Here is a 288,358-nt window from a genome sequence, read left to right as displayed (position 1 = left end):
CTGGCGGAAGCAATGGCCAGAAGAAAAACAGTCTTGGCAGTAAGCCATTTGAGAACTGCTGGAACAACACTGAAAGGGCCGAAATGTGGACGTTCAGTGTAGGAAGGCGAATACCAAGGTCTAAACCTGCTTGCAGGAAAGCCAACACTCTGGGTATACTAAACACTTGGGGTTCATAACCTCTGGGACGACACCATTCGAGGCCACACCCTATGGTAAGTCCTGGCAGAGGCAGGTTTCCGTGCTCTGGTGTTAACCACAGAGCTGGAAAAACCTTTGGACCTTAGGAGGGATGTCTCAAGAGCCATGCCGTCAAAGACAGACGACCCAGATCTGGGTAGAGGCAAGGACCCTGAGACAACAGGTCCGGACATTGAGGCAACAGCCACAGAGTGTCGATGGAAAGACTCCAAAAATCTGAGTACCATGGAAGTCAGGGCCATGCTGGATCCACCAGCAGAGCCATGCCTCCCTCTTGTTTGAACTTCCGAATTACTCAAGGAAGGAGGGAGATTGGAGGAAACAGGTACACAAACTGGAAAGTCCACTTGACTGACAGAGCGTCCACCAAGAGAGCACTGGCGTCTCTTGTCCTTGACCCGTACTGAAGCAGCTTGTGATTTAGTCGAGAGGCCATGAGGTCCACGTCTGGAAGGTCCCATCTATCCACTTGGAGTTGAAACACTTCTAGATGAAAAGACCATTCCCCTGGATGCATGTCATGATGGCTGAGGAAGTCCGCTTCCCAATTCAGCACTCCTGGAATGAACACCGCCGATATGGCTGGTAGATGACCTTCCGGCCATGTCAGAATGCACGACACCTCCGTCTTTGCGGCCTGACTATGAGTTCCTCCTTGATGGTTTGGATAAGCCACTGTCGTGGCATGGTCTGACTGTACATGCACGGGTTTTCCGTGAAGCAACAGCCTGGCTTGCTGCAGAGCCCTGAAGACTGCCCGCAGTTCCAATATATTGATTGGAAGCACAGATTCCTTTGCGGTCCATCTTCCCTGAAAGGAGTGTGGGCCAGTCACTGCGCCCCAGCCCCGAAGACTGGCATCCGTCGTCAGAAGGACCCAGTCTGAGATCCAAAAGGGACGCCCCATTGGTGAGGTGAGCTGTCTGCAGCCACCAGGTTAGCGACAGGCGTACCTCCGGAAAGAGCACCATCATTTGAGTCCGTATATGGGGAAATCCGTCCCACTTGGAGAGGATCAATAGCTGCAGAGGCTGGGAATGAAACTGGGCATACTTCACCATGGCGAATGTCGACACCATGGATCCCAGTAGCTGCATTGCTGAGTGGACTAACACTCTGCAAATGTGAAGGCATCTGAGTACACACATCTGCAAAGTGGAGATCTTTTCAGCTGTCAGAAAAATCCTTTGCTGTTGTGAATTCAACAGGGCTCCCAGATGGAGCATCCTTTGAGACGGAATCATTGAGGACTTTTTCCAAATTATCAACCACCCTCTGTACCTGGAGCACAAATATCGTTAGTTGCAGGTGGTGGTTAAGTACCTCTGAGGACCCTGCTAGTAGCAAGAGGTCATCCAGGTATGGTAACAGGCAGATCCCCTGCAGCCACAGATGGGCTGCCATTACCGCCATGACCTTTGTAAACACCTGAGGTGCAGTTGCTAGGCCAAACGGCAGAGCCTGAAACTGGAAATGTTGTTGTGACTCAGCAAACCTAAGAAAACATTGGTAAGCTGAAACAATCGGAAAATGCAGGTATGCATCCTGAATATCCAGCGATACCATAAAATCCCCAGGTTCCATAGCCAGTAGAACTGAGCGTAGGGTCTCCATTCTGAACCTAGGTACCCTGAGGAATTTGTTTAGGGAACTGAGATTGAGAATAGGACGGTAAGAACAGTTTGGCTTCTGGACTAGAAAAAGGCTGGAATAATACAGTTCCTATTTGGGACATCGGGACCGGTACAATGATTCCTGCCTGTAGCATGGATTGTACCACCTGTTGAATAGCCAAAGCCTTGTCCGCGTTTTTAGGAAGCCCTGTGCAAAAGAATTGATGGGGAGGCCTTCTGCGGAAGGAGAGGGCGTACCCCAGAGAGACCACTTTCTTCACCCTGGAATCTGTGGTAGTTTGACACCAGTACTGGGCGAACTGAAGAAGTCGGCCTCCCACCCTGGGGTCCCCCAGGAGGAGGCCGTCCCATCAAGCGGAGAGCTTGTCATCAGGCTTGCAGCCGGAAGTCTGGTAGTCCACGGCTGCTTCTTAGGCCTGCCAGATTTCTTGGTGGTGGATGGCCTGGGAAAGGACTGGAGTTCTAGTCTTATCTGGGACCAGATGGGTCCAAACTCCCGAAGAGGTCGGAGCAGAAGGCAGACAAGCCGACCTAGCTGCTGCTAAAAGGTATTCACAATCTTGCCCAGATCAGGGCCAAACAAGACTTTACCATCATAGGGCACACATTCCAACCCCTTCTTGGATTCTGCATCAGTTCTCCAAGAACAGAGCCACAGAGAACGACGAGCCTCAACAGCCGCCGAAGAAACCCTGGTATTTAGTAGGTCAATTTACAAAGCTGCCTCAGTTATATAGGCAGCTGAATCTCTGAGTTTTTCCAACAGAATCAGCTATTCCCTGGTAGCATTAGAGGCTACGGATGTTTCAAGGCTATTAGCCCAACATTCCATGGCCCGTGCCACCCAGCAAATTGCCATAACTGGACTGCACGCAGCCCCCCAAAGGGAATAAACAGATTTAAGGCATACCTCTACCTTCCTATCTGTAACATCCTTCAGGGACGACATGGAAGGCATAGGAAGCGTTGTGCTTCTTACCAAGTGTGTGATATGGGAATCTACCACCGGTGGAGTCTCCCATTTGGAAAAATTATTCTCAGCAAAAGGGTAAGCAGAGACTAGACGTTTCTGCAGTCAATACCGCTTTCCAGGCATTTTCCAAGCTACCTCCAAGTGATTCACCAATTGGTTAGACAATGGGAATGTAGCCTTAATCACCTTTTCTTCCATGAAATATGCATGCCTAGATTTAGGCACAAGAGGCTCATTCTCCTCAATGATCAGGGCTGCTTTTACAGCTTGTATTAGCCCTGGAATATATATATATATATATATATATATATATTACCGCCTCCAGAGGAGGTAGCTCAGAGACAGACTCATCCAGAAGCAGTCCATCATCAGATGACACATCATCATCCCATACAGTAGATTGCGACGATAGCAAGACCCTTTTAGCTGGTCTGCTGATAGGTGCGTCCTACTGACGTATCTCAGTCGCACCCTGCAATATAGCAGGAACTGTATTAACCCACTGAGGGGGCAACACCTGTCAAGGTGTAGGAGGTTGCAGCAGGTTTTGTGCTGGCAAAAGGTGCTGTTGTTGAAAACTGAACTGTGGACACATAGGAGGGCCTGCTAAACACCCTACAATGGTTGGTAGTGCTTTTGCAAAGCACTCCCATGGCAGCTCCTGCTGAATGGCAGAAGCCTCAGAAGGACCCGGGGCAGTGTAACACCGGAAACATAACTCCTCTGCCCCCAACACTGCTGTACATTTTTTACAGAGCAGTTTAATAGGAGTTAACTTGGTCATATTACTCTCACTGCCAGACATAGTAAAGAGGATCACTTAACAGAGACTAAGTCTCAGCTGCGACTTGTGCCACACCCGCACCACACCCGTGCTTATGGCCCAGAATAGCAGAATAGGTACAAGGATACCAACAAAAGAATGATCGTTTTTAGTAAAGAAAACAGAGCTAGCATACAGTCGTAAACAAATGCAGAAAATAATAATACCTGCACTTAATGGCACTTCCTTAAATCAACTACAGACTTAGCGTCTAGTAGGACAAAAGTGCTACATACACTGACCATTAACCAGAGGAGAGGTATGTAGAGGGACCCGTACTCCGCACTGCCTGTGGAGATCAGCAACACACAGCCAGGAGAATGACTGTCAAAGAACTCATGGGGAGGCGGAGCCAGAAACAGGAAGCTGTCACATATCAAGCCAGACCACAGTAAAAAGGTTTAGTGTGTTCAGCAGCGCGGAGGAGCCGGCTGTTACAGGGAAGGCTGCCTCCTGTGGCCAGTGTTTAACCCCTGGGATACAGGAATGTTCCGCCGAACTCCAAGCAGCTTAATGTGGACGCAGGACTCAGTGCCTGGCCACACTTGCTGTCATCCCGAGTGTCCCCCAACCCTGGAGGAAAAAAGACCGTGTCTCGGCACGCACCATCGCAGTGCGTGTCGCTTTCCTGCATCCCATAGCGTCCAGCCACAGTCTAGGAACCCTCCGGGGTCCCTGCTAGCCAAGACCCTGAGGCCTGCCGAGGCACGGATCAGTACTGGCGTCCCAGCACCAGCGGGGTGATGATGCGGCCGTGCGAACTTCCACTGGACTGTTCACGCTGACCGCACTTAGAAAAAAACTTAAAATTTTCAGGACTGTAACAGCCCCACTGCAATACAGTGACCCGACTCCGGGCGGGTACCAAACGAAACTGAGGAGCCTCCGGCCCGGGGGCGAGGTATAGAGGGAGGCCCCGTTGCATCCTGGGAGAAAAAATTTAACTGCATGGTGCCCGGATGTCTTCGTCATCACCTATTCCCCAAGGTTTCCTGTGGACCTCCCATGGACCCTAAAGAAGAAAAAGTTTTTTTTTTTGCAAATTTAATAAAAAAAAAAAACTAAGAAATCACATGTAAGTAAGTATTCACAACCTTCGCTCAATACTTTGTTGATACACCTTTGGCAGCAATTACAGCCTCAAGTATTTTTGAATATGATACCACAAGCTTGGCACACCTATCTTTGGGCAGTTTTTCCCATTCCTCTTTGCAGCACATCTCAAGCTCCATCAGGTTGGATGGGAAGCACCGATGCACAGCCATTTTCAGATTTCTCCAGTGATGTTCAATTGGATTCAAGTCTGGGCTCTGGCTGGGCCACTCAAGGACATTCACAGAGTTGTCCTGAAGCCACTCCTTTGATATCTTTGCTGTGTGCTTAGGGTCGTTGTCCTGCTGAAAGATGAACTGTCGCCCCAGTCTGAGGTCAAGAGTGCTCTGTAGCAGGTTTTCATCCAGGATGTCTCTGTACATTGCTGTTTTCATCTTTCCCTCTATCCTGACTAGTCTCCCAGTTCCTGCCGCTGAAAAACATCCCCACAGCATGATGTTGCCACCACCATGCTTGTAGGGATGGTATTGGCCTGATGAGAGGTTCCTGGTTTACTCCAAAAAGAATGCCTGGCATTCATGCCAAAGAGTTAAATCTTTGTCTCTCATGGTCTGAGAGTCCTTCAGGTGCATTTTTGCAAACTCCAGGCAGACTGCCATGTGCTTTTTACTAAGGAGTGGCTTCCGTCTGGCCCCTCTACCATACAGGCCTGATTGGTGGATTGCTGCAGAGATGGTCGTCCTTCTGGAAGGTTCTCCTCTCTCTAGAGGAATGCTGTAGCTCTGACAGAGTGACCTTCGGGTTCTTGGTCACCTCCCTGACTAGGGCCCTTCTCCCCCGATCGCTCAGTTTAGAAGGCCGACCACCGCTAGGAAGCGTCCCGATGCTTCCGAACTTCTTCCATTTACGGATGATGGAGGCCACTGTGCTCATTGGGATCTTTAAAGCAGCAGATATTTTTCTGTACCCATCCCCAGATTTGTGCCTTGAGACAATCCTGTCTCGGAGGTGTACAGACAATTCCATGGACTTCATGCTTCGTTTGTGCTCTGACATGCACTGTCAAGTGTGGGACCTTATATAGACAGGTGTATGCCTTTCAAAATCATGTCCAATCAACTGAATTTACCACAGGTGGGCTACAATGAAGCTGTAGGAACATCTCAAGGATGATCAGTGGAAACAGGATGCACCTGAACTCAATTTTGACCTTCATGGCAAAGGCCGTGAATACTTTTATACATGTGATTTCTTAAATTTTTTTTTTTTTTTTTTTAAATGTGCAAATATCTCAAAAAAACTTTTTACACGTTGTCATTATAGGGTATTGTGTGTAGAAATTTTGAGGACAAAAATAATTTATTTCATTTTGGAATAAGGCTGCAACATAACAAAATGTGGAAAAAGTGAAGGGTTGTGAATACTTTCCAGATGCACTGTAAGTACTTGGCCAGAGCCCTCGACCCTCTGGTTCTACAGCTAGCACTATCCTAGTCAGCTGTGCTCATTTAGTCCCCTTCAGTGACTCAAAGTTTGCTGCCATTTACTATGGGTGTTGTCTCCCTCTCAACTCACCAACGCCTGCCGCTAATAGAAAGTTGCCCTACTCTTTCCCTGGTCTATTCCTGTCCATGGTATATTATTCACACCTCCTATCTGTCCCACTTCTCGGAGATTGACTTGCCATCCCATTAATGGTCCGCAGAGGGAGAGGGGGGGAGCACATTTACAGCTGCTCTGCATCTACACAGTGCCAAGTAAAACCTGGAGGCAGCCCAGCTTCTACGGGAGGGGTGGCATGCCCCCAGCGGGATGAATACAAGGGCCTGCCTCGAGCCCATGCCCCCTTTTTGGCCACACTCAAGGAGTCCCTCCTTTCAAATCACATATGTTGGGAGGCATGTTATATTGCATCATTGTGTTTCTTGTTATGTACTTATGCTGTTATTTTATGGTCTACCTTATCATATGTACAGCCCTGTACACTGTGTGGCACCTAATAAATGAAAGAGGAGTTTAGTCCTGTATATTACACTCACTCATACTTACTTGGTGAATGTTGGAATCCCAGCTTGTGACTGATATTAGCTGGGACCTATAAGCTGCATCAGTCTTTTGTTCCATTTAACAAGTGTTTTGGTACTTTCAGACATCTGCACAGAATGAATTTATGTCCTGGTTATATCACTTTTCAGAGTTAGAGGCTTAGGTATATATAATCGTGGCAGTGTCAGTTCCGGTGCCAGCCAGAGGCTGCAGGAAAGGGATGAGAAGATCCATCTCCTGTGAGTAAAGCCTTCATAGGCTTAAAGCAAATAAATAAAATAACTGGCCCCCACTGCTTCGCTTTTTGAAGTTTGTTAATAATGGGGACTGTGATCTGCAGTTCTAATTAGCCTTTTGTAGGAGATTTCATTAGGCTATTAGTCTATAGCAACAATTCATAAAAATATGCAGAAACTGCAGTTTTTATATAATATTATGAAAAAAACACTTACTAGGTCCATTAATTTTGTCATTAAACACTTGATTTGAGACCATCTTTTTGGTCAGATTACATGATGTACTTACTGATTTGCTGCATGACAGCTTCACCATCAACATGGCCAGAATGTAAATTTCTTCTCTTAAACTGAGTACAGACTATACAATTATCAGGCAGATTAGACGAAATTGATATGATCGGGCCAATAATTGTATAACGCGTATGCGGGAGCGTTACATGATAAATGGCTTTAAACGCTCCTGCAGAGGTGGGGATTTTATGTTCTGCTTATAAATTGAGAAGCCCGACCTCCTGACCCCATAGAAGAAAGCACACACTGGGCTAAAAATTGCTAAGTGTGTACAATGTATCAGTGCACACTGATCGAATAATCTCTGCCGGCTAGGTGTTTATCTGATCTGCAAATGTGTACCCAGCTTTACACCCATATATTTGATCTTGTGATATTTGGTTTCATCTTCGTCTGACGCATGTTTGTATCTCTCTGCCTGTAGACTGCTCTAGGTCTAAAGTATAGTGCCCAGTTGTATTTTAAAAGCGGACAATGGAGTGGTTGTAAGGTCAAACATGCCCTCCCTTTAATGTGTATTACTAGGATGAGCCTTTCCTTAATTTGCCTCTGCAATATTAAACTAAAATAACCCAGAGCCAATCCTTAGAAATATGCACAAGGGATACTTAACTTCTATTAAATTTGGCTAGTAATTTCCTTTCAGAAAGAATACTGAGCACATTGTTTGTTTTAATTCCCGACATTGATTCCAGATCTGTACTCCATTAACATTTGAATTACTCGCCATCAATGTTATAGGTAAGCAGCTGTAGTATATAGCATCATCGGTTTACTATTTTAAAGTTCCTACAAACTCTCCAAAATATGCAGGCTCTGAACTGAGCATTTTCTCCATTACATCAAAACCGTAATGTGGGTAAAGCTAGCATTAATGTCTGAACTATCAAGTGACTATAATGTGTGGGCTTTAAATTTTCAACACAAATCCAATTACCCGAACAAGCTCTCCATGGTATAGTAGCCGGAATGAAATACCGATGGACGGGATGCCGGCTGTCAGTACAATGACAGCGGGATCCTGAAGGTTCAAATCCCAACAGGGGAATGGCAAGCACTGTTCCCCTGTCCTATTTACCCCCCTAACCATCCCTACTCAGCACCCTAACCCCCCTCTAACCTTGACCCCGTAGTGCCTAACCTAAACTCCCCAGATGGTACCTGTACCTAATACCCCCCCCCCCCCCCCAACCTGGAGCCTAACACTAACCTCCCCCTCTCGCAGCCCAATGCTAACATTCCATTGCCAGGGACTAATTATATATATATATATATATATATATATATATATATATATATATATATAGTCAAAGTGGGACAAGGAGTGGTGATTAGTTTTCGACTATATGTTGATGTGTTGGCACAGAAATACAATTGTCTATTGAAAAACAAGACAAATCGATACATGTAATTGCCCAAACAGCATGTAGACAATGTGTGTAATTTTAAATTTTCTTTGTATGTACAAAAACTACCAACATATTGCTGTATACATATATGCTTAAGTTTTCATTACTTTACTTTCAACTGGTATCCCATTTTTTTTTTTTTTTTAAATAAAAAAAAAAAAAACTTGGGTCACTGCCTCTGTGGATTTGAGAGGAGAGGGTTCACTTGGTAAATGTGGTGTTTGAGATACACAGCGCTTATTCCAAAGGATAAGGTTATGCTGCACCAGTGTGTTTGCTGACAATAACCTGTTTCAGATAACCTTTATCTGGTCTGTGAAAAAAGTACACACGAAAAACCTATAGTATACTGCTCCAAATAGGGACAATAGCCCAATAGCAGACCCTCCAACATGACCCCTCAGATCAGGTACAATATGCTCTGCTCCTGGACTTTCCTCCTTATGATTACCAGCACCTGTAATGAAACACCTTTCTTATTAATTATCTAGTTCAACATAGGTGGCGGCAATTATAAATTAAAAGGAAAGTCAAGGCGTAAAGCATTTTGTATCTGATGGAAGGGATAAAGTTGGAGTCTGTTATACTATAGTATACGGCAGGGCCGGATTGGCCATCTGGCACATGCCAGAAGGGCTGACTCGAGGAGGGCAGAAGTGTCCTCGCCCTCCACTGCCGGATTCATGATATGAGCTTTGGGAGAAGGAAGGGGTGACGGCAGTGATGGACCAGTGCTCTCTGCTGGGAAGAGACGGAGGTGTGCCGCAAGGCCAGGCCCCTGTGACTCACAGCACGCCCCATACACAAGCGCCTAAGGCAGGCGCACTGCCAGGGCTGATCTACAGCCCCAGTCCGTCCCTTCTACAAGGTGATTTGCTCCATAACTTATAACTAGTGGATGCTACAATTCTCTGGGGACAGAGCGCAGACCAATACACTGAGATATCTCAGAGTGTATACCTGCGCTATCTGCTGCATGTCAGGCTGCCAGATAAAATGTTTTTTTGGATGCATAGTTATGTGCAGCAGATTACACAACGGTATGCATTAATCCTGCTCCCAATTATGCTTCGCCCACAAGACAACAAGTTGGATGCATGCATTGTTTCATGTTACACACGTCTATGCTGCACCTTCTTCCTAAACTAAGTTCACATAAGAGTAGAGCTACAATGTGAATGGAGTCCGATCAGGGTGGGACCAGAGCAGTTCAAACAGGGTTTCAAATTATACATGTTTGCTTCAGGAGTGTTGTTTTTTTTTTTTTTTTTTTTCGTAAACTTTTTTTCCCAAGCCAGCCTGGAATCTGATCACAATTGGGGTTGACATCTTTGCGTAACTCAAATGCAAAATTGCAATAACTCAGACATATCTGGTTGCACAGTGTTGACCATAAAGTTGGGTACACACTATACGATGTATCGTATGATATATTATTCCAATGCGGATTGGAACAATATATCCTACACATGGTACAGTGTGTACGCCCGATCCGTTGATCCAGGCCAATGTCCCATCTGCTGTCCTGCAAATCAGATGGGACGATGCAATGAATGTCGTGGTATAATTACATGCAGCATGTAAAGATACATCATGCATCGTACAGCGGATCATGCGATGTATCAATACATCACTCACAGCATCGCAGTCATAGGATGTATGCCCAGATTAATTTAATGTATGCAATTCAATTTACAAGAAAGGCCTTTCTAGCGTGGTCTTAGCTGAAGAGTGGCCCTATATGGAAAGCTGGGCAGATTTGCAGGGGTTCAATAAAACAACTGAACAACAGAGTTAGTCAACATAGTCCAGATCTACATAATGCACGCTGTAAGGACCGATGACTTCGCCTATAGTGAGATGCCCTGACTCCAAATTTATCACACATTGGCTTTATGAAATCCATTAAATTTGAGTAATGTGGTTTTTTTTTTTTTTTTTTTTTTTAATCCCCATTTAAATGTATTTTTCTGCAAATATCTCAATATAGCCATGGGACAGTCATACACGTATCTACAGTATGCAATGTCATGAAGATAGGAAAATGGGTGCAAGGCATGAAGGGTAAATGAAAAAATCTCACACAAAATAATTTAAGAATGTCCATCTGACTGATAATAAATTAGTCATAACAAGTAACACATTACAGAACAAAAGTATTTACATCATTTTGACCTAGTAGTGACGTCTCCTGTAGCATAATTTTGTTCCAAAGTCTATAGCTGTGCTTGGAGTGATCGCTGGTAAGAAAAAAAAAAAAAAATGTGGCTACATGTAGCAGGTGAGCACAGCCAACGCAATGAGAAAAGAAAAATTCCCGAACGCAATGAGCAAAGAAAAATTCCCAACTGGAGAAGAATGTAATGCTTGTTATTATAACGGAAACTGACGGAGTCTCTGAAAAACATAATGGACCTTTTGGTTGGTGGAGGAAGGTCCAATGCTCTCTTAACAAGCTCTACCACCAAAAGAGTTATACACCCACAACGTCAGCATCACTTTTCTATGAAAAGATCGAATAATTTACTATGCAAAGAATCTTTGCTTAATTGAAAAATACTATGAAATGTTTGTACCTTTACAATAATAATACAAATTAAAAAAAAAAAAAAAAAAAGGGCTGCTACAAAAAAAATGAGGTAAACTGAAGACTCTTCACAACGGAGTCTTCAGGGAAATGGCTTTTGTTATGTACTGGTTCCAGTTTGCGTGCCACAGTGATTTTGCTAGCAAAGCATTTAGCATTCTTTCCCCAGAACTGCCTGTATATACACTGTATACTGCATCAGCAAAAAATATATATTCATATAAATATAAATGAAGAGGCCAAACCCACCCCAAATGGTTAGTGTTTTCTTCTAGTTCCCCAGTACAGAGACTTGGAGCAGAAATGGATAGTGTTTTCTTCTAGTTCCCCAGTACAGAGACTTGGAGCAGAAATGGATAGTGTTTTCCAATAATCTGGGTGCTTTAAAAGGAATGCAAACATTCCTTATATATATGCAAGCACTGTTTTTCAAAGGACTCCCATCCCACCCCCTAGCCCAGGCAACACCTATTAGTACCAATAACCTCAAATTGCAAATCTCTCCATCTCTGACGGTTAGAATCCAAAAGCGCAGTAAACCGACAGGAGCACGCTGTATTTGTAACACCGAGCTTTCAGCCACAGAATGTCACAGGTGTTGAACAGACTTTGATCTTTGCTCCTTAGTGTAGTGGACTCTTCGGTTAACAAGTCTCTATAACATTCCATGAATCCTCCACTGCACTTTCCTCGTTAAGTGAGGCCAGCCTCACTTTGCAGCGAAACGCTTCTAGGTCATATGCAAAGTTTATAAATACTCTCAATATTTTTTTTTTCTCTTCAATTCCTATGTTAGCAGACAATGAAAACAGGAATCAGGTACAGTAATAAAGGTCAGTTTTGCTTGTCAGTGTAAAGCATTGTTCTTCACGAGTCCACGTCACAGTGCAGACCTGACTGCATGATTATGCTCAGGAGGTCAGTCAACGATATTTGTATTTGGTTGTGGAAAGGAAGGCTCTCCATTTGATCCAAAGTGCATAGTGAGAACAAGTCAATGTTTTATCTGCTCAGTTCTCTTGTCCCTATCCGGTATACTTGCTGAGAAGGCAATGTCCTCAGAGAATGCGCCCCCCACCCTTTCTCCACCAACCCTCCCAACAAATTCATATTATCCATTTCATTAAGAAGTCTGGTAGCTCCCTTTTACATCAGCCGGGTAAGCATACTTTGCCTGCAAATAATAGTCCCACTATAGTAAAGAAAATGGATAACACAAAAAGTACATAAGAGGACCCAACTACGGTGTTGTTGGGTAGTTTGTAAGGTTGTCCACCAACTTCATTGATGTAAAATCCTATGGGGAATATTAATGCTGCCATACAGAAGAGGATCACTGTAGAGGGGGGAAAAAAAGAAACAGAACAAGTTAAGCATTAATATAGATCTTTTAATCAGATATTTGTAAGTGGACAGTAGGGAGTTTTGTAATATGGGAGCATGTATTAAAATTAGTTTCACAGGTCTTAAGTGACTGTTTGAAGGTGGGTACATTAAATGATATTAGTCCCAAGCTGATGATTCGGACAGACATCGTCAAAATCGACTGTGTACGCACTATGCTTGGCCATGTGCGCTCCCCTTTGGTCGTCTGTCGCAACGTCAGGTCGGCCCTACATTTAGCTCAATCTGACTATGTGACAGACAACTCCATGCAGTGGGTTGTGGCTGGTTCCGAAATATCAGGGAGGTCTGGCATCGGATCGTGTAATGTCTACCGGCCGCCGATATGTTGGCCCATCGCATCGCTGGGTACACACACGTTTAGTGTGTACGCCTAACTAAAGACACCATTTCTAGAAACAGTTGAAATATAATCAAGATAAGAAATATCTAAAAACAGTTGTTGCAGCATTCTGTCTCTTCACTTAATAACATATCCTAATAGTAGACTAAATCATTTTCAGTACAGAACCCTTGAAAAGTGGCTTTTAATATCTGCAACCCTCCAACTTATAGAGTGCTGTTTTCAATTGTTGGCTGTAGGAAATGCCAAGCCAGGAGTCCTGCCAATATGTTCATTATATAGTGAGAGTGCCAGCTATCAGCCATGCTTTTCATTGAGGATTTGTATTGCTACTGATTGAGCATTCATCTGTATAATTCAATGCAAATACATAAATGTATTCGAGGCAAATAATTATAAGAAAGTGGTTTAGAAAAAGTAGTATGGACTCTTGGGAAGCTGCAGACAACAGGTTTATCAAAGGGCAGAATTAACATTTTGTTAGCATGAGTTGCTTTTTCAGACACATACGTACAGCAGTGGTCTCATATGATGGTGTGCTTTCTTCCAGATCAGCAGAACTTAGATGATAAACATGGGGATGTGCAGAGAACTAAATAGTGCTTGCAAAACTGTGTGACTATACAGAACAGTGTAACCACATGGTACATTTATAGTAAACTTACTGCCAGTGAATGCGATCCAGCGGGCATATTTTGTAGCCTCTCTCCTCCAGTGGGAAGCTACTAGCAAACCGCAAGTAACAGTCAATGATATAATCCCCATGATGATAAAAAACAGTGTTGTAACCCACTCCGGGGGAAGCCGTGGAGGAATACAGGTCCTGTCACGACCATGAATGGTTTGACACTGCCTGACGAGGCCGACTGTGAGAGCACCTGCAAACACAGAAACTGCGTTACTATTAGGAAAAACTTCAACTAGATGTTCAAGTGAAGAGGATAAAAATAAAATCAGTTCTTGTGATAATAACTGCACACAGAGCATCAAAAAACACATTACTTAATATAAAATGTTGTAGTACATGGTGCCTACAGTTCATATGAAAATGGCGCTGCAGCACAAGAGATTAACACACTCATAGAAGTGGCCGCCATGTTGACCACATGGTCCGGGTCTCCAGCCACAGGAAGCTTAAAAAAATTTACTTTACAAGTCATTAATTTGTCATCGAGTAGCTTCATATTGACTATCTGACACAACCTTTGGAAAAATGCAGTTCATGGCTCTTGTGTGAATCACATTTTTGCATGTTAACGAAGGGTACACAGTTACCGACCGACTGACCGATCTGTCTGGCCACGGCAACCGCTAATGACAGTCAGCTTACCTGAGGCCGGCATATCGGCCAGTCATCCGTGCACAAAGGCAGATGTGTACAATATATCTAAAAGATATATTGCCCATGCCGTGCTGCACAGCTGCCATGCCATGCTGCACAGCTGGCACAATAGATCTGTAAATAGCATTATCAGATATATACAGTGTACACACTGGTTGATGGCCTAGCGATAGATTGTACGATCTGTACCCAGCATAACTTTACCACTTTAGAGCCAGAGTTGTGGTTGGTCTCCCTCAGTATGACATGTCACTTTACCTAAAATGGAAATGAGAAGCATCCCTGATGATAGATTAGCTAATGTGTACAGCATTAGTTTACAAATGTAAGCAGCAAAGGGCACACACCTATAGTGTTGTGGAAACCACGTAATGAACATGTACACACAGTAATTTCTTATGCTGGGCATACACTATACAATTATCTGGGTGATCCACCCGATATCAGCAGATCGCCCCGATAATTGTAATGTGTGTACAAGCGACCAAGGGTAAATATCGATCCTTTGGGCATGCCGGATTGTCCAGCATGCCCGTCCGATGCAATATTTTGTAAGTTAAACGTCGGCCACTCAGCCAGTATATGCCCACCTGCGGCCAACTGGGGAAGGAATTGGGGAAGGAATGGGGGAATGTCTCCCCCCCCCCCCCCCCCCTCCCTAACATCTATATTACTGAAGATTTAAAAAAAATAGAATACAATGAATGTGGAGCAGACCTCTACAGCCTAGTCTCAGATCCTCATAAAACCACACTAAGTGATAAACACTTCCAAGCTCCCCAAATCTGCCTGTGGGATAACATACAGTACAACACAATGAGTGGACGAGGTCACATTCTAAATGAAAGAAAATATTAACCGTAAAAAGTTTATTAGGAGATAGATCTTGGCAGGGCATTAAAAACCATCAGATGGCCTTGAGATAGGCTAATAGGTTATTTGCTTGAATGCACAGATGTTTAACCGTGTGTTTCTATTTCATGGATTAAGAGAAAGCAAGTTCAGGCTTGCCCAAATGGTTCTGTGCGCCTCAGCGTGACGGAGACTAATGAATAGAACTTTTCACTGTCGGCATCTTCAGAAACAAGGAAAACAAGGAAAAATTGAGACAATGGTTATTATCTGGGTTCTTAAAGAAACACTGTACGTATTAGACACTGGGAAAAATCAGATTTGACCGTTAGAATAACTGGTTTTAAAATTCTATCCCAGGACTTAAGAACAAAATTGTTAGGTTTATCGTGCTCGGTCCCCTTATTGCATGTTTGGCACTGACTTTCTGTCATAGCGGTCACTTATGCCTGGTCTTACAGTAAGTGGTAGATGCTACACGTCAGTAGCTTCCTATTTATTTTATTTCTTCATACAAAAATGACAAACCTATGTTAAATTCAAACTTTTTAAATATGGTCTTAGAGCCACAATATTACAGGCACTTATGAAAATGGTCATCAGGTAAACAATCCTCTAAAGCTGATCCATGCTGCGCTCTGAGCATGTCGTCATTCATCACATCATCCTATCTGCAGTGCAGCACAGCAGATGTGACAATGTGTACACACTATACGTACAGCACAATATATCATTCCGATCCACGTCGGAATTATATATCGTAAGATGGATCACATGATGTGCACACAAGAAGGGGGTGATTCAATTAGTTTTTTTTGGCGAAAGCTTTGTACCTGCCAATCATCACCGCACAATTCTCATCTCACAGTTTTTTGCACAAAATACAGTGAGTGCGCTTCCAAGCATGTGCCGATGCCAGCTGGCGCTACCCATCCACCCACCCGCTGATCGGTGAGCTCTCTCCTCTGGTTATCTAGTCTCCGGGCTCCTGGAGATGCTGGTTTACAGCACTGCTGACTGGGGTCACAGTACAGGAACCCCGGCAACCAGCGGACCAGAGGAGAGAGCTCACCGATCACCAGACCCCCAGCTGCAGGTCATTTTTATTCTATTTTTTTTACAGTAGTCAGCTTGTGGCCTAGATCAAAAAGCTGATCACTGGGGGAGATAGCGAGAATGGATATTTAATGATACCCTGTGATTTTCAGTATTCCAGGACAGTTTTCGGCATCCTGACTCTTAGGACTTGATCCAGATAGATTTTTATACCATCTGTTTTCCAGTACAAATTAAAGCACCAGGATGTTTCAGATTTTTCATTATAGGATTTTAGGGACAGGTCTGTTATTATTGGCACATTATAAAAGTGTACAATATTTGCATTTAATTACTATTTTAGTAAAGGATAATACGGTATATGTTCTTTTCTTCTTTCCTGGTTTATGTATATGAATCCACAATGTCATGACTGAATTTCCCAAAAGAAAATGATGGCACTTCTATACACCTATCACGGCACAGTATTTGAGAGGCATCAATACAAGTAGAGACTGGGTAAGCAGTGAACCAAAAGGGTCAGTGCCCTATTTAAGAACAAGGTGTCTATCTATAATCTATTCACTTTGTGATTTTCTGGCTGTACTGCCCTTTTCTCTTACCAAAAGAGCTACTGTATCTACATATGTTTCAGTGTCTAGATCAGGAATGGCCAACTACAAGTCCCAGCATGAACTGCTTCAGCTTTGCCATTAGGGAATGCTAAAACTGGGGCAGGGCATGCTGGGATGTGTAGTTTCACAACAGCTGGAGAGCCACAGGTTGGCCAGGCCTTGTCTAGATCATGTGAAGAAAGTCAGATTGTAATGAAATATACAGTATTACGCTATGTGTTTCTTTTTACTTCTATGTTGTGGAGAGGAAAAAGATAGGCCAAGAAATCTGCTTTATCCTCAGTATGTGCGAGATCAATGAGAGAGCGCTTTATAAACACTCACTATTCTGTCATTTTCTGTATTTTTTTGGTAAATATCTTGTGTGTTAGATAGCGGTCTATTAGTGAGCAGAATTGCCCCATCACATATTAGGAAGAGACAGTAGCGGGATAGAAAGAGGCGGAACAGTGTCAGAGGGAGCAAGAGAAAGACACAGGAGGGAGGAGAGCTGGGAAGAGAGAAATGGAGTAAAGGTGCGTACACACGGTACAATTAAAATGAATAACAACAATATCTATCATATCGTTAATTTTTCGGTGCCCAACGACCTGCGATGCGCGGGCACGTATGGTCAATATCGATATGGACCATCGCCCGTGCATGCAGGTAAAAACCTGGTCAATATCGACCAGGTTACTATAGGGACCCGCGATCGTTGATCGCTATAGTCGTTGGCGTGCTGGATGATCGATATAGATTGTCCAGCACACCTGGGAGATCGAACGATATCGTTGTCGATCGTCCCGTCTGTACACACCTTTAGAGGGGTAGCGAGAAGTAGAAAAATAAGGGGGGCACTAAAAAGAGAAGGAGGCGGGAGGGAGGCACCCAAGCAGAGCCAATGCCTGCAATATGAATGTCACTATATGCATAATGCAGCATAAAATGCTAATGAGGAGGACCCGACATTTAGCTACAATGCAAAACAAAACATTTTAAAGAGAAGGAAATACCCAATCTGAATTATACACATAAAACTAGTTTGCAATTAGGAAAGTTATAGGAGTAGCTTGTTTTACTCTATTCCTTTCTATTTTTCGGTAAAACACTTTCACTGTAGCAGTAAAGCTGAATAGAAGAGCCGTCGTGCAGCAATCGCTTTAATGGATTTAATTGCAGGCTCGTCAAAAAAAACTCCAGTGCTTCCAGTGTTTCTCCGGGTTTATTGGTCTCAAGATTGCACACTACTAGGATTAGGGGTCACTTCATTCCTGGCTGTAACACTTTATATCCCACCAGTGGCATCCTGCAGAGCTGGATAACTGCATGTCGGTGGGACAAGGCAGATTGGGGAAAAGATGATGGAATGAACAGACTAGAACAACAGAGCACATCTGCCTGGAGGCTCAACAACTACTGAAGTGCCCATGCCAGCATTAAGGGGTATGGTGGTTTTAAAAGGTACAACACCTATATACTGGGCACAGTTATATGCAAGAGCAAATCTATTATTGCTGCAAACACTGGCAGTTCCTTAAATTCATCCCTTTAAAATTTACTTCTGTGCACAAATGCCAAAAATAATCTCAGTAACCCCTGCCGGGTAAGGGACATGGGAACATGTTTGGATGTAGGCTGCAGCACAGTGCTATGTTGTCCCCACCTAAAGCTTCTGTCATCACACTGCTAACCCAGTGGGCTCAGCACAATTAATGGTTGGCACTGAAAATTTAAATGTCACTGGCTTGAAACAGCATGGCTGGGGCGTAAGGTGATGCCAACATAGTTCTGTGCTGCAGCCTACACCCAAATTGTGTGGGTCTTTATGAGGACCAATGTCATCGAGGACCTGCTCAGCACAGTTAAAGGTCCCAATACAATTCAGTGTTCTCCCCAGAAATTTTTTCCAGCTGGGTGGGGGCCTTCGCAATTATGCGCGCGGCGGGAAAAGGGGTAACTCCCTTACCAAACCAGCCCGACAGATCTCAGGCTGCTTCCACCGGTGGCTCTCAGTCAAAAGTGCCCATTATACAGTGCCCCCTGTACTTTTCCCCTTTACGCATTGCCCCCTGTAATTTAACTTTGCCCTTATGCATTGCCCCCTGGCTGAAGTAGTGCCGTTATGTAGTGCCCCCAGACTGGTCCCTTATGTAGTGCCCCCAGGCTTAAATAGTGTCCCCAGACTGGCCCCTTATGCAGTGCCCCCAGACTGGCCCCTTATGCAGTGCTCCCAGGTTTAATAGTGTCCCTTATGCAGTGCCGGCAGGTTGGCCCCTTACGCAGTGCCCCCAGGTTTAATAGTGTCCCTTACGCAGTGCCCCCAGGTTTACTAGTGTCCCTTATGTAGTGCCCCCAGGTTTAATAGTTTCCCTTATGCAGTTCCCCCAGACTGGTCCTGGCCCCAGCCCAGCACTTAGCTTTACTTGCTGGCCGCTCCCGCTGCCTAGCGCTGACTGGATCTAACTAGATCCAGCAGGCACACGGGGCAGGCTCCTCACGTCACGGGCGACGCGCAGTGCATCACTGGGAACTCTGGCCTCTGAAGCGATCGGAGGCTTCTTGAGGCTAAAGAAGCCTCCGATCGCTTCAGAGGTCAGCATTCCTCAGCGGGGAAAAGTACCGGGCGGCAGTCTGTTTCTGCCGGGTGATGCGCCCGCAGAAAACAGCCTGGGGAGAACACTGATATTTTAGTAAGAAGGGTGGTGGTATACTTTTTATAATATATCACTATATTATAACATCACTATATTATATATATATATATATATATATAATATATCCTCAGGTGTAAGTATACTTTAATGCATAATATATTTGTGGCCAACTCCATGTACTCAATGTAACTTAATTCCTGTACTAATGCCCCTTTTCTGTCTGCGTCTGTGCCACCCATCGGACTGAAAGTACTGCCTGGTGGAATCGAGGTATTGTTTGTGCTAAAATCACTTGAAAACCATTGGCGCATAACTCTAATACAATGCACTGTATGTTTTGTATGCGGTATGCTCTTGCGCAGGCATAAATTTTACACAGATCTATGAAGATATATAAATGAGATTATTAACTATACGTCCAGACTATTACACCATCCCTGTACAAGTACCGTGTGATATCATTCAATACAAGTACAGCGTCATAAGAGGTTTCAAAATTATACTCAATAAGTCTGAAAAGAAATAAAATTCACCAACATATGAACACAATTTATACAAGGGCATAAAATATGTTTTGTTATATTATACACAGCCTACTGATAACTAGGTATGGCAACATGCAAGTAGATGTCTACACAGCATACGTGCCAGCGGGGGTTCATTACCCGTCACTCTTAAGGCAGATTAGAAGCAGTTTGCTTTCATGTGGCAAGTTATTTGCATATATATGGTCATAGGCCAATTAGAATACAGGAGATGTTAAAATAGCATAAAGTAAAACAAGAATGCCACTTAAATGCAATGTCAAACACCCAGGCACATGTACAATTATATAATAGACTGCTCAATAGCTGTCATTATGTAGTGTGACATTTTCATCATCACAGAATGGAAAAGAATTTGTAATGCACAGGAACGATTGCAAAATGTTTGACTGTGAATTCTATTCATGCATTCTCCAGCAGTGCCGAGATTCTGGAACAAGATTAAAAATAACCAACTGTGGGTGGCCATCCCTTCGCATTGACCAGGCTGGTGCATAAAGGGGGAGCTCCACGCTGCAGGAGTCACTGGCATAGTGGAACTGGCTCAGCCTAGTACAGATTTCCATTCCAGCAGGGAGAACCCACAGGAGTTGTCCCACTATTTTATTGTGCACAGGCCTAGGTCATATAACACTAGGCTAGTTCCCCCTCCTTTGATTATTTAATTAATTTTAATAGCCCGGCCTTTCAATTGGGGATTCTACAAGCTGGTGTCGAAACTGGATTATTGGCTGAGACAAGATCAGTTTAAAATTGAAGCGTGCACGACGCCATCTTGCGAATGGCAGCTAGACTCCATTTTAGAAACAAGAATCTACAAGACGCCATTTTGCGACCAGCGCTATTTTAAGTTACAACTCACAAGCTAAGTACAGATGGCAATGTTTTTGGTAATCTACCAAAGGCAACTGGAAGAACAGCTTCCTGAGAAAAAGTAAATAGAATAGACAATGAGTGTTTTTACATACAAATTGGGAGACCCTGTATGCAGACAAGTATAGTTGTGGCAATTGTAATATAATCCAGGCATTGATCTACACGATTGGATTTTTCTGAATCCTAAACAGGTTTTAGCCCCACACCCAGACAGGATGGCCCCAGCTCCACAGCTTGGGGTAACACATTTGCATTCACACAAGAGTCTGAGAGAATAAAGAGCTTTTCTTTTGAGCCTGGGAAAGGTGGGGGCTGCTGAGATAGGGGGCATGTGGAACTATAATGCTCAGCAATCCACACTGCTAGGTGTTCACTTAGTGAGATTTAAGTGCACTATTTCTCATACACACATTAATACGTACAATTGCGCTGGTAACTAATCGCATATTAGCGAATGCATAAGACCTTGTATGAAAACACTGTTTTATTAGCTAAATGCGCACGCATCTGTCCACAGTTAACTAGCGTCTTCATATCAAACCCCGTATACTCACACATTACATATTCACATACAAGGTTCCATAAGCTTTAAGGTATAAGATTTAAGTTGTTCATTTAGTATAAATGCTATGAAATAAAGATATTTGATGACTAAGGTTTTATACATGCTAAGAAAGCAGTGTTTGGTTTCGTATTGATGCGTACTCTTTCAACAGAATTCCGGTATTATCGGTGTGGAGATCGCATCATGTATTCTCAACTTATGGACCGCAGAGACTTCAAGCAACAAAATGTACATTATATGAACAACTGTTAGGATGATTGCATGGGGCGGGAGGGCAGAGACCCCCAGTTGTTGGAGGTTGGGTTGAGTCTATTTGAACCAGCCAGTTAAACGCTCTGTAACAGATGCTTCCCCCATGGGAACCAATAGCAACAAACTTGGCCTGTCTATTCTGGGGGGGGTATAAATATGTGTGCTCAAAAACTGGGTCTTTAGTCTTCTTTCAGAATGACGACGGGGTTTCTTGCTGATGCCTAACATCTGGACCAGAAAGCCCTACATATGTATACTGTACTTGGGGTCTGTATAATTCCTTTGCGTCTAATTGTGTCTGGATCAATAGCGTGTAACTGACTGTACTTTTTACTTGAATAATACTTTGTGGTTCGGAACCACACGTTCCAAGTCTGAAGTCTTTTATTTACTGTATGACTGCGTACGCAAATTGGCGTCATCCTTAGAGCTTTATAGGTAGGATTTTAGAAGGTACAGGCAGGGGTATATAGAGGTTCTGATCCAGTATCATCTCTGGGAATTAAATTACCTATTGACATTAATAGGAAATGCTATGAGGCAATTGTATTCATTCAGCACAAGTCTACCCACAGGGTATACAGCATAGCAGTCACATGCAGAAATGTAGAGTTTACATGCTTTTCAATTACATTTACGCAAATGCAACAATAATGGTAAGCCAGCTATAGGAGGAGCTCTCATTCTACGGAGAGATGAATTAACGCAGCTACCGCTGAATGAGAGCAGAGCTCCTATGGTGTGCAGTGTGTGACTTGCTGCTATACAGCACGCGTAATGTTGTCACGCTGGTTTGTGCAGCGGGGGCATGATAACCCATCAATATTCAGAGTTATAATTATACAAATTAATCGAAAGGGAGAATTGGCCTCAGGACTGGGAAAGGAAATAGAACTACTACTATATCTGTCAAGATTACAGCACAATATTAAACCACAGCAAAGAGATAATTTTGTTACAAAATGCACCTTAAAATGGCCACATGTATATCAAGCTATCCGCACACCAGGGCTTTTTAATTTTCTAAAAGCACATGCTTACCTATTGCATGACAAAATGCTTAGAGGTCACATTTCAGATAAAAGGCAAAGCTGTGTGATTTATTAACTACGACACAGGCAGACCAACCAAGAAAGCACCTCCACAATTCATTTTGATTGAGGGAAGGACAGGTAAATCAATCTAAAGCGGACACCATGCTAATAGCATAGTAAACTTGGCACCAATCTGTGGATACAGGAGACTGCGGTGGTGGCATTCTGTGTGGGCAATGGCACAGGACTTGGAACATCATTTCATATTACATCTATAATTTCTTAAAAGGTTATCCACTTCTATAGATGGCTTTCATTTATTGATTTATACACGGATATAGCATGAATACAGTTAATGTAACTCACGTCCTACTGCGCTTTCCACAATATATTGGAATCATTCGATATATCTCAATAACATCTATCTGGAGCGCTTGGGGGCTTTCTGTATAACAGGGTTTTCAGCTGCTTGTAACACCAAGTGTAACACACAGCACTTTTACAACGTACCGCTACCAACACTGCCGGTGATATTCCCCTTGGTGAGCATATCTACATATACTTAATCTAATCTATGGGGAATATCCAATTGCAGGCATAATTTTGAAAAACCCCACATCTGCAAGGTTTTTCCTATCCAAAAGGATGCGATTTAGATTTTGTCACGTGGCTCCCCTGACCAAGTCCAATTTTTCCTAAATTCATTATTTTCAGTAAAAATTGTCGGGACTTGCTTCAGGGCCCTTTGGACGCAACCCATAATGTCTAATTAAGCAATTGGAAGTTTCCAATTAGTGTAATTAATCAATAATACTCACCTTCTGCAGTGCAGTTTTCCTCCTCCACTTCCCCAACTGAAGCCTTCTGCCTCCATCTTCTCCAGCAACGCGAGTGTGACCCCCGGCCAGTGTGCGTCTCCCCTGTGTGTGTTTGTGAAGGGGTGCTGTCAGTGTCAGTGTGTGAGGGGTGCTGCAGGTGTCTGTGAGACTCCCTCTCAGTAGTGGGTATATGGGCGGCATGTGGAGTATGTGGCAGTTGGGAGCGGAGCACTGGTGAGAGTAAAGCTGGCCACACATCTAAAGATTATCTGTCCAACCAGCCAACTAGTTGATTGGTTGGAATGAAAACCTGGTAAGGTATGAAAGCAAATGACAATCAACAATTTGCTCCCAAATGCTGGAAAATGGACAAAAACTGTTGTTTGAACAAATTGTTTAGATCAAACATTTAACAAACTTGTCTGACCGACCATTTTCATCTGTTTTCAGGCATTAAGGAGCAAATTGCTGATCATCAGTTACTCCCATACATTACCAGATTTTCATTCCAACCAATCAACTAGTTGGCTGGTTGGACAGATAATCTTTAGATGTGTGGCCAGCGTAAGTAACCGCTGCTCCCCCCTTGCTGGATTTTGCCTGCAAAAAAAAACAAAAAAAAAAAACTCCTTTTTTTAATTGAATACCGCAGGTATCAGGAGCACGGTAAATCAAAATGGGGCGTGAGGTACCCAATTGAATATGCCCCTAAGAGTTTGTGAACATGCATGCATTGACATTTTTTCTTGTCTAAATGCCACACCCCGCAGCACAAAAAAAAAAAAAAAAAGTATCGGAAATGCTACAACCAGTCGTAAGTGCCTCACCTTTTCTGTAATCACGGCTGCGAGCAGGAAGTGGGCGAGCACTGAAGTAGAACACAAAGCAGACAATTGGGAGCATTTATATAGGAAAATACAGTATTTACATATTAACCTGAAACTTTTACAAAAGTGGAATATTAAACAGAATAAATATTAAATTTTTGATTAGAATTATTTAGTGTGATTATTTTATCGTATTTCTGGACAAAAAAAAGATCCTTTATGTACATGAATATCTATCTGGACAAATTTGGCTATGGTGATGTAAGCAAGAAGGTAACATTGCATCATCTGTAATAATGACCAGCAGTGTTCTCCCCAGGCTGTTTTATGCGGGTGCACCGCCCGGCCCACACCCGGCACTTTGGGAGCCTGTAAGTGCGGACAGTATCTGGGAGCTGTATAAAAAGGACAAAATTTTACAGACTTTGCAGCTTTTTCATAATCAAACGACTGGGCCTCTAATAAGAGGAGAATGAATATATAAAATGTTATATCAAGTTTAAATCATTATAAAGGTGAGGATTTAAAACATTTTATTATTGCGAAGGCCCCCACCTGGCTACTTCTTGATTCCACCCGGCTGGAAACATTATCTGGGGAGAACACTGACCAGTATATAATAATGCCAAACAAACAGAGCTGGGCATTGCTGTGAGTACAGCTCACAAGTAATAACATAATGTACTGTTTCTATGTCCAGAGCAGCACTACAGAGAAACCCTGCGGCTGGACAGTAAAAGCAGTGTTTAATAATGTGCTGGGAACCAGGTGCCCAGTATACACCAGGAGAGCTGGATTTTGCTCTCGGAGAGGAACACTGAATGAGGACACGCTTGAGTCGCCTGGACGCATTCCTATATTGCCATGACAACCAGAATTTGTAAGTAGCACTGGGCAGTGTTATCTTAATTGTTCTCTAATACAACCCAGAACTGGTCTCTAGATAAAGCTGTGCAGACACCACAGCTGAGTTGTGCAATAACCTGGGGCAAGGAAAATAAGCTATTCTGCCGATGATCTAAATACGAGGAAGACAAAATGTGTCTTGTGTATATATTGTAAGGAAGTTTCACGGATACCAACTGGTCATTCAGCCTGATCACCACACAACCAGATTAGGGACAAGCAAATTTTGCAAACTGGTAATTGAGACCTATGCATTCTGACTGACGACACCGTGGCTGCATTGTTTTGTGCTATAATGAATGCAGGTCCCCTTTATGTTACGCTAGTGCTGAGGTAATGCTATAAACAATGATGGGATCAGCAGGATATTTTTCAGAAAGAGGGTTTAAAAATCCTCCTCAGCATTTGTCTTGCTGCAAGCGCGGAATGTCGCAGTTTAGTATCACGGGTGTTTTGACAAATTGTGCCAAACTATTTTCTCTGAAATCCCCAGGCACGACGGAGAGGAAAGCTGGAAGACAAAGCAGACACTGTGCAGAATAGAAAATATTAGGCGGAGTTCTGTGTCTTACATAGCTTTGGTGGCCGGTAATCTTTCCAGTCTGCAGATTAAAGAGCTTCCTATTAATTCGCAGACACAAAGAAATTCATTATTATATGAAAAGCACTCCGTTCTTACTGCAATAAGAGATACAAACTCTGATATGCGACGCTGGGTAGTTTGAAGCCCTGAAGAACTTGGTGGACCTATACACACTGGAGCTATACATGATATATAGGGGCAGGTGGATAAAGTCACTATCTAAAGCAGGCATGTCGAACATGCAGCCCAATAACCAATTTCTGCGGCCCCAGAGTGTGGGCTCAAAAAAAAAAATTATATATATATATATGTAGCGGCCACACCCCTGACAGGCTGGCAATAGTGGTCTCTGAAGCGATCAAAAGCCTCTGATCGCTTCAGATGCCATCGTTCCCAGTGATGCAGTGCACGAGTGCCATCATGACGACACCCGCGAGGAGCGGAGCCTGCCGCTCTGCATCTAAGTAGATCCAGTCAGCGGCAGGAGATGCAGCGCAAGGATGACTTCATGACATCACCTGCGTCGAACGGAGCCTGCCCCTGCCGCTCTGGATCTAAGTAGATCCAGTCAGCGGCAGCGTCTACGAGGGACGGAGAGGACTGGAGCGGTGCCCAGCGGCCGTCATGAAGAAAGGTAAGTACTGCACAGACAGGTGAGTGGGGCGTGTTCTATACTGGGAGGGGGCACAGAATAAGGGGCATTACTGGGGGCTCTTCATAAGAGGCATTACTGGAGGCACTAAGCATTACTGGGGGCTCTTCATAAGAGGCATTACTGGGGGCTCTGCATAAAGGGGCACTACTAAGGGCATTACTGGGGGCTCTGCATAAAGGGGCATTACTGGGGGTCACACACACACACTCATACACACTGACATACCCACACTGCTGCAGGAGACCAGGCCTTGACACTGGAGGAAGAAGACAGAGCTGCAGAAGGTAAGTAAATAAGGACTAATTAAGCTAATTGGAACTTCCAATTGCTTAATTGTCCCAGAGCAAGTCCCGCTGATTTTTCCTAAAATTAACGATTTTAGGAAAAATCAGACTTGCTCTGGAGATGAGAGGAAAAAAACCTCCCGGCGTACAAAATAAAAAAAAAATCCTGCATCTGATTGATTAGCAAAAATCCCGCACCCGCGGGATTTTTGCTATGCTCGCCCCCAATTGAATATGCCCCATATAGTGATGATTCTTCTTGGCTGGTCCTCTTACCTGGTCAATCAATAGGAGCAGTGCTCTTTTTTTACACCATAGGTTTCCACACGCGCTCCTTAAGGAACCCAAACAGTTCAGGTTTTAGAGATATCCATGGTTGAGCACTGGTATTAAGTCACTCAAGCATGGATATCCTTACAACCTGGACTGTTATGGTGCGTACACACGTAGTGATTTAAATGATCGTTTACGATATCATTCATTTAAATGGTCCCTAACAATTTACCATCGACCAGCGATGCACGGCCACGTGTGGACGATAGCGATATTGTCCGTGCATGCTGGTCAACTTGCTTGATAACGAGCAGGCTACTATAGCTATAGTCGGTAAGTATGTGGTGTGCTGGATGATTGATAATGGTCATCCAGCACACCAGGGAGAGTGCATGACGATCAGCCAGCAATATCGCATCGCTGGCTGATCACTACGTGTATGCGCACCATAAGGGTGCCTTGAGGACCACATTTGGGAACCTCTGCTCTATGCGATTTAATTAATTTGCTTAAGTGGAACCAATAAAAATCGATTTCTCTATTTAGGTTAGCTCATTAGGTAATTTTAGTGTTAAATAACTGGACGCAATCATCTAATCAGAATCTATAGCACTGCAAATCAGGAAATATTGCTTAACCAGCTGACGGAAGCTATAACAGACTGACTCGTAATCTAGTCCCTGAGAGGGCTTGGATCTGCCCAATGTGTTCACTTAAGGAAGGCGGTCAGTTTGGACAAAGCGAAGGCTAAACAATGTTTAGGTCACGCAACCGAGTCAGCCACTATAAGAGAAACGGAAATGTAATTATCTATACATTAGAACAGTGTTTCCCAAACTCAATTCTTCAGGGAGCACTAGCAGTGCATGGTTTCCATTTTTCCTAGTTGGTGCACAGGTGTATTCATTACTCACCATCCACAGGTGGAGCTAATTCAGGGGTTCCCAACCATGGTCCTCAAGGCACACTAATAACTACAGGGTCGCACCCGGGACTTTGTCCACGGTTCCATCCCGGGTGCGACCTGGCTCAGACTCCTTTCAGGCTGGTGTCATCAGCCCGGCTTATTGCCGAGTCGATTATGTCACCGCCATCATGTGGTGAGCAGGTGCTTGGAGACGAGATCATCTTCAAGCACTGGCTCTTCCTATGCAGTGAACGGGACCCGGGTTGCCCATTCACACTGCATCGCGAGCCGGGTTTAACAGGCATTCAACCCTTCTCGTGACCAGGGTTGAAATGCCGGCTTATTTCAATCTGGCCCTTTCAGACAGCACAGTAACCTGGGTTGCTGCGCGTTCATGTGCAATAATCCGGGTTATTGTTGCAAGTGTGAAAGGGGTATAATAGTCCAGGTTTTAAGAATAGCCATACTAGAGCACAGGTGTCTTAATTAGTACCTCAGTTATTTTGATTTAACCATCTGTGCTCAAGCATGGATATCACTAAAACCTAGACTGTTTCTGTGCCTTGAGGACAGAGCTTGGGAAACAGTGGACTAATTATTTAACTTGCAATTCTGTTAGGGAACCTGGAAAACATGCAGTTAGCACTCCCTGAGGAATGAGGTTGGGAAACACTGCACTAGAAAATGGTGTCATTTAACATCCAAACAGAACACACAATGGTGCAGAAGAGAGACTTAAGCTGGCCACACACTAGAACAGTGTTGGCTAACCTTGACACTCCAGCTGTTGTGGAACTATATATCCCAGCATGCCCTGCCAGTTTTAGCATGCCCTAATAGCAAAACTGTAGCAGTGCATGCTGGGTTATGTAGTTCCATAACAGCTGGAGTGTCAAGGTTAGCCAACACTGCACTAGAACAACTTGCATCCAACTAGCTGATTGGTTGGAATGAAAATCTGGTAACGTTTGGGAGTAAATGAAAATGGTCGTTCAGACAAGTTTGTTAAATGTTTGATCTAAACAATTTGTGCAAACAACAGTTTTTGTCCATTTGTGTGTGCTGCTTTCTGTGAATGAAAATAAACTGCTTTAGCGTCCCTGCAGGGCTGAGACCAGGTGTGCCTCTTTATGGAACACTTTTAGTGAGGGTGGGTTTTTTTTACGGGGGGGCAGAGAGCTTTATCTGAAATTCAGGAAGTTTGTAGCATTTGTGTACGGTTTTCTTAAGCCATGTACTATTTTAAGCAATTGTATACAGTGATCCGTCTATTTAGTAATCCTTGTTCAGAATGTTTTCCAAAAGTTCTTTGCGTCAGGACTTTGTTGCATATAATTTATTGCAAGACTGGTAAAAATGCGGATTGCTAGGGTGACGTAAAGCTGGCCACACATCTAAAGATTATCTGTCCAACCAGCCAACTAGTTGATTGTCATTTGCTTTCATACCTTACCAGATTTTCATTCCAACCAATCAACTAGTTGGCTGGTTGGACAGAATCTTTAGATGTGTGGCCAGCTTTACTGAGTTTCTGAGATAGGCCGGCCTTTCTAAACTGTAGTCCTCTGACAGGGAGAGCCTTGCTTCTCCAATCATAGCAGATGAAATCTCAGTACATAGTAAACAATTACCATATGGCAAAACACCTGACCCTGATGGCTTCACAGCCTCTTATTACAAGTTGCTTTCCTTAAATATTACATTTTTCTACTCTCCTGGCGGGGAACCCAGCATCCCTTGGTTTTAAATCAGGCTCGTATGATTGTCCTTTCCAAGCCTGACAGGGGATCCCACTCTGGTCACCTCAAATAGCCCAATATCTTTATTAAACCAGGATTTAAAATACTTTTAGAAAATTATGGCCCAACTCCTTCAGGTACTACTCCCGTAGTTACTTCACCCAGCCCAGACTGTCCATAATGTACATACTCTTTTGGTGGCAATGCTCAGGACGCATGAGATTAAAAGAAAGGCCATTTGGTGGTAAACTGTGATGCAGATTAAGCTTATAACAGGGTGTCTTGGCCCCATTTACTTAGAGTCTTTCACCACCAGCTTTTTGGCCCTGAATGGATTCCATATCTTTAAATAAGCTATATTATCGGGGAGCACCAAGCTCAAATTGTTACAAATGTGGAGAACAGGAGGCAAACATAAACCATTGCTTATGGAACTGTCCACAGGTGCAAATGCTACTGAGAGATCTTTAATATCATATTAATACCAGTTTTAACGGGAGGTAGTTGAAATCCCGGCTGTTGGGATGCCGCCGCCGGGATCCTGACACCAGTCAGAATACTGGCGCCAGAATCCTGATGGTAAGTAGTGGGGTTAGGGGGTAGTCCCTAGGGGGGACAGAGGGTTAGGATACTCACCTACAAGTGTCTGTATCCGAACCTTGTCAGGATGCCGGCGTCGGGATTCTGACCTCCAGCATCCCGAGCGCCAACAGTCCGTACGCAAACTCTTAACATCCCCTTTCATGTTACAAAATCCAGGGCTTTTTGGGATATACCTTATGAGCACCTTGCGACCCAACTCCAAGGGTCAATAATTACTATTAGCGAAGTTAGCAGCAACTAAGAAAACTATGTATCTCACAGTGGATAGCACAGGATCCTCCCCCATTAATATTAGTACATCCTAGGAGCTCATTCCTTTTCATGATGGATTGAGTGAAAACATCCATCCGTAAAGAGCGCATGGTAGATAAATTCTTTAATATCTGGTTGCCCTATGTACATACCCTATACACCACTGTTAAAGAACATCAACATTAATGTTTTCAGCTTACCTCATGGTATAATTTGCATTGTGCCTCTGGCTTCTTTATCCCCTCTCAAGTGTGAACATGGTTGTATTTGCCTCGGTCTGTGTGGGACACTTTAAGGTTTTAACTAATGTCCTGAGTTATTATACACTGAGAGGGCTCGGAGCCCACCCATTTATTCCCAGCCACTATCAGAGGTGATGAACTACCTTAGTACCAATAAAGTATAATGTGTTATAGTTTGGTTATGTTAAATCATGCTTCATCTGCACCATGAATACATTTTGTACTGAACTTTGTATTTGTTTTTAATGTGTTTCTATTCTATTGCAATGCAAGTGTGTGCACATTCAAACCCTTCAATAAAATAGATTCAAAAGTAAAAAAAAAAAAAAAAAAAAAAAAAAAAAATCGGTTGTGTTCATTTTAGCTGTTATATTCAGACTACACTATGTCGTTCAATGCAGGCACCCTCCCTCATCCCCAAACATGCTCAATCTCTCGTTATTGGCATGTTGGCCTGCATGTTCAGGCGATTAATGATGTCGAAAACGAGCGCACATAGCTGGTAGTTTTCGACATTTTAATGCACGATTTCTGAACGATTAAAACTAAAACTATGCCATTATCATTCAATTGCTAATTTTAATCGCCTAGTGGATGTGCACCTTTAGAGCATGATTTTCCCCCATTGTATGTGTGCGTTTTGGGAACTCTCTTGTCAAACAGCCAAAACAGATTGTGATGAATGCTTAATTTACATTATGTCAGATTACTATCAATGTGTTGCTCAGCATCAATATTGTGCTTCAACTGGCACATGCTCAGCTGCCAAACAAATATACTTTATTCATATGCCAGATTAAAATTTTTCTAAAGATCAGCGTGATGCAGGCCATATTAAAACAAAAGAAATAAAATGCAGGATATGATTTAACATTGCATTATTCCGTTTATTAGAAAACCTGCTTTCGACAACAGAGATTTTCCTTCCACTAGTCTATACACATTATTCAGCCATGTACCTTCTGTTTTCAGGAAGCCAGTCTAAGAATTACCCCTGGCCTTTTTTCGTAAAGCATAATTAGATTCCCAATGATAAATCTTAGTTATATCACTGGATAGATAAACGTAATGCTTTGTGTGATCCTCAAGGGAAGTCTTGTAAAAGCCATGTTCATGTACGATATTCAAGCAATCGCTCAGGTCCCCCAGAAAAAGGAGCAAAACAAGTGGAAAAAGAAATGCAAGCCAAGCTAAATAACGGTGCTGGCTAGATCGATCCTATTACATGTATCAGGAGCTTTATTCCTTAGTATGTTAAACACTATCTGTATTTCCTAATTGCTATTTTACAGGGTATTTTTTTTTTTCATTTGATCAAGGCTGCACAGTGAACAGTTGTAATGGAATGAAATGGAGATCCCTTTCCTGCAGTATAAAAATATGATGGAGAAAGGCAGAGGCATAGCCCGAGCTTTGAAAGTCCCATAGCAACATTCGGACAGGGCACCCCCATCCTAATGCTTCTTAGAAACACCTCTGCAGCAGCTGTTCATTTTATGCCCTATAGTATTGTTATGGTTATGCCCCTTAGTGGTGGCCTAGTTCGTTGTATGCCCCATAGTATTGCCCTAGTTCATGATATGCCACATTGTAGAACTGCCAGTACACATTATGCCAAAGTGCCCCCAAATCACATTATACCATACAGTGTCCCCAGTACATATGTCACACTGAAGTGTCATCAGTTCATAATGCCACATTGTAGTGCCTCCACTTCCTATTATGCCACATTGTAGTGCCTCCACTTCCTATTATGCCACATTGTAGTAGCCCCAGTTCGCTTTTTACCAGCATTATATATGTACATCCCGCAAGAGACAATCTAGCCTCTGTAGCATTGTGTATCTCTCAGTTATATAGATCAATCATTTTTGAGGGTTTATAAAGCTCAAATGTAACCATGAATTTGTGTTCCCGCGCTGCGCCCTTATGGCGGCGCCCTGCTGAAACAGCCTGTCCTCACAGGCCAGTATCCTTCGGGTGGAAAAAGTTGTGATTTAGCAATCACAACTAGTGAATATCTATTCGCAGTGAGGGGAGAGCTTGGGGACAGCCCAGCATCTCTGTATGTGCTTGGTATGCCACTAGAACGACGAACAAGGGGTGTGACATGAACAATTGACGGAACAATTCAATTGTTGCTCTGTTCGTGCACAAACAGCCGCTGGCACTTCAGCTCGTCGGCGAGCAGAAATGTGTGAAAAGTCTATGGTTTGGGTGCCCTAACCTGGACTTGATGGGTTTAGCCGTTTTACGCAGCTATATCCGGCCTAATTTGGTACAAGCGGGATAATTAGTGGGCACCAACAAACAATTGAACTGCAACAGTGGGCGCCATTAATGTCACATGCAGTTTTTCTATAGGCAGAAAGTCATTCCACTGATCTTTATCCTTTATTAAATGCAATGAATGGGGCAAGCAGCATTTGGAAAACTGTGAAACACTAATGCGTCGTAACTAGAAGGCAAGTTAAAACGTGAGTGGGTGTGCTGTCACTGGAAATGATGGCTTCCATTGTCAGATCTATTTGCATGCATTGTACTAGTGCTTCAAAAAACAAAGCAAAAACACACCAATTAACACGGAATTTCAACACTAGAGCATATAAGACCATACACTGCTGTTTATGTGGGAGATGATCAAGCCTTGGAGAGAATAAAGTAGAGACGTTGAAGATAGCAATCAATTAGCTTCTGTCCTTTATCTAGAACAGTCTATGAAGTGACAGTTACGGGGTGATTCAATAGTGGCCGGGAATCATCCTCTTAGAAGCCGATTGGTTGCTTTGGACAACTTCTCCACTGTATCACTCTCCAAGGCTTGATACATTTCCCCTATAGTGAGGGAGCACTTCTTGCATATGTGAAATTCGATTCAAAATAAAAAATACAAACCCTGTATAGACCAATTGTACTAGAGCTGATGTGGAGTGGACTCTATGCCTGATTGGCTAGCATAATTTGCGTATATTTGCACTGTGCATGCTCGGAATATTGCCACACTCAGTCATACGCATTTTGATCACATCTACACCTACACTTAGAAGAGGCGGAAAGGGGGTGTGAAGGTGCTTTCTTACTTGGGCAAAGTTTAGGCAGGCATGTCCGCAAAGACCGGCCTACGCAGATAAGTGAATATACACCATTAGGAGGTATATCTTTTGCAGATTCAAGTACACACTGATGATGATGGCTATCACATATGCTGCCAATGCAGAGATGGACGCATCATGAGATGCACACAACTCTGCATGTGTTGGAATATACATCATATTTTCAGTGCTCATGCCTAACGAGTATTATATATCAATTTTAATTCTGCATCTAATCCACTGCATTCTATCATAAATAAATCAGACAATATTATTTTATATACATTACAAATAGAAAGTAATTCAAGCGTAGTAAAAGCCACCAGTGTTAGACAGATGTTAATGGAAGCACTGCTGCAAGGATGGACAGTATGATGTATGATTTAGGAGCCAGACAAGGCCAAGTGCCAAATTGTTTTATAATGGTAAAAAATTGTTATGTTTTAAATAACAAAGGAAGCAGAAAGTTAGGTGATGGGAATGAGAATCTTTGTGCAATTAAGCAATGAAAAGAGACAATGCAGGAAGCAGACTGACCGCAGGCCATTGATGTGATATCACAGCACCATCCACAGCCTAAAAAAAAAAAGCAAGCTTACAGATGTGTCCTCATACACGTAGCCTATTTGTGCCGCATAGTGTGACTTAGACACCCAGCCATGGGTAGCCATTCCCGGACTTTCAGACTTATTTTTGAATTTAGCAACTTTGTCTAATCGTTGCTGCACCCAAAGTTGTTTATAGTATCCTGGGCACTTAAGATTAGTATTATGTCACAAGGAAGTTGGCATTAAGTCACAGATTAAGAGCAACGCTGCGTTGCACAATTCACTCATATCGGCCCTCTGTCTTTTGCCTTTTTACCCAGGTTAGTGTTGGAGAGCACACAGCTATAGTGTTGGAGAGCACACAGCTACTGCATGCAATATCAGTGTCCAGGGTATCTGTGCACTGTACTTTTGTCACATTAGCGAATTGGATGCAAAAATCAGGACAAAACTGTGTGGCTGGATACATGACGCAGCTTAGGGGCAAAGTCCGTAGGACACCAAACGGGGCAATTTGGCATGATTTAAGGATAGGTGTGGACACATCTCTGTATTAGCAACTAAAAGGTTTTCATACCAATTTTATTTACCAATTAGAAGTGAATTGATAAGATAAATAGTGGTTCAGTATACGAAATTGCTGCATCCACTTAACAGAAATCAGGTACACTTTAGTGCAACAAAACATAAGTGAACGCAACTAGTTAAACTGCATGGACAAAATGCAGACACCAGCAAATTATGCCCATGTATGCGCTTGGTGAAAATCTCCTACCAAAAACATAGGAATTAAAATGGAGTTGGTTCCCCCAATTGCATCCAACACTCTCTTGGCAATGCTTTCCTCTAGATTTTGGGACATGGCTGCAGAGGTTCACATCCATTCAGTCACAAGAGCATTAGTGAGGTTGGGCAGAAATGGCATTGCTCCCTGGGATGTAGTCAGCATTCCAGCGTGTGGGATTCTGACCAGCGGCATCCTGACCGCCTGGGATCTCATTCCCAACCCGGCTCTCCATAGGCGTTTCAATCATCCCAAAAGGTCAGTGCTCTGTGCAAGCCAGTCAAGATCTTTCATACTAAACCATTGTTTGATAGGCCTCTTTCTGCATGGGAGCATTGTCACGTGTAAACTGTTGCAACAAATTTGGAAGCGCACAATTCTGTAGAATGTCATTGTATGCTGTAGTACGGTATTACAATTACTCTTCACTGGAATAGAGGGGCCCAGGCCAAACAATAGGGCATATTTGCCCTTCAGACTGCCAGATGATTAAAGTATTGTGTACTGAATCAGTCCTTGTGCCGAAGTTGTTTCTAGTATGGAACTTAGTAGTGAGGATTGCCACCAAACACAATTTTTATGCACTACACACTTTAGTACTTAGCAGCTGAGCTTTACAGATTAGCTATTGTTGCTCTCATTTCACAATACCACTTACAGGGAAGACATTGTTAATGTTAATATTTGACAATGGAGTCAGCATTACTGTATGCTTGATTTTATGCTCCGGTTAGCAATGGGTGTAGCTAAAAAGGCCAAACACAATTTAGAAGAGGTGTCCACATACATTTGGCTACATAGCGTAATAGCCCTTCAACAGGTACAAGAGACATTGCATAAAAAAAATAATTATTGCATGACAAAGAAATGGCTTGGTGTGACACCTGACCCCATAATCTAACTAAATGCACTGTACATGCCAATCATAGGATGAAAAACCTATGTCCAACCTGGCTACACGTGAATGATGATCAGATAAATCTGGCCACTTCAGAGTTAGGGCTGAACACCGAGGTCATGGTGCACAATCAATGGATTAGAACAAACGGGTGTGATATACAAGGTCAACATTCATGTCAGCATGGCCAAAATGTCGACAGTAATGTGGACACTGATGAAAGGTTAACATTAGAGTGTCGACAGACCATCCCTGGTGGTCTAGCGGCGTCTCCAGCGGTGTCCTGTGGGTCCCGGCAGTCACATGTGGAGCAGTTGCTGTGCAGACCTGATAGAGCAGCGGTTCCGGTAAGTATTCTTCCTCTAACCCCCTACTCCCCTTATAGTGCCTAACATCCACCTAGTGCCAAACCCTCCCCATCCTGCAGCCTAACCTCCACCTAGTGCCTATCCCTAGTGTTGACATCTGATATCCTCAGTATGTCAACATTTCAACGTCATAACTATCAACTTTAAAATTGTCGACACTGTGAATGTGGACCTTATGACTGCATCCCAGAACAAAGACCATGATACACACAAGCAATTACTTTTTCAATTACTGGAAAGCGTGAAGGCCAATAGTCCAGTTAGTTTATGGTAAAATGTTCTAAACCGAATACAATGGCTCAAACTTAATAAATAATTATCGTCATGTTTGTGTCAAACTGTAGCGAGGAAGAATGTAATAACGGTCCAGCTTTTTAAAACTGAATTGTCATGATAGACAAGTTTTGTGCATACGCAAACTACAACTATAAAAGAGACTTTAAATAAAATAACCAAAATGCATAAATTTAACTGCTAATAAGCATAGGGAGTAAAAAAGGAAATCGCAACAAAACAATTAACATTTTTATGCCATGTCTTTAAACTCAAGATGTTTGCTCATAAATTATCAGTGGAGACAACTAATATATATTAGTAAAAGCATTCCCGCTAGGCTGTTCTAGCAGAGCGCTACGCCTTGCACGATTTCAAAAGGGCAGAATGCACCTTCCGCCTTTTGGCAGAGCCCTGCGGGTGGGGAAAAACTACGGTGTAACGATCACTGCCAGTGCTTAGATGCCAGGCGCAAGAGTAATGAAGAGGGGGCACATCAAGACACGCCCCCTTTTCTTGTGGCCACGCTCCCTTTTCGGGCATGCGCGCCCTGAAGCCCTTTCTCTAGGTCCTAGAGTGAACAGTAAGGTAATATGTTACAATAATCCACCAGCTGTTATTACAGTTGCTGGATATGAAGTTCCAGGAAAGAAACTAGATTTGACACTAACAAAACAACATTATACAAAATCAATTCTCTTTCTTTGGTTACAAGTAAAGGGAAAAAAGAAAAGAGAAGAGCATTTTAATGAGCTCAGGTAATGGGTATAGGGAATATTGATGCAGCCACTTTGTAGTCATGCACAAACATACAGATTCTAAATGCGTATTCTTGCCACATACAGTATGTTATACATTAGTGGGCTATTTGACAGATCATCACGACAGCTCCCAATCAAGAAAATCTTAGAAAAGATAAACTTGTATTATAAAAAGTATAACACTACAAAGTATAGTATAAATGATTGTAATATGGGGTTTTACTTTAAATACGTTCCCATTGATGCTTTGCTCCATATTGTAGTTAATTACAAGGATACTACCTATTTTTCGCTTCAGGCAGCAATGCATAAAAAGTGTATTTTTCTTTTAACCATTTTTAATGGCAAGGTCGCATAGGTTGCGAATGCAACCAGATGGGTTTTCACTGACAGCCGCATCGATGTGACCGTATTGTACTCCTCCGTCCCCCGGCGTTTTAAATAGAAATCGGTTCTGCACAACTGCAGAACGGATTTCCTCCTGTGCTCCGGCACCCGGCAGTGATGTCGCGGTCTCTGACCACCAATATCACTACTGATCTTGCATCCCAGAAAGCTGTGCAATCGATATGTGGGCACATGCGCTGGATCATAAAGTTAAATTGCAAACAATGGGCACGATTCAATTAAACGCAAAGTGAATAGCGCCAGGAATGAGCTCCTGAAACTACTCAATGCTGCGTGAAGTTAGGTCGGAGAAGGCTAGTTCTCGCACCTTAAAGAGGGTGTTTAGGCGTGAGTACGGGCATTCTCCGAATAAACTTCACGCAACAATGCTGTTTTCCCGGCGCTAAGGGCAGAAAACACCATCTCGCCTGGAATTTTGTCGGATTTCTGCTCGCATCCCCGGACGGATGCGAGAAGAAATCCTTAGTCGGGCTTAGCAGCGCAAATGAATTGGATAGCTCCGGGAGCTGATTCCTGGTGCTATTCACTTCGCGTTGAATGGAATCATGCCTGATGAGGTACAGCGGTTGGGCATAATAGGTTGACATTCATCATGGTAGACAGTAATGAAATGTCGACACATCAACCCTGGTGGCCCAATGGTGACCTACCTGCTCCTGAAGGCTGCAGTGGTATCTTCTGGGCCCCAGCGGTCATGTGACTGACTTCTGGGTCAGACCACTGATCCTACGGTGCTCGGGAGAGTATTTCTCCTCTAACCTCACCTCTAGTTCCTAACCCTAAACTCACCCCACGCCCAGCAATGTAACCCTAATATGATTTTATCTGTTGACATTCTGATAATGTCAGCACATTGCCTGTTGACATTTTAAGAATGTCGACATTGTGGTGCTAACATTATCATGGTCGACCTTTAGACTTCATTCCCAGAACCATTCCCATCTGAGCACTGTATATCGATGCATACATTCCTGAGTTTATAAGGGGGTTGGTGAGGGTATCTATTGAGATGCAGAGTTTATTACCATGGGGGAAGGGGTTAATTCTTTGATGGGGACCTATGGACACTGGGGGAGAGGGGGGGGGTGTAGAATATCACTGGGAGATCTGTGGTCACTGGAGAATGGGGTTAGTAATGTTACATAGGAGACATTTGGACACTGCGGGTGCTAGACATCCCAAGGCATTTCTTTTTCATTAAAACATTTCAGTAAACTTTTAAAAATGTTATTGAGATATATATTTTTTATTTATGTTGTTTTTGGAAAAAAAATACTATCCGTTAAATCCTACTAAAACATTTTCAGTCTGCATCAGGCTACACTTTAGATAATGAACCAGATTCTCACGCAGATAAATGGATTGGTATATAGTTAGATATCAATAGTATACCTGACAATTTATTTCTCTAAAACATGAACTACAGCCTGTACTATTTTCATATTGGAATATAACACTAAAGTTAAGACTATACATTACTACATGGTGCTAGTAAGAAGAGTCTGACTTTCTTTACATAATACAGGGACGCATTCTATTACACAGAGATATCACATATTGTATCCGAGAAATCCATATATTTTATGCGAAACAATCCAAAGATATGAAAATTTAACATAATTACAAAATACACCCTTTGATATCAAAATATAAAAAAGGCACTGTCATATGGCCCAAAAGCATAAGTATCCAAAGAGGACACAAGCAAAGGATAAGGCACTTACACTCTGCTCAGCTATGTCCAATACATACACACTTTTTGGGAGATGTATTATTAGGGCACATATCGTTCCGTTAAAGCAGCTACTACGTCCCTGCTTACAGAAACGAAGCAACAAGCAATAATGCCGAGATGTATTAACACTAGAGTGAATGAGAGAAGAAAAACCCTCTAGCGACCATGTAGTGCTCTATGGGGGCGATTGAATCATCCAGTATGTCATGTCTCCTGGTTGCCCCAGTGCATTCACAATATCTCATTCAGGGACAGAGGGCTCATTGTAAGGATGCGCCCAGTCAGGCACCACTGGAGCCCATTACACAAACTGGGATATAACTGTATAGCACGGCAACATCTTTACAAGTATGCAAAGAAAGTAAAGGAAAATTAATTTCCTAAAGTAACAGTTTTAATACATGTTGAAGATCAATAAAAAAAAGTGTTAAACTGCGCTGAATCTAGCACATTTGAAACTTATCACCTTATGATACATCTCCCCATTTGTGCCAAGTTCGGTAAATGGTTTAGAAGCTAAACTAAGTACACGTGATTGTTGTTCTGTTATATCAATATACATTTAATAACAATGCTCCTCAAAAAAATTCTCTTACTCAGCACAAGCGTCCTTTCAAACTGGCTCTCTGTAAACACCAACGCAATTAAAAAAGTCGCAAGATAATTAAACCATACACAGGACCACACCACTCTAAGGTAAATGGGCAAAAAAAATGGTGATGAAAGCATGGGGCAACTCTACTTGAGGGCCACGATGGGAATTTACATACTCTCAATGATGCTAATCAAGCTCAGCGTCCACTGCCCCATTTCCACCACAAATTCACTTCACGCGTCTTTCAGCCTCATCTCCACCACTTGCTTCATGGATAATTGTCAACTATTTAAAATAACTTCCAGTTACAAATGGTGCTGAGCAAGTGTACCACTTCATATGCAATATTGCTTGATAACAGTAACTGAAGTACATACACACCGCAAGTAAGTACTTATGGTACCTAAGGATTCGCAGATTATGGTCACATCCCCATAGGGCTGCTTACAAAAATCCATTAGTCCAGGGTGAGACCGTCCCATGAGGGGGGTGAGTTGCGGTGCAGTTGGCGGCGTTCCCAAGCCGTTACAATGGCAATTCGCTTCACTAGGGTCTAATTGAATTGACCCATAATCTTTTTCCGCCAAACACACATTGTCACTGGGGGTCATTGTTTAAACCCCTACACATATCGTCATTTGGGGTCATCTACCCCCATATACAATTTTCTGTCTCTTATACATCCGTTATTCTCAAAACAAAAAAAATCCACTCCCTCTATGTACCGTCTCTTCACTTCCTCCCACCCATATATACACACACACTATCTCCTCCACCCCCATATATACCATCCACCTCCCCAATATATACCATATCCTCCCCCCTCTCCCATATACACATCTCCTCACTTCCTCCCCTCATATATATCACCTCCTCACCCTACATATACCATCTCCTTCCTAACATATATACACAATCGCCTTCACCTCCATATATACCATCTCTTCCACCCCCATATATTCCATCTCCTCAGACCACATAGATTATCTCCTCCACCCTCCCCCCCATATACACATCCTCCCCTAATATATATCATCTCCTCACCCTACATATACCATCTCCTTCACCTCCATATATACCATCTCTTCCCCCATATATACACATCTCACACCACAAATATAATCTCCCCCACCCCCATATATACCATCTTCTCCCCCTCCCCCCACATAAACCATCTCTTCAAACACCCCCCCCCCCCCCAATTAATACCATACCTTCACCTCCTCCCCCCATACAGACCCGTCTACTCACACCACGCAGTCCAAAAGGCGTGCGGTCATACCTCCCGCCTCAGCCGGTGCCCCATGCCCACTACTCACCCGCAGACTCCCCGGTGTTTATCCAGTCCGGATTGGCAATGCTGGCGATAGCAAAGATATCCGCGGCCAGAAACAGACATCCTGAAATGATGGTCAGTTTATCCATATCTTTCCCCCCCGCCGTCGCTGGGCCTCCCGGGGCCCGCTCCCCTCTCAGACGGAGGGGGGAGATCCCTCCGCATACAACACGATCCCAGCGCTGGGACCGGGCCGAATACTGCCCCGGAACTCAAGTCTCCTCTCCCGAAGGACTCCCGGAAGTAAACAGCGCGCTGTCCCTCCCCGGACGCTGATGTTCCGCCCACACCTTGTTACTACGGAAGCTGGCAAGAGCCATGTGCACCTAGCAACAAGGACCGGGGCGCCGTGCTCTCTCTCTCATCAGCCTTCTGTGTTTCCCTCCACAGTTATAGCTGCATATGTGCATGTACTTCCCCGCCCCAAGTGCGCTCAGCTCCTTCCTCGTTATCTTCATAGGGACCGGTCGGTGTATATAGCTGCACCAACCTCTATGGGCTCCTATGTGTACTGTACTGTGTGCTATTATTACATGTCTGATGGCACTGTTTGTAGTTGATGTAGATTTATCACTGACACCGTCACGTGAATACATAGAGCCACAATAAATGTCATTATGGTCTGTAGCTGTGGATCTTCCCGGAAAGCTCATTGAGATTTTATCTGACAGGCACATTTCTTATTCAGTTAAGGTACATGTATAATAATAATTTTATTTATATAGCGATTGTCTCCCGTAGGACTCAAAGGCCCTCATTCAGAGCCGCTCGTTAGCGGCAGTACGCTCGTTCCGAGCGATGTTTGCACATCTGCGCATGCGTACGGTTTTTAGTACGCATGCGCGAACCAGTCAGTGCGGCCGAAAATCGTTTGTACGCTATATAGCGAGTGCCTGCTATTTTGAGTGACAGAATGAGGCGTATGTGGGTGGTAACAGGGGAAGGTGCTTGAAAATGGGGAGTGGAGATCCGAACGCAGGCGTGCTTAAAGGTCAAAACGGGCGTTTTATGGGTGTGCATAATTAATACAGCAGCGTCATTGACCACGTCACTGGGTTATTTTATAGCCAGAACTGCTCGCAAATTTGTGGTAGCAAACACCAACCACAAGAATAGCGAGCAGTTCATACGCTGGTCGATGTACTCGATTAATCTAATAAATAGCGGACATGACGTATGGTGCGATCGGCCAGGGGGCGTTTTTAACAAATAAACGAGCGTATGTTTTGCTCGTTCGTTCAGACTTAGAGGTGTGAACAGACTGCAATGTGCGTACGGATCATTTGAATAGCCACCCCTTGTTTTTAAACGAACGACCGCAAATAGCGAACGGCTCTGAATGAGGGCCAAAGTCGCTTTACAGACATTAGAAAACATGGTACATTGTATAAGGATTTGGTATTGCAGAAAACCACACGGACATAATTAAAAACAACCAAAACCTAGAGAGCACAATAAGCATATTGCAGGGTTGGTGCAGACATTTTGGAAAATAATTTCCATGGGTTATATATTCCACCCACGAAAGGTACCAGATGAGGCATCCGTCTTGGGTGCACTATGTAGGATTACCCTGGGTGGAATAGGTTACGCCTAGAAGAGATGACACAAAATGGGTGGTTGCAGCGTTATGACACTAAGAGTATGGTCCCACCCAGGGCTTAAAGCAGGGTTGCCTACCCTCCCAATTTGGTCGGGAGCCTCCTGATAATCGGGTGCAGCTCCCGGCTCCCCGGAAAGGTAGGCAAGCCTCCAGGAGGCCGCCGACCCCCCCGCAATTTACTGTTAACCCACGCTGTGAGGTCAGCCAGTGACGCATTTCGCTCTGAATCGCGTCATTTTGGCCCCACTCCCTACTTCACAATGCCTGTATTACTGGCATTGTGTAGCGGGGGCGGGGCCAAAATAACACGATCGTGTGACCCCGCCCCTGTGATGCCTCCAAACGTCAGGCACCAGTTAGGACACGCACCCTTTTCCGGCCATGCCCCCGCTACCCTGCTGATCTGGCTGCTCCCTCCCAGAAGGAGCAGCCACAAAGTCGGCAACTATGTCTTAAAGTAATCCTGGAGAGGTGGTGGAACCCATCTCCCCCCCCCCGCCACGTTAGTCTGACAGGCTAAAACAAGTGTGAAAACTATTCTTTACACACATACACGGTTGTGTATAGGAAACGGTAAAGTGAATGGCTGGGGGCCGTCTAGGCAACCCCTATGTATTGCCTTGATTCTTTCCTTACCTACTATATATGCTGGTTTCTCTGAAGAAACCGAACCTCCTTTGGCAGACAGTGTGTGGCTCTCTGTCTGTGGGAGTTCTGTGCAGGGACTTGGAGGAGGTGGAACTAGTTCCACCTACCATTAGAGGTGACGGAACTCAGTTCCACCCCGTTCCTGCCCACTTTAACCCCTGGTCCCACCATAATCGTCAGGTCCATGTATTTTTCATCCCATCCATGAGTGTACCAGGTGAGGCAGCGATGTTGGGGCACTACGAAGGTTACACTTTGGCAGATAAGTTATTCAAGGGCCAAAGGCATATGGGAAGACGTGTGTGTGTGGCAGTATGATATACCCTGTATGAATAAATACATGTGAAGTACATCCTGCCCATGGATGATGCACTTGATTCTGAAGTACATATTAGTTGACCATACTACTATACTTAGCGTTCCTGCCAGGCTGTTTTAGCGGGGCACCGTGCCCTGCCCAATTTTTAAAGGGCAGAATACGTCATGCCCCTCTTTGAGGCGCCCCGCTAATACAGCCTGCGGGTGCCATCCCCACCCGTGGGCCACAGTGTCCCGCGGGTGGGAAAAATAGCGGTGCAGCGGTCACCGCCGGTGAATGGATGCCAGGCGCATGCACACGTCTGGTGGCCCCCAGCTTCATTTTGATGGTGAGCTGCACCTCTGTGGCGTGTCGGTCGGCCCTCACGCACCTTCGTATCCAACGTTCATTTTCTCTTTCTCCACTAGGGGGCACAGGGACAACACTGGGTATAGAGGAGAGGAGAGTCTGGGCACCAAACGGTTAAATACAAATACCCACAAAGCCCAGGCTCCTCTCCTCTATACCCCGCTCCCAGGCAGATGACCTTCAGTTTTCAGTTTGGTGTTAGGCAGGAACTGAGCACCAGGTTTTGGGGCGGCTACTTTAGGTGGTCCCCTAACATTTTATTTAATTTTATTTTTTTTAACCTGAGTGTGCAGCGGAAGGCATCCTATAGGATGCCCCCACTGCTTCTCCATTACCCCAGCGCCGGTGGCCGCAGCACCGGCGACTGGGCCAGTGACTTCGGCCGCGGTCTCTACATCAGAGCCGCAGCAGCCGCTCAACGGGGACACGGTAAGTAGTCGGCAGGTGGGGGCACCCGTTTCACCGCACTCTCCACTAGACCACCAGGGAGACATTCTATGGTTCAGGGGCTGCTTAATAAAAGCAGTGGCGGCCATATCCCCTGGGGGTTTTGCCAGAAGGGGGAGGTGGGCGCTTCCCTATGCGCCCCGCCCACGGAGTGCGCTTCTTCCTTGCGGCCAGTAAGCTCGAGGTGTATCCTCACTTCTCTCCTCCCCTTCCTAGATGCTGGGCGGCCATATTACTGCATGCCTGCCTTAGCGTTGGAGTGAGAATTTTGGGTACCAGTTTCCTTTATAGCCTGCTCCCTACAGCTGTGCTTTGTTCTGCTCCTTCCTGCTTTTTAGCTGGATTGTTGAGCTATTTAGCCCCACTCCAGTATCAGGCGGAATTTCGGAGTCAGAAGTCTCTTCTGATGGCGAGGCTAGTGCTTCTATTACTGCCGATGTGGAGACATCTTCTGTACCTGAGGAAGCAATGTCTCCAGTAGACGTAGAGGCTTTAGTTAGAGCTGTTAAAGCAATCCTTCTGGTAGAGGACTTTGAGCATTCTCCCAGAACCAAGGCACCTGTCTTTAAAAGACAAAAAAAGACTGTGACGGAATTTCCATCATCAGCACAGTTAGAGGACCACCTAGCAGAGACGTGGACTTACCCTAGCAGGCACTTTAAAGTTTCCAAGCGTATTGCTACCTTTTACCCTCTCCCTACAGCGGATAGGGCTAAGTGGATTTGTATTGGCTCACGTGGAAAACTTTTTCTACTGGCCATCGCATCTGCCAAGCGGGTGTCTGATTTGAGCACTATTTCTTGACGCTCCCCATTTTTGATTTTCCATCCTGACAGGGCTGTGCTAGGGACGCACCTGGGCTATCTTCCCAAAGTGGTCTCCCGTTTCCACATTAATCAGGAGATTGTGGTTCCGGCATTCCAGCCTACGGATTTTTCTCCACCAGAACCTTCGCTGGATGTGGTAAGGGCTCTCCAAATTTATGTCCGGCGGACCGAGGAGATACATAAGTCTTTGTGTTGTATGATGTATTTAAACGGGGCTGGCCAGCTTCTAAGCAAACCTTGGCCAGGTGGCTCCGCCTCTCCATTCGCCATGCTTTTTCCTGGTGAACCGTCCTGCCCCTGCGTGGTGATGGCACATTCCCCGCGGTCAGTTGGGTCTTGGGCTGCTGAACAGCTCTGTAGGGCTTCCACATGGTCGTCTGCTCATACCTTCATCAGGTTTTATGCATCGCCCCCTTCAGACGTTCTGTGCTCACTACAGCTCAGGGGTGTCCCCACCCATAGGGGACTGTTTTGGGACGCCCAGCGTTGTCCCTTTGCCCCCTAGTGGAGGAAGAAGAAAATGAGACTTATGTGTTAAGGCACAGGACGCCCACCCTGATGCACCTGTCTGCTGGGGGTGTTTCCTTGGTGACTGGTCCGGCTGTACTCGCCATGGTATGGATGGTTCTGTATGTATGCCGGCCTTCCGTCTCTTCTTCTCTGCCTCACTCCTGCCTTGGGCTTGCTAACTAAAAAGGTCCTCTCCCTGGGAGCGGGGTATAGAGAAGAGGAGCCTGGGCTTTGTGGGTATTTGTGTTTAACCGTTTGGTGCCCAGACTCTCCTCTCCAGGCTATACCCAGTGTTGTCCCTGTGCCCCCTATGGAGTCGAAGAAAAAGACTTAACAGGTAAGACATAAGTCTAATTTTTTTCAAATCAATGGCATGTGGTGCTCCGCAGTTTTCACATCGGTTATTCGCAATGGTGCCATTTGTCCAGTCACAATACACCTTCACCACAGCAGCATGCGAACAGTTCATAAACCACCGTTTCAGAAATACTGCCACCCTTGGCCCGAAAGCCAATAATTATCCCTTTTTGAAACTCGGATAAATCACCCCCCCTTACCCATGACAGCAACGAGTGATATATGTGCAGACGGCCTATCGCACGCCTAATATACCCACCAAGCCAGGGCATGCCACGTGACGTACTTCATGGGCTACACGCAGCAGACGTCAAATGTAGGAGCTGGTCATAATAATGTGACTCGACTGTGTATATGAGGAGCACGTTATTGTCATCTGTTTGGTACGCACAATAATCACAATTTTTTAAACACGTTTTTTACCTCTGTTTATGCTCTATGAGTGGCGCCCAGTGAGGGCGCAAATGTTAGATTTGCAGAATTGAATGTAAGCATAAATATAGATTTTCAGACAGAGTAGAGAAGGTGTAAGTGCGCAGCGATGATGGTAATTAGAAGCAAACCAAGCATACACATAGGGGGTCAGGCATATCCAAGGCAGTTTTGGAGCAACATACACCTAATTTATTTCCAACTCTTCACTAGGCCCTATATGCATATGGGGTATATGTATTAGCCTGTGGACTGCAGGCATTGGCGAGTCCCGTGCGAGTCTGCCCAATGTTTTAAAGTAACAGTCATATAAAAGGCAAAATCAACCTGGTTTTGCCTTTTAAATGACTGCTGCTTTAAAACATTGGGCAGACTTGCAGGGGACTCGCCAATGCCTGCATTCCGCAGGCTATTACATATACCCCTATATGTATGCATCTTTTTCTACAAGAGATGTGCAATACAGGATAGTGCATGACTTCTCAACATGACTGTAAATCCTTCTATTCCTATTTACTATCACCCAGCATAACTAAAGCTTATTTTACAGGGGATACCTTTGGAATAAAATATAGATATATAGGAGGCATGGCCTAGCGAGCAAGCCAGACAGGCGCGTCTCTTTCGTGCTCCTGGCTAGCCCTTATAAAATAACTTGCTGTTACCTCCTTTTACGGCTGTACCTTACCTCTCTATCAACCCTGGAATGCCTACTGTACTCGGGGACCTCCGTGGTGACAGGTGCGCAAAGCCGGGAGTCACTAAGCAGAAGTTTTACCGCCGCTGATTGACACATGCCGCATCTGGCGCATCGCTGATATTCAGATCCAAGTGCCGCTTGTGCTCACCCTCACCAACGCTCCAGCAGTCACTGCCATCATAAAGTACTCTCTCTCCTTCCTGGGACCACCTATCATCACCTCTGGTCCAGGCTTGGGTAAGCCCTGCAGGCTCAGTACAGGCTGCCAGCATACAGTACTCCATTGTTAGCAGCTAAGTCACATACTGTATTACAATTAAGAGGTACTCCATAAGCTTGGGTCTCCTCAGTGGTTACTGCCATACCCTAATGCTATACAGTTTTGCTATATTTTTTACTAGCTCTCTGAGGCATAGCCTACTATTATACAGTTTTACTATATATTGCTGGCTAAAGTACAGGCTACTATAATACAGTCTCACTATATCTCTCACTGGCTACCTAAGGCACAACCTACTGTACTACAGTCTTGCTATATCTATTGACTGCTACCTAAGGCTCAGCCTACAATACAGTTTTGCTATATCTATTATTTGTCACTTAAGGTACAAACTACTATAATAGTTTTGCTATATCTATTGATGGCTTCTCCTGTTCAGCCAACCATAACATAAGTTTTGCTATAACTATTACTGGCTACCTAAGGTACAGGCCTTTTGTCCCCTGGGTGCCCTGCCCCCCCTCTCCTCCTGAAGTAAGCTCCTTGATTACTCCCCCTGAGTTGCTCAGCTCAGCCGCAGTCTATCCTGTACCTTGAGACCCCCTGCGCTCCCCTACCAGTACAGTTCCTCTCGGTTACTTTCGCCTGGACCTTTTGTTCCATGCAGAAGTCCACAGCTAAAATCTGTAAACAAAGGGGAGGTGATATTTCCCAGCATTTCACCAGGGGAACAAAATCTATTCAACTAAGGGGTCCTCCTTCCCCACCTCAGGTAGATATGGATAAAGCCAGCTCTCCCCCTGCTCCATCTACGAAAGAGGATATTCTGGCTCTCCATTCATTAATCATGGACTTCAAGGACTCACTTGAAACTAAGCTTGATAAAGCCGTGACCTCGATCAAATCTTACATATCCACTCTTGCCGCCAGAACCACCAGACTAGAGTCTCGCCAAGATAATATGCAGAAAGCACTTAATGATGCAGGCAGGAACCTGGACCATATAGTCTCAGAACTCTCAGATCTTCGCACCAAAACGAAGATTTGGAAAACAGGGAGCATAGAAAGAACATCCGCTTCTGCAACATCCCAGAGTCTGTGGCTCCAGGTGCTTTGGAACCCTACCTACACATCATCTTTTCCTTTCTACTACCAGACCTTGGCACCCAGAAGCTCCCTCTTGAACGAGCACATTCCGCTCTTCTTCCCAAACCTAGGGACAATGATCCGCCTAGAGATGTGGTAATGCACTTTCTCAGCTATAAAGATAAGGAATTTGTCCTCTCTCCCACTAAATGCAAGCCCTATGTCCTCTTCAACAATGCTAAACTACAATTCTACCAGAATTTGGTTCCTCTGATGATAGCTGTTATGTAACCTAGAAGATGTTCTCTATGTTGTTTAATGTTTTTTTTTTACCCAAGTACTGATTTCCATGTTTTGTACTTTATTTGTGTTTTGATTTGGGGTCCCTGTAGGGGGGTTCGGTTTGCTCTCTCATATCTCATCACTACTGATTTGGCTGGAGGCCTTCTGAGTGGGCGGGCTGGGTTCCTCTTGGTGGCCCCACTAGTTTTATTTAAAGCATTGCTTTTCGTAGAGGAGTTCAATTGGTTTCTGCCATATAACTTTTCTCCCTCTCTTATATCCCCTATTTTATTTTAAGTGATATAATTTTCGATAATATCTTTTATTCATCAGAGCAATACAGCACTTATCCAACAAAAATAATGGTAAATTAAAAATGAAACACAAGCCCTTTAAGGGCCTTAGTACATCAATAGAACAACATACCTACATAAAAACAGTTCCTTCATAAAATAAAATCAGGACACAACATACGGCATATTATTCAGGGCAATCTAGATATGGCAGGCACGCCCCCCAAATGCTTTTCCAATCAAAGTAAACAATGGAAAGAATAAAAAAAAAAAAAGGGGGGTCCAAATGGAAACAAGTTCCATCTTAACCTGTAACAGGTAAAGAGATAGGTGGGTCGTCGTACAATATCCTGGTTTCATACCAAGAAGTATTTCTGAAACATAAGTAGATTTGGCGTCATAAGTCCAGCGTAAAGGTATCTATAAAACCTTCCCACAACTGGAAAAAAGCAGCTGTTTTGGTCTCTTTATGCATTGTGGTCTCTAACCAATCCATTTGAAAAACAAAAAACTATTTGGCCCGAAATAAAGAAACTGATGGGGGATCTGCATGGGCCACGTCTGTAATATTCACTTACGAGCTACCGCAGAGACTATCAATATTAGTTTTTTGCTATCTCTCCTACTGGAAACTGACGGTGGCAAAATGCCCAAAATCGCCCATTCCACTGATAATGGTAGTTAACTAACTAAACATCTAGATGCAAATCTATTAACTGATGACCAGAATCTACGTATAAGGGTACAGTCCCACATACAATGTTTAAAGTTTGCATCATAGGTCCCACATTTAGCACAATTGCTAGTATCAGACAAGCCCATCAGGAACCTCCGGCGGGGGGAGAGATATCCATTGTGATAAATGTTATAGAACATTTCTCTGTACATACTCGATGACAGCACTGATTGAGAATAGAGGAATGACCGTAATAAGCTTTCCATGGTAATATGGGGGAATACGGTACACCAAGTAGATAATCCCGTGGATATTTTAGAGTGGTCTAATGGAATCTGTAGAATTTTGTAGTGAAGAGAAATGACCCCTCTTCCACTCATAGGTCTAGCTAATAACAAGTCCAAAGATTTGGACCAGTCTACTGGAGAGAAAGTACGTATTATAGACCTCACATAATGTTGTGCCTGATATAATGCCAGAGAGTGGGATTGAGGCACACTATATTTTTCCACTACTTTCGCCACCCGAAGGGGCCGACAATTCTCAGTGTCGACCAATGCTCGGACATAAGGGATCCCCTTATCTGGCCATAGTGAAAAAGGCACAGAAGCCTCCCTGTTTTGAAATTCAGGGTTTAATATTAGTGGAAGGAAAAGGGAATGATGGCAGTTCAAATTTCTTTGCTTTCTAGCAAAGTGCCAAACTCGCCACATATCCATCAATAGGGGATTATTAATAATATCTTCGGATTACTCTTGTTTATGGGAGTGAAGGAACACCAATATATGTTGATCTGATAGAAAAGATTGGTTCAGCTGTGAATTAGTATATAAATCAGTCTTGTGTATCCAATCCCGTACATATCTCAAAACCCCAGCATGATTATACAATTTTATATTAGGTAAATTAACCCCTCAATTGGCCCGAGTCTGTTGAAGCTTCAGCAATTCAATACGAGGGCATTTATTCTTCCAGGTAAACTCCCGAAATATTTTATATAGAAATTTTTCATCCGCCTGTGAAAGCAAAATCGGTAACATTTGTAGGGGATAAAGTAGTTTAGGGAAAGTGATCATTTTTAGTAAGTGAATTCTACCTAGGTAAGATAACATAAGGTGACGCCAACGGGACAGTTCTCCCACCACCTCTCGAATGAGCGATTACATATTGAGATCATATAAGTCTCCAATATAACGTGGCAATTCAATTTACAAATATCTAAGGGAAGTGGGGACCCATACCACCGGATATAAATTACCCCAGTGTGGTTTCACTACAGAACCCAAATATAATGCCTCTGATTTATCTGGGTTAATACTGAAACCAGAAACTTTAGCAAAATCTGATAGCTTGTTGAATATTTTAGGTAGTGTTTGTTCTGGATCCGAAATGTAAAGTAGTAAGTCATCAGCAAAGGCCTGTACTTTAAGCTCTTGAGAACCCACCTGAATACCCTTAAAATCTGGCCAAGAATGGAGAATACGTAACAATGGGTGTAAAGCTATATTGAATAATACTGGCGACAGAGGACATCCCTGCAGAGTGCCTCTTGTCATTGTAATGGGGGAACTACAAGTGCCATTAATTATCAAAATAGTAGTCGGTGAACCATCTAAAAATGAAACAGATCCGAGAAAGGCCTACCAAAATCTTGCATCTCAAAGATTGACTCCAAGTGACTCCAAGACACTGTGTCAAATGCTTTTTCCGCATCTACACTCAAAAGCATTTCTTCCATATGGGACGGAGAGTTGGAGTGAGACACTATAGCTGATAGGGCCATTCTAACCCCCTTTACCGAAAATGTACCATGTGTAAACCCTAATTGATGGTGTGTTAGAATACAAGGTAGAAATAATTAGAGATGGTTGGCAATGATTTTAGTCAGGATTTTAAAGTCCTGATTCAAGAGTGTAATAGGCCTATAGGATGTGACTAATTCCGGATTCTTAGAAGGTTTGGGTATAACTATAGTGTACGCTCTATTAAAATTTGGAAAATGTAAGCGGTTCTCTAATATACCCTTATACAGGGTAGTAAGAAATGGGACTAGTTGGGGTTGCAATATCTTTTAGTACTCCCCCGAAAATCCATCGGGGCCCGTTCATTTGTTATTATGGAGGTGAGAAATAACCTCAGAAATCTCCATCTCCGTTATATCCTGAGTCAGAATTTCCCTCTGGGTAGGAGAAAGTTTTGGAAGCTTTGCCTCCTTTAACAGATCCCAGTATAAACTAGGGAGTTCTGGAGGAGCTCTATACAAAGACTCATAATAATCTTGGAATGTGGATACTATAGCACCAAACGGGCAGATGTAGTGGGATGGCGTAATGTCTTGATGGTTTGTCGAGTATTGTGTATTTTCGCCATGTTAGCCAATGATCTTCCAGATCTATTGCCCCATCTATAGTAACGATTTTTTGCGTAATCTGTTTGGGTCCGAGCATTGGTCAACAGAAAGCTCTCCAGCAATTGTCACTGTTGTTTATAAATCTCAAAATTACTATCAGAGGGGTCAGTCTCATAGGCGCTGTAAGCTATATGCATAGCACTATGTAAGATATCATATTTACCTCTGTATTCCCATCTCTTCCTAGCCTGATAAGTCAATATATGACCTCTCATTACTGCCTTGGAAGTTTCCCAGAAGAGAACTGAATCCTCCCAATGCTCTAGATTGTCATCAACAAACTCTATCCACTTGGATTGGAGATATTGTTTAAAGTGATCTGATTGGCCAAGAAAAGACGGGAACCTCCAAAATTGGCACGACACTCCGAGAACCTAGTCTGAATATCTACTGAGACTGGAGCGTGATCAGATATGACTATACTATGGATATCACATGAATGTACCAAGGGAATCAATCTGTCATCTACCAATAAATAGTCAATTTGGGAAAAGCATCTGTGTACCCGAGAATGGTAAGAATGGGTCCTGTCAGTAGGTTTGAGGAGACGCCATATGTCACATAGGCCATGAAGTGAGAGTAATAACCCCACACACCCCATTCCTAATATTGGTAAAGGGTTTGATAATCTAGACCTATCCAATGTCTCACTAGCTACCCCATTAAAGTCATCCCCCACCTGCAGGTTCGGAGTAGGACGACCCAAGAGTAAATTGGAGATTGCATGGAAGATATCTAAATTGGGATAGTTAGGGGCATAGATGTTAAGGAGAGTGTAAGGTTCACCCCTTAAAAGCACATCCAACAAAACATATCGACCCTCCGGGTCGCACTCCGAACTAATAATAGAATAGTTTAAGCGTTTATGAAACACCACAGCCACTCCCCTTTTTTTAGTAGTAAAGGAAGCGGAAACGCATTCCTTAATCCAAGAGCTACGTAAACACATGTCATCTGAATACGCCCAGTGAGTCTCTTGTAAAAATGCTATATCTGATCCTAGTTGTTTAAGATGCGTAGCCACCCGTCTACGTTTGATAGGGGAGTTAGCCCACGCACGTTCCAAGATACCATGAGGATAGAATTATGAACCATCAAGGTCTGGGCAGAGTCAGTAATTAAAGACATTTGTGCTAACTAACCCCAATCTAAGAAATGAACCCATGCAGATATTATAAACCACCATGCCATCCTCCCATCCCAGCGAGTGGGGAGAAAAGCCAAAACCACAAAAAAAGGGGCGTCTTCTGCCAACTCCAGACAAAACCAAGTACAGACGTTAAGTTTACAATATAATACCTTTAAAATACATTTTAGCTCTGAAAAACTCCATTTTCTATTTTCCTCCAAACATACAAACGAGGAAACATGTATATATTGATACATGGTTCCATAACACAAAAATAGAAAACAATAACAAAAATAGGAAAAACCTGATCCCAGAACCTAGGGAATCTGGTATCCCATAACAAAATCCTATATAGAATAGAACAGTACACTGTATGTGTCCGTCTTTTGTAAACAAAAAAACTAGAAATATCAGTCTATCAGGTATTTATCCCCGCTGAACTAGCAGAGCTGGTGGGCAGAGAGTGTACGTATGTCCTGGCCTTATCAAGATCATCGAACATACGGACCGCTCCATCCACAGTAATTTTTAATTTTGCGGGGAATAGCAAAGCAAACTGAATTTGGATATCAAAAAGTATTTTACAGAGTGGGGAGAATTCTTTTCTTTTTTGAGACACTGCTGCCAAAAAGTCTATGACCATCAATAACCGGGGAACCCTGACGTCTATAGGAGCGAAGTACCAGCTACTTATCTCTGAAGTTAAGATATCTAGCTATTACTGGACGGGGTCTAGAAACATTGCTGGATCTCTCTGGTCCCAATCGATGTGCTCGTTCAATAATCATGGGAGGAGACATCTGGGTTATGCCTAAGGCATTATTGAGATCATTTTGCAAATATTCAATTAAAGCGAACCCCTTCACATTTTCTGGAATACCTAAAAATCGGAGGTTATTCCGTCGGTTCCTATTCTCTAAATCATCTATCTTATCTAGGAGAGCCTTAATAGTATCTCTTTGTGAGGTGGAAGACGATTGGAGAGCCGACACAGTGTCTTCCACATCGCCTGTACGTTGTTCCACTGCATCAAGTCTCTTCTCATGAGACTCTATTTGAGATACCACTGACGTAAGAGTGGAACTAAGGGCCTGATTCAGACCCGCTCGCGAGTGCTGAGCGCTCGCAAGTGTGTCAATGTTGGCCCAGTGCGCATGCGCACGGCGGAGGCGGCTCCATTGTGCGCTTGCGCGAGACCCGAATAACGACAGCCAAGCCGTCGTTATGGGTCTCGCACCAAAGGGGGCGCGCTGTCGATGGTGATTGACAGCACGCCCCCTTTGGTGGGCGTGCCGGGGGCATGGCTGCCCAGACGGAGGCATTCCCATGGGAAAGCCTACCATCTGGGGCCGGCCCCACTGACATCACAAGTGATGTCAGTGGGGGTGCTTTTGGCTCTGATAGAGCCAAAAGCACTCCAAGCCTTGCGGCAGACGAGACCCTACCACAAGGGTCTCGTCGCAAGCCCGATGGTCATGACCATCGCGACCATCATTTTGGCCGCTCGCTATAGCTGTGGGTGGTCACCCACAGCTATGCGAGCGGCCAGGAGGCCGCTCTTAAATTCAGAGGGATGGCCCTGATTCAGAGCAAGCGCTCTGTCAGCACGTCCGGCTCCATCAGGGGTTTAATGACCAGCAACATCTCTTGGGCTGCTGCCGTAGCAGATGGGACGGCCAAAAGCACCGAGTGCTGAGTATCCTCACCTAAGGCCAGAACGGGTGATGATGGGGGGGTGACGGAGGAGCCAGGAGAATTAGAAGGGGAAGACATCGTGGAAGCAGGCGGCTTTGCTTGTGATACGGTGTTCTTAACAGACTTCCTGGTCATAGTGAAATATTTGTGCATACCCAAGGTAACCACAGTAAAAGAAATATAGGTTGTAGAGGGACTTACAACATCGAATCAAAAATAACACATTATAGCATGACATAACAATATAGTCGGTGGTATTTCGAGATAAGAATTAACCCAAATATATAACAATACGAAATATAAAATAACAAGTACACCACTTCTGCCTCTAGATGGTGCTAAAGGTATGGTACTAAGTATGATCACAGCAATTACTGTGACAGTCCCAAATATATAATTCTGCAAATGTCCACACACGTTGCGCCTCACATTTTTTGAAACTAATATTCAGGTTTTCAAATATCAGCAATAATAAAAATAAAAACTAAAAGGAGGCAGATCAGGTAGGGAAAAATATAAACTGAAAAGGAAAGAACATACACAAAAAATATAGGGAACCAGAAAACTAAATAAATAAATAAACAAAAGGGTCAGCAGAGATTAGAAAGACTGACTTTAACCCCAAGAAAAAGGGTCATCTAGGCACTGTGAAGGAGCTTCTCCCAGCCACGTGCGTTTCTTCTGGCTACATGAGAATGGTGGTAATGCACCACTGAGAAGGGGCATTCAGGAGCAGGGCAGGATCCACTAAAACCGGAGCCCCGATTAGCAGAATCCCAGGATCGGTCCCTCCAGAAGGGAGCAGATTACGTCAGGCAGTGGTAGCGGTGTGGCCAAGTCGGATCCCAGCAGCAAAGACAGCACAGCCAATGCAAATTCTCACCAGTGGAGGGGACCAGGTGGGACCAAAGGTGGCAGCAGGTCACCGGGTCCAAACCATCCAGAAGGGCCGGATGAATCCAGGGGCCGACTGCAAGCAGACCACCTCCGCGCTCCCGAGGTCTACGGCAGCTCAACGACGTCCGCAACACAGGAGGAGAAAGCCGCTCAGTTCAAGAGGGCTGCAGAGGCAAACCAGCGTCCGTGTCCCATCGGCGAAGCAGAGCAAGATCCAGCGTCTGCACCCACGATCCAGACAGGCCAGGTAAGTCCACGCCGCTGGGCCCGGCACCTCAGCCGGTCGCCAGTATGTTTCCCCTCCATGGGTATTCCCCCAGGGGAGCTCCAAGGCTTCAGCTAGGCTGGAGGTAACACAGCTAGTCTCCGGTCAGCCTGCTTGGTGACAGGTGTAGTCCAGGGGATTCTCCGTCTCCAAGGCAGGGGCACCCTCGCCGACAAGATGGCGGGCAAGTTAGGCCTGCACTACACTCCCTGCAGGGTCTCCAAGGCTTCCAGCGCCTGTTGATATAAATTGACCCCCAGACAATTCTTTGCTAAGGGTCTAACAGGGTTTAGATCTGAGGAGCCCAAATAAAATGCGGCCACATACGAGGCCCGTCCACCGGAAGTCTAAGTGATATAATTTAGTTTGGTCTCTTATCGATGTTTTGGAATATACCCTCCTGTTCTTTCTCTCCCGAATCCTTTCTGGATCTCAAACACTACCCTTTCCCCTACCACTCTCTTCCCTTTACACCCAGGGGACTCTTCGGCTCTCTCCAATCTTTTATAACTTTTTTACACCACTCTTCCCCCTGTCATCACTTTGCCTGGCCTTTGTCAACTCTTTCAGATTTGTCTAATTTATGTATATTTTCTATATATAAATATATACATCTACATATCCTTTTTTCAATTTATTTATTTTTTCCGATTTGTTTTAGGTTATATTAGCTCCACCTCTTTGGATGTCTATATCCTAATTTTTGTGTGCACTATTCTCAACATCGCCGGTCGGGTTCTTGCACACAGCCCTCATCCCCTCTCTAATTTTCGCTTACTAATTTTTTGGATTTGTTTTTCTCTTTTCTCTCTTTGTGTCCTTCTTCTTTTCCATTTTTTTTTCTCTTTTTCTTTCCCAGGTGGGCCGAGGATTATATACACTCACTCCATTCAATCGTCTATAGGTTTGGCGTGTTGCTATTATGCCGGTGACCATAGCTTCCATCAACGTTTGGGGGTCTTAATACCCCGCAGAAATGCTCTCACTTATTCCGCTCCCTTCGAAGCCTTAAGGCTGATATTGTCTTACTTCAAGAAACTCACTTTCGACATCCTGGTCATCCAACTACTATCTAGAAGCTTTTCCACCGTGTTGTACTCCTCTAGTAACTCCAAACATAATGGGGTTGCTATCATGATTCATAACCCTTTGTTCAGCGCTCTGTATATTCTGACTCAGACGGTCGCTTCATCATTTTAACTGGCAGGCTGGGTCACTTCGATGTACTATTGCTACAGTATATGCTCCTAACACTGGCCAGCAACGTTTTTTTAAATCTTTTTTTAATGTTCTTCGCAAACAGCGAGAGGGATATTTATTGCTAGGGAGAAATTTTAATTGTGTTATGGATCTAGTTATCGATCGAACTTGCTCCCAGTTTCACCCTATAATTGTCCACTTTCCCTCGCCCTTGTTACACATGTAAAAGAGGCCGATCTCATTGACACCTGGCGGGCCCTTAACCCCACCTCTAGAGACTATACCTTCTACTCAGCTCCGCACCGTTCATATTCAAGAATTGATCTGCTTTTCTATGGTCCCCCAGCCTCTCAATATCTTACTGAAGCCTCTATTCTCCCTATTTCCTGGTCCGACCATTTTATCATTACCTCGTCATCAGTGGCGTAACTAGGGCAGGGCGAGCGGGGTGCATGCCCTGGGCGGCGTGGGACCCGCGGCATGGGGGGGCGCTGCTGGCCACGGTCCGGCCCGCCCTAGTTAGCCACCAGTGTAGCACCGACCGCAGTGAGAGCGGTCAGCGCTACACATTTACACAGGACCGGCGCTAGGCTTCCAGCGCTGGTCCTGTGCTGCACAGCTGAGCCCGTTCCCTCCCCCTGAGCGCTTGCACAATAGCGCTAGGAGGCGGGCTCAGGCTGTGCATAACACACGCATCGCCGCCATCGCTGATGGCGATGCGTGTGTTAAACAGCAGCCAATGAGAGTCAGATAGACTCTCATTGACTTCTGCAGCACCCACTGCAAGAGCCGGGCTTCCGTCCGGCTCCTGCAGTGGGTAATGGGACAGACATCATGACATCATGACGTCTCTCCCATAATGCTGAGCGCGCCAGCCCGGGAGGAATGGCGGGCGGCGGCGGGAGCGGTGTCGAAGACCGGAGCAGCAGCAGCGTGGTTTCAGGTAAGTATATTTTTATATATATATTTTTTTAAAATCTGTCTGCACTACTGGGGCGCAATGGGGGAGGGGGATGGCTACTACTGGGGGGACCTCTACTGGGGGTGGGGGCACAACTGGGGAGGGGTGGCTACTACTGGGGGCACCATTATTGAGAGAACCTCTACTGGGGGGGCTACTACTGGGGGCACTTAATCGGGAGGGGGAACCTCTACTGGGGACTACTACTTGGGGGGGGGAACTACCACTGGGGGCATTATAAAAGGGGCCTACTACTAGAGGCACTGCACTGGAGGCAATAATAGGAAGGGCCACTACAGGGGGCACTGGATAGGGGGGATCACTACTGGGTGCCTGCATTAGGGGGACCACTACTGGGAAAACTGCATGGGGGAACTACTGCTGAGGGCACTATATAAAGGGCACTGCATAGGGGGGGACTACTACTGGGGGCACTATATAAAGGGCACTGCATTGTGGGGACTGCTACTGGGGGCACTGCATAAGGGGGAACACTACATGGGGCACTGCATTTGGGGGGGCCACTACTGGGAGTACTGAGTAAGGGGAACTAATTGGGGGCTGTATAAGGGGGACCACTACTGGGAAGACTGTATAAGGGGCACTAATATGGGCCTGCATAAGAGGGACCACAACTGCATACTGGGGGTACTGTATGTTCAGCGTGAAAATAAAGGGGTGTGTCATGTTGACACGCCCCATTTTTAAGTGACCACGCCCATTTTTTTGATGCGCGCGCCTTCGGGGGTGGGGGGGGGCTCCCTTTTCAAATTTGCCCTGGGCTCAAAATACCCTAGTTACGTCACTGCTCGTCATACAATTTTCTGGACACCCCGATATCCCGACCACCTTGGCGTCTCAATGAAACTTTTGAAAATCCCCCAATTCCAATCTAAGTTGAACACTATTCTGAAAGATTATTTCTCTTTAAACGTCCCGACACCTGGCTGCTACCCTTTAGTGTGGGAAGCTCAAAAAATCTGTTTGAGGTTATATTATCAGCTATGCCTCCCACAGAAACAAAGAACACAAACAACTTCTAAGAAATCTCACAAATCAGGTTCACTCATTGGAATCCCAACATAAACGTACCCCCACAGGCGCTATTTATAGACAGCTCACAACAGCTAAATTGGCCCTTAATGCTATCTTATCTGAGAAGATTGAAAAGACCTTATAGTGGTTAAACCAAGTTTCTTCGAGAAAAGCAATAAGGCTGACACCGTCCTCACGAATCATCTAAAAGGCTCGTAAAGCTGCTTCGGCCATATCAGCGATTAAAGATTCTACAGGCTCCATTCATTATAACCCTTCCAAAATTAGCTCTCTTTTCAAGGACCACTAGTCGACTTTATAATGCTCCTGAATGTTCCAGCCACCCATCCAATTCATCTCCCTCCATATCAGAGTATTTAGCTTCCTGTACCCTATCTAAAATTGATCTCTCGACCTCAGCTACGCTAAGCCTTCCTATTACCGAAGAGGAATTCTCTAATGCCCTCAAGACTCAGAAACCCTCCAAAGCACCAGGTCCAGATGGTTTTCCCTTTTCCTACTACAAAACTTTCCAGGAGTCCCTTACTCCCCACCTCACGGCTACCTTTAACCAAATCCTGGACGGTAAATTCTTCCACCCACATACCACAAGGGCAAAAATCATAGTCCTGCCCAAACCGGGCAAGGATCCCCAACTGGTCACTAATTACCACCCAATCTCTTTATTAAATACAGATCTTAAGATATCAGATTGAATTCCGTCCTCCATTTACTTATTCATCCAGACCAGGTGGGTTTTGTGCCAACTCGTCTGGCACTAGATAACACCAGGTGTACTGTGGATTTAATCCACCACATTAATGTCATCAAGTTGCCCTCCCTGTTCCTAGCCCTAGATGCAGAAAAGGCCTTTGACAGGGTTTCCTGGCCCTTTATGCTCGACACACTTCAGCATTTTGGCTTTGAAAGAAATTTTTTACAGGCTGTAAGGGCCCTTTACCACAACTTCTACTTCTGTTCTAGCAGGGGGACTCCTATCAGACTCTTTCAGCATCTCAAATGGGACCAGACAGGGGTGCCTGCTTTCCCCACTTATATTTCCCTTGGTTATCAAACCTCTTGCCTGTCGGATTCAGACTAAGCCTGACATCTCTGGAGTTACACGTGGGGGGTCTCATTACAGAATTTCCCTATTTGCCGTTGATGTCCTACTCACCCTATCCTACCCCTTAATTTCCCTTCCAAACCTTTTTCAAGAATTGTCTACCAATGGGCTCTTCTCCGAGCATAAAGTCAACCACGAAAAATCTGAGGCACTACCTATGCATATCCCGAAGTACACTGTAGCTCTTCTACAATTAAACTTCCAATTCACTTGGCGGAAAGATTCCTTGAAATACCTTGGTATCTACCTCACCAAGTCCTACGATTGTTTATATAATGCCAATTTCCCCCCTCTTTTTAGGGCCATTGCAGAAGATATATCTAAATGGCACAAATACTATATATCCTGGATAGGACGTATAAATGCAATCAAGATGAATGTTCTCCCTAAATTGCTTAATCTCTTCCAAATCCTTCTGGTTGCAGTCCCCGCCTGTGTGCTTGCTATCTTACAAACCTCCTTTGGCAAATTTATTTGGAACTCTCGGAAGCCGTGCCTACGTAGGGAAATCCTTTTCCAGCGATCCTCCGAAGGTAACCTGGGCCTACCATCCATTTCAAAATACTACTAGGCCACTCGACTTAGTCAATTGGTGGCTTGGCACTCCCCCAAGGGTACCAGACGCTGGGTGGACCTGGAGGGTGAGATGAGCAAGGTGGACGCAATATCATACGGCTTCTCCGTAAACACAGATCATCTTCAGCATTATCGATCCCCCCGGTAGCCCTTACATTATCTGTATGGGATTCTCTGGCTTCAAAGTTTAATCTTCTTACTTATCCCTCCCCCCAAACACCTATATGGCATCACCCCTCATTTCTCCCGGGCCAGTCTTCGCACATGGCCTCAATCTGGACTTCAGCTGGAGTTACCCATTTTCGGCATATTTCAGGTGGGTACGCTCCTCATTCTTTTGCTGAACTTCAAGAAAGATATTCCATACCACGCTCTTGTTTCTTTCAATATTTGCAAATATGGAGCTTTGTTGATTCAAGCTTCCCATCATCTGCTTCCCCCAGTGTTGCCACCCCCAATGGAGCATTTATGTATTTATCGCCCTTTGGATAAAGGCACTATATCTCAACTGTTATGCAAAATTTATTGAAAAAATTGGCTTATAAGCAGCAGGTGATGCCTCTGATGATTGCAGACACCTGAAGTGGACATAAGAACATTCCCATAGGTAAAGACAAAGAAAGAATATTAGAACTGACGTATATTACAGCATCTACACGGATAAGTATTTTTTCTATTTGTTCTAAACACACTATAACTAGCAGCGCCAATTTTTTCAATAAATTTTGCATAACGGATATTTCTTTGGATCTTTGGGGAAAGATCTTTATTGAAAAGGCTGCAGCATAGTTTTGAAGCGCCCAAGACTTTCTTCCACCTTGTTGTTGTATTCACTATATCTCAACTGTATCACTCCAGCTTAAGCCCAGCTCATACATCCTTGGCAGCCCACAAACTATCTTGGGAAGTGAACCTTGGCGTCTCTTTGGGCGAGGACACCTGGGAGGAGGTTCGATCTAATATTGGAAAATGCTCAATTAGTGTCGCTATTACAGAGAACTCATTCAAGGTGTACACACGTTGGTACCTTGGGCCTCATTCAGAGGCGGTCGGAGGATGCAAGCGATCGCTCAGAAACTGGGCGGCCGCTTGCATCCTGACCGTCCGCCTCTGTTTTGGTCGTTAGGCTGTGGGTTTACACCCACAGCTCTAACGACCGCTAGGGTGATGGTCGCGATGGTCAGAGACCATCGCGACCATCGGGGCTTACGACGAGACCCTAGGGTAGGGTCTCACTTGTCGTAAGCCCTGGAGAGCTTCTGGCTCTGTCAGAGCCGGAAGCTCTCCACTGACATCACTAGTGATGTCAGTGGGGCCTCCCCCAAATGGTAGGCGTTCCCATGGGAACCCCCCCGGCTGCCACCCCCCCGGCCCGCCTTCCAAACGGGGCGAGCTGTCAATCAACATCGACAGCTCGCCCCCTTTGGAAAGAGACCCGCTATGACCGGCGCTGTCGGTCGTAGCGGGTCTCACGCATGCGCACGAAGGAGCCGGCTCCCTCGTGCGCATGCGCACTTGACAAACATCGAGCGCACGGCCGCCTCTGAATGAAGGCCCTTGCCCAGACCATCAGCATCAACTTTTCCCCAATGTCTCACAATTATGCTGGCGTCAGTGTAGTCAAGTGGGCACCTTTTTTCATACTTGGTGGACTATGGTCAGTTCACTTATAACTTCAGTAGTGCCTGCCCACCCCCTTCTCTCTCCAGCTGCACTCCTCCTATGTGCCCCAGTCTGCCAGTTACCCAAGCAAAACAATAAATTGATTATGCATATCTCTTGTGTGGCTAAATACCAGATCGCTAGAGCCTGGAAACAATCCTCTCCACCATCCTGCCAGGAACTACTCAATAGAATATGGTACGTGTCTAAGATGGAATATTTGACTAGCCTCACAGACAACACGATGGAGAAGTTCCACTCGGTCTGGAGGTCTTGGCATGCCCTCCTTCATGCATTTCTCCCTGGTCTGACATAACGGCTTAACCCCTACACCCGGTCTTCCTTATCACTAAATGATCTTGTGCCTTCCTTCTCCCTCTTTCCTTTTTTCTTTTTCTCCTTTTTTTTTCTTTTCTTATCTTTCTCATTCTTTTTCTTCCTTCCTCCCCCATCCCCCATAAGCCCACACCTATCTCTTTCTTCCAGTAGTCTTGTCGTTTGTATTATCTCTTATATGTTGTTTATATTTACTATAGACAGTTTTCTACTGTATTTATAGTTTTCAGTGTTAATATTGTCTACAATGCTATTGATATTACTTATGTAGATTCTTGCAAATCTACTTGTAATTTTTTCACAAAAATTTTGTGATCGGGGGGCGTGGCTTGGACGTGGAGGGGAGAGGTAGCACACTCCTTGTGCTCCGCATTTGGGGGTATAATTCCATCTGTAGCGCACCCCTTCCCCCTGCACCTGCCTAATTGTTACACCTATCACCTCCCCCAAGACGCTGTGTGGCCCTGGGTACACCACTTACCGCTCCGGAGCTGGTTCCCGACATTAGGCCTCCGCTGCCAGCTGCTCCTGCTGACGCTGCCTGTCTGCTTCCCTGAGTGAGGAGGCGGGAGCGCGACGCTGCGCTGCTGGACTGCGCTGGGCCAAAGCCTCCTGCTGCCCGCTTTGTACTGCCGCGCCTGCGGTGAATAGCCGCACAGATAAATGAATGGGTAAAGCAGGCCACAGGTAGCAGACGGCTCTTCTGGCTTCTCTCAAGCCCCAGGACAGAGCCGGCGGCCATCTTTGCAATCACCAGCGCTCATGACTGCTGCATATACCTGCCTCTCCTAGTTTGCAGGTTTTCTCTATTTTTTACTTTTATTTTTCTCTCCATCCCCCTGCTTTGATTTATAGACCCCTGTATCCTGATAAGAATATTTAATGTTTTCATTGGGACTCCTTTTCCGCAGTGGGATTGAAGTTATGGCTCATGTGAAGATCTGAGAAGAGAGGATGGGACACTCCCTGCTCACTGTATAATCACTTTAAAAGAACTCACACTCCTGTTCTCGTTCCTGAATACTATTTTTGGAGCTTTACACATTTTTTCTCTTTTTCTATAACCGTAATTGCTTCAGATCCTGTCTACCATATTGCTTTGATATTTGTGTGTCTGGGGTATGAAGAAATTTTTAATGGCCTCTACTCCAGGTAAAAATCAGCGCATCAGGACTGGCAGACGTACAGATACTAATACTATGGCGGACTCTTCACAGGTGAGCGAAAAGTCCACCTTGTCAGCAGACGACTCCTCGACAGGAGCACACTCCCCATCTCTCACCACGTTGCCAACAGATGTACCACCAGCGTTCCCCCTGATATATGAAGACTTGGTTAGAGCTATAAAAGACACCATGGTTCCTATCATGCAGATGCAGGCAACAAAATTTGCGGATGCTCTCAAAGAAGTCAAAGCTCAACTGGATTCTACAGACCTTCAGGTGGTGACTAACGAGCACAAGATCGGTGAACATGAGCAGGATATCTTCAGCTTAAAACAGCAAGTCGCGTCCTTACAAAAATCAAACTACCAACTGCTCAGCAAGGTTGATGACCTAGAGAACCGCTCACGCAGGAATAATTTGCGTGTGGTTGGGCTTCCTGAGACAGTGAAAGGTCCTGATTTGCTTACGTTTCTTCAATCTGAGCTACCGCAACTTTTAGGAGTGGCTGATTCTATTCCTGATTTCACAATTGAAAAGGCTCATCGCCTGGGACCTTTTACTGATCTTCCCGCCCACGCACTGTGATATTCAGATGTCTCAACTTTGCGCACAAAGTGACTCTTTGGTCAGCTGCTCTTAAATTAGACTGGCTAATGTGGATGTATCGCCGCCTACTTATTTTTCAGGACTATTCGGTGGAAGTTACCAAAGCCCGCAAGGAAATGAGACCCGTCTGCTCCAAACTTTTTCAAGCCAAGAGAAAATTTGCCCTTCTCTACCCAGCAAAGCTGAGAGTTTTCCAAGGCAGAACGAAACGCTTCCGTTGATTGACATTCTCTGCCCATTGCTTGTTGAGTATAATCTTTCTACTCTCTCAAATATTAACATTTAATTTTTTTTTTCTTCTAAACCTTATATATATCATGTTATTATCTGAAGTTCTATACTATAGATAGGTTATTATAATAGTGATTTACGGGATATGTAATTATATTCCTTTGCTGCGTATCTGATTTTTGTATAACTTAGCAGTGATATTAGGAATGGTCTTACTAGTGAATTCTCCTGTCATTGCAGGGGTTTGTTGAATGTTTAAATATATTATATTTGTTCTTCTCTTTTTGGAATATATCGGAGTGGGGAGCCCTATGACCTTTTCTCCCATTCTCTTGTGACGTTATGAGAATTTTCTTGCTGTGGTTCACATGTTTTAGTGTTCTTTCCTTTCTCTTATTCCTTTTTTTTTTATTACAACATTTTTTATCTCCCCCCTTTTTTCTCTTTTCTCCAATTTTTTATGCAAGGTTGTTATGCTCTACAACATATTTCCTATGTCTATTTGCAGTATAGATTCGCAAGATTTTCTGTGGGATTTTGGTATTAATATCTCTATATCATTCTTTCTATGACCACTGTTAAATTATGTTCGTGGAATGTCCAAGGTATTAATTCTCCAGCAAAGCGTCGCAAGATTATCTACTATTTAAATATTAAAAAGGTAGACATCTCCTTTTTTCAGGAGACACATTTGACTGATTTAGAAAATGCCAAATTATCCATGTTACGACAACAGATAGTAGCATATTCTTCTTATAACTCTAAGTCTCGCGGAGTAGCTATCTTGATACGAAAAAGCCTCCCATTTACTATAGAAAAGCAGATCTCTGACCCAAATGGTTGTTTCATTATCCTCCAAATTACGCTTTTTAGCACTCTTTATACTCTATGTAATATATATGCCCCCACGGTTTATGATTGTTCCTTTTTTCGGTCACTAATTAATTTATTATATCAATTTCTGGATACGAATTTGGTGTTAGGTGGCGATTTTAATATGGTGTCCTCCTTTTTTATGGATCGTCAATCCTCATCCCACTATTCAGGGAGACAGCGTAAATTTAGTATGTCATTTTTATTACAACAATTACATCTTACAGATCTTTGGCGGTTTCACCACCCGATAGATAAAGAATATACATTTTACTCAGCACCACATAAAATGCACTCACGAATTGATTATATATTACTGTCTTCTACATTGGTTACGGCTGCTTTGGCCTCCTATATAGAACCTCTTAGTCTCACAGATCATGCTTTAGTGTGGATAGAATTCTCTCCCTCAATACCTGTTGGTAATGTTTATAATTGGCGCTTCCCTTCATATTTGACTTCATCTCATAAATTTAAAGATACAATACAATTATCTTGGAACTCATATGTTTTCCAATGTCCAACATTTAGATACTCCCTTTTTATATTGGCAGGCTGCAAAAGCTGTAATTCGAGGGCAAATTATGTCCTTCGCTGCACATCACCGCAAACATCACTCTCAGAAATTGCAAGATGCCCAATCTACTTTAACATTAGCTTACCAAAATTTTAGTAAATCTCCCTCACCCCTTACCAGAACTAAATTTGACGAGGCTAGACTTGGTTTTGATTGTTTGGTGCAGCAAGTTGCAGATCGTCAAGTTAATACCAACAAATCAACTTTTCATATGCATGGAGATAAATCGGGCAAGCTCCTGTCCAATGTCCTACGCGGTACTCGTACCTCTTCTCCTATTTTATCCTTTACTGATGGTGCTGGTTCTCCTCAATATACTGGTCAGAATATCATTGAAGTACTCCATGACTTTTACTCTGCCTTGTATTCCCAAGACCCAATTGATACTACTGCCAAGGATTCATTCTGGCAAAAACTTACCCTTCCACAGCTCTCGACAGATCAAACTACATTCTTATGTCACCTGATTACCGAGGAAGAAGTTGCTGCAACTATTAAAAACCTTCCCAACTGCAAATCGCCAGGGCCGGACGGCTTTACTGGTGAGTTTTATAAGCTCCTTCAACTCCTTTAACTAGTTTATTTAATTCCATTCTCACTACTTGTACTCTTCCACTGGGTTTTAATGAAGCCTTTATCACAGTGCTACCTAAGCCTGGTAAAGATCCTACTATACCAGCTTCATACCGCCCCATATCGTTGTTAAACGTTGACTATAAAATTTTCACCAAAATTATCGCTAATAGATTTAAACAGGTTGTTCCTTTTTTGGTCCATGACGATCAAACAGGGTTTATTCAGGGACGAAGTTCTGTTTCAAATATCCGAAAGGTATTGGAGGTATTGCAACAAATTGATGATTTTCATGAGGATGATCTCAGCCTATTATTATCCTTAGACGCAGAAAAGGCATTTGATTTGGTGGTTTGGGATCATCTTTTTTATTAATTTGATTCGTGCATTAAATGCTTCTGCATCCTCCAGAGTGATTGCGAATAGATTTGTATCCTCCCAAATCTCCATTCAAAGGGGTACACATCAAGGCTGTTGGCAATCTCTCTACGTAACAATTCCTTATACACTGGTATATATATTGGAGATATACAGTTGAAGCTGTCCTTGTTTGCGGATGATATGCTTCTATTCATATCAAAACCTGCTACTTCAATACCAGTTATCTTAGAGGAGATACAGCGCTTTAGTTCATTTGCCGGATACAGAATTAATTTTCATAAATCTGAAATTTTGCCTCTCACACATTCTGACCTGCTGCACCAACATCCGATACTCTCCTCTTCCTTTCATATTGCTGAAGATAATATTAAATATCTTGGTATATATATTACACCTTCTATCAAAAATATTTATTCAGCTAATTTTCCGACTGTGATAGCTAAAATCACTAGACTAGTTAAACAATGGATGTCACTACCTCTGTCTCTTTTGGGACGTATAGCGGTAATAAAATGCGTACTTTTCCCGAAATTAACATACCCACTCCAAATGCTTCCCATTTTTCTTTTCCCATCTGATACTAAGATCTGTACAAACATATTTCAATCTTTTCTTTGGAAAAATAAAAAACCTAGAATTGCCAGAGCTAGATTAATTTTACCAAAAGCTAAGGGAGGATTGGGGTTGCCAGATATAAAGACTTTCTGCCAGGCGGCATCGTTTCGTTATATATCAGATTGGTGTTTGGGACTTGCTCATTTTACAAACCCACAAATAGAAAACGCTTTATTTCATCCTTACTCTATAGTAGCGACTCTACATATGCCACGCTCTAAAATACCAGCTGGCATTTTGCATCATTTTTTATTTAAAGATACATACAAAGCATGGATAGCTATTCATAAGAAACTGAAATCTGACCCTACATTTAATAACTATCTTACAATATGGGGCAATCCTGTCTTCCCACCCTCGCTAACTATCTCCCATTATACTACATGGAAACAGAAGGGTATAGCAAAAATTATGGATGTATTCGATCCGGGAGGACGATTTTATTCATTATTAGAGCTTCAAGAAAAATACAATATTCCACATTCGCAATTTTTTCTTTATCTACAAGTTAGACATTTTGTTTTTAGTAGATTACCTTCTGGTGCCAGATCTTTACCTTTGTCAGATTGTACACTACACGCTCTATTTACACTCTGTTCATCCATTAAATTCAAACTATGTTTCATATATAATGATTTATTATTTACTTCTACTAGTTTATGGACCAGAGTATGGAAAGGTTGGTCGACGCATTTCCCCGACATTAACTCCTCTGATGTTATACTGTCCACAATGCCGCACATTATGAGTTCTCTTGTTTCTTCTAAATTACAAGAGGTTCATTTTAAATTTATGAACAGAGCTTATATATCACAGGCACAGAGACACTCTATCTCACATGACGTCTCTGACATTTGCCCAAAATGTCATGCCTCTTCTGCAACATTTATACATAATGTGTGGCAATGCTCTAAGGTCAAAAAGTTTTGGCGTAAGCTTCATAATTTTATTGTGGATATGACTAAACTTAATTTACCTTTTTCTTGGGCTCCATTATTGCTAGTAGACTTTACATCCTGGATCCAGATATCCTTACCTAAAGAATATTTCCCTTTTCTGTCTCTACTGATTACAATAGCTAGAAAAGCTATATTTCAAAACTTGTTATCTCCGAATCCACCATCGATTATTATGGTGAGAACTGAACTACTTTCTATCCTATATTTTGAGAGGAGGGCTTTAATTGCTATAGAAAAGGGGATTGCACCTTTTCATAAGAAATGGGAGTTATATTTGGACTATCTCCCTCCAGAAAATGTGACATATATAATGAAAATATTCGAAAACACTTCGTGGTCATTGATGCGAAATCTTACATAGATAAGTGTGTAGTATTATGATATTCAGGTTCTGTTTCTTTTGCACTTGTGAGAGTGTACTGCATTATATTAATCAAAGAGCAACCTTATTTTGTTTTCCCCCTTCTTCTTTTTCTTTCTATTTTATTTTATTTTGTTGATATATACATTTAAAAAGATGGTATTGGATCTATATTTTCAAAAAATTGTACTGTTTGTTACGTTTTTTTTATAATCTTTGAATATATTTTATTGTACTCTCTGTTTTGTATTTTCAAAATTGAGATTGACTGCATTATATTTGTATGCCCTGTGCATAATTTATTTCTGTTTTATTTATTCTTACAATACTAATAAAAATTGTTTTTCAAAAAAAAAAAATTTTGTGATCGAAAAAAAATTATAGATATATATATTATTTTCAGTTGTAAGAATTCTCAAATAAGTAAATTCTGAGTCTATGATTTAAGAGAATAAAATGATAAAAGTGGCATATGTATGTAATTACTGGCACAATGAATTCATGTTAATAATACAAAAAAATTGTGTGAATTATTTTTAATGAGTCTGCATAGAAAAGTTCCTATTGGATTTGTAAAGGAGGTTATTAAAAATCTGCTACTGTATAACCATGAGTAGACAATCTAATATGGATTAAAGTTTTATTTTCTGGGGATGTAGGATATATTTTGGCAAAAATAAGGCAATATGTAGCATGAAAATTGTTCTGCGTAAATAGAGGTGTTGCAACAATGAAAGAAGTATAGGACTGTAGAAAGTTACCCTCCTCTAGATCATATTAAAAAGAAAGTAAACGTTTAAGGTCCGATTCAATGTCGGCGGCTTCTCAGAATATATCTCAGAGGTTAATTTCTGTAAGCAGTTTATATGATGTGAGCAGAGAGCATACCGTAATTGTGCTAATTAAATTTGCCCCTTAATCTCCACTGTGTATATCAAACAAAGAACCCCCTGTCATTCTCAAATTCCATGTTTGTTTTTCCCTGCAGATGGCAATGCTGTCCAATAGAGGTCTGTGAAACAGCTTTCATAGACTCCTGTTGAAGAGCTATGGTGCATTTGAATCATTCAGCACTGAGAGTTTATGTCTTATATATGTCCACATTTTGCAGCTGTTTGAATCATGACAGACAGCAAAAGGGGCATGACCACATTACAATGGGGAACTGGTCATGTCATGGTGGGACATGCCCGCACAACAGTAGAATGCACCCTAGGCCACCCCTTACCCCCCTCCCCACCTGCACAGTTAGGATTTTATAGCCTACAGTGCATCCGGGAAGTATTCACAGCGCTTCACTTTTTCCACATTTTGTTATGTTACAGCCTTATTCCAAAATGGAATAAATTCATTTTTGTCCTCAAAATTCTACACACAATACCCCATAATGACAATCTGTAAAACGTTTTTTAGATTTTTGCAAATGTAATAAAAAAAAAAAATCACATGTACATAAGTATTCACAGCCTTAGCCATGAAGCTCAAAATTGAGCTCAGGTGCATCCTGTTTCCACTGATCATCCTTGAGCTGTTCCTACAGCTTAATTGGAGTCTACCTATGGTAAATTCAGTTGTATCGACATGATTTTGAAAGGCATACAACTGTCTATATAAGGTCCCACACTTGACAGTGCATGTCAGAGCACAAACCAAGCATGAAGTCCAAGGAATTGTCTGTAGACCTCCGAGACAGGATTGTCTCGAGGCACAAATCTGGGGAAGGGTCCAGAAAAATATCTGCTGCTTTGAAGGTCCCAATGAGCACAGTGGCCTCCATCATCCTTAAATGCAAGAAGTTCGAAACCACCAGGACTCTTCCTTAGAGTCGGCTGGCCATCTGAACTGATCGATCGTGGGAGAAGGGCCCTAGTCAGGGAGGTGACCAAGAACCCGATGATCACTCTGTCAGAGCTACAGCATTCCTCTGTGGAGAGAGGAGAACCTTCCAGAAGGACAACCAGCGCTCTTGACCTCAGACTGGGGCGACGGTTCATCTTTCAGAAGGACAACGACCCTAAGCACACAGCCAAGATATCAAAGGAGTGGCTTCAGGACAACTCTGTGAATGTCCTTGAGTGGCCCAGCCAGAGCCCAGACTTGAATCTGATTGAACATCTCTGGAGAGATCTGAAAATGGCTATGCACCGATGCTTCCCATCCAACCTGATGGAGCAAGGAGGAATGGGTGAAACTGCCCAAAGATAGGTGTGCCAAGCTTGTGGCATCATATTCAAAAAGACTTGAGGCTGTAATTGCTGCCAAAGGTGCATCAACAAAGTATTGAGCAACGGCTGTGAATACTTATGTACATGTGATTTCTTAGTTGTTTTTTTCTTAATTAAATTTGCAAAAATCTCGAAAACATTTTTTACTCGTCATTATGGGGTATTGTGTGTAGAATTTTGAGGACAAAAATTAATTTATTCCATTTTGGAATAAGGCTGTAACATAACAAAATGTGGAAAAAGTGAAGCGCTGTACATACAGTGATGTAACTATATGTGTGCAGGGTGTGTGCAGCAGAAGATCCCTGGGTCCAGTGGGGCCCCTACCGCACACACTGCACATATGCTCTGCAACACCAACACTAACCCCTCCATAGTCCTGTGGCTGCAAAATCAACACTTAATACGCCCCTGCCAGATGGTAGGGACATATTGATGCCCAATGGGACCAGTGTGCTGCAGCCCCCCTGCCCAACCCTACAGTCTACGGTAAGTGGATTCCCCACTCCTACACGGCTTCATCTTCCTCTGTATTCCTACATAACTTACCCAAAATCCCGTCACATGCCAGTTGGAACTCCCACTTGCCACAAAATGTCCCCAAAAGCACTTAGACCACCTCTTGCTATCACCGTATATGACCCAGACCTTCCCAAATGCCACTCAAACTACTCCACATGCCCTCATTCACTACCTAATCTAGTAATTTTTACTATACACGCCCATGGGTTAAAGTGGGCAAGAATGGGGCGGAACTGCGTTCCGTCACTTATTTTTGGAGACAGAATCAGTTCCGCCTCCTCCGACCCACCTAACCCCGGCGCCGCAGGGAGGCTGCATTTACCGGGCGCCCGCTGAGATTTTGTTACCATCGGGCACCCGGCTCCCTCCCCGCAGTGCCAGCAGCAGCCAGAGGCTGGAGCTCACTCATGAGCTCCGGCTTCCGCTTAGTGCAGTGCACTATGGGAGAGACATCATGACGTCTCTCCCATAGTTCAGAGGAGCAGCCCAGCGGACTAGGCGACGGCAGTGGACGCGGGAGCGGGACTTAAGGTATGTATTAGGATTTATTTTTTTTGTATCGGCTTCACAATACGGGGCTGGGGAGCATTACTCAGGGGTACAACTACAGAGGGCTTTTCCCAAGGGGAACAACTACAGGGTGCATTATTCAGGGGGCACTACTACAGGGGGCATTATTCAGGGGGCACTACTATAGAGTGCATTACTTAGGGGGCACTACTACTGGGGGCACAACTACAGGAGGCATTACTTAGGGGCCACAACTACTGGGGGCATTACTCTGGGGGCACAATTACAGGGGGCACTACAACTGGGGGCATTACTATGGGGGCATTACTACAAGGGGCACCACTCCTGGGGGCACTGCATAAGGGGCACCACTCTTGGGGACACTAAACAAGGGGCACTACCACTACTGTGGGCTCTGCATAAAGGGCACCACTACTGGAGGTACTGAATAAGGGTTACTACATAAGGAGCACCACTACTGAGGGCACTGCATAAGGGGCACTACTCTTGCGGGCACTGAATAAGGGGCACTATCACTATGGGCATTGCATAAAGGGCACTACCACTACTGGGACCACTGCAAAAGGGGCACTACCACTACTGGGGGCACTGTATGAGGGGCACCACTACTGTGGGCACTGCATAATGGGTACCACTACTGGGGGCATTGAATTTGCATAAGGGGCACTACTGCTGTGTGCACTGTATAAAGGGCACTACTACTGGGGGCATTGTGTATAAGGGCATGGTGTAAAAAGGGCAAATGTGGGCATGGTGTAAAAAGGGCACTGCTGTGTGTCATACATGAATAAGGGACACTACTATGTGTTGTAATGTGAATCGGGTGAATCAAGATTGTGCTACTGAGTGGTGCAATTTGAATTGGGAATACAATTGTGTGACCACGCCCATTTATTTTATGACACGCCCATTTATTTTGAGAGCCACACCCCTTTTTTGCTGCGCACCTACGGCGTACATTTTTCATTTTTTTAGGAGGAGGGTGAGTTCCCACACTTTTCTAGGACCACTTTAAGCACTGCACACGCCTTTATCCTGGAGCCTGCAGCCCATATAGGAAGGAGGAAGAACACATGTTGCATAACTCATTGCACTCTCTACTCCTCCTCCGATTGGATGTGCTCAATCACTACCTTGCAGTGCTCAGAGATGGTCACGTGATGCAGAAGATGGCTGCCACCACTCAGTCAAATTCTTTGCTTCATAAGAATACAGATAATAAGTCAGATCAGAGGACAGAACTGGGGGTCACAGGCAAAGTGTTGCTGGGCCACTCGTTGCTTGTTTCCCACCACTTCTTTAGATAGACAGCAATTCGACAGTGACATTTGTAGCCTCATTAAAAGTGGAGGAAATAATGAATCCTAACTAACTGATATGCATATTTTAATTTTATTTAAATTGGATGTCCACCTTATTGTATTGTCATTAGGTATTCAGTTGAAGGTCTTGTTTGCCACTTTATCAGTAACTCAATGTTGGTGTATCAGTGACTTAGAAATGGCGCTTACCTTTCTCTTTTCTGTTACCCAATACCTATACGTTTTGAAAGTGTTCCTAGGCCAAGGACAGACTTTCATGAACTGTAATACTGGTGGGATCATATGAATTTTCTATGGAGGTTGGACTAGTTAAGATGAGGGTTTGTCCAATAACAACCCTTTATGTTTGCATAGCATATTATAAAAAAAAGAAAAAACACAGAGGGGATCTGCACTTATAAATGACAATTCAAGGGATTGATATAGCAGAAAATAATTGCAGAGCACACTTCTATAAATGTCCATTATTTACTCCCAAAATATATAATTTAGCATATAATCCGGGACGCAGTCAGGAAGCCGACTTCCTGACTGTCTAATCCCGATAGGGGACTAATGATGACAGGCATCGAATTACCGATGCCCGGCATACCGAACAAAGGAAAGCTGGGCGCCGAGCGCAGACATCCACGGCAGGGGGGGGAGTTTTAGGTTTCAGGGCACCCGGGGGTACTTAGGGTTAGGCACCCCCCGGGAGGGTTAGGCTAGGGAAAGGGGGGTTAGGGTTAGGCACCCCAGGGGGAGATGTTAGGGTTAGGCACCCCCCCCAGGAGGGTTAGGTTTAGGCTGCGGGGAAGGGGGGGTTAGGTTTAGGCACTTACAGTGGGGATTAGGGTTAGGCACTAGGGAGAGAGGTTAGGGTTAGGCACCCCTAAGGGAGGGTTAGGGGGGGGGGGGATAGGGTTAGGTGTAGTTACTATACTTACCAATCAGGTTTTTCAGTCCTGCCGGTCTTCTGGTGTCGGGATTTGAACCGCTGGGCATAGGTCCGGCGGTCATTCATACCGATCCTTATAATCCATACATATTTTGATGCAAACGAAACAGGGTTAACCAAAGTTATTAATTGTGCATTTAAATAGTGTGTTAGACATTATATGATACTATCATATAAAACAATTAGTAGTAAAAAATGGGCATAACAAATAATTCAGTAAAAGAATGGTATTGCCAGATCAATACATGTAATAATGGCTGTATTATTAATAGCTCTTTATATGATCTAGCTAGAGTCGGCTCCTTCTTTTATATAAAGTTTTTGTAATAAAGTTCATATATTCTGAAATTAAGGTCTATTTTTGTTCCCGGTTTCTAACATATTTGAAAATCAGACGTTGATGACACCACTCCTTTACACAGTCAGTAGATTGTTGTACCGTAACCCAGTGGTGGTCAATGTAGTATTTACCAAAATAAAAAAAAATCTTTATTTGGCTGTTACCTTCAACTCTGAGCTCAGGAAGCCTCTGCAGAGAAAACACCATGATCAGAAGTATAAGTAACCACATCTCCAGAGATAACATCTTTCAAGCAATTCAATGTGCCCTTTACGCCAGGTAATCATACAGATTATCCCTTGGCACTGAGCATTTGCAGCAGCCTCCACTAACCTTGCTAAATACTAATCAGAACACAACAACTAGGCTTCCTATGGTTATCTGAGGAAGAGATAACATGGGAACAACTCACATATTCCCAGTGCATACTGACCAATGTTTTATAAGATGTACATTTTATTTAGGCAAACAATATACTACTAATAAATAATATATATATTATTATAATAATATTTAATTACATATTATTTAATATTATATTATACTGTATATATAAGCAAAGTATGAAACAGACATATTCAATGGAGTGCAGGACTGGCACAATGGGCCTGATTCAGGGCTGAACGCTATTCCAATGTTCACGAATGCATCACAGCCGCATTGTGCACTAGCCAGTCTGCGATCGCGCACGCATAGAACAAAGCTCCTGCGTCTCAGGTACTGCGGCCATTCTGAGTTACCATAGTCTCACTGGAGGAGTCTATGTTTTAGGGATCTGCGTCCGACGCTGTACACAGTTGCGGGCAGCAGCGAGGGCTAAATAATAGTTATTTAAAGCTGATTCACTATAATTTTTTTTAACAAATATTCAGAATTTTTAACAGCCCTATGGGGCTACGAACAAAAACCATAAGTGCAGCATATAGTCGCACCTTAATTGAATCAGCCCATTTAAGTGAAATTCCGACTTATCTAGACTGTATTAGCCACTTGCCTGACGTGGTCACATCAGATGCGACTATGCCTAGCTGGACTTTCCCTGACTCGGTCGCATCTGATGAGACTGTGTCAGATCACCCTCACTGCTGGCCCTTCTGTTGTCTTGGCAACGTCCTGTCCCCTCCTCCTGCCCCAGCCACAGTGAAGTGCGATCCACCCGAGGCTGCAGTAGGACAATCTTCCTGCAGCCAGACCTTAGGGAGCTCAGGGGAGCCACAGCCATCCATGTCCACTCAGACAGCGATCTCCGATCTTAACAGGATCACCCACAGCTGCGCCTCCCCCAGTCACTCCTTTCTCCCAGGCAGCACCAGAGCGATGATGAGTGATCCTCAGGAAGCTAACCCATGTAGCTATTAAAAACAATGAGATTTTTATTGAAAATGACAGGAAGTAATGCTTTGTAACGCATATCTTCACTGCTCCCTATGGGGTCTATTTACTAAGCCTTGGATGGAGATAAAGTGAACGGTGATAAGGTACCAGCCAATCAGCTCATAACTGCCATGTCACAGGCTGTGTTTGAAAAATGACAGTTAGGAGCTGATTGGCTGGTACCTTATCACCGTTCACTTTATCTCCTAAAAAAGCTTAGTAAATAGACCCCTACATCTCCTACCTGACCTCCATACATTCTCCCTTTCGCTGCCTCCCTCCACTGGAATGATCTCCCTCATTCTATCAGACTTTCCTATAGCCTGCACTGTTTCAAACGTGTGCTGAAAACCCACCTATTCATGAAAGTATACAAGGCCACCACTTAATCTTCATCACATAGTTTACCCCATCCTCTGTCGTCCTCTCCCTCTCTTGCTTCCCACCTTCAGCTTTAATACACTAGCTCTCTCCCTCTGTCATTTGTTTGTGTCCCCCCTTAATTTTAGCATATAAGCACCTATGAGCAGGGCTCTTCTCACTCCTGTCTCATCACCTACGACTTAACATCTACAATCTTCACCTCCTCCATGGGCTCCCTGCCCCAGAATCCCCCCCCCCCCTTTTCCTTCTTTGTCCTTTTTTCGCACCTTTTTCAGTGGTTCTAAAACCTGGTAGATGTACCTAAGCTTATAAGTACAGGTTTTAGTTTATGCTGAAGACACCCCCTCGTGCTCCTTTCTTCTGTAGCTGTACTGAGAATCGTAGTGCTATTAAGTATTGTACTGTTTACTGTCTTGTATTGTGTTATCATGTATTGTCTTTCTGTTTTTCCCCTGTAAGCACTTTTATTGGAGAAAATAGGCTTGTTTTCACATTTTGCATAGGTCTACAGCTACCAATGACCCCTGTTGATGCAGCTTATTTATCACTCATCCAGAATATACTGTATACACCTTTCTGCTAACACAATATGCGTCTCTCATCCGCACTCATTACCTGCTCCCATTCTTGGTTACAGGACTTTTTGGGCGGGTTTCCGTAAATTGGCTGAAGCCCAGTGACGTCATTCAGGTAATGTGGTAAAAGGCCAGAGAGGCTCACATCAGTCATAATCACAATATGGGTCCTGCTGAGCCCTGATAGGAGCTCTATAGAACTAAGGCTGCACAATGACGCATTTCGCATTATGCAGAAGTTGGCAGCTTTAAAACATGCAATTTGCACCATTAAGACCCTGCCTCCTCAGTGGAAGTGAGATGCCGATTTATGGCCTACTCCCTGAAATGTTACCTACTCTCATAGTTGTTCCAGCAGAGTACACAAGTATGGCCTGGATTTTCTGCTGTCTGATCTACTTCACACAGGGCACAGTTCATAGGTCCATTTTGGTTATTTTAGTCCATACCTGCAGTCGGCAGGTCCTACTCTTGCTTCATAAGGGCAGTACTATGCCATAATATAAAGGGTACTGAATTGACATTGTGAGACTGGACGCCTACGGATGGTCACTTATGGTGAAGAGTTCTCTGCACAGGTGCTATATCTTTTCAGATTCATACGAAGCAATATCCAAAATGTGCACCCATTCCCCAGTTCCACTGACTGGAAAGATCATTTAAACCACAAATGGATATATTAATTTTAATATGGCTGAAGATTTTCATATAACTTTCAAAAATAATGCATGATTTCTCAGCTATTTGTTAGATCTCTGCTAATGTGGAAACGCCATTATTTTATTTGCTTGTATGAAATTTCTTTAATGAAATCTTAACAAAAAATGACATTTCCTACCCAATAAAAAAATGAACAATCTGCAAGGCCTCTTCCTTTCTAGATGGTTACACTGATAGGGCAGAGAAGGTCCTACCTACAGTTATACCAAGATCTTTACTAACCTAAGTCCTTCCGCAATTATTGATAAAACAGATTCCTGGTGCCTGGAAAGTTTCTGATGGCAGAACATCTACAATATGGCAACCGAATCCCAGCAGCTTAGAAAATTCTCTAGTCACAGTGGATTTGGTAGATTTCTAGTGCTGTTCGTCCATCATCTTTTTAAAAGATATATGGGGCCAAATGTAATAGGGTGAGAGTTTAGAAAATGTGAGAGTTTAGCAGTAAACTCTCACATTGGTTGAGTTTTATCTTCAAATGGGAAAACATCTGAATGAGATTTTAAATCGTGAGAGTTTTTTAAGTCTAAAAAAACATGCAAGTTCTCTCTGTTACTTTGTTTTTGGACTTTATTACATTGGTAAAGTTTAAAAAGTGTCAGAAACTCTCACTTTTCTAAACTCTCACCCTATTACATTTGGCCCATAGTATTTGTCCTAATTCACACAGCCTCTTACAAAGCATCCTATCACACTGACACATTAAAGATCATTCATGAATAAACGTTTAAATTACTTATGCTTAACATATTTTTATAGTTCAATTACATTGCTTTGTATATTACAATAGCCAATTTGCTATTAAAAGTCATTTATATTTACAGCATCAAATTGCTGCCACCTAGTGGATTAAAAAAATTACACACAAACTATAAACATAATAATATAATGTCTAGCAATATCAAATCAATTACTGATAATGTAATCACTTTGTGACAGGATTGCTTGCTAGCTTCATGACCAGGCCCATTTTTACCATATTCAAGTTTGAATTTTTATTTTATTTTTCTTAATATTTAGGTATCCAAGAGAATTTTGGCAGATAAGGTTTATATATTGTGGCTGCATTTTTAATAAATCTTCTAGGGTCTTAAATGCTACATTTCATGCAATTACTGCTTACAGTTCACAGCAAGAAATATACTATTATATTTAGGCAATTAGTGCTTAAAATATGATCTCCAATATATTTATATTTCTCTAGTCAGGGACAGTTGTAGGAACTAGGAATGAGGGAGTGTTTTTTGTCACTTTTGTTTTTCTTTACTGTTAATCAACTTTTACCACCATTTTTCACTAAAACAGAATGTATCATGTCAATCAAAAGACTCTCGGCGCACCAGGTCCGTGCGTCTCGGCTTACGTTGAGTGTCTTTTTTTTACACAAATGTGCGTCTTAGTGGCACAAACTAAACAATTGGATGCGACAAAACCACTTGGCGAGACTGCACTGATTAATTTGATATGCGAGATCTGTGTGTGAATGAGCCTGAATCTGTATGCAAAGTGCTACGATGCAGCGGCTGCGAGTTTTTTCCACCACAAAGTTCCGCTGTGCTTCTGCGACTTTATACCTATTTAAAACGAAATCCTGCGGTTAAACCAAGTCTCTGGTACAGAGTGAGAGGTGTTTTACCGCATCTGTGGCGCAAATGAGATGCAAATTTAAAGAAAAAGTTGCTACGCTACACCACTCGGCACGGCGCTGCATGGCGTATGACGCTGCTGCCAAGTGTCTCGTGCTGCATGGCGTATTGAGGCTAGGCGTATAAGGACACATCTGTACATACGAGTATATCATTATTATTTTTTTATTAGTACATTTGTTAAATTGTGGTTTATATGTTTTTTTCTTTTTCTCTGACAGCAGCCGTATCTAATATCACTAAGGTTTATTTCCATCCTCTTTGCATAGAGAAGCTCCTGAACATTTAGGCTCATTTACAAGAGCACTATGAGAGAGGTCTTTCTCATCACATACCAAATCCCATTTACAACACCACCGATATGATAGCAGATGTGTACAGGTCTTATAGCAGGCAATATGCTCGGAGCATATTGCCCATATCACATTATTATTATTATTGTTATTAACATTTACTCACATAGTGCCAGTATATTCTGCTGCGCCTTACAACTGGAAACAAAACAGTAACAGACAAAGAGGGGGCCCGCGTGGATCGTGCCATGAGCAAATTCTCCCAAAGAGCTCAAAAGTAATCCTCAGAATGTACAAAGAAATGAAGCACTGTCTAGTTTATGCAAGATTTTTTACTATCCTGACAAAGCAATAAAGATTCTATCTGGCATCAGTGTGATCACTACACAATATATTAGAGATGGTACCTTAATGTACAAAGGCAAGGACAAACTACTTTTCATCCTGACTTGGTTGTACACTTTTGTGAGTGCCATCAATTTCTTGTCACATTCTACCTGGTACAACATTTACATTATAACCACTGCTTTTTTTTCTATGCAAAAAATAAAATTACTGGTACATAAAGATGGTAAGAGATTTATAGTAGTTTCCATACCCTGGACAAGTCTTTTTTATTTCTGACATTATTTAACTGATTTCTTCCTGTTTACAGAACTAGTTCTAAGAATTAAAAATTATACCATGAAAACAATGTAAAAGGAGTATCATCAGAAGAAAGCACTGCCTGTAACTGGTATCATTTTCTTTTGGTTGAGTGACATTGCTGTACCTAGACCATTACTCCAAGGATTGACTTACTTTGCTGTACTTAGGCCATTCAAGCATGGATATCCTTAAAAATCTGGACTGTAATGGCAGAGTTTGGGGGGATGCAGTCAGCCTATCCCGCCCGCCAGTATCCCGACACTGGCAGCCTAACAGGGGACTAAAGACAGGTGTCGAAATCCTGATGCCTATCATTAGCCCCACTTCAAAATACCGACACCCGGCATACCGAACGAAGGGAAGCCTGGTGTCTTAGCGTCTAGCCGTGTGGGGGGGTTAGGTTTAGGGTCCCCGGGGAGGACTTAGGGTTAGGCACCCCCCGGCACGGTTAGGGTAGGGAAAGGGGGGAATAAGGTTAGGCACCACCAGGGGGAGTCAGGGCTAGGCACCCCCCCGGGAGGGTTAGGTTTAGGGTGCAGGGAGGGTTAGGTTTAGGCACTAACGGGGAGGAGGTTAGGGTTAGGCACTAGGGGGGAATGTTAGGGTTAGGCACCACTAAGGGAGGTTAGGGGAGAGAGGAGGGTTAGGTTACTTACCAGCCCCAGTCGAGAATTAGGTCCATCGGGGTTCCGCTGTCGGTATTTGATCCGACGGCTATTCAGCCGCCAGCATTAAATACCGATTCTGAGTTTGGGAACCTATGACCTAGACCATTACTGGTAGAATTGACTGACATTGCTGAACCTAGACCAGTGGTTCCCAAACTGTGCACCGTGGCAGCCTGGGGTGCCTCAGGACACTCAGGTTGGTGGTTCAGCACCAAATCAAATTATTTATGGTCAGTGTAATGTAAATATGAGCACAAACAGAAGCTCAAACTTGTCCACAACCACATAACTGAACCTAAGGATGACAGGTAAGCACAATTTACTTCACTTTATTACTTTACTACATTTTTTCTGAATTTCTCAATAACAAACGTTTGGCTTAGGGCTGCCATGAAAACAATGCTGTTACTCTTGGGCGCCGTGATTCAATAAAGTTTGGGAACCTCTGACCTAGACCATTACTCCTAGGATTGACTGACAAAGCTGTACCTAGACCATTACTCCTAGAATTGACTGACATTGCTGTACCTAGACCATTACTCCTAGGATTGACTGACATTGCTGAACCTAGACCATTACTCCTTGGATTGACGGACATTGCTGTACACCTAGACCATTAATCCTAGAATTGACTGACATTGCTGTACCTAGAACATTACTCCAAGGATTGACTGATATTGCTGTACCTAGACCATTACTCCTAGGATTGACTGACATTGCTGTACCTAGACCATTACTCCTAGGATTGACTGACATTGCTGTACCTAGGGCCTGATTCAGAGGCGTCCGTAGAAAGCGAGCGCTCGTTTTGAATCAGGGCGGGCGCTGGTTTTTTTAGTTGCGGCCTCCTGGCCGCTCGCATAGCTGTGGGTGACCACCCACAGCTATTGCGAGCGGCCAGGATGATGGTCGTGATGGTCAAGACCATCGTGACCATCGGGCTTGCGACGAGACCCTGGTGATCACAGTGGGGCCGCCCACAAACGGCAGGCGTTCGCTTGGGAACGCCTCCGTTTGTGAAGCCATCCCCTGGCCACGCCTGCAAAACGGGGCGAGCTGTCGATCAACATCGACAGCCACCCCTTTTGTAGTGAGCCACGGAGCGAGTGCTTTTTGCGCTCACTCCGGGGCTCACGCGTGCGCACTGGGCCACCATCGACCCGCTTGCGAGCGCTATACCTAGACCATTACTCCTTTGATTGACTGACATTGCTGTACGTAGGGCCTGATTCGCAATGGCGATATTTACACAGTGCGCATGCGTATAAGTCGCAATGCATATGCTATGCGATTACGTTCGCACAGAGGATCCATTCGCAAAGTGAGTGACAGGAAGTATGCATTTGGGGGTAGTAAATACTAGAAAATAGGGTGCATGAGGTGTGGTCACATTTTGTCTTGCACCCCAGTTTCTAGTTTTTGTTAATCAGATAAACAGGTTTATTTTCACCATTTGGCAAACACATTTTTATAGCATTATTTCACTAATTATTTTATTTTAGTACCGTAGTAGTAGTGAAATATTAGTAGTAGTAGTAGTAGTCTCTTTTTATCCTTCTATGCTCTACAGATCTCGTAACCAGAACTACCATCTGGTGAGCTAGGACTGACCAACCACCTTCTAAACTAAGGAATGTAATTTATCTTTTATGTTATAGTATTTGTGATACTGTATACTGATTTGTTTGTTATGTTGATTGAAAGCATTGTATTAATGAAGGGGTAATCCAGGTTAAGGGTCACATTCTCACCCCTTAAAAATACTGTTATCCACTTCAGAGATGATATGTTATGGATTTAGTACCAACTATTTCCATGAGATGGGTATCAAAGAAGCCCCCTTTTTACCCCTGTAAGAAAACAACTGGCAGTGTAACAGAGGACATGTGTACAAGAGTAGGAGTCCGTAACCCAGAATATACTATCGGGGGAGAGTATGGACAATATTAGGGCCGGACTGCCCATCTGGCACTTCTGGCATATGCCAGAAGAGGTGATGGCCAGATGAGCCGGTCCGGAGTCAAACCCCGGCCGAACAGCTTTGCCTCCCGGTGCTCTGTTTGGCCGGGGAAATAGAAAGACAAGGTCGTGCTGCAAGGCCACACCCCCGTGGCTTACAGTATGCCCCATGTTGTGAGGCCACATCCCTTTTGATGCGAGGCCACACCCCTTTTGCACACAGGGGGACTGCGAGGGCTGTTTAGCAGCCCCAGTCCGTCCCTGGACAATATGAATAATTATAAAACACCTTTATAGGATCATTTGCTCAGTATAATCTGCATGTTGGAACATATTTTAATAGTCCCATACCAATTATAGGCACAATGACCACTGCTGCGTATTGTATGGTAAGCGATTAAACACTGATAATTAAAAGGAAATCCAAATATATGCAAAGTCACATTCCCACAGATTATTTAGAAATAATCCCACAGCTAGTTTGGTAACCAGGTTGTTGAAAGAGAACAGTACAACACATGCAGGGCCGCAGTGACCCTTGCTGGGCCCTGGTAATTTTGTGGGGCGTAGCAAACTGTCAGTACTTTGTGGCCATGCCTCCATCAAGCCTGGGTAGTTAGAACACAGGCCACGCCATGGGAAATGATAATGATAGGTCAGTAGATATGGAGGATTTATACAAAGCAGCCATTTTCTAAGACAGAACAAATGCCCAAAGTTAGAAATATTCAGAGGTAAATAAAGGACCCTCCACACAATCTTTTACATTATAAATTATATAATAGGTGTGTAGCAGAGGTTACCCATGTAGGCTGGATAATACCTGTGACACTCCAGCTGCTGTAGAACTACACTTCCCAGCATGTCCTACCACTGGTTTGCAGTTGGGGCATGCTAAAATTGTGGTAGGGCATGCTGAGATGTGTAGTTCCACAGCAGCTGGAGTACCACAGGTAGCCTACCCTTGCTGTATATAATGATATACCAGACCCCAGTGACTGATAGATGGCACCCAATGAGGAATACTCGAATAGATATATGTCCTTACATTGGAAGGATCCCAATGGCAGATATAATGCTTTTGATAATAAAATAGATGGACTTTTCTTATGGCATTTCTGTGAATCAGTAGACAAAGAGTGTTGCACATTTTTACAGTAGTTTTATCTCTACGTAACCTGTCCAATACCTTTCCTTACAATTTGGGTATAGTAAGCAGTGGTACATGTGTAAAGAGAAAGGACAAATATACGTGACTGTAGTCAGAAGCCCCTATTTAACAGAAGGCTGCAACCAGTTATGTCACACCTGGATGCATGGAACATCCTCACCCATAAAGTAGCAGATGTGTATGCACCCAGGTGTGTCTATAAGCTCAGGCTACATTTCCACTTGCTCCCTATTACCACCACACATCACGGAACACAGGACACTCCCCTGCATCCAGTACATCTGCACTACGCTTCCCTATAAACAGGGCTGTTAAAATGAAAGTATCTCTACTTAGAGCAGTCTGAGGCTGGTAATGAAGCGATATTTGGACAAGTGGTACTTCATAAAATGCCCCAGCCATTTGTTATTCACAGGTAAGGTATATATATGGTTCATTCCACACCAAATCAACACAGGGTTTAAACTGACCGCTTCAGATTGTAATGCAATTTGGAATACTAATTGATTCCTTGGGTGTGAAGGTAAATACTGTGCCATTGAACATAATATACAAGGCATGAGAGTTTTTAAAAAAAAGAAAAAAAATGATTAAAATTAAACCTTGCCCAACTCTCTAGCTCAATTAGGCGAGCTGCAAAGCAATTTTTTTGTTAAAAAAAATTGCCATTTTAAAGGCATATAACTTCAAAACCAGTGTACTTATCAGCCTAAGATTTGGGGGTTTTCTTTACACCCATGGCAGGATTTATTATAGGCACAGAAACAGACAAATCTCAGGTGCACAACTCCAAATTATTAATAATATATATAAATGCAATAAAATTTTGCAATCAATAGAGGTTTTTAGCATAATCATGGCCAAGGTTATGGGCCTACCCACCATATGCAGGTAATCTCTTTCGGGTAGGTCCCTAACATACTAAGGTTCAAATCCAGAGTGCAGGACCCCCCAAAACTGGCCCAGCTAAGCCGCCCCAGGGCACCACTGTATTAGGCACAATTCTAGGTAAGTCCTACAAGTAATATACTGTAATGCAATTTTGGTTCATTTTTGGGGCGATGGTCCCCCTGGATTGCGTTGGTTGGTTTGTCTCAGGGCACTGCATTATAACATATTTTCCTTTTATAACACATTTTAACCCTTCACTGTGTGTCTAATATATATGTACTTCACTTTTTTATTTTCATTCTTTATATGCAGCTGCTCCTAGCTATCTCTTTACACTGCACTTTTCTTACTATGGTGGTGCCCTGGGGCGGCTTAGCTGGGCCAGTTTTGGGGGGTCCTGCGCTCTGGATTTGAAGAACCTTAGTATGTTAGGGACCTACCCGAAAGAGGTTACCTGGATATGGTGGGTAGGCCCATAACCTTGGCCATGATTATGCTAAAAACCTCTATTGATTGCAAAATTTTATTGCATTTATATATATTATTAATAATTTGGAGTTGTGCACCTGAGATTTGTCTGTTTCTGTGCCTGCAATTAGTCTCATCAGGTAGCACCTCCCATTATATATATATAAATATATATATATATATATATATATATATATATATATATATATATATATATATATATAGTCAGGTTGTGCAGTCCAGAAATCTTTTCCATATACAGGATTTATTATACCAAATTTTATTGAAATTAGAGAATGTAAAGGTAGAATTTTTTCGGAAATTGTGTAGATTTGATGCAGAATGACCCATATCTACATAATCTTCATCCTTTAATCCACACAAAATGCTTATCCAAAGGCCAAGAGTGAAGATACGATGTCCTGTCACCCTGGGCAAATACTTGGCGCACTCCCCCTATATATAGTAGTCTTGCTTGAATACAGATGTCAGCATTGTAAAGACTTACATGTTTGTAAGGTGATGGCAAAGACATTGTTCGTCCTGTGACCTTAAGGTGCCAGCACCTGCTGCATTTATTCTGTGGTTCTCGGGAATCTTATTTTTAGCTGGCGCATGCAGGCTCCATTGTCTCAAGACTCAAAGGGAAGTATTGCTGCCTGTAGTACACTAACTCACCCACTATAGGGCATCGCAGTGACTGCCATACTATACTTGTAACTACTGTATAATAAAGGGAGTATTTTTGATCCTCTCACATTCTTTACCATCATATTTCCCATAATTGGCCCCAACAATGTCAAATCATTACATTTATTTACATGAACCCCCTAATTACCTTCCTAAGTCATATAAAAAAAACAATTTTAAAATACCCCACTAAATTATTAACCCCTTATTCTTATCATTCTTAATACTACCTGCCTATAACCTAACTTATGTTGGTGATCTCATTTGTGTCTCTTCTTGCAGCCACAGCAGCATTCAGGAAGCAACAAGACAGGTGCTGCTGATGCTGTGTATAAGAATGAGGAGGGGCCATTAGAAGGAATACAGGGGTTGTGCAGCCTATTGCTGCAGTGTAAGGGGATAAGGATACACTGCCGATTACTCTCCCTCCCTGCTCCAAGATTTACATAAAAATACAATTCTAGATCCCTTATCCCACCTGAGATCATGGCTCCCCCGCTGGTGCCCCCTTTCTCAGTCACCTGGGGCACATACTCATTCTGACCCCCTACCTAGCTGCACCCCTGTCTAGGGCCCTTATATACTTCATATCACCTATTGTTGTGAATATCACACAATAGGAGTGCTCTTGTGAAACACACCAAGCAAGATGACACTCTACAACCTTTCTATTAAACTGGCCATACACGCTGCACTAACACAGTTATCTGCAATGGGCATGAACATGTCTAAAGATGAAAGTGATGGCTCATTAATGATCCTAACATAATCAATAGACTCAGTATTTGGTATGTTTGTTACTGCAAGCGGAAGCTGACTGCAGATGTCTCCTACTGGTCATATTCCTCTGGAATTAACAGACACCAATGAGGCTGCATATGTTCTTACAATCATGTATGCCCAAGTTGGGCATTATTCCTATTGCATGGCATACGCACTGAGCAGCAGAATTGGCACGTGTGACCACCTTTACAGGCTTGGCAGACAGCGGTAACCATAAGGATTGTGCTCTGCAGCAACACATGTCATATCAAGCTGTACACCCTATAGGAATCACACTGCTGTCATTGCTAGATTTCATAACCAGTAACATCACAAAATCACTCATCTTATTGTTTTTTATCTCAATTAATATAACAAACTATAAACTCAGAAATACACAAATAAATGACTTCAACATAGTGATAGATGAACTTTATATATTAAATTTATTATAAACTACTTATGTTAATTTTTAGTTTTTATTATTTATAATTTTTAATTTAAAATATTATAAAAACTAGGTTCTAATAAAATTATGCTAAATAATAAAATATATAACAAAGTAAAACGTTGTATGTTAGATCTAGTATAAACTACTTATATGTGATTTTTTAACTAATTTTTTTATTTTATTTATATTTTTCAATTAATAATTTAAAATGTTATAAACACTAGGTTCTAATTAAATGATGCTAAATAATAAAATATACAAAAATACTGACTATATTATAATATATAAGCAGTTACTCCCTCTCAATCACGGAGAGTGTACAGCAGCACGCAGGACAGGAAAAAAACCCTTGTGGAGGAAACCATGGCTGCTGTACTGCCCTTCCTCTGGGCATACTAAAGGGAGTAATAGATATATTTGATGCTGTTTCTATTGAGTGTTATTATCTTGTATATGGTGTAAAATGTTTATTCTTAAGTCATCTGGTCTTCTTTCTTCATTGGGCGTTCCAGGGTCAGAGGCTCCACTCTGGTCAGTTGGTCTTCTGGGGTGGAAAACTCTTAGCTCTTGATCTTTGTTGCTATAAAAACACATACAAGTGGTTAGCTTGTCACTTTTATGTATATGTAAAGGTGTTAGATCGATCATTCTTAACGTACACATGGAAAGGGTAATTACCAAACGGCAAATGTTTAATATTGCAGTGCAAATTCTCTTGTGTCATATTACTCACCTACTTGTGCAAGTGTGCTTAGCTTTTTGGGGAATGAAGTTGCAGGACAAGATGACCGCATGTTCAAAGATTCATAGATTTGCCATGGGAGGAGTTGGATGTTCCTTCTAAGGGTGGATTAGATGTATGAGTACAAATAATTGTGCATTTAAGTGCAGGAAGGAGATTCCATGCTTTGGAATGGGATTATATAAATAAATATAGGGGCATCCCCTAGTTTTGGAGAGTGTGCACAGTGTTTTGTTCCCCTTACATTAACAGAGGAGATTAACAGTCTGATTATATGAGTGATGGGCTCATGAAATTTACTAAACACGGTCTATCTTCCAAATAATTTTTATAATAATAAAAAGTTAAAAAAATTAGCTTATTTTATAATCAGTGAATGATTCTATTAATATCTCTGTGCTTATCTTTACAGAATGACATTTGTATAGTTATACCTGAGCTATGAAGGGGAGAAGCTTTTTATAGATCTAAAGTACTCCCTGTGGCCATATGTGTTTCCACATTATAGAACCAAACACATTCAGAAATAAGGTACTTGTGTACTTTACGGACTCAGGGCCTGATTCAGACCCGCTCGTGAGCGCTGAGCGCTCGCAAGCGGGTCGATGTTGGCCCAGTGCGCATGACGGAGGCGGCTCCGTCGTGCGCATGCGCGAGACCCGGATAGCGACGGGCAAGCCGTCGCTCCGGGTCTCGCTACAACCTTGCAGACCTGACAGGCTGGCACCATCATGTCATTAGGCCCCTCCCACTAGCGTGAAACTGCTGCGATTCGCGGGTCAATCGGGAGGGGATGGAGCCAAATTACGAGATTCTAATGGAAGTGCGTCATATTGGCTCCGCCTCCTCCCGATTGACCCGCGAATCATGGCATTTTGCCGTGAGGGGGCGGAGCTTAAGCGCATGATGCCTGCTCTCTAATCTGTCAGGGGGGGTTTCTGGGTACTCAGAAAGCCCCCCTGCGTGCGCTACTGATTCACCCTCTACTCACCAGAGATGTTTAAGGTACAATGACAATAAGAACCGTATCGGGCTCACCATCCGACTGTCCTTGGTGGATGTTGATCCTGATCACTTCCCACTGGCTTAGACGGCTCATAGTGGAATTGCATAGGAAGCAAGATAGAGGGCTGCTCCCTGGGCCTCGCACTTTGTACTCTTCCTGGCTCCTACGATACTAATGTATTGCCCAGCTGTGATGTTCTGCCTGAGTCCTCACCCAGACCCAGTGAGTAGGGTCTTCCGCCATGATCTATAATGATATAAGCATCCATAAAACTAATCTTTTCAGCTTAGACTCTTTTCCAACAGCTGTAATTTTAGTTTTATTGTGAATTTAGTTTAGATCATGATGTGAAAAACATAGAATTGTCTGGCAGATAAGAACAGCACAGCCCATCTAGCTGCCCATTCTTTCTCTTCAGTTCACGTTTAACACAACTCTGTTATCTTTATATGGGGACGGTATAACAAACATTGGCTGTGGATGATGATATCTCACCTGTCAGACCCAGTGTACATATTAGGTGGGGGCAGGAGTGGGATGTATCAGGTGGTATTTATAACCTAGTTTCAAATACAAAATTTATATGTAACTCCTTTGAAGTGGACAATTTAATTTGTTATCTCTAAATTCATCCTTCTTTATAATAAAAATATTTTATACAGTAAATCACATAATTATAGTCCTTTAATATAATTTAAATAAAGGTTATTAGTTTAAACCCCAAATCATAGAAAGTGAGTTGCAGAATTGAGCATGCAGTAAGTCTCCACCCTGTAGCTACAAACCCATCCCTTCTATTATACAGTACTATAGACAATGCTGAATAGTTTAACTTCCATATAAACTACCAGGTGCAACATAAATCTCTTATCCCTAATTATTACAAACCAGATCACCACGGCTCTGTAGCCCATCCTTGTCAGTAAGATGTGTCTTCTCTGATGCAGGAGATCCTTCTTCTTTGTCCAGGTCCAGCCAAGGGCCCAGGGGTAGATTTCCATCCTGAATTCTTCATCCTCTTCTACCTGGTTTGCTAAAAACTTGGAGCAACACATGGAAAGTTAGTAAGAGACAAACATTGTACATACAGCCCTGTTCGAACTCCGGTAATTCACGTCGCCATGAGCAGTCTAGCAGGTGTTCAAACTGACTCACAAGATGTCAGATTACAACTGATGCAAGTCTGGGCAGTATGGTGGCACCACCTACAATTACCTTTACATACTGCTGTCCCCTGACTTTTGGCTCTGTAGCCCGTCATCGTCAGTAAGATGTTTCTTCTCTGATGCAGACGCTCCTTCTACTTTGTCCAGGTCCATCCAAGGGCCCAGGGGTAGATTTCCATTTGGAATTCTTCATCCTCTTGCACCTGGTTTGCTGAAATCCTAGAGCAACACATAGAACATAGGGCCTGATTCAGAGCCGTTCGCTATTTGCGCTCGCTCGTCCAGAAAATAGGGGTGGCTATTCAAATGAACCGTTCACTGTTTGCGGTTTGTTCACGCCTCTAGGTCTGAACGAGCGAACAAAACTAGCGGTCGTTTTTTGGATAACTACGCCCCCTGGCCGCTCGCATCCTACGTCATGTCCGCTATTTATTAGATTAATCGAGTACATCGAACAGGGTATGAACTGCTCGCTATTCTTGTGGTTGGTTTTTGCTACCACAATTTTGCGAGCAGTTCTGGCTAAAAAAAACCCCAGTGACGTGGTCAATGATGCTGCTGTTTTAAATATGCACACCCATAAAACGCCCGTTTTGACCTTTAAGAACGCCTGCGATCGGATCTCCACTCCCCGTTTTCAAGCACCTTCCCCTGTTACCACCCACATACGCCTCATTCTGTCACTCAAAATTGCAGGCATTCGCTATTTTGCGAGCACATGAATTTCGGCCGCACTGACTGGTTCGCGCATGCGCAGTTGGGCAAACATCGCTCGGAGCGAACGAGCTGCCGCTTACGAGTGGCTCTGAATCAGGGCCATAGACAGTTAGCAAGAGACAAACATTGTACATATAGTATAATAAGAAACAGTAAGTAGAACTGTATATCAGAAGAGACACAAGGTGATAGGAGCAGAAATGGGGTTAAGCCAATTTGTGTGCATGAGAATGGATGGAAACCTCATGTAGATGGCATGATATGGGCACTGCCAGTTATAGGGTGGCCTCGGCGAGGTTCCTCATACTCACTTTACACTTTTTTTTTTACCTCCGTGTACAATCTGACTTTGGCTAATCTCTTTTCTCTTTGGTGATTTGTATTAATCTGGCTTTATAATGAATTACCTGCCTAATATTTAGCTCCCACCTCTGTAGTCTGGTGTTTGCCAGCCCTAATAATGCTAACAATTTATACCAGTCCAGAGATACCTGAGTAAGAGGGAGCCTGCTAGGTCTATCGGAAGGGGCTTGTAATTAGTGAGCCAAAAGTTACAATAAATTGTATTATGAATATGAAGTAATCAGTTGGGATAAAACTACTCCAAGTCATCAGAGCCGTAACTAGACTATTTGGTGCCCTGTGCCAGAAAGAGCATTGGCGCCCCCCTCATTTTTCAAAGGAACATAATACACCCAAAAAAGGGGAATGGCCTCATGGGGAAAGGCCAGGGAAGTGATAGGGGAGACCAGGAGATGCTGGGGATGAAATAAGTGGAAGCTACAAGTGAGAAGGATAATAAACAGAAATTTGACAGGCCCAAACAGCGCCCCCTGACCTGTGGTGCCCTGTGCGATGGCACCGGCCGCACTACCCTAGCTACGGCCCTGCAAGCCATTTACCTGATAAGATACTTACAGGGCAGGGAAGAAATTCTTTCCATACTCCTCCGTCCTCAGGCCTGCCTGTTTATAGTAGACAAGTACAGTCGCAACGAGGTACTAGGGAGATAGATAAGTGTTAGAGGCTGTGATAGCAAAATATATCATCCAGCAACTCACATTTATTTTCAGTATAATCACTGCCCCATTACACACATATTAGTGGTCGATGTTCATTGTTACATCCCAACCCATACTGAGATAAAGTGTATCTCTAGGCCGGTTACACTCACTGTAAGGCCATATATTAATATAGATAGAGGTAAATCCTGTCAGGTGCTGTCATGTTCATCTTATTCACTGTAAATGTGAAAATACCTTGTCTGACATCCTCAGGCCGGTGACCCAGAGCAAGAAGTCTTGGATATAGTTATTCTTTGTAATGATAACTCAGCAAGATATTCAATGTTTACATTTATGTAAGGTCAGAGCCCTCTATATTAACTTGTGAGAGAGTGTATATTCTACATAATTGTATATGGAGCTGTCCTTCGAAATGTTATTGCCATAGTGTAGTACATACCATATATATATACAATACTTTAGACAGGGGTATAAAAATTCTGCAAAGTAACAATGGTTTCAAAAATAGAAGTGTTAATAGTTTCTTTTTTGCAATACAACAAAATTCAAAACGAATGAATAGAAATCTAAATCAAATCAATATTTGGTTTGGCCACCCTTTGCTTTCAAAACATCATCAGGGCTCTGTGGGGGCCATTAATCCTAACTTGCAAGGAACCTTCACCATGCTTCACTGTTGCCTGCAGACACTCATTATTGTTCCGCTCTCCAGCGAAAAAACTGCCTTCAGTTACAGCCAAATATTTCAAATTTGACTCATCAGTCCAGAGCACCTGCTGCCATTTTTCCTGCACCCCAGTTCCTATGTTTTCGTGCATAGTTGAATCGTTTGGTCTTGTTTCCATGTCAAAGGTAATGATTTTGGCCACAATTCTTCCATGAAGACTACTTCTGGACAGACTTCTCCGAACAGTAGATGGGTGTACCTGGGTCCCGCTGGTTTCTGCCAAACGGCAGAATAATGAGTGTCTGCAGGCGACAGTGAAGCATGGTGAAGGTTCCTTGCAAGTTTGGGGCTGCATTTCAGCAAATGGAGTTCGGGATTTGGTCAGGATTAATGGTGTCCTCAATTCTGAGAAATACAGGCAGGTACTTATCCATCATGCAATACCATCAGGGAGGCGTCTGCTTGGCTCCAAATGTATTCTGCAGCAGGACAACGATCCCATACATACAGCCAATGTCATTAAGAACTATCTTCAGCGTAAAGAAGAACAAGGAGTCCTGGAAGTGATGATATGGCACCCAAAGAGGCCTGATCTCAATATCATTGAATCTGTCTGGGATTACATGAACAGAGATAAGGATTTGAGCAAACCTACATCCACAGAAGATCTGTGGCTAGTTCTCCAAGATGTTTGGAACAACCTCCCTGTTCAGTTCCTTCCAAAACTGTGTGCAAGTGTACCTAGAAGAATTGATGCTGTTTTGAAGGCAAAGGGTGGTCACACCAAATAGTGATTTGATTTAGATTTCTCTTCTGTACATTCACTTTGCAGTTTAATTGATAAAAATAAACTATTAACACTTCTATTTTTTTAAAGAATTCTTACTTTGGAGCATTTTTTCCACACCTGCCTAAAACTTTTGCACAGTACTGTATATACTGTATATGTATCTGCATGCAGAACTCTACATTACAGTGTTACAGCCACTGACACTGTAATGTAGCATTTTACATGCAAATACACCCGCAGTCGCTTACAGAATATCATGCTGCATATCATTTTAATCAGCACAAGCTGAATGTGCTACCTATTTACATTGCTGTGAGAATAAGACACATTTCAAGGTAAAAAGTTGCACAAAAAGATGCTTAGTGCTACTGAGTCATGCCACAGCATGGCGCTACTAGAAGGGCTATTTAACGCACAAGGAAGCTAGATGTATGAGGACACATCTGTGTGTGTCTATGTATGTATATATATATATATATATATATATATATATATATATGTATATACATATGCACACACACACACACACACACACAGACAGATTGGAAGTAAAGGTGCCCCTGGAAATTTTTTGGAAGTGGCCTCTCATGGACGGCACCAAATCAACTATAGGCGGAACTAACACCAAAGTAGGCAGGATTATTACATCACTATACTTGGAGACATAGTGATAGGCAAGGCTAAAGCAACAAGTAATGGTAAGCGGCAAGGGCGTATTAGGGACATAAAGATTTGGGAATTTAAAAGGAACTTAAGGGAACATTTTAGGAACTGCTGCAGGTCCTCCCCTCTCCATCCTCGTATCACTCTGGTTGCACTATTGAAAGTGGAAATATATCACTGCGGGGGCTGAGCAGTCAGCATGTAGGAGTAGATGCTACAGGGGTGTAAATAGAACTTTGTGGGCCCTATACTGTAGCAACATGTTGAAGAAGCCCCAATCCTTCAAGTGTGACACCTCTCTCCGCAGCGGATGATCATTTTATGTCTCATGGCTCACATTATGTCACATTGTAGTGCCCTCAGTTCACATTAGACCACAATAGAACACACAGTACACCCTGTTCACATTGGCAGGCTCCTGCTTATCTACCTGACAGCCTGTGATGGAAGGGGGGGGAGGTGGCGGCTTTTGGGAAGGCGGCCCTTGCGTCCAAGGCCATCCTCACTAGCTGGTGAAGGCATGACCTGGGGAGTAGCATCACGGTGTGTCTAAGCTGGAATAAGATTTTGGGGGGCCTGGAGCACTTAACATCCCCTAAGGTCAGAAATGAAGAGCAAAGTGTCATCAACAACTCCATTCAACATAAATATTGCCTCCCTCATTACCACTATTAACTCCCACATTATCAATGATATATACATCCAGCATATATCAATGGTATTGTGGAGAAATGACAGTCTATAAATGAATGTAGTTAGTAGCAAAAGCATTAGCACAGCAGGATGTGATTAATATAAAATCCCTTTGTAACTAGCTGAATCTGTAAGCAGATGTAATTAGCAATGTAGCTATAATTCCCTGTATAAAGTCCACTTGTAGCAGAAAATAAGGCAGTGCAGGGAGGTACAATGACCTTCTAATCCTGGTGGTAGCACATAAATAGTATGGGGTGTTACCTGTAACAGTCAGGCTTTTAGGAGTCTGAAATCTTTGCAAGATTGAATTTGTGCTCAAGGAGCAGCAGCAGCAGACTTGTGTCACCATTTCAGCTGTTCCACTGGAAACAAGCTTGTGAACAAAGGTTCCTGCTTGCAGAGTGCAGACATAAAAATATTTGTTGTGCCCAGAGTGACGAAAGTGCCCAATGCCATCATAGAATTGACATTTGGTCCTTACATGACGTTTTTTTTTTTAAGTGCAGCAGATGCGGAAGAAAGGTGATCTACAGTATCACTGGGCCAGGGGAACCTCAAAGTAGAGGGGGAGAAGGGGGGTATCTCCGAGCAACATTCGGCTGTGCGGGCTGGTTGCAGAGGGTGAGCATGCAGCACGTGATGTCAATATTAGGGTGTGTTTGGCACACTCGGCACCCCCTACCCCATATGCCTATGCCCCCCCCACTTCTGTCTGTTACAAGGGGGAGAAAGAGTCATGGTCCGTGGTGGGTGTAGAGGGAAATGAGGGACGGATTAGGCTAGCCTATGCTGATCTGGGCTGCTCCCGATTTGACCACCCACGGGCCACTTTGGCCCACGGGTGGAACAGCGGAACAGTGGGATGGCGCCCCTGTTCGACCTCACTGGTCGAACACCCCAAGAGCCGGCCCTGAGATGTACTAAAGCCCCTGCTGCACAATGCCGATTTGGCGTGAATTGTGTCACCCCCCCCCCCCCCGCTGCGGGGGATTATCATACAATCGTGGGGGGGGGGGGGGGTCGTCGGCTGCCAGGAGGCTTGCCTGCTTTTCCGGGGGCCCGGGAGCGGCACCCGATTTTCGCGAGGCTCCCGGCTAAATTGGGAGGGTAGGCAAGTATGCCCTCACCTTCCCCTAGCTCCTCAGTTATCTGACTAGTAAAGCTAAAAGGAGAAAATTAGTGAAGAAGAAAAAAAATAACATCTAAATCACACACCAGGGAGGGAACTAACTGCATGTTCCCCAGATTGGATTCAGAGGAATTGATTTTACGCTAAGAAAAAACTTTTTCCTGTTTTATCCAAAACTGGGGAACACAGACGGTGGGATTAACCAAAGCAAGCCTCAAGACGGAGGGGGGATCATGCACTGGCAGTGCTGTATGCAAAACCTTGCAAGCAAAACTCTCAGCCTTGGCCACAAACATGTCGAACCGATAAAATGTAGTAAACATGTGTGCCGAGGACAGGTGGCTGCCTTGCACAGTTGTTCAACTGAGGCACCCTGTCAAACTGTCCAAGAAGCGCTCACAGTCCAAAATGAGTGTGCCCAAATGGGATCTGGAATAGACTCACCCACAGCTATATACAGTAAGCCTGCTTTGTTGGTTGCAGTAATCCAACAGCATTGGAATGCTTTGATGCTGGCCAGCCTATTTTATGAGTGTTGTAATGCACTAAGAGACAGTCTTTCTTACACAAAGCAGCAGTCCTTCCTATATATATATATATATATATATATATATATATATACGAAGTGCTTGAACCACATCCAGAAATCGGAAGGGATTCTATATATCATATGGATGCAAGACTGAAACAACAATTTCCTGATTTAGGTAAAAATGTGAAAGCACCTTTGGAATAAAGGACGGCGATGTACGGAGAACCGCCTGGTCCGCATGGAAAATTAAAAGGGGGAGCTGGCTGCCAACTCAGTAACCCTGTGAGATGAGGATATCGCCAAAAGAAAAGCTACCTTTCAAGTTAACCACCTAATTTCATTGTCTCTAATGGCTCAAAAGGAGCCCTCTGAAGAGCAGCCAAAAATGAGAGTTATGGTAAGAACTTAACTTTGTTAACTTTCTTCGAAGTCCATAGGGTCCACAGGGAGACCTTGGGGTGTAGGTGATGGAACTGAACCCAGGCACCATGCAATTAAAGCTTTCAGCTCCCAGGATGCATTAGGTCCAGTCTCCCTATACCCCCCCCAAGCCAGAGGCACCTAAGTTCATAATAAGCCAAAGGCCGGAGGAGGATAAGAGAGAAGGAAGACTGGTACATGCAAGAATCACTTCTCACACAGAAGAAGACGGAAAATCGGTGACCAGCAACATAGCCCATTTGAAGCCAGGTGCGTCAGAGCGGGTGCCCTGTGGACCCTATGGGCTTCGAAGAAAGAGAGTTAACAAAGGTAAGTTCTTACCATAACTCTCATTTTCTTCTTCAGGGTCCATAGGCTCCTTAGGGAGACCTTGGGGATGTCCCAAAGCAGTTCTTTTAAGGATGGGGATGCTCCTGCGCTGAGAGTAGAATCCGGTGCCAAAGAAAGCATTCTGAGAGGTGAAGGTATCAAAGGCATAGAACCTTAGAAAGGTCTGGACAGAAGACCACGTGGCCGCCTTATACAGTTGAACAGCGGAGGCGCAACGGCGAGCTGCCCATGAGGGACCCACAGACAGAGTAGAATGAACATTAACAGAAGCCGGAACAGGCAGGCCAACCTGCGTGTAAGCCTCTGAGATAGTCATACGAAGCCATCTAGCCAATGTTTGCTTATTGGCTGGCCATCTCTTCGTGTGAAATCCATAGAGCACAAATAAGGAGTCTGATTTCCGAAGATCCTAGCAGAAGCTGGCTTAAGCGCTCTAAGCATTGTTTTGATGACAGAGCTAGAGAATCCTTTGGACCTTAGGAGGGAAGTCTCAAGAGCCACACCGTCAAAGACAGATGATCCAGGTCCGGGTAAAGGCAGTGACCATGAGACAACAGGTCCGGATGTTGAGGCAGCAGGAACGGAGTGTCGAAGGAGAGACTTTGAAGATCTGAGTACCAATGACGTCTGGGCCAAGCTGGAGCCACCAGCACGACCATGCCTCCCTCTTGCTTGAACTTCCGAAGAACCCGAGGAAGCAGGGATACGGGACGAAATAGGTGCACAATCTGGAAGGTCCACCTCACTGACAGGGCATTCACCAAGGTTTCCTCAGCATCTTTTGTTCTGGACCTGTACACCGGTAATTTGTGATTGTGTCGGGAGGCCATGAGATCTACCTCTGAGAGGCCCCATTTATCCACTAGGAGTTGAAACACCTCTTGGTGAAGAGACCATTCCACTGGATGCACGTCTTGACAGCTGAGGAAGGCTGCTTCCCAATTGAGAACTCCCGGAATGAACACTGCCGAAATGGCCGGGAGGTGACACTCTGCCCATGTTGGAATGCATGACACTTCTGTCATTGATGCCCAACTTCAAGTGCAGAATGCATGACACTTCTGTCATTGATGCCCAACTTCAAGTGCCTCCTTGATGATTGATGTAAGCCACCGGTGGCGCTGTCGGACTGAACCTGCACTGATTTTCCAAGAAGTATGTGTTTGGCCATCTCGAGGGCCTTGTACATGGCACGAAGTTCCAATATGTTGATTGAAAGTGTTGCTTCGACTGCTGTCCAACGACCCTGAAAACAATGTGGACCGGTCACTGCACCCCAGCCCCGAAGACTGGCGTCCGTTGTTAGGAGTAACCAGTCCGGGATACAAATGGGGCGACCTTTGGTTAGATGTGACGTCAGTAGCCACCAAGACATAGACAGACGCACTATTGTCTGCGCTTTGATCCGATGGGGCAATCCATTCCACCTGGATAGGATCAGCCCCTGCAGAGGCCTGGAATGAAATTGAGCATATTTCACCATGTCGAAGGTGGACACCATGGATCCCAGAACCTGCATCGCCGAGTGTATTGTACTGTGGAGGCATCTGCGTATCCGTAGTTGTAATGAGAAGATCTTGTCTGAAGTCAGAAAAATCCTCTGCTGTTGAGAATCCAGGAGGGCCCCCACATGAATCATGCTCTGTGAGGGATTCAGGGAGGACTTCTTCCAATTGATTAACCACCCTGTAGAAAGGCAATTGTCAGTTGCAGGTGGTTTGCGAAGTATTTCTGGAGAACTTCCCAACAGAAGGAGGTCGTCCAGGTATGGTAGTAGTCGGATACCCTGATTCCGCAGATGGACCGCCATGATGGCCATAACTTTGGTAAACACCCTTAGAGCTGTGGAGAGGCCAAAGGGTAGCACCCTGAACTGGATGTGTTTCTATAGTATAGCAAACCAGAGATAACGCTGATGAGAAGGCATTCTCTAGGGACATGTAGGTATGCGTCCTGAATATCCAGTGATACCATAAAATCCCCAGGTTCCATAGCCAGTATGATGGAGCGTAAGGTTTCCATCCTGAACCTGGGCACTCTGAGGAATTTGTTCAGGGATTTGAGGTTGAGGATAGGCCGATGAGATCCATTCGGTTTCTGCACCAGAAAGAGAGTAGAATAGTAACCAGTCCCTCGCTGGGATAGTGGGACTGGCACAATTACCCCTGCCTACAGCAAGGACTGTATGACTTTCTGGATCTGTAAGGCCTTGTTCTTGTTTGAACAAGGGCCTGTGCAGAAAAACTGATGAGGAGGTCTTTGAAGGTATAAGAGGGCGTATCTGTGAGAGACCACTTCTCTTACCCAAGTGTCCTTGGTGGTTTGACACCAGCACTGGGTGAACTGAAGAAGTCGGCCTCCCACTCTGGGGTCCCCCAGAGAGAGGCCCGCCCAGTCAGGCTGAGGGTTTATTCTCTGATTTGGAGGCAGGACATCTTGAGCTCCAGCCTGTTTCTTAGGCTTGGAAGCCTTCTTGGCGGTGGACTGTCTAGGAAAGGACTGCCCTTTGAACTTACCTTGGGGATGAAAGGACCTAAAGGAGGAGGTTCGAGACTTTGAAGGAGCAGCTGCTGAAGGGAGAAACACAGATTTTGATTTTGCCAACATGTCAACAATCTTGTCCAGGTCTGGACCAAACAAAATCTGCCCATTACAGGGTAAGGCTTCCAGGCCTTTCTTAGAATCGGCATCTGCGCTCCAAGAGAGCAGCCACGGGGAACAGCGAGCAGACACGGCCACGGCCGAGACCCGGAGCTCAGTAGACTAGTATCCAGAGCAGCCTCACTGATATATGCCGCCGCATCCTGTATGTGGCCAACCAGCGACACCTAATTCTCCAAAACTTCCGAGAGGAAGGAGTCCTCAAGTGCATCGGCCCAACTCTCTATAGCCTTAGATACCCAGGAGATAGTCATGGACGGGCAGGCAACATCTCCTGAAAGAGAGTGTATTGATTTCTGGCAAGTGTCCACTTTCCTATCTGTAGGATCTTTAAAGGAAATTATAGATTTCATAGGTAACGTTGCACTTCTAATCAATCTTGTAACGTGTGAATCCACTGCAGGGGGTGATTCCCACTTTTTACAATGAGCCTCAGGAAATGTGTAACATGAGGCCAAAAGTTTTTCAGGTAGAAACCTCTTACTAGGCGATTGCCAGGCAGCAGCCATGTGATCCACTAGCTGATCTGACAGAGGGAATACTGCCAAAATCACCTTTATCTGTTTAAACAGAGGGTGTTTGGATTTAGGGGCTGTCTCATCATCCTTTATAACCAATACGGATCTGACCGCACGCACCAAGGCAGGAATATTAATCCTTTACTTAGACCCATATTCAATTGCCAGCGAAAAGTTCTGTGGTTTTCACATGCCGGAGTTTTCGACGTCATCGCCAGTTTTGCCTCCAGAAAAGTATTGCGCTTGTCACCGCGATTCGCCCTATGCAACTGCAAAGGAATGCGAGAACGCGTCCCGGCGAAAAGTACCGTCAGATTTGAGGAAATCAGCCTGACACCCCCCAAAAGATGCACTGACATGGGGGATCACTATGGATACCCCCGAATAGCCCTGCTGAAGGTATTTGGGATGCTGTAATGCTCTCAATTGGTGCTATTTAGGGTTTTTGCACAAGTGGTGAAGAATAGCATTTAGCAGTTTTTTGGGGGGAAAAATAAGTAGTCCCAGCAAATTTGGGGTACATGAAAATGGGTATAAGCTAGGTTTAAAATCGCTAAAGTGCGTTTTTAAAAAACGTAAAAAAACGTACCTTCAGCAAGCACCTGCTTGGGCATACTAGGGGGACCCCCTGGAGTCCATTTCGCTAATTTTTAAGTTTGTCCCCCAACTTTGTTTTTCTTTCCCCCCCCAAAACGAAAGTACTATTTTGGGGTGATCTAAAGTGTTTTTTTTTGTACTTTTTTTTACGCAGTTTACCTTTGGGGGGTTGTCCCAAGGCTGTACGGGTGTTCCTGCAACTTTGCACCCCAAACCTGCACTTTTCTCCACGTCCTTTCAGAGGCGAATCTTGTCCACTGTTTACAAGGCGCAGACTTTTTACACTGGCAGAATTGCAATTGAAAACAGGGAAAAGTTCTCGCCTGGCGAAATGACGTCACCGGCAAGAACTTTTCGCCGGCAATTTATTACGGCCCTTAGTCTCCCCCTCTTGCAAAGAGGAGTTGGTTAGAAGTGTCAGCCACTTCTCCGTCATCAGACATCATCTCAGACTCTGATAGCTGAGTGGATTGAGATGACACCACAGAATGCTTAGCTGACCGTATAGGTCTCTCACTCTGTAACATGGTCTGAATGGCTGTAGAGGAAGCTGCCAGACTCTGCACTGAAGTAGATAAAACATCCACCTATGGTGGAGGTATACCCCGTAGTAATCCCGGAGTGGGAATAATAACAGCCTGCTGTGACACAGGAGGGGTCTGCGTAATTAGCGGTAGTCCCTGTGAGGGAATGACAGGCTGCTGTGGTAACCCCATAGGAGGAAAAGCAGCCGGGACCGCTAGACGGTCCACAATGCAGGCCAACATCTGTGAAAAGACTGCCCAAAGGGGCTCCTGTATCGTTGTCGGGGGGTTTGCGGTACTTGGTGGATCATAACACCTCACACATAACCCATCCCGAACCAACTCCTCCTCACTTCTCTATTTCAAATTGTTTTAAGTACAGTCCTGATGAAAAGATCTTAGGACCTTGAAACGTCGATTTTTTTATCTGTACCTACAGTATGCATTGTTTCATCTTTATCACTTTAAAAATCCATGTTTTGAAGCTGGGACTGCCGCCTCAGTTTTTCTTATTTATGTGGTGCTGTCATACACTACTACAGGAAATATCATCTTATATTATTACAGGAAGGCACCCCGTATTACCTTGTCTGCAGTGCCGAACTAATTGGACTATATATAAAATATCTAAATCTATATATCTATATATATATAAAATCTCATTCTACAAGACAAACTGTTTTTGCATGTTGTTGCAAAAGTCCCACCACAATTTGTGCATGTAGCATCACAAAATAGCATTTGCATTGCGGTATGTTGTTATAAATTACCCCTATTGAACTTGGTTCGTTTTCCATTTTAATAATGCCAACAGTATGAACAGTAGTATAAATGTATATAGGCTAGAGAAGTCTCACAATGACATCCATGGTACTTAGGCCTTGAAGTATACTGTATTTTTCAAGACCGCTGCAATTCGCCCTGGCATGCAGTCAATCAAATTCTGAACCACATACTGACTGACGGCCGCCCATTCTTGCCTAATAAATACTTGGAGTTTGTCAGAATTTGAGGCATTTTGTTTGTCCACCCGCCCCTTGAGGATTGACCACAAGTTCTTGATGGGATTGAGGTCTGGGGAGTTTCCGGGCCATGGACTCAAAATTTTGATGTTTTGTTCCCCGAGCTTAGTTATCACTTTTGCCTTATGGCAAGGTGCTCCATCATGGATGGTTGGGAGAAGTTGCTCTTGGAAGGATTTTTTTTCATCATTCTTTATTCATGGCTGTGTTCTTAGGCAAAATTGTGAGTGATCCCACTTCCTTGGCTGAGAAGCAACCTCACACATGAATGGTCTCAGGATGCTTTACTGTTGGCATGACACAGGACTGATGGTCCTGAAGTAAAATTACAAGCCATGAATTAAGAATGGTACCAAAACATCCTCCAAGAACAACTTCTCCCAACCATCCAAGAACAGTTTGGTGACGAACAATGCCTTTTCCAGTATGATGGAGCACCTTGCCGTAAGGCAAAAGTGATAACTAAGTGGCTCGGGGAAAGAAACATCAAAATTTTGGGTCCATGGCCAGGAACCTCCCCAGACCTTAATCTCTGCGTTTCAGCTGCCGTATGTTTGACATTGGTCTGTGTAGCCAAGTAAGACAGTATCTGGGCAGCAGTGTCATCTGAGTCCAGACAGCAAGCAGGGCATTATCTGGGCTACTCTTAAAAAATATTAGTGTTTCCAAAAAGCAAGTGTGCAGTATCTGAGTCATTCTTTAAAAAAAAAGCTGTGCATGTCCAAAAAGCATCTGTGCAACACTTGGGCCACTCTTAGAAAGGTTATGTTTGCAAAAGCCAACTGTGCAGTATCTGGCCACTCTTAAAAATTATATTTGTGTTCAGCCAGATATTACCTATGGGATGCAGTCAGGAAGCCAACGGTCAAAATGCCGACTGCCAGGTTCCCGACTGTCAAATGCCATGCGGCCGGCAGTAATACATACCGATTCCATTTTTCTAAAAATGGAAGTCCTGCGCGTGCTCTTAAACTATGAAAATGGAAAACTAGAATGGAAAGTTGCATTAAAATTGTTTGAACTAGAGTACTAACAAAATCTAGATTCAAAACAAATAACATTCATATTCAACAACTGAGCTCAAAGAATCTTTCCAAATTTAGCTGCTATTGGACAGACTATACCTGCAAGTACCACTTACAAAGAGGATGTTTACTCTAAAACAAATTAAAACCTGTGTAAGGAATGACATGAAGCAGAGCAGACTAAATAATCTGATGCCGATGCCACTAGGGGGGCCAGTTCCTACAGTCTTTGATTGTGAAACAGATACCCACAACTAGGCCTCTAACAAGAGAGCTGGCAAATTGTTCTGGGGAGAGTATTGGTGGGCAGGGTAGATGAAGATCATACTCCGGGTGCAGACAACTCCCAGATGGTGCCATCCGGGGGATATTCGTGGTGTTTTTCTTACCTCATAGACATTACAATGGAACGCAAAACAGAGATATGATGGGGGCGATAACGGGAGCACCTCAAATTACAACACATCACTGGCCACATAAGGTGTTGTCACAGGTAATGGTGATGCGGCCAGCGATGTGTTGTAAATGGGGGTTGGACCCCAGGAGCACCACTAGTAGTTCTGCTCCTGACTGAGGGTATGAGACATACTACTACAAAGGCACTGAGGCTCTATACCCTCCTGCATTATTATATTACTTTTAATTGTCATCACAAAGTTTACTGTTCCCTTTATATCAGCTATAAGTGTGTAATGTATCAGATTTTACTTTGACGAACCGATATCTTTTTATAACAACTTATTCATTATAAATGTACAGCTGCATGTAATATGCTAGCATTTTGATGAGGCTGTATATGCCGTTAAATATACATAGAAAAAAAAAATCTCAAAATCATACATAAAAGTATTGATATAAGATAGGAGCATCATGGTCGGCGTGGTATGCCCTTTGTTATGCAGAGACTAATATTAGTACATGTAGATGTTATGGCTAACGGGTTTGATAGGAAAAACTGCTTCCATGCTTTGTGTACCAGCAGGTCTCGCTGTCTGAGCATATATATATATATATATATATATATATATATATATTACTATTTGTGTTATGTGAACACTATTGTTTGACATAATATGTACTGTGAGCACTACGGTCTGGTTTAATATAAAAGTGTCAGTGCACTTTGGCATAATAGGAACTGTGGGTACTACTATTTGGCATAATGGTGGTCTAAGAACTTAGACCACCCATTACCAAATGTCTAGTTTCGCCTATGCACCCAAGGGTTATATGTTCCGTGTCAGTGTCACCCTTGAGGATAACGATCCCAGCAGTTGGATGAACCTTCCCTTATGTGCAGTTTGTGGAGAGGAATTTATCAAGTTGTAGTTAAGACCCCACCAGAGTATTTGCCATATATTAACCCTATATACTGGCTACACAAGTTGCTCTTGCTCTATATTTTCGTTATTCCCTTTTGCACTTATGCGCACCTCTTCATGCACCATGTTGGGTGCTATACTTTATTGTGCGGATTTTCTGCCAGCTCCCCCTTCTTGAAACCAGAGACTGCATCTTGGATTCTCAAACATGGATAGCTAACTCTGACATATGTTGGCTGAAGATCCTGTGATCATATAGTGCCAACATACTGGAAAACCGGCTGTTTGAGGTCAGGCTCGCTCACAAGTAGAGTAGGCATATTACACACTAAGTACTTACATCAGAGGACATGTACAGAGAGGAACATAGCATTAACAGCTATAAAACACAACAGACGCACCTGTTTAGCCATGCATCTTCTGCTCAGATATGTTTAGGAGACCATTGTATGCAGATGACAGATTGCTGAACACATGCTTATGCCTCTTTATTCAAAAGCATTGTACTTATTTTTATTGGGATTTGCCAACCAAAAGAACATAAAAAAACAAACAAAAAAACCACAATCATTTATATTGTACCCCAGGTTAGCACCTACTCATCCTATGTAGTGTACACAGCTCAGACTGTACATAGTAATGCCACGTGAACGCATGATAGAAATAGTAATCTTTTATTGTATGTTATGCTGTTGAGCAACACACTAGTACGTTCCCCATAGATCATGAAGCCTTCCTTGATTCCCTGTTACAATTTACATGTATTGTCTGACATCATAAATAATTTGCTTTAAACTCCGTGGAATCAAAGTCGTGAAGATCTACTGGAATAGTCCACTCTTCATTTCTAAGCCAGAAACATAAGCTGTTACGAGAGCCTTGCCGAAACTACAGATCAGAAACAAATGGGGTGTTTTCCAAGTTCCCAGAAGCTGCCAAAGACTTTGCTCCAGAGGAAAACTTCTTTGCAGCCTAGAATAACACATTGATATTTAAGTTAGCTAAATATTCTTTCATGCACCAGGATAAAACAATACAACAAATATATTTTACATTTTCAGCTGAGGACTGTCCATTGAAAGACAGAAGTTATCGTACACTGTTCCAAAGTCTAAACATTGTATTTCGCTTAATTCCAGATCTAAAACATTGCTCAGGCATTAATGTTACTGGTCTGTTAGGAGTAATATAGTTTCATATACAATGTGAACTGCTGACTTTTCTATGCATGAATAGGTATTTTTCTTTTTATGTGGTTTGTATTAATGATATTGTTTGCATACAAGCTTAATAGATTTATACACCCCATTGCATATTTAGCACATCCTGTAGTTCACACTTCTCACTCAATATGAACAATCAGAATATATGAGAACTCACATTGACAACATCAGCGCTGGTGACAGTGTCTATCTGCTGGATGGCATCAGCTGGCGATGTGTAAGATCCAGATGACAGTGCCTGGGAGCCAATCTCATTCAGCAGCCCGGAGGAATTCTCCACGGACAGTAAGTAATGGGATTTTAGCTGGTTCCTGAAATGGTGACAATTTTTTTTTTTTTTTAAACATCTATTTTTTTAATTAAAAAAAAAAAAAAACCCCAGGAACATACATTGTACATTAAAGCAAACTAGGATTCCACTATGTAGAAAGGTTTAATAAAAATACATTAACCTTGATAACCGTAACTATGAGTCTCATTTTCATGTTAACTGTAATCATCCTTACAGGTCTTGTTAAATCCAATTAGCCCTTAATTTCTTTGGCACCATGCAGCCTGGCATTTTGAGATACTGTACCCATCGGTCACAAACAGGACTTGTAGTTCCACAAACAATGGCGAGCCACATGCTCCTTAACACAATGCAGCACAGCGTGGTTATAGAACCTCTGGCTTCCCATACTGCCAGAGAGCTATGGACAGTTAGGGGTACATCCAATTGGGCACGAGGTTTGGCGATGTAAAAAACCTTGTGCCCAATTTTGGATTACCGTGGGTATGGGGGGGGGGGGGGTCACACACACTCACTCATACACACACACACTGACATGCTCACCCTGCTGCAGGAAACAGTGTCGTGACGCTGGATGGAGAAGACGCTGCTTCAACGGTGAGTAATTAAGGACTAATTAATCGGAAACTTCCAATTGCTTAATTACGATTTTAGTAAAAATCAGACTTGGATGTGCGAGAAAAGAGACGTGGTGATTTCTATATCTGTCCCATTTTCAGGCACCATATTGAATAGCAAAACCCAACGGCCACAAAGTTTTTCAAATATCACGCCCGCAATTGGATATGCCCATTAGTAGTAATTTATCACACTCTGGCTTGTTTTTTTGTGTGTCCACTTTTATTACACCAGTGGAAATACAAAAGTTAACACAATGCTATTGGCAATATCTATTTGCTCTGAATGGAAGGAGAGATGGCACTGCTTGGCAACATACATGATTTACTCACTTAGCTCTTGTTGTATCAGCCTCTGTAATGCTGCCCTGGGCAATCGCTTTCACCTGGTTAACTGCTGCTTTAATTACCTAAGAAAAATGTTTGTTTCATTAGTTCATACAATGCACATAGCAACCAGTGCCGCTATCAATGCAGACAATAGGGGAGACATGGAACAGTCTATTCTGACAAAAATAAACACCGCAAAGAATAAAACATTCAGTAAATAGACAATACGGTAAGATGAAGGGATTCTATCTGACTAGGGGATGAGCAGGACTAGTTTTAAGCCGCACATCCACTAAGCGACTAGGGAAAGACAGTATGATTACAATATTGTAATTGTACAGTCGTTCCCCATCCCCTGCAGTGCCTACACATAACGATTAGTCGTTCAGTGCAGGCACCCTCCCTCATCCCTGAACATGCCAATCTGTCGTTATCGGCAGATTGATCGCCATATTCGGGCAATGATTGATGTCGGAAACGACCAGCAGGAGTGCGCATCGCTGGTCATTTCAGACATTATAGTGCACGATTAATGAGCGATTGCATGATTACGATGTCGTAATCGTGCAATCGCTCATTAATATCTGCTAGTGGATGTGCACCTTTACTTTTCAACTAAGCACAATTAGTCTGTCACTAGGCATGTGGGTACTGCCTGGAAATACAAGCCTCAATGCACGCACAACATACTCTGATTTTTCTGCATATAAGTAAAATAAGAAATGTAGCTATTATAGTGTATGACCTGTACTTATCAAACATATTTGGATAGACACATTTACAATGGGGCAAGTGATTTAACATTACATAGAGCATTTCTCTTACATCTCCTGCAGCAGCTTTCTGTGATATTGTATAGACGCCAAAGAGACCAGAATCAGAGTAGTTGGCATTGAATGCGGAAACCTTTAAACAGAACCAAAACAAAGAACAGACAATGAAATTCAGTTTAAGATTAAACCATTGTAAATAACTAAGTGTTGCTAGCTTTACAAAACTGTTGCCAATACAGTAGATTCTGGCAACTCATTAACCAATTGCTCTGAATCAACTAATCAAAGCAGTGGGTTACAAGACTTGAGATGGGAAACCTCAATCCAGTGACAAGCAGACCCATTTAAACAAAGCACTCCATTTTCTCCCTCTCTTATTTTATACTTACGTCAAAGGGCTGACTCGTTGCCTTGCTGACCGCCTGAGACAATTTGCTGCTAGTGTTGCTCCCCCTCTTGATGTAAGGCCCAGCACCGAGAACGTGCTGGAGAACATTAAATGCATTAGCTTCAGGGCTCCCTACAGATGCTCCTTCTGCTACAATGGCAGCATGGACCAGGTCATCGCCATTCTGCTCTCGCACCTCACCTGGGGAGAGGGATGAAAGCGAGCTCAGTAACTTCCTGTTATGGCTGCCTTGTCAGGTGTATATTCTGTAATGTAGCTTACCACAGCTACTTATTGAGAGATTTATTTCCTATTCCTGTGGTATTGGATACTATTAGTGAAAAATGGGCCAAAATCTTACAGTTCACAGTTATGGTAAAACTTACCTTTGTTAACTCTCTTTCTTCAAAGTCCATAGGGTCCACAAGATACCATGGGGTGTAGGTAGTGGTTAAGGACTGAACACCAGACAGTCAAGCTTTTAAGCTCCCAGAATGCTCCGGTCCTTCCCCCTATACCCCACCCCTAAGCTTGAGGCAATTCAGTTTTGTAACAAGCCAAGGCAGGAGGAGGAAAGAGAAGGAAGACTGGTACACAGTAGAATCACACTGACATACTAGAGAGACTAGAGATACTGAGACTGAGATGACCAGGAAACCCAACCCAGAGAGGCCAGGGGCGTCAGGGCGAGCGCCTTGTGGACCCTATGGACTTAGAAGAAAGAGTCAACGAAGGTAAGTTTTACAATAACTGTCATTTTCTTCTTCAGGGTCCATAGGGATACAATGGGGATGTCCCATATGCGTATTCAAGGGTGGGGACGCTCCTGAACTGAGAGGAGTATCCTGCATCCAAAATGAAGCATCCTGAGAGGCAAAGCTTATCGAAGGCATAGAACCTAAGAAAGGTGTGGACAGAAGACCACATGGCAGCCTTACAAAGCTGTTCAGCTGAGGTGCCACGGCAGGCTGCCCACGAGGGACCCACAGAGCGAGTGGAATGAGCAGTGACGGTAGCCGGTACAGGAAGGCCCGCCTGCGTATAGGCCTGTGATAGATAGTCATGCAAAGCCATCTGGTCAGAGTCTGCTTGTTAGCTGGCCAGCCCCTCTTGTGGAATCCATAAAGGACAAATAGGGAATCTGTTTACGTAGAGAACTTGTACGGTCCACGTAGATCCTGAGAGCACGGACCACATCCAAGGAGGCCTCACCTGCCGAGAGGTCTGGTGATTGGAAGGCCGAAACTACAATTTCCTCATTAATATGGAAATGAGAAACAACCTTGGGAAGGAAGCCAGGACAAGTTCGAAGAACAGCCCTGTCCCGATGAAAGATCAGGAATGGGGAGGTACAGGAAAGTGCCCCTAAATCTGACACACTATGGGTGGATGCAAAAGACAGAATAAACAAAGTCTTTGCAGTAAGCCACTTGAGTTCCACTGAATGCAGGGGTTCAAACGGAGGGCCCTGAAGGGCATGGAGAACCACTGACAAATTCCACGGAGCCACTAGAGGGCCAAAGGGGGGTTGATTATGGAGGACACCTTGGAGAAAGGTGTGGACATCTGGCAGTGGAGCAAGTCTGCACTGGAACCAGATGGACAGAGAAGAAACAGAACAGAGAGGCTAGATGGAGTCCAAGGTCCAGTCCTGCTTGAAGGAAGGCCAGGACTCTAGAGACCCTAAAAACCTGAGGGTCGTAGTTTCTGGTATTACACCACTGGAAGTACTGTATGTATGCCACACTTTGTAACAGATCCGGGCAGATGCCGGCTTACGTGGTGTGACCATAGTCTGGACCTCAGAGCGAGAAAACCCTTTGGATCTTAGGAGGGATATACACAAAGAGAGATACAAGTGCACAACTCCGAATTAACTGATCATATATAAATACATTTTGCAGTAAATAGAGGTTTATGGCATAATTTTGGCCAAGGTTATGGGCCTACCCACCACATCCGGGTAACCTCTGTAGGAAAGGTCCCTAACATACTAGGGTTCAAATCCAGAGCGCAGGACACCCCGAAACTAGCCCAGCTAATCCACCGCTATAATAAGAAAAGTGAAGTGTAAAGGAAATAGTTGAGAGCAGCCGCAGCTACATATAAAGAATAAAAATAAAAAAAGTGAAATACATATATAAAAACAGATAGTAAAGCGTTGTCTGTTTTTTATACATGTATTTCACTTTTTTATTTTTATTCTTTATATGCAGCTGTTCTCAACTATTTCCTTTACCATTCACTTTTCTTATTATAGCGGTGCCTTGGGGTGGCTTAGCTTGGCTAGTTTGGGGATCCTGCGCTCTGGATTTGAACCCTAGCATGTTAGGGACCTACCCTACAGAAGTTATCCGGATGTGGTGGGTAGGCCCATAACCTTGGCTAAGATTATTCCAAAAACCTCTATTTACTGCAAAAAATGTATTTATATATAATCAGTTAATTCGGAGTTGTGCACTTGTATCTCTTTTTGTGTATATATTGAGTGTCTCCACAGGTAGCACCTCCAATTATATATATGTTCAGGGTGTGCAATCTTAGGAGGGATGTCTCAAGAGCCACGCAGTCAAAGACAGACGACCCAGGTCCAGATGTAGACAGAGACCCTGAGACAACAGATCCGGCCGTTGAGGAAGTGGAAAAGGAGCGTCTATGGAGAGGCTCTGATCGGAGTAAAAATGTCGTCTGGGCCAGGCCGGAGCCACCAGTAGGACAGTACCTCCGTCTTGCTTGAACAACCGAAGGACTAGAGGAAGCAGGGAAACTGGAGGGAATAGGTACGCTAGATGGAAAGTCCACTTCACTGACAAGGCGTCTACAAAGGCTGCTTCGGCATCCCTTGTTCTGCAGCTTACGATTGTGTCAGGAGGCCATGAGGTCCACCTCTGGCAGGCCCCACTTGTCCACTAGGAGTTGAAAAAGACTTCTGGGTGGAGAGACCACTCTCCGGCATGCATGTCGTGACGGCTGAGGAAGTCTGCTTCCTGATTTAGAACTCCCGGGATAAACACCGCTGAGATGGCCGGGAGGTGACATTCGGGCCATGTGAGAATATGTGACACTTCTGACATGGCTGACCGACTTAAAGTGCCTCCCTGGTGATTGATGAAGGCCACTGCAGTAGCGTTGTCTGCCTGCACCTGTACAGGCTGACCCTGAAGAATGTCCTGAGCCAGAGTGAGGGCATTGTAGATGGCTCGGAGTTCCAATACGTTGATTGGAAGGGTGGCCTCGACCGATGTCCAACGGCCCTGGAAGGAGTGTTGACCGGTCACTGCGCCCCAGCCCTGGAGGCTTGCGTCCGTCGTCAGCGGGATCCAAAAGGGGCGACCCTGGGTTAGGTGTGCCATCTGTAGCCACCAGGAGAGGGACTGACACACCTCTGGAGAGATCACAATCGTCTGGGATCTGATCCGGTGAGGTAACCCGTTCCACCTGGAAAGGATTAGGTGTTGCAGGGGCCTTGAGTGGAACTGAGCGTACTCCACCATGTCGAAGGTGAAGATCATGGATCCCAGAATTTGCATTGCTGAGTGAATTGACACTCTGTGACTGTAGAGTAATCTGCACACTCGTTGTTGTAGTGTGGAGATCTTGTCCGCTGTCAGAGAATCTTCCTGAGTCTGAGAATCTAAAAAAGCCCCCAGATGGACCATCTTTTGGGGAGGACTTTTTCCAGTTGATGAGCCAACCATGTCTTTGCAGGAAAGCAAGGGCTACCTGTAGATGGTGGCGAAGAACCTCTGGCGAGCTTGCTGAGAGCAAGAGGTCGTCCAGGTATGGGAGCAGCCGGGTTCCCCGACCCCGCAGATGGGCTGCCATGGTAGCCATATTTTTGGTAAAGACCCGTGAAGCTGTAGAAAGTCCAAAAGGACAGAGCCAGAAATTGGTAGGTATTGCTGGTGAGAGGGCACTGTAGGTACATGTAGGTTAAGCATCCTGAATGTCAAGAGATACAATATAGTCCCCATGCTCCATAGCTAGGACAATAGAGTGGAGGGTTTCTATACGAAACCTGAGCACCCTGATGAACTTGTTCAGAGATTTTAGATTGAGGATAGGGCGATAAGACCAGTTTGGTTTCTAAACCAGAAACAGGGTGGAGTAATAACTTTTCCTTTGCTGTGACAGTGGAACTATTACCCCCACTTGCAGAAAGGACTGAATGGCTTTTTGGAGGAGCAGGGCCTTGTTCGGATACTAATGAGGGCCGGCACAAAAGAATTGTTGGGGTGGCCTTCTTAGAAAAGAAATGGCATACCTGTGAGAGACCACTTCTTGTACCCAGGTGTCTGTGGTAGTCAGATGCCAGTGCTGGACAAACTGCAGAAGTCGGCCTCCTACTCTGGGATCTCCCAGGGGGAGGCCCGTCCCGTCAGGCTGATGTCTTGTCCTCAGATGTGCCGGCTGGGCGTGTGGTGGCCCAGGTCGGCTTAGAGTTGGGCTTGGAGGCCTTAGTGGAAGCTGAGTGTCGAGGAAAGGATTAACCTTTAGCCCTGCCTTGGAAACGAAAAGACCGGATCCGAAATCTGGGTGTGGATGCGGAGGATAGAAAGGCAGATTTGATGCTGCCAATGCAGCCACAAGCTTATGCAAGTCAGGGCCAAACAGGATCTCCCCAGTGTAGGGTAGAGACTAAGGCCTTCTTGGCGTCAGTATCCGCCTTCCATGAACGAAGCCAAAGATTACGGCAGATAGCCACTGAAGTAGCAGAGGCTTTGGAGGCCAGGAGACTAGTATCCAAAAAAGCTTTTCCTAATTAGGAGGCAGCATCCCTGATGTCAGCTATGTAGGACATCTGTTCTCGGGAGGCCTCTAAGGAGAATGATTTCTCTAGAGCATCTGCGCAGCCTGCAATGGCTATAAGAGAATACACAGATTTTAGGCCAGCCTCAATCTTCCCATCCGTTGGGTCCTACAGTGAGGAAGTTGTAGAGATAGGTAAAATAGAGGTTTTATGCAAATGTGTGACATGGGAATCTACTGCAGGGGGAGCCTCCCATTTGGCACCGTCAGCTGCCAGAATAGGATAAAAAGAGGTCAAGCGCTTTTGGGGCTGAAACTTTTTACCAGGAGTATTCCAAGCTGCGGTCATGTGTTCCGAAAGCTGATCTGAGTGAGAAACTCTGCCAAAACCACCTTTTGTTTTTAAATAGCGGGTGTTTTGGTTTGGGGGACGAGCTCATCATCTTATCTGGAGGACAGAATTGACTGCTCCCACTAAAGCCGGTATATTGATTCTAGACTGGAGTTCTTCTTCCCCTGAGGGAGACTCAGTATTAGAAAGATCAGCCTCGTCTGCCTCTTCAGATGACAGTTCAGAATCTGAGAGTTGCGTAGACTGAAGATAACACAAGACACTTAGTAGTTTTACTAGGTAGGGGCTTCTCACCCTGCAACATATGTTGAAAGGCTGTAGAGGTACTCTGTACTGAAGAAGAGAACATATCTACCCATGGAGGGAGCATAGGAGGTACCTGTATTGCTTGTACCTGTTGTGGCAACCCCGTAGGGGGAATTACTGCCGGGACTGCTAGGCGGTCCGCAATATTAGTCAGCACCTGACACAAGGAAGCCCAGGGGGGCTTTTGGGCAGGGGCTGGAGGGACTGACAGGCCTGGTAAAGTATAACACTTTGCACAAAGTCCGTCCTGAATTAAATCCTCCTCAGATAAACCTGCTGTACAGGCTCTGCATGATAGCAGTATAGGTGCATCCGCTTGCTTGCTACTCTTGCTAGACATAGCTGCAGAGTAGTATAGCACACAGTATGGCACTGAGCATATGCAACCACCAAATAATGACAATAATCACCAAACACAAGTGGGCATGCACTATAGTGATACTACCTATGGTTTAGATCACAGGTTCTCAAACTCAGGTCCTCAGGACCTCAAACAGTGCATGTTTTCCAGGTCTCCTCACAGAATCACAAGTGAAATAATTAGCTTCATCTGTGGAACTTTTAAAATGTGTCAGTGAGTAATGGATACACCTGTGCACGCGCTGGGTAACCTGGAAAACGTGACCTGTGTGGGGTCCTGAGGACAGAGTTTGAGAACCTCTGGTTTAGATAAACTGCAGGAAATCACAGCTCAGATATGGCCCTGAGTGGAGGGTAACTGCACAGTATGTGACTACCTTCACAAATACAAGTAAATGTGAAGTGCAGTAGTTTTTGACCCTTATACATCTGTATATTAGGGCTATAAGAGAAAAACAGGGAAAGATACAAGCCGACAGTATATGGAAAACAGACAGACAGCGCTAGCGTAAGTCACATACAAAGCAGAAATAATATGGCTGCAAAGGACACTACATTCAAGTAGAGACCCAGTGGCTGGTAGGCTATAGCGTTACATAACCTGACTCCAAGGGTATGTAAGGGGACCGGACCCAGAGTTTCCCACAGAGCTGTGGCTGTGCATTAGAGAAAATGGCCGGAGATCTGAGGGGGCGGGGTCTGAGGAGAGCAGCTCTTAGCGTTGAGACCGCGGTGGAATGGCACCTAGAGCTGGGGGAGGGGCCGCTGAAAGGGAATGGCCTTCCCATGCCGATTTTTAGCCCCCGGGGAGCTGGATTCCAAGTCCAGATGGTGTCCCTGGTGGTCTAGTGAATCCCCCAGCCAGTTCTGGGCGTTCACACTCAGCACCTCCGGTCTGTCCCGAAGACCGGAGGTAAGACTGCTAAAGTGCAGGTCACCGTGAGCGGTAACACGCCTTCCCTGTCCCCTGAAGTCCGTGTTGCAGCCTGGGGTCCTCCCGTGGTGCCGGCTAGCAAGGTCCCCGGGAGCCCCTGCTGAAAGTACCGAGCCATGGCTGGAGTTCCAACCGTGGAGGGGTGATGGAGCATCTGCACAGACATTCTAAGGACAGTCTGATGCTGCGCGCTCAGTGTAAGAAAAATAAATAAATAAAAAGAAAGCTTTGGGCTGCATAAGACAGCCCTCTTTCTATAAAGGTGACCGACTCCTGCCGAACACCAGCAAAACTGAACTGCCTCAGGCTTAGGGGTGGGATATAGGAGGAAGGACCAGAGTATTCTGGGAGCTTAAAACCTTGACTGTCTGGCGTTAACCAATACCTACACCCCATGGTATCCCTGTGGATCCCTATGGACACTGAAGAAGAAATATGGTTATAGTACTACAGACTAGTAGATCAGACTGACATAGTTACAAAGGAGAGGAAAAAAAAATAATAATAAGGTTTTCATACAATTACGCTCTATGTTTTTTTTTTTTCAAATCACATTTCATCCACATCTAGTGACTGCCATTAGGGCCTCCCTAATACCATAGTTTGTATATAAATAGCCCTTTCTATGTTAGCAGTGAGGATCCCCTTTCCTCTCCATTTACAGTTCTGGAGGTAAAAATCTGAAATAAAATGTGTACTATGACGGAAATATACTTCTACACATTAAGCAAACTCACCTGCATAATTTAACCTCGCCATTCTTTTACTGAATAAAAAGGGGGGCGCGTGAACATTTTGCTATGGGGCCCCCCTAGGTCTAGTTAAGCATCTGCATAAGTCTAATTGTTTACAAGGTCTTAATGCATGAAATTGCTCTACCCTGAAACGTATTGGTAATTGCTCTACCCTGAAACGTATTGGTAATTCTAGGCCCAATTCTAGGCCCAATGTGGGCATCTTTATGCCCACATTGGGCCTAGAATATATGAAGACATACCTGAAGACATATATGAAGACATACCTCCACGATACTGAGCTTTCACAGCAGCAGAGCCGCTACCACTTCTGATGTTCAGGAAGTGTTCTCCAACTTGTTTGAGGACGGAATGGCTGACACCTGAAAGTACATGATCAGATGATCTGCAAAACTGGAAGACACTTTTTATTCAATAAAACTTTCTATCCACTCATTTTAAAAATAGTAACTTATTTTTTTCCCCATTATCTATTTAAAATCAATCAATTCTCCCACTGAGGCCAATATTCTCCCTAATCTTAGTGAGAATGAGGAGAGATTGGTCATTTAGCGGTACAAACCTACATAAAAAAAGGGGACTGCTGTGATGAGAGCAGGGACAGCTAGTGCTGACTGCTGGTACCACTCTTGTGAGACAGCTAGCAGCTGGCCATATGTTACAGAGAGTGCCAATCAGCTGGAATATTTTATTACCCAAAAAAACTGTTAATGGTTAAAACCGAGAGGTGCCTTTAGATGCTCAGATACATCCATTGTGTGGATAAGTGGGACCTTATGGTTTGATATCAGGACAAAGTAGAATTCCAGAGTCATACACTGCAGGAGGCCTGCTGATTATGTGAGTGATGAGAGGGAGCTGGTGACAGCCCCTCTACTAAGCAAGCTCCAATCAATAGACTTTGTAATCTGAACACCTTCCTTGGGTGCAGCCATACACCATGAAAACCATAAAGGTGATAATAGTGGGTCGCTCCCTGGTAATACAGTCTTCTACTTTGGAAAGTGACTAGGAGTTGCAGCTCCTGTTGGTCTGGGATCGCAGCTGCATCTTGCTGCAGACTTTGCCACCCTGTCAGCCTGTCAAAGTGGGGTGACATCATGCTTGGCCTCTACCTTGCTGATAAAGTAAAAAGGACCGCATCCCTCAGCAGGATCAGTGCTCTGGGAACCGTACTTCTAGCCCTTTTAGAATAGGCTTATGTGTGAGGCTTGGTGCAGTGAAAGCCCCAATACCTATTTGTGTAAAGTGCTGTAATTACTACAGCGTGTTACACAAAGTAGGCTTACTTTAACCAGTTAAGTTCCTAGGTGACTCCCCAGGCACTGCCATCTGGTGCAGCAGGACAAACATTAACCCAGTGCCTTACATTATGGCAGCATGTAGAGCAGAGGTGGGGAACCCTTTTTCTGCCAAGGGCCATTTCGATATATAGAACAGTTTTCGTGGGCCCGGTGCAGGCCACGCCCCCTCTAACATCACATGGGGGCGGGGTCACAATAGCCAGCGATTACGGCAATGCCCGGAGCATCCTCAGGATGCTCCAGGGAGCTGTAAGGGCAGTGGTGTGACCATCTGAAGCGTCCTAAGGATGCTCCACATAGATTCTGGCTGCAGGGTGCCATTCTAGGCACCCTTCTAGCCAGATGAGGCTAGCAGAAAAAAGCTCAGAGGGCCAGACCAAATGATTCCGCGGGCCTTATACGGGTCCCGGGCCTGAGGTTGGAAAGAAATGCTAAGCCTGACCTAAGTTTTTCTCACTACGGGCCGAATTCAATTAGCCACGAAAAGTGGCGTCTGGCGAAAAGCAAAATTAATTCGCCTCATTCGCCCGTTTTGACACAATGTTTTCTCCATGCGCCTCCCCGCTTTTCGCCCTATTCAACTGTAAAGCAGGCGAAAATGCAGATAGGCGTACAAAGTAAAACTAGCGAAAAGGACATCTTTTTGGGGGGAAATCAGTCTGTACCCCATAAAGCTTCAGTGACCCTGTGAATCAATATAGAATAGTAGTAGTAACCCTAACAACAGTATTTAGGGAACTTATTTTGAGGCATAGGGCTGTTATATGCATATTTGTGTGGAAAAATTATAGAAAGCAATGTTTTTTCAGAAAAATAAGTACCGTAGTTAAATTTGGGGTACATGAAATGGGTACTAGTATATTTTGATGTCTCTAAATTGAAGATTTAAATTTTTTTTTAATATACCTGCTGCAGCCTCCTGCAATATCAAAAACACCTGTCCCAACCATATAGCCCCCCAAAATACCAGGCCCCCCACTTTTTACCCATTTTCCAACACACTTTACATTTTTAAAAAAAAGTTTTTGACTGATTAGTCATTAGGGGGTGTCCAAAGGGTTCTGGCTCAAATCCCCACATTTGCACCCCAAAATAGCGATTTTGCACTTCCAATTCGCCTGCCTATATGTGGAGAAACTTTTTTGCCTATTTTTCCATGTAAAATTTTCTTATAGACGAAAACGCCCTGGAATCTAATACGGAGGAAAGTAGAAAACAGGCGAAAAGCGCAAATCGGCGAAAACTTTTCTCCAAACGGCACGCTTCGCGGCTGACTGAATTCGGCCCTTAGAAAGGAATTAACAGTACTGCTTTTAAAGACATCATTTGCGTTCATACAGATAAGACTGATCATTTCCCTAAAATACACACCTAGTCCAACCAAGGCCATTCTTGCGCTTGTGAAATTGTTCTGTACAAACTGCTGCAGCTAAGAAGACAACAAAATGATTAAGTGACACTTAACTCACAAACTAAAAAATGTGCTGTTAACATAGAAAGTAGTAGTAGTAAATGCAGTTAGATATAGATACTTAAATATCCAAAGGATTTGAGATATTCCATACCATATGTTAATGGCTCCACATTATCTGAGCCTGATGATGCTGTGACTGTTGTCGGCCTACCTTAAAGACACCTGCCCTTGTGAAGACATGTTGGCCTATGAAGTGCACATATGTTGGCCAGGATGCTTTAACCTCACAAACCATATCAAAGTACAAATTGCTCATCTACATAAAATAAACCCTACTGATAAACTTTATGGAAAAAAAATTAAAAGATAAATTAAAGCATGGTATAGATACAGATACAAATGTATCCATATAAAAACAAAAGCTTACTTCCAGAAATAAATGCTATATTACACATTCTAGTACATCCATGTGTACACTGTAGGAAGGTCTAGCAGAACTGTGCACAGTGGGGACACATTTGAAAACCTTTGTTGATTGCTATAATATTGCTGAAACTGTTGGGATTACTTATCACCAAGCTTCATAGAATTTGTTATTGTCCAATAGCACACATATATTAGATCAAGGTTCCCGAAATTGCTATATAAACAAATTCCTGACAAACTAAAAGTTTTGCAAATGTCTTTTAAAAGGGTGATGCTTATAGATCAAGTCGTACGGCAGCGCGAGATTCCAGCTACTACACATTTAATATTAAAGTTGTAGCTTTTTCGTTACTTTTCTGTATTATCTTGTTATTATTTAGTTAGACTATTACCTCTTCTGGTGAAACTTTTCCAATTCTGTAGTCAGGACAGTACAAAGAATTAGCAAGAGTATTGCGGTAAGATGCTGCATGAAGGTTTTCCAATACACCTGAATTTATACAAAAAAAAAAAAAATTACTATTTTAAAAAGTGTAAAACAAATCACAAGAATTCTCATTTTTGTATCCCCTATTTAACTAAAGGCTCCCATACATCAGCGACAGATTAGGGCAATTTCCCTATTCACACACGCCGGGGTTGGGGCATAGGTGAAATCCAACAAGTTGTATTTCCTTGATCCCGGCCAAAACACGATCTGGATCAGCAAATAAGGGATTTTTAACATGAAAAATTTCAGATTCCCCGACAGATCGGCAAACATTGATGACTGTGGATCGGCGTTTACAGCCGGTGAATTAGCGATTCCGGTTGGATCAAGGAATCTGCTGCCTGATGTATGGGACAATTTATTCCATAACACTGAATAAAAGTTACTGCTCTTGTGCTTGCCATGGTTTTGAGCAATTTGCAGAAAATTAGCCTTTATATCCTGCAACAAGGTCATACAAATAACCGATATGTTCTCTACTCACCGACTTGTGGGTCTTGATAGGCCAAGGCTTTATCAAGCTTTGCTCTACCATACAGGTCAGACACTTCCCATCTTCTGAATTCTGGGGCTGTAGTCACATTTATGAGATATTCCATTACAGTATCCCTGAAGGCAAAAAAAAAAAAAAAGGAAGTATAACTAAATATGTGTCTTTTTCCAGGTTAAAAGTATCCCTCTTAAAAAATTTGGAATAATTCCCGAATGTAAATTATATGGATATTAGTACATACTAATATCCATATCATAATATATAATATATCTGAAACTATATAGAAGCACAAGGCTAAATACTCTTATACACATCACAAAAAATCCAAGGTGACTTATGTGTCATTTAGTTTTTTCGTAAAGCAAATTTTCAAAACGAACAACGACATTATCAGACTGCACCTATACTAAACCAGGTCGTCTGAACTCCATTCCTTAGTTATTAATTTATCATCTACAAGGAGTACATATAAACATCCTTTATGTGTTAGTAGTTTATATTCCTTGCAATCTATAACAAACATCCAGCAACAAAGAAACCAAACCGATGGATGTAAACAACCATTCTCACAACCCAGTTGCATTCATAACAAACAGCAGCACTGGTCACCTTACGAAAGGTAGTAATGTTCGGTCAACTCACAGACATCTGAGTAACCACTTAACACACATTGTAATGAGTGATTATGTACAACATAGAACAAAAATGGCTATTTAGCCACAGATGCTATATATTCAGCCCAAGTGGTACTACGACATTTAGCTTCTTAGAAGAATCTTCAACCAGTGTTTGCAAAATACGCGCTATAGCGTGTTTTTACACGCTACAGGAAGTTGCGGACACGATTTTAAAAACTGAGTGGGTTTTGCAGGACGCGCTGTGTGGGGCTGTGCAGAAGTCAATCACCCCCGCCGGCGTTTTCTCAACCAATAGCCGCCGGCTTCTCATCAAACAGTCTCCACCATGCGGTGTCTCCTCTCCCAATCTCTGGCTAGTGGCTACACCAGTTAAGTCTGACCTGTTAATCAGACACCAGCCGGCCCACCACACTCCGACCTGGGACTGTCAAGCCTCGTCCACTGCCCGGGAGCAGCAGCAACGAGGCATCGTCTCCACCCCACATTCCCCGTCCCAGGTCAGACTCAGAGTGACGTCTGCACGCGGTCACAAATTGTTTGCAGAGCCGGGAGCGGAGCGCAGAGCGGTGATTACAGGGAGCTCAGCTCTCTCTCCCCAATCACAGCCGGCCTCTCCCCTACTCCTTTCCCTCTTCCTTCCGCGGCTTGCAAAGCCAAGGAAGGTGAGCGTCTGAGCTGGCTCACATCAAACACACAGAAAGTATCAGTCACCAGGCCTGGGCTGGAGACAGTAGTTATTTTTAATTAGTCTGTCTGAGGTTCCGCCCATTAACCCCCCTCTACTTGGCCGCCACCATCTGCTGCCCCCCTGCCAGTCCAGATGTGCAGGGGGTTAAGTCTCGGGCATAATTTCAATAAGCCTAGCAGTGCAGTGGAAGGCTTTACAAGCCCTCCCTGCGCTGCAGTGAAGCTCCTCCTCCCGAGCCGCGCATGACGTCACATAGGTGCTCCAGCCGGAACCAGTCCCACATACACAAGAAGTGCAAAATAACACTCCATAGAGGACAGGGCGCTGACACGGCAGCTGCACCTATAGTGATTATGACGTTTTTTGCTGACACTGACTTGCTGGGAGCAGGAGGCTTCTTATTGGCTGAGAAAGTCCTGCTACACATCCCAGCTGATGATCTCATTAGGGTGGGCTGGCTGCTTGGAGAAAAACGAGTGCCCACGTTTGTAGTAGCATAGTTGCTGCTCTTGCACACTGGGCTGCAAGGTTGTGTAGGCTCCCAGTGTATGTGTGTGCACGTCTGTGTGGGATGTGGTCTGTGGAGGTTGAATTGTAACAAGGATATCCCAGATTCCCCTCTTCTCCAAATCCACCGCTCTCCCCTCATTTTCTCATCCTGTCAGAATTCTACACACCCCTCATGGGTTATAGTCATTATCCTGGCTGTTGGGACGCTGACTCTAAGAATCCTGGCCCCAGCATCCCAATAGTAAGTATTACGGTTAGGGCTTAGTTTTAGGCAATAGGGGAAGGGTTAGGGCTGGCAAAACACACACACACACACACACACACACACACACACACACACACACACACAATTACAGGGCACAAGTGGTAGGGGAATATATGGGGGGGCGCCAGTCCCTTCCTTTGCCAGGGGCGCTCAGACCCCTAGCTACACCCCTTTGTCCTGCCAGTTTTACTTTGTTCTCATTAAACACATCATCAGCCTTTTGGTAGAAGTGTGAAAATAAAAAGTAAAATTGAACTACATAGTGTAAGCAGTGGTCGCAAAACATGCCCTATACTGCTATCTACCCTTACTCCATCCTTGCCCACCAGTACTACACAAGCTTTTTTCTACACTTGTCCCCTAGCACTATGACAACTGCTGTCTGCACTTACCCCTCCCTACACATGGCATTGCCTGCCCTTACTTCGCTCTACCCCCAGCTCTACTCCAACTTTTCCCTGCCTATACCTCCAGCTCTACCCCAGCTGCTTTTTGCCCTCAAGCCCCTCTACACCAACTGCAACCTGCCCGCAGCACTCTCCCAACTGTTGCCTGCCCTCACCCCCCATAATATGTGATTGGACCCAAAAACTGTGAAGGAGGACCCCAATTTTTTAAAGTTAAGGGTCCCCGGGAGCCACAATTTTTTTCGCTCTGCGTGATCACTGTTCAACAATGATGTACTACAGCCAGTACTTACCTAATACCTATTGTAGGTCTGGTACTGTAATGACACCCTCTATCTCCTCATTCCCAACAATTCTGAAATCAAACTCCAGCACTGTGTGCGGTCATAATATTCAATCAGTGAGCGATGTCCTCCACCAATGAATAGAAAGCCATTGCTCTTCTATTTATGTGTACGGTCAACCCCCCGCCAAGAAAGAAGAAACAAGCAGAACTGTTCAAGAACTGACATTGCCATCATCCATTCTAAGTACAAGGCTTCAAATCGCAAACTCTGCCTAATGCCCAAGGCAGAATCTGAGGGACTGGAAAAATGTACCAGTCATTTTCCTACCTTTGCACTATTATCTGGCATTTTAACATATGTAACCTGCTCCATGAAAAACTTCACTTTGTTCATTAACCTAAACCAGGGGTGGGGAACCTTTTTTCTGCCGAGGGCCATTTTGCTATATATAACATTATTTGCGGGCCTGGTGCCGGCCACGCCCCTCCGTGTGAGGTCACACGGAGATAGGGCCACAAGATGCTGGTTACGCCCCCTCTGTGTGATGTCACATGGGGACGGGGCCACAATTGCCTGTGATTACAAAAATGCCCGGATCATCCTGTGGATGCTCGGTGGAGCTGTAAGGGCAGCGCTGTGACTGTCTGAAGCGTCCTAAGGATGCTCCAGGCGGCACTGTTGCATAGATTGTGGCTGCAGGGTGCCATCCTAGGCATACTGCGGGTAGGTGAGGCTAGCAGAAAAAGCTCAGAGGGCCAGACCAAATGATTTCGAGGGCCTTATACGGCCCCCGGGCCTAAGGTTCCCCATCCCTGACCTAAAGAAACTAAGTACCAGAGCTCAGGTTAAAGTTACTTACACGTAGTCTCTCAGACACTCAACGGAGTACACAATATTCTCCCTTGTGGATGTCACACTGCAAAATAACATTTGTATACAATCAGAGAAAAATATCCAGCTTCATACATTTTCCCTCTAATCAGTGCTATGGCTATTCTGGAGCATTTGTTTTTTTTTTTATAAAAACACTAATCCCCCCCAAAACCTAGAGATGGTCCACACAGCTAAAATACATTATTTTTAGTTTTCACTGACATTCCATCACAGCCTCTATAAAACAAATTACCTCCCCACTCCATAACAGTCAGCCAGAGATCCCTCTCCCCACATTTTGAGAGCAATGTCCTGATAAAACTGATAACCTCTAATACAGCAATCCCTAGAGCTACTGCGACATCACAGGTCCTTCCCCATGTATAGACCCACCAACCGACCAGGACATTTCTGCACAGCTAGTAAGCCAAGCTGACTCATCAATCATACTTTGCCTGCTCACTTCCAGAAGCATCTCCCTTCCAATATGGAAAACTGGAGTAAAGGGGTTAAATAACGTTCTAGACCTATTTAGTTAAGAAGATGTATTCCAATTAATATGCATGTTACTCATCTCAGCAATAAACAGCCTTAGACATACTAATGTCAAATAGTGGCTTTAAATCTTTGAAAATAATGGCAAACATCATAAAATAGCCAAATCTGCTGTAACGGAGGTTAGGCCCCAGCAGAGGTTATGTAAGTAAAACACAAACCTTAATGCCGCACCGGCAGCTTCAAGCCCACGGGTTATTTTAAAAGAGGAGGCTCCCTTGGTTGTCTGGAAGAAAATATCACAGCAAAAACTGAGGGTGCAAATTTAATAATTATTTAAGCTTCATTTCAATGTGGTGTCTGATCAATATATAGATTTATATGGAAGTGGTATATCATTTTACAATATAAATACAAATATTACATTTTGTCAAAGGTCCATGCACAGGACCGAAACGTTTGATTTTGAAATGTTGTAACATTTTTACTGAGATGCAATAAAGAGATGTTTTTAAGAAGACTGGTGAGTGCTACCCCCCCCCTTTTTTTCTACTTTTGCATGAAGAGGACTATTGTGATCCCATATGGGTGTGTCACCCCAGCAATTTATTATTGAAGACGAGTGTGTGGACCTATTTGGACTAATTATATATATATATATATATATATATATATATATATATATAGCGCACATATATTCCGCAGCGTATTACAGAGAATATTTGACCATTCACATCAGCCCCAGCACCAGTGGAGCTTGCAATCTATATTCCCTACCACATGTACACACACATACACAGTAGTGATAATTATTTGTCAGGAGCCAATTATCCTACCAGAATGTTTTAGGTGTGTGGGAGGAGACTGGAATACCTGGAGGTAACCCACGCAAGCACAGGCAGAATATACACCCTCCACACAGTTAGGGCCATAGTGGGAATCCAACCCAAGGCCTCTGCTGTGAGGCAGTAATGCTAACCATTACACCATATCCAAGGGCAAATAAAAACATGAATAGTAAATAATAAAACTGAATAGTGGCAAATACAAGTCAATAACTCAAATTTAACTAAAAGGGGAAAAACTCAAATTTACAGATTTAAATCAACTATTCTAGTCTGCAGATAATTATAGTAAGCAAATAAACCCTACAGTCCAAAAACCATGCCTGGGTAATACCCCTTTTACACCAACCGAATAACCCGGGTTATTGCCGGGTCGATGCTCTGTGTGAACGGCTCCCAGAAAAATTTCCCGGGTTGATTTACCCGGGAATCTTACTCGGGTTGAGAGCAGGGTTGAACACGGGTTGTTCCCGTGTCATGCGGCAGTGTGAACGGGTGCTACCCTGCTTATTTGACCCGGCTAACTCTGAAAGATGCTGATTGGAGCTTCTGGGGCACTGGCAGATGATGTAATTTGTCAGTGCCCTGCAGAGAGATGCACATGAAGCCATCGCTTGCCTGCCTAACCTCCTGCACCACAGCAGCCTGACAAGCAGCCACAAAAGCAGGCTGACACACAGCCTGCCACAGCCAGAACTGCAGCCTGCACCACAGCCTGACCAGCAGCCACAAACGCAGGCTGACACACAGCCAGAACTGCAACCTGTAGCAATGCTGTAATCAGTCCCCACCCCTCTCTTTTGTTGCCTTTTGTTGCCATCTTTGTCAGACCTTAAAACAGACCATGTTTAATGACTTCTCTAGAGAAAAGCAGGGATTACCCGGGTTCAGTGTGAACGGGGCAAACCCGGGAATAACCCGGGTCAAGTTGCAGTGTAAACGGGGTCTGAAGCAGAGTTCGACCCGGGATTGACCAGTGTTCAAATTCCAGGGTCGGACCCGGGATTTTGGTGTAAAAGGGGTATAAATGCTATAGCATCAAATCACAAAGACTAGCGATATTCTGGCAATATAATACATAAAGCATATAATGCTTTATAATAGAATACAGGCATATAATATATAAAGGCAACATTGATAGTGAATAAAACAAAGCATCACATACAGTATATGGAAGTGCTTATATCCCTTTATTGAAAATTAATTTATTGGCCATATATATTTTACAAAGAGGACTCTAACAGCATCCCTGCAAAGAAATCCTGATTTGTAACCTCTCCAGGGAAAATGTATACCTTTACTATTTATAGTGGATTTGAGGCAGCTGCATACAAGAGCACATCCTGACCTTCCCTGGTTTGGTCTTCTGCAGTGTTTCGGGACCTGTCTTCCATGACAAGCCTGACAAAAACTGCTAAATTACTACTGTGTATGCCGCACATTCAGACGGGGGTATCCGCAATATCTATTGGGCTATTATGCAGGCTTATCTGTACAGTAACACAACATTTATTAGCCATGACAGACTCACTACAGTGTAAAGGAGCAGAGATGCTAGGGAAACCAGGTGAGGGAGATGTACAGTCAAGTTCTTATCTTTGTTTTAAAACAGCCCCTTCTCACACTACATAGCAAATTATACATTTCGACTGAATGATCCCTTTAATTAATAAACATAATATTTACAAGACGTTCTCAGTTAGCTGGTTTAATTGTGCATAAGACTTACCAAGTTAGATGCAAGACGTAATACATGGTTAACACCCAAATTGTTAGCATTTTCATATCGGCTTCCTGCCTTTATAAACACTCCGATCTTAGAAGCAGGGGAGTAGTTTTCTAGAGAAGCAATTACCAGTCCATTTGGCAACTTTGTGATCTGTAAAACAATTGCAAAATATACTAGTATACATAAATTACTACAGAGCCAAGAACGAGTGCTGTACCTAAAAAATACTGAACAGCCTGCAGCCAGGGACTAGAATAGTGCCAATAAAACCCACACACTCAAAGCCAGGGACTAGCCCAGTGCCCGTAGTCATCAACTGCCCCAAGCAAGCAACTAGCACAGTGTCTATAATTATCAACTGCCCCAAGCCAGGAACTAGCAGTGCCTGTAAGCATCATCTGCCTGCCTCAAGCCAGGAGCTAGCACCGTGCCAGTAAGAATCATCTGCCCCAAGCCAGGAGATAGCAGTGCCAGTAAGAATCATCTGCCCCAAGCCAGGAGCTAGCACAGTGCCAATAAGAATCATCTGCCCCAAGCCAGGAGCTAGCACAGTGCCGGTAAGAATCATCTGCCCCAAGCCAGGAGCTAGCACAGTGCCGGTAAGAATCATCTGCCCCAAGCCAGGAGCTAGCACAGTGCCGGTAAGAATCATCTGCCCCAAGCCAGGAGCTAGCACAGTGCCAGTAAGAATCATCTGCCCCAAGCCAGGAGCGAATTCAGTGCCTGTAATCATCAATTGGCTCAAGTCAGGAACTACCATAATACCAAATGTCCAAATTTTGGAACAAGCGCCAGTAATGACCAGTTGCATGGAGCAAGGAATTATTGTTGTACCGATAATTATCAACTGCTTGGGGCCAGGAACATTTATCTCCAACTACAACTACTATTTTAGTGTTCATTCTCGATCCGGCGCCTGTCAGGCCGCCGGACCTAGACAGGGGGCGTGTCTTTAGGACGCGTCCCCTTTACGTCACTCTTGGGGGCGTGCCCGGCACTTACGGACATGCCGGGCTGCCCCCAAGTGCTGCTGACTCAGTGAATGGATGCCGTGCACATGTGCCCAGCATTCATTCACTGGAAGTGACCGCTGCACCGCTATTTTCCCTACCTGCGGGACACTGCAACCCGCGAGTGGGGAAAGCATTTGGCAGGCTGTTTTAGCGGGGCGCCGCTAAGATGGGCAGGGCGCATTCTGCCCTTTAAAAATCGGACAGAGCGCAGCTCCCCTCGAAAACAGCCTAGCGGGAACGCTACTATTTTGTTAGCTTGTGTAAGCTGACCATAAACTGCACAATAAATGTGATAACCAGTCAACTAAATGACTGCTTGGAACAATTATTGCTCAGTGTATGGTCTGGCTCGTTCGGTTTGGTTGTCAAACCTGTCTGATCTGCCCAATACGCATTCAGCCAACTTTAGGCTCTGAACGTAGATTGAATCCATACAGTCTGTTTTGTGTCATTGGTTTGCTCTCAATGTATACTGTAAGTTTCATATAAATAAAAAGATTGTGTTTTAAATACTACTTCAAAAAGTCAAACTTTCAAAAGCAACAGGAAGTTACAGTAAAAAAACAAATAGGAAGTTTGAAGCTTGTCCAGGCCAGGGCTGTAAAGCAACAATTAATATCGGCAGCTGAAAACAGACCAAGCACTTGCTTTGCAGTCCACAATCTATTTACTTAAAGTTGGGGGTCACCGCCTGACTGACCATGAGCTGCTTGTTGTGTTCAGGGCTCGTCAAGCATTTGGGGAAGTGTAAAGATTGTATGGACATTAATAAACTAACATAACAGCTGAATCAAACTGAAGCAACTGCAGCTTGGGCATGGGTAGAAACCAAGCAGCCTTGTGAAAATCTAGGGTACAGGCACACTTATCAAAACCCTTTGAATGCGCTAACCTAAACCAGAGATTATTTATTTTGCGGTAATTAAAAAAAAAAAAAAAAAAAAAAAAGGAAGCATGATGTGTCAATAGCACAACATAGAACACTTTTATAGCACAAGCAGCTGTTTTCAGAATCATCTATGTGGTCTGGCAGTCAATTAAATAAAGGAAAAACCCAGTGCATAGGTCAAGCAGTGCACAGTTCGTGGCCAGCTAAATGAAATGCCTGAGAGTTTTAGCTTCATAGCCCTTACCCATGATTATTTTTCATATTACACTTCATCAGGAAGGGTATAGTATATAGTTTTACTTATTTCTTTTTAACATAAAACTTCCTCTAATTATTGTAACAGAATTCCTGCTAACATGCTCAGTGTACTGAAGAGGCGTCTTAAAGTGGTTACACTAGACGACATGTCAAATCGAGCCAATGTATCGTCCATGTCGACAAGTGTGTATGCACTATGACCGACCATGCTCGCTCCAGCGGGGTCGGTCACTGCATCGACAGTTTGAGTCTACATGCTGCTCAATCTGCCAATTTGATGAACAACCCCATGGTTGTGGAGGCGGGTGCTGGTGAACGACATATCGTGCGGTTGTTCACCAGATCGTGCAGTGTCAAATGACCACACAATATGTCGTTCATCACATCGTGCGTCGGCCGGGTACACACATCTAGTGGAGTGTTCAGCTTGTTAGAGTGAATGAGCCAAGGTGTTGAATGGCTGAGCCCTGCTCATTGTCATAACTCAGCAGGCACTGATCCTTCCAAAATAAAGTGATTTGTGGGCACCGGGGCAGATAGCTTGGCAACTGTGGGAATTTCCCTGTATTGTATTAGCTTAGGGAAATAAAGCAGGCATGTGTTTGATTACTATGGGCACACAAACATAGCGTGGCACACATTTTCCTTATAACAGGGGGTTCTCAAATCTAATCTTTAAGTACCAACAATAAGCCATGTTTTCAGGATTTCTGTTTGCAGAAACAGACAAGATAATTACTGCTCCAGTATAATATATTAACTCATCTTTGCATTATTAAAAAGATTCTAAAAGCATGACCTGTTGGTGGTACTTAAGAATTGGAGAACCCCAGAACTAGAAGTCAAATTTCTGCCCAATGCCTCCACTCACTTTAGGATAGGTATACATTACAATCTAATTCTGTGTACAGTCACCGCCAATTGAAGATAGTAATTTACCTCAAGCTCCTCCGGATGAAGACGCACACCAGCAGCGGCTTCAGGCCTTTTGGCTGCTTTTGCAGAATAAAACCTTCTCTGTAATTGAGCAAAGTAAATGCATTAAAATAAAATGTTTTTTTAAAAAACATCCTGAGCAGTGAAAGTAAAGCCATAATTTTTGTACTTTTCAAATAAAAAAAGCAAAACTGCATGAACAATTAGTGTGATTTTGGCCTCAGACACAATACTTGATGCAGGTAAAAATAGGGATCACTCAGCAATCAGAAGAATTCAGAGTTATCCACCACTGCTTCTAAGAGATGATCAACTACAGGAGTAAGGTGGGCTTAGCAAACTGAATCCTATCACAGTAGCCCATCTAGCACCCTTATACTGAAGAGTAGGGGCAGTGACACCAGGGACTATCAGTGGAGGGAGGGTAAGGGCAGAGACGCCGGGGGCTGCCAGGGGAGGGTACGGGCGGTGGGGCCGGGGGCTGCCAGGGGAGGGTACGGGCGGTGGGGCCGGGGGCTGCCAGGGGAGGGTACGGGCGGTGGGGCCGGGGGCTGCCAGGGGAGGGTACGGGCGGTGGGGCCGGGGGCTGCCAGGGGAGGGTACGGGCGGTGGGGCCGGGGGCTGCCAGGGGAGGGTACTGGCGGTGGGGCCGGGGGCTGCCAGGGGAGGGTACTGGCGGTGGGGCCGGGGGCTGCCAGGGGAGGGTACGGGCGGTGGGGCCGGGGGCTGCCAGGGGAGGGTAGGGACAGTGACACCAGGTTTACAGCTAGATCCCATTCCATAGATTGACCCCGATGTCATCAGTTACTGTCCAACATCATTCTCTACCATCTACGTGGGCATAGAGGGAGAATACAATCTTGTGGCGAGCGGAGCGAGCCACCAAGCCCGAAGCATGGCGAGCGAACAACTTTCTTCTTTTAGTGGACAGTATGGGTAGAAAACTGCACTTCCACCCTCACATGTCACTTCCAGGTACAGAATCTGAAGGGAAAATATACCTTACCGTGACGCCAGGGATGGTCACAGGAGGGTAAGGGCGGTGACACCAGGGACTGTCAGCGGAGGGTAAGGGCAGTGACACCAGGGACTGTCAGCGGAGGGTAAGGGCAGTGACACCAGGGACTGTCAGCAGAGGGTAAGGGCAGTGACACCAGGGACTGTCAGCAGAGGGTAAGGGCAGTGACACCAGGGACTGTCAGCAGAGGGTAAGGGCAGTGACACCAGGGACTGTCAGCAGAGGGTAAGGGCAGTGACACCAGGGACTGTCAGCAGAGGGTAAGGGCAGTGACACCAGGGACTGTCAGCAGAGGGTAAGGGCAGTGACACCAGGGACTGTCAGCAGAGGGTAAGGGCAGTGACACCAGGGACTGTCAGCAGAGGGTAAGGGCAGTGACACCAGGGACTGTCAGCAGAGGGTAAGGGCAGTGACACCAGGGACTGTCAGCAGAGGGTAAGGGCAGTGACACCAGGGACTGTCAGCAGAGGGTAAGGGCAGTGACACCAGGGACTGTCAGCAGAGGGTAAGGGCAGTGACACCAGGGACTGTCAGCAGAGGGTAAGGGCAGTGACACCAGGGACTGTCAGCAGAGGGTAAGGGCAGTGACACCAGGGACTGTCAGCAGAGGGTAAGGGCAGTGACACCAGGGACTGTCAGCAGAGGGTAAGGGCAGTGACACCAGGGACTGTCAGCAGAGGGTAAGGGCAGTGACACCAGGGACTGTCAGCAGAGGGTAAGGGCAGTGACACCAGGGACTGTCAGCGGAGGGTAAGGGCAGTGACGCCAGGGACTGTCAGCGGAGGGTAAGGGCAGTGACGCCAGGGACTGTCAGCGGAGGGTAAGGGCAGTGACGCCAGGGACTGCCAGCGGAGGGTAAGGGCAGTGACGCCAGGGACTGCCAGCGGAGGGTAAGGGCAGTGACGCCAGGGACTGCCAGCGGAGGGTAAGGGCAGTGACGCCAGGGACTGCCAGCGGAGGGTAAGGGCAGTGACGCCAGGGACGGTCAGTGGAGGGTAAGGGCAGTGACAAGTCACTGGAGGGTAAGGGCAGTGACGCCAGGGACTGCTAGCTGAGGGTAAGGGCAGTGACACCAGGGACTGCCAGCGGAGGGTAAGGGTAGCAGGAATGCACACGGAAAGGTGATACAGTATAATGATGAGCAGGAGGACAGGGAGGTGACCTTCACATGCACCCCGGGGCCATATACACTGCCAGCAGGCACTGCTGCACCAGATACAGGCACCAGCACCACTGCCCAGCCCCGGCCTGTCAGTTAGGGTGAGGGGTGTCCCTTACTGCAGATACTGTGGTGAGGCCGCAGGGACACAGAGGGACTTCCCACCTCTGACTGATAACTGACTGCGGCCTAAACGGTGACAGCGGGATGTGCGTACGGTGTGACGGGATATGAGACGCGGGCACATGGGTCCTTACAGAGAGGTACCGGGCGCCGGTGTTGACGAGCCTCATCGTGACCGCTCTCTCCTTCAGCTACTGGCAGGAAGCTGCACTGGCCGCGTCCGCTTCCCCGGCATGCACAGCGCCGTCTCTCTCCCTTTAACCCTCTCACTGCTAGTGCCTGCCTGGTGAGAGTAGGAATGACGACCATCGGTGTTCTCAATCGATTGTTTAGATCGATGGTACTTACTATTGAAAGTTCCCGCATGCGCGCTGCTGATGTGATTTCCCATGTCCGAATCCTGTGCTGCATTTCTAGACCGGGGCGGGATATATTAATGCTATTAATAGACATTTAAACAAAATATCTCCATGTTTCAACCATCAAATGTATATGTCATTTTTGAAACACAGCCTGAGATGGCAGTTAGGAGCTGATTGGCTGGCACCTTATCACTTTTTACTCTGTCTCCTAACACTGCTTAATAAATAGACCCCTATACCTTAATATTGCAGTGTTCCCTGTAAACAGACTGCTGCAAACCAGAAAACCAGGGAAAAAATCCAAAAGTGGAAAGACTGCTGCAAAGCAGGAAAAACGGGACAAAAAAAAATTAAAGTAGACACACTGCATTCACCGTTTACCACAGCGTTACACAGGTGTCGCATGCACCTGCCACTGATGTTACTTGTCTAAGCATTTGTTCCACGGTACGGCCCGGTATTCAAGTTGAGGCGAAATGTCCAGACTGGACTTTTCGCCTCCTTTGCCTGTTTTCCAGGCGGAAATGTATCGCGCACGTGCCCGCTATTAACCGTATTCAATTCCAAAGTAGTCGAAATCGGGAACAGGCGAAACTTGGATCGGTGAAAAAATACAGGAATTTTCGGGCAATAATTGTAGGACCCCCCTAAAGATGTCCAGACCTCGGGGATCAGTATGGGTAGACCCGTTTTTGCCTGCAGAAGAAAGTCGGCTTTTTAAATAGATGCGGCAGGTGGTTATTTTTCCCGACATTGAAGAAGTGATGCAGAAGAGCACTTAGGTTTTTTTTTTTCGTTTTTAAAAGTGGTCCCATCAAATTTGGGGTACATGAAAATGGGGGTAAGCATATTTTTAATACCCTAAAGGTAATTTTTTAAATTCTTCAAAAATACACCTGCCGCTACTCTGCGCAATGAAAAAAACACCTGCCACATACTTGGGGACCCCACTAGAATTAATTTTGTTAGTTTGGGAATTTTTTTTTCCACTTTTTTTCACCCCAAAATTTTAAATATTTTTTTTGGGGGTGTCCCAATTTTTTTTTTTTTTTGGCACATTTCGTTTTAAGGGGGCATTCCCAAAAGTGCAGGCTATTTTTTTTTAAGCTTGCATCCCTAAACCCCAAATCTGCACTTTTTTTCACCTGCTATATGTAATTGAAAAATCATTCCTGTTTTTTTTAAATGACCTTTTACCCCATTTACGAAAAAAAATGGGAATTTTCGGGAAATATGTCTGGGACCCCCCTAAAGATGTCCAGACATGGGGGATCACTATGGGTACCCCCATTTTTGCCTGCTGAAGGAAGTCGGGGTTTGTAATAGCCGCGCAAGGTGCAATTTTGCAGCTATGAAGAAGTGGTAAAGAATAGCACTTAGATTTTTTTTGGGGGGAAAATAACTATTCCTATCAAACTTGGGGTACATGAAAATGGGCGTAAGCATTTTTTTAAGTCCCTAAAGTTATTTTTGCAAATCTGCAAAATTGCACCTGCCGCTTGTCCCGCAATGAAGAAAACACTTGCCTCATACATGGGGACCCGAACTGAATTGATTTAGTTTGGCACTTTGTTCCCCCTTTTTTACCCCCAAAATTAAATATTCTTTTTTTGGGGTGTCCCGAATATTTTTAAACTTTTTGACGCAGTTTACCTTTAGGGGACTGTTTTAAGTCTGCACGGGGGTTCTCGCAATGTTGTACCCCAAAACCGCAATTCTGCACTTTTTTCCGCCTGCTATTCATAGTCGAAAATTTTTTCGCTTATTACATTGCATTGACTTTCCGCCTAGGCGAAAAGTTTTCCAAATTTAATACGGAGGGAACTCAAAACAGGCAAAAATTACGTCATTGGCGAAAAAATATCGCAGAAACTGACTTTTCACCTCAAATTGAATACGGCCCTTAGGCATCTATCCAAGTATAGAAGAAATCAGTGTCAAGCGCCTGTAGCCAGGACATGGTGGCTTGCTGAACTTCACCATCAGTTGCGAATTGACTTCCACCCAGCTGCTTCTTCAATTGTCCAAAGAGATGGAAATTACTTGGGGTCAGGTCTGGGCAGTAGGGAGGATGGTCCAGTACCTCCCAATGGTAGCGCCGTAACAACTCGTGCGGTTGGCTGGGTGCGGCCTGGCCTAATCATGCAGCAAATTGCGCTCTGTAACTGGCTCAGTGTGTCACAATAACGGACAGCATTCACAGTATCTCCCTTAGTGAGGAAATCAACAACAAGCACTCTCTTGTGGTCCCAAAACACAATCGCCGTGACCTTCTTTGCTGATGGAGTTGTTTTGAATTTCTTTGAGGTTGGGGACGATGCGTGTTTCCATGTCATTGATGCTTGCTTCGTCTCCGATGTCACAGGATGCACCCACATTTCATCACTTGTAACTACACGCTGCAGGAACTGCACTCCCTCCTCATGGTACCGGGTCAAGTGCACAAGAGACAATCACATCCTATTGGATTTGTGAACTTCTATGAGTTGCTTTGGTACCCAGCATGAACACTTTTCCTGTACCCCAGTTGCTCATGAACGATGTTGGGCACAGCACTTACCTACTCTCCCGCAAGATGTGGGAGGCTCCCAAATTATTGCAGGATGGGGAGATAATTGCCAGGATTCGCGGCTCCGTACAGGGCCATTTAGACCTCATTTTATTTAATATGTTAATATTTGATTCAACTTTTGAGAATAAATGTTTACGTCATGGGTTCATAAGTTCATTTTATACAAGCTATAGTCCTATCTCTGAATAGACATTTAAAAAAAATTTCTCCATATTTCAACAATCAAATGTATATGTAGTGATTTCATACAATGACCATTGTGCTTTGTTCATGTGGACAATATGAGTATACAGTAACAATATAATAGAAGCCCAGGACAGCGGTGGGAGAGCTGGTTTCAGTCACTTCTAAATTGAAACCGATTAGCGAGCAGCCAGCTGGAATGAGAGACGTGTTCCATCTACAGATGAATAGATTAAATTTGAACAGCAGGCTAGCCAGCTTCCCACGCTAACATGCCAAAACAACCCAATGACGCTTGTGCTACACTCACTTCTCTCTGAATGGAAATTCAGCCTCATTACTCGTTTATTCCTCAAAAAGATAGAAAATAATTATTCTCCAAATGGTCACATAGTTCTTACCCACAGTGCCCTAGTGACTAAAGCAGAGGTTCCCAAACTACGTCATTGCAGTCCACTTTTTAAGGATATCCATGCTTGAGCACAGGTAACTTAATTAGTACCTCAGTCAATTTGATTTAACCTGGACTGTAATGGCGGAGTCTGGGAACCTCTGGACTAAACACTTTGCTAACTAATCTATTCCATATACTGAATGGCATAACCTGCACATATTCAGAAGCATATATATGATTTATACTTTCTATACTTCATAGTAGCAGTACATACTCTAAATTCAAAATGGTGTTTTTGCAGTGCAAAACCAACTTTCTACTCACTGTGCACCTCAAAGTGTGCATAGATTTCCAATGGTCTGTACGAACTTACAAAAAAGAAGGCCACATTTGTGAAGGAGTAAGGGCTTCCTTGGTCGGACTTCAATTTTGAGGTCTCATTCAATGCTTTTATTGGGACACATTTTGATGCTTCATGTTACACTTTGGTAGAGAAGACTATTTCCAATCTAACTCCATCATGCACAACATTGCCATATGTAATAAAGACAGTCTCCATGTCCCCACATTCTAATGGATATTAACCGCAGATAATGATAAATCAAGCAGTATTTTAGGAGAATAATGTAATAGTGTATTTGTTTGAAAGTATTGGTATTAATGGGGAAGGAGATTTAACTATGATGTGAGGTTTACACTCTCACACTGTGAGCCTCTAAATCATTCTATGTCGCTGTGCATTGAGGTGCCTCTCTGCCCCCTGTGGTGCACTTTCCAGAGCAAGAAATAGATTAGCACAAGAAAGTGCTCTGGTAGGACCATCTTAGAGCACCAATGCAATGCCACAGCATATTGCGTTATGGGTGCACTTAGTACATAACCTCCAGCCAGGGTTGAACTGGCCCGGTACAGGGGAAACCCCCAGTGGGCCCCACTGCCTGAGGGCTCACCCCCTCCTCTAGGGATAAGGTTCCAGACTGTGCACTTGAATTATACATACAGTATGTAACATTTTAATGCACAGAACTATGATGTATTTTCTACAATGCATTGCTGTTATTAATCTGGTACTTTATCATGCATGCACCATGGCATCAGTATCTACTATAAAAAATCAAAAAATCTGTCCTTCTGTCTTTCTATACAAATCCACAGTTTACAAGCGAAGATCGTGAAAATTTACATACGAGCATATTAAAACACAGCGGAGGCAACTAAAAAAATTTGAAAATGAAATTAATTACTGTCAATTTTTAATTAATTAAAAACAATTTTTGCTGTACGCTCATTGAGGGGCCTCACAGCATATCAGGGTTGCCTACCCTCCCGAATCGGGCGGGAGCCTCCCGATAAACGGGTGCAGCTCCTGCCCCCCCGGAAAGGCAGGCAAGCCTCCCGCATGCCGCCGATCCCCTGTCTCCCCCCCGTCAGTACCTGATAAACCCCCTTCAGCGGGGGGCCGGTGACGCGATTCGCGTCATTTTGGCCCCGCCCCCTGCTTCACAATGCCTGTATTTCGGCATTGTGTAGCGGGGGCGGGGCCAAAATGACACGATCGTGTGGCCCCGCCCCCTGTCACACCCGGAAACGGCCTTCAGCCCGGCCACGCCCACTTTTGCCGGCCACACCCCCTGTTCTGCCGATCTGGCTGCTCCCTCCCGGAAGGAGCAGCCAGATAGTCGGCAAGTATGCAGCATATGGGTAGGGCCCCGCAGCAAGCGTTTTGTGTTGTCATGTTTTGTCATGATCTTAATGTTTATTATCGAAGAGAGAGAGCTTTAGCAGGCTTTCCCAGAATTCTCAGCTGTTTGACTATACCAAATCACGCAACAACATTTACTTCTTTCTTCGAACTGTGTCAAAATGATGACTTTGCAAGGCCCCTGCTGTACTGTGACCTGCCAAAATATTACACATGGAATGCTTCTCGAAAAGTTTATCTGCGCAGAAAACAGGGAGTCGCTGTAGATGGTCATCCTGGTATCAGAGCAACAGAAGCTCTTGACCGTGTTTACACTGAACATCTGACAAATTTTGAATGCTTCTATCTCCGAAGTTTGCTTTACACCATTACAGGTCCTACTTTCTTCGAAGACCTTAGGACTGTTGATGGGGAAGTTTGTCACACTTTTCGTGAGGCCTGCCTAAGGAGGGGTTTGTTGGAGGACGATGTGTAAACAAACATTCTTAAAATCCCAGACAATGCCGGGTACTCCAGCTAGTTTACTATATATGTGTTTAAAGCGGCCCAGACCATGCACAGAGTAATGGTTAGCCAAGCCTCTGTGGAGGTTGGCCACACCCTTCTGGAGGCTGACCACAACCCTAAGTATGGGCCCTTATCACTGCATTCCCACGGTGGGCCCTACATGCCCCAGTCCGACACTGCCTTTAGCATGTTTAAATAAAGAAAAACATGGTTAGTGACTATCCTCTATTATCATAGAATCATTAACCAACTAAGATTATGGGGTCTATTTACAGAGTGAAAAGTGATAAGGTGCCAGCCAATCAGCTACCAACTGCCATCTCACAGGCTGTGTTTGAAAAATGACAGTTGGGAGCTGATTGGCTGGCTTCTGATCACTCTGTCTCCTAACACTGCTTAGTAAATAGACCCCTATATTGTAGAATATTGTGTTTGTATTATTTAAAATATCTACTACATACAATATACTGTAATATAATGTTATCCACAGTGAGCTCTTGTAACTGGATTTATTAAAACGCTTTGCATGCCCAATAATTTTTATGTTAATACTTGGCAACTCTAATAAACTTTTAGGGTCAGATTTATCTAAATCTGCATTTTAAATGCTTATATAATAAATCATTTGCACCAAAATCCACAAGGTCAAAATGTCTATTGTCACCTGATTTTGGCATTATGCCCTTGGTGGGATACGGGCTCCGATAAGAGCCTGTCCCAGCGAAGAGACACGAAAGCCGAATGATATCTCATGCTATTATTCTACTTCCTGCTTTGGGTCCCCCGCGTCTGTCGGCTGGCAAATGGAGAGGGATCCAGAAGATCGCTCTCCAAATAAAAGGTGCGTTATAGTAGCCTTTCGTATAGGCTAACAGCAGCTGGCGTTAGCTGCCTGGGCTAAGCTCCATAATGCTTCGCATTCCAGAGTTTGGTAAATCCGACAGTACTGCAGCCCCTACAGAAAACTATGGGGGATGCTATGCGGTCGGAAATGAAGGGACCACAGCAGAAAACTGAGCTATCTGCTGCGGTTCCTCCAAGGTCATTAACATTTTTGGGTAACCTCACGAAAATGTGTATATGGGGATATCGCACAAATTTTAATAAATATGCCTATTAATTATTTGGAACACCAAGTATTATACATGTCTAGATCATTTTTTGGTCACTAGGTGTCACTATAACATTGTACTAAACATAAGTATGTAACTTTTTACTGCAGTTAGATTGATGGGTCATTGCAAATGTGAATTTAATTTCTGATTAGTTGCTAATGCGACACTACACATTTTCATTTTACGTTTTTGATGTGCATAGTGTTGTACTGTGTTAGATCTTGTTTAAGCCGTGTAATGCCATCCCCGTTTTTAGGGGAGATAGTAAATGGAATCCTTCTCAATTATCTAACTCTTGAACATGCAAGCAGGGTCCGAACCTAAAAGTCTAGTAATATGATTTTACATTTACTTGGAGCCCATGTCCCTGCAAGCAAATATTGATATGCGATAACAAGAAATACTACTTATCGGGGCACAAAAGCGTTTTAATGTCATACAGTATGTGTGCAAGAGTACAGCTGTAGCATTTACACAACAGAAATAGAAATGGTTTAATCTGAAGACATAAAAGAAGTATTCATCTCTTCCTGGCCCTCATAAAATCAATGATTCAGGTCCTGGAGCTAATTGTCTCCAGGTGAAACTGATCTACACCACTGTTAAGCTGGGTACGATATTTTGAATGATTTGCCCGATTAAGATGGATCGGAACGACAAATCGTTTGAATTGACTAGTGTGTACCCAATATGTCGGCCATTGCGTGCTCCCACGGGGTCATCGGGCACATCGTCAAGTCGGCCCTATATGCAGCTCAATCTGACAATGCAACTGACGACGCCATGCAGCTGGATGCGGCAGGGGCCGACATCGGACGGTCGGGCACTGGATCGTCTAATGTGTACCAGTCGCCCGATATGTGTTGGCCCGTCGGCGGGGCGGAGGGGGTCGCTAATCGCATCGCTGTGTTGCCCATACATTATAAATTGCCTTGCAAGGGCTGAAAGTATCAGTAGCAAACTATTTTTTTCTTTCTTGCTTTCTGTATACTGTTTCCTGATAAGAGAACCAATAGTCCTATACCTTAACTCTACTTTATATTTATAGAGTTGTGTGTAGATGCAAATATCCAGAGAATAATATTTACAATACAATATAACATTTGATTATATTTTTTTCAGTTAATATTTACAGAAGAATACATTACTGTCACACCTTGATTGTCAACAAAATAGACAGGTAATGCAGTCACCAGAAAGTTTTGCTGGCAGCAAAAAAAAATAAATTAAAATGAAACCTCACAAGAGCAACCAGGCAGCAAGGGGTGTGTTTGGGAGAGGAAGTGTCCGCAGAGGGGCTGGATGTTATTACAGTGCAGCAAAGAGCTTCCCAGCTGGCAGCTTTTGTATCAGTCTAGTAACCCCCAGAGCTGACTGACAAGTGCCAGGACCTTTGTTCCATTATGGGTGACACGCCAGTGTTTCTAGGGGCTGATACAGTGGAGAAGTACTTAAACTACCCAACTCTGATCCCTTTGCTGGAGAGAGCACTGGTTAATTTTTCTAGTGGCCATGAAGGAGGTGTTGTACAGCCAATCCGGACCATTGTGCCCGTATCAAAGTACAGTGGGTAAGTTCCAACTTATTAAAGCCACATATTATACTGCAGGACTTTACTTTACAGTTGTGTTGCATGGTGTCTGATACAACATAGGGCGTGATTCAGAGATGTACGCTAATGCCTAGGCAGCTGCTGTGCGGAAATATGCATATGTCGCAGACGTAGTGGAATGCATTGAGACACCCACCTGCGGCTTTGCCAATCCAAGCATTACGAACGCAGCGTTGGTCGCAGATCATTCGATTATCGTCTTCTGAGTAACGCTATGGTTCCGCAGAATGGCCGCGGAAACTGAATTGCCGGAGCCATTTTTATTTTGTACGGGATCGCAGACATAGGCCGTGACGTACCCCGAAAATGGTTGCGGTACGCCTGCATTTTTTGACGACACTGAACTGAGTAGATTTTGCATTGCATACAGCTCTGAATCAGGCCTATAGATAGCAGTTCACATTCTGATCAAATAATTCTATTTTATACAGAAGTAAAAGTGATCAATCTGCCAAATGGAGGGAGATGTAATCATAAGGCAACGTTTGGCTTGTAATGCACTAAGGGGATTACTTATCAATATGGCTATATTGCCACTTCTCGCCATGACACAAAATCTTCTTTGGGGCCAATGAATGGATAACAATTTGACAGGGCACCTGACTTACACTCAGGAACTCGGCGTTCAACTCAAGCTCCCCTTTGCAAATTCACGACACTCGCACTGCGCTAGAATACCAGACGTGGGCTTCCAATTGCAATTTCATAAAGACAAAAATGTTTTAAAGAAGTGTATAGCTGCATACACACACAACGATTTTTTTAATGATTATCGTTAAACGATATCGTTTAACGATAATTGATGGCAAAAATCGTTCACTTTCTGAGTCAAACGATGAACGATTATTGGTCATGCGCGTTCACATTTGTAGTTTTTCGTTTGTAGTTTGTCATTCAGTCAGACTTGTCAACTCAACGATTTTCATTAAGGGAATATGCAAAAATCGTTTGTAGTTCATAAAAATCGTTCATGACATTTAGTAAATGAACAACTTTAGTAAACGATTTTAGTAAATTTTTTCAAGGGAAAAAATCGTTTACTCAAATCGTTCATTAAAAAAATCGTTGTGTGTGTATGCAGCTTTAGAAATTAGAAAAAGAATATTTGAATAGATTTTACAAGTGAAAAATGCTTTGTAATAGTAATAAAGCTTTATTCTCTTGCATGATGGCAGTAGCGATAAGAGGATGACAGGCAAAACATTCTGCTGCTCTCCTTGTTAAATAAAAGGCTATGTTTTTGCTGGATTTAGGGTTCCTCTCCCATTGATATACAGACATACTCACTTACCATGTCAGTGTATACCGTAATAAGCAGGGCCTAACTGGGCTCTTCCAAGTACATTCTTAGCATATATGATTAGCTTTGATAACCTATAAAGCCACCAAAACCCCAAACATTACACTGCTTATTTCTGATATATCCCTCAAAAAAAAAAAATCCACCATTAGAGGTGCAGAAAGATGCCATCCATGGGATCCCCAGACCCAATATGTTTTCTGACACTACACAAGTGATACTACTTTCAGACTTAAGATGCGGGAAATTGCCGGGTCTATCAACTCAGCAAATTCTCGTCTCTCAGCCCGACCCTGGTAAAATGCAGAGTTGTGGTCCCGGGACTACGTCCCAGGTTATTTGCATTCACACATAGCAAAAATTTGGGTCAATGCGCAGTCATGTGCAAAAATCTGGGTTTTTGCTCTATGTGTGAAAGGGGTATTCGAGAATAAAATACAGATTTGAAAGTCTTTTAATACTATAATACTCCATTTCTAACATTTTTGGCCAAAGACTGTAATTTTGTTTATAAATTAAAAAAAAACCATTTCATTTGCAGGTAAAAATCTCATGGAAGCTATATGTACTAAATGGAAAATATTCACTTTAGTCAATGACGCTGCATTAGGTTATTTTGTGTATGAATAGTATAAAGTAACTTTATCATTTTCTGCTGACGTCATGTTACATTTCTACAGTATTGTGTGGCGTAAGTATTTGCATTGTAAACCGTGGTGCGGATACTGCTGTACTCTCAGTTGGATGTATCTTGAGATATGTACAACTCAACCTACACACATACTGTTATGCTGCATACACATGTAAAGATTTTCTGTCCAACCATCCAACTAGTTGATTGGTTGGAATGAAAATCTGGTAACGTATGGGAGTAAAGCTGGCCACACATCTAAAGATTTTCTGTCCAACCAGTCAACTAGTTGATTGGTTGGAATGAAAATCTGGTAAGGAATGAAAGCAAATGACAATCAGCAATTTGCTCCCAAAAGCCGGAAAATGGACAAAAACCGTTTGAACAAATTGTTTAGATCAAACATTTAACAAACTTGTCTGAACGATCTTTTTCATCTGTTTTCTGACATTTAGGAGCAAATTGCTGATCATCGGTTACTCCCATACGTTACCAGATTTTCATTCCAACCAATCAACTAGTTGGCTGATTGGACAGCTAATCTTTTGATGTGTGGCCAGCTTTACTGATGATCAGCAATTTGCTCCTAAATGCCAGAAAACAGATGTAAATGGTCGTCAGACAAGTTTGTTAAATGTTTGATCTAAACAATTTGTTCAAACAACAGTTTTTGTCCATTTTCCTGCATTTGGGAGCAAATTGCTGATTGTCATTTGCTTTCATTACTTACCAGATTTTCATTCCAACCAATCAACTAGTTGGCTGGTTGGACAGATAATCTTTAGATGTGTACTCAGCTAGAGTCTGCATGTTTTCTCACAGAATGTTTAAGAGAACATGCAGTGCAAAATCTCAATGAGGTCCTAAATGAGTAACAAAATGTTACTATCTAACTCTAGGTCACAGGTTCTCAAACTTGGTCCTCAGGACCCCAAACAATGCATTTTTTCCAGGTCTCCTTACAGAATCACAAGTGAAATAATTAGCTCCACCTGTGGATCTTTTAAAATGTCAGTGAGTAATGACTACACCTGTGCACCTGCTGGGTGACCTGGAAAACGTGCACTGTGTGGGGTCCAGAGGACCGAGTTTGAGAACCACACATCTAGGTTATCTTTCAATTAACTGACTATTTTACTTACTGGTTCATTGTTTAGCTAATAACTGGTTTTCACCACAAAACCCTGCCTCTCACTCCTGCCCCCTGCATCTAACCAGTGTCACCACAGCCCCCACTGCTGCTGCCCTGCAGCTGGCTGGGGCCCGGACACTTGGATATGCTGGGAAGGGCAGGAGGATCATGGATGAGAGATTTGTATTGCAGCTACCATAAGCTTTATAAACAGCATGTCCCTGGGGCACCTGTGCATATTTCCACAACTTCCATGCGCACCCCTCCACAGCTGCCAAACATGGCGATGAGCAATGTTCTTTGCACAATGTACTCTGTATTTCCTGGGTTTCCTGTTGAGCTTCTGTGCCATGGTGCACCAGTCCTAGAACCTCGCTGACTTCCATGGGAGGTGCCTCCTGTTCACCGAGTGTGTGTGGCTGAGCTGGAACATCAGACTGGAGAGGGAGCACTTAACAGTAAAGTAGTGGTGGCTGGAGTCCGTCTGCAGGTTCAGACATCGCAATCCAATGGTTGTTCTGATGGTAGTGTTTTTATCATTTGACGGTGGTGGTCCAATGTTTTCCACCATCAAATGGAAATTATTCCGATAGTTGTTTTTTTTTTTAATACCTCATAACTATGTTTCCCTGGCTCCTTCCTGGCTATTGTGTCTGCATCATGGCTTCTTCATGAGTGTTGGAGGCTGTCTCTCTCACTCTCTGTCTGCCTCAGACGTGACCCAGCTAAGTCCCTCCCTCCCCTCTCTAGGCTGCTGCTAAGCAATGGGGCACATTACTATCTCTGATTAGCTCTCACTGTCTCAGAGTGCCAATCAGAGTGCAGCCCTCGGCCCTGCAGCAGCAGTCCGTCACTCACACAGCACAACAGTTTTTTGTGTGACTTATTTCATTCCAAGCCTCAGTTTCAAATGCTCTCTTGCTATTTCAGCACCCTGGCCAGCTCTCATACAGCAGCTTGGTGCAATACAGTATTTCTTTTCTTTGACTTGTTTCACTACAATTGTCATTGCTGGGCTCCCTTTTGTCACAGATGAATGGTTCATACACTTAAGCCTTCCACGACCTATGCTGTATAGAATAGTGAAAACTTCATCAAAATCTGTCAAGTGGTTCAAGAGATTAGCCTGAAGAAGCAGACAGACCCCTAAACTGGGGACTTTATTTTATAGAGAGAGAGAGGGAGAAAATAGCAGGATGCAGTCATAAGATCGACATTCACGACATACAACATGTTGACATCCTCAGATTGTTGACATGTTCACAATGTTGATGTAGGAAATGTTGATATGAAATCTAGACTCTTAGAATGTCTTTATTAGGGTTAGATTGCATCGCTGGAGGGTTAGGGTTTGGCACTAAAGGAATGGATTAGGGATAGAAGGACTGTACTTAGGAACTCTGGCACATCAGGTGATTCCTTTGGGAAGTTGCCGCTGGAGATGCCACAGTTTCGATACAATGAATGTCGAGATGGTTCATTTCGACAATGTCGACATTCTCATGTCAACATTATGAATGTCAACATGATGCATGTCGACCTAGTATACCAAATCCTTGATTAGCCACCAGTATGCAATTAAGTGAAGAATATTCTCATTCGGTTTTTTAAAGGGGAAGACAACAGGTATTTGTATTTATCCCCTTTGCTGCTGAACAGGGCTGCCATCAGAAATTGTGGGGCCCGGTACTGACAAAATAGACAGAGCCACCCCCCCCCCAGGTATGGGCAGAGGTGGGCGGAGCTGTGGATGTGGGTGGAGCTACACAGGGAGCGCTGGACCTTTTGGGGGCACAGATTATTTGTTCGTAAGTGCTGTTATATTACTTACTGTGCTGACATTTCTATTTGCATGTTTTTAATTTAATATACCTAAGCACAAAATGTTTTGTGTACAAATATATATATATATATATATATATATATATATAAACATACACAAAAAAAGCCTGCTGCTTAGCTATATTAAATTAAAACCATACAAATGTAAGTGTAAACACAGCTAGTAATATAACAGCGCTTACCCATATGTATGTGTGTGATTATACTGTGTGTGTGTGTGTATATTATTTATTATATTATAAATTAGGCAGTCCCTCCCTACAACAGATCCCAAACTCTGCTGAATGCAGCAGACATCACCTGTCCTTCACCTGCTGTTCGGAGCTCAGAGGACAGCCAGCGCAGAGTGATGTGCGGTACTGCTCATCACTAGTGGAATGCAGTGTGCACCGGCAGCCAGAGAAGAGAGGAGGAGAAGAGTCTCGGTAGCATTTAAAACAATGAGCAGGCCGTGAGCCAATCACAGCTAGCAGAACGGCAGCCAGCCAATCAGCAGCGGCCGCTGCTGTTCCACGAGCTGTGATTGGCTTACAGTCGCCTCAGTGTTTTAAATGCTACCGAGACTCTTCTTCTCCCCTTCTTTGGCTGCCAGTGCATTCCACCAGTGACGTGCGGTACCGCACATCACTGTGTGGTAACAGCTCTGTTATCCGGGCCCCCTCTCTCTCCGGGCCTGTGATTGGAGTCCCCGCAGTCCCCCACTGATGGCGGCCCTTCTGCTGAAGGTTCTCTCACCCCGTGCTGAGGCCATTTTTTTAAGTTTACGCTCACCACATTCCAACATCAAAATCAGTAGTTTTTTTATTCAGTACCCACACAAATGATACTTTTTTTTTTTTCTTTCTTTAGAAGACTCTGAATTCTTGGAAAATGCCAATAAGTTTTTTTTTTTATTGAAATTTCAAAAAGTGAGCTAAAAGCAAGTGGTGCAATGTTTAAATTGCTGCCTCACAGCGCTAAGATCCTGGGTTCAATTGCCACCAAGTCAATATCTCTGTGTAGTCTGAATGTTCTCCCTATGTTTCCTCCGGGTACTCTGGTTTCCTCCCATAATACAAAAACATACTGGCAGATTCATTGGCCTTTGAGAAAATAATTAACCCTAGTGTATATGTGCTTGTGAACATGTGGTAGGCAATATAGACTGTAAGCTCCTCTGGGACAGGAACCGATGCGAATGAGTAAATATTCTCTTCAAAGCACTGCGAAATATGTGTGCGTTTTCAAAATAAATTAATAAAACCAACTGAGATTTTTTTTTTATTATACACACTACTTTGTGGTTCCTGCTTATGGGGGGCATCCACTAGACGATTTTATTCCTGTCCAACATCTTAACGATTTTCCCTTGAAGTTTCCCTTGAAATATGATCTTCCACTCTGAACAATTTGCAAAAGATTTGCAAAAGATATGCAAAAGATCTACTAATAAACTATGTTGTTTTAATCTGTGATTGAGAGCTTTCAGCTATAGTGGGCAGACAGTGGTTCATCGTTTGATCGTTCAGCGTGAACGATGTGTAAACGATTTGTAAGCAATCAAGTGAAATTGACCTGCATGTTCAGTCGATGGAGGAGACGATCAAACGACCAGCGGGAGTGCGCATCGTACATCGTTAGAAACAATTACTGCACGATTTGCAAACGATGTTCAAACGATGTTCAAACGATTATTGAACGATTTTATCATTATCGTTCAATCGTTCAACTTTATCGTCTAGTGGATACCCCCCTTAACTTTCCAAAATGTCAAAAAAGCAGGATTCATAAAGACATAAAAAAACAAAGACATTTAAAAACATTAAGTTAAATTAAGTATAAATGGGTTGCTTTAAAAGGAATCTGCACGTAGTGGCATCCTCAGATGCCCCCACACACCAAAACATGCTTTTAAGCTTGGACACTCGCAAAGCATTTTATATGGTTCTATGACCCCATTTGTTCAGGGTACTGGAGCTGAAGGAGTTTGGACAATTGATTTGTTATTTCTACAGTAACCCATCTACCTCCTTGTGAATGGACTGGGATGCTCTAATTTGTTTCTAGAATGGGGGACCCCTCAGGATTGCTCACTCCTCTTCTGTTTAATCTGACCTTGGACCCTCTATTAATATTGCTTCAAGACTGGGACACGTTTGAAGGTATTAAGGTTGGCCATCCAAGATTTAACTAATGATCTAGGTGAATGGGACCACCTCCTTCATTCCTTCCTAGGTTGAGTAAATCTGATAAAGATTATGGACCTCATTCAGAGTCTGCCGCAAACGCTGAGCGCTCGCAACTGGCTTGATAGTTAGGCCCTGCACTCGTGCAGCAGCCGCACTGCACGTACGCAAGCCCAGGAGCAAGAGAGAAACTCTCTCGCTCCGGAGCTCACTACAAAATGGCCGGCTGTCGATGTTGATCGACAGCTCGGCCCGTTATGTAGGCGGGGCAGAGGGGTGGTTTCACAAACGGAGGCGTTCCTAATGGAACGCTTGCCGTTTTGTGGGCGGCCGCACTGACATCAGCAGTGATGTCAGTGGGGAGCTTCCTGCTCGATCAGAGCAGGAAGCTCCCTGGGGCTTGCGGTTGCCAAGACCCAACCTTAGTGTCTCGTCGCAAGCCCCGATGGTTGCGATGGTCTTGACCATCCCGCCCATCACCCTGGTTGGTCGCTAAGCTGTGGGTGGTAGCCCACAGCTTAGCTAGCGACCAGGAGGCCACACAGAAAAAAGAGAAGCGGCCGCCCTCATTCAGAGAGAGCGATTGCTTCTTGCGACCGCCTCTGAATGAGGGCCTATATCCTTTCCTCATTTAATCAGAGCCGATTCTAGCCCAAGTGGAGCCCAGAGCGAAAATCTCCTTCCCACACCATCAACAAAAAAAAAGAAAGTATCACAGAATAATTCTTTGAACAATTCAGTTAATATTTGTATTATGTATTTTACCACACTGATCCTTCAACACATTGATACCAAAGTAACTTCGATCACATTTTGGTGTTTGGTCTGAGCAATAACTGAACCTTTTCACCATTTTGAATGCTTTTATGCACTGAGTTGCTGCCACATGACTAGTTGATCAGATATTTGCATTAAGAAGTAGGTGTATTGCTGTAATTAGTAAGGTGGATACTAGGGGGCTTAGGTAATATGGTGCAAACTTGTGCCGCTGTGGGAATACATGCATGTGTTCCCGTATTTTTAAAGCGGCGATCATTTTAAATGCAAAACCAGCTTGGTTTTGCCCTTAAAATAATAGCTGCTTTAAAAATACTTGAACACTCGCATGTATTTCTGCAGCGGCAGAAGCTTGCACCATATTATATAAGGCCTGATTCAGACCCGCTCGCGAGCGCTCGCAATCGGGTCGATGTTGCCCAAGTGCGCATGCGCACGACGGAGGCGGCTCCGTCGTGCGCATGCGCGAGACCCAAATAACGACGGCCAAGCCGTCGTTATGGGCCTCGCACCAAAGGGGGCGTGCTGTCGATGGTGATTGACAGCACGCCCCCTTTGGTGGGCGTGCGGAGGGCGTGATTCCCATGGAAACGCCTACCGTCACTAGTGATGTCAGTGGGAGTGCTTTTGGCTCTGATAGAGCCAAAAGCACTCCAGGGCTTGCGGCAGACGAGACCCTACCACAAGGGTCTCGTAGCAAGCCCGATGGTCGCGATGGTCTTTTTGGCCGCTGTGGTCACCCACAGCTATGTGAGCGGCCAGGAGGCCGTTCCAAAAAGTAAGAGGGACGGCCCTGATTCAGAGCGAGCGCTCTGTCAGAGCGTCCGGCTCTGAATCAGGGCCTAAGTCCCTAAGTGTGTGTGTATAGCAGTACATTGTGCAGGGTTTGTTCATTGAACAAAGGGGGTCATTCAGACCCACTCGCGAGCGGCAGTACGCTCGCAAGTGGGTCGATGTTCCCCAATGCGCATGCGCACGATGGAGGGAGCTCCGTCGTGCGCATGCGCGAGACCCGACGAGCGAAGGACTTTCCTTCGCTCGGAGTGTCTCATCAAAGGGGGCGTGCTGTCGATGGTGACTGACAGCACGCCCCCTTTGATGGGCGTGCTGGGGGCGTGCCTGCCAGACGGAGACGTTCCCAAGGGAACGCCTACCGTCTGAAGCCGGCCCCACTGACATCACTAGTGATGTCAGTGGGAGTGATTTTGGCTCTGATAGAGCCAAAATCACTCCTGGCCTTGCGGTTGAGAAACCCAACCGCACGCTTTCTCTCGCAGTTCCGATCATTTTGCACGCTCATATATGCTGTGGGTGGTGACCCACAGCTATACGAGCGTCCAGAAGGACGCTCCATATTAATGGAGGTGGGCCCTGATTCAGAGCGAGCGCTCTGGTCAGAGCGTCCGGCTCTGAATCAGGGCCAAAGTTACAAATGTATTTTAATAATGAAGTAAAATGGAAAACTGTCTGGGTGTATTGGATCTGCACTGCAGAGTAATGTTTTCGGTGTTCATTTTAAGGAACTCATTTTTTTTGCATTTGGAGACTTGAATTCTAGTAACTTCTCCTTTTATCTAAGATTAGGAATGTATTATTAATATAGCTCGAGGGTTTAAAATTTTGCTCCAATAAAATCAGTGTAGGCCAGTGGCTCCCAAACTATATTGAACCATGGCACCTCAGTGTATCAGCAATGTTTTCATGGCAACCCTAAGCCAAAAGTTTGTTATTGAGAAATTCAAAAATGTAGTAAAGTGAAGTAAATTGTGTAGACTTGTCATCCTTAGTTTCAGTTAGGTGCAGGCTTGCCTACCATCCCGATTTGGCCGGGAGCCTCCCGAATATTGGGTGCCGCTCCCGGCCCCCCGGAAAGGTAGGCAAGCCTCCCGGCGGACGCCCCCCCCCCACCTCCCCGCACTAGTGATAGAAACCCCTGCAAGGGGGGGTGGCGACGCGATTCGCGCTCATTCGCATCATCGTTGCCCTGCCTCCCGCTTCACAATGCCTTTCATTTCGGCATTGTGAAGAGGGGGCGTGACCTCATGACGCGATCACGCAGCCCCGCCCGGGCCCCGCCCGGGCCCCGCCCTCGATACAGTGTTCTTGTCGGGCCAGGCCCCACCGCTGCATACAGGCATTCAGCTCCCTCCTGAAAGGAGGGAGCTGAATGTCGGCAAGTGTGGTTATGTGGTGGTGGACAGTTTTGCGCTTCTGTTTGTCTACATATTTACATTACATTGACCATAAATAATTTGATTTGGTGCTGGACCACCAACCTGAAGCACCCCAGGGTGCCATGGCGCACAGTTTGGGAACCACTGATGTAGGCTATTAAATAGATACAAATGTATGAAGATATTACAGAGCCAGTCCCAGGTCTACTAGCACCCTGGGCGCACATTTTTGGAGAGGCCTTCCCCCAATTAAGTTACATTCACCTCCAAAACACACATTGACCCCCACAGGATATATGTCACACAGTGCCCCATTACTTTGCCACAGGCCTCCATTTTTATGCCACACAGGACCTCATTATTATGACACATAATGCAAGCAAATGTAATTGCCTTTAGAAGGCAGCAGCTGCCAATCTCTGCCACCCATTTATCACTGGCTCATATACAATATATGCACTGACGTGCCAATAGTCATGGGATAGCAGTATGTAAATGTAATGGTAAGTGGTGCCACCATACTATGATGTCTTGGAAATGCCCAGATCTGCATCAGTTGTATTCTCGTGAGTAAGTTTGAACTCTGGCTAGGCTGCTCATAGCAAGTGAATTATCGGAGTTCGAACGGGGTATGATAATGGGTGCCCTATGGGTGGGACATTCCACATTCCTCAACCTGGAATACCTCATGGAAGGCATTCCCACCCACCGTGGTCAGTGCAGTGGCTAACCACGGGTGCTTAATGATTGTGACATCTGGCCAGAATTGTCCATGGTAACAGACAAGCGACACTGGCTCAAATCGCATTCACATTCAATGCAGAGGGTACCAGACACATATCCAGCTGGTCAGTGCAGCGTTCTTTAGCTTCCAGAGTGCCCCTGTTAATACTACACCACTGGACAGTGCCTCACCTCGGCTTGTGATGTTACTAATTGGACCCTGGAGGACTGGCAACATATGGCGTGGTTTGATGAGTTACGGTTACCGTTGTTTTGGTCTGATGGTAGGGTTCAGGTGTGGCGTAGACCCCATGAGGCAATGGACCCCAGTTGTCAACAAGGCACCGTGCAGGCTGGTGGTGGTTCCATAATGGTATGGGATGTTTTCACGTGGCATTTGTTGGCTCAACTGGTGACCGGTAACACTACGTTGCATTGCTTGATGAACATTTCCAGCCCTTTATGAACCTCATGTACCCCCAAAATGATGGAATATTCCAGCAGGATAATGCACCAAGTCATTGTTCCCAAGTTATCCAGAATTGGTTTGAGGAGCATTCTGGAGAGTTTCGATGAATGGTGTGGCACCACGTTCGCCCGATATAAATCCAATCAAGTCTTTATGGGACATGGTGGAGAGGTCTATTCGCACTCAAGATCCTGCACCTACAAATATCAGGGAGCTGTAAGAAGCTATCCAGAAGGCATGGGTCAACAACTCTCCAAAGGTTCTCTGTATACTTGTGGAACCATGTTGAGTTGCTGCACTTCGCTGGGATAGAGGGGGTTCTCCACGATACTAGGTACCTATCCCATGAATATATATATATATATATATATATATATACATACTGTCAGGTCCATAAATATTGGAACATTGACAGAATTTTCATATTTTGGCCTCTATTCACCACCACAATGGCTTTGAAATGAAACAAACAAGATGTGCTTTAACTGCAGACTTTCAGATTTAATTTGAGGGTAATTACATCCAAATCTGGTGAACGGTGTAGGAATTACAACGGTTTCTATATGTGCCTCCCACTTTTTAAGGGGCCAGAAGTAATGGTACTATGAACTCAAAAGCTATTTAATGGACAGTTGTGGGCTATTCCCTCGTTATTTCATTATCAATTAAGCAGGTAAAAGGTCTGGAGTTGATTCTAGGTGTGACATTTGCATTTGGAATCAGTTGCTGTCGACTCTCAATATGAGATCCAAAGAGCTGTCACTATCAGTGAAGCAAGCCATCATTAGGCTGAAAAAACAAAACAAACCCATCAGAGAGATAGCAAAAACATTAGGTGTGGCCAAATCAACTGTTTGGAACATTCTTATAAAGAAAGAATGCACCGGAGAGCTCAGCAACATCAAAAGACCCGGAAGACCACGGAAAACAACTGTGGTGGATGACAGAAGAATTATTTCCCTGGTGAAGAAAAACCCCTTCACAACAGTTGGCCAAATCAAGAACACTCTCCAGGAGGTAGGTGTATATGTGTCAAAGTCAACAATCAAGAGAAGACTTCACAAGAGTGAATATAGAGGGTTCACCACAAGATGTAAACCATTGGTGAGCCACAAAACAGAAAGACCAGATTAGAGTTTGCCAAACAACATGTAAAAAAGCCATTACAGTTCTGGAACAACATCCTATGGACAGATGAGACAAAGATCAACTTGTACCAGAGTGATGGGAAGAGAAGAGTATGGAGAAGGAAAGGAACTGCTCATGATCCAAAACATACCACCTCATCAGTGAAGCATGGTGGTGGTAGTGTCATGGCGTGGGCATGTATAGCTGAAAATGGAACTGGTTCCCTTGTATTTATTGATGATGTGACTGCTGACAAAAGCAGCAGAATGAATTCTGAAGTGTTGTGGGCAATATTATATGCTCATATTCAGTCAAATGCTTCAGAACTCATTGGACGGTGCTTCACAGTGCAGATGGACAATGACCCGAAGCATACTGCAAAAGCAACCAAAGAGTTTTTTAAGGCTAAAAAGTGGAATGTTATGCAATGGCCAAGTCAATCCCCTGACCTGAATCTGACTGAGCATGCATTTCACTTGATGAAGACAAAACTGAAGGGAAAATGCCCCAAGAACAAGCAGGAACTGAAGACATTTGCAGTAGAGGCCTGGCAGAGCATCACCAGGGATGAAACCCAGCGTCTGGTGATGTCTATGCGTTCCAGACTTCAGGCTGTAATTGCCTGCAAAGGATTTGCAACAAAGTATTAAAAAGTGAAAGTTAGATTTAGGATTGTTTAGTTTGTCCCATTACTTTTGGCCCCTTAAAAAGTGGGAGGTACATATAGAAACCGTTGTAATTCCTACACCGTTCACCTGATCTGGATGTAATTACCCTCAAATTAAATCTGAAAGTCTGCAGTTAAAGCACATCTTGTTTGTTTCATTTCAAAGCCATTGTGGTGGTGAATAGAGGCCAAAATATGAAAATTCTGTCAATGTCCCAATATTTATGGACCTGACTGTATATAATATACATATATAATATATATGCTGTCCTCAGCTGTTGCACACAGAATAAAACAAACAGAGATATAGGAGCATTGCAGGGGCTAGAGAAACAATCCTGCCTCCTAAGTGACGTATTTGGAAGGTGAGCTCACGGAATTTACCCCTGCCATTGCTGGACTGGAAGGAGATGCGTGTTAAAAGACCAGGGTGTGTGCAGCTAAATTACAGTGTTAACGATTATAGCACTGGGAGAACAGTTCCTAGTACTTGCACACTTGTACTACCATGAAAAATTTTGGCCCACTCTTCTTTGCAAAACTGCCTTCATTCAGCCACATTGGAGGGTTTTGAGCATGAACTGCACATTTAAGATCTTGCCACAGGGTCTAAATTGGACTCAAGTCAGGACTTTGACTAGGCTACTCCTAAACCTTAAATGCGTTTCTAATGAGCCATTCAGAGATGGACTTGCTTTTTGTGCTTTGGATTGTTTTGCTGCATAACCCAGTTGCACTGTTGGGGCTCACCCAGGAAATCGCATAAACTCCTAGAATCACACTACAGAGGTCTTCACCTATAACATCCGCCATTTTCCCATAGGGATGAATATTCTTACCGGTACTTGGATGATGCCAGGACTTAACTCAGGATAGTAGGAGCTTATGTTAATAACCAGGTGGCTGCAGGGAGTAAGGCTGGAGTAGGAGACAGTCAATTGCATCTAGAGCCCCAAAGCAAATGCTGTTAATCAGGATATGCTCAGACAGGCTAAGGGCAGGAGCCCTGGAGAAATGCTGTAGAGCTGTAATGGCCGTATACTGCTGGCACAACACAGGCTGGAATCAAGGAGAAAAAGAGTACCAGCAGGCATGGCAGGAGCAGGTAAGCTTCTATACAGGGTATGGACGCTATAACCAAAAGGGAGGCTAAGCTAGTGCAGCGGCTCATAACTTGAGATTCAGATCACGGAATGATGACCAGAAAATCTCCATCAAAATTTTCTGGTAGAGAGCAGAATTCATGATTCCATCAATTATGGCAAGGTACCCAGGTCCTGCAGCAGCAAAGCATCCCCGCACCATCACACCACCATCACCATGTTTGACTGTTGGTATGATTTTCTTATTGTGGAATGCTGTGTTAGCTTTATGCCAGACGTAATGGCACCATGTCTTCCAAAAAGAAAAATTTTTGAGTCATCAGTCCACAGAACATTAGCCCAAAAGGTGAAACAAGCCTTTATGTTCCTTTTGGTTAGTAGTGGTGATCACTTTGCAACTCTCCCATGGATACCATTTCTTATGGTACTTTCTTATGATGGAATCATGAACGCTGACATTAACTGAGGCGATTGAGGCCTGCAGATCCTTAGATATTTGTCTGGGTGCTTTTGAGACTTCCTCAATGAGTCGTTGATTTGGTCTTGAAGGAATTTTTGTAGGTCGGCCACTGTTTCACGCTTTCTCCATTTGGAGATAATAGCTCTCACTGTGGGTTGCTGGAGTCCCAGAGCCTTAGAAATGGCAGACTGATATAGTTCAATAACTTTCTTTCTCATCTCTTCTGGAATTTCTGTTGATTGCAGCATACTGTGCTGCTTGTTGAGACCTTTAAGACAATTTCACATTTCTGGATATGTTCTATTTAAATGGTTTACATTCAACAGGGCTGGCAGTAATAAAGTTTGATTGTGTCTAGTCTAATTGAACCCAATTATCAATTCATTTTGTTCATTGGTTGAGTGCAGTGGCGTATCTATAATGGGTGCAGTGTGTGCGGGGCACATGGGCACCCTGCGTCCAAGGGGGCCCCGCACCGCATCACACTGCACCCATATTATTTTAGACTTACTTGTCCGTGGTTCCAAGTCAGGTGTCTGCGCTGCTCAGTACTCCGGAAAATGGCTGCCACTGCCATTTTTCCGGTGTTCTGCGCATGCGCAGTAGAGTCCGGGCACTAGAGTGTGCCCGGACTCTACTGCGCATGCACAGAACACAGGAAAAATGTCCGCCATGGCCATTTTCCGGCATTCTGCACATGTGCAGTAGACTCCGGGCACACTCTAGTGCCTGGAGTCTTCTAAGGCTCCGGTAGCTGGCTAGCCGCGTCATTCGGCTGCTGGCCACCGGGGAGAGAGGAGGGGGCCCGCACAGGGAGTGCACACGGGTCCCTCCTCTCTTAAGATGCCCCTGGTTGAGTGAGTAACTAAGGGGGCAATTACTATTTCACACAGGGCCCGTGTGAGTTGGATAACGTTTTTGCTTCAATAAATTAAATGATCATTTAAAAAAACTGTATTTTGTGTCTATTCAGGTTGTTTTTGTCTTATATTCAGTTATGTTTAAAGATCTGAAATGATTCAGTGTGACAAATATGCAAATATAGAATAAATCTGGAAGAGGGCAAAAACTTTTTCACGCTATTATATTTTCTATTGCGAACTGATTGGGTAGAGACTCTTTGGAATAAGGAAAAGCAGGCTGCCCATTTTTTTGCTTTATGGAACCCTACATTAACACACTGCCACACGTAACTAAGTTTATTGATGCCTGGACCAAATGTCTTGGTATCAAACACATATTTTGCCCCAATATCCCCCCCATCCTTTTTAAGTTTTTTAGTGCTGACTGACTCCCTGGGCTAGCAAGCACAGTTCCACACCTGTTCTTACTAAACTCATTGTCCCTTCTTTGAGTTTGAGCTTTTGTTTGTAAATATTCTGGACTAATCATATATAATACTTTGTATTCTTCGTACTTGTATACATTTTTGATAAAATATACGTTCCTATTTAGATGACAAATCTTTAGGGTCAAATTGTTTTACTTAGGAGGATTCTTCTATGGATACCTCCAGCTTGTATCCTGTATCCTGTATAATATCTCGGAAAAGAGAAAAGTTGCACAATAGTGTAATACCTGTACTGATAATGTGACACTTTAAAATCTGTATAATATGTGGAGACTCCTACCAAGAGAAGTGGTCTACATAATCAAGTAGACAGTAGTGCATAAAGAGGAGGACCATGCCCATCCAGGGAACAGACTATCCACAGCACAACTCCACCCTCTGTTGTAGGTCCTGCGTCCCATCAGATCCACATGTAAATCAGGAAAAGACTTTCCATATTGTAAAACTGTAGTATATTTATTAACAACACAAAGTGATGTGCAAAGATGAAAAAGAATAGAGTAGTTGGACTACTACCAGATCTTATGGTCTATGAACAATAGTAGACATAAAAGCAATTGTTATGTGAAAGACCAGGAGTCCCTGGAAATCAACACACAGCAAACTACATACAGGATCCAACAGCCAGTTCCTCTCCTCGCTGACGCATTTCGATACTGATGAGTATCTTTTTCAAGGCATGAAAAAGGAAATGGGTCCCCCCCCCCTAAACCCATAAGCAACCCTGGACCTTTTAGCTTGGTCTGGTCATGGAAAATCAGAGGAAACACTGGCATGGAGTTCCTCCTATTTTCATTAACCAGCACCAGGCTTTCAGCTGGCTCAGCCTGGTGCTGGTGAATGGAAAATTGTGGGAACCCCACGCTAGTTTTCCCCAATTTTCCATTACCAGAACAAGCAAAAAGGCCAAGGGCTGGTTATAGCTTTAGGATGGGACCCCACACCATATTTTTTTTTTACTATTTAGCTGTTTTTAACCCTTAGAAGCATGCACAGGTCATAGTGATCTGTGCATGATTCTTTTTTTAACATGGGTCTTAATTCCATTTTTAGGTTGTATTTACATTACGTTTTGAACAGAAAGTTTAAAACCGAATGCATTTACACCAGGCAAATCCAAATTCGATTTTGAAATCAATTTCAGAATCGAATGTTAGTAAATCAGAGATTTGGTCAGTGATTTATATAGTCGATTAAAATCGACATAAAAATCTAATAAAAAAATCAACCTTTAGTAAAAACACCTCCTTGTCTCTACTAGTGTAGTCATTTTGATGAAGCTGCATAATCCCAACTTTTTGCAAATAGATTAAATCTTAAAACATCAGCTAATTGTAAATTTAGGTTTATGTGTTTGGTTACAAACATGTTATTTAGGACAATATATCTATGTACTTTCCATTTATACAAAAGGTTTGTTGAACATTGCAAAACAAACTTTGAGGCAGACTCAATTAGACGGGAGCTGCCAGTTTATAAGCACAATTATGATTAGCTGATCACTTCTAGCAACTCTATAGGCTGCAAGCAGAAATCAGCCTCAGAGGCACATCTTACAAACTCGCCAGAAGTCATTCCGGCAGCACTCATCTCTAGTTAAATCAGCCCCTATAAGTCACTCTTTACTGATGCGGCCATATTTGGCTCGCTGAAGCGTATTTGAATAATTGATGGCGTTTTGACAAATTACCATAAAATTAAGAGATGCAGCATGAATATGGTGTTATGTCATTTGTCACATTAAAGTGGCTGCTGGTTCAAAAAGGCAAATCATAGCTTACACACTGAGATATATTTATGGTTGTGAGTAAAAGTTAGCTAAGTGCAGATCTGACACACTGGTTCTTCAAAGAAAATCCACAGAACTAGCTGTCAGATCTGAAAGTCTGGATTAGACATCATGTGCTGGCTATTCCACCTGACTTGTTATGCTCTGCCATAGAGAATGCTGTACTTTGAATGTAAACTGTTGTTGACCACAAAGGAGGACACACTGAACAATTGTAATGAAATTTAAATGATTTGTATGTAACAGTGCCATATGGTAACAAAATATTTTGTTAATCAATGGTTAGCGCATCCTCTGAAGTATCTGTTATCCAAATTTGTTTTCATTCTGAACCTTAGAGCTCGCTCCAGAGTGCTCTAATTAGGGATAATTTCATTTTAACAGCCCTGTATATATCATGTATCTAATTTTATTCTCTGTCTTCGGTCTTCCCTTTGCTAGAAGCTAATGTACTGGATACTGAGCAAGTTTAGTAAAGAGTGCTTAAACTACATGTCAAATATTTTATTTTGTTTATTTTGATATTACAAATGTGTTTGGTGCGAGGATTGCAGCATGTTCACTTTAAATGTACCCCCTGCCAGGGACAGTGCAAGTTATGCACTTTAGATGTTGCTGCACCACGACTGCTCAGCACTAACAGATGTACACTTGACACCATCATATGTTTTTAGCTTTTTAGGAGTGATGCCTGCTTACAGTACAGTGGATGATGCCTTAACAACCAAGGTTGTAACCTTTTATGAGAATAAAACATCATCCGATTTTCCCTCTCATCATGCCACTGTCCTCTTATTTGAACCATCCAACGGAACTCTGAAAGCTGTAAGTATAATATTTAATATCATCTGCTTTCTGCTTCTGTTTGTATCAATTGCCTAGCTATTACTGCATGCACCAATAGATGGAGCCTCAATCATGTTGTCACTTCTCTAACCTTATGTAATATTGCAAAGTTGTTTGGAAATGACATAGTTAATCCTTACTGCGTCATATGTTTTGTAGAATTATTCCAGTGGAACCCTACTATTTTCTATAGTGATGTATATTAGAGTAGTGGAATGTGCATTTTAGGGGAACGCATATTTGATAAAAACATATTTTGTCTCCGTTTCAGATTTCTACCTAATACATAATATCTTGTTTTGGTAACCAAATCTACCAATCTAAGCCATCTCACTCTATAATAAACTGCTTGTGGTCTTTATCACTTATTTACAAGGGCAATAAACTAGCTTAATTGGAAAATATGTAAAAAAGTCATAATGTGGACTATTATCACACAGTGAAATTGTTCAGATCTCTGCCAGCTATTCTGTAACGTTACTATATTTTCATCTAATTCTATTGACTTGGGATGCCAAATATATTTTCCACAAAGTCTTACTCATTTATAGGCATTACCTACTCATGTCCTGGAGGTTGAGCATTAAAGGGTACTACTCCTGGGGATGTCGTCATAATGTTGGCATTTACAATGTCATCATGGAACAAGTCGACATATGAAAAATGTAATTATGTTCACAATGATGAAATGTTGATATTCTGCATGGACCGGCAGCAGAGGGTTAGGGTAGGGGAAGGTAGGGTTACGTTTAGACAGGGGGAGGATTAGGCTACAGGAGGAGGAGGTCGGTGTTAGGCACTAGGGGGAGGGTTAGGGCAGGGCTGCCATCAGAAATTGTGGGGCCCGGTACTGACCAAAGAGGCAGGGCCACCCTGGGGGGATGGGTGTAGAGGTGGGTGGAGCTGTGAATAGTGTGGGTGGAGCAACAGCAGGGGGTGGGGCATACACATTGGTGCGTAAGCAAGTTTAAAAATTCTCAAAGTTTGGTCTATGGTAGTGGGTGTTATTATACGAGTGTCAATCTATCATATAATATATGAAACTATACAAATACAGAAATATAGGAGAGAAAACTGTTGAAAATTCACACAGAAAACCAGAATCTATACTAAATATATAGGGAAAGCCACGTCTATAACCTCCTGACCTAGTAGCTGCCTGCCCCCTGTACCAGGATGCAGGGGCGCCAACAGCAGCGCCTGGGGGAAGAAGGGTGTGTGGCCTAATCACGGGAGGAGTGACCACGCCCCCTTAGGAACAAAAACTTTATTTTGCAGCGGCGCAAAGCGATTGGGAGGGGGGCGTTGCGAGCCTCTCAGCCCGGCGCATAGCCAGTGGGGGGCGCGATCAGTGTGATCGCTCTTCCCACAGGCATAGGAGACTGCTGTGGCTGCTACTTAGCAGCCGCGAGCAGTCTCCCAGTGCAGCCCAGCACCCAACAGCATGCCCCCGTCGGGCCCCTCCAGAAAGCCCGGGCCCGGGTAATTAGTACCCGCTCCCCCCCTCTCTCGATCCCTTGCCAGGATGCCCCAACACCCACTTCCTGCTGGCAAGCCCCACCCCCCAGTATCCAGTTATGGATCAAGACACTTCATTTACAGTGCCGGATTAACAGTGGGTGACCAGGGCAGTCCACTATGGGCCCCCGCAGATGGGTGGCACCCTCACACATTGCCAGGACTTTGGCGCCAACCCTCTAGCCTACTGTGCCCCGCCCCTACACCCAGCTCCCTCCAGTCCCTGCACTGTTTTTAGGGTTGTGTCGCGGAAATCTACTAATGTAGCAGCAATACTGGCACTGTCCAACCCACAGATGAGCCGAGCTTTCCTATGCTGCAGCCAACCCAGTGCCATTTGTGTCAGCTAAGGCTGGGAAAATTAAATGAATATAGCAGCAATGAGAGCACCCCACAGGTTGGTGTGTGAGGTGGGCTTATCTGCACCCATAAAGAAGATAAGGTCACTCACCACTTGTAGCACTCTTCCAATGTGAAGTTGATTTGGATCCTCAGGGTGAGAGGCGGGGTATGTTCAGTTGGGAGAAGGATGAGATATGCAGCTCACTCAGGATTACACACTCAGCACCCACACAGCCAGGTGCCCCATTTCTGCCAGCAAGACTTTCCTGGTGTCACCTTATTCCTCCAATTGTCAGAAGCCTTCAAGTACCACCTGAATTTTGGTATGTGATCCAACACTCAGTCTCCTCTAGACACTGACTGATACTGTCCGTGGCCGCCCACCTAGACAGGCTCTGGACCGCACCCTACACTGCTACTGACGCCCTGAGCCCCTGCCCTGACATTACTCCCTCCCCGGTTGCTTACCAGGGCAGAACACAGAGCAGCACACGAGTGCAGGAAGAGTGAGGGCTCAGGGTAGGCTCAGGGTTAGGTCTAGACTATACAGGGCGTCACACCCACGTGACTCGGCCTGAAAGGGGGAGGGGCGGGGATGCTAACGGGGGACCAAAGTTGTCCCCTCGCGGGCTCGCTACGCTCGCCACGCTTCAGGCACGGTGGCTCGCTGCGCTCGCCACAGATATTTATTCCCCCTCTATGCCCTAGTGGATGGTAATGCAGGAGCGGTCCAGTCTCCTGCAGCGGTCACGTGGTGTCTACGTCACAGAGGTCCTTTCTCCAACTTGGAAATAGCAGCAACCGTAGGCTCAGGTAGGAACTCCATGTACCTGATTGCACCCACCTGGTGTACCAGACATGATAAAAGCAATGCAGGTGGTATTTTTAATATGGCGCCGGCCGCGAGCCAATCAGAGCTCGCGGCCGCTCCTAATTGGCTGCCGTTCCGCGAGCTCTGATTGGCTCATGGCTGGCTCCATATCCTAAATGCAACCAGTGCTATCTCTGTCACTTTCTCCATATCTGATTCTGGATGCTTCACCAGCTACAATCAGCTGGCAGCCCGGCGGAGATCTGCACTACTGCCACCCAGGCCCCTCTCTCTCTGGGCCCGGGACTCCAGTACAGGCGGTCCCCCCCTGATGGAGGCCCTGGGTTAGGGGTAAGGATCAGTCATACTGACCGCTGGAAGCCGTGTAGGATCTGCTGAAAGTCATCCGGAAAGACACCGCTGTAACTGCCGGACCCACCGTACAAAGTAAGTCACCACTAGATCACAATTGCCATTTTGTCATTTTGTCAACATACTAATCATGTTGACATTTCATCATGTCAATTTTATAAATGTAGACAAAATATACCACACTCTTCCTCCTGTACTCCTGGTAGAGCATACAGTTTTCAGGAGAACTGGTTTATGTTGGGATGGCACAATTGCATTATCATGTCAAATTCACCTCTGTGATACAATTAGAATCATTAGACATATTGCTGCAGTCCACCCCCACACACACACAGAGTAAAAACTGTCACCTCAGTGAGCCACTTGCAGTCCGTGACTGCACACTGGCTACACTGTGACTGGCAGTGACTTCCCATTGGAAGCACTGCCTGCCAATCCCACACAGGACAGGCAGCCCCATGGGGGAGGTGTTTTCTACCCTTGGGCCAAGCCTTGGGGACTGTCAGTCCAGGCTGCAATTAGCAGTCAGCAGCTTCCAGTGGATGCCGCTGCTCTGCCTTTTGGGCAGCCTACACAGCTATGAAGTCTAGAAGTCGGTGTTATGCGTGGTGCTAACGCCACTTCTGCGCATGCACTGGTCCCGGCATGTGCCAGATTCCATCTGTTGAATAAATACCTGCTTATTACTTCAAATCTGCTGAGTTCTCCCCTTGGATTTATTTGGGTAGCCACTCCAGCCAATGATTGTTTCTATACTTCAGTGAGGAAATAATTGAACTATATGTACATACATATATTTATTGTGAGATGGAAAGAAGTGGTAAAGCATTGTATGCCAGACAGATTATCTCTGTGCTTTTAGACCAGGGATGGGGAACCTCAGGCCCGGGTCCCTATAAGGCCCCCGGAATCATTTGGTCTGGCCCTCTGACCTTTTTCTGCTAGCCTCATCTGGCTAGCAGGGTGCCTAGAATGGCACACTGCAGCCATAATCTATGCAGCAGTGCTGCCTGGAGCATCCTGAGGACGCTTCAGATGATCACACCGCTGCCCTCAAAGCTGCCCGGAGCATCCTCAGTATGCTTCGGGCATTGCTGTAATCATGGGCGATTGTGGCCCGCCCCGTGTGACATCACACGGGGCACATGGCCTACACTGGGCCTGCAAATAATGTTATATATATCAAAATGGCCCTTGGCAGAAAAAAGGTTCCCCACCCCTGTTTTAGAACATCAGGGCATATGGTATGTGATGTCTCTGAAAGAGTGCTTTATGATTTAGATTTGCTTGTTTCCACTGTGAAAATCTGCACAAATTTCCAGCCATAAATTATTAATAAAATGAGCTAACAGCTAGTTAAATGTAACTGCTGGATATTGTATGTATTCCCTCACAGATGGTGAACAATGCTTTTACATCTATAGAGCATAATGTGAGGTACTGTGAAAATTGTAAAGGGCCATACACCTACTTGTAAAGCACAGGGAAATCTGTCTTTTTGGAAGGTGTTACTAATGCTGCAGTTTATAAAACAGCTTGCACAAGAGAATTCCCACCTGCAGTAGTCCTATGCCAGTCAGCATCAGATTAGTGCCAGCCTGCAGCAAACCAATGCCAAACGACAGAAAACCAATCACCTCTTGGCAGAGATAAGTGCATCAGCAGCACTAAGGGAGCAGCAGGAGATAAGCACATGGCTCAGGAGTAGATAAAAACATTGGCAGAAAGGCCACATCAGTCCCAGTGAGGGCCTCCTTCATTATGGAGGAGACTGCACACTTTGCTGCAAAGGATGACCCCTGAGGATGAGGTGGGAGGCATTCATTGTCATCTGTGACAGAGACACTGAACATGAGAAACTCCTGGCTCCTGGTAAGAATGTCCCTACCTTTAAAACATCAAGGAAGCCCATAGGGAAAGGATTGGGACTGAAATGTATGCCAGGCCCATTAGACCCCTAGCCACAAGAAGGTATAAAGACCTGGGAAATAATGCGTGATGGTGCCACATGGCTGCAAATTGGCCTATCACCCAGGAGGCCATTCAGTGTGGTGAAGGTAGGCAGCATAAGGTCTTCCAGACCAAGCTCTATTAAGCTGGGTACACACTAAACGATGTGGATCAGGCCAAATATCGTCTACTGTGTACCCACCTTAAGAACTTGGAGATGCAAGGACTTTACTGCATACTTTTATATTGGGATATAAAAAATACATTATCCTGGGACTTGTGGGGAAAGCCACAAACCCTAAAATCTGTAAATGTTTGTGATTTATAAGTTACTTTAGGCCTCTGCATGACACTTGACTCCACTTATAAAATAAGACCTGTAGGGGCAACCACTGATAAACCTGGTCATTTTCCCCTAGAGGTACTGACGACGGATAATGCTGATGAAAATGGAAAATGTCTTTAAAATGGGCCTTCCTGCTTTACTATTCCCCCAGCAAAGTTTTGGTATCACTGGGGGATCCCACAATAATGTGAGTAAGTCACAAAGTAAAACTTTTAATGGTGCTACAAGTATTCTGACAAACCGAGCTGACCAAATATTATTTACCCAATATGCCTTGATTGATAACTTTACCGTGATTACTTTACATGGTGAATGAAGTGCGGGAAGAAGTAGTAGATGTGCTTGTAGGTCCACAGTCTTAGATGAGTTAAACATGGCAGATTCACCTTTGTTCGGGTACAAAAAACAGAATTTACAGTGCAAACATATACATCTGAGGTGAGAGCTAGAGAAAAATGCACCATTGTGTAACCATGTATGCCACTGAGGGGAAGGTGTGCTTGTTGGATGAGGATTGCTCTGCGCTGCCTCCATCCATTTAGCTAAGCCGGCAGTCTCTATTATCCGCCGCGGCTCAGTCGGAGGGTGTGACCTCCACATGCGCTAATGCACATGCGTGCCTTTACCACGTGTCTTTCTCCTGGCGTCCATAGTGTATGGATGTGCCCCTGAGACTCTCTGCAACATTAGTGCCATTAAGGCCCCCACAGTGTGTCCCCAATCCCCTGTGCCACCACTGCAATGCACTAGGAGCAAACTGCTGTCATCACCTGGTGCACTACAACGCCCAGCATACCCTTATCGCTCCAGGCTGCATCCCCCACTGTTTAAAGCTGAAGTTTGCCCATTTTACAATGGGATGGGGCTAGAATTACATAATTCAGTGTGAATCGAGTCATCCAGCCTCTGGCCACAAACTTCAGTCGGGAAGTGGCCGGGATCAGGAGCCTAGTAAACAAGAAAACAATCCTGCAAAAAGAAACATTAAAAAAAAAAGCTGAATTTGTTTGAAAGGTGTCTGTTTTGTGTAATACACAGCGCCCACTCACTGTCAGTTAGAGAACTGTTTGTTTACTAAGGTACAGACAGGTGAGGGATTTGTTTTAAGATTTGTTTTGCATTATTCCCAGTGTGGGAGAATCTGCATAGATTTATTTACTTGTCAATAAAACTATCTGCAAGCTAGTTATACTAATATAAATGACAGGATTGCTGGAACACTCTATAGACAGTAAAAACATAATTCACATTAAGATACATATATGTGTTAGCCTCTGTAGTCTTGCCTTATATTATCTAAAATAAACATTAGGTTCTCAGTACTTTCATTAATTCATGAATGTCCATCTACAATGAGAAAGTGACCTAATTTCTACAGCATGGCACACACTGGGCCTGATTCAGAAGTGCACGCTATTGCAGCCGCGACTGCATCTTAATGGTAATGTCTCTGACAATAGACTACGTACAGAGACGTCCACTGGCGGTGGCGCTAATCCACTGTTTGGTCACATCTTTGAACCTTGCACCAGCCCTATGGAGGCACATAATCTCCTCCTGAACATGGCCTTCTGTGTCAGTGCAACGCGGCAAAAGACTCAGTCGCTGACCACAACATGCTGTGCCTGGCTAGTTACCCCCTGTTACCACCCAGAAATACCCACTGAAATTGCCTCTCTCTGCATCCAAATTCGTTTTGCAGCCACTGGTGGTAACCATTGGGACTCATGCGCAGAGTTTCTACGCATGCACAGACTGAAGACATTGTCCGCTTGCGTACGGCATTGACACTGTGGCCACCACTGAATCAGGCCCACTGTCTATGTTTCTCCTGGCTATTGATGGCAGGCTACACGTTATAGATACATATTGATGGTAGCACCTGGCTGAAAGCTACTCTGATTAAATATTGGTGGTGCGCTGGGTCAAAGGGAAATTAATTGTAGGTGTTCATCTGAATGAGGTCACCTTATGATAGATGGGCATTCACAGGTTTAGCAAATTGGACACTAATATGCAGGGCCGGCTCCAGGGGTAGCCGTGCCCTGTGCCATGCTGGGAATACAGCGCCTTCTAGTCAAAAATGGGGTCGTGACCTAATTACCATAGGCCATGCACCCAAGTGACGTTATTTGGGGCGATGTCTGCATGGCACGCCTCCCGTGTAACGTCAGGCTGGGGGCGAGACCAGCACTCCATAACTAGCTGGGCCTGCCCCAGCCCTTTCCCAGCACTGAATGGATGCCGCGCGCATGCGCGCAGCATCCATTCAGCTACTCCGGGTGCGGCGGTGGGGGTGCCCAACCTCCCGACCAGACCACCTGCGGGACACTTCGGCCCATGGGTGGAACAGCGGGACATTGAAATCGGGATGTTGAAAGGACCTCTATGGGGTGGCGCCCCTGTTCGACCGCACTGGTCATACACCCCAAGAATCGGCCCAGCTAATATGCAGGGGCATAACTAGGTATTTGAAGGTCCCATAGCAAAAAGTTTGGAAGGGCCCCTAAGTACCACCCAACAGTGGTACTTATAAATAACACAACTTTAGGTCCCCATAGCAGCTGCACCCCTTCCCGCTATGATAGTTACACTCCTTAGCAGTGGCGTAAATTCATCCCAGACGCCCAGAGGCAAGTTGTAATTTGGTGCCCCCCCTAAAAAAAAGGGAAAATAATTATGGTGCATATCTATCTATCTATCTATCTATCTATCTATCTATCTATCTATCTATCTATCTATCTATCTATATATCTATCTAATACATATACACAAAAACACTAATATAAAATAGCCTTAAGTGGGGTGAATATATTGTGGGCAATGGAGGAGGTGCCTCTTCAGTGCTGGCACCCGGCGGCAGGCGCCTCCATTGTCTCCCATAGTTCTGCCCCTGCTCCTTAGTGGAATAAACAATATTATACACTGATAAAGTTAATGCACTCTGGTCGGATTTTCATGAAATTATGCAGAAACTAGAGTTTCTGCATCATTTTATGTATCACAGCAATGCGCTACTGTAGCAGCCTAATGCAGGAGTTTTCACAGAAATCTCCTGCTAAAGGCTAACTATCGGTGCAGATCGCAGTCCCCATTGTTATAATTGGAACTATGATCTGAACCCTATGTACCAAACCTCAAAAAGCAAAGATTTTCGGAGTTTGGCCCCACTGGTTTACGTCATCCTCGGATGGCATAAACCACTTTATGCCCATGGAGGCATTTTCAAAGGAGATGGATCTTATGATCCCTCTCCCGCAGTCTATGAACAAAGGAGAAGGGCACTGTGAAGAGAGGAGAGGGGCACTATGAAGGACTATGAAACACTGAAGAGAGGTAAAGCAGACAGCATGCACTGGGGAATGTTACCCCAGAATACAGGAGCATTATTATAAGGGACATAGGATAGTGTTAATATTACTATCACCCCTGCACCCACATTGTCTACCTGCCTAACCTTCTCCACTGACCAGGACACAGATTTCCAGGAGCTTGGAGGGCATGGGGGTATTCACCATCTCCAGTGGTGGCAGAAAACACAGTGAGTACCAGGCAACACGAAACATGGCTCTTACCCCTGCTGGCCAAGGCACCGGGATGTGCGGCAGGGGGCAGAATACAGCGGAGCACCAGGCTGGGGGATGTGTGACAGGCTAAAAGCACTAATTCCTAATTGACCTATTAGGAACAAGTGTCACCATACAAAACTTTATAAGCTTCCAATAAACTGTTCTCTGATCTGTGATCTGAGCATCTCCCTACATCTACCTGACCCTAACCTAAAATCTGCCAGCCCCCCCCTCACATAGCATCTTCTCAGATAAATAATTAACCCTGCAGCTGCACAGTACTCATCAAAGGTCAATCACAGATCACCATGCTGGTAATGCAAAGAAATACACTTAATAAACACAAAGGGTTACTTGTTGCCTAATATCTGAAGCATCTGTGTAGCAGGTGATTGCTGCATGCATTCTTGTCTGTATTTATCACTTTCTATAAGCTACAATAAAATAGGAAAAAAATTGTTAAAGCTGAAACTTATTAAATAGTGACTGCAAATTATCACGCAAAGAGCAACTGCTGCCATCAGAACATTTCACATAATGGTTTCACAGCAGACCTCTTTATATTGTTATAAACTTTATTTACATTATGTAGCTCAAATCTTTTTTTCTTATATTGTACTAATCATTGCTGATATTATATCTATGTATCTATTGTGGTAGAAGCCCTGGTAAAGTGGTCAGTGGCAGGTACATTTGTCCTAGGTTTTTGGCCTATGTGTTCTAAAAACCCCCAGGAGAAGTCTGTTTTGTAAGCAGACCAGAGTATCGGCTTTTGGAAAAGCCGGTTTGGGTCCTGGGGGTGTGGATGTGAGGAGAGGGAGGGCTCCATCCACAGGCCACTCCAGGTTTTGGGCCTTTCAGCCTGGTAACAGGCTCATTAGGGCTTGCAGCTGGAAATGGCTAATATAAGCATGGTTTGTTTGTGGCTGAATGTCTCACACCTGGGAGAGCAGGCAGATTAGCCTGTTCAGACACTCGTGGTGATAATCCTTGTAAGTACTGTGCACGTGTTTTGTTTATGGTGAGGGCAATAGGCCCTACCATTATTATAGAGAGGGAATCTGCTGTGCAGCTAGTGCCTAGCCGGGCTAGGACTTATGTTTATGTTTTGTTTATGTTTATATTCATTTGGCACAATAAAGACTGGCGCCAACCAGTTTGTACGAGAACCCTGACTTGTATCCTGTTTCTACAGCTGCTGTGTATGTGTAAAGAGGGAGTCCATCTACCCCAGGAGAGGGACCCCTATCCCGACTGTGTCTCACAATACGTAATGAGCCTCCTTAGTGCTCACTAACACCAATGAATTTCAACTTTAAGAAAACCCAAAACACATCTAAAAAATCCAAATGTCTTTTGTCATGTTGTGGAATACTCCATGCAGTTGTGTGAATATGAAAATGAGCATTAATAGATGAAAACTGCAGCATGCAATTGCTTTTTGAAGAGACTAAAAGTATCTCAATGTCAACTCAATAGGTATACTGTCTCAGACATCATTATGAACAACAGTCTCTATGTACTAACATATATCCTACTGTATGCTGTGCCCCTGTGCCCTGTATTTGGAGAAGACCGGTGTGATATGTAATATTCATTTATTATAGAGATCTTTATTATAGAGATCTCAGATCTGTTAATATATGGAATATAGTTGAGGCCCGCCACCTCGGTGGTGGCAGAGGATTTTGTTGTGCAGTGTAACCTGCAGCTTGGTAATTACTAATCTCATCTCATCAACATGTGTAACATAATTTGTGTACCCACAACACCCCCTTTCTCCCGCATGCTCCAGTACATGTCCCCGCAAATGGCCGACAGAGAGCAAATATGGAGGAAAGAGTGGAAAGTGCAACTCTTTCTCCTATATTTTCCTAAATACTTAACATCAAAGTATTTGTATTAGTGTAATGCAGTTTTCAAGTTTTAATGGGCAAATGTGTCCCAAATTTTAAATGCATTGGTGTGAAGGAGCTTGTATGGACAGACTGTTTACAATTATTTTTATTAATCATATAAAAGTTTTCTATATAGCAGTTTTAGTGGCCCCTATCCACAAACCACTTATGAAACGTTATTCCATTTTTTTTTGTTATATTGTACATCTAGGTAATTGATGGAAAAGTGATAACGGATAAAAGGACAGCTGCTGTTTCAGCAATTGCAACTAAGGTGAGTAAAATGTATTTGTTAGGTCTAATAGATTTGTGAAAATAATAACATTTCCTAATTATATTGTTATATTATACATTCATTATTTTGAGATTGCTAAGGAATGACATTAAGGGGCAAATGCATTTACCTGTGGATTGTGTTATGTAGTCTCCTCTCCCGGGTAAAGTGCCAGGAGCTATTCAGTTAGGAAGCCGGTCCAGGGAAGGAGTTAACACTGATTTCTGCATGCACCTCTGGAGAGGAAAGACATTGCGATGCAACCCGGGGGTAATTTAATCTGCCCCTAAGGATACATACTGATGGATGATTTTTCTTTATGCTATTTGTCTCATGGTTTTAGTGGGACTGGCCCAGGCTGCCTAATTCTTACATTGTTTTATGTATTTATTTTATTTATAGAACTTTCCCGTTCATTTCAATGGGTATTCTACATGTAACACAAATGCTTGAAACTCCATTGAAGTGAACTTTGACATCAATTGGAAAAGGTTTGTATCACTTGCAGCCTTGACAAAAACACATGCTAGTGTGCCACGCACATATCAAACATATATGAGAGCCATATGGAAATGTTTAACATTTATATAAAGTTTCAGGTGTGGTTTGAATGCATGTGACTACTTGAATATATATGAATATATAATGATATATGTGGTATAATTTTCTTACTTTTATTTTGAGAAGAGCAGGTGGAAAATTATATTTTTTCTGTGTATGGATGGGATGTATTAACTGCAAAATGAAGTTTGAACGCACTTGCCATATGTATCAAGCTCTGGAAAGCAAAACGTTCCGGAGCTTGTACCCATTAGGCAACGCAATTTGTAGAAGGAGTTGCCTAATAGAAGTCTATTGGCTTCTTTCACAAAATTCCCATAATGGTATCCCACCCAGTGTCCCTCGTGGCCTGTGCTTGCGGTGAACCTCAGCCACGCATGTGCAGAAGGACTCCCAGGTAATAAATCCGGAAATCCTCACGTCGCAAAGGACAGCTGTTATCGGAAGAGCTGGCCTTTGCTGTTTTAATCACAAATCTACATTCGTATGACATTAATAAACGCCACTATGCATGCAGTAGTGGCAGTATGTGTCGCATTAAAATTGCAATGCTTGATACATCCTGTTCTATGCCTCCAAAAATTTAAGCAGCAGAATGTAGTTATAAATCTATGGCAAAAGTGCTCCATTCTCTATAAATATAGAAAGTGATGGTTTACTGGAGAGAAAGTGGTGCTATGCTGGAGAGAAAGTGGTTTTATGATGGAGAGAAAGGGATGGTATGCTGGAGAGAAAGTGATGGTATACTGGAGAGAAAGTGGTGCTATGCTGGAGAGAAAGTGGTTTTATGATGGAGAGAAAGGGATGGTATGCTGGAGAGAAAGTGATGGTATACTGGAGAGAAAGTGGTGCTATGCTGGAGAGAAAGTGGTGCTATGCTGGAGAGAAAGTGGTGGTATACTGGAGAGCAAGTGATGGTATACTGGAGAGAAAGTGGTGCTATGCTGGAGAGAAAGTGGTGGTATGCTGGAGAGAAAGTGATGGTATACTTGAGAGAAGGTGGCGGTATACTGGAGAGCAAGTGATGATACACTGGAGAGAAGGTGGCGGTATACTGCAGATAAAGTGATAATATACTGGAGAGAAGGATGGTATACTGGAGAGAAAGTGATATACTGGAGAGAAGGTGGCGGTATACTGCAGATAAAGTGATAATATACTGGAGAGAAGGTGGTGGTATACTGGAGAGAAGATGGCGGTACACTGGAGAGAAAGTAATGATATACTGAAGAGAAAGTGGTATACAGGAGAGAAAGTAATGGTATACTGGAGAGAGAGCGTTGCTATGTTGCAGTGAAAGTGATGGCATACTGGAGAGAAAATGGCAGTATACTGGAGAGAAAGTGATATTATACTGGAGAGAAGATAGTTGTATACTAGAGAGAAAGTAATGGTATACTGGAGAGAAAGTGATGATATACTGGAGAGAAAGTGATATTATTCTGGAGAGAAGGTAGTGTTATACTGGAGAGAAAGTGGCTGTATACTGGAGAGAAAGTGGCTGTATACTGGAGAGAAAGTGACGGTATACTGGAGAGAAAGTGACGGTATACTGGAGAGAAAGTGACGGTATACTGGAGAGAAAGTGACGGTATACTGGAGAGAAACTGGTGCTATGATGGAGACAAAATGATGGTATGCTGGAGTGAAAGGGATGGTATACTGGAGAACAAGGGATGGTATACTGGAGAGAAGGTGGCGGTATACTGGAGAGCAAGTGATTGTATACTGGAGAGCAAGTGATGATACACTGGAGAGAAGGTGGCGGTATACTGCAGGTAAAGTGATAATATACTGGAGAGAAGGTGGTGGTATACTGGAGAGAAGATGGCGGTACACTGGAGAGAAAGTAATGATATACTGAAGAGAAAGTAATGGTATACTGGAGAGAAAATGATGATATACTGGAGAGAAAGTGATATTATACTGGAGAGAAGGTAGTGTTATACTGGAGAGAAAGTGGCTGTATACTGGAGAGAAAGTGACTGTATACTGGAGAGAAAGTGACAGTATACTGGAGAGAAAGTGACGGTATACTGGAGAGAAAGTGGTGCTATGATGGAGAGAAAGTGGTGCTATGCTGGAGTGAAAGGGATGGTATACTGGAGAGCAAGGGATGGTGTACTGGAGAGAAGGTGGCGGTATACTGGAGAGCAAGTGATTCTATACTGGAGAGCAAGTGATGATACACTGGAGAGAAGGTGGCGGTATACTGCAAATCAAGTGATAATATACTGGAGAGAAGGTGGTGGTATACTGGAGAGAAGATGGCTGTATACTGGAGAGAAAGTAATGATATACTGAAGAGAAAGTGGTGTACTGGAGAGAAAGTAATGGTATACTGGAGAGAAAGTAATGGTATACTGGAGAGAAAGTGATGATATACTGGAGAGAAAGTGATATTATACTGGAGAGAAGGTAGTGGTATACTGGAGAGAAAGCGATGGTATACTGGAGAGAAAGTGATGGTATACTGGAGAGAAAGTGATGGCATACTGAAGAGAAATTGGCAGTATACTGGAGAGAAAGTGATATTATACTGGAGATAAGGTAGTGGTATACTGGAGAGAAAGTGATGGTATACTGGAGAGAAGGTAGTGGTATACTGGAGAGAAAGTGATGGTATACAGGAGAGAAAGTGATGGTATACAGGAGAGAAAGTGATGGTATACTGGAGAGAAAGTGATGGTATACAGGAGAGAAAGTGATGGTATACTGGAGAGAAAGAGATGGTATACAGGAGAGAAAGTGATGGTATACTGGAGAGAAAGTGATATTATACTGGAGAGAAAGTGATGGTATACAGGAGAGAAAGTGATGGTATACAGGAGAGAAAGTGATGGTATACTGGAGAGAAAGTGATGGTATACAGGAGAGAAAGTGATGGTATACTGGAGAGAAAGTGATGGTATACAGGAGAGAAAGTGATGGTATACTGGAGAGAAAGTGATATTATGCTGGAGAGAAGGTAGTGGTATACTGGCGAGAAAGTGACGGTATACTGGCGAGAAAGTGATGGTATACTGGCGAGAAAGGGATGGTATACTGGAGAGCAAGGGATGGTATACTGGAGAGAAGGTGGCGGTATACTGGAGAGCAAGTGATTGTATACTGGAGAGCAAGTGATGATACACTGGAGAGAAGGTGGCGGTATACTGCAAATAAAGTGATAATATACTGGAGAGAAGGTGGTGGTATACTGGAGAGAAGATGGCGGTACACTGGAGAGAAAGTAATGATATACTGAAGAGAAAGTAATGGTATACTGGAGAGAAAGTGATGATATACTGGAGAGAAAGTGATATTATAGTGGAGAGAAGGTAGTGTTATACTGGAGAGAAAGTGGCTGTATACTGGAGAGAAAGTGACTGTATACTGGAGAGAAAGTGACAGTATACTGGAGAGAAAGTGACGGTATACTGGAGAGAAAGTGGTGCTATGATGGAGAGAAAGTGGTGCTATGCTGGAGTGAAAGGGATGGTATACTGGAGAGCAAGGGATGGTGTACTGGAGAGAAGGTGGCGGTATACTGGAGAGCAAGTGATTGTATACTGGAGAGCAAGTGATGATACACTGGAGAGAAGGTGGCGGTATACTGCAAATCAAGTGATAATATACTGGAGAGAAGGTGGTGGTATACTGGAGAGAAGATGGCTGTATACTGGAGAGAAAGTAATGATATACTGAAGAGAAAGTGGTGTACTGGAGAGAAAGTAATGGTATACTGGAGAGAAAGTAATGGTATACTGGAGAGAAAGTAATGGTATACTGGAGAGAAAGTGATGATATACTGGAGAGAAAGTGATATTATACTGGAGAGAAGGTAGTGGTATACTGGAGAGAAAGCGATGGTATACTGGAGAGAAAGTGATGGTATACTGGAGAGAAAGTGATGGCATACTGAAGAGAAATTGGCAGTATACTGGAGAGAAAGTGATATTATACTGGAGATAAGGTAGTGGTATACTGGAGAGAAAGTGATGGTATACTGGAGAGAAGGTAGTGGTATACTGGAGAGAAAGTGATGGTATACAGGAGAGAAAGTGATGGTATACAGGAGAGAAAGTGATGGTATACTGGAGAGAAAGTGATGGTATACAGGAGAGAAAGTGATGGTATACTGGAGAGAAAGAGATGGTATACAGGAGAGAAAGTGATGGTATACTGGAGAGAAAGTGATATTATACTGGAGAGAAAGTGATGGTATACTGGAGAGAAAGTGATGGTATACAGGAGAGAAAGTGATGGTATACTGGAGAGAAAGTGATGGTATACAGGAGAGAAAGTGATGGTGTACTGGAGAGAAAGTGATGGTATACAGGAGAGAAAGTGATGGTATACTGGAGAGAAAGTGATATTATGCTGGAGAGAAGGTAGTGGTATACTGGCGAGAAAGTGACGGTATACTGGCGAGAAAGTGATGGTATACTGGCGAGAAAGGGATGGTATACTGGAGAGCAAGGGATGGTATACTGGAGAGAAGGTGGCGGTATACTGGAGAGCAAGTGATTGTATACTGGAGAGCAAGTGATGATACACTGGAGAGAAGGTGGCGGTATACTGCAAATAAAGTGATAATATACTGGAGAGAAGGTGGTAGTATACTGGAGAGAAGATGGCGGTACACTGGAGAGAAAGTAATGATATACTGAAGAGAAAGTAATGGTATACTGGAGAGAAAGTGATGATATACTGGAGAGAAAGTGATATTATACTGGAGAGAAGGTAGTGTTATACTGGAGAGAAAGTGGCTGTATACTGGAGAGAAAGTGACTGTATACTGGAGAGAAAGTGACAGTATACTGGAGAGAAAGTGACGGTATACTGGAGAGAAAGTGGTGCTATGATGGAGAGAAAGTGGTGCTATGCTGGAGTGAAAGGGATGGTATACTGGAGAGCAAGGGATGGTGTACTGGAGAGAAGGTGGCGGTATACTGGAGAGCAAGTGATTGTATACTGGAGAGCAAGTGATGATACACTGGAGAAAAGGTGGCGGTATACTGCAAATCAAGTGATAATATACTGGAGAGAAGGTGGTGGTATACTGGAGAGAAGATGGCTGTATACTGGAGAGAAAGTAATGATATACTGAAGAGAAAGTGGTGTACTGGAGAGAAAGTAATGGTATACTGGAGAGAAAGTAATGGTATACTGGAGAGAAAGTAATGGTATACTGGAGAGAAAGTGATGATATACTGGAGAGAAAGTGATATTATACTGGAGAGAAGGTAGTGGTATACTGGAGAGAAAGCAATGGTATACTGGAGAGAAAGTGATGGTATACTGGAGAGAAAGTGATGGCATACTGAAGAGAAATTGGCAGTATACTGGAGAGAAAGTGATATTATACTGGAGATAAGGTAGTAGTATACTGGAGAGAAAGTGATGGTATACTGGAGAGAAGGTAGTGGTATACTGGAGAGAAAGTAATGGTATACAGGAGAGAAAGTGATGGTATACTGGAGAGAAAGTGATGGTATACTGGAGAGAAAGTGATGGTATACAGGAGAGAAAGTGATGGTATACTGGAGAGAAAGTGATGGTATACTGGAGAGAAAGTGATGGTATACTGGAGAGAAAGTGATATTATACTGGAGAGAAAGTGATGGTATACAGGAGAGAAAGTGATGGTATACAGGAGAGAAAGTGATGGTATACTGGAGAGAAAGTGATGGTATACAGGAGAGAAAGTGATGGTATACTGGAGAGAAAGTGATGGTATACAGGAGAGAAAGTGATGGTATACTGTAGAGAAAGTGAAATTATGCTGGAGAGAAGGTAGTGGTATTCTGGCGAGAAAGTGACGGTATACTGGCGAGAAAGTGACGGTATACTGGCGAGAAAGTGACGGTATACTGGAAAGAAAGTGATGGTATACTGGAGAGCAAGTGATTGTATACTGGAGAGCAAGTGATGATACACTGGAGAGAAGGTGGCGGTATACTGCAAATAAAGTGATAATATACTGGAGAGAAGGTGGTGGTATACTGGAGAGAAGATGGCGGTACACTGGAGAGAAAGTAATGATATACTGAAGAGAAAGTAATGGTATACTGGAGAGAAAGTGATGATATACTGGAGAGAAAGTGATATTATACTGGAGAGAAGGTAGTGTTATACTGGAGAGAAAGTGACTGTATACTGGAGAGAAAGTGACAGTATACTGGAGAGAAAGTGACGGTATACTGCAGAGAAAGTGGTGCTATGATGGAGAGAAAGTGTTGCTATGCTGGAGTGAAAGGGATGGTATACTGGAGAGCAAGGGATGGTGTACTGGAGAGAAGGTGGTGGTATACTGGAGAGCAAGTGATTGTATACTGGAGAGCAAGTGATGATACACTGGAGAGAAGGTGGCGGTATACTGCAAATCAAGTGATAATATACTGGAGAGAAGGTGGTGGTATACTGGAGAGAAGATGGCCGTATACTGGAGAGAAAGTAATGATATACTGAAGAGAAAGTGGTGTACTGGAGAGAAAGTAATGGTATACTGGAGAGAAAGTAATGGTATACTGGAGAGAAAGTGATGGTATACAGGAGAGAAAGTGATGGTATACTGGAGAGAAAGTGATGGTATACAGGAGAGAAAGTGATGGTATACAGGAGAGAAAGTGATGGTATACAGGAGAGAAAGTGATGGTATACTGGAGAGCAAGTGATTGTATACTGGAGAGCAAGTGATGATACACTGGAGAGAAGGTGGCGGTATACTGCAAATAAAGTGATAATATACTGGAGAGAAGGTGGTGGTATACTGGAGAGAAGATAGTAATGATATACTGAAGAGAAAGTAATGGTATACTGGAGAGAAAGTGATGATATACTGGAGAGAAAGTGATATTATACTGGAGAGAAGGTAGTGTTATACTGGAGAGAAAGTGACTGTATACTGGAGAGAAAGTGACAGTATACTGGAGAGAAAGTGACGGTATACTGGAGAGAAAGTGGTGCTATGATGGAGAGAAAGTGGTGCTATGCTGGAGTGAAAGGGATGGTATACTGGAGAGCAAGGGATGGTGTACTGGAGAGAAGGTGGCGGTATACTGGAGAGCAAGTGATTGTATACTGGAGAGCAAGTGATGATACACTGGAGAGAAGGTGGCGGTATACTGGAGAGAAAGTAATGATATACTGAAGAGAAAGTGGTGTACTGGAGAGAAAGTAATGGTATACTGGAGAGAAAGTAATGGTATACTGGAGAGAAAGTGATGATATACTGGAGAGAAAGTGATATTATACTGGAGAGAAGGTAGTGGTATACTGGAGAGAAAGCGATGGTATACTGGAGAGAAAGTGATGGTATACTGGAGAGAAAGTGATGGCATACTGAAGAGAAATTGGCAGTATACTGGAGAGAAAGTGATATTATACTGGAGATAAGGTAGTGGTATACTGGAGAGAAAGTGATGGTATACTGGAGAGAAGGTAGTGGTATACTGGAGAGAAAGTAATGGTATACAGGAGAGAAAGTGATGGTATACTGGAGAGAAAGTGATGGTATACTGGAGAGAAAGTGATGGTATACAGGAGAGAAAGTGATGGTATACTGGAGAGAAAGTGATGGTATACAGGAGAGAAAGTGATGGTATACTGGAGAGAAAGTGATATTATACTGGAGAGAAAGTGATGGTATACAGGAGAGAAAGTGATGGTATACAGGAGAGAAAGTGATGGTATACTGGAGAGAAAGTGATGGTATACAGGAGAGAATGTGATGGTATACTGGAGAGAAAGTGATGGTATACAGGAGAGAAAGTGATGGTATACTGTAGAGAAAGTGAAATTATGCTGGAGAGAAGGTAGTGGTATTCTGGCGAGAAAGTGACGGTATACTGGCGAGAAAGTGACGGTATACTGGAAAGAAAGTGATGGTATACTGGAGAGCAAGTGATTGTATTCTGGAGAGCAAGTGATGATACACTGGAGAGAAGGTGGCGGTATACTGCAAATAAAGTGATAATATACTGGAGAGAAGGTGGTGGTATACTGGAGAGAAGATGGCGGTACACTGGAGAGAAAGTAATGATATACTGAAGAGAAAGTAATGGTATACTGGAGAGAAAGTGATGATATACTGGAGAGAAAGTGATATTATACTGGAGAGAAGGTAGTGTTATACTGGAGAGAAAGTGACTGTATACTGGAGAGAAAGTGACAGTATACTGGAGAGAAAGTGACGGTATACTGCAGAGAAAGTGGTGCTATGATGGAGAGAAAGTGGTGCTATGCTGGAGTGAAAGGGATGGTATACTGGAGAGAAAGTGATGGTATACAGGAGAGAAAGTGATGGTATACAGGAGAGAAAGTGATGGTATACTGGAGAGAAAGTGATGGTATACAGGAGAGAAAGTGATGGTATACAGGAGAGAAAGTTATGGTATACAGGAGAGAAAGTGATGGTATACTGGAGAGCAAGGGATGGTATACTGGAGAGAAGGTGGCGGTATACTGGAGAGCAAGTGATTGTATACTGGAGAGCAAGTGATGATACACTGGAGAGTAGGTGGCGGTATACTGCAAATAAAGTGATAATATACTGGAGAGAAGGTGGTGGTATACTGGAGAGAAGATGGCGGTACACTGGAGAGAAAGTAATGATATACTGAAGAGAAAGTAATGGTATACTGGAGAGAAAGTGACAGTATACTGGAGAGAAAGTGACAGTATACTGGAGAGAAAGTGACGGTATACTGGAGAGAAAGTGGTGCTATGATGGAGAGAAAGTGGTGCTATGCTGGAGTGAAAGGGATGGTATACTGGAGAGCAAGGGATGGTGTACTGGAGAGAAGGTGGCGGTATACTGGAGAGCAAGTGATTGTATACTGGAGAGCAAGTGATGATACACTGGAGAGAAGGTGGCGGTATACTGCAAATCAAGTGATAATATACTGGAGAGAAGGTGGTGGTATACTGGAGAGACGATGGCTGTATACTGGAGAGAAAGTAATGATATACTGAAGAGAAAGTGGTGTACTGGAGAGAAAGTAATGGTATACTGGAGAGAAAGTGATGGTATACTGGAGAGAAAGTAATGGTATACTGGAGAGAAAGTGATGATATACTGGAGAGAAAGTGATATTATACTGGAGAGAAGGTAGTGGTATACTGGAGAGAAAGCGATGGTATACTGGAGAGAAAGTGATGGTATACTGGAGAGAAAGTGATGGCATACTGAAGAGAAATTGGCAGTATACTGGAGAGAAAGTGATATTATACTGGAGATAAGGTAGTGGTATACTGGAGAGAAAGTGATGGTATACTGGAGAGAAGGTAGTGGTATACTGGAGAGAAAGTAATGGTATACAGGAGAGAAAGTGATGGTATACTGGAGAGAAAGTGATGGTATACAGGAGAGAAAGTGATGGTATACTGGAGAGAAAGTGATGGTATACAGGAGAGAAAGTGATGGTATACTGGAGAGAAAGTGATATTATACTGGAGAGAAAGTGATGGTATACAGGAGAGAAAGTGATGGTATACAGGAGAGAAAGTGATGGTATACTGGAGAGAAAGTGATGGTATACAGGAGAGAAAGTGCTGGTATACAGGAGAGAAAGTGCTGGTATACAGGAGAGAAAGTGATGGTATACTGGAGAGAAAGTGATGGTATACAGGAGAGAAAGTGATGATATACTGTAGAGAAAGTGAAATTATGCTGGAGAGAAGGTAGTGGTATTCTGGAGAGAAAGTGACGGTATACTGGCGAGAAAGTGACGGTATACTGGCGAGAAAGTGACGGTATACTGGAAAGAAAGTGATGGTATACTGGAGAGCAAGTGATTGTATACTGGAGAGCAAGTGATGATACACTGGAGAGAAGGTGGCGGTATACTGCAAATAAAGTGATAATATACTGGAGAGAAGGTGGTGGTATACTGGAGAGAAGATGGCGGTACACTGGAGAGAAAGTAATGATATACTGAAGAGAAAGTAATGGTATACTGGAGAGAAAGTGATGATATACTGGAGAGAAAGTGATATTATAGTGGAGAGAAGGTAGTGTTATACTGGAGAGAAAGTGGCTGTATACTGGAGAGAAAGTGACTGTATACTGGAGAGAAAGTGACAGTATACTGGAGAGAAAGTGACGGTATTCTGGAGAGAAAATGGTGCTATGATGGAGAGAAAGTGGTGCTATGCTGGAGTGAAAGGGATGGTATACTGGAGAGCAAGGGATGGTGTACTGGAGAGAAGGTGGCGGTATACTGGAGAGCAAGTGATTGTATACTGGAGAGCAAGTGATGATACACTGGAGAGAAGGTGGCGGTATACTGCAAATCAAGTGATAATATACTGGAGAGAAGGTGGTGGTATACTGGAGAGAAGATCGCTGTATACTGAAGAGAAAGTGGTGTACTGGAGAGAAAGTAATGGTATACTGGAGAGAAAGTAATGGTATACTGGAGAGAAAGTAATGGTATACTGGAGAGAAAGTGATGATATACTGGAGAGAAAGTGATATTATACTGGAGAGAAGGTAGTGGTATACTGGAGAGAAAGCGATGGTATACTGGAGAGAAAGTGATGGTATACTGGAGAGAAAGTGATGGCATACTGAAGAGAAATTGGCAGTATACTGGAGAGAAAGTGATATTATACTGGAGATAAGGTAGTGGTATACTGGAGAGAAAGTGATGGTATACTGGAGAGAAGGTAGTGGTATACTGGAGAGAAAGTGATGGTATACAGGAGAGAAAGTGATGGTATACAGGAGAGAAAGTGATGGTATACTGGAGAGAAAGTGATGGTATACAGGAGAGAAAGTGATGGTATACTGGAGAGAAAGAGATGGTATACAGGAGAGAAAGTGATGGTATACTGGAGAGAAAGTGATATTATGCTGGAGAGAAGGTAGTGGTATACTGGCGAGAAAGTGACGGTATACTGGCGAGAAAGTGATGGTATACTGGCGAGAAAGGGATGGTATACTGGAGAGCAAGGGATGGTATACTGGAGAGAAGGTGGCGGTATACTGGAGAGCAAGTGATTGTATACTGGAGAGCAAGTGATGATACACTGGAGAGAAGGTGGCGGTATACTGCAAATAAAGTGATAATATACTGGAGAGAAGGTGGTAGTATACTGGAGAGAAAATGGCGGTACACTGGAGAGAAAGTAATGATATACTGAAGAGAAAGTAATGGTATACTGGAGAGAAAGTGATGATATACTGGAGAGAAAGTGATATTATACTGGAGAGAAGGTAGTGTTATACTGGAGAGAAAGTGGCTGTATACTGGAGAGAAAGTGACTGTATACTGGAGAGAAAGTGACAGTATACTGGAGAGAAAGTGACGGTATACTGGAGAGAAAGTGGTGCTATGATGGAGAGAAAGTGGTGCTATGCTGGAGTGAAAGGGATGGTATACTGGAGAGCAAGGGATGGTGTACTGGAGAGAAGGTGGCGGTATACTGGAGAGCAAGTGATTGTATACTGGAGAGCAAGTGATGATACACTGGAGAGAAGGTGGCGGTATACTGCAAATCAAGTGATAATATACTGGAGAGAAGGTGGTGGTATACTGGAGAGAAGATGGCTGTATACTGGAGAGAAAGTAATGATATACTGAAGAGAAAGTGGTGTACTGGAGAGAAAGCAATGGTATACTGGAGAGAAAGTAATGGTATACTGGAGAGAAAGTAATGGTATACTGGAGAGAAAGTGATGATATACTGGAGAGAAAGTGATATTATACTGGAGAGAAGGTAGTGGTATACTGGAGAGAAAGCAATGGTATACTGGAGAGAAAGTGATGGTATACTGGAGAGAAAGTGATGGCATACTGAAGAGAAATTGGCAGTATACTGGAGAGAAAGTGATATTATACTGGAGATAAGGTAGTAGTATACTGGAGAGAAAGTGATGGTATACTGGAGAGAAGGTAGTGGTATACTGGAGAGAAAGTAATGGTATACAGGAGAGAAAGTGATGGTATACTGGAGAGAAAGTGATGGTATACTGGAGAGAAAGTGATGGTATACAGGAGAGAAAGTGATGGTATACTGGAGAGAAAGTGATGGTATACAGGAGAGAAAGTGATGGTATACTGGAGAGAAAGTGATATTATACTGGAGAGAAAGTGATGGTATACAGGAGAGAAAGTGATGGTATACTGGAGAGAAAGTGATGGTATACAGGAGAGAAAGTGATGGTATACTGGAGAGAAAGTGATGGTATACAGGAGAGAAAGTGATGGTATACTGTAGAGAAAGTGAAATTATGCTGGAGAGAAGGTAGTGGTATTCTGGCGAGAAAGTGACGGTATACTGGCGAGAAAGTGACGGTATACTGGCGAGAAAGTGACGGTATACTGGAAAGAAAGTGATGGTATACTGGAGAGCAAGTGATTGTATACTGGAGAGCAAGTGATGATACTCTGGAGAGAAGGTGGCGGTATACTGCAAATAAAGTGATAATATACTGGAGAGAAGGTGGTGGTATACTGGAGAGAAGATGGCGGTACACTGGAGAGAAAGTAATGATATACTGAAGAGAAAGTAATGGTATACTGGAGAGAAAGTGATGATATACTGGAGAGAAAGTGATATTATACTGGAGAGAAGGTAGTGTTATACTGGAGAGAAAGTGACTGTATACTGGAGAGAAAGTGACAGTATACTGGAGAGAAAGTGACGGTATACTGCAGAGAAAGTGGTGCTATGATGGAGAGAAAGTGTTGCTATGCTGGAGTGAAAGGGATGGTATACTGGAGAGCAAGGGATGGTGTACTGGAGAGAAGGTGGTGGTATACTGGAGAGCAAGTGATTGTATACTGGAGAGCAAGTGATGATACACTGGAGAGAAGGTGGCGGTATACTGCAAATCAAGTGATAATATACTGGAGAGAAGGTGGTGGTATACTGGAGAGAAGATGGCCGTATACTGGAGAGAAAGTAATGATATACTGAAGAGAAAGTGGTGTACTGGAGAGAAAGTAATGGTATACTGGAGAGAAAGTAATGGTATACTGGAGAGAAAGTGATGGTATACAGGAGAGAAAGTGATGGTATACTGGAGAGAAAGTGATGGTATACAGGAGAGAAAGTGATGGTATACAGGAGAGAAAGTGATGGTATACAGGAGAGAAAGTGATGGTATACTGGAGAGCAAGTGATTGTATACTGGAGAGCAAGTGATGATACACTGGAGAGAAGGTGGCGGTATACTGCAAATAAAGTGATAATATACTGGAGAGAAGGTGGTGGTATACTGGAGAGAAGATGGCGGTACACTGGAGAGAAAGTAATGATATACTGAAGAGAAAGTAATGGTATACTGGAGAGAAAGTGATGATATACTGGAGAGAAAGTGATATTATACTGGAGAGAAGGTAGTGTTATACTGGAGAGAAAGTGACTGTATACTGGAGAGAAAGTGACAGTATACTGGAGAGAAAGTGACGGTATACTGGAGAGAAAGTGGTGCTATGATGGAGAGAAAGTGGTGCTATGCTGGAGTGAAAGGGATGGTATACTGGAGAGCAAGGGATGGTGTACTGGAGAGAAGGTGGCGGTATACTGGAGAGCAAGTGATTGTATACTGGAGAGCAAGTGATGATACACTGGAGAGAAGGTGGCGGTATACTGGAGAGAAAGTAATGATATACTGAAGAGAAAGTGGTGTACTGGAGAGAAAGTAATGGTATACTGGAGAGAAAGTAATGGTATACTGGAGAGAAAGTGATGATATACTGGAGAGAAAGTGATATTATACTGGAGAGAAGGTAGTGGTATACTGGAGAGAAAGCGATGGTATACTGGAGAGAAAGTGATGGTATACTGGAGAGAAAGTAATGGCATACTGAAGAGAAATTGGCAGTATACTGGAGAGAAAGTGATATTATACTGGAGATAAGGTAGTGGTATACTGGAGAGAAAGTGATGGTATACTGGAGAGAAGGTAGTGGTATACTGGAGAGAAAGTAATGGTATACAGGAGAGAAAGTGATGGTATACTGGAGAGAAAGTGATGGTATACTGGAGAGAAAGTGATGGTATACAGGAGAGAAAGTGATGGTATACTGGAGAGAAAGTGATGGTATACAGGAGAGAAAGTGATGGTATACTGGAGAGAAAGTGATATTATACTGGAGAGAAAGTGATGGTATACAGGAGAGAAAGTGATGGTATACAGGAGAGAAAGTGATGGTATACTGGAGAGAAAGTGATGGTATACAGGAGAGAATGTGATGGTATACTGGAGAGAAAGTGATGGTATACAGGAGAGAAAGTGATGGTATACTGTAGAGAAAGTGAATTTATGCTGGAGAGAAGGTAGTGGTATTCTGGCAAGAAAGTGACGGTATACTGGCGAGAAAGTGACGGTATACTGGAAAGAAAGTGATGGTATACTGGAGAGCAAGTGATTGTATACTGGAGAGCAAGTGATGATACACTGGAGAGAAGGTGGCGGTATACTGCAAATAAAGTGATAATATACTGGAGAGAAGGTGGTGGTATACTGGAGAGAAGATGGCGGTACACTGGAGAGAAAGTAATGATATACTGAAGAGAAAGTAATGGTATACTGGAGAGAAAGTGATGATATACTGGAGAGAAAGTGATATTATACTGGAGAGAAGGTAGTGTTATACTGGAGAGAAAGTGACTGTATACTGGAGAGAAAGTGACAGTATACTGGAGAGAAAGTGACGGTATACTGCAGAGAAAGTGGTGCTATGATGGAGAGAAAGTGGTGCTATGCTGGAGTGAAAGGGATGGTATACTGGAGAGAAAGTGATGGTATACAGGAGAGAAAGTGATGGTATACAGGAGAGAAAGTGATGGTATACTGGAGAGAAAGTGATGGTATACAGGAGAGAAAGTGATGGTATACAGGAGAGAAAGTTATGGTATACAGGAGAGAAAGTGATGGTATACTGGAGAGCAAGGGATGGTATACTGGAGAGAAGGTGGCGGTATACTGGAGAGCAAGTGATTGTATACTGGAGAGCAAGTGATGATACACTGGAGAGTAGGTGGCGGTATACTGCAAATAAAGTGATAATATACTGGAGAGAAGGTGGTGGTATACTGGAGAGAAGATGGCGGTACACTGGAGAGAAAGTAATGATATACTGAAGAGAAAGTAATGGTATACTGGAGAGAAAGTGACTGTATACTGGAGAGAAAGTGACAGTATACTGGAGAGAAAGTGACGGTATACTGGAGAGAAAGTGGTGCTATGATGGAGAGAAAGTGGTGCTATGCTGGAGTGAAAGGGATGGTATACTGGAGAGCAAGGGATGGTGTACTGGAGAGAAGGTGGCGGTATACTGGAGAGCAAGTGATTGTATACTGGAGAGCAAGTGATGATACACTGGAGAGAAGGTGGCGGTATACTGCAAATCAAGTGATAATATACTGGAGAGAAGGTGGTGGTATACTGGAGAGACGATGGCTGTATACTGGAGAGAAAGTAATGATATACTGAAGAGAAAGTGGTGTACTGGAGAGAAAGTAATGGTATACTGGAGAGAAAGTGATGGTATACTGGAGAGAAAGTAATGGTATACTGGAGAGAAAGTGATGATATACTGGAGAGAAAGTGATATTATACTGGAGAGAAGGTAGTGGTATACTGGAGAGAAAGCGATGGTATACTGGAGAGAAAGTGATGGTATACTGGAGAGAAAGTGATGGCATACTGAAGAGAAATTGGCAGTATACTGGAGAGAAAGTGATTTTATACTGGAGATAAGGTAGTGGTATACTGGAGAGAAAGTGATGGTATACTGGAGAGAAGGTAGTGGTATACTGGAGAGAAAGTAATGGTATACAGGAGAGAAAGTGATGGTATACTGGAGAGAAAGTGATGGTATACAGGAGAGAAAGTGATGGTATACTGGAGAGAAAGTGATGGTATACAGGAGAGAAAGTGATGGTATACTGGAGAGAAAGTGATATTATACTGGAGAGAAAGTGATGGTATACAGGAGAGAAAGTGATGGTATACAGGAGAGAAAGTGATGGTATACTGGAGAGAAAGTGATGGTATACAGGAGAGAAAGTGCTGGTATACAGGAGAGAAAGTGCTGGTATACAGGAGAGAAAGTGATGGTATACTGGAGAGAAAGTGATGGTATACAGGAGAGAAAGTGATGGTATACTGTAGAGAAAGTGAAATTATGCTGGAGAGAAGGTAGTGGTATTCTGGAGAGAAAGTGACGGTATACTGGCGAGAAAGTGACGGTATACTGGCGAGAAAGTGACGGTATACTGGAAAGAAAGTGATGGTATACTGGAGAGCAAGTGATTGTATACTGGAGAGCAAGTGATGATACACTGGAGAGAAGGTGGCGGTATACTGCAAATAAAGTGATAATATACTGGAGAGAAGGTGGTGGTATACTGGAGAGAAGATGGCAGTACACTGGAGAGAAAGTAATGATATACTGAAGAGAAAGTAATGGTATACTGGAGAGAAAGTGATGATATACTGGAGAGAAAGTGATATTATACTGGAGAGAAGGTAGTGTTATACTGGAGAGAAAGTGGCTGTATACTGGAGAGAAAGTGACTGTATACTGGAGAGAAAGTGACAGTATACTGGAGAGAAAGTGACGGTATACTGGAGAGAAAGTGGTGCTTTGATGGAGAGAAAGTGGTGCTATGCTGGAGTGAAAGGGATGGTATACTGGAGAGCAAGGGATGGTGTACTGGAGCGAAGGTGGCGGTATACTGGAGAGCAAGTGATTGTATACTGGAGAGCAAGTGATGATACACTGGAGAGAAGGTGGCGGTATACTGCAAATCAAGTGATAATATACTGGAGAGAAGGTGGTGGTATACTGGAGAGAAGATGGCTGTATACTGGAGAGAAAGTAATGATATACTGGAGAGAAAGTGGTGTACTGGAGAGAAAGTAATGGTATACTGGAGAGAAAGTAATGGTATACTGGAGAGAAAGTAATGGTATACTGGAGAGAAAGTGATGATATACTGGAGAGAAAGTGATATTATACTGGAGAGAAGGTAGTGGTATACTGGAGAGAAAGCGATGGTATACTGGAGAGAAAGTGATGGTATACTGGAGAGAAAGTGATGGCATACTGAAGAGAAATTGGCAGTATACTGGAGAGAAAGTGATATTATACTGGAGATAAGGTAGTGATATACTGGAGAGAAAGTGATGGTATACTGGAGAGAAGGTAGTGGTATACTGGAGAGAAAGTGATGGTATACAGGAGAGAAAGTGATGGTATACTGGAGAGAAAGTGATGGTATACAGGAGAGAAAGTGATGGTATACTGGAGAGAAAGTGATGGTATACAGGAGAGAAAGTGATGGTATACAGGAGAGAAAGTGATGGTATACAGGAGAGAAAGTGATGGTATACTGGAGAGAAAGTGATGGTATACAGGAGAGAAAGTGATGGTATACAGGAGAGAAAGTGATGGTATACTGGAGAGAAAGTGATGGTATACAGGAGAGAAAGTGATGGTATACTGGAGAGAAAGTGATATTATGCTGGAGAGAAGGTAGTGGTATACTGGCGAGAAAGTGACGGTATACTGGCGAGAAAGTGACGGTATACTGGCGAGAAAGGGATTGTATACTGGAGAGCAAGGGATGGTATACTGGAGAGAAGTTGGCGATATACTGGAGAGCAAGTGATTGTATACTGGAGAGCAAGTGATGATACACTGGAGAGAAGGTGGTGGTATACTGCAAATAAAGTGATAATATACTGGAGAGAAGGTGGTGGTATACTGGAGAGAAGATGGCGGTACACTGGAGAGAAAGTAATGATATACTGAAGAGAAAGTAATGGTATACTGGAGAGAAAGTGATGATATACTGGAGAGAAAGTGATATTATACTGGAGAGAAGGTAGTGTTATACTGGAGAGAAAGTGGCTGTATACTGGAGAGAAAGTGACTGTATACTGGAGAGAAAGTGACAGTATACTGGAGAGAAAGTGACGGTATACTGGAGAGAAAGTGGTGCTATGATGGAGAGAAAGTGGTGCTATGCTGGAGTGAAAGGGATGGTATACTGGAGAGCAAGGGATGGTGTACTGGAGAGAAGGTGGCGGTATACTGGAGAGCAAGTGATTGTATACTGGAGAGCAAGTGATGATACACTGGAGAGAAGGTGGCGGTATACTGCAAATCAAGTGATAATATACTGGAGAGAAGGTGGTGGTATACTGGAGAGAAGATGGCTGTATACTGGAGAGAAAGTAATGGTATACTGAAGAGAAAGTGGTGTACTGGAGAGAAAGTAATGGTATACTGGAGAGAAAGTAATGGTATACTGGAGAGAAAGTAATGGTATACTGGAGAGAAAGTGATGATATACTGGAGAGAAAGTGATATTATACTGGAGAGAAGGTAGTGGTATACTAGAGAGAAAGCGATGGTATACTGGAGAGAAAGTGATGGTATACTGGAGAGAAAGTGATGGCATACTGAAGAGAAATTGGCAGTATACTGGAGAGAAAGTGATATTATACTGGAGATAAGGTAGTGGTATACTGGAGAGAAAGTGATGGTATACTGGAGAGAAGGTAGTGGTATACTGGAGAGAAAGTAATGGTATACAGGAGAGAAAGTGATGGTATACTGGAGAGAAAGTGATGGTATACAGGAGAGAAAGTGATGGTATACTGGAGAGAAAGTGATGGTATACAGGAGAGAAAGTGATGGTATACAGGAGAGAAAGTGATGGTATACTGGAGAGAAAGTGATGGCATACTGAAGAGAAATTGGCAGTATACTGGAGAGAAAGTGATATTATACTGGAGATAAGGTAGTGGTATACTGGAGAGAAAGTGATGGTATACTGGAGAGAAGGTAGTGGTATACTGGAGAGAAAGTGATGGTATACTGGAGAGAAAGTGATGGCATACTGAAGAGAAATTGGCAGTATACTGGAGAGAAAGTGATATTATACTGGAGATAAGGTAGTTGTATACTGGAGAGAAAGTGATGGTATACTGGAGAGAAGGTAGTGGTATACTGGAGAGAAAGTAATGGTATACAGGAGAGAAAGTGATGGTATACTGGAGAGAAAGTGATGGTATACAGGAGAGAAAGTGATGGTATTCTGGAGAGAAAGTGATGGTATACAGGAGAGAAAGTGATGGTATACAGGAGAGAAAGTGATGGTATACTGGAGAGAAAGTGATGGCATACTGAAGAGAAATTGGCAGTATACTGGAGAGAAAGTGATATTATACTGGAGATAAGGTAGTGGTATACTGGAGAGAAAGTGATGGTATACTGGAGAGAAGGTAGTGGTATACTGGAGAGAAAGTGATGGTATACAGGAGAGAAAGTGATGGTATACTGGAGAGAAAGTGATGGTATACTGGAGAGAAAGTGATGGTATACAGGAGAGAAAGTGATGGTATACTGGAGAGAAAGTGATGGTATACAGGAGAGAAAGTGATGGTATACAGGAGAGAAAGTGATGGTATACAGGAGAGAAAGTGATGGTATACTGGAGAGAAAGTGATGGTATACAGGAGAGAAAGTGATGGTATACAGGAGAGAAAGTGATGGTATACTGGAGAGAAAGTGATGGTATACAGGAGAGAAAGTGATGGTATACTGGAGAGAAAGTGATATTATGCTGGAGAAAAGGTAGTGGTATACTGGCGAGAAAGTGACGGTATACTGGTGAGAGAGTGACGGTATACTGGCGAGAAAGGGATTGTATACTGGAGAGCAAGAGATGGTATACTGGAGAGAAGGTGGCGGTATACTGGAGAGCAAGTGATTGTATACTGGAGAGCAAGTGATGATACACTGGAGAGAAGGTGGCGGTATACTGCAAATAAAGTGATAATATACTGGAGAGAAGGTGGTGGTATACTGGAGAGAAGATAGCGGTACACTGGAGAGAAAGTAATGATATACTGAAGAGAAAGTAATGGTATACTGGAGAGAAAGTGATGATATACTGGAGAGAAAGTGATATTATACTGGAGAGAAGGTAGTGTTATACTGGAGAGAAAGTGGCTGTATCCTGGAGAGAAAGTGACTGTATACTGGAGAGAAAGTGACAGTATACTGGAGAGAAAGTGACGGTATACTGGAGAGAAAGTGGTGCTATGATGGAGAGAAAGTGGTGCTATGCTGGAGTGAAAGGGATGGTATACTGGAGAGCAAGGGATGGTGTACTGGAGAGAAGGTGGCGGTATACTGGAGAGCAAGTGATTGTATACTGGAGAGCAAGTGATGATACACTGGAGAGAAGGTGGCGGTATACTGCAAATCAAGTGATTATATACTGGAGAGAAGGTGGTGGTATACTGGAGAGAAGATGGCTGTATACTGGAGAGAAAGTAATGGTATACTGAAGAGAAAGTGGTGTACTGGAGAGAAAGTAATGGTATACTGGAGAGAAAGTAATGGTATACTGGAGAGAAAGTGATGATATACTGGAGAGAAAGTGATATTATACTGGAGAGAAGGTAGTGTTATACTGGAGAGAAAGTGGCTGTATACTGGAGAGAAAGTGACTGTATACTGGAGAGAAAGTGACAGTATACTGGAGAGAAAGTGACGGTATACTGGAGAGAAAGTGGTGCTTTGATGGAGAGAAAGTGGTGCTATGCTGGAGTGAAAGGGATGGTATACTGGAGAGCAAGTGATGATACACTGGAGAGAAGGTGGCGGTATACTGCAAATCAAGTGATAATATACTGGAGAGAAGGTGGTGGTATACTGGAGAGAAGATGGCTGTATACTGGAGAGAAAGTAATGATATACTGAAGAGAAAGTGGTGTACTGGAGAGAAAGTAATGGTATACTGGAGAGAAAGTAATGGTATACTGGAGAGAAAGTAATGGTATACTGGAGAGAAAGTGATGATATACTGGAGAGAAAGTGATATTATACTGGAGAGAAGGTAGTGGTATACTGGAGAGAAAGCGATGGTATACTGGAGAGAAAGTGATGGTATACTGGAGAGAAAGTGATGGCATACTGAAGAGAAATTGGCAGTATACTGGAGAGAAAGTGATATTATACTGGAGATAAGGTAGTGATATACTGGAGAGAAAGTGATGGTATACTGGAGAGAAGGTAGTGGTATACTGGAGAGAAAGTGATGGTATACAGGAGAGAAAGTGATGGTATACTGGAGAGAAAGTGATGGTATACAGGAGAGAAAGTGATGGTATACTGGAGAGAAAGTGATGGTATACAGGAGAGAAAGTGATGGTATACAGGAGAGAAAGTGATGGTATACAGGAGAGAAAGTGATGGTATACTGGAGAGAAAGTGATGGTATACAGGAGAGAAAGTGATGGTATACAGGAGAGAAAGTGATGGTATACTGGAGAGAAAGTGATGGTATACAGGAGAGAAAGTGATGGTATACTGGAGAGAAAGTGATATTATGCTGGAGAGAAGGTAGTGGTATACTGGCGAGAAAGTGACGGTATACTGGCGAGAAAGTGACGGTATACTGGCGAGAAAGGGATTGTATACTGGAGAGCAAGGGATGGTATACTGGAGAGAAGTTGGCGGTATACTGGAGAGCAAGTGATTGTATACTGGAGAGCAAGTGATGATACACTGGAGAGAAGGTGGCGGTATACTGCAAATAAAGTGATAATATACTGGAGAGAAGGTGGTGGTATACTGGAGAGAAGATGGCGGTACACTGGAGAGAAAGTAATGATATACTGAAGAGAAAGTAATGGTATACTGGAGAGAAAGTGATGATATACTGGAGAGAAAGTGATATTATACTGGAGAGAAGGTAGTGTTATACTGGAGAGAAAGTGGCTGTATACTGGAGAGAAAGTGACTGTATACTGGAGAGAAAGTGACAGTATACTGGAGGGAAAGTGACGGTATACTGGAGAGAAAGTGGTGCTATGATGGAGAGAAAGTGGTGCTATGCTGGAGTGAAAGGGATGGTATACTGGAGAGCAAGGGATGGTGTACTGGAGAGAAGGTGGCGGTATACTGGAGAGCAAGTGATTGTATACTGGAGAGCAAGTGATGATACACTGGAGAGAAGGTGGCGGTATACTGCAAATCAAGTGATAATATACTGGAGAGAAGGTGGTGGTATACTGGAGAGAAGATGGCTGTATACTGGAGAGAAAGTAATGGTATACTGAAGAGAAAGTGGTGTACTGGAGAGAAAGTAATGGTATACTGGAGAGAAAGTAATGGTATACTGGAGAGAAAGTAATGGTATACTGGAGAGAAAGTGATGATATACTGGAGAGAAAGTGATATTATACTGGAGAGAAGGTAGTGGTATACTAGAGAGAAAGCGATGGTATACTGGAGAGAAAGTGATGGTATACTGGAGAGAAAGTGATGGCATACTGAAGAGAAATTGGCAGTATACTGGAGAGAAAGTGATATTATACTGGAGATAAGGTAGTGGTATACTGGAGAGAAAGTGATGGTATACTGGAGAGAAGGTAGTGGTATACTGGAGAGAAAGTAATGGTATACAGGAGAGAAAGTGATGGTATACTGGAGAGAAAGTGATGGTATACAGGAGAGAAAGTGATGGTATACTGGAGAGAAAGTGATGGTATACAGGAGAGAAAGTGATGGTATACAGGAGAGAAAGTGATGGTATACTGGAGAGAAAGTGATGGCATACTGAAGAGAAATTGGCAGTATACTGGAGAGAAAGTGATATTATACTGGAGATAAGGTAGTGGTATACTGGAGAGAAAGTGATGGTATACTGGAGAGAAGGTAGTGGTATACTGGAGAGAAAGTGATGGTATACTGGAGAGAAAGTGATGGCATACTGAAGAGAAATTGGCAGTATACTGGAGAGAAAGTGATATTATACTGGAGATAAGGTAGTTGTATACTGGAGAGAAAGTGATGGTATACTGGAGAGAAGGTAGTGGTATACTGGAGAGAAAGTAATGGTATACAGGAGAGAAAGTGATGGTATACTGGAGAGAAAGTGATGGTATACAGGAGAGAAAGTGATGGTATTCTGGAGAGAAAGTGATGGTATACAGGAGAGAAAGTGATGGTATACAGGAGAGAAAGTGATGGTATACTGGAGAGAAAGTGATGGCATACTGAAGAGAAATTGGCAGTATACTGGAGAGAAAGTGATATTATACTGGAGATAAGGTAGTGGTATACTGGAGAGAAAGTGATGGTAAACTGGAGAGAAGGTAGTGGTATACTGGAGAGAAAGTGATGGTATACAGGAGAGAAAGTGATGGTATACTGGAGAGAAAGTGATGGTATACTGGAGAGAAAGTGATGGTATACAGGAGAGAAAGTGATGGTATACTGGAGAGAAAGTGATGGTATACAGGAGAGAAAGTGATGGTATACAGGAGAGAAAGTGATGGTATACAGGAGAGAAAGTGATGGTATACAGGAGAGAAAGTGATGGTATACTGGAGAGAAAGTGATGGTATACAGGAGAGAAAGTGATGGTATACAGGAGAGAAAGTGATGGTATACTGGAGAGAAAGTGATGGTACACAGGAGAGAAAGTGATGGTATACTGGAGAGAAAGTGATATTATGCTGGAGAGAAGGTAGTGGTATACTGGCGAGAAAGTGACGGTATACTGGCGAGAGAGTGACGGTATACTGGCGAGAAAGGGATTGTATACTGGAGAGCAAGGGATGGTATACTGGAGAGAAGGTGGCGGTATACTGGAGAGCAAGTGATTGTATACTGGAGAGCAAGTGATGATACACTGGAGAGAAGGTGGCGGTATACTGCAAATAAAGTGATAATATACTGGAGAGAAGGTGGTGGTATACTGGAGAGAAGATAGCGGTACACTGGAGAGAAAGTAATGATATACTGAAGAGAAAGTAATGGTATACTGGAGAGAAAGTGATGATATACTGGAGAGAAAGTGATATTATACTGGAGAGAAGGTAGTGTTATACTGGAGAGAAAGTGGCTGTATACTGGAGAGAAAGTGACTGTATACTGGAGAGAAAGTGACAGTATACTGGAGAGAAAGTGACGGTATACTGGAGAGAAAGTGGTGCTATGATGGAGAGAAAGTGGTGCTATGCTGGATTGAAAGGGATGGTATACTGGAGAGCAAGGGATGGTGTACTGGAGAGAAGGTGGCGGTATACTGGAGAGCAAGTGATTGTATACTGGAGAGCAAGTGATGATACACTGGAGAGAAGGTGGCGGTATACTGCAAATCAAGTGATTATATACTGGAGAGAAGGTGGTGGTATACTGGAGAGAAGATGGCTGTATACTGGAGAGAAAGTAATGGTATACTGAAGAGAAAGTGGTGTACTGGAGAGAAAGTAATGGTATACTGGAGAGAAAGTAATGGTATACTGGAGAGAAAGTGATGATATACTGGAGAGAAAGTGATATTACACTGGAGAGAAGGTAGTGGTATACTAGAGAGAAAGCGATGGTATACTGGAGAGAAAGTGATGGTATACTGGAGAGAAAGTGATGGCATACTGAAGAGAAATTGGCAGTATACTGGAGAAAAAGTGATATTATACTGGAGATAAGGTAGTGGTATACTGGAGAGAAAGTGATGGTATACTGGAGAGAAGGTAGTGGTATACTGGAGAGAAAGTAATGGTATACAGGAGAGAAAGTGATGGTATACTGGAGAGAAAGTGATGGTATACAGGAGAGAAAGTGATGGTATACTGGAGAGAAAGTGATGGTATACAGGAGAGAAAGTGATGGTATACTGGAGAGAAAGTGATATTATGCTGGAGAGAAGGTAGTGGTATACTGGCGAGAAAGTGACGGTATACTGGCGAGAAAGTGACGGTATACTGGCGAGAAAGGGATTGTATACTGGAGAGCAAGGGATGGTATACTGGAGAGAAGTTGGCGGTATACTGGAGAGCAAGTGATTGTATACTGGAGAGCAAGTGATGATACACTGGAGAGAAGGTGGCGGTATACTGCAAATAAAGTGATAATATACTGGAGAGAAGGTGGTGGTATACTGGAGAGAAGTTGGCGGTACACTGGAGAGAAAGTAATGATATACTGAAGAGAAAGTAATGGTATACTGGAGAGAAAGTGATGATATACTGGAGAGAAAGTGATATTATACTGGAGAGAAGGTAGTGTTATACTGGAGAGAAAGTGGCTGTATACTGGAGAGAAAGTGACTGTATACTGGAGAGAAAGTGACAGTATACTGGAGAGAAAGTGACGGTATACTGGAGTGAAAGTGGTGCTATGATGGAGAGAAAGTGGTGCTATGCTGGAGTGAAAGGGATGGTATACTGGAGAGCAAGGGATGGTGTACTGGAGAGAAGGTGGCGGTATACTGGAGAGCAAGTGATTGTATACTGGAGAGCAAGTGATGATACACTGGAGAGAAGGTGGCGGTATACTGCAAATCAAGTGATAATATACTGGAGAGAAGGTGGTGGTATACTGGAGAGAAGATGGCTGTATACTGGAGAGAAAGTAATGGTATACTGAAGAGAAAGTGGTGTACTGGAGAGAAAGTAATGGTATACTGGAGAGAAAGTAATGGTATACTGGAGAGAAAGTGATGATATACTGGAGAGAAAGTGATATTATACTGGAGAGAAGGTAGTGGTATACTAGAGAGAAAGCGATGGTATACTGGAGAGAAAGTGATGGTATACTGGAGAGAAAGTGATGGCATACTGAAGAGAAATTGGCAGTATACTGGAGAGAAAGTGATATTATACTGGAGATAAGGTAGTGGTATACTGGAGAGAAAGTGATGGTATACTGGAGAGAAGGTAGTGGTATACTGGAGAGAAAGTAATGGTATACAGGAGAGAAAGTGATGGTATACTGGAGAGAAAGTGATGGTATACAGGAGAGAAAGTGATGGTATACTGGAGAGAAAGTGATGGTATACAGGAGAGAAAGTGATGGTATACAGGAGAGAAAGTGATGGTATACTGGAGAGAAAGTGATGGCATACTGAAGAGAAATTGGCAGTATACTGGAGAGAAAGTGATATTATACTGGAGATAAGGTAGTGGTATACTGGAGAGAAAGTGATGGTATACTGGAGAGAAGGTAGTGGTATACTGGAGAGAAAGTGATGGTATACTGGAGAGAAAGTGATGGCATACTGAAGAGAAATTGGCAGTATACTGGAGAGAAAGTGATATTATACTGGAGATAAGGTAGTTGTATACTGGAGAGAAAGTGATGGTATACTGGAGAGAAGGTAGTGGTATACTGGAGAGAAAGTAATGGTATACAGGAGAGAAAGTGATGGTATACTGGAGAGAAAGTGATGGTATACAGGAGAGAAAGTGATGGTATTCTGGAGAGAAAGTGATGGTATACAGGAGAGAAAGTGATGGTATACAGGAGAGAAAGTGATGGTATACTGGAGAGAAAGTGATGGCATACTGAAGAGAAATTGGCAGTATACTGGAGAGAAAGTGATATTATACTGGAGATAAGGTAGTGGTATACTGGAGAGAAAGTGATGGTATACTGGAGAGAAGGTAGTGGTATACTGGAGAGAAAGTGATGGTATACAGGAGAGAAAGTGATGGTATACTGGAGAGAAAGTGATGGTATACTGGAGAGAAAGTGATGGTATACAGGAGAGAAAGTGATGGTATACTGGAGAGAAAGTGATGGTATACAGGAGAGAAAGTGATGGTATACAGGAGAGAAAGTGATGGTATACAGGAGAGAAAGTGATGGTATACAGGAGAGAAAGTGATGGTATACTGGAGAGAAAGTGATGGTATACAGGAGAGAAAGTGATGGTATACAGGAGAGAAAGTGATGGTATACTGGAGAGAAAGTGATGGTATACAGGAGAGAAAGTGATGGTATACTGGAGAGAAAGTGATATTATGCTGGAGAGAAGGTAGTGGTATACTGGCGAGAAAGTGACGGTATACTGGCGAGAGAGTGACGGTATACTGGCGAGAAAGGGATTGTATACTGGAGAGCAAGGGATGGTGTACTGGAGAGAAGGTGGCGGTATACTGGAGAGCAAGTGATTGTATACTGGAGAGCAAGTGATGATACACTGGAGAGAAGGTGGTGGTATACTGCAAATCAAGTGATTATATACTGGAGAGAAGGTGGTGGTATACTGGAGAGAAGATGGCTGTATACTGGAGAGAAAGTAATGGTATACTGAAGAGAAAGTGGTGTACTGGAGAGAAAGTAATGGTATACTGGAGAGAAAATAATGGTATACTGGAGAGAAAGTGATGATATACTGGAGAGAAAGTGATATTATACTGGAGAGAAGGTAGTGGTATACTAGAGAGAAAGCGATGGTATACTGGAGAGAAAGTGATGGTATACTGGAGAGAAAGTGATGGCATACTGAAGAGAAATTGGCAGTATACTGGAGAAAAAGTGATATTATACTGGAGATAAGGTAGTGGTATACTGGAGAGAAAGTGATGGTATACTGGAGAGAAGGTAGTGGTATACTGGAGAGAAAGTAATGGTATACAGGAGAGAAAGTGATGGTATACTGGAGAGAAAGTGATGGTATACAGGAGAGAAAGTGATGGTATACAGGAGAGAAAGTGATGGTATACAGGAGAGAAAGTGATGGTATACTGGAGAGAAAGTGATATTATACTGGAGAGAAAGTGATGGTATACAGGAGAGAAAGTGATGGTATACTGGAGAGAAAGTGATGGTATACAGGAGAGAAAGTGATGGTATACAGGAGAGAAAGTGATGGTATACTGTAGAGAAAGTGATATTATGCTGGAGAGAAGGTAGTGGTATTCTGGCGAGAAAGTGACGGTATACTGGCGAGAAAGTGACGGTATACTGGAAAGAAAGTGATGGTATACTGGAGAGCAAGTGATTGTATACTGGAGAGCAAGTGATGATACACTGGAGAGAAGGTGGCGTTATACTGCAAATAAAGTGATAATATACTGGAGAGAAGGTGGTGGTATACTGGAGAGAAGATGGCGGTACACTGGAGAGAAAGTAATGATATACTGAAGAGAAAGTAATGGTATACTGGAGAGAAAGTGATGATATGCTGGAGAGAAAGTGATATTATACTGGAGAGAAGGTAGTGTTATACTGGAGAGAAAGTGGCTGTATACTGGAGAGAAAGTGACTGTATACTGGAGAGAAAGTGACAGTATACTGGAGAGAAAGTGACGGTATACTGGAGAGAAAGTGGTGCTATGATGGAGAGAAAGTGGTGTTATGCTGGAGTGAAAGGGATGGTATACTGGAGAGCAAGGGATGGTGTACTGGAGAGAAGGTGGCGGTATACTGGAGAGCAAGTGATTGTATACTGGAGAGCAAGTGATGATACACTGGAGAGAAGGTGGCGGTATACTGCAAATCAAGTGATAATATACTGGAGAGAAGGTGGTGGTATACTGGAGAGAAGATGGCTGTATACTGGAGAGAAAGTAATGATATACTGAAGAGAAAGTGGTGTACTGGAGAGAAAGTAATGGTATACTGGAGAGAAAGTAATGGTATACTGGAGAGAAAGTAATGGTATACTGGAGAGAAAGTGATGATATACTGGAGAGAAAGTGATATTATACTGGAGAGAAGGTAGTGGTATACTGGAGAGAAAGCGATGGTATACTGGAGAGAAAGTGATGGTATACTGGAGAGAAAGTGATGGCATACTGAAGAGAAATTGGCAGTATACTGGAGAGAAAGTGACGGTATACTGGAGAGAAAGTGGTGCTATGATGGAGAGAAAGTGGTGCTATACTGGAGTGAAAGGGATGGTATACTGGAGAGCAAGGGATGGTGTACTGGAGAGAAGGTGGCGGTATACTGGAGAGCAAGTGATTGTATACTGGAGAGCAAGTGATGATACACTGGAGAGAAGGTGGCGGTATACTGGAGAGAAAGTAATGATATACTGAAGAGAAAGTGGTGTACTGGAGAGAAAGTAGTGGTATACTGGAGAGAAAGTAATGGTATACTGGAGAGAAAGTGATGATATACTGGAGAGAAAGTGATATTATACTGGAGAGAAGGTAGTGGTATACTGGAGAGAAAGCGATGGTATACTGGAGAGAAAGTGATGGTATACTGGAGAGAAAGTAATGGCATACTGAAGAGAAATTGGCAGTATACTGGAGAGAAAGTGATATTATACTGGAGATAAGGTAGTGGTATACTGGAGAGAAAGTGATGGTATACTGGAGAGAAGGTAGTGGTATACTGGAGAGAAAGTAATGGTATACAGGAGAGAAAGTGATGGTATACTGGAGAGAAAGTGATGGTATACTGGAGAGAAAGTGATGGTATACAGGAGAGAAAGTGATGGTATACTGGAGAGAAAGTGATGGTATACAGGAGAGAAAGTGATGGTATACTGGAGAGAAAGTGATATTATACTGGAGAGAAAGTGATGGTATACAGGAGAGAAAGTGATGGTATACAGGAGAGAAAGTGATGGTATACTGGAGAGAAAGTGATGGTATACAGGAGAGAATGTGATGGTATACTGGAGAGAAAGTGATGGTATACAGGAGAGAAAGTGATGGTATACTGTAGAGAAAGTGAAATTATGCTGGAGAGAAGGTAGTGGTATTCTGGCAAGAAAGTGACGGTATACTGGCGAGAAAGTGACGGTATACTGGAAAGAAAGTGATGGTATACTGGAGAGCAAGTGATTGTATACTGGAGAGCAAGTGATGATACACTGGAGAGAAGGTGGCGGTATACTGCAAATAAAGTGATAATATACTGGAGAGAAGGTGGTGGTATACTGGAGAGAAGATGGCGGTACACTGGAGAGAAAGTAATGATATACTGAAGAGAAAGTAATGGTATACTGGAGAGAAAGTGATGATATACTGGAGAGAAAGTGATATTATACTGGAGAGAAGGTAGTGTTATACTGGAGAGAAAGTGACTGTATACTGGAGAGAAAGTGACAGTATACTGGAGAGAAAGTGACGGTATACTGCAGAGAAAGTGGTGCTATGATGGAGAGAAAGTGGTGCTATGCTGGAGTGAAAGGGATGGTATACTGGAGAGAAAGTGATGGTATACAGGAGAGAAAGTGATGGTATACAGGAGAGAAAGTGATGGTATACTGGAGAGAAAGTGATGGTATACAGGAGAGAAAGTTATGGTATACAGGAGAGAAAGTGATGGTATACTGGAGAGCAAGGGATGGTATACTGGAGAGAAGGTGGCGGTATACTGGAGAGCAAGTGATTGTATACTGGAGAGCAAGTGATGATACACTGGAGAGTAGGTGGCGGTATACTGCAAATAAAGTGATAATATACTGGAGAGAAGGTGGTGGTATACTGGAGAGAAGATGGCGGTACACTGGAGAGAAAGTAATGATATACTGAAGAGAAAGTAATGGTATACTGGAGAGAAAGTGACTGTATACTGGAGAGAAAGTGACAGTATACTGGAGAGAAAGTGACGGTATACTGGAGAGAAAGTGGTGCAATGATGGAGAGAAAGTGGTGCTATGCTGGAGTGAAAGGGATGGTATACTGGAGAGCAAGGGATGGTGTACTGGAGAGAAGGTGGCGGTATACTGGAGAGCAAGTGATTGTATACTGGAGAGCAAGTGATGATACACTGGAGAGAAGGTGGCGGTATACTGCAAATCAAGTGATAATATACTGGAGAGAAGGTGGTGGTATACTGGAGAGACGATGGCTGTATACTGGAGAGAAAGTAATGATATACTGAAAAGAAAGTGGTGTACTGGAGAGAAAGTAATGGTATACTGGAGAGAAAGTGATGGTATACTGGAGAGAAAGTAATGGTATACTGGAGAGAAAGTGATGATATACTGGAGAGAAAGTGATATTATACTGGAGAGAAGGTAGTGGTATACTGGAGAGAAAGCGATGGTATACTGGAGAGAAAGTGATGGTATACTGGAGAGAAAGTGATGGCATACTGAAGAGAAATTGGCAGTATACTGGAGAGAAAGTGATATTATACTGGAGATAAGGTAGTGGTATACTGGAGAGAAAGTGATGGTATACTGGAGAGAAGGTAGTGGTATACTGGAGAGAAAGTAATGGTATACAGGAGAGAAAGTGATGGTATACTGGAGAGAAAGTGATGGTATACAGGAGAGAAAGTGATGGTATACTGGAGAGAAAGTGATGGTATACAGGAGAGAAAGTGATGGTATACTGGAGAGAAAGTGATATTATACTGGAGAGAAAGTGATGGTATACAGGAGAGAAAGTGATGGTATACAGGAGAGAAAGTGATGGTATACTGGAGAGAAAGTGATGGTATACAGGAGAGAAAGTGCTGGTATACAGGAGAGAAAGTGCTGGTATACAGGAGAGAAAGTGATGGTATACTGGAGAGAAAGTGATGGTATACAGGAGAGAAAGTGATGGTATACTGTAGAGAAAGTGAAATTATGCTGGAGAGAAGGTAGTGGTATTCTGGAGAGAAAGTGACGGTATACTGGCGAGAAAGTGACGGTATACTGGCGAGAAAGTGACGGTATACTGCAAAGAAAGTGATGGTATACTGGAGAGCAAGTGATTGTATACTGGAGAGCAAGTGATGATACACTGGAGAGAAGGTGGCGGTATACTGCAAATAAAGTGATAATATACTGGAGAGAAGGTGGTGGTATACTGGAGAGAAGATGGCGGTACACTGGAGAGAAAGTAATGATATACTGAAGAGAAAGTAATGGTATACTGGAGAGAAAGTGATGATATACTGGAGAGAAAGTGATATTATACTGGAGAGAAGGTAGTGTTATACTGGAGAGAAAGTGGCTGTATACTGGAGAGAAAGTGACTGTATACTGGAGAGAAAGTGACAGTATACTGGAGAGAAAGTGACGGTATACTGGAGAGAAAGTGGTGCTTTGATGGAGAGAAAGTGGTGCTATGCTGGAGTGAAAGGGATGGTATACTGGAGAGCAAGGGATGGTGTACTGGAGCGAAGGTGGCGGTATACTGGAGAGCAAGTGATTGTATACTGGAGAGCAAGTGATGATACACTGGAGAGAAGGTGGCGGTATACTGCAAATCAAGTGATAATATACTGGAGAGAAGGTGGTGGTATACTGGAGAGAAGATGGCTGTATACTGGAGAGAAAGTAATGATATACTGGAGAGAAAGTGGTGTACTGGAGAGAAAGTAATGGTATACTGGAGAGAAAGTAATGGTATACTGGAGAGAAAGTAATGGTATACTGGAGAGAAAGTGATGATATACTGGAGAGAAAGTGATATTATACTGGAGAGAAGGTAGTGGTATACTGGAGAGAAAGCGATGGTATACTGGAGAGAAAGTGATGGTATACTGGAGAGAAAGTGATGGCATACTGAAGAGAAATTGGCAGTATACTGGAGAGAAAGTGATATTATACTGGAGATAAGGTAGTGATATACTGGAGAGAAAGTGATGGTATACTGGAGAGAAGGTAGTGGTATACTGGAGAGAAAGTGATGGTATACAGGAGAGAAAGTGATGGTATACTGGAGTGAAAGTGATGGTATACAGGAGAGAAAGTGATGGTATACTGGAGAGAAAGTGATGGTATACAGGAGAGAAAGTGATGGTATACAGGAGAGAAAGTGATGGTATACAGGAGAGAAAGTGATGGTATACAGGAGAGAAAGTGATGGTATACTGGAGAGAAAGTGATGGTATACAGGAGAGAAAGTGATGGTATACAGGAGAGAAAGTGATGGTATACTGGAGAGAAAGTGATGGTATACAGGAGAGAAAGTGATGGTATACTGGAGAGAAAGTGATATTATGCTGGAGAGAAGGTAGTGGTATACTGGCGAGAAAGTGACGGTATACTGGCGAGAAAGTGACGGTATACTGGCGAGAAAGGGATTGTATACTGGAGAGCAAGGGATGGTATACTGGAGAGAAGTTGGCGGTATACTGGAGAGCAAGTGATTGTATACTGGAGAGCAAGTGATGATACACTGGAGAGAAGGTGGTGGTATACTGCAAATAAAGTGATAATATACTGGAGAGAAGGTGGTGGTATACTGGAGAGAAGATGGCGGTACACTGGAGAGAAAGTAATGATATACTGAAGAGAAATTAATGGTATACTGGAGAGAAAGTGATGATATACTGGAGAGAAAGTGATATTATACTGGAGAGAAGGTAGTGTTATACTGGAGAGAAAGTGGCTGTATACTGGAGAGAAAGTGACTGTATACTGGAGAGAAAGTGACAGTATACTGGAGAGAAAGTGACGGTATACTGGAGAGAAAGTGGTGCTATGATGGAGAGAAAGTGGTGCTATGCTGGAGTGAAAGGGATGGTATACTGGAGAGCAAGGGATGGTGTACTGGAGAGAAGGTGGCGGTATACTGGAGAGCAAGTGATTGTATACTGGAGAGCAAGTGATGATACACTGGAGAGAAGGTGGCGGTATACTGCAAATCAAGTGATAATATACTGGAGAGAAGGTGGTGGTATACTGGAGAGAAGATGGCTGTATACTGGAGAGAAAGTAATGGTATACTGAAGAGAAAGTGGTGTACTGGAGAGAAAGTAATGGTATACTGGAGAGAAAGTAATGGTATACTGGAGAGAAAGTAATGGTATACTGGAGAGAAAGTGATGATATACTGGAGAGAAAGTGATATTATACTGGAGAGAAGGTAGTGGTATACTAGAGAGAAAGCGATGGTATACTGGAGAGAAAGTGATGGTATACTGGAGAGAAAGTGATGGCATACTGAAGAGAAATTGGCAGTATACTGGAGAAAAAGTGATATTATACTGGAGATAAGGTAGTGGTATACTGGAGAGAAAGTGATGGTATACTGGAGAGAAGGTAGTGGTATACTGGAGAGAAAGTAATGGTATACAGGAGAGAAAGTGATGGTATACTGGAGAGAAAGTGATGGTATACAGGAGAGAAAGTGATGGTATACAGGAGAGAAAGTGATGGTATACAGGAGAGAAAGTGATGGTATACTGGAGAGAAAGTGATATTATACTGGAGAGAAAGTGATGGTATACAGGAGAGAAAGTGATGGTATACTGGAGAGAAAGTGATGGTATACAGGAGAGAAAGTGATGGTATACAGGAGAGAAAGTGATGGTATACTGTAGAGAAAGTGATATTATGCTGGAGAGAAGGTAGTGGTATTCTGGCGAGAAAGTGACGGTATACTGGCGAGAAAGTGACGGTATACTGGAAAGAAAGTGATGGTATACTGGAGAGCAAGTGATGGTATACTGGAGAGCAAGTGATGATACACTGGAGAGAAGGTGGCGTTATACTGCAAATAAAGTGATAATATACTGGAGAGAAGGTGGTGGTATACTGGAGAGAAGATGGCGGTACACTGGAGAGAAAGTAATGATATACTGAAGAGAAAGTAATGGTATACTGGAGAGAAAGTGATGATATGCTGGAGAGAAAGTGATATTATACTGGAGAGAAGGTAGTGTTATACTGGAGAGAAAGTGGCTGTATACTGGAGAGAAAGTGACTGTATACTGGAGAGAAAGTGACAGTATACTGGAGAGAAAGTGACGGTATACTGGAGAGAAAGTGGTGCTATGATGGAGAGAAAGTGGTGTTATGCTGGAGTGAAAGGGATGGTATACTGGAGAGCAAGGGATGGTGTACTGGAGAGAAGGTGGCGGTATACTGGAGAGCAAGTGATTGTATACTGGAGAGCAAGTGATGATACACTGGAGAGAAGGTGGCGGTATACTGCAAATCAAGTGATAATATACTGGAGAGAAGGTGGTGGTATACTGGAGAGAAGATGGCTGTATACTGGAGAGAAAGTAATGATATACTGAAGAGAAAGTGGTGTACTGGAGAGAAAGTAATGGTATACTGGAGAGAAAGTAATGGTATACTGGAGAGAAAGTAATGGTATACTGGAGAGAAAGTGATGATATACTGGAGAGAAAGTGATATTATACTGGAGAGAAGGTAGTGGTATACTGGAGAGAAAGCGATGGTATACTGGAGAGAAAGTGATGGTATACTGGAGAGAAAGTGATGGCATACTGAAGAGAAATTGGCAGTATACTGGAGATAAAGTGATATTATACTGGAGATAAGGTAGTGGTATACTGGAGAGAAAGTGATGGTATACAGGAGAGAAAGTGATGGTATGCTGGAGAGAAAGTGATGGTATACAGGAGAGAAAGTGATGCTATACTGGAGAGAAAGTGATGGTATACAGGAGAGAAAGTGATGGTATACTGGAGAGAAAGTGATGGTATACAGGAGAGAAAGTGATGGTATACAGGAGAGAAAGTGATGGTATACTGGAGAGAAAGTGATGGCATACTGAAGAGAAATTGGCAGTATACTGGAGAGAAAGTGATATTATACTGGAGATAAGGTAGTGGTATACTGGAGAGAAAGTGATGGTATACTGGAGAGAAGGTAGTGGTATACTGGAGAGAAAGTGATGGTATACTGGAGAGAAAGTGATGGCATACTGAAGAGAAATTGGCAGTATACTGGAGAGAAAGTGATATTATACTGGAGATAAGGTAGTGGTATACTGGAGAGAAAGTGATGGTATACTGGAGAGAAGGTAGTGGTATACTGGAGAGAAAGTAATGGTATACAGGAGAGAAAGTGATGGTATACAGGAGAGAAAGTGATGGTATACTGGAGAGAAAGTGATGGTATACAGGAGAGAAAGTGATGGTATACAGGAGAGAAAGTGATGGTATACTGGAGAGAAAGTGATGGCATACTGAAGAGAAATTGGCAGTATACTGGAGAGAAAGTGATATTATACTGGAGATAAGGTAGTGGTATACTGGAGAGAAAGTGATGGTATACTGGAGAGAAGGTAGTGGTATACTGGAGAGAAAGTGATGGTATACAGGAGAGAAAGTGATGGTATACTGGAGAGAAAGTGATGGTATACAGGAGAGAAAGTGATGGTATACTGGAGAGAAAGTGATGGTATACAGGAGAGAAAGTGATGGTATACAGGAGAGAAAGTGATGGTATACAGGAGAGAAAGTGATGGTATACTGGAGAGAAAGTGATGGTATACAGGAGAGAAAGTGATGGTATACAGGAGAGAAAGTGATGGTATACTGGAGAGAAAGTGATGGTATACAGGAGAGAAAGTGATGGTATACTGGAGAGAAAGTGATATTATGCTGGAGAGAAGGTAGTGGTATACTGGCGAGAAAGTGACGGTATACTGGCGAGAAAGTGACGGTATACTGGCGAGAAAGGGATTGTATACTGGAGAGCAAGGGATGGTATACTGGAGAGAAGGTGGCGGTATACTGGAGAGCAAGTGATTGTATACTGGAGAGCAAGTGATGATACACTGGAGAGAAGGTGGCGGTATACTGCAAATAAAGTGATAATATACTGGAGAGAAGGTGGTGGTATACTGGAGAGAAGATAGCGGTACACTGGAGAGAAAGTAATGATATACTGAAGAGAAAGTAATGGTATACTGGAGAGAAAGTGATGATATACTGGAGAGAAAGTGATATTATACTGGAGAGAAGGTAGTGTTATACTGGAGAGAAAGTGGCTGTATACTGGAGAGAAAGTGACTGTATACTGGAGAGAAAGTGACAGTATACTGGAGAGAAAGTGACGGTATACTGGAGAGAAAGTGGTGCTATGATGGAGAGAAAGTGGTGCTATGCTGGAGTGAAAGGGATGGTATACTGGAGAGCAAGGGATGGTGTACTGGAGAGAAGGTGGCGGTATACTGGAGAGCAAGTGATTGTATACTGGAGAGCAAGTGATGATACACTGGAGAGAAGGTGGCGGTATACTGCAAATCAAGTGATAATATACTGGAGAGAAGGTGGTGGTATACTGGAGAGAAGATGGCTGTATACTGGAGAGAAAGTAATGGTATACTGAAGAGAAAGTGGTGTACTGGAGAGAAAGTAATGGTATACTGGAGAGAAAGTAATGGTATACTGGAGAGAAAGTGATGATATCCTGGAGAGAAAGTGATATTATACTGGAGAGAAGGTAGTGGTATACTAGAGAGAAAGCGATGGTATACTGGAGAGAAAGTGATGGTATACTGGAGAGAAAGTGATGGCATACTGAAGAGAAATTGGCAGTATACTGGAGAAAAAGTGATATTATACTGGAGATAAGGTAGTGGTATACTGGAGAGAAAGTGATGGTATACTGCAGAGAAGGTAGTGGTATACTGGAGAGAAAGTAATGGTATACAGGAGAGAAAGTGATGGTATACTGGAGAGAAAGTGATGGTATACAGGAGAGAAAGTGATGGTATACAGGAGAGAAAGTGATGGTATACAGGAGAGAAAGTGATGGTATACAGGAGAGAAAGTGATGGTATACTGGAGAGAAAGTGATATTATACTGGAGAGAAAGTGATGGTATACAGGAGAGAAAGTGATGGTATACTGGAGAGAAAGTGATGGTATACAGGAGAGAAAGTGATGGTATACAGGAGAGAAAGTGATGGTATACTGGAGAGAAAGTGATGGTATACAGGAGAGAAAGTGATGGTATACTGTAGAGAAAGTGATATTATGCTGGAGAGAAGGTAGTGGTATTCTGGCGAGAAAGTGACGGTATACTGGCGAGAAAGTGACGGTATACTGGAAAGAAAGTGATGGTATACTGGAGAGCAAGTGATTGTATACTGGAGAGCAAGTGATGATACACTGGAGAGAAGGTGGCGTTATACTGCAAATAAAGTGATAATATACTGGAGAGAAGGTGGTGGTATACTGGAGAGAAGATGGCGGTACACTGGAGAGAAAGTAATGATATACTGAAGAGAAAGTAATGGTATACTGGAGAGAAAGTGATGATATGCTGGAGAGAAAGTGATATTATACTGGAGAGAAGGTAGTGTTATACTGGAGAGAAAGTGGCTGTATACTGGAGAGAAAGTGACTGTATACTGGAGAGAAAGTGACAGTATACTGGAGAGAAAGTGACGGTATACTGGAGAGAAAGTGGTGCTATGATGGAGAGAAAGTGGTGTTATGCTGGAGTGAAAGGGATGGTATACTGGAGAGCAAGGGATGGTGTACTGGAGAGAAGGTGGCGGTATACTGGAGAGCAAGTGATTGTATACTGGAGAGCAAGTGATGATACACTGGAGAGAAGGTGGCGGTATACTGCAAATCAAGTGATAATATACTGGAGAGAAGGTGGTGGTATACTGGAGAGAAGATGGCTGTATACTGGAGAGAAAGTAATGATATACTGAAGAGAAAGTGGTGTACTGGAGAGAAAGTAATGGTATACTGGAGAGAAAGTAATGGTATACTGGAGAGAAAGTAATGGTATACTGGAGAGAAAGTGATGATATACTGGAGAGAAAGTGACATTATACTGGAGAGAAGGTAGTGGTATACTGGAGAGAAAGCGATGGTATACTGGAGAGAAAGTGATGGTATACTGGAGAGAAAGTGATGGCATACTGAAGAGAAATTGGCAGTATACTGGAGATAAAGTGATATTATACTGGAGATAAGGTAGTGGTATACTGGAGAGAAAGTGATGGTATACAGGAGAGAAAGTGATGGTATGCTGGAGAGAAAGTGATGGTATACAGGAGAGAAAGTGATGGTATACTGGAGAGAAAGAGATGGTATACAGGAGAGAAAGTGATGGTATACTGGAGAGAAAGTGATATTATACTGGAGAGAAAGTGATGGTATACAGGAGAGAAAGTGATGGTATACAGGAGAGAAAGTGATGGTATACTGGAGAGAAAGTGATGGTATACAGGAGAGAAAGTGATGGTATACAGGAGAGAAAGTGATGGTATACTGGAGAGAAAGTGATGGTATACAGGAGAGAAAGTGATGGTATACTGGAGAGAAAGTGATATTATGCTGGAGAGAAGGTAGTGGTATACTGGCGAGAAAGTGACGGTATACTGGCGAGAAAGTGACGGTATACTGGCGAGAAAGGGATGGTATACTGGAGAGCAAGGGATGGTATACTGGAGAGAAGGTGGCGGTATACTGGAGAGCAAGTGATTGTATACTGGAGAGCAAGTGATGATACACTGGAGAGAAGGTGGCGGTATACTGCAAATAAAGTGATAATATACTGGAGAGAAGGTGGTGGTATACTGGAGAGAAGATGGCGGTACACTGGAGAGAAAGTAATGATATACTGAAGAGAAAGTAATGGTATACTGGAGAGAAAGTGATAATATACTTTAGAGAAAGTGATATTATACTGGAGAGAAGGTAGTGTTATACTGGAGAGAAAGTGGCTGTATACTGGAGAGAAAGTGACTGTATTCTGGAGAGAAAGTGACAGTATACTGGAATAAAAGTGACGGTATACTGGAGAGAAAGTGGTGCTATGATGGAGAGAAAGTGGTGCTATGCTGGAGTGAAAGGGATGGTATACTGGAGAGCAAGGGATGGTGTACTGTAGAGAAGGTGGCGGTATACTGGAGAGCAAGTGATTGTATACTGGAGAGCAAGTGATGATACACTGGAGAGAAGGTGGCGGTATACTGCAAATCAAGTGATAATATACTGGAGAGAAGGTGGTGGTATACTGGAGAGAAGATGGCTGTATACTGGAGAGAAAGTAATGATATACTGAAGAGAAAGTGGTGTACTGGAGAGAAAGTAATGGTATGCTGGAGAGAAAGTAATGGTATACTGGAGAGAAAGTAATGGTATACTGGAGAGAAAGTGATGATATACTGGAGAGAAAGTGATATTATACTGGAGAGAAGGTAGTGGTATACTGGAGAGAAAGCGATGGTATACTGGAGAGAAAGTGATGGTATACTGGAGAGAAAGTGACGGCATACTGAAGAGAAATTGGCAGTATACTGGAGAGAAAGTGATATTATACTGGAGATAAGGTAGTGGTATACTGGAGAGAAAGTGATGGTATACTGGAGAGAAGGTAGTGGTATACTGGAGAGAAAGTGATGGTATACAGGAGAGAAAGTGATGGTATACTGGAGAGAAAGTGATGGTATACAGGAGAGAAAGTGATGGTATACTGGAGAGAAAGAGATGGTATACAGGAGAGAAAGTGATGGTATACTGGAGAGAAAGTGATATTATACTGGAGAGAAAGTGATGGTATACAGGAGAGAAAGTGATGGTATACTGGAGAGAAAGTGATGGTATACAGGAGAGAAAGTGATGGTATACAGGAGAGAAAGTGATGGTATACTGGAGAGAAAGTGATGGTATACAGGAGAGAAAGTGATGGTATACTGGAGAGAAAGTGATATTATGCTGGAGAGAAGGTAGTGGTATACTGGCGAGAAAGTGACGGTATACTGGCGAGAAAGTGACGGTATACTGGCGAGAAAGGGATGGTATACTGGAGAGCAAGGGATGATACACTGGAGAGAAGGTGGCGGTATACTGCAAATAAAGTGATAATATACTGGAGAGAAGGTGGTGGTATACTGGAGAGAAGATGGCGGTACACTGGAGAGAAAGTAATGATATACTGAAGAGAAAGTAATGGTATACTGGAGAGAAAGTGATGATATACTGGAGAGAAAGTGATATTATACTGGAGAGAAGGTAGTGTTATACTGGAGAGAAAGTGGCTGTATACTGGAGAGAAAGTGACTGTATACTGGAGAGAAAGTGACAGTATACTGGAGAGAAAGTGACGGTATACTGGAGAGAAAGTGGTGCTATGATGGAGAGAAAGTGGTGCTATGCTGGAGTGAAAGGGATGGTATAATGGAGAGCAAGGGATGGTGTACTGGAGAGCAAGTGATGATACACTGGAGAGAAGGTGGCGGTATACTGCAAATCAAGTGATAATATACTGGAGAGAAGGTGGTGGTAGACTGGAGAGAAGATGGCTGTATACTGGAGAGAAAGTAATGATATACTGAAGAGAAAGTGGTGTACTGGAGAGAAAGTAATGGTATACTGGAGAGAAAGTAATGGTATACTGGAGAGAAAGTGATGATATACTGGAGAGAAAGTGATATTATACTGGAGAGAAGGTAGTGGTATACTGGAGAGAAAGCCATGGTATACTGGAGAGAAAGTGATGGTATACTGGAGAGAAAGTGATGGCATACTGAAGAGAAATTGGCAGTATACTGGAGAGAAAGTGATGATATACTGGAGATAAGGTAGTGGTATACTGGAGAGAAAGTGATGGTATACTGGAGAGAAGGTAGTGGTATACTGGAGAGAAGGTGATGGTATACAGGAGAGAAAGTGATGGTATACTGGAGAGAAAGTGATGGTATACAGGAGAGAAAGTGATGGTATACTGGAGAGAAAGAGATGGTATACAGGAGAGAAAGTGATGATATACTGGAGAGAAAGTGATATTATACTGGAGAGAAAGTGATGGTATACAGGAGAGAAAGTGATGGTATACAGGAGAGAAAGTGCTGGTATACTGGAGAGAAAGTGATGGTATACAGGAGAAAAAGTGATGGTATACAGGAGAGAAAGTGATGGTATACTGGAGAGAAAGTGATGGTATACAGGAGAGAAAGTGATGGTATACTGGAGAGAAAGTTATATTATGCTGGAGAGAAGGTAGTGGTATTCTGGCGAGAAAGTGATGGTATACTGGAGAGAAAGTGATATTATACTGGAGAGAAAGTGATGGTATACAGGAGAGAAAGTGATGGTATACAGGAGAGAAAGTGATGGTATACAGGAGAGAAAGTGATGGTATACTGGAGAGAAAGTGATGGTATACTGGAGAGCAAGTGATTGTATACTGGAGAGCAAGTGATGATACACTGGAGAGAAGGTGGCGGTATACTGCAAATAAAGTGATAATATACTGGAGAGAAGGTGGTGGTATACTGGAGAGAAGATGGCGGTACACTGGAGAGAAAGTAATGATATACTGAAGAGAAAGTAATGGTATACTGGAGAGAAAGTGATGATATACTGGAGAGAAAGTGATATTATACTGGAGAGAAGGTAGTGTTATACTGGAGAGAAAGTGGCTGTATACTGGAGAGAAAGTGACTGTATACTGGAGAGAAAGTGACAGTATACTGGAGAGAAAGTGACGGTATACTGGAGAGAAAGTGGTGCTATGATGGAGAGAAAGTGGTGCTATGCTGGAGTGAAAGGGATGGTATACTGGAGAGCAAGGGATGGTGTACTGGAGAGAAGGTGGCGGTATACTGGAGAGCAAGTGATTGTATACTGGAGAGCAAGTGATGATACACTGGAGAGAAGGTGGCGGTATACTGCAAATCAAGTGATAATATACTGGAGAGAAGGTGGTGGTATACTGGAGAGAAGATGGCTGTATACTGGAGAGAAAGCAATGATATCCTGAAGAGAAAGTGGTGTACTGGAGAGAAAGTAATGGTATACTGGAGAGAAAGTAATGGTATACTGGAGAGAAAGTAATGGTATACTGGAGAGAAAGTGATGATATACTGGAGAGAAAGTGATATTATACTGGAGAGAAGGTAGTGGTATACTGGAGAGAAAGCGATGGTATACTGGAGAGAAAGTGATGGTATACTGGAGAGAAAGTGATGGCATACTGAAGAGAAATTGGCAGTATACTGGAGAGAAAGTGATATTATACTGGAGATAAGGTAGTGGTATACTGGAGAGAAAGTGATGGTATACTGGAGAGAAGGTAGTGGTATACTGGAGAGAAAGTGATGGTATACAGGAGAGAAAGTGATGGTATACTGGAGAGAAAGTGATGGTATACAGGAGAGAAAGTGATGGTATACTGGAGAGAAAGAGATGGTATACAGGAGAGAAAGTGATGGTATACTGGAGAGAAAGTGATATTATACTGGAGAGAAAGTGATGGTATACAGGAGAGAAAGTGATGGTATACTGGAGAGAAAGTGATGGTATACAGGAGAGAAAGTGATGGTATACTGGAGAGAAAGTGATATTATGCTGGAGAGAAGGTAGTGGTATACTGGCGAGAAAGTGACGGTATACTGGCGAGAAAGTGACGGTATACTGGCGAGAAAGGGATGGTATACTGGAGAGCAAGGGATGATACACTGGAGAGAAGGTGGCGGTATACTGCAAATAAAGTGATAATATACTGGAGAGAAGGTGGTGGTATACTGGAGAGAAGATGGCGGTACACTGGAGAGAAAGTAATGATATACTGAAGAGAAAGTAATGGTATACTGGAGAGAAAGTGATGATATACTGGAGAGAAAGTGATATTATACTGGAGAGAAGGTAGTGTTATACTGGAGAGAAAGTGGCTGTATACTGGAGAGAAAGTGACTGTATACTGGAGAGAAAGTGACAGTATACTGGAGAGAAAGTGACGGTATACTGGAGAGAAAGTGGTGCTATGATGGAGAGAAAGTGGTGCTATGCTGGAGTGAAAGGGATGGTATAATGGAGAGCAAGGGATGGTGTACTGGAGAGCAAGTGATGATACACTGGAGAGAAGGTGGCGGTATACTGCAAATCAAGTGATAATATACTGGAGAGAAGGTGGTGGTATACTGGAGAGAAGATGGCTGTATACTGGAGAGAAAGTAATGATATACTGAAGAGAAAGTGGTGTACTGGAGAGAAAGTAATGGTATACTGGAGAGAAAGTAATGGTATACTGGAGAGAAAGTGATGATATACTGGAGAGAAAGTGATATTATACTGGAGAGAAGGTAGTGGTATACTGGAGAGAAAGCGATGGTATACTGGAGAGAAAGTGATGGTATACTGGAGAGAAAGTGATGGCATACTGAAGAGAAATTGGCAGTATACTGGAGAGAAAGTGATGATATACTGAAGATAAGGTAGTGGTATACTGGAGAGAAAGTGATGGTATACTGGAGAGAAGGTAGTGGTATACTGGAGAGAAAGTGATGGTATACAGGAGAGAAAGTGATGGTATACTGGAGAGAAAGTGATGGTATACAGGAGAGAAAGTGATGGTATACTGGAGAGAAAGAGATGGTATACAGGAGAGAAAGTGATGGTATACTGGAGAGAAAGTGATATTATACTGGAGAGAAAGTGATGGTATACAGGAGAGAAAGTGATGGTATACAGTAGAGAAAGTGATGGTATACAGGAGAGAAAGTGATGGTATACAGGAGAGAAAGTGATGGTATACAGGAGAGAAAGTGATGGTATACCGGAGAGAAAGTGATGGTATACAGGAGAGAAAGTGATGGTATACTGGAGAGAAAGTTATATTATGCTGGAGAGAAGGTAGTGGTATTCTGGTGAGAAATTGATGGTATACTGGAGAGAAAGTGATATTATACTGGAGAGAAAGTGATGGTATACAGGAGAGAAAGTGATGGTATACAGGAGAGAAAGTGATGGTATACTGGAGAGAAAGTGATGGTATACTGGAGAGCAAGTGATTGTATACTGGAGAGCAAGTGATGATACACTGGAGAGAAGGTGGGGGTATACTGCAAATAAAGTGATAATATACTGGAGAGAAGGTGGTGGTATACTGGAGAGAAGATGGCGGTACACTGGAGAGAAAGTAATGATATACTGAAGAGAAAGTAATGGTATACTGGAGAGAAAGTGATGATATACTGGAGAGAAAGTGGTGTACTGGAGAGAAAGTAATGGTATGCTGGAGAGAAAGTAATGGTATACTGGAGAGAAAGTAATGGTATACTGGAGAGAAAGTGATGATATACTGGAGAGAAAGTGATATTATACTGGAGAGAAGGTAGTGGTATACTGGAGAGAAAGCGATGGTATACTGGAGAGAAAGTGATGGTATACTGGAGAGAAAGTGACGGCATACTGAAGAGAAATTGGCAGTATACTGGAGAGAAAGTGATATTATACTGGAGATAAGGTAGTGGTATACTGGAGAGAAAGTGATGGTATACTGGAGAGAAGGTAGTGGTATACTGGAGAGAAAGTGATGGTATACAGGAGAGAAAGTGATGGTATACTGGAGAGAAAGTGATGGTATACAGGAGAGAAAGTGATGGTATACTGGAGAGAAAGAGATGGTATACAGGAGAGAAAGTGATGGTATACTGGAGAGAAAGTGATATTATACTGGAGAGAAAGTGATGGTATACAGGAGAGAAAGTGATGGTATACTGGAGAGAAAGTGATGGTATACAGGAGAGAAAGTGATGGTATACAGGAGAGAAAGTGATGGTATACTGGAGAGAAAGTGATGGTATACAGGAGAGAAAGTGATGGTATACTGGAGAGAAAGTGATATTATGCTGGAGAGAAGGTAGTGGTATACTGGCGAGAAAGTGACGGTATACTGGCGAGAAAGTGACGGTATACTGGCGAGAAAGGGATGGTATACTGGAGAGCAAGGGATGATACACTGGAGAGAAGGTGGCGGTATACTGCAAATAAAGTGATAATATACTGGAGAGAAGGTGGTGGTATACTGGAGAGAAGATGGCGGTACACTGGAGAGAAAGTAATGATATACTGAAGAGAAAGTAATGGTATACTGGAGAGAAAGTGATGATATACTGGAGAGAAAGTGATATTATACTGGAGAGAAGGTAGTGTTATACTGGAGAGAAAGTGGCTGTATACTGGAGAGAAAGTGACTGTATACTGGAGAGAAAGTGACAGTATACTGGAGAGAAAGTGACGGTATACTGGAGAGAAAGTGGTGCTATGATGGAGAGAAAGTGGTGCTATGCTGGAGTGAAAGGGATGGTATAATGGAGAGCAAGGGATGGTGTACTGGAGAGCAAGTGATGATACACTGGAGAGAAGGTGGCGGTATACTGCAAATCAAGTGATAATATACTGGAGAGAAGGTGGTGGTATACTGGAGAGAAGATGGCTGTATACTGGAGAGAAAGTAATGATATACTGAAGAGAAAGTGGTGTACTGGAGAGAAAGTAATGGTATACTGGAGAGAAAGTAATGGTATACTGGAGAGAAAGTGATGATATACTGGAGAGAAAGTGATATTATACTGGAGAGAAGGTAGTGGTATACTGGAGAGAAAGCGATGGTATACTGGAGAGAAAGTGATGGTATACTGGAGAGAAAGTGATGGCATACTGAAGAGAAATTGGCAGTATACTGGAGAGAAAGTGATGATATACTGGAGATAAGGTAGTGGTATACTGGAGAGAAAGTGATGGTATACTGGAGAGAAGGTAGTGGTATACTGGAGAGAAGGTGATGGTATACAGGAGAGAAAGTGATGGTATACTGGAGAGAAAGTGATGGTATACAGGAGAGAAAGTGATGGTATACTGGAGAGAAAGAGATGGTATACAGGAGAGAAAGTGATGATATACTGGAGAGAAAGTGATATTATACTGGAGAGAAAGTGATGGTATACAGGAGAGAAAGTGATGGTATACAGGAGAGAAAGTGCTGGTATACTGGAGAGAAAGTGATGGTATACAGGAGAGAAAGTGATGGTATACAGGAGAGAAAGTGATGGTATACTGGAGAGAAAGTGATGGTATACAGGAGAGAAAGTGATGGTATACTGGAGAGAAAGTTATATTATGCTGGAGAGAAGGTAGTGGTATTCTGGCGAGAAAGTGATGGTATACTGGAGAGAAAGTGATATTATACTGGAGAGAAAGTGATGGTATACAGGAGAGAAAGTGATGGTATACAGGAGAGAAAGTGATGGTATACAGGAGAGAAAGTGATGGTATACTGGAGAGAAAGTGATGGTATACTGGAGAGCAAGTGATTGTATACTGGAGAGCAAGTGATGATACACTGGAGAGAAGGTGGCGGTATACTGCAAATAAAGTGATAATATACTGGAGAGAAGGTGGTGGTATACTGGAGAGAAGATGGCGGTACACTGGAGAGAAAGTAATGATATACTGAAGAGAAAGTAATGGTATACTGGAGAGAAAGTGATGATATACTGGAGAGAAAGTGATATTATACTGGAGAGAAGGTAGTGTTATACTGGAGAGAAAGTGGCTGTATACTGGAGAGAAAGTGACTGTATACTGGAGAGAAAGTGACAGTATACTGGAGAGAAAGTGACGGTATACTGGAGAGAAAGTGGTGCTATGATGGAGAGAAAGTGGTGCTATGCTGGAGTGAAAGGGATGGTATACTGGAGAGCAAGGGATGGTGTACTGGAGAGAAGGTGGCGGTATACTGGAGAGCAAGTGATTGTATACTGGAGAGCAAGTGATGATACACTGGAGAGAAGGTGGCGGTATACTGCAAATCAAGTGATAATATACTGGAGAGAAGGTGGTGGTATACTGGAGAGAAGATGGCTGTATACTGGAGAGAAAGCAATGATATCCTGAAGAGAAAGTGGTGTACTGGAGAGAAAGTAATGGTATACTGGAGAGAAAGTAATGGTATACTGGAGAGAAAGTAATGGTATACTGGAGAGAAAGTGATGATATACTGGAGAGAAAGTGATATTATACTGGAGAGAAGGTAGTGGTATACTGGAGAGAAAGTGACGGTATACTGGAGAGAAAGTGGTGCTATGATGGAGAGAAAGTGGTGCTATGCTGGAGTGAAAGGGATGGTATAATGGAGAGCAAGGGATGGTGTACTGGAGAGCAAGTGATGATACACTGGAGAGAAGGTGGCGGTATACTGCAAATCAAGTGATAATATACTGGAGAGAAGGTGGTGGTATACTGGAGAGAAGATGGCTGTATACTTGAGAGAAAGTAATGATATACTGAAGAGAAAGTGGTGTACTGGAGAGAAAGTAATGGTATACTGGAGAGAAAGTAATGGTATACTGGAGAGAAAGTGATGATATACTGGAGAGAAAGTGATATTATACTGGAGAGAAGGTAGTGGTATACTGGAGAGAAAGCGATGGTATACTGGAGAGAAAGTGATGGTATACTGGAGAGAAAGTGATGGCATACTGAAGAGAAATTGGCAGTATACTGGAGAGAAAGTGATGATATACTGGAGATAAGGTAGTGGTATACTGGAGAGAAAGTGATGGTATACTGGAGAGAAGGTAGTGGTATACTGGAGAGAAGGTGATGGTATACAGGAGAGAAAGTGATGGTATACTGGAGAGAAAGTGATGGTATACAGGAGAGAAAGTGATGGTATACTGGAGAGAAAGAGATGGTATACAGGAGAGAAAGTGATGATATACTGGAGAGAAAGTGATATTATACTGGAGAGAAAGTGATGGTATACAGGAGAGAAAGTGATGGTATACAGGAGAGAAAGTGCTGGTATACTGGAGAGAAAGTGATGGTATACAGGAGAGAAAGTGATGGTATACAGGAGAGAAAGTGATGGTATACTGGAGAGAAAGTGATGGTATACAGGAGAGAAAGTGATGGTATACTGGAGAGAAAGTTATATTATGCTGGAGAGAAGGTAGTGGTATTCTGGCGAGAAAGTGATGGTATACTGGAGAGAAAGTGATATTATACTGGAGAGAAAGTGATGGTATACAGGAGAGAAAGTGATGGTATACAGGAGAGAAAGTGATGGTATACAGGAGAGAAAGTGATGGTATACTGGAGAGAAAGTGATGGTATACTGGAGAGCAAGTGATTGTATACTGGAGAGCAAGTGATGATACACTGGAGAGAAGGTGGCGGTATACTGCAAATAAAGTGATAATATACTGGAGAGAAGGTGGTGGTATACTGGAGAGAAGATGGCGGTACACTGGAGAGAAAGTAATGATATACTGAAGAGAAAGTAATGGTATACTGGAGAGAAAGTGATGATATACTGGAGAGAAAGTGATATTATACTGGAGAGAAGGTAGTGTTATACTGGAGAGAAAGTGGCTGTATACTGGAGAGAAAGTGACTGTATACTGGAGAGAAAGTGACAGTATACTGGAGAGAAAGTGACGGTATACTGGAGAGAAAGTGGTGCTATGATGGAGAGAAAGTGGTGCTATGCTGGAGTGAAAGGGATGGTATACTGGAGAGCAAGGGATGGTGTACTGGAGAGAAGGTGGCGGTATACTGGAGAGCAAGTGATTGTATACTGGAGAGCAAGTGATGATACACTGGAGAGAAGGTGGCGGTATACTGCAAATCAAGTGATAATATACTGGAGAGAAGGTGGTGGTATACTGGAGAGAAGATGGCTGTATACTGGAGAGAAAGCAATGATATCCTGAAGAGAAAGTGGTGTACTGGAGAGAAAGTAATGGTATACTGGAGAGAAAGTAATGGTATACTGGAGAGAAAGTAATGGTATACTGGAGAGAAAGTGATGATATACTGGAGAGAAAGTGATATTATACTGGAGAGAAGGTAGTGGTATACTGGAGAGAAAGCGATGGTATACTGGAGAGAAAGTGATGGTATACTGGAGAGAAAGTGATGGCATACTGAAGAGAAATTGGCAGTATACTGGAGAGAAAGTGATATTATACTGGAGATAAGGTAGTGGTATACTGGAGAGAAAGTGATGGTATACTGGAGAGAAGGTAGTGGTATACTGGAGAGAAAGTGATGGTATACAGGAGAGAAAGTGATGGTATACTGGAGAGAAAGTGATGGTATACAGGAGAGAAAGTGATGGTATACTGGAGAGAAAGAGATGGTATACAGGAGAGAAAGTGATGGTATACTGGAGAGAAAGTGATATTATACTGGAGAGAAAGTGATGGTATACAGGAGAGAAAGTGATGGTATACAGGAGAGAAAGTGATGGTATACTGGAGAGAAAGTGATGGTATACAGGAGAGAAAGTGATGGTATACTGGAGAGAAAGTGATATTATGCTGGAGAGAAGGTAGTGGTATACTGGCGAGAAAGTGACGGTATACTGGCGAGAAAGTGACGGTATACTGGCGAGAAAGGGATGGTATACTGGAGAGCAAGGGATGATACACTGGAGAGAAGGTGGCGGTATACTGCAAATAAAGTGATAATATACTGGAGAGAAGGTGGTGGTATACTGGAGAGAAGATGGCGGTACACTGGAGAGAAAGTAATGATATACTGAAGAGAAAGTAATGGTATACTGGAGAGAAAGTGATGATATACTGGAGAGAAAGTGATATTATACTGGAGAGAAGGTAGTGTTATACTGGAGAGAAAGTGGCTGTATACTGGAGAGAAAGTGACTGTATACTGGAGAGAAAGTGACAGTATACTGGAGAGAAAGTGACGGTATACTGGAGAGAAAGTGGTGCTATGATGGAGAGAAAGTGGTGCTATGCTGGAGTGAAAGGGATGGTATAATGGAGAGCAAGGGATGGTGTACTGGAGAGCAAGTGATGATACACTGGAGAGAAGGTGGCGGTATACTGCAAATCAAGTGATAATATACTGGAGAGAAGGTGGTGGTATACTGGAGAGAAGATGGCTGTATACTGGAGAGAAAGTAATGATATACTGAAGAGAGTGTGGTGTACTGGAGAGAAAGTAATGGTATACTGGAGAGAAAGTAATGGTATACTGGAGAGAAAGTGATGATATACTGGAGAGAAAGTGATATTATACTGGAGAGAAGGTAGTGGTATACTGGAGAGAAAGCGATGGTATACTGGAGAGAAAGTGATGGTATACTGGAGAGAAAGTGATGGCATACTGAAGAGAAATTGGCAGTATACTGGAGAGAAAGTGATGATATACTGGAGATAAGGTAGTGGTATACTGGAGAGAAAGTGATGGTATACTGGAGAGAAGGTAGTGGTATACTGGAGAGAAAGTGATGGTATACAGGAGAGAAAGTGATGGTATACTGGAGAGAAAGTGATGGTATACAGGAGAGAAAGTGATGGTATACTGGAGAGAAAGAGATGGTATACAGGAGAGAAAGTGATGGTATACTGGAGAGAAAGTGATATTATACTGGAGAGAAAGTGATGGTATACAGGAGAGAAAGTGATGGTATACAGGAGAGAAAGTGATGGTATACAGGAGAGAAAGTGATGGTATACAGGAGAGAAAGTGATGGTATACCGGAGCGAAAGTGATGGTATACAGGAGAGAAAGTGATGGTATACTGGAGAGAAAGTTATATTATGCTGGAGAGAAGGTAGTGGTATTCTGGTGAGAAATTGATGGTATACTGGAGAGAAAGTGATATTATACTGGAGAGAAAGTGATGGTATACAGGAGAGAAAGTGATGGTATACAGGAGAGAAAGTGATGGTATACTGGAGAGAAAGTGATGGTATACTGGAGAGCAAGTGATTGTATACTGGAGAGCAAGTGATGATACACTGGAGAGAAGGTGGCGGTATACTGCAAATAAAGTGATAATATACTGGAGAGAAGGTGGTGGTATACTGGAGAGAAGATGGCGGTACACTGGAGAGAAAGTAATGATATACTGAAGAGAAAGTAATGGTATACTGGAGAGAAAGTGATGATATACTGGAGAGAAAGTGATATTATACTGGAGAGAAGGTAGTGTTATACTGGAGAGAAAGTGGCTGTATACTGGAGAGAAAGTGACTGTATACTGGAGAGAAAGTGACAGTATACTGGAGAGAAAGTGACGGTATACTGGAGAGAAAGTGGTGCTATGATGGAGAGAAAGTGGTGCTATGCTGGAGTGAAAGCGATGGTATACTGGAGAGCAAGGGATGGTGTACTGGAGAGAAGGTGGCGGTATACTGGAGAGCAAGTGATTGTATACTGGAGAGCAAGTGATGATACACTGGAGAGAAGGTGGCGGTATACTGCAAATCAAGTGATAATATACTGGAGAGAAGGTGGTGGCATACTGGAGAGAAGATGGCTGTATACTGGAGAGAAAGCAATGATATCCTGAAGAGAAAGTGGTGTACTGGAGAGAAAGTAATGGTATACTGGAGAGAAAGTAATGGTATACTGGAGAGAAAGTAATGGTATACTGGAGAGAAAGTGATGATATACTGGAGAGAAAGTGATATTATACTGGAGAGAAGGTAGTGGTATACTGGAGAGAAAGCGATGGTATACTGGAGAGAAAGTGATGGTATACTGGAGAGAAAGTGATGGCATACTGAAGAGAAATTGGCAGTATACTGGAGAGAAAGTGATATTATACTGGAGATAAAGTAGTGGTATACTGGAGAGAAAGTGATGGTATACTGGAGAGAAAGTGATGGTTTACAGGAGAGAAAGTGATGGTATACAGGAGAGAAAGTGATGGTATACAGGAGAGAAAGTGATGGTATACTGGAGAGAAAGTGATGGTATACAGGAGAGAAAGTGTTGGTATACAGGAGAGAAAGTGATGGTATACTGGAGAGAAAGTGATCTTATACAGGAGAGAAAGTGATGGTATACTGGAGAGAAAGTGATATTATGCTGGCGAGAAGGTAGTGGTATACTGGCGAGAAAGTAACGGTATACTTGCGAGAAAGTGACGGTATACTGGCGAGAAGGGGATGGTATACTGGAGAGCAAGGGATGGTATACTGGAGAGAAGGTGGCGGTATACTGGAGAGCAAGTGATTGTATACTGGAGAGCAAGTGATGATACACTGGAGAGAAGGTGGCGGTATACTGCAAATAAAGTGATAATATACTGGAGAGAAAGTGGTGGTATACTGGAGAGAAGATGGCGGTACACTGGAGAGAAAGTAATGATATACTGAAGAGAAAGTAATGGTATACTGGAGAGAAAATGATGATATACTGGAGAGAAAGTGATATTATACTGGAGAGAAGGTAGTGTTATACTGGAGAGAAAGTGGCTGTATACTGGAGAGAAAGTGACTGTATACAGGAGAGAAAGTGACAGTATACTGGAGAGAAAGTGACGGTATACTGGAGAGAAAGTGGTGCTATGATGGAGAGAAAGTGGTGCTATGCTGGAGTGAAAGGGATGGTATACTGGAGTGCAAGGGATGGTGTACTGGAGAGAAGGTGGCGGTATACTGGAGAGCAAGTGATTGTATACTGGAGAGCAAGTGATGATACACTGGAGAGAAGGTGGCGGTATACTGCAAATCAAGTGATAATATACTGGAGAGAAGGTGGTGGTATACTGGAGAGAAGATGGCTGTATACTGGAGAGAAAGTAATGATATACTGAAGAGAAAGTGGTGTACTGGAGAGAAAGTAATGGTATACTGGAGAGAAAGTAATGGTATACTGGAGAGAAAGTAATGGTATACTGGAGAGAAAGTGATGATATACTGGAAAGAAAGTGATATTATACTGGAGAGAAGGTAGTGGTATACTGGAGAGAAAGCGATGGTATACTGGAGAGAAAGTGATGGTATACTGGAGAGAAAGTGATGGCATACTGAAGAGAAATTGGCAGTATACTGGAGAGAAAGTGATATTATACTGGAGATAAGGTAGTGGTATACTGGAGAGAAAGTGATGGTATACTGGAGAGAAGGTAGTGGTATACTGGAGAGAAAGTAATGGTATACAGGAGAGAAAGTGATGGTATACTGGAGAGAAAGTGATGGTATACAGGAGAGAAAGTGATGGTATACTGGAGAGAAAGTGATGGTATACAGGAGAGAAAGTGATGGTATACTGGAGAGAAAGTGATATTATACTGGAGAGAAAGTGATGGTATACAGGAGAGAAAGTGATGGTATACTGGAGAGAAAGTGATGGTATACAGGAGAGAAAGTGATGGTATACAGGAGAGAAAGTGATGGTATACTGGAGAGAAAGTGATGGTATACAGGAGAGAAAGTGATGGTATACTGTAGAGAAAGTGATATTATGCTGGAGAGAAGGTAGTGGTATTCTGGCGAGAAAGTGACGGTATACTGGAAAGAAAGTGATGGTATACTGGAGAGCAAGTGATTGTATACTGGAGAGCAAGTGATGATACACTGGAGAGAAGGTGGCTGTATACTGCAAATAAAGTGATAATATACTGGAGAGAAGGTGGTGGTATACTGGAGAGAAGATGGCGGTACACTGGAGAGAAAGTAATGATATACTGAAGAGAAAGTAATGGTATACTGGAGAGAAAGTGATGATATACTGGAGAGAAAGTGATATTATACTGGAGAGAAGGTAGTGTTATACTGGAGAGAAAGTGGCTGTATACTGGAGAGAAAGTGACTGTATACTGGAGAGAAAGTGACAGTATACTGGAGAGAAAGTGACGGTATACTGGAGAGAAAGTGGTGCTATGATGGAGAGAAAGTGGTGCTATGCTGGAGTGAAAGGGATGGTATACTGGAGACCAAGGGATGGTGTACTGGAGAGAAGGTGGCGGTATACTGGAGAGCAAGTGATTGTATACTGGAGAGCAAGTGATGATACACTGGAGAGAAGGTGGCGGTATACTGCAAATCAAGTGATAATATACTGGAGAGAAGGTGGTGGTATACTGGAGAGAAGATGGCTGTATACTGGAGAGAAAGTAATGATATACTGAAGAGAAAGTGGTGTACTGGAGAGAAAGTAATGGTATACTGGAGAGAAAGTAATGGTATACTGGAGAGAAAGTGATGATATACTGGAGAGAAAGTGATATTATACTGGAGAGAAGGTAGTGGTATACTGGAGAGAAAGCGATGGTATACTGGAGAGAAAGTGATGGTATACTGGAGAGAAAGTGATGGCATACTGAAGAGAAATTGGCAGTATACTGGAGAGAAAGTGATATTATACTGGAGATAAGGTAGTGGTATACTGGAGAGAAAGTGATGGTATACTGGAGAGAAGGTAGTGGTATACTGGAGAGAAAGTGATGGTATACAGGAGAGAAAGTGATGGTATACTGGAGAGAAAGTGATGGTATACAGGAGAGAAAGTGATGGTATACAGGAGAGAAAGTGATGGTATACAGGAGAGAAAGTGATGGTATACTGGAGAGAAAGTGATGGTATACAGGAGAGAAAGTGATGGTATACAGGAGAGAAAGTGATGGTATACAGGAGAGAAAGTGATGGTATACTGGAGAGAAAGTGATATTATGCTGGAGAGAAGGTAGTGGTATACTGGCGAGAAAGTGACGGTATACTGGCGAGAAAGTGACGGTATACTGGCGAGAAAGGGATGGTATACTGGAGAGCAAGGGATGGTATACTGGAGAGAAGGTGGCGGTATACTGGAGAGCAAGTGATTGTATACTGGAGAGCAAGTGATGATACACTGGAGAGAAGGTGGCGGTATACTGCAAATAAAGTGATAATATACTGGAGAGAAGGTTGTGGTATACTGGAGAGAAGATGGCGGTACACTGGAGAGAAAGTAATGATATACTGAAGAGAAAGTAATGGTACACTGGAGAGAAAGTGATGATATACTGGAGAGAAAGTGATATTATACCGGAGAGAAGGTAGTGTTATACTGGAGAGAAAGTGGCTGTATACTGGAGAGAAAGTGACTGTATACTGGAGAGAAAGTGACAGTATACTGGAGAGAAAGTGACGGTATACTGGAGAGAAAGTGGTGCTATGATGGAGAGAAAGTGGTGCTATGCTGGAGTGAAAGGGATGGTATACTGGAGAGCAAGGGATGGTGTACTGGAGAGAAGGTGGCGGTATACTGGAGAGCAAGTGATTGTATACTGGAGAGCAAGTGATGATACACTGGAGAGAAGGTGGCGGTATACTGCAAATCAAGTGATAATATACTGGAGAGAAGGTGGTGGTATACTGGAGAGAAGATGGCTGTATACTGGAGAGAAAGTAATGATATACTGAAGAGAAAGTGGTGTACTGGAGAGAAAGTAATGGTATACTGGAGAGAAAGTAATGGTATACTGGAGAGAAAGTGATGGTATACAGGAGAGAAAGTGATGGTATACAGGAGAGAAAGTGATGGTATACTGGAGAGAAAGTGATATTATGCTGGAGAGAAGGTAGTGGTATACTGGCGAGAAAGTGACGGTATACTGGCGAGAAAGTGACGGTATACTGGCGAGAAAGGGATGGTATACTGGAGAGCAAGGGATGGTATACTGGAGAGAAGGTGGCGGTATACTGGAGAGCAAGTGATTGTATACTGGAGAGCAAGTGATGATACACTGGAGAGAAGGTGGCGGTATACTGCAAATAAAGTGATAATATACTGGAGAGAAGGTGGTGGTATACTGGAGAGAAGATGGCGGTACACTGGAGAGAAAGTAATGATATACTGAAGAGAAAGTAATGGTATACTGGAGAGAAAGTGATGATATACTGGAGAGAAAGTGATATTATACTGGAGAGAAGGTAGTGTTATACTGGAGAGAAAGTGGCTGTATACTGGAGAGAAAGTGACTGTATACTGGAGAGAAAGTGACAGTATACTGGAGAGAAAGTGACGGTATACTGGAGAGAAAGTGGTGCTATGATGGAGAGAAAGTGGTGCTATGCTGGAGTGAAAGGGATGGTATACTGGAGAGCAAGGGATGGTGTACTGGAGAGAAGGTGGCGGTATACTGGAGAGCAAGTGATTGTATACTGGAGAGCAAGTGATGATACACTGGAGAGAAGGTGGCGGTATACTGCAAATCAAGTGATAATATACTGGAGAGAAGGTGGTGGTATACTGGAGAGAAGATGGCTGTATACTGGAGAGAAAGTAATGATATACTGAAGAGAAAGTGGTGTACTGGAGAGAAAGTAATGGTATACTGGAGAGAAAGTAATGGTATACTGGAGAGAAAGTAATGGTATACTGAAGAGAAAGTGATGATATACTGGAGAGAAAGTGATATTATACTGGAGATAAGGTAGTGGTATACTGGAGAGAAAGCGATGGTATACTGGAGAGAAAGTTATGGTATACTGGAGAGAAAGTGATGGCATACTGAAGAGAAATTGGCAGTATACTGGAGAGAAAGTGATATTATACTGGAGATAAGGTAGTGGTATACTGGAGAGAAAGTGATGGTATACTGGAGAGAAGGTAGTGGTATACTGGAGAGAAAGTTATGGTATACAGGAGAGAAAGTCATGGTATACTGGAGAGAAAGTGATGGTATACAGGAGAGAAAGTGATGGTATACAGGAGAGAAAGTGATGGTATACTGGAGAGAAAGTGATTTTATACTGGAGAGAAAGTGATGGTATACAGGAGAGAAAGTGATGGTATACAGGAGAGAAAGTGATGGTATACAGGAGAGAAAGTGATGGTATACTGGAGAGAAAGTGATGGTATACAGGAGAGAAAGTGATGGTATACAGGAGAGAAAGTGATGGTATACTGGAGAGAAAGTGATATTATGCTGGAGAGAAGGTAGTGGTATACTGGCGAGAAAGTGACGGTATACTGGCGAGAAAGTGACGGTATACTGGCGAGAAAGGGATGGTATACTGGAGAGCAAGGGATGGTATACTGGAGAGAAGGTGGCGGTATACTGGAGAGCAAGTGATTGTATACTGGAGAGCAAGTGATGATACACTGGAGAGAAGGTGGCGGTATACTGCAAATAAAGTGATAATATACTGGAGAGAAGGTTGTGGTATACTGGAGAGAAGATGGCGGTACACTGGAGAGAAAGTAATGATATACTGAAGAGAAAGTAATGGTATACTGGAGAGAAAGTGATGATATACTGGAGAGAAAGTGATATTATTCTGGAGAGAAGGTAGTGTTATACTGGAGAGAAAGTGGCTGTATACTGGAGAGAAAGTGGCTGTATACTGGAGAGAAAGTGACTGTATACTGGAGAGAAAGTGACGGTATACTGGAGAGAAAGTGATGGTATACAGGAGAGAAAGTGATGGTATACAGGAGAGAAAGTGATGGTATACTGGAGAGAAAGTGATGGTATACAGGAGAGAAAGTGATGGTATACTGGAGAGAAAGTGATATTATGCTGGAGAGAAGGTAGTGGTATACTGGCGAGAAAGTGACGGTATACTGGCGAGAAAGTGACGGTATACTGGCGAGAAAGTGACGGTATACTGGACAGAAAGTGATGGTATACTGGAGAGAAAGTGATGGTATACTGGAGAGAAAGTGGTGTTATGCTGGAGAGAAAGTGATGGTATGCTGGAGAGCAAGTGATGGTATACTGGAGAGAAGGTGGCGGTATACTGGAGAGCAAGTGATTGTATACTGGAGAGCAAGTGATGATACACTGGAGAGAAGGTAGTGGTATACTGGAGAGAAGATGGCGGTATACTGGAGAGAAAGTAATGATATACTGAAGAGAAAGTGGTATACTGGAGAGAAAGTAATGGTATACTGGAGAGAATGTGATGGTATGTATACTGGAGAGAAAGTAATGGTTTACTGGAGAGAGAGCAGTGCTATGCTTCAGCCAAAGTGATGGTATACTGGAGAGAAAATTATGTTTACTGGAGAGAAAGTAATGGTATACTGGAGAGAAAGTGATGGTATATGGAGAGAAAGTGATGTTATAGTGGAGAGAAAGTGATATTATACTGGAGAGAAGGTAGTGGTATACTGGAGATAAAGTGATATTATACTGGAGAGAAAGTGATATTATACTGGAGAGAAGGTGATAGTATACAGGAGAGAAAGTGAAGGTATACTGGAGAGAAAGTGATGGTATACTGGAGAGAAAGTGACAGTATACTGTATTGAAGGTAGTGGCATACTGGAGAGAAAGTAACATATTCTGGAGAGAAAGTGACGGTATACTGGAGAGAAAGTGATGGTATACAGGAGAGAAAGTGGCTGTATACTGGAGAGAAAGTGGCTGTATACTGGAGAGAAAGTGGCTGTATACTGGAGAGAAAGTGATGGTATGCTGGAGAGAAAGTGACGGTATACTGGAGAGAAAGTGACCGTATGCTGGAGAGAAAGTGATGGTATGCTGGAGAGAAAGTGATGGTATGCTGGAGAGAAAGTGGCGGTATGCTGGAGAGAAAGTGACGGTATACTGGGGAGAGAGTGACGGCATGCTGGAGAGAAAGTGACGGTGTGCTGGAGAGAAAGTGATGGTCTGCTGGAGAGAAAGTGATGGTATGCTGGAGAGAAAGTGGCGGTATGCTGGAGAGAGAGTGACGGTATGCTGGGGAGAGAGTGACGGTATGCTGGGGAGAGAGTGACGGTATGCTGGAGAGAAAGTGACGGTGTGCTGGAGAGAAAGTGATGGTATGCTGTAGAGAAAGTGATGATATGCTGGAGAGAAAGTGACGGTATACTGGAGAGAAAGTGATGGGGTACTGGAGAGTAAGTGACGGTATACTGGAGAGTAAGTGACGGTATACTGGAGAGAAAGTGATGGCATACTGGAGAGAAAGTGACGGTATACTGGAGAGAAGTGACGGTATACTGGAGAGTAAGTAGCACTATTTATTGTTTTATACCACCATGAAGTTACAAGCTACTTGAAACACTTTGTACCTCCTCCACTTATGGAGAATATCTCCTTTTAAATCCTTATTTTCTTGTTTTAATCTGTGTGTAGTGGTATACTGGAGAGAAAATGATGATATACTGGAGAGAAGGTAGTAGTATACTGGAGAGAAGGTGGCTGTATACTGGAGAGAAAGTGATGGTATGCTGGAGAGAAAGTGACGGTATACTGGGGAGAGAGTGACGTTATGCTGGAGAGAAAGTGACAGTGTGCTGGAGAGAAAGTGATGGTATGCTGGGGAGAAGGTAGTAGTATACTGGAGAGAAAGTGGCTGTATACTGGAGAGAAAGCGATGGTATGCTGGAGAGAAAGTGACGGTATACTGGGGAGAGAGTGACGTTATGCTGGAGAGAAAGTGACGGTGTGCTGGAGAGAAAGTGATGGGGTACTGGAGAGAAAGTGACGGGGTACTGGAGAGAAAGTGACGGTATACTGGAGAGAAAGTGATGGGGTACTGGAGAGAAAGTGACGGTGTGCTGGAGAGAAAGTGACGGTATACTGGAGAGAAGTGATGGTATACTGGAGAGTAAGTGGCACTATTTTTTGTTTTATACCACCATGAATTTTCAAGCTACTTAATAAACTTTGTAATTCCTCCACTCCTTTTAAATCTTATTTTCTTGTTTTAATCTGTTTTTTTTTGTAGGAAAATGTTACCCATGTATTTTAATTTCTTCTTTCTATGGCCATGGTGACATCAGGTATGACGGTGTAGCCCGGATTTAACCTTGCAGCGTTAATTACAGTGACACTACCAGGCTACAGTCATGTATGATTCTTCAGCTGTGTTTGAACTACATATTTCAGCATGTTCTGCTAACCAAAGGCAAAGGCATTGTAAAGGCACAGGCAGAAAACATTGTAATTAATTCAGTTATGTTGGGACTTGTAGTTCCAACAAGATCTAAATCAGCTACCACAGCCTAATGATGGGCACACACTGCCAAATAAAATTTCTGACAATCTGACAGACATTTTATCTGGCAGCCATGAAGCCCAGCAGATATCGTGGCCATACACATAGCTATTTCAAAGTGTATGGCCCACGACAGCTGCTTTCCTACCCTGGGGAGGAAACATTTACCCATTTCTCCGTTAAAGGAAAAGGGGAAATGTTGGGCGGTCAGCCGCGGCAGGGCATACACTGCCAGATGCAGCCGACCAATCACCGGATCAGTGAGGCATGTTGAAAGAATTTCCATGTACGACTGTCAGATTAACGCTGATTGGTTGCAGGTGATAATCGGCGGATTTGCCCAATAATTGCATAATATATGCCCAGATTTACACTGCGGCTGTGGCTTTAATGTAAATTGGTTAGAGAATGAAAAAATGAACAGCAATATGTTTCTATTCCAGCTGCTCAAACCGTCGTCTGCTGATGTACTCTGCATTCTGGGCTCCGGAGCTCAAGCACACAGTCATTACCAAGCCTTTACACAGCAGTTTTTATTCAAAGAGGTAAATAAAAGCCGTCATTATGAACTAAAGGAACTGATGCACTTGTGTTGGCTAGGATGAGAATTGCTCATATTAAGTTCTACACAGCCGGGGAGACCATTAGATGTTTCAATTAAACAGAATGTGGAGAGTGCACTTTCAGAGCCCTAATGACTCGTTTTGAACACAAAAACATAGATACTTCGTTGAACTTAGCCGTTCAAATTCTAGGGTTGCAAAGCATGTACCAATAACAGTTATTAAATAGTGAAAGCATAAAGAACTTTTTACATGCTTGTGTGTGATTTAGTGGGAGTCTAATCCTAGAAATGTGGTGTTTTTATTTATTTTTTAAATTGTCAATGGAAGAAGAGGCCTGCACACAAAATACACAGTAATTACTTTCCACATTAGGCTGCCATTTGGCAGGAACCTCTAATTGACATGTAGGCCTCACATGGGTGGCAGGTTATTTATTATACTTTGATGTATTTCTTACACCACAAAGAGCAATCTCATAGCTCATACGTTTAGACTCTTTGTATGATTACTGTAGATTTCTTATTTCCACTGAAACTCATACAATTTGCAAAAACTGAAAGCACAATCTAATTACACAGTTGGATCCCTTAGAACTCTTCTTTACTATTATCAAATGTTTCTGCTTGTTAGCTATTAAGAAACAAAAATCTGAAAGTAAGGGCACTGGCAGATCCAGCCAGTAGAGAAGCCTAAAGCCAGGGGCGTATCAAGAGAGGAGGGCGCCCATGTGCATTCCCCTTCCGGGTCCCCCTCCTCTCTCCCCGGTGGCCGGCAGCGCACTGACCACAGCAGAAGACTCTGGGCACTAGTCTGAGCCCGAAATCTACTGTGCATGTGCAGATCTCCGGGAAAATGGCAGCCGCACAACAAGGGGAAAATGGCCGCGGTGGCCATTTTCCAGGCATTTAGTGCAGTAATGCTACAGCCGACACGGGACTTCGGAGAGGTAAGTATTAAAAAATATGGGTGTGTGGTGTGGGCCCTCCCTGAACCCAGGGGCCCGTGTGCACCGCACACCCTGTACCCATTATAGATACGCTCCTGCCTAAAGCGGAAATGAAAAATAGCAGCGCCCCTTGCAAAAAAAACTATATTAGTGCCTGTGGTTGACAGCCAAGTATTGAAAAAAAAAGAGAGATTGGAGGTGAAAGAAATCTGGTGAAGTACTAGTCTTGCAAATGGCCAAAACTACTGATATCTGTCCAATGCAGAAAAAAAATTAATGACCACTATACAGTACAGAGGACGTTCTAGTGACAGCTATACAATGTAGAGTGCACCTTGTGTCCATTATAAAAACAGAGAGCATCATTGTGGTCACTATTCAAAAAAGAGGGCATAAAATATGGATACAGGGACCAGCATACAATTTAGAGAGCATGCTTGTGGCCACTATGCAATACAGAGCCTCCCCTGTCATAATGATTAAAATAATACAAAGAAGATATTTATAACACAGATTTTGAGTCATAAATATCTGCTTTGCATTACTCTATCTATAGTAAAAATTCTAGTATAGAATGTCATCACTGGGTGAGTATCCAGCGGGGACACAGCGCAGGTGCGGGCGTTAGCGGCGGCGGGACCCGGCGGAAGTAGCTGGAATGGCGGCAGGCCTGGATCCGAGAGGATCCAGTCCCTGCCAGCCATTCTGCAGCCTTCGGCAGCAATGCCTGTTTCAAAAATGGCACCTCAGCGTAATTTTAAAAATTCAAGATGGCCTCCGCGAGCCAATCATGACTCGCGATATAAGCCAGCGTAAGGCAGCGGGGAGGGAGCATGCAATAGCTCCCGAAGAGAGAAGACTTCTGAAGCCCTGGGGAGGTGGCAAAAGAGCTTAAAGCCTGATGTCCCCCAGGTAAAGATGCAGGAAGCCCTGAGGAGGCTGTGGACATTCTAAAAAGCTTAAAGGCTGCTGTCCTCCAGGTAAAGATGCAGGAAGCCCTGAGGAGGCTGTGGACATTCTAAAGAGCTTAAAGGCCGCTACCCCCTGGTGAAGACGCCAGAAGCCCTGGAGAGGCAACAGCCATGCAAAAGAGCTGAAAGGCCATCATCCCTCAGGTGAAGATACTGTACTGTATAATAAACTGTTTTTAAAATAGTGTATAGTGTTTTTTTATATTTTCTTTACAGGCAGACTACAGGTGCCAGCGGGTCCTTAATGTCTGGGCATGTATGCACTTGTGGTTCTCCAAGTGCTGGCATGCTGAGGCAGGCTTGCTAGGACCTGTAGGCCACCTGTAAAGAACAATGTTATACCATGAACCCCGTACCCACCACCACCAGGGGTGCAGGGCATAACACTGGGCTTTCAGCCCAGTGCTGGTTGTTGCTCGGAGGGAGGGACCACATTTTATTTTTTTGGGATCCTTACTTTCCGAGGAATTCCAACTGTGAGCTGACTAGTTTAAGGGTGGTTAATGTGATGGCAGGGGGCCCCCACACTGAGTGTACCCCCTGCTATAGCATTATCTTCCTGACTGGTTCGGCCTGAATCTGGTTACTGTTATCTAGGGGGGACCCTACACCTCTTTTTTTTAAGGGGAGTGTTAATCAGCCAGTGCCTTCCCAGCCATTGACCTCTCCACACATCGCTGCAATACAGAATGCTGCCTAGTGGCCACTGTACAATATAAAGTGCACCTAGTGGCCACTATATAATCCAGAGAGCACCTAGTGGCCACTATATAATGCAGAGTGCACCATGCTAGAAACTCCTATATAATAAAGAGCACATCCTATGGGCCACAGTACAATACAAAATGCATCCTAGTGGTCACTATACAATATAGTGGGCATCCCAGTGGCACTGTACAATATAGAGTGCATTCCAGTGGCCGCTGTACAATACAGAGTGAATCCCAGTGGCCACTATGCAATAAAGAGTGCATCCCACTGGCACTATACAATATACAGTGCATTGTAGTGGCCATTACAGAGAGCATGCTGGAGACTCCTATAAATTATAGAGCACATGCCAGTGGCCACAGTACAATTTAGAATGCATCATAATCCCCACTGTACAATACAGAGTGCATATATTGGCCATTTTACAATACAGAATGCATCTTAGTGAACACTATTCTATACAAAGTGCATCCCAGTGGCAACTATACTATACAGAGTGCATCCCAGTGGGCACTATACTAAACAAAGTGCATATTGGTACCCACTATACATTACAAAGTGCATGTCAATGGCCACTACACAATACAGAGCACATCCGAGTGGCCAATATTTTACACAGAGTGTATCCCAGTGGCCACTCTAAAATACAGCATGCATTCTAGTGGTCATTATACAATGCAGAGATAATACTAGAGACCACTATACAATATAGAGCCACTATACAATTCAGAGTACATCTCAGTGGCCAATATACAATACAGAGTGCATCTCAGTAGCTACTATGCAATGCAGAGAGTATCCTAGTGGCTATTATGCTATGAAGAGTGTATGTCAGTTGCAACTATACAATGCAGAGTGCATCCTAGTGGCCTTTATAGAGCACAGAGTGCATCCCAGTAAACACTTTAGAGCACATAGTGCACCACAATGACCACTATTGTCACGATCGGGGCTGAGTCACAGCGGAGACCGTGGTCCTTACCGGCTCGGGTGCTCTGGCGGGGGTCTTCTGGCGGGGGTGCAGGCCCCTGGAGATTAGCGCTGGGCACAGTGAGGCTCCAGAGAGTGAGGAATGCTAGGTGGATGGGCAGGGGTAAACCTGGCAGCGCTTCCGCACTGTAGTCCGATGGGCGCCACCATCTTGGATTCAGGTCAGGTGACTGGTTGGACCGATCCACTTGCAGTATGACCTGGGAGTCTAGCTGTCAGGAAGTTCTTTAGTTGCCAGTGCAACAGCTATCACAGCGTTTGCTGTGAGCTAGTTCCCTGTGCTCCCTGTTCATCCAGTGTTTGTCCGCAGTTCCAGCCTGTATTCACCATCCTGGTTCGAGCCACGTATTACCTTGTATTCCTCCAACTCCTGGTCGCCCAAGTGTGTCTCCAGAATCCGTCCGCCGCTGGTGCTCCTGCCGGCCCGGTACACCGAATTCCACCGGAGTCTCCACAGTTGTCCTCTCGCTCCACGTGCACCTGCCGGTCCCGATTCCCTGCAAGTCTGCCGGAGTCACCACAGTTGTTCCCCCGCTCCACGGGCACCTGCTATCAGATCTGCTCCATTGTGGTTACCATTCATGAGTTACTCCCCTCTAAGACCAGCTGCATTCCAATACCAAAAGACAATCCTCCCAACTTCATCCGACTCTACCCCGGGTCCAAGTTCTGGTCAAGGCGTGACAGTTTGCACTGGCCAAATGGATTCAGCTAGTGGACAGGATCCGAGGACTGACCTTCTTCAAGGTATTGCCAACTGCTTAGAGGGATTAGAAGCCTCGCATCGGCAATTGGCCCAGTTCCTATAAGAGATGTCTATACGTCAGGATACCCTGCAGGCTTCCCTTGTCACGGTTAACATTCCTGCTGCCACCAATCAGCAACTTGCTCCAGCTATTCCTGCTCCATCCGCTCCATCCCACCTTCATTTACTGACTCCTAGCAAGTTCGACGGGAACCCTAAAATGTGCCGAGGTTTTTTTAACCAATGCGATGTCCACTTCACGCTGCAACGTATGAACTTTCCATCTCCTAAATCTAAAGTGGCCTATATCGTGTCCCTTCTGTCCGGATCTGCCCTAGACTGGGTTTTGCCTCTATGGGAAAGGTCCGATCCATTACTGGACAGTTACTCTGACTTCCTTACATCCTTCCGGAGGATATTTGACGAACCAGGGAGAACCAACTCTGCATCGGCTGAGATCATGCGCCTACGCCAAGGAAATCGCTCGGTCAGCCAATACGTCATCCAGTTCCAAACCTTAGCCTCAGAATTGAAATGGAATGAGGAAGCGCTGATCTCCGCCTTTTTGAATGGTCTTTCTGATCGGATAAAAGATGACCTCGCCACACGAGATCTTCCTGCCAGCCTTAATGACCTTATCTCTCTTTGTAATAAGTTGGACTTACGATACCGAGAACGGCAAAGTGAAAAGATTAAGGGAGACCACTTCAGGTTTCGACCTGCCAATACTCCGGTCCCTACCCCATCAGAACCGGTAAACGATGAACCCATGTAGATTAACCAGGCTCGTCTCACCATTGAAGAACGGCAAAGACACCAATGAGAGAATCTTTGCACGTACTGTGGAGGGACTGATCATTTAGTTGCCACCTGCTCACGTCGTAAGGGAAACTTCCGCTCCTAACCAGCTCTGGAGACACCAGGTTGGGAGTAATGTCACTGTCTCCATCCAAAACTGAATCTGCGTTGTCCATTACTCTGGAGTTAATACAAGGTCCTAAGGTTGTTCTCTTTCTCCTAGATTCAGGGGCTGGCGAGAATTTTATCACCACCGAGCTCGTCCAGAAATTTCAGATTCCAGTGTTCCCTCTCGATCATACAGTCACTCTGTCTGCAGTGGACGGAAGTCAAATCGTCAATGGAATTGTTACTCTAAAAACTCAGCCTGTACAGGTCAGGTAGGGGCCCTCCACACAGAAACCATTCAATTTCTTGTCATCCCTAAAGCTTCTCATGGAATTATTTTAGGTTACCCCTGGCTATGTAAGCACACTTCCAGAATTGACTGGACTTCCATGCAAATTCTGTCTTGGGAAATGCCTGTCATGTATCTTGTCTTTCACATATTAAACCCATTAAAGAGATTCACACAGCAGAAAATGTGCAGATTCCTAACCAGAACATTTCTTTCAGTGACGTCTTCTGTAAAATCGGGGCTGATACCCTGCTTCCACACCGTGATTGGGACTGCCCCATCGACTTGGTCCCTGGCAAAACCCCTCCGCGAGGTCCTACCTACCCACTGTCCTTACCTGAGACCAAGGCCATGTCAGAATATATACAAGAGAACCTACAAAAGGGTTTTATCCAGCCTTCTTGTTCCCCAGCTGGTGCAGGCTTCTTTTTTGTGTCCAAGAAAGATGGAGGATTACGCCCTTGCATCGATTACCGGGGTTTAAACGACATCACTATCAAGAACCGATACCCATTACCCCTCATTACCGAGCTCTTTGACCGAGTGAAAGGAGCCACGATATTCACCAAACTGGATTTAAGAGGGGCATATAATCTTATTAGGATACGTTCTGGCGATGAATGGAAGACCGCATTTAATACCCGGGATGGTCATTTTGAATACTTAGTAATGTCTTTTAGTCTCTGCAATGCTCCCGCTGTTTTCCAAAACTTTATGAATTAAATTTTCCTGGACATTATTGTAAGTTTCCGTTGTCATTTACCTGGATCACATCCTGATATTTTCCTCCAGTATCGAAAAACATCGGTCTCAAGTGAGGGAGGTCTTGAGCCATCTACGAAAGAACCATTTATACTGTAAAGCGGAGAAGTGTGTATTTAAGGTATCTTCCATTTCATTTTTGGGCTACATCATCTCAGGTTCCGGCCTAGAAATGGACCCTAAAAAGGTACAGGCTATCTTGGACTGGTCTTGTCCCAGCTCACTCAAAGCAGTACGATTTTTAGGTTTCGCAAATTATTACAGAAGTTTCATTAAGGGCTTCTCCACTCTCGTGGCACCTATTTCTGCCTTGACACGGGAGCAGTTCCATCTCAGTGGCCTCCCGAGGCTGAAACAGCTTTTCGAATGCTGAAACAGGCTTTCGTTTCCGCTCCTGTCCTGAGACAGCCTAACATCGACAGCTCATTCTTCCTAAAGGTAGACACCTCATCTGAAGCTGTGGGAGCAGTACTCTCGCAAAGAGTCAAAGATAACAAAGTCCACCCATGTGGTTACTTTTCCAAGAAAAATTACCCCATCGGAGAACAAGAGTTATTGGCGGTTAAACTAGCCTTTGATGAATGGCGATATCTTCTCGAAGGGGCTAAATTTCCCATCACTGTATATACGGATCATCGTAAACTGCTATTCCTGAAAAATATCCAGTGCCTCAGTTCCCGCCTGGCTCGATGGGCAATATTCTTTTCTCGCTTCAATTTCACGCTTACCTTCCATCCAGGTTCAATAAACCAGAAAGCGGATGCTCTCTTTCATTCATTCTCCTCCGAGATTTCTACTGAAACACCTAAAAAAACTCCAGTTCTTGAGTCCAAAGTATTCGCCACTACCCATATCCGACCCCCTCCCGGGAAGTACTTTGTAACCCCGGATCTACGTAAACAACTTTTAACTTGGGCCCATTCCTCTCGCTTTGCCGGACACACAGGCATATGTAATACTCTGGAATACCTACACCGGTCCTACTGGTGGCCAGCCATGAGGTCCGAAGTCGCAGAATTTATCTCCTCCTGTACTCAATGTGCCCAACATAAAACATCCAGACAAGCTCCAGCAGGAACTCTGATTCCCCTGTCTATACCAACCCGTCCCTGGACACACCTATCCATGGACTTCGTAACAGATTTACCATTCTCCAAAGATTATACCACCATTTGGATAGTGATTGATTGTTTTTCAAAAATGGTGCACTATATTCCTCTCAAGAAGCTACCATCCGCTTCAGAATTGGCTCAACTTTTCGTCATCAATATATTTCGTCTTCACGGACCCAACCGAAATTATCTCTGATCGGGGTGTGCAGTTCGTAGCAAAATTCTGGAGAGCTTTATGCTCCATCTTGCAAGTTAAATTTTCTACCGCCTATCACCCTCAAACCAACGGTTCTACCGAAAGGGTAAACCAAGATCTTGAAATCTTCTTACGAATCCATATGTCATCATCTCAGGACAACTGGACAGAAACTCTACCCTGGGCAGAGTTTGCTCACAACAGTTCTTATCATTCGTCTACTGGTCAAACCCCATTTTTTACAGTTTTTGGTCTACATCCCAGAGTACCAGAATTCAAAGAACTTCCAGTTTTTGATGTTCCAGTGGTAACCTCCACTCTGCAGGACTTTTCACGAATCTGGACTCAAGTTCACTCTTCCCTACAGAAAACCTCTGACCGATACAAATTAGGGGCCGATAAGAGAAGAAGGGCCGTCCCCAACATGAAGGAAGGTGATCAAGTATGGCTATCCACTCGTCATCTTCGCCTCAAAGTTCCTTCAATGAAGTTTGCACCTCAATTTATCGGACCATTTCCCATCATTGAATTGATTAACCCAGTAGGAAAGTTTTGATGGCTAACCGGTGGTGGATGGGCAGGGGTAAACCTGGCAGCACTTCCGTTCTGTAGTCCAATGGGCGCCACCATCTTGGATTCAGGTCAGGTGACTGGTTGGACCAATCCACTTGCAGCATGAACTGGGAGTCTAGCAGCATATCTTGCTCCATTTGGTGGTACTAAAGGACTGTCAGGAAGTTCTTTAGTTGCCATTGCAACGTCTATCACAGTATTTGCTGTGAGCTAGTTCCCTGTGCTCCCTGTTCGTCCAGTGTTTGTCCACAGTTCCAGCCTGTATTCACCATCCTGGTTCGAGCCACGTACTACCTCGTATTCCTCTGACTCCTGGTCTCGCAAGTGTGTATCCAGAATCCGTCCGCCGCTGGCGCTCCTGCCAGCCCCGGTACCCCGAGCTCCGTCGGAGTCTCCACAGTTGTCCTGTCGCTCCACGTGCACCTGCCGGTCCCGATTCCCTGCAAGTCTGCCGGAGTCGCCACAGTTGTTCCCCCGCTCCACGGGCACCTGCTATCAGATCTGCTCCATTGTGGTTACCATTCATGAGTTAATCCCCTCTAAGACCAGCTGCATTCCAATACCAAAAGGCAATCCTCCCAACTTCATCCGATTCCACCCCAGGTCCAAGTTCTAGTCAAGGTGTGACAACTATAGAGCAAACATTGCATCCTACTGGCCACCACAGAATCCTAAGAGCATCCCAGTGGCCACGAGACAGCACTAAGTACATCCCAGTGGTCACTAAACAGCACCTTGTGCATTCTAGTGGCCACTATACAATGCAGAGTGCATTCCAGTGGCCATTATACAATACAGAGAGCATCCCAGTGGCCATTATACAATACAAACCCACAAATCAATAGTGACTATGCAATGCACATCCCCTTATCTAATATCTGGTGGTGGCAAGCCCTTGCCTCTCTCTGCTCCTTTTTAAATTTGCTGGAAGTGGTCATAACCACTAGATGGCACACATCACTATTTATTGCATCACTGTTTTCAGAGTGCTAGGATATAATCTAGTGTTTATAAATGCTGACATAATTACTTAAATGTACATGTCAGTGTCTTTCAAAAGATGAGGATTTGTGTCTCCTGGAAGACTGTGTGTTGCAAACATTCTAGTGACAAAATTGGCACAAATCATTCTTCAAAACTGGGAACATTCAGACAACATTCAGGAAAAAGTGCTCTGGGTGTCACTCTCAACTCTCCCCCCACTCCCCCCCAACAAAGAAAAAAATACAAAACAAAACTGTACCATATGCAAACAGATCACACATACTGGAATTCTCACCACATAAATTTGAGTATTAAAAAACACTGAGATTTGTTTGAAAGTCATGCAAAATGCTGGCAACACTGAAAGCTCTCTCCTGATAATCCTATACACCTCTGTTATTTAAATACTTAGTACAATCATCACTCTTCTGTTAGAGAGGGGAGTGGTCTCATGCTGTCTCCTCCCAGGCTGTGACATGCCATCAGCGATGGCATCACCCTGTCAACCAGTAGTGCTTATGAGCATGTGCGAACCTGGTGCATGCCACTGTGTTAGTGTCACAGTGCTTTGCGGATGCACAGCACAAAACTCCTAACAAAAAAACATATTTTCTTCTTCAGGGTCCATAGGGCTCCACAGGGGAGACAATGGGGTGTAGGTGAGACTTAGAGGACTGGACACCAACAACAAAGCTTTTCAATGCCAGGATGCTCCGGTCCTTCCCCCTATACCCCGCCCACAGCCTGAGGGCAACTCAGTTTCGTTGGTGTCCGGCAGGAGCTGGATCATCGTTTTAACAGGGGGCTGCTATTAAGCAGCCCAAACCTATTTTTATGATTTTATTTTATTTAATTTATTCTACTAATGAGCAGTAGCATGAGACAGTCCTTGGGACATCTGTACTGCTGCTCCATCACCCCTCCGCGGCGCCGTGATACCATCCCTCGGCTAGGTACTCTCGGCAGGCGGGGCTCTGAGGGGGACCTTGCTAGCGAGGCTCCCCAGACTCCAGACTGCAGCCAGGAATCAAGGGGACAGGTAAGGTGGATCCCCTCTTGCAGGAAGGCGCGTGTATGTGCAGTCTTACATCTGGTCTTAGGAGACAGATCGGAGGCGCTGATGTGGACATCGGTTCATCCGGGACTCCACTAGACCACCATTAATAGCATGTTTTGGAGTCTCTGCCTTATTCAGGGGATATCCTGTTTGGCACAGAATTGGACAAAATTGTGACTACCTTGGCAGCTTCCAATACTGTGTTCCTGCCCTCTGCATATAATGCGAAGCCTCAGACATCATCCTTTCATCCTCGAGGAAAAGCTACAGATCAGTCCTTTTCAAGGCATCAGGCATCAACTAAGGCTTCCAAGCCTAGGACCAAACAGACCTGGGCAACTAGACGTCCACCTACCAAATCTGAGGACAAGCCTTCAGTCTGACAGGGCGGGCCTTTCCCTGGGGGCTCTCAGGGTGGGAGGCAGACTTCTTCAATTCACCCAGTTCTGGTGTCAGACAACAACAGATGCCTGGGTAAGAGAAGTGGTCTCCCACGGATATGCCCTCTCCTTCCTGAGGCGACCCCCCCTTCAGTTCTTTTGCACAGGCCCTCCATTGGACCCAAGAAATGCTGTGCTACTCCAAAAGGCCATTCAGTCCTTACTGCTCTCATTAGTAATAATTCCCGGTCCCCTCCACACAGCAAGGGAAGGGCTATTATTCTACCCTTTTCTTAGTTCAGAAGCCCAATGGGTCTCATCGGCCTATCCTCAATCTCAAGTCTTGGAACAAGTTTATCAGGGTGCCCCGGTTTTGTATGGAAACCATCTGCTCTATTATCCTGGCTATGGAATCTGGGGACTTTATGGTGTCTCTGGACATTCAGGACACCTACCTACATGTACCTATAGCGCCTTCTCATCAACAATATCTCCGGTTTGCTATACTACAGCAGCATTACCAATTTAAGGCTCTGCTTTTTGGCCTTTCAATGGCTCCTCGGGTCTTTACCAAGATCATGGCAATTATGGCGGCCTGTCTTCATCATCAAGGGAACAGATTGCTCCCGTATTTAGATGACCTCTTGCTGTTGGCCAGCTCTCCAGAAATTCTTCACCGCCATCAACAGCTAACCATTGCCTTTCTACAAATGCACAGTTGGCTGATCAACTGGAAAAAGTCTACCTTGACACCTTCTCAAAGAATGGTACATCTGGGAGCCCTCCTGGACTGCCAGGTTCAGATAATCTTCCTAATGGCAGACACAATTTCTGTATTACAGCAACGTGTGCGCAGACCACTACATAGTCGTCGAGTGTCAATTCACTCTGCAATGCAGACCATGGGATCCATGATGTCCACCTTCGACATGGTGGAGTTCGCTCAGTTTCACTCCAGGCTCCTACAACACCTGATCCTCTCCAGGTGGAACAGGCTGCTTCATCTGCTCAGATCCCAGATGATGAGTCTCTCCCCGGAGGTTCGCCTGTCTCTGGCCTGGTGGCTACAGACATCCCACTTGAACAAGGGACGCCCCTTTTGGATCCCGGACTGGGTACTCCTAACCACGGATGCAAGCCTCCGCGGGTAGGGTGCGGTGAGCGGCCAGCACTCCTTCCAGTGCTGCTGGGCTTCAGCCAAGGCGGTCTTACCAATCAACGTGTTAGAACTCCGAGCCATCTATACTGACCTGATATCCTTCAGAGCAGGCCAGTACAAGTACAGTCCGACAACGCCAAAGCAGTGGCCTACCTCAATCACCAAGGAGGCACTCGAAGTCGGGCAGCAATGGCAGAAGTGTCCCGCATTCTGACATACCCCAAATGCCATCTTCCAGCCATCTCCGTAGTGTTCATCCCAGGAATTCTCATTTGGGAAGCAGATTCCCTAAGCCATCACGATATGCATGCAGGAGGGTGATCTCTACATCCAGAAGTCTTTCAGCTTCTAGTGGACAAATTTTGTCTACCAAATGTGGATCTCATGGCCTCAAGACACAACCACTAACTTCCAGTGTATGGAGCCAGGACAAGTGACCCCAACGCGGCCTTCGTGGACGCATCATCTGTGAGGTGGACCCTCCATTTTGCGTACCTCCTCCCTCCAATATCCCTTCTTCTTCGAGTTCTTTGGAAGTTCAAACAGGAAGGAGGCACAGTCCTGTTGGTAGCTTGGCCCAGATGCCATTGGTACTCCGATCTTCAGAGTCTCTCCATAGACGTTCCTCTTCAAATTTCTCTATGACCTGACCTGTTGTTTCAGGGTCCCTGTCTACATCCAGACCTGGCCTGCCTATCTTTAATGGCTTGGCTCTTGAGACATCCCTCCTAAGGTCTAAGGGATTTTCTAGCTCTGTGGTTCAGACCATGATCAGAGCTCATAAACTGGTCTCTGCCAGGATTTATTACCAGGTATGGCAAACATATTTCCTGTGGTGTGCCTGTAGAAAATATGACCTTCAAGTTTTTAAGGTTTCTAGAATACTTGCCTTTCTTCAGGCCGGATTGGATCTTGGAATCCGCCTAGCATATCTGAAAGTGCACGTCTCTTCTCTGTCCATCTGGTTCCAGCACAGAGTTGCTCCTCTAAAAGATGTTCACACCTTGAACAGGGTGTTCTAAGTATACAACCTCCCTTTGTCCCTTCTGTAGCTCCGTGGGATTTGTCAGTGGTTCTCCACGCACTTTAGGAAAATCCATTCGAACCCTTGGAATCAGTGGATGTCAAGTGGCTCACTGCGAAGACTCTGATTCTTCTGGCTATAGCATCTGCCCGCAGGGTATCGGATTTAGGGGCGCTTTCATGTCGCTCACCTTTTTTAATCTTTAAACAGGACAGGGCTGTTCTTAGAATGTGATCGGGTATCCTTCCCAAAGTGGTTTCTCATTTCCACATTAACGATACTGGATCAGAACCTCTATACACACCTTCCTATACCTTCTTATGTCCTGCCTATACCTTCTAATGTCCTGCCTATACCTTCTAAGGATGACGCTAATTTGCGTATGCAGTCATACCATAAATAAAGACTTAGACATGGAATCTGTGGTTCCAAAGCACAAGTGATATTCAGGTAAAAGTTCAGACAGTTACACGCAATTGATCAAGACACAATTTAGGCGCAAAAGGAAATTATACAGACCGGAAGTACAGTATACATACGCAGGCGCTTCCGGACCCAGAGATAGGCATCAGCAAGAGACCCCTCGTCATTCAGCATTCAGCACAAAGACTCAGAACCAGCATTCGTGCACTCATATTTATACCCCCCAGAATAAACAGGACAATAGGGTAGTCTGTTGCTGATATCATTGGTTCCCAGGAGTGAAGCATCTGTTACAACACATTTAACAGGCTGGTTCAAACAGACTCTCCCTGCCTCTAACAGCTGGGGGTCTTCCTCTTCACGCCTCCTGCTTGTAGGCTCTGCGATCCATAACTCGGGAATGCATGATGCGATCTCCCCACCGATAACACTGGAATACTGTAAAAAGGATACGCATCAGTACAACTCCAAACATGACTTGTTTAGCATGTATAATACCTTAGTTATCAAATATCTTTATTTCTCAGCATTTAAACTAACTGAACCAACTTAAGTCATACACTTTAAAACTTATTAAACCTTATGTGTGGATATGTAATGTGTGGGTATTGAGGGTTTGATATAAGGACGTTAGTTAACTCTGGGCAGATGCGTGCGCATAAAGCTAATAAAACAGCGGTTTCATACAAAGTCCTATGCATTCGCTAATACGCGACTAGTTAACAGCGCTATTGTATGTATTAATGTGCGTATGGGAAATGATGAAAAATGCAATCGCATGGTGCTATTAGTATTATCGCCACGTGTACTAAAATGTGAGTTTATCTAAAATGGCGCTTAGGCGGCCATTCGCAAAATGGCGTCTTGTGATCTCATTTTCAAGATGGAGTCTTGTGGCCATTTGCAAGATGGCGTCGCTGCGATTAAATTTTAAACTGAACTTGTCTTAGCCAATTATTCAGCTTCGACAACATTAATGAGGAAATTGTGGTTCCGGACTTTCAATCAACAGACCTCTTGGGAGGTGAGGCCTCTTTGGATGTGATCCGTGCTCTGAAGATCTACGTGGACCGCACTAGTTCCATCAGGAAATCAGATATCCCCTCTTCATCTTATATGGATTCCATAAGGAGGGATGGCCAGCTAGCAAACAGACTCTGGCCAGATGGATTCGCATGACTATCTCACAGGCTTACACGCAGACTGGCATTCCTGTGCCAGCTACAGTACCTGCTCATTCTACTCGCTCTGTGGGTCCCTCGTGGTTAGCCTGGCGTGGCACCTCTGCTAAACAGCTATGCAAGGCAGCTATGTGGTCTTCTGTAAACACCTTTCTTAGGTTCTATGCCTTTGATACATTTGTCTCTCAGGATGCTTCCTTCGGGCGCAGGGTTCTCCTCTCAGCTCAGGAGCGTCCCCGCCCTTGAACAACTGCTTTGGGACATCCCCATTGTCTCCCCTGTGGAGCCCTATGGACCCTGAAGAAGAAAACGAGAGTTATGGTAAAACATACCTGTTTTAACTCTCTTTCTTTGAAGTCCATAGGGTTCACAGGGCACTCGCCCTGAAGCACCTGGCTTCTATTGGTTTCTTCTCTTAGTCACTTGTTTCCTTCTCTGTGTGAGAGTGTGATTCTTCAGTGTACCAGTCTTCATCCTCTCCTATCCTGCTCCTGCCTTGGGCTTGTTAACAAAACTGATTTGCCTTCAGGCTGTGGGCGGTGTATAGGGGGAAGGATCGGAGCATCCTGGGATTGAAAAACTTCGCTGTTGGTTTCTGGTCCTCCAAGTCCCACCTACACCCCATTGTCTCCCCTGTCGACCCTATGGACTTGAAAGAAAGAGAGTTAACAAAGTTTTACCATAGCTCTTCTTATATTGCCTACCAATGTTACTGCATTAACCGTGTATTTATCGTTGTTACCAATAAACCATCACACTGTTTGAGAACGTTTATGTGGACTAACATCTATTTTACATTCCGCTGACACCTATAGCAACCAAAAAGTTTCTGCCAATATTTTCCTCATTTGCTGCTAGTGCCTTGATGTGGCCTTGTGATATACTAATGTCATTCTTATGCATGCATGCCAATCACAACTCTTGACAGCAATGTAATTAATTGCTTCAAGAACAAGTATTTTTAAATGTTAGAGAGTGTTTAAGGGTGATTGAGGCTGTTTACTTCCATTAAACTAATGGATTTGTGTACTGCGCTGTTCTGTAGTGCTGCCGCAATGACCAAGTAAACCACATTCATCCTAACATACAGCATGTCCCAAAGTATAGCCTGTCTTTTCTTTCGCCACAAAGGTCAGAATTTGGAGTCGCACAAGGGAAAAGGCTGAAAGATTTGCAAAAGCTACAGAAGGAAACGTGCGCGTATGTTCCACCCCGAAAGAAGCAGTCACCGATGCTGATGTGATTGTAGCAGCTACAATGTCTACAGAGCCGGTCCTGTTCGGTGATTGGGTCAAGCCAGGGGCACACATTAATGGTACTGCAGTTCATGATTATTTATGTCTTAGTGACTACTGGGTAGAAAGTTAAGATTTCTGCCTATGAGCTGGGTAAAATATTTACATTTTTCATGTGTTATTTTCTTTTTTAATTTGCGTATATTAGATGACTAAAAGCTCATCATTTGTGTATTCAACAATACAATACAAAAGTGTGTTGTATGTTTTAATAAATTAAACTGGCTACACATATGGCAATTTGAACAGCTAGTGTAGTTTATTATCCCAAAATGTATATAGTTGTAGGACAATAATTTTCCTTTATCATAGTATATACTTAACCAGTCGTGATGCTTTGGCAAGGCTGCCGAGTTAATAAGCACACAGCAGCCCTGATCAGCAACAGCACACTATCTTTTTGCGGAATCACAGCAGCGATCATTGCAAATGCTTGTTTTAGCCTTCCCTTGAGTACTAGCGTGTGCTGGGCCATGCAAGCCCTGGGATGCCCACATTCAATGCCTGTGGTGGATGCAACTACGCCAGTGATTATGAACACACTGCTATCGGCGTACCATCACATGTACCTCTGACCCTTACACCAGCCACTTCCACTGACACGCCAGCGACACTCCCACGAGATGGCTTTTTTTGCGTTCACTTGAGGCCACTCCCAGTCACCACCCAGGAATGCCCATGATTTTGCCTTGCCGATACTAATGCTAGCGCTCTTGTACGTAGTAGCATTTGCTGTAGGGGTTTTCAGAATTTCTTGCGCATGTGCAGTAGCAAATAATCCCTCGACTGCGCTAACATCCACCAGTTAATCAGGCCCAACATGTGTGCACAGTGATCGTCTAACCAGATAAAATGCTCCAATGATCCAGGCATCAGCCTGACAAGTAAATGTAAAGATGTGTCAAAATCAGTTTTGAGTGGAGACAGGTTTTGTGAGTGAACCTTTGGGGTGGATGACCACAGCAGATCATAGCTTGCATGGAAATTTTTTCGAGAGTATTTTACAAAACAGTTAAGACTCGGTTATGTTTTAGCTCTTGGTGCTTGCCGGCCTGACTGGAGGGAGCTGGATGACGTTCTCATGAAGAGTTGTGTCCTGTATGTGGACTCCAGAGAGGCAGGTCAGAAGGAATCCGGAGACATAGTTCTGTCTGGGGTAAGGATACTTGGTAATTGTGATTATTCTTGAAACTATGCAATATGTGGTACACTAAACTGATCTATAAAAGCATGGCTTTTATCCTTAGTAATGCCCCGTGCTTTTTTATTGTGCGTTTACACCAGACAGAAATACTTCACTATTTCTCATGGGGAGTGTTCATGGACATTTATGTAATGAGGCACTTCCCTTTTATAAAATGTATCAATTTTAGACAGTATTGGGTAGCCTTCTGCAAGGATGTAAATTTTTATTTTAAATAAAATGCTAGTAGTCTGACTTAAATTTATTTTTATTTCTAAAACAAAGGAAAATTCAGTAAAAAAGTGAAATAAAGACAAAAAATTTTACAAATATTATAAAAGTAGTTTAATGAATGTAAAAATTGCAATGAAAATGTAATAAAAAAATATTCAGCTTGATTGGAGGATTTAATCAATCATTAAATCTATTAAATGGGAACCTTTCATAAACCAGTTTTCACTCTTTGTAGTTTATGAAATGACACATTGTTACATAACCTGATTTGTCACTTTCTCGGCATTTACATACTATTTCCATGCTCCCCTCATTCTGTAAGGTGATTCAATGAGTTTATTTTCCTTATTTTACTCTACATTTTCCCACAGTAATTACAAACATACAGGGCCTGATTCAGAGGTGGGTGCATCTGCATCTTTGTCTTTATGTTAACGATTCTGATCATACTTTAGACCACCACTTGTGCGCCACCAAAGCTTGCACCAGCCCTATAGAGCCCCTGAGGATGGCGCAATTTCTCTGTTTGATACATGGCGTCCTGTGTCAGCGCTATTACGGCCAACTCTGAATCAGGCTAGTATTATCTACTGTCATTCTTTGACAGGAGTAAGTTTGTATTGCTGAAAGTGTTCAGTAATTCATGTTATCTAATAATACAAATGTCCACATATTGTGACTGATCACTTGAAAATGTTTTACTTTAATAGACCCATATGCTAGTACATTTACAGTCATAATTGTGAGCGTATTAGTATGGTTTTTAGATACTACAAGTTAGTAACTGGTGGGCTTTACGTGGCACATCTAAGTTGTTTTAATTACATTCACATGCTGTTTTGGACATTTATTCTTGGTATGAATGAATTACAAGTGCCCATGAACTCGCCCTAAACATGTAGTCCCTAATATCCATAACAGATGAATGTGTTTCATTAGAAGACTTCATCAAGGGGATATGCTGCTATCAGTAGTAAAGTTTATTAATAGTCTGGTGTACAACCACAGACTGATAAAGAGTGAACAATCCCAAAACATGCGTTTGGAGTAATAGATGTATAAATGGGAGCATTTTAATCCATATCATGTTATTCTTGATTTTAAGAGTGAGCCATATTTTTTCTTAAATTTTTGCTAACATGGTGTCTGATTTGTCAGCTTTGTAACAAAAACATTGTTGTAGCTGGCCATTCAGGGTCTCGGTTTAAGAAAGAAGTGATCTAGTGGGAGATAGTTTGTATTGTCCTGGAAGGGTGAATATTCGTCTTTCTAAATAGAGGAGTTCCTGGGCTGTTATCTTTTTCGTCAATGATGCTGTGCATGAGAGGACTGACCTCCCAATGGGGTACACTAAAAGGAGAGGTCCTTGAAAGGTGATAAAAATTTCTTCGATGGGGCTTATTTCCCTAACATCACAGATTTATCATTGACTGATCTGGATTATCCCACATTCAATTGTTTATTACCTTCATTGTCTTATTTTTTTATTTATATAAGTTTAGTTAACTTTTTTTCATTATTATTTCTATTTGTTTATTTTTTTACTTGATTTTGTCTTGGTAACTCCATTTTTCTTCTTACCCACATTTCTCTCCATTTGCTGTAATTTGCCTTGTTCCATCACATTACCGTGTTGGGGCAATAGGTCGCCATTCATAGAAATATATTTAAACACCCACGTAAGAATAAACAATACACCATGAATAAATATACTTAAGACTTACCACCTGAACACACAATATCCCATATAGGTGTAGAGCTTACATATTAACTAATACTTTATATCCCCCCTAAGGGTTGGACATCTCCTATTTTTACGCTGCTCCTAAATACACATGGCTCTCTATACTAGTTGGCACACATACCCTCCTTTTTGTCTAATGATCTGGCAAGGTAGCAAGGAACAGCTTGGGGATATTATTCATGGTAATTATTTTAAACTTTTATATCTAAAATAGATCCAGAGAAAATTGGATCTAATTTTACAATAAGGACAACACCAGCAAAAAAAAAAGGGCTACGTTACCACAAACATTTTATTAAGGTTGTTGAATCTAACAACTACATACGTTATTATCCCAGCTGTCACCTAGATGGGAGAACAACTCTCCGCTATCACCATTTACAGGGATATAAAGAAATTGCAGTTGAGCAGAGGATTTTAATCAACTAGCTCTAATATACAAACAAAGGTTCAAAAAAAGGAAATATCCAAAGTCAATCATTGAAAAAAAACCTTTATCCAAACAGAATAGATGGATAGAGATACATGGCAATAATACAAAGACAAAGTGAATCCTTTGGAAAGCTTTTCATTGCAATTAAGTTTAACTCATCAGAAAGGCGACCAAGTGTATTATTAACAAACACTGGAATGTATTAAAAGGGTTTCTAGTTATAGGTGCAGTATAATCAGAGTAAACTTGTTTGTTATTTAAGAAGACACAAACATTGCCGAATATAATAACTCCTAGATGTTTGAAAAGAATAACTGCTGCTACTACAAGAAATTGGCTAATATAAAATACAATGGTTGTTTTAAATGTGGCCATTCTATTTTATGCAGACATATATACACTAATTCTAAATCATTCTGGAATAAGGCTACATGTAATATAATCTGTAACTGCACCTTAGTCATTTATTTAGTGCAAGGCCCATACAGCCATAACTATAATACTAAAAGACAACTAAAGGTTTGTTTGCAGGAAGAAATGCAACTATTAGAAACTCAGTTAGGGGTTTGAAGCAAACGCAATTTGTGACCACCCAAAGTTGTTCTTTCTTGAATTGCGCATACGCATCAAACATTCTTGCGATAAGCATGTGTGTTGATTTGTACTTATTCAAAACTTTAATTTTGTCATTGTTCACAAACGGAAGAGCGACACAGGATGAAATCACTCTCCAAGGTAGACTTCCTCCATTTAAATGTAATCTCTCCTCCTACAGTGCATCCTTTTCCCTCTCTAAATAGTTGTATCTAAAAAACCTCATCTCCTCCCAGTCCTCTAACCCCGTCGTCTCTTCTCCACTTTCAACTCCCTTCTCTGCCCACCCCCTCCTTATCCCACCTTTTCACTCTTTGCCCTTGACTTTGCCAACTACTTCACTTCAAAAATTTACTCCACACGTCAACAGACGTGATGGGATGTGATGCCGCCAGAACCTCAGCACCCCTCCCAATCCTTTCACAGCCTCCCATTTCCCCATCCATCTAACCAACTCTGACTTATTTTTCCCCTGTATCTGGAGATGAAGTCATGGCCCTCATCCAGTCCTCCCCACATCCCTTCTTGCACCTATCCCCTCCTGCCCCCTCCACTACCTCTCTCCTTCTGCCTGTTCCCATCTTGCCCACTTCCTTAATCTCTACCTCTCATCAGGCACTGTCCCCTCTGCATTCAAGCATGCCCTTGTCTCCACCAATCTTAAAAAAGCATACGCTTGATCCTAACACTGTCTCTAATTACTGCCCCATCTCTCTTCTCCATTTTGCCTCCAAACTCCTTGAGCATATTGTCTACAACCACCTTACCACCTTTCTTTCCTCTCACTCCCTGCTGGACCCATTTCAGTCTGGCTTCCATTCTCTCCACTCCACTGAAACTGCCCTCATGAAAGTCAGCAATGACCTTCTTGTTGCCAAATCCAAGGGCCACTACTTTCTTCTCATTCTTCTCTACCTCTCTGCTGTTTTTGACACTGTGGACCACCCTCTCCTTCTGCAAATCCTACACTTCCTTGGTCTAGATGATATTGCACTCTCTTGGCTGTCCTCTTACCTTTCTGATCGTTTCTTCTCTGTATCCTTTCATGACTCCACTCCCACCCAACTCCCACTAACAGTAGGTGTCCCCCCAACCTACTGTATACTACGATTCTCTCCAGGAGTAAAGCAGCTACATATGCCACCCTTGTCGAGTTATAAGCATGGCCAGCTTTGCGAGCTAAAGGAAATACACACTTTTTGGGATGAATTTGGATTTATACACAAATACAGTTGAACTCAGCATGAGACCCTCATTAATGACATATTCTGTTTCAGATCAGTGCATCCATCAGATCCTCAGTTTCTAGCATGTAAAACCATTCAATGGGTTCAGTTAGGGGAATGAGGAGGTAGCCATCAGGATATTTGGTAAACTATTATCAAGTAGCCTATCTGGTACTTGGCTGATTGTTTTTTGTCTTAAAATCACCAGAGGACGCCTCATGTTGTTTTTTCTATTTATCACAGGGGATTAAATATTAGTTCTGAAATTCTGCTGTGTATTGTTCATGTATATATAACCAGGTTTGAATAATTGTTCACTAAAAACATACTCAAATGTTTCAGTGATAGAAATGATCACGTATTAAGTTATATATGACATGTGCTTTATTTAAATTAAATATGAAGGATGCTATCAGTATGATAATGCAGGTGATACATGTAAGAATCGTATAAGGCACAGGGACCATTTACTGTACAAATGTTATCCTCAGTGCTGAAATCCCCAGAGCTTATAATCATATTGCCAAAACGCAAGTGTGACATGTTATCAGTCAGTAGTTTGGTCACCATGCTTAAATTAAAATGAACTTGCAATATAAGGTCCTTAAGATATGCTTTGCTGGTGTTTTTAAACATTGGTGCATGTGTTTCCAAACTGGGGACCACTGACCCTTATGCATGACGCATGGACAATGCAGTGGGACCTTTTAAGGATATCTGTTTCAAAATACCGGAAACAGGGGAAGCAGTGTATACAGCCTTTTAAAATGTCAACCTTTTATATTTTAGTTTAAGCATAAGTGACAAACAGTGTTACGATGTCACACTGACGCTATGTTGCTGCTGTTAGAAGTGTTGAGATCAACAATGGGGATATGGGGGAAATGTATCAAGCAGTGGAGATCTATTGCTCTGTACGGAGGAGGACATACAGCTTTGGCAATCTCACAAGATCACATTTATCAGTGAGCTGGGGATATATCAAGATGGCAACACACCTGCCCATTCGGACTGAGGTAACAATACTTATACTCCAAACTGCGGGATTTATGTGGATAGTACTGGGACGCCAGTACATCACTTACCGCTGTGAGTGCATGTTTTATTAGGCTTGTTCTTTGAGACTATTCATATTGCAACAGTATGGTTACTTGCTTTCAACTATAAGCCACGAAGATTCTCTTGTTACCATTAACATTTAATGATCTGGGAACATTGATTATTTCCACGCAGGAGTGGTGATTTAACAGATCTGTATACATTTCAAATTATCCATTCACTCTTCATTCCATATGGCCATTATTTGCATATTAATATCAACATTGTCTTTTTAGAATATATGCAATTTTATCTATTGTGATTTTATTTATTGACCTTATATTGTTTAGGTACTTATGTGAATAAAACAATTTTTGTTCATTATATACAAGCAGTGGCGGGCTGGGCCGGGGGGCAGGGTGCCATGTGCCCCCCGGGCCGCAGCGTCATGCGGGCCGCTGGCAGTCTGTGTCACTGTAACACAGACTGCACCGCGTGTGTAGCGCTGACCGGACGGAGTTCGGTCAGCGCTACACAAGTGACAAACACACAGCTGCCGGCACCGGCAGCTGTGCGTTTGTTTTGAACAGCAGCCAATGAGAGTCTGTCAGACTCTCATTAGCTGCTGCTGCGCCCACTGCAGGAGCCGCTCCATCTTCCGGCTCCCGCAGTGGGCAATGGGAGAGACGTCATGATGTCATATGACGTCTCTCCCATAATGCAGAGCGGCCCGGCCCGGGAGGACAGACGGAGGATCAGATGGCGGCAGTGGGAGCGGGGTTTCAGGTAAGTGTTTTTTTTAATTTTGTTTTTTATATTACGTGTGTCTACGGGGGGGGGTCTGGCACTACAATGAGGAGACCACTACAAAGGGGGGCATTACTACTAGTGGGGGCACTACAAGGGGGGCATTACTACTAGTGGGGGCACTACAAAGGGGGGCATTACTACTACTGGGGGTACTACAAAGGGGGGCATTGCTACTAGTGGGGGCACTACAAGGGGGGGCATTACTACTACTGGGGGCACTACAAAGGGGGGCATTACTACTAGTGGGGGCACTACAAGGGGGGTGGGGGACTACTACTACTGGGGGCACTACAATGAGGAGACCACTACTGGGGGCACTACAAAGGGGGGGATTACTACTACTGGGGGCACTACAAGGGTGGTGGAGGACTACTACTACTGAGGGGCACTACAAGGGGGGTGGGGGACTACTACTACTGGGGACACTACAAGGGGGGACTACTACTGGGGGCACTTCAAGGGGAGGGTACTACTACTAGGGGCACTGCATAGAGGGGAGGGGACAACTACTAGGGGCACTGCATAGGGAGAGGGGACTACTACTAGGGGCACTGCATAGGGGGAGGGGACTACGACTGGGGGCACTGCATCGAGTGACCACTGCTGGGGGCTCTATATAAAGGGCAATACTGGGTGTACTGCATAGGGGGGAGACTACAACTGGGGGCACTATTTAAGGGGCATTGCATAAGGGTTACCACTATTGGGGGCACTGCATGGGGGTGGACTGCTACTGGGGGCACTATATAAGGGGCACTGCATAGGGGGTACCACTATTGGGGGCACTATATAAGGGGCTTACTACTGGGGGCACAAGGGGCACTGCACAGGGGGGACCACTACTGGGGGCACTATATAAGGGGCTTACTACTGGGGGCAAAAGGGGCACTGCATAGGGGGGATCACTACTGGGAGCACTACTGGAGGCCTGCATAAGGGTGTTCTCTCCTGTGGCACACGGGGGCACTGCATATGGGCACTACGACAGGGGGCTGCCCCTAATCTTTATTTTTACCTTACATTAATCCCATATGGACCCGCCCCCTCCGTGGAACACTTGAGGGGGGGCGGCGCCGTAGCACGCACGTTTTTCGGGCACCCTGGCTACACGCTACTCCTCTGCCAGGGCCGCCTGCATGCATTTGCCCCCAGGCTAAAAGTAGCCAGCCAGCCCCTTTATACAAGCCTCCTGTATTCCAACAGAAAGCAAACAACATTGTATGTTCAAATTTGATTGTGATCACTTTTTATCACTATGCACAGTATCTAAAGTTTCTTTTTAGTTTTTATGTACATTCTCAGGTCCTAACTAGACCTCTTACTTGCAGCTGGTGATATTTTATTATATTAATCATTTCACAACAGCTCCAGGAAGTGTAGTGGTTTTCCATTACAGCATTCATCTAGAATGGCACCCCGCAGCCAGAATCTATGCAGCAGTGCCATCTGGAGTGTCCTTAGGATGCTTCAGATGGTCACACCGCTGCTCTTACAGCTCCCCTGAGCATCCTCAGGATGCTCCGGGCATTGCTGTAATCACTGGCTATTGTGGCCCTGCCCCATGTGACGTCACATGGAGGGGGCGTGCCCTGCAACGGGCCTGCGAATAATGTTATATATATCAAAATGGCTCTCAGCTGACAGAAGGTTCCCCACCCCTTTAATCCATAGATGAAATAAACTGAGCATTATATTGTGATAAAACCTAAAACGTTTATTTTATTGAAAGGGGTGGTGTACTGTTGTGGTAAAGTGCTATACTGTTTTATGCTGTAACACTTTTGTATGGGAACTCAGGGACCAGACCAGGGGATGACTGGCAATTTGCAGATGAGGGTAGCGAGTTCTGGCCCATGCTACAGTAGTACAGACCTGTACTTTAATGGGATTTAAGGAATGTTTTATCATAAAAAAAAAATTATATACAAAAACAGTACCAAAAAATTTGTAACAAGATATAAGACACGTTATTCACTCATATCAGGACAATGTGGTTTCTTTATAAAACAAAGTAAAGTTAGGCATATAATGTAGTTCAGGGTGTGGTACAAAATGTCGACATTCAGAAAGTTGACATGGGCGATATGTCAAAATACGATTGTCACGGGCCGCTCTGTAGCTCTGTGGGATGTCCGGGTCTTACCTGTCCAGGCGCTCTGGCGGGGTCCGTTTGGCAGAGGTGCAGGCTGCTGGTGGTTAGCGGGGTGTGCTGGCAGGTTCCTTAGAGACAGCGCTGGGTTTTTGCTGAGCTGGAGATGTGGTAGTTGGGAGTCCGTGTAGACGCTGCTGGGCGCCGCCATCTTGGATGTCGGGAGTAAGTCAATCCAGTCTGCATAATTGCCAGTCATCTCTGATAGCGTTTCTAGGTTGCCAGGGCAACGTCTTAAACAGCTAGTCTGTGTGTCTAGTTCTCTGTGCCCCTTAGCTACAATTGCTTTCCAATGTTCCAGTTTGCAGTACCCGTTGGAGATTACTTTTGCTACCTGCTTCACTTCATACTGTAGCTCCACTGCCAGTTGGACTGTCCATCTCGGTTCCGGTGACAAATACTGCCACCTGCGCTTTGTTACAGAGCCTCCTTCATCAGCGTTCCCAAGTCAGCACCGGTACAAGGTTCCTGCACTACAGCGTCTCCAGAAGTCCAGCTCAGATTACCCCGGTGGGGTTAATTTTCCTTTTTGCCCCTTGGTTTCCATCCACCGCTTCCTCCTGTAAGGCAGAGACATTCATGAATAAATATTCTCTTCGTCCAGCTTCATTCCAATATCAAGAAACTGCTCGCAAGGACTTCCCTGCACCCAGTCCAGGTCCACAATCCTTTTTGGACGTGACAACGATACTTCAACATGCACAATAACTATATTACCATAAAGTAGACAATGTGCATGCCTACATAACATCTATTTACTGTTATAGCTCTAACGTTACCCTAACCCTTCACCTAACCCTAACTGCCGTCTAGCTCTAACTCTAAGGGCCATATTCAATTAGAAGCAAAAAGTCAGTTTCGGCGATACTTTTTCACCGATGACGTCATTTTCGCCGATTCCTCTTTTCCCCGTATTCAATTTGTCTGACTTTTAGTCGGTGCGAAAAGTTTGCACATTGTAACCAGCGGAAAATATTTGCCAATGAATACCTGGAGGGAAAAAGTGCAGAATTGGGGTTTTGGGGTGCAAACTTCCAAAGACCACCCTGCACCCCTTAGACAGTCCCCCAAAGGTATTCTGTGTCAAAAAAGTAGCGAAATAGACTCAGGGGGGGTCCCCAATTATGCTCCAGGTGTTTTTTTAATTGAAGTTGGATTTTTCCTGATTTTTAAAACTTAAAAATATGCTTGCACCTATTTTCATGTACCCCAGATTTGGTGGGACTACTCAAATGTGTGTGTGTATATATATATATATATATATATATATATATATTGTGATAGAAACACTGGAGAAGTTAGGGATGGCATGTATATGTGTCCCAGATTCCTATAATATGTATTTTAACCCCCAGGAAAAGTCTGTTCTACAAACAGATTTGAGGGTCGGCTTTTGGTAAAAGCCAGAAAATGGGTCCTGGGGGTGTGGATGTGAGAGAGAAGGTAGGGCTCCATCCACAGGGCCATTTCAGGTGTTAGGCCTTTCAGCCTGAGAGCAGGCTAATTAGGGATTATACCTGGAAGTGGCTCAATATAGCTGTGTAAAAGTTTAGCTGCAGTGTCTCACACACCCTGGGGAGAACAGACACTGAGGTTTTGTTCAGAGACACTGGGACCTTTTGAAAGTGCTGTGTTTGTGGTGAGGCAGTAGGCCTTGCCACTTGTAGAGAGGAAATTTCCTGTATAGTCAGTGCCCAGCCGGGCTAGGAGTTATTTTATGTTTGGTTTATTTGATTATTGGAGTTGCACAATAAAAACTGGTGCCGACCAGCTTGCACGAAAACCCACGACTGGAGTGCTGATTCCTGACTGCTGTGTATAAGGAGGTGTCCACCTACCTTAGCATAGGGACCACCTACCCCGATCATATCACAATATATATATATATATACAGTATGTGTGTGTATTGTGACACAGTCAGATTAGGAGGTCCCTCTCCTGGGTAGGGGACTCCTTCCTCACACACACACACACAGCAGCAGGGTAGCAGTACACCAGTCTGGATGCGAGTACAAGCTGGTCGGCGCCAGTCTTTATTGTACAACGTCAGAAATAACATAAAGAAAACATAAACATAAATCCTAGCCCTGTCGGGGCACTAACTTCACAGGTGGTTCCCTCACTACCAGAACCTGGCAGGGCCTAATGCCCTCACCAGCAACAAAGGCACAGCACAACACTCACAGATAGGTTTTTCCAGTGTCTCTGAGCAAACTCCCTGTCTGTTCTCCCAGGTGAGACACTCAGCCCTAAACACACTAGGCTTATATTGGCCACTCTCAGGTGGAAACCCTAACAAGCCTGTTACCAGGCTGCAAGGCCCAAAACCTGGAGTGGCCGTGGGTGGAGCCCTCCCTCTCCTCTCACCCACAACCCCCAGGTCCCAAACCGGCTTTTCAAAATGCCGAGACTCAAGCCTGCTACACTGCAGACTTTCTCCTGGGGGTTTAAAACACATAAGACAGGAATCTGGGACAAATGTACCTGCCACAGACCACTTTACCAGTGATCCTATCACATATCCCCCCCCTTTGTTTCGACCTGTGGGCCGGAACAACTGAAGCCCCCAAACAATGAACGCGTGACAGCGCATCTGCATTGGCCAGCTGGCTTCCTGGCCTGTGTTCCACTGCAAATTTAAAAGTTTGTAACGCCAAGAACCATCTCGTAATTCTCGCATTACTGTCCTTATTTTCGGACATCCACTTCAAAGGGGCATGGTCAGTGATCAATTTGAACTTTCTTCCAACCAAGTAGTACCTGAGAGCCTCTAATGCCCACTTTATGGCCAACGCCTCCTTCTCCACTGTGGCATAGTTTCTCTCATGTACATTCAACTTTCTACTTAGATAGAAAATAGGATGTTCCTCACCCTCCTTGTTCTGGGACAGGACCGCTCCTATACCTACTTCTGATGCATCGGTTTGTACTATAAATTCCCTTTCAAAATTAGGAGTCATCAGGACTGGTTGGGAACACAACGCTACTTTCAACTCCTGAAAAGCTTTCTCTGCCTCAGGACTCCATTCTACCATGACTTTTTGTTTGCCTTTGGTCAGGTCAGTCAGTGGGACTGCCATGGTGTCAAAGTTGGGTATAAACCTCCTGTAGTACCCCGTAATTCCCAAGAAGGCTCTCACCTGCTTCTTATTCAGAGACCGTGGCCAGTTTTGTATGGCATCAACCTTATTGAGCTGAGGCTTTATCAGGCCTCTGCCAATGGTGTATCCCAGATATTTTACTTCCTCCATGCCTAGACAACACTTTTTTGGGTTGGCTGTCAAGCCTGCCTTATAGATGGAGTCCAACACTGCTTGTACCCTGGGTAAGTGAGACTGACAATCAGGACTATGAATGACCACGTCATCCAGATAAGCAGCCGCATACCGTCTATGGGGTCTTAGAATCCTGTCCATCATTCTTTGGAAGGTAGCAGGTGCCCCATGTAGCCCGAAGGGCAACATCTTGTACTGAAACAAGCCCTCTGGCGCTGAAAAAGCTGTCTTTTGTTTGGCGCTCTCGGTTAACAGTACTTGCCAATACCCTTTGGTTAGGTCAAGAGTGGTTAAATACCTTGCCGTCCCTAGTCTCTCAATCAACTCATCCACTCTTGGCATCGGGTAGGCATCGAATTTTGAAACACTGTTCAACTTTCGGAAGTCATTGCAGAAACGCACACTCCCATTGGGCTTTGGAATCAACACAATGGGACTTGACCATTCACTATGTGATTCTTCAATAACCCCTAACTCTAGCATATTTTTAATTTCTTTCGACACCGATTCTCTTTGTGCTTCTGGTAACCTGTAGGGCTTTAGATTAACTTTAACCCCTGGGTCAGTGATGATGTCATGTTTAATGACCAAGGTTTTCCCAGGTACGTCAGAGAACAGCACCCTATTTCTAATCAGAAACTCCCTGACCTCTTGTTTTTGAATTGCCGACACGGTTTTTGCCACTGTCACTTCGGGAACTAAGGGCCCTGGATTTACTGGAGGGGCTCGGTTGGCCGACAGTACCGTTCTATCTTTCCAGGGCTTTAACAGATTTATATGGTATATCTGTTCCGGCTTTCTTTTCCCCGGCTGGTAAACTTTGTAATTGACCTGCCCCACTCTTTCTAAGATTTCAAAGGGCCCTTGCCATTTAGCCAAAAGTTTATTTTCCACAGTGGGAACCAATACCAACACTCTGTCCCCAGGAGCAAAGCTGCGTAACCGAGCATTGCGGTTGTATACCCTCTGTTGAGCCTGTTCCAGGTGCACTCTCACTATCGGCACTACCGCAGCAATTCTCTCCTGCATTTGAGAAACATACTCAATCACCGTTTTGTAAGGACTAGACTGCCCCTCCCATGTCTCTTTGGCAATGTCTAGTAACCCCCTTGGGTGTCTCCCATACAACAAGTCGAAGGGTGAAAACCCGGTGGAGGACTGGGGAACTTCTCTTATGGGCAACAATAAATACGGCAATAAGTAATCCCAATCCCTACCATCCTTGTCGACCACTTTCCTAAGCATGTGTTTTAACGTCTTGTTAAACCTCTCGACCAGCCCATCGGTTTGGGGGTGATAAACCGAAGTTCTTAACTGTTCAATTTTGAACAGGCGACATAACTCTTTCATGACTTTTGACATAAACGGTGTACCCTGGTCAGTTAGTATGTCCTTAGGTATACCCAGCCTGCTAAAGACATGAACTAGCTCTCTGGCAATGGTCTTGGTTGACGTATTGTGCAACGGGATCGCTTCCGGGTATCTGGTAGCGTAATCCATTATGACCAGAATATACTGGTGTCCCCTGGCGGACTTCATTAAGGGTCCAACCAAATCCATCGCTATTCTTTCAAACGGCACCTCTATAATACGCAATGGAACTAGTGGACCCTTAAAATGTGGCCTGGGAGCATGATACTGACACTCAGGGCAGGATGCGCAAAAGTCAGACACCTCTTTATGAAGCCCGGGCCAGAAAAACCTCTGCATTATTCGCTCAGTGGTTTTCTCTACCCCTATATGGCCTGCCGTTATATGACCATGGGCCAGATCCAACACTGTTCTTCTGTAGGCTTTGGGAACTATTAGTTGTTCCACAATATCTTCCCCCTTCTTAGTCACCTGATATAACAAATCCTGACACATTGCCATGTGGGGATAGGACAAAGGACTATCAGGGTCTACGGGTTTACCATCAACTACTTTTACATTCTCCCTGGCTTTTACCAAAGTAGGGCCATTCAACTGCTCCACGGCAAAGACCTCTCTTCTGACCTCTAAATCAGGCAGACGATTACCTGGCCCAACAACACTTCCCACCTCAATGGGAGGCACATCAGTTGGCGGGCCACCGTCACGTTCCGCATTCTCTAGTTCGCCAACCATAGTAGAAAAAGGGAATAACTCTGACTCAGAAGAAACTCCCTCCTCCACTACATTGACAACCTTCTCAAATGGATCGGGGTTGTTCACCTCTGGAACAAAACGGCTTTCCCACAACTTCCAGAAGTGAGCAAAGTCTCTCCCCAATATTGCACCGTACATCAGACCATGCACCAAACCCACAGAAACTATAGCAGAACCACATGGTGTCTCGATGTTCACCTCGGCAGTAACATAATATCGAGTATCCCCATGTATGCAGGTCACACCAACAGTTTTCCCCTGCCGCCGCAAGGGGTTCACCAGCTCAGCTTTTATAAGTGTCACCAAGCTACCAGAGTCTAACAGTGCCTCTACTCGGTTGCCATCTACAGTGAGTACACACATGTGCTTATCAGTCTCAGCCTGCCGGTCAGCCGTACAGGCTATCGGTGCAAAGAAAGACCCCCTGCGGTAGACATGAGCAGTATCACATTGCATAGGTTCAGTTGTAAGTGAACAATTAGCGGCAATATGGCCGAAGCCACCACATCGGAAACACTGAGTCATATTAATGTCTAGTCGTTTACGGGGCAAGAACCTTCCTGGCCTGGCAGGCCTGTCTCCAGGTTCTACACCCTCAGTCTTAGGTACATTCCACCGCCCAGCACCCTTCTCCCCTGGAACAGTCTTACCAGTGTCTGTGGGAGTTCGCCGGTGTGCCATCGGGGCTCGGTGGGGCATACTCATCAGCTCCTCAGCCGCCACGTACCTCTCCACCAGCTCGACCAACTGGTCCGCGGACTTAGGGTCTGCATGGCTCACCCACTTGCGCAGAGTCACAGGTAATGATCGCAGGTACCGGTCCATCACGACCCTTTCCACGATCTGTGGTCCCGTCAGCGTCTCGGGCTGTAGCCATTTTGAGGACAGATGGACGAGGTCATGCATCTGTGAACGTGGAGGCTTGTCCTTATGGAACTCCCAGCGGTGGACCCGTTGGGCACGAACAAAGGTGGTGACTCCCAAGCGAGTTAGGATCTCCTGTTTTAGTTTTTTATAGTCCTTGGCATCAGCCAGGCATAAGTCGAAATAGGCCTTTTGTGGCTCCCCAGACAAAAAAGGTGCCACCAGACTTGCCCACTGCTCCTTGGGCCAACTCTCCCTTTCGGCCGTTCTTTCAAATGCGGCGAGATAGGCCTCCACATCATCGCCCGAAGTCATCTTTTGGAGGAAGTGACTGGCTCGTACGGAGTGAGTGGTGGTGGGAGGACCAGTAGCAACATCTCTGGGCCGGGCGACCAGGTGCTGTAACACCTCTTTTATGGCCTGGCAGGTTTCCTCGATGGCGACCTGTTGTTGCCTCTGGGCTGTCTCCAAGGCCAACAGTTGCACCCTGGTGGATTCCTGCTGAGCCCAGGTAGATTCCTGCTGAAGTTTGTTCGTCTCCTGCTGAACTCTGGTAGATTCCTGCTGAGCTGTTGTAGCTTGGAGCAAGGCCTTAATAATGTCCTCCATTTTGTCCTGGGGTGTAGGTTGGAAGCTGAACCTTGCCTCTCTGAGCATTGGCTGACGCCTCCTCTATGGGACTCCAAGGACACAGTGTTATTTCCACACTCACAAATTGGGTGTCTGTCCCTTTAATTTTTAAATGGAAAGTTTTCCTCTTGCTGCAACTTCAGTGTGTGTGGGTGCCCGCATTCTCCACCATATTGTGACACAGTCAGATTAGGAGGTCCCTCTCCTGGGTAGGGGACTCCTTCCTCACACACACACACAGCAGCAGGGAAGCAGTACACCAGTCTGGATGCGAGTACAAGCTGGTCGGCGCCAGTCTTTATTGTACAACGTCAGAAATAACATAAAGAAAACATAAACATAAATCCTAGCCCTGTCGGGGCACTAACTTCACAGGTGGTTCCCTCACTACCAGAACCTGGCAGGGCCTAATGCCCTCACCAGCAACAAAGGCACAGATAGGTTTTTCCAGTGTCTCTGAGCAAACTCCCTGTCTGCTCTCCCAGGTGAGACACTCAGCCCTAAACACACTAGGCTTTTATTGGCCACTCTCAGGTGGAAACCCTAACAAGCCTGTTACCAGGCTGCAAGGCCCAAAACCTGGAGTGGCCGTGGGTGGAGCCCTCCCGCTCCTCTCACCCACAACCCTCAGGTCCCAAACCGGCTTTTCAAAAAGCCGAGACTCAAGCCTGCTACACTGCAGACTTTCTCCTGGGGGTTTAAAACACATAAGACAGGAATCTGGGACAAATGTATCTGCCACAGACCACTTTACCAGTGATCCTATCACAGTATTTATATATATATATATATAAATATATATATATATATATGTGTGTGTGTGTGTATGTGTGCATTCTCTGACTGGCTGGGAGCTGAGCCAGTCAGGGTTGGGATGCGTGGTGTGATGAGGTGTAGAGAGCAATACTTTATCACTACTTGCCAACCATATCATAGATTGACGTATATAAAGGCTGCATAATTAGGTGCATATGGAACTGCCCCTGAGCTCCTGAGAAAGACCAAATCATCTGGGCAGTGAGGAGGACGAATTATTGTTTTGCTGCAGACTTGCAAATGAGTCACTGTTATAGAAGGAATACAGGTGGTCATCCATTAGCTATGTCTAGGCACCATGTTATTATATGATGCTTGTTTATAGTTTAATATAAACCATAATTTGTTGCCTGTTTTCTTATCATTTAGGCATCTATCTATGGGGAAATTGGTGAAATACTTAAAGGGACCAAACCTGCTCTTTCAGATAAAACAACAGTTTTTAAATCAGTAGGTAAGTGACACATTTAGTTTTATGTAATGAACATTTGAACAAGCAAGCCTGAAAATCAGTGATCAGTATAATTAGTATGGTATACGTTTAAATTGTCGGTGGACGGGATTGTGGACGTCTAGAATTTCTCTGGGGATGGGGGGATTAGATACAAAATAAATAGTAATAACAATTGCGCAATAAACCAGTAATCTGCAGCAATTAGAACCATACAAGAGTGAACATCAATGCTCCTACATTCATAGAAAATAAAATGGATACAATTGCGCTGATGACTGGAAAGATGTAAACAATTTTATTTAATTAAAATTCACAATTTAACATGAAATAAAGTGTCACAGTGCATCATTTCATGTGAATAAATATAAAGTGCAAAAGGTTGGAGATTAATCCAATATTCCTAATATCATATCATGAGGGAATGATGTCATGAAAAATTAGATGAAATCATCCAGTTGTCATATATTACAGGATTAGGTTTAGGGACCCCCAGGGGGAGATTAGGCCTAGGCACCACCAGGGGAGGTTAGGGTTAGGCACCACCAAGGGAGAGTTAAGGTTAGGGGGGGAAGGGTTAGGGTACTTACCACCCCTATCGGGATCCTGGACAATCGGGCTTCGGGATTTCAGCCGCCGGCATATCATCATACCGATTTCATTAGTATAATTAGTCCATGGGCTGTACTTACAGGGTACACAGTACTGCGCTGCCTGTTACAGGTGTGTCTAGTGCTCACTGGAGATATGTGCACTGCAGCAAGTATTTAGCAACATACTGTATATACACATATATATATATATATATACAGTCAGGTGCATAAATATTGGGACATTGACAGAATTTTCATATTTTGGCCTCTATTCACCACCACAATGGCTTTGAAATGAAACAAACAAGATGTGCTTTAACTGCAGACTTTCAGATTTAATTTGAGGGTAATTACATCCAAATCAGGTGAACGGTGTAGGAATTACAACGGTTTCTATATGTGCCTCCCACTTTTTAAGGGGCCAAAAGTAATGGGACTATCAACTCAAAAGTTATTTCATGGACAGGTGTGGGCTATTCCCTCGTTATTTCATTATCAGTTAAGCAGGTGAAATGTCTGGAGTTGATTCTAGGTGTGACATTTTCATTTGGAATCAGTTGCTGTTGACTCTCAATATGAGATCCAAAGAGCTGTCACTATCAGTGAAGCAAGCCATCATTAGGCTGAAAAATCAAAACAAACCCATCAGAGATATAGCAAAAACATTGGGTGTGGCCAAATCAACTGTTTGGAACATTCTTAAAAAGAAAGAATGCATCGGAGAGCTCAGCAACACCAAAAGACCCGGAAGACCACGGAAAACAACTGTGGTGGATGACAGAAGAATTATTTCCCTGGTGAAGAAAAACCCCTTCACAACAGTTGGCCAAATCAAGAACACTCTGCAGGAGGTAGGTGCATATGTGTCAAAGTCAACAATCAAGAGAAGACTTCACAAGAGTGAATATAGAGGGTTCACCACAAGATGTAATCCATTGGTGAGCCTCAAAAACCGGAAGACCAGATTAGAGTTTGCCAAACAACATCTAAAAAGCCATTACAGTTCTGGAGTAACATCCTATGGATAGATGAGACAAAGATCAACTTGTACCAGAGTGATGGGAAGAGAAGAGTATGGAGAAGGAATGGAACTGCTCATGATCCAAAACATACCACCTCATCAGTGAAGCATGGTGGTGGTAGTGTCATGGCGTGGGCATGTATGGCTGCCAATGGAACTGGTTCCCTTGTATTTATTGATGATGTGACTGCTGACAAAAGCAGCAGAATGAATTCTGAAGTGTTTCGGGCAATATTATATGCTCATATTCAGTCAAATGCTTCAGAACTCATTGGACGGCACTTCACAGTGCAGATGGACAATTACCCGAAGCATAATGCAAAAGCAACCAAAGAGTTTTTTAAGGCTAAAAAGTGGAATGTTATGCAATGGCCAAGTCAATCCCCTGACCTGAATCCGATTGAACATGCATTTCACTTGATGAAGACAAAACTGAAGGGAAAATGCCCCAAGAACAAGCAGGAACTGAAGACATTTGCAGTAGAGGCCTGGCAGAGCATCACCAGGGATGAAACTCAGCGTCTGGTGATGTCTATGCGTTCCAGACTTCAGGCTTTAATTGCCTGCAAAGGATTTGCAACAAAGTATTAAAAAGTGAAAGTTAGATTTAGGATTGTTTAGTTTGTCCCATTACTTTTGGCCCCTTATAAAGAGGGAGGCACGCATAGAAACCGTTGTAATTCCTACACCGTTCATCTGATTTGGATGTAATTCCCCTCAAATTAAATCTGAAAGTCTGCAGTTAAAGCACATCTTGTTTGTGTCATGTCAAAGCCATTGTGGTGGTGAATAGAGGCCAAAATATGAAAATTCTGTCAATGTCCCAATATTTATGCACCTGACTGTGTGTATATATATATATATATATATATATATATATATATATATATATATATATATATATTCCATAGACAAAAAACCTTACGGTTTCACATGTCCCGTTAAGGCTGCTTAGAAATGAAAATTCACAAAACCAATTGATTTTCTGCCACTCAAACTTCAAAAAGCAATGAAATTACGATCATTAAGGCTGACGCCTTAATGGACATGTTCCTTGCGCAATACAGATATGGTATGTCATCACTCACACCCTGTGGTTAACTGCAGATTCAGCACTCTCACAGAATGAGATTGTTGTCACTCACAAAATGGTGGAGCTGCTAATTCACAGAATTGTGTGCTCATTGGAATACACACATGCAGTTTATGCAACTGAAGTCAAAGCAGAAAAAAGAGCTGTGGAGATGGGATAAAAGTGGTGTGGATGGGGGGAGGAGACACAGCACCCCCTATATTTCCCAGAACCAGCACCGGACCTTTTCTAGCAGGGGCGTGATGCCACAGACAGGGGAGCCATTTCACCTGGCCCCCCAGCCAAAGCATCACCCCTGACTGCTAGTCAGCCCAGGCTGGGGATCCCTGGGGAGTTGGGGACCTCCCCATTTAAGGGGTCCCCCCTCTCCAGGGCACCCCAGGTCCAGGCTGATAGCCCGGGGCTATCCCCAGCACCCCTGGGCGGTGGGTGCTGGGTTGATTATGTAAAGTGTGGTGCTTATGAAAATATAAATATTGTCTTTTGCTGTGGAACTACAGTTCCCATCAAGCCTCCCCCGCATGCTGGTACTTGGAGAACCAAAAGTATCAGCATGCAGGGCATTACGGGCTTGCTGGTACTTTTAGTTCCACAGCAAAAGCAATATTAAAATAAACACACAACACACTGTGATGCCCCTGGCTGTGGCATCACCCCCCCCACTAGAAAGGGTCCGCTGCTGCTTCTGGGAAATACAGGGGGGGCCCTCTGCATTTTTTCCCCTGTATTTCCAGAACCAGGACCGACTCAGGGACCTCTTCTGGTTGCGCTAAATACGGGGGACCCCTACGTCATTTGTCCCCCGTAATTTGGCAACCAGGACAGGTTCTGAAAAGCCTGGTGCTGGTTGTGCATAATACGGGGGACCCCTACATCGTTTGTCCACTGTATTTAGCACAACCAGTACTGGGGCTCCATAGCCCGGGGTTGGTTGGTTTTTTGGGAAGGGGACCACGCCATTTTTTTTTTTTTTTAAACACAGGCAGCCAGTCCTGGTTGTGCTTAAATGCAGGGGACAAATGACATAGGGGTCCCCCGTATTTACACAACCAGTACCGGGCTAGTAAGAACCAGCCCTGGTTGCCAAAATGCGGGGGACAAATGACCTAAGTTGCGCAACCAGCATTGGGCTCTGATCCGGTCCTGGTTCTGGAAATACAGGGGAAAAAAATTAGTAGTGCTGTCCACAGCATGGCATGATTGGTTTCTTCCCCTTTTCTGTACATGCTGGCCTTTTGCTGCCTCACCGACTATAGCATTATTTGTGGATCTCTCAGCTCTGCTGCACGGTCAGTGTTCCTGTTGTTTCTGATTGTATTGAGTCCAGCATCTCCAGCTTTGTAGCCGCTCCATTAGCTCCCAAGCTGCCACCGGCTTTGTAACTGCTCCATCGGCTTCCCATCCACTCCATCAGCTCCCAAGCTGCCACCGGCTTCATAGCCGCTCCATCGGCTTCCCAGCTGCTCCGTTAGCTCCCAAGCTCACAGACTGGCAGCCTATGTTGATTGTCTGCTGGTACGCGAGCACTGATTGGCTTGTGACCGGCACCACATTAGACTGACTGTGTTTTGTGCCACTCAAGGCCGGGATGCGCTTCAAACCCACAAGAGCAGCAACCTAGCCTCCCGGCAGCCTCTCCCCGGCACCCCCTCAAGTCCGGCACCCCGGTCATGTGCCCCCTTAGCACCCCTCTAGTTGCGGCCCTGGTTAGGGTTAAAATAACTTGTTGGGATTTTGACGTCTGGATGCAGCGGTCGATATTCTGACTATCAGCATCCTGTACCCAACCCTGTAATATATGTACATACATACTTTGTGTGTTACAATTCTAAAGCAGCTAGACTTCTTCTCAGCATAACGTTCAGGTTGCATGCCCTCTGAGTAAGAGCATAATTTAGTTAAGTACTGTTTGATGAGACACAATTCATCAATGTCACCTCCACATCTTCTGCAATTAAGCAGCAGCAAGTGGTGCTTTCTGTGAGAGGTACAGTATTTGGTGCACCACTATTTAAATGACAAAACCAGTCCATTCCCAATATATTTTCATCAGGAAGCTCTACTGCATTATCACAAAAAATATATATAACTTAAAGGCAAGCTCTGTGCTCTATAATGGATGATTTATTTTTGCTTAGGTTACATTTTTACTATAAATAGTCTTATTGCTAGAATTTTGCACACTCAGGAAGAGGACGATCAGGGAATGCATGAAAGCTCAATAAAGAAGTCTGTTCATTTTCTGGAAAATGTTGCATCTCAGTCCATTTCGGATGATTACATTTTTCTTTCAGTCACATGTTTATATTTAATATATATACAATCACTGCATAATTAAACATTCTAATTCTAGTCATATATATTTTTTATCTGATGTTGCGTTCATATTTAGGAGAATGTTCCAAAAGCTTGAAACAATTATTGTTCTTTACTAAGTCGAACTTTTTTCTTTTTCATTTTTTTTTATATATAAAAGATAGACAAATCCTGTCATCATAATGGTTATTCGCTCTGTATTATAATGACTGCCAGGTTTTGGACATACCACAACATAATGTATCAATCCTCATATTTGGAAGCTAATAATTGTTTGACAAACCCAGTGTTACCAAGACTGCTGATATTATAATATAAAACTAACTTATATTATGCACAAAAACATGGTAATCTGTGTTGTATTTTGCGTCTTGTAATTGTGTACCTTTTCCCTTTTAGGCATGGCCATTGAAGACACGGTCTCTGCAAAACTTGTGTATGACTCCTGGCTATATAGTAATAAATAAATTTAGAACCAAACACTGTTCATTTGCAGTAGAAAACATTATCACACAGGGAGATGTACTAAGCTCTAGAAAGTGATAAATTAGAAAGTGATAAACTACCAATAACTCAGCTTCTAACTGTCATGTTACAGGCTGTGTTTGAAAAAGTACAGGTAGGAGCTGTTTGGTTGGTAGTTTATCACTCTCCACTTTATCACTTTCCAGAGATTAGTACATCTGCCCATAAAACATTTCCAATAAGCATATTTTTCTTCTCATTTGCTATTCAGCTTTTATGTTTATTATTCCCACAGAATCATAAATTCTTGTATTACAACAATTAAGCATCATTATCACTGTACCGTCTAATTAAGTGTAATTTGATGTCTAGTTGCTGTAATATGCCAGAACATCACTTATCAACATCTTATTGCTGCCTTTTCATTAAAAAATTTTTCTTCTAATAATTCTGGGTAAATGACATGGATAACTGAGAAACTGTTTTATAACAATAAACTTCATTTATCAAATAATTTTGTTGTTTGTTAGTTATGTGTAATTAAGTTTAGTGTAAATATGTATTATTAAAGTTATCATGATGATCTTTTTGAAAGGATTATATAAAATTATCTGTAAATTTTGCATAAAATATATTTGCAATCATAAAGAAGAAAGAAATTACTACTAGCCTCAAATAGTCACAATGTACTAGTTTACTGGGGTGTGGTTCAATAGGTCGACACCTTATAGGTCGACACCAAATTGACGATAGGGACAAAAGGCCAATACACAAAAATGTTGGGATGGATGTAGGTTGACATATACCAAAGGACAACAGGGTCAAAAGGTTGACATGGAAATTGTCAATACAAAAATGGAGAACATATGAGTTTTTGGGTTTTCTAAACCTAACCCTCTCCTTGGTCCCTAACTGTCTGAGTAGGTGCCTAACCCTAATTGTCCCACCTAGTGCCAAACCCTAACCCTCCGGTAAATGCTTAATCCCAACTCTAAACCTTAATAAAAAAATGTGTCGACCATTTTTTTGTGTGTAGACCAGTGGGTCCTAAACTTTTTCAGTCAAGGCACCCTTAGCGTCTCCTTCATTTTTTCAAGGCACCCCTAAGCCAAACTAATTACCAAGCAGTACCATTTTGACCCAAGTAGTTGCAGACAGTAGCAGTGCCTCTCATAGCTATCCGTCTTTCTCCCCACCCCCTCCCTATAGTTAGTATACAGACAGTGCCACTCATAGCTGTTCCCCCCCACCCCCTCCCTATAGTTAGTATCCAGACAGTACAAGTGCCACTCATAGCTGTTCCCCCTCCCTATAGATGGTATACAGACAGTACCAGTGCCACTCATAGCAGTTTCCCCTCCCTATAGATGGTATACAGACAGTACCAGTGCCACTCATAGCTGTTCCCCCTCCCTATAGATGGTATTCAGACAGTACCAGTGCCACTCATAGCAGTTCCCCCTCCCTATAGATGGTATTCAGACAGTGCCAGTGCCACTCATAGCTGTTCCCCCTCTCTATACATGTATACAGACAGTACCAGTGCCACTCATAGCAGTTCCCCCTCCCTATAGATGGTATACAGACAGTACCAGTGCCACTCATAGCTGTTCCCCCTCCCAATAGATGTATACAGACAGTACCAGTGCCACTCGTAGCTGTTCCCCCTCCCTATAGATGGTATACAGACAGTACCAGAGCCACTCATAGCAGTTCCCCCTCCCTATAGATGGTATTCAGACAGTGCCAGTGCCACTCATAGCTGTTCCCCCTCCCTATACATGTATACAGACAGTACCAGTGCCACTCATAGCAGTTCCCCCTCCCTATAGATGGTATACAGACAGTACCAGTGCCACTCATAGCAGTTCCCCCTCCCTATAGATGGTATACAGACAGTACCAATGCCACTCATAGCTGTTCCCCCTCCCTATAGATGTATACAGACTGTGCCAGTGCCACTCATAGCTGTTCCCCCTCCGTATAGATGGTATACAGACAGTACCAGTGCCACTCATAGCAGTTCCCCCTCCCTAAAGATGGTATACAGACAGTACCAGTGCCACTCATAGCTGTTCCCCCTCCCTAGAGATGGTACACAGACAGTACCAGTGCCACTCATAGCTGTTCCCCCTCCCTATAGATGTACACAGACAGTACCAGTGCCACTCATAGCTGTTCCCCCTCCCTATAGATGGTATACAGACAGTACCAGTGCCACTCATAGCAGTTCCCCCTCCCTATAGATTGTACACAAACAGTACCAGTGCCACTCATAGCAGTTCCCCCTCCCTATAGATGGTATACAGACAGTACCAGTGCCACTCATAGCTGATCCCCCTCCCTATAGATGGTATACAGACAGTACCAGTGCCACTCATAGCTGTCCCCCCACCCCCCTCCCTATAGTTAGTATACAGACAGTGCCAGTGCCACTCATAGCTGTTCCCCTCCCTATACATGTATACAGACAGTACCAGTGCCACTCATAGCTGTTCCCCCTACCTATAGATGGTACACAGACAGTACCAGTGCCACTCATAGCTGTTCCCCCTCCCTATAGATGTACACAGACAGTACCAGTGCCACTCATAGCTGTTCCCCCTCCCTATAGATGGTATACAGACAGTACCAGTGCCACTCATAGCTGTTCCCCCTCCCTATAGATTGTACACAGACAGTACCAGTGCCACTCATAGCAGTTCCCCCTCCCTATAGATGGTATACAGACAGTACCAGTGCCACTCATAGCAGTTCCCCATCCCTATAGATGGTATACAGACAGTACCAATGCCACTCATAGCAGTTCCCCCTCCCTATAGATGGTATACAGACAGTAGCAATGCCACTCATAGCTGTTCCCCCTCCCTATAGATGTATACAGACTGTGCCAGTGCCACTCATAGCTGTTCCCCCTCCGTATAGATGGTATACAGACAGTACCAGTGCCACTCATAGCAGTTCCCCCTCCCTATAGATGGTATACAGACAGTACCAGTGCCACTCATAGCTGTTCCCCCTCCCTATAGATGGTACACAGACAGTACCAGTGCCACTCATAGCTGTTCCCCCTCCCTATAGATGTACACAGACAGTACCAGTGCCACTCATAGCTGTTCCCCCTCCCTATAGATGGTATACAGACAGTACCAGTGCCACTCATAGCAGTTCCCCCTCCCTATAGATTGTACACAGACAGTACCAGTGCCACTCATAGCAGTTCCCCCTCCCTATAGATGGTATACAGACAGTACCAGTGCCACTCATAGCTGATCCCCCTCCCTATAGATGGTATACAGACAGTACCAGTGCCACTCATAGCTGTCCCCCCACCCCCCTCCCTATAGTTAGTATACAGACAGTGCCAGTGCCACTCATAGCTGTTCCCCCTCCCTATACATGTATACAGACAGTACCAGTGCCACTCATAGCTGTTCCCCCTCCCTATAGATGGTACACAGACAGTACCAGTGCCACTCATAGCTGTTCCCCCTCCCTATAGATGTACACAGACAGTACCAGTGCCACTCATAGCTGTTCCCCCTCCCTATAGATGGTATACAGACAGTACCAGTGCCACTCATAGCAGTTCCCCCTCCCTATAGATTGTACACAGATAGTACCAGTGCCACTCATAGCAGTTCCCCCTCCCTATAGATGGTATACAGACAGTACCAGTGCCACTCATAGCTGTCCCCCCACCCCCCTCCCTATAGTTAGTATACAGACAGTGCCAGTGCCACTCATAGCTGTTCCCCCTCCCTATAGATGGTATACAGACAGTACCAGTGCCACTCATAGCTGTCCCCCCACCCCCCTCCCTATAGTTAGTATACAGACAGTACCAGTGCCACTCATAGCTGTTCCCCCTCCCTATAGATGGTATACAGACAGTACCAGTGCCACTCATAGCTGTCCCCCACCACCCTCCCTATAGTTAGTATACAGACAGTGCCAGTGCCACTCATAGCTGTTCCCCCTCCCTATAGATGTATACAGACAGTACCAGTGCCACTCATAGCTGTTCCCACTCCCTATAGATGGTATACAGACAGTACCAGTGCCACTCATAGCTGTTCCCCCTCCCTATAGATGGTATACAGACAGTACCAGTGCCACTCATAGCTGTTCCCACTCCCTATAGATGGTATACAGACAGTACCAGTGCCACTCATAGCTGTTCCCCCTCCCTATAGATGGTATACAGACAGTACCAGTGCCACTCATAGCTGTTCCCCCTCCCTATAGATGGTATACAGACAGTACCAGTGCCACTCATAGCTGGTCCCACTCCCTATAGATGGTATACAGACAGTACCAGTGCCACTCATAGCTGTTCCCCCTCCCTATAGATGGTATACAGACAGTACCAGTGCCACTCATAGCTGTTCCCCCTCCCTATAGATGGTATACAGACAGTACCAGTGCCACTCATAGCTGTTCCCCCTCCCTATAGATGGTATACAGACAGTACCAGTGCCACTCATAGCTGTCCCCCACCCCCCTCCCTATAGTTAGTATACAGACAGTACCAGTGCCACTCATAGCTGTCCCCCCACCCCCCTCCCTATAGTTAGTATACAGACAGTGCCTGTGCCACTCACAGCTGTTTCCTTCCCCCTCCCTCCCTATAGTTTCCACAGGAGCTGACGTTACTAACCTTTACTACAGAGCTCCAGTAACACGGCCGTTCCCTCAGCTCCTCAGATCCTCCAGCTACAGCGTCAAAACAGGCAGCCCAGCCCACTGCCTGCTCCTGTGCAATCGCATCTAACCACTGCCCCCGCATTGCCCTGTCCCGCCTCCGGCTCCAATAGTGATGACACAGTAGCTTCCCACCGGCTGCGCCCCCACCCTGTGACAGTGCCTAACCACCATCCCATCTCCGCTCCAGATCCAAACGCGATGCAGATGATTAGAAAAAAAACTGGCAGCAGCTTCCCTCCGGCCACGGCACCTTGGCGACAGCGCCACGGAACGCGCATAGTTTGAGAACCATTGGTGTAGACCATTCCCATGTCGACCTTTTGTACCTGTCTACCTATTGAGTGTCGACCATTTGGTGTCGATATATACAGTGTCAACTTTTCAACTGGAACCCAGTTTACTGTACGTAACTGCTATGGGCAAAAAAATCTGATGCATGCATTGCTCTGCCCTCCAAACTTTGAATAAACTCGCAATGCGATATTTGAAAATAATGGTCGGCATGTACTAAAGGAAACATGCGGTAAAAACACAGTTTTCAAGGTTTTTACAGCATTTCCATATGTACTAATGCCCGCCCATCCTTTTTTCAGCGCTGAGGGTAACGCCAGAAACACCTGGCGTTACCCTATAGAAGCCTATGGGCTTCTTATCGGACCCCGCACTCGATGCTTTGCCGCCCCGCCGTCGCCCAGTGCTGGTCCCCACTCACCTGCTGTCCATGGTCACCGGCCCACGCTCCTCCTGTGTCCTCCGTCTCCTCCTCCTCCTAATGTGACCAGCAGGAAGCTCCCGGGGCTCGGAGGGGACGGGGTCCCACTGAGACCCTGTCACCAGGAATCGGCTGCTTCGTAAAGGGCAGCTCTTATCGCAAGAGCTGTACTTTGCGATACTAATTGCATATGTTAGTACATATGCGATTAGTAAGGTTGCGGTGACTGGTGGAGTGGTCACCGCAACCTTAGTACATCCCCATATCGAACCAGCTACCTCCGCCCCCCTCCACGTGGTTGATGGCGACCATGGCACTGAATGGGTTAACCCCCGTGCTACTGCGCTATATTGGAAATGTAATCACCGCGTAATAAATGTACTTTTGATGTGTTTTGCCACGGCCCAGACCCTCTCCGGAGGCTGCAGTAATGGTGAATGTTAACCCCCAGTGCGCTGTATTGGAGGACTGTATCTAAGTGCTGCAGCCCCAGACCATCTCCAGCGGCTGTGGCAATGAGGGATGGACCAGGTAGAAGTGCACTGGAGGGACCAAAAGGACCAGAGGGAAGGAGCCCCTGCACCCGGGATTTGGTCCTGGGCTGCAGGGCTGTGCCGACCGCTGGGGACCCGGAGCATAGGGCAGCAGAAAGTTGCTGCAGCCGAGATAAGTGTCCTGGACTGCAGGGATTAGTGCTACCCACAGGGGAACTGGGCTAGATGGCTCCCTGTGTGCAGGGCCGGATTAAGGTCTGTGGGGGCCCCTGGGCGACAAACTTGTGGGGGCCCCTATATACCACCGTTTCCTGTCACCCTAGGATTTTTTTCTTTCTATTCACCTTAATGCCCCTCTTGCAATGCCCACTGTAGAAGTGCCCTTTATGTAATGTCCCCAGTAATGGTCCCCCCTATACAGTGCCCCCAGTAGTAGTCCCCCCTATGCAGTGCTCTTTATGCAGTGCCCCCAGTATTGGTCTTCCCTATGCAGTGCCCCTTATATAATGCCCACAGTAGTGGTCCCCCCTATACAGTGCCCCCAGTAGTTGTCCCCCCTAGACAGTGCCCCCAGTAGTAGTCCCCCCTATGCATTGCCCGCAGTAGTAGTCCACCCTTATACAGTGCCCCAATAGTAATCCCCCCTATGCAGTGTCCTTTATATAGTGCCCCCAGTAGTATTCCCCCAAAACCATTTCCCCCAGTAGTAGTCCCCCATGCTCTACCCCCAGTAGTAGTCCCTCCCATGCTCTACCCCCTGTAATAGTCCCCCCATGCTCTACCCCCAGTAGTAGTCCCCCCTATACAGTGCCCCCAGTAGTAGTTCCCCCCATACAGTGCCCCAGTTGTCCCCCATGCTCTGCCTCCAGTAGTAGTCCCCACCTATACAGTGCCCCAGTAGTAGCCCCCCCATGCATTGCCCGCAGTAGCAAACACCCCCCCTATACAGTACCCCCATGAAGTGGCCCCCTATACAGTGACCCTTGTAACTGCCCACCCTCTACAGGGACACCTGTAACGCTCCCCCCCTATGCAGTGACAGTGCCCCATACACACACACACACACACACAAAAAGCTTACCTGAATCCCCGCTCCTGATGCAAGTCCCGACTCTTCTGTTGCACAGTTGGGAGAAACGTCAGCGTCATGACATCTCCCATCATCACCAGCTGCGGGGAGGGGGGAGCCCGGCTCCCTTCCGTTGTGCAGCAGCCAATGAGAGTCTGTCGGCGGCCGGCGGCTGTGTGTATGTCACTGTGTAGTGTGGCCGCGCTCACTGCGCGGTCTACACTACACTAGCGGATGGGGACACTAGCGGCGGGCGCAGACAGCGCACCGCTGCTAGTGGGTGCCCCTCCATGTGTGGGGGCCCAGGGACGACCGCCCCTGTCGCCCCCCCCCTTAATCCGGACTTGGGTGTAACTCATGGAGTGACAGCCTGCAGGTAGCATCGTCTACTGTTAAGCTCAGGGGACCTTTCTTCACCTCTTCTACTATCTAGATGGGCTGTGCTGGTAGTATTGGCTTAGTACACTAATGGTCTCATAAAAACAAATGCACTTGATGATTCTGCAGCTCCCCATGGATTTCTCTAGTTTCCTACTAGCTGTTCTAACCTCAACTACAACTCTGTCATTGTCGTGACGTTCAGTGCTTGTTCAGCAGATCTCCAGTCGACCTCTAGGCAAGGTCAATACTTTATTATTGCACTTGAAGTTGAACTCACCTTGAACAACACATCAGACCATCAGTTATTCAGATAGTCCATATCAGAGGAATAGAGAAAACAATTGACGCCTCTGATTCTGCCCTTCACCCACAAATGCACACTAGGTCAGTACTGCTAAGTACTAAGGGGTTGATGTATCAAGCAGTTAAAAGAGTGAAGAGGACCGGTGGAGAAGTTGCATATAGAAACCAATTAGCTTCTACCTATCATTTTATAGAATGTACTTGAAAATAGCACCTGGAAGCTGATTGGTTGCTATGGGCCAGAGGCGACCCTCCCCGTGGTGACATCTTGTGCGGGAAGGGATGCTATGCGCAGCCGCCGAAAAGGGGGTGTGGCCTTGGGGAATGGGTGTGGCCTTGGGGAAGGGCGTGCCTCGTGGCTGAACCCTGGCCTGTGGTTATCAATGGGGTGGTGGTGGGCAGTGCCAGCCCCCTCACAGTGACAGGAGCCGAGTGCTGCACTTAATGCTACAGTGCAGCACCCGGCTCCTGTCACTAAGGGGGAGCCTGCACCTTGGTGTCACCCCTCGGCGGGTAATACCCGCGTGTGGCCCGTCCCCCCCGCAACCCCCTTGTGACGCCACTGCTATGGGCAACTACTCCAGTGGTTCAATTCTCCTCTTTTACACTGCTTGAAACATCAACTCACTTGTCATCAACCTACAAGGGGCAGTCAATTAAATGGAGCTTAATCAAAGGAGTGTTACATTACACAGGACGGGATGCATCAACACCAATAATGCAGTCAAAACTCAATGCAAGTTTGACTGGATTTCCCGAATGCATCAAGCTCCGGAAAGCTAAACTTTCCGGAGCTTGTACCCGATTCACACTGCCATCTATAGATGGTGTTGCCTTTACTGGACACTTCCCTGAGAGGGATCCAATAGGACCCCGCAGTGGCTTGGGGCGCCGTGGGCTGGATTAAGAAGGGGGGGGGGGACAGGGGCCTTTGCTATGCCACTGCAAAACATTGATCGCGATCTACCGGTAACTCACGGAGCTCCGACGGTAGATTGCGACCACCTTGCCTACACTAATAGGGTAAATGAAAATATGTCTCCTGTTGAAAACTGTTCTTTAAAATACTAGGTGCATTTTTATATTTGTACTCAAATAAACAAACTATGAAAGCCCAAACTAGGCACCCAGAAACTTTACAGATTTTGATTTAATGAAATTAATTTTAGATGCTTCTTTAATACTACTGCCTACAGCTGAGACCTCTCCTGCAGGTAATTTGAGCTTCTCGTCTGGCACATTGTAGAGCAGGGATGGGGAACTTCCTGCCCGGGGGCCTTATAAGGCCCTCTGTATCATTTGGTCTGGCCCTCAGAGCGTTTTTCTGCTAGCCTCATTTGGCTAGCAGGGTGCCTAGAATGGCACACTGCAGCCAGAATCTATGCAACAGTGCTACCTGGAGCATCCTTAGGATGCTTCAGATGGTCACACCGCTGCTCTTACAGCTCCCCTGAGCATCCTCAGGATGCTCCGGGGATTGCAGTAATCACCGGTTATTGTGGCCCCGCCCCCATGTGGCTAATTATGCCATGGACATGCCATAGTCCATAGGCTACAGCGGGCTACCACCATCTTCAGATGCAGTTTTCACTATTCTATAGAGCATTTGTGGAAGAAGGTTGAGGTGTAGGAAACATTAATGTATGACAAAGGGGAGCTGAGCAGTGACGATTTTAGTGAAGCATGTCAATGAAAAACTGATGTCTGAGCACTTTCTTGGCTTACGCTGCCTAAACCGCTAAAGATGAACTATATGGACATAAGTATTTGGCCACACCTGTTAATTATGGAATTGAAGTGTATCAATATTAGGGGTGAGCGGGTTCGGATTTCTGAAATCCGAACCCCCCAGAGCCCCCCCCATCCGAGGCAGATCCGAGTCAGGCTCGACTTTTCCCGCCTGACTCGGATCTGAAATCGAGGCAAAACGTCATCATCCCGCCTTCCGGGTCTCGCGGGTTTTGGATCCTATATAAGGTACCCGCGTCGGCGCCATTTTCTCACTCGGCTGTGGACAGTGAAGAGGGAGGGTGGGAGTTAGGGCTGGCTGGGCTGTGTAGTGCAGAGTAGTGTTGTGCTGTGCTGCGCTGTGCTGCTGTTGTCCATAGGGGCTGTGTCCACTACTTCAAAGTCCATAGGGGCTGGCTGTGTTGTGCTGCTGTTGTTAATAGGGGCTGTGTCCACTACTTCAAAGTCCATAGGGGCTGGCTGGACTGTGTTGTGCAGTCAGTTCTCCATAGGGGCTGTGTCCACTCCAAAGTCCTGTGCAGTGTCCCAGTCCTAAAGGGGTGCTGTAGTGTTGTCCAGGGGGTGCTCTGTCCATCAGGGGTGCTCCCCCCAAGTGCTAAATTTTTTTTATTTTTTCTGTGTTTGTGAATTGTGTGCGCAGTAGCCGCACGTGCATCAACAAAGTAGTGCCAAGCGTGCGCCTGTGTCATAAGTAAAGGGCCGGCTGGCTTGACCGTTAAAGGGTGCTGTAACCCCCAAAGTACACTCCAAACCAAATAAAAAAATATTTTTTCTGTGTTTGTGAATTGTGTGCGCAGTAGCAGCACGTGCATCAACAAAGTAGTGCCAAGTGTGCGCCTGTGTCATAAGTAAAGGGCCGGCTGGCTTGACCGTTAAAGGGTGCTGTAACCCCCAAATTACACTCCAGTCCAAACCAAATAAAAAAATATTTTCTGTGTTTGTGAATTGTGTGCGCAGTAGCCGCACGTGCATCAACAAAGTAGTACCAAGCGTGCGCCTGTGTCATAAGTAAAGGGCCGGCTGGCTTGACCGTTAAAGGGTGCTGTAACCTCCAAAGTACACTCCAGTCCAAACCAAATAAAAAAATATTTTCTGTGTTTGTGAATTGTGTGCACTGTGGCTGCACGTGCATCAACAAAGGAGCAGCGCCAAGCGTGCGCCTGTATCCCATAAGTAAAGAGCCGGCTGGCTCATTTCTTAAAGGGTGGTGTAACTCACAAAGTGCACTACTCTCCAGCAAAAATAAAAAAAATATTTTCTGTGTTTGTGTGCGCCTTAGCCGCACGTATATATCAATATAACATAAATGGAGGACCAAACTTTCTCCGATAAAAATAAAATAGGGAAAGACCAAGAACCACTTCCTCCTAGTGCTGTTGCTGCTGCTGGGAGTTGTTCATAATCCCAGAGAGGAAGTAGGAACACCACTACTTTTACTAAACAATTGACCCTCCAACAGTCCCTAGCGATGAGGATGAAGTACGACAGCAGTCATTCTGAAGCAAAATGTATAACTGAGGCCTTGACTGCTATGTTGGTGTTAGACGTGTGTCCGGTATCCGCCATTAGTGCAGTGGGATTTAGACAATTGATGGAGGTAGTGTGTCCCCGGTTCCAAATCCCATCTAGATTCCACCTGCATCCTCAAAGCAGCAGCGACAAGCGTGCATCTGTCTGTTAAAGGGTGGTGTAACCCTCAAAGTGCGCTCCACAAACAATAAACAAATTCTTCTTTTTTTTCTGTCTTTGTGAAATGTGTGGGCTGTAGCCGCACCTGCATCCTTAAAGCAGCAGCGACAAGCGTGCGTCTGTCTGTTAAAGGGTGGTGTAACCCTCAAAGTGTGCTCCACAAACAATAAAAATATTCTTCTTTTTTTTTCTGTCTTTGTGAATTGTGTGGGCTGTAGCTGCACTTGCATCCTCAAAGCAGCAGCGACAAGCGTGCGTCTGTCTGTTAAAGGGTGGTGTAACCCTCAAAGTGCGCTCCACAAACAATAAAAATATTCTTCTTTTTTTTTCTGTCTTTGTGAAATGTGTGGGCTGTAGCCGCATCTGCATCCTTAAAGCAGCAGCGACAAGCGTGCTTCTGTCTGTTAAAGGGTGGTGTAACCCTCGAAGTGCTCCAAAAAATAAAAAACTATTTTTTTTTATGTGTTTGTGACTTGTGTGCGATGTAGCCGCACGTGCATCAACACAGTAGCAGAGCCAAGCATGCGCCTGTGTCATAAGTCAAGGGCCAGTTTGGACATCTGGTCCGGACTGAAGGACGTGCCAACAATTTCTGACAAGTCTACTGTCACTGCATATGATACTGTCCTCAAAGCAGCAGTGACAAGCGTGCGGCTGTCTGTTAAAGGGTGGTGTAACCCTCAAAGTGCTCTCCACACACAATAAAAAAATTCTTCTTTTTTTTTCTGTCTTTGTGAATTGTGTGGGCTGTAGCCGCACTTGCATCCTCAAAGCAGCAGCGACATGGTGCGTCTGTCTGTTAAAGGGTGGTGTAACCCTCAAAGTGCGCTCCACAAACAATAAAAAAATTCTTCTTTTTTTTCTGTCTTTGTGAAATGTGTGGGCTGTAGCCGCACCTGCATCCTTAAAGCAGCAGCGACAAGCGTGCGTCTGTCTGTTAAAGGATTACATCGGTGACAGCATCCAAGTAGGCATGTCAGACAGTCCGTACCTGTACTGGCAGGAAAAAGAAGCAATTTGGAGATCCCTGTACAAACTGGCTCTATTTTACCTGAGTTGCCCCCCCTCCAGTGTGTACTCCGAAAGAGTGTTTAGTGCAGCTGGGAACCTTGTCAGCGAAAGGCGTAGGAGGTTGCTTCCACAAAATGTGGAGAAGATGATGTTCATAAAATGAATTATCAACTCTTCCAGGGAGACCAGCCTCCAGAACGTACAGAGGGACATGTGGTTGTGGATTCCAGCGGGGACGAATTAATTCTCTGTGAGGAGGAGGATGTACACAACACTGAAGAGGGTGAGGAATTGGTGGATGAGGATGAGGACGACATCTTGCCTCCGTAGAGCCAGTTTGTGCAGGGACAGATTAATTGCCAGCTTGTTTTGTGGGGGCCCAAACGAACCAATCATTTCAGCCACAGTCGTGTGGCAGACCCTGGGGCTGAAATGATTGGTTTGTTAAAGTGTGCATGTCCTGTTTATACAACATAAGGGTGGGTGGGAAGGCCCAAGGACAATTCCATCTTGCACCTCTTTTTTTTCTTTGAATTATGTACTGTTTGGGGCCTAGTTTTTCAAACTTCCATCCTGTCTGCCACTGCAGTGTCACTCCTAGATGGGCCACGTGTTTGTGCCGCCCACTCGTGTCGCTTAGCATAGTCATCCATCTACCTAGGTGGAACCTTTTGGACATAAAAACACTATTGTGAGGTGTTCAGAATAGACTGGAAATGAGTGGAAATTAAGGTTTTTGAGGTTAATAATAGCATAGGAGCAGAAAAATCAACACATTTTGTGATTTTAGCTGTTTTTATGCTTTTTAAAAAAAAAATACAGATCCAAAACACAAAACCCAGAACCCAAAACACGGAAGGGTGGTTTTGGCAAAACCAATCCAGATCCAAAACACGAAGAAAGATCCAGATCCAAAACCAAAACACAAAACACGAAAAGTGGCCGGTGCACACCCCTAATCAGTATAAAACCCGTTGACACAAGTGTATAAAATCAAGCACCTAGCCATGCAGTTTCTAATGCAAACATTTATGATATAAAGTGGGTCGTTCTGAAGAGCTCAGTGACTTCAAGCATGGTACTGTGATAGGATGTCACCTTTTCAATAACACGGTTAGTGAAATTTCATCCCTGCTGGATATTCCACAGTCAACTGTAAGTGATAATATTAGAAAGTGGAAGCATTTAGGAACAACAGCAACTCAAAGATGAAGCAGAAGACCACATAAAATCACAGAGTGGGGTCAACGACTGCTAAGGCGCATGGTGCGTAAAAATCGCCACCACTCTGCTAATTCCATAGCTGAAGAGCTCCAAACTTCCATTGGCATTAATGGAAGCACAAAAACTGCAGCTGGAGCTTAATGGAATGTGTTTCCATGGCCGAGCAGCTGCATGCAAGCCTCACATCACCAAGTCCAATGCTAAGAGTCGGATGGAGTAGTGTAAAGCACACAGACACTGGACTGTGGAGCAGTGGAAACGTGTTCTGTGGAGTGACAAATCACACTTCTCTGTTTGGCAGTCAGATGGGCAAATTTGGGTTTGGCTGATGCCGGGAGACCGTTATCTGCCTGACTGCATTATACCAACTGTGAAGTTTGATGGAGGAGGGATAATAGTATGGGGCTGTTTTTCAGGGTTTGGGCTAGGTCCCTTATCTCCAGTTAAGGGCAATCTTAATGCTTCAGCATACAAAGACATTTTGGATAATGCTATACTACAACTTTATGGCAACAATTTGGGGAAGGCCCTTTTCTATAACATGACTGTGCCCCAGTACACAAAGCAAGGACTATAAATACATGGTTTGAGAAGTTTGGTGTGGAAGAACGTGACTGGCACGCACAAAGCCCTGACCTCAACCTGATCAAGCACCTTTGGGATGAACTGGACTGGAGATTGCGAGCCAGGCCTTCTCGTCCAACATCAGTGCCTGACCTCATAAATGCTCTACAGAACGAATGTGCACAAATTCCCACAGAAACACTCCAAAATCTTGTGGAAAACCTTCCAAGAAGAGTGTAAGCTGTTATATCTGCAAAAGGGGGACCAACTCTATATTAAAGTACCGTATATACTCGAGTATAAGTCAACCCGAATATAAGCCGAGGTACCTACTTTTACCCCAAAAAACTGGGAAAACTTACTGACTCGAGTATAAGCCTAGTGTGGGAAATGGCAGCTGGTAGTGCCCCCAGTAGTAATCCCTCCTGGTAGTGCCCCCAGTGGTAATCCCCCCTTTCAGTGCCTCCAGTAGTAATCCCCCCCTGGTAGTACCCCCAGTAGTAATCCCCCCTTTTAGTGCCCCCTGTAGTAATCCCCCACTGGTAGTGCCCCCTGTAGTAATCCTCCCCTGGTAGTTCCCCCAGTGGTAATCCCCCCTTTTAGTGCCCCCTGTAGTAATCCCCCCCTGTAGTAATCCCCCCTGGTAGTGCCCCCTGTAGTAATCCCCCCTTGTAGTTCCCCCAGTGGTAATCCCCCCTTTTAGTGCCCCCTGTAGTAATCGCCCCCTGATAATGCCCCTTGGTAGTGCCCCCTGTAGTAATCGCCCCCTGGTAGTGCCCCCTGTAGTCATCGCCCCCTGGTAGTGCCCCCTGTAGTCCCCCCCCATAGTAGAGAGAGACATGAAAAGAATAAAAAATAAACACTTACCTTAAACTCCCGCTCCTGGTCCCGCCGCTGTCCGCTCCTCCAGCCGCTTTGCATGGGAGAGACGTCGTCATGACGACGTGTCTCCCATCACCCACTGCGGGAGCCGGAAGATGGCTCCCGCAGTGGGAGCAGCAGCAGCCGCTGAGAGTCTGACAGACTCTCAGCGGCTGCTGATTACACCAAACACGCAGCTGCCGGCTCCGGCGGCTGTGTGTTTGGCAGTGTGTAGCGCTGACCGAACTCCGTCCGGTCAGCGCTACACTTGACTCGAGTATAAGCCGAGGGGGTACTTTTTCAGCACATTTTTTGTGCTGAAAAACTCGGCTTATACTCGAGTATATACGGTATATGTATTTGAATACAATGTCATTACAGTCCCTGTTGGTGTAATGGTCAGGCGTCCGAAAACTTTTGTCGATAGTCACAACAATGGATTTTATTTTATACCATGATTGATAGGTATTATCAAGTTTCTCCAGAAAAATTGATGCAAGCCCTATTTACTGATACAAAATTACAGTTTTCCCCGTTTTAACGTTCCTGTTTCATTTATGTGAAAAATTATTCTTTGATTGCAAACGAGTCCAATTCATGGTAAGAGTCTGCTTTGGCATGACAATAAATAAAGCACAGCGACAGACACTTAACGTGGCTGGAGAACTGAAGACTGTTTTTCTCATGGATAACTTTATGTGGCTCTTTTGTGTGTCACGTCAAAACTCTTTTCGTATTGACGTCAGTAGGAAAAATGATAGTGTTCATTCTAGCACCCTGCATGTTCAGGGGGCATGGCTTGGACACCATGCAAGGTGCTAGCAGCATGTCAAGCCTCACTGGACTCACCCCTGCTGCTGCAGGAGCCGACCCCGGAGACAAGCCGCAAGTGCGGGAGCTGAGTACGGTGACTCCTGGGCTACCTGGACGGAGGACCCGCTGAGAGGTTTGGGTGTGATTGTGCTGCACACCCACCCGGAGACCAGTTTAAGTGGTGGGGGTCGAAGTGGACCCGGAGGGAGGAGGTGCATGCTAGGCGAGACGGACGCAGCGTGTTCCACCCGGAGGAGAGGAGACCTGGGGGAGGGGCTAGCGGTCCTTGGTGGCATATGTGTGGAGACCTAGCGGCGAGGCAGCATTGTGGGGAGAGGACTTGGGGCTGGATTGGAGCCTAGACGGAGGAGCAGCACCTGCAGGAGAGTGAGTAAAACGCCCTGTGTACATGAGCTGGGAGATAAAAGTCTAGATAGAGGACTGTTTGCCCCTCTGCTTACACTCTCCTTTATGCACGACAGTACTTAAGGAAGACCATAAGGTGGGAGCCCAAGGGTACTAGCGCTATAGAGGTGCCTATGAATATGTGCTAGGAATCCAATAAAGACCAGGTGTTATCAGGATATGCTGATTGAAACTTAATAAAATGACATAAAAATTTATATGTGGCTGCCCTACCACCATCTATTTTAAACTAATTAATATGCTTTGTTTTCCTAAAATCAGAAGTGATTAAACAGAGCAAGAGAGTTTGGGAGAAAGGGAAAGATAGAGAAAAGATGATAAATGCTATTAATCTATACCTGCAACAAAACAAAAGATGCCTCCAAAAAAGTTTAAAAATATAGCAAATCCCACAGTAAACTTTTTTAAACAAATGCAGGAACCCCTCCAAGTAAGCAGAAAGATCGCTCATCAACTTTGCCTCAGTCCCAGTCCTCCTCTCCATATATGGCAAAAGCAACATCACCTGTTATTGATGAGGAACAGAATATGGATGAACCTATAACTTTACATAAAATGCTGAAACTAGTTACGGATTTAAAAAAAGATATATCCGGCGAAGTCACCTCTACATTGAGAAAATTAACAAAATAACTCACAACGCTGGGCGATAGAACGGATCAGCTAGAAAAAAGAATGGAAGAAGTGGTTAATTCCTATAATGACCTTGTAATGGTCATAAAACTACTCAGGATGAACTGTCTTTTTTGAGAGACAAAGTTGCTAATTTGGAAGATAGAGGGAGGAGAAATAATCTCAAATACGAGGAATTAATGAAAATTTACATCTGAGCTTGAGAAACAGGTGGTAGATATACAGTATTTCAGAAATTACTCCCAGATATTCCAAGATCTCGGCTTATGATAGATCGAATACACCGAGTACCAAAAGCAAAGAGAGCACCTGAGACAGCACCAAGGGACATAATATTGAGACT

General features: G+C 44.0%; 3 protein-coding genes and 1 pseudogene across 4 annotated transcripts; 1 reads left to right on the top strand and 3 right to left on the bottom strand.

Annotated features, from left to right (window-relative positions):
• Window positions 1–10,758: 10,758 nt before the first annotated feature.
• Window positions 10,759–41,923, bottom strand: MOSMO (modulator of smoothened). Its single transcript, XM_088476213.1, has 3 exons — window positions 41,646–41,923; window positions 13,669–13,881; window positions 10,759–12,592 (listed from the first exon to the last, which is right to left on the bottom strand). The coding sequence occupies exons 1-3, from the start codon at window positions 41,749–41,751 to the stop codon at window positions 12,408–12,410; spliced, it is 504 nt and encodes a 167-aa protein (XP_088332339.1). The 5' UTR covers window positions 41,752–41,923; the 3' UTR covers window positions 10,759–12,407.
• A 46,824-nt stretch (window positions 41,924–88,747) lies between these two features.
• On the bottom strand, window positions 88,748–102,318 carry LOC148519717 (speedy protein 1-A-like; annotated as a pseudogene). Its single transcript, XR_015878912.1, has 8 exons — window positions 102,294–102,318; window positions 101,042–101,215; window positions 93,512–93,582; window positions 93,167–93,253; window positions 91,173–91,409; window positions 90,402–90,615; window positions 89,355–89,461; window positions 88,748–89,201 (listed from the first exon to the last, which is right to left on the bottom strand). The product of XR_015878912.1 is annotated as a speedy protein 1-A-like (transcript).
• A 4,534-nt stretch (window positions 102,319–106,852) lies between these two features.
• Window positions 106,853–133,827, bottom strand: UQCRC2 (ubiquinol-cytochrome c reductase core protein 2). Its single transcript, XM_088476165.1, has 14 exons — window positions 133,668–133,827; window positions 131,237–131,314; window positions 128,138–128,287; window positions 125,785–125,849; window positions 125,055–125,111; window positions 121,392–121,516; window positions 120,810–120,907; window positions 119,949–120,006; window positions 117,540–117,635; window positions 109,819–110,018; window positions 109,482–109,562; window positions 108,660–108,736; window positions 107,575–107,728; window positions 106,853–107,166 (listed from the first exon to the last, which is right to left on the bottom strand). The coding sequence occupies exons 1-14, from the start codon at window positions 133,701–133,703 to the stop codon at window positions 107,083–107,085; spliced, it is 1,359 nt and encodes a 452-aa protein (XP_088332291.1). The 5' UTR covers window positions 133,704–133,827; the 3' UTR covers window positions 106,853–107,082.
• Window positions 133,828–141,693: 7,866 nt separating this feature from the next.
• Window positions 141,694–271,445, top strand: CRYM (crystallin mu). Its single transcript, XM_088476212.1, has 8 exons — window positions 141,694–141,938; window positions 160,366–160,516; window positions 171,555–171,617; window positions 232,491–232,592; window positions 248,154–248,337; window positions 249,352–249,473; window positions 265,810–265,894; window positions 271,314–271,445. The coding sequence occupies exons 1-8, from the start codon at window positions 141,772–141,774 to the stop codon at window positions 271,379–271,381; spliced, it is 942 nt and encodes a 313-aa protein (XP_088332338.1). The 5' UTR covers window positions 141,694–141,771; the 3' UTR covers window positions 271,382–271,445.
• The last annotated feature ends 16,913 nt before the right edge of the window (window positions 271,446–288,358 follow it).

This window comes from Taudactylus pleione, unplaced genomic scaffold (genome assembly GCF_031769625.1).
Source record: "Taudactylus pleione unplaced genomic scaffold, aTauple2 ptg000184l, whole genome shotgun sequence".
In the NCBI taxonomy this organism is placed as follows: Eukaryota; Metazoa; Chordata; class Amphibia; order Anura; family Myobatrachidae; genus Taudactylus; species Taudactylus pleione.
Note: the sequence above shows the minus strand (reverse complement) of the source record. Positions and strands in the feature narration are given on the sequence as shown.

What these genes read in the sequence shown, in the direction of transcription:
- MOSMO (XM_088476213.1), bottom strand. Translation starts at nt 41,751, where the DNA reads ATGGATAAACTGACCATCATTTCAGGATGTCTGTTTCTGGCCGCGGAT. An exon ending in AAACACCGGGGAGTCTGCGG is followed by an intron (nt 13,882 to 41,645) that starts GTGAGTAGTGGG and finishes CTGTGTTTGCAG; the next exon opens with GTGCTCTCACAGTCGGCCTC. An exon ending in CTGGATCGCATTCACTGGCA is followed by an intron (nt 12,593 to 13,668) that starts GTAAGTTTACTA and finishes CCCCCTCTACAG; the next exon opens with TGATCCTCTTCTGTATGGCA.
- CRYM (XM_088476212.1), top strand. Translation starts at nt 141,772, where the DNA reads ATGGGTGACACGCCAGTGTTTCTAGGGGCTGATACAGTGGAGAAGTAC. An exon ending in GCCAGGGGCACACATTAATG is followed by an intron (nt 248,338 to 249,351) that starts GTACTGCAGTTC and finishes GTTATGTTTTAG; the next exon opens with CTCTTGGTGCTTGCCGGCCT. An exon ending in AACAGTTTTTAAATCAGTAG is followed by an intron (nt 265,895 to 271,313) that starts GTAAGTGACACA and finishes TTTCCCTTTTAG; the next exon opens with GCATGGCCATTGAAGACACG.
- UQCRC2 (XM_088476165.1), bottom strand. Translation starts at nt 133,703, where the DNA reads ATGAGGCTCGTCAACACCGGCGCCCGGTACCTCTCT. An exon ending in GAAAAGTTTCACCAGAAGAG is followed by an intron (nt 120,007 to 120,809) that starts GTAATAGTCTAA and finishes TTGTCTTCTTAG; the next exon opens with CTGCAGCAGTTTGTACAGAA. An exon ending in AATGGCCTTGGTTGGACTAG is followed by an intron (nt 117,636 to 119,948) that starts GTGTGTATTTTA and finishes ATGTACTTTCAG; the next exon opens with GTGTCAGCCATTCCGTCCTC.